At 37.7% G+C, this 281,703-nt stretch overlaps 3 protein-coding genes, 1 long non-coding RNA gene, 1 other non-coding gene and 2 pseudogenes across 22 annotated transcripts; 3 read left to right on the top strand and 4 right to left on the bottom strand.

Moving 5' to 3' along the window:
- Positions 1–5,537: 5,537 nt before the first annotated feature.
- LOC101038818 (large ribosomal subunit protein P1 pseudogene) lies at positions 5,538–6,739 on the bottom strand (annotated as a pseudogene).
- A 914-nt stretch (positions 6,740–7,653) lies between these two features.
- Positions 7,654–57,295, top strand: NBN (nibrin). Of its 8 annotated transcripts, none has more exons than XM_074386897.1 (16): positions 7,654–7,816; positions 9,449–9,582; positions 10,818–10,966; positions 11,419–11,578; positions 14,553–14,656; positions 20,954–21,071; positions 21,801–21,994; positions 24,829–24,876; positions 27,956–28,053; positions 33,952–34,081; positions 37,222–37,497; positions 39,095–39,539; positions 46,470–46,625; positions 49,362–49,475; positions 55,573–55,622; positions 57,113–57,295. In XM_074386897.1, the coding sequence occupies exons 1-16, from the start codon at positions 7,780–7,782 to the stop codon at positions 57,141–57,143; spliced, it is 2,244 nt and encodes a 747-aa protein (XP_074242998.1). In that variant the 5' UTR covers positions 7,654–7,779; the 3' UTR covers positions 57,144–57,295. The 8 variants fall into 8 exon arrangements, with proteins under 8 accessions (XP_074242998.1, XP_074243002.1, XP_003940559.1 ...); XM_074386895.1 differs by lacking the exon at positions 7,654–7,816 and adding an exon at positions 8,141–8,336; XM_074386898.1 differs by lacking the exon at positions 7,654–7,816 and adding an exon at positions 8,243–8,862.
- A 10,624-nt stretch (positions 57,296–67,919) lies between these two features.
- On the bottom strand, positions 67,920–90,406 carry OSGIN2 (oxidative stress induced growth inhibitor family member 2). Of its 5 annotated transcripts, XM_074386902.1 has the most exons (7): positions 89,647–89,986; positions 87,631–87,799; positions 85,728–85,882; positions 79,951–80,087; positions 79,417–79,608; positions 73,458–73,549; positions 67,920–69,218 (listed from the first exon to the last, which is right to left on the bottom strand). In XM_074386902.1, exons 2-7 carry the CDS (start codon positions 87,783–87,785, stop codon positions 68,186–68,188), a joined length of 1,764 nt encoding a protein of 587 aa, XP_074243003.1. In that variant the 5' UTR covers positions 87,786–87,799; positions 89,647–89,986; the 3' UTR covers positions 67,920–68,185. The 5 variants fall into 5 exon arrangements, with proteins under 5 accessions (XP_074243003.1, XP_074243006.1, XP_003940576.2 ...); XM_074386905.1 differs by lacking the exons at positions 87,631–87,799; positions 89,647–89,986 and adding an exon at positions 90,341–90,406; XM_003940527.4 differs by lacking the exon at positions 87,631–87,799 and having other exon boundaries at positions 89,647–89,755.
- Positions 90,407–90,468: 62 nt separating this feature from the next.
- On the top strand, positions 90,469–198,596 carry LOC120362170 (uncharacterized). Of its 5 annotated transcripts, XR_012514088.1 has the most exons (10): positions 96,102–105,914; positions 108,376–108,494; positions 109,813–117,926; positions 121,726–121,911; positions 124,976–136,689; positions 140,860–140,937; positions 142,620–142,743; positions 146,878–146,948; positions 147,381–147,501; positions 198,043–198,596. It is a non-coding gene; the product is annotated as an uncharacterized LOC120362170 (long non-coding RNA). The 5 variants fall into 5 exon arrangements; XR_012514087.1 differs by lacking the exons at positions 96,102–105,914; positions 109,813–117,926 and adding an exon at positions 90,469–90,668; XR_012514086.1 differs by lacking the exons at positions 96,102–105,914; positions 109,813–117,926 and adding an exon at positions 90,469–90,668 and having other exon boundaries at positions 108,397–108,494.
- Positions 91,150–91,252, top strand: LOC120362398 (U6 spliceosomal RNA). The gene has a single exon (XR_005578312.1). It is a non-coding gene; the product is annotated as a U6 spliceosomal RNA (small nuclear RNA).
- RIPK2 (receptor interacting serine/threonine kinase 2) lies at positions 184,721–221,164 on the bottom strand. Of its 2 annotated transcripts, XM_074386906.1 has the most exons (12): positions 220,752–220,806; positions 219,524–219,645; positions 215,501–215,654; positions 213,001–213,156; positions 205,805–205,962; positions 203,943–203,992; positions 202,917–203,078; positions 195,208–195,293; positions 191,136–191,225; positions 188,352–188,445; positions 186,168–186,329; positions 184,721–185,617 (listed from the first exon to the last, which is right to left on the bottom strand). In XM_074386906.1, the coding sequence occupies exons 2-12, from the start codon at positions 219,598–219,600 to the stop codon at positions 185,280–185,282; spliced, it is 1,527 nt and encodes a 508-aa protein (XP_074243007.1). In that variant the 5' UTR covers positions 219,601–219,645; positions 220,752–220,806; the 3' UTR covers positions 184,721–185,279. The 2 variants fall into 2 exon arrangements, with proteins under 2 accessions (XP_074243007.1, XP_003940557.2); XM_003940508.4 differs by lacking the exon at positions 219,524–219,645 and having other exon boundaries at positions 220,752–221,164.
- An 11,045-nt stretch (positions 221,165–232,209) lies between these two features.
- Positions 232,210–233,353, bottom strand: LOC101030269 (farnesyl pyrophosphate synthase pseudogene; annotated as a pseudogene). Its single transcript, XR_012514082.1, has one exon. The product of XR_012514082.1 is annotated as a farnesyl pyrophosphate synthase pseudogene (transcript).
- Between the last annotated feature and the right edge of the window lie 48,350 nt (positions 233,354–281,703).

Consider the following 281,703-nt stretch of genomic DNA (forward strand, 5'->3'; position numbering starts at 1 on the left):
GAATAGATTTTCTTAAAAGCAGGAAAAGATTCTGATCAATTGTATACTGTAACTCAACTGATATTAGAGTTTATGGATTGGCATTGGCTCCATATTTTTGAAGAGGGACAGATTTTACCCAGGTGTCTCAGTAGAGAAACTTGTTGTGGGATTGAGTCATAGTTCTGGGTTTGTTAGGGGTCCTAGACAAGTGAGCTATGGAGCTGAGAGATGTCAGAGTAAAGTACCTCTGAGAGCTACAGCTGAGTTCTAAGGCTGACCGACAGCAAAGTTATGGAGCTATCAACCCTGGTGTCCAGCCCAGATATGAAGGAGGATGGAAGGAGACAGATGCCTGGGTAAAGTGGAAGGATCACGTGGCTGGAGTCCTGGATGAGGCTGAAAAGTGGTGCAATGGAAGTGAACATATGAGGAAGTGGGAAGGCCAGGCAGCTCCAGTTACAAAGCAGGATAATAAGGGGAAGAAGGTTCTGACGATGTGAAGATCTAAAGTGTGCCCAACCAAGAGGGTGGTATGTGTGGAGTAGAGATGAAAGCCACAGAAGCTGGGACAGTCGGAGAATAGCAAGCCTAGCACATACAATGAGTTTTCAGTGAACCTTACGGTTACTTGAGCATCATGGCAAGAGTTGAGATGGAGCAAAATCTCTCACACAGGTGACAGTGTCCTTAATGAATATGGGCAAGTGTCACGGTCATACCTGCAGTAGGTAATAGGAAAAGAAGGTCCAGAAAACAGCTGGTCACATGAAATGATCCTGACCAAGGAGATATTTTGTAAAGTAGGGAAGAGTAATACATTAAAATTAAAAGTAAAGTTTAGGGGAAGGTAGTAACCCTAGTGACCCACAGCTGTGGTGGATATGAATGGGAATGGCATTGGAGCAAAGTATCCGAGAACCTGTCACAGGAAGCTGTGGTCTAGGGTAACAGCAAAGTTTCATTTAAGGCAAGATGTAAAGGGAAGACTCTGTCAAGACCCTAAAGATTTAGGAGAGTTTGTTTATACCATGATAGAAGTGAGAGGAGATGCCAGCAAGGTACAAGCAGCAGGGAGCAAGGAGCAATAAGCAGACCAATTTGCTACCAAAAGCAAACCCTATTTGCATCATGCTCCTCTTTTCAATTTTTTTCTGGGCTCTGATTATTAGACCTGTGTTGTTACCAAGCAACAGATAGAAATCGTAGGGTCTCAGTTTTCTTTCATCACTCTGCCACTACCATCTTTCGTCCTGGCAATCAGACAATAAGTTGAGCTAAGTTATAGTATATCCCAGCAGCAAAGACCTGGGCCTGATAAGGGAAGAAGGTGGCTTTACCCAGGAAGAGCTCCAGGACTCTGCCAACATGCAGCAGCTGGAACAAGTACAGTACTCCTGGGGCTGCCTTCTAAGGATGCTGAACAAGAAGAGAATGGAAAGTAAATTTGCATGAGAGATGGATTATTGATTTGAGAGCAGTCTCCAGGGATAGAGGATCAAACATCCTGGCATGACTCTGGGAAACATTGCTGTCATGCTTCTATGATGGCTTTTAGAAGTTTGTGGAAAAGTGGTGGCCCACACTAAGAGAAGTAGAAATGCGACAGCTGCCATGGCTGATGATGGAAGTAGGGATCAAAATGCTCAGAGAAATGCGTATGCTAGAGTGGCCGTGCCGTGTAAGGCTGGAAACCTCCCAGATGTCAAAACTTCAGTTCAGATGTGCCATTTGTTAAACAGACATGCAATTCTTTGGTGACAAGGGCACCAGCATCACTGAAGAGCTCAGTGGTAGGTCTCCTCTGTAGGTCTTGTTTGACGATAAAAGATGCTGTTAAGGAATTGAGTTCACAGATAGCAATGGAGATAACAGAATCCTGAAATAATAGAGGCCCACTGGTGATGCTTAACCACCAGAATGGTACAATTATCCTAATGAGAGGCAAGATTGAAGTGGCAGCAGAACTCTTGACCCAGAGCAAGTTTAAAAGATGCTTAATAGAATAAGGCACCCCTATGGGAAAAGACAGCTAACCAAGAGTATACTCAATCTATTCAGTGAACATATATCAAGAATGGAAGACAACAGACTCAGAGAAGCAGCCTCAATAAAAAGTCACAGTCTCTTTCCGAATTTCCTGACTTGAGCCACTTTCCCAATCCAGAACCCACTGACTGGCGAAGAGGCAGGATGCCAGGAAGAAGGACCTTGCAATCCCATAGCAGGAATAGATGGTAATGACTTCCCCACACCACACCCTACTCTCAGTCTTTCCCTTAAGGGCCTACGGCCATTCACTCGGAAAATCATACACTGAGGAAAAGAGAATGCTCAGATATTTGGAGGGTTGTTGGACATGATCATTAATGATACCCATGAACCCAAAATATTATTATGGCTCCTGGTTAGAGCAGAGGTATTCAGAAGCTAGAGAGTTAATGGAGTCCTTGTCCAGGTCTGGCATACAGTGGGTCTACTGAAACACGAACATATGTGGTGGTCATTTCCCTAGATCCCAAATATATAATTGAAATGAACATCCTTGGTAGTTCTTACAATACCCACATCAGCTCCCTGACCTATAGAGTAAGAGCCAGCAACACGGGGAAGGTCAAGAGAGAGTCGCCTCTGAAATTGTACAGCCATGACAGTGAAAAATAAAATGATATAGGGGAATGATAGATAATTAGTCCTTTTTTCGGTTCCCTTTATATCGCCATTTAATTCATCATACTTGACCTACAAAAGCCTGACAGTTCCTGGAGAATAAACAGCTGACTGCTGCAATCAACAAAGTAATAACTCCAATTAGAGCTGCTGTACCAGATGTGAAATCCTTACAAGAGCAGAGCAACATGACCTCAGACAACAAGTTTGGGGTGATTTATATGGTGACATGTGCTTCCCCAACCTTATCAGAAAATAGAATCCGAAAGTGCTCATATTTAATTAGAACCAATAATAGAAAATATTTACAATATTGACCCAGAGCTAAGTCGTGTCTCCTTAACCTCTCTCGTAACGTAGTCCCAAGAGACCTGAACTGTCAGGACATGCTGCAGGACATCCCACTGTTCTACAGCGGAAGAGGAAAAATTAATAAAATAAAATTAATGCAGGAAAGGGAACCAGAAATTAACTTTTTTATAAGCAAACTTCCCTGAGTCCTTCCCCCTCCTGTGGGATTGTGTCCTGCTTTGCAAGTTTTATAAGTTTATAAATTCTTGTGTTCTTGTTCTCTGTGGCTGATAACTGTAAGTTTCTGTAACACAGCGAAGGTCATAAAAACTGCCCAAGCAGGCAGGACTCCGGCCTTCTGGGCACTGTAGTAGAAGGTAGAGGGTAAGACCCATGCTAGAATCCTTGAGCTCTACAGATAGCGAACATCAGGGTGGCATAGCAACAGTCATATGTAGGCCTAAGTTAGGTGCCTATCATTGCTTAATGAATTACCTTTGTTCTATACCTGCAAACTTGTTTTAGCGCCACTATACACTTCATGTATAAAGTCAAGCCCTGCCTTTGTTAGGGGCTCAGCCATTTTCTTCCCAGTCAGGGAACCAGCTGGACCAGTGTGCACCTAAAATAAACTCCTTCTGTAACCTCAGCAGTCTCTCCAGTCTCTGAAATCCTGCAACACTACAGGGATGGTGCTATGCTTAAAAGATTGGATGAGCAAGGATTTGGAAAACAGGTTGGAGGCCTTGGTGAGATACGTATACTTCCAAGTGTGGAAGAAAATTCCTGCAAAATGTTGATGCTTCACTAAATCAGTGAAATTTAGGGATTCTATAATGCAGGGCATACTTTTGTGTGTCCCACTTAAGAAAGATCTGCCTATTTTGAAATCATGTTTTCTTCCATTAATATTTATTATTTTACTTTCATATTTAAATTATGATTCATCTGGAATTTTTTTTGTATCTGTGTGAGGCGGGGCATCCATCTTCATTTTTTGCATCATGTTAGCACATGTTTTGTGTCATGTGAATAAACGGGATCATTTATTTGTGGGGCAGGATGGGGGCACCTGAGACTTTCCTTTGTTGCCCTGTAATCACCTTCGAAAAATCAAATTACCTTATGTGTCCACCTTTTGTAGATCCCTCTATTCTGACTCATTTGCCTGTTTTCTATCCTTATACCAATCAAACACTGACTTAATAACTGTAACTTTATAATAGATCTTGGTATTTCATAGTTTAAATACTCCAGCTTCTTTCTTCAAAATTGCCTTGGCTATTGTAGGCATTTGCATTTCTGTATAGATTTTAGAATCTGCTTATCTATTTCTACTCAAAAAAAAGCATCTGAGACATTACTGAAGTTACATTGAATCCATAGATCAATTTTTGGGGAAATTACATCTTAACAATCTGTGAACATAATGCATTATCTTTGCATTTATTTAGGACTTTTAAAATTTTCTGTCAATACTGTTATGTAGTCAATAATGTTTTGTATCACGTATTTTGATCGATTTAAAAAGTACTTGATTATTTTGGTGCCATTGTAATTATCTTATAAAAATGTGATTTTTTATTTTCTGGAATAAAGGGAAACAATTAAATTTTGTATCTAGATATTATATCCAGAACCTTATTACATTCGCTTATTAATTAAAATAGTTTGCCAACAGTCTTTTAGATTTTCAATATAGGCAATCAAGTAATTTGTGAATAGTGACTGTTATTTCTTCTTTTCCAATGTGACTGTCTTTTGTTACTTTTTCTCCTTTATTGCATTGGCTAGAGCATCTAAAGATCTAAAGCCATGTTGAAAATATATGGTAAGATCATGTACATCCTTGTTTCATTACTGATGTCATGGAGAAATCTTCAGTAACTTACCTTAAGTATAATGTAAGCTGTAGTTTTTTTGTAAATGTCCTTTATCAGATCACGGATGTTCTTTCTTTTTTGAACACACAATACTCATGGCTTATTATATAAATCCAAACCTGAAAAGTCGAAATTTCCATTCAGGCTACTATCAAATAAAAAAAGCTTAGTTTTTGGAACACGGGTTTGAATCTTGTTTTGTCCACTTTGTGTAACTGGGACCTTAATGGTTTATTTTCTGCACTCCTTCAGTGTTACTGTAAAACTCCCAAGCATTTGATGAGACATTACACAGCTAGATCTTGTTGCCTGACAACCTTGGGATGTAGCAGTCAACATTCTGCATAGGTCCAAGTTCTTAGGCAGGATTGTACAGGGTAATTACCCAGGAGGCTTTCTAAAGCTGAGGTCTGTATTACCCTCCAACTCCAGCGTAGGGGACACACCTTACAATCATCAAGTTTATACAGGTAACCTGGACAAAGCATCTGCTCTGATCCTTCCTCCTGCCACCCCAGAGCAGTTTTCAGCACTGTACCAGGAGGTGCCGTCTTGTTAGGTGACAGGGAAAAATCCAGCCTGTGTCACGTCAGAATAGGTTGAAAGCCAACATCACAAAACCGAAACCATTTTTGCAGAGCACGTTCCCAAGCTATGGGCAAGACCAACAGCAGTTAAAGTTCAGCTTTTTATTGAACACATTATAAAAGAGGTTTAGTCGAAAAGACGAAAGCCCGTATCATCATCAGACTCCTCGGAGTCTTCTTTCTTTGCTTCCGCTTTCTTCTCCTCGGCTGGAGCAGCAGCGGTGCAGCGGGCAGGACCTCCTGCTGGAGCAGGCCCCCGGCCCCGACACTGCAGGTGAGGCTCCCAGTGTTGGCGTTGCCCAGGGCCTTTGCAAACAAGTCAGGCCGAAGAGGTTCAGCATCTACGCCGGCTGCTTTCATGAGGGCATTGATCTTATCCTCCGTGTGGTGCAGAATGAGGGCCGAGGAGATGCAGGCGAGCTCGGAGACCGAGGCCGTGCTGCGGGTGAGCGTGGGGCGAGTCTCCGGATGGAGTGAGGGTCTCACCCCAACGCGGCCTGAGCGTCCTCGGAAGGACCGAGCACCTTGGCGGCAGCTGAGGAAAAAGCCATGGATGTTCTTCCTATTCCTGCTTTGCAGAGAGTTTTTATCATGAGCTGGTGTTGAATTTTATCCGTTTTTTGCAACTCTGAAGATAATCATACGATTTTTTTTTTAAATTATTCGGTGAATTACATATATTCCCCCCCCATGTTAATCTATCCTTTTGTTTCCGGATAAATCCCATTTAGACATAATTATTCTTTTTAAAAATACCACTTGATTCCATTTGCTAATATTACGTTTAGGATTTTGCATCTATAACGACAACAGAGATTGGTAAACCAGCATTTTTTTTTTTTTTTTTTTTTTTTTTTTTTTTTTTTTGAGACAGGGTTTTGTTCTATTGCCCAGGCTGAAGTGCAGTGGCACAATCATGGCTCACTGCAGCATGGAACTCCTGGGTTCAAAGGATCCTTCTGCCTCAGCCTCCTGAGTATCTGGGACTACAGGAGCATGCCACCATGCCCTGCTAATTTTACTTTTTTTTTATAGAGATAGGGTGCCCAGGCTGGTCTTGAACTCCTGGCCTCAAGCAATCCTCCCACCTTGGCCTCCCAGAGTTCTGGGATTAAAGGCATGAACTACAGTGCTGGGCCTAAACAAGCCTTTTTCTCCCCTAGTACAGATCGCTTTTGAAAGCCAGAATTCATGTGATCAGAAGTGTGCTCTCTGATGTGTGTTTGGTAGTGCACAGTGTCAGGTCTCCATATACAAGCCTGGAGCCTGAAAGTCTGAAGTCCTGCCTGCCCCGGCTGAGGTCTCCCACCTCCTGCCTGCGTTGGCCATCGCCCCTTATTGCGTCCCCGGACAAGCCCCTCACCCAACCCCGCCATCTGAACCGTTCTTATGATAACGTAAATACCCAACCCTGCCACTGTAACCGAACATGTTGTCATGTACACTCCCCTGCCCCTACCCCCCACCACCGTAACTGACCTTACTATGCAACACTCCCGCCCCCCAAGAAACTACCCAAACCTGTAAAACCAACTCCTATCCCACTGCCCTTTGCTAACGCCCTTTTCGGCCTTAGCCCACCTGCACCCAGGTGAATCAACAGCCATGTTGCTCACACAAAGCCTGTTTGGAAGGTCTCTTCATTCAAAGCGCGCGTCTTTCAACCCATAGGATGTAGAATAGATTATGTGGGAGGTGGGTGGTGATGGGTCAGGAAGCTGCGGGAAGGAGGAGGAGAGCTTGGGCCAGCCTGAGACCGGCGGAAACGGAAAGGAGGGGTATTAAACGCGGGAGACTCCCGCGTATTCAGCATGTGATTAGATGAAAGTGTGGCGTTATGAAGTAAAGACGTTGGGACAAGTCGACTTGGACTTGGAAAAGGGTTTGAATAATGCGTCTACGTTGCGGTGAAATCCTTACCTTCATCTTTATCATCACCATCGCTAGAATCCAAAGGAACGCCCGCAATTTAAGAAATTGCAAATGCACGAAAATACATAACTGGTCAGTATTTCAATGTGTTTAATTAGAAACTTTCCTTACGTTGCTTTGGAGTTAGTTTTTAAAATTCTGTTCATGCATCATCAGAAAACGTAGTGAACCTTACATCCAGTGACACCTTGAAAGGAACCCTTCTAACAGCAGCACGTTTCAATACAGATTGTGCGGTTCCCCTTCCAACCACCAGGTGGCGGCCAAGCGCCCAAGTCCAACTCCCGCCTCTTCCCTTGGAGTCTGAGGCAGCCTGCGTGGCTCCCGGGAGCGCGCACGTCCCGGAGCCGTGCCGACTGCAGGCGTCGTCTCCGCGCTAGTCTGCCAGCGCCAGTTACACTGTCGCGCGTCGGCCTCAGCCCTGAGGAGCCGGACCCATGTGGAAACTGCAGCCCGCCGCGGGCCCCGCAGGAGGTAAGTGTGGAAGGGAAGCCTCGGGGTCCATTTTCCCGGTAGCAGCTGCTTCCGGAAGGGCCTATGGGCGATGCTTTCCGCTTAGCCGCCGTTCCCGCCCAAGGACGCTGCGGAAGCGGTTGCAGAAGAGGCGAGTTCGCTGTGTGGGAAGCGCGCGGTCTTCCCGCGCGGCGCGGCGGCCCGGAATTCGGCTCAAGCAGTAGGGTGATTGCACTGCCCCCTGGCGGCCGCCCTCCGCATCCCTCCCCCGACTCCTCCTGCCCCCGGCCCCGCCGCGGTGGCCCCGCTCCGCTGGGTGGCCTGCGGGTGAGTGGCAGCCGGCGCCCGGTGGGTACCCCTGGCTGGAAGTTCGCACGGGCGGACCACGCGGCGGCCACACGTGTCTTGTGAAGAACTACCGGACAGTTTGAGGAAATGGCTACCGCGAGAAAGCTTACTTTCAGTTTTGTTTCAGACTCCGTTTCCATGATGTCATCAGAACAACGGGAAAAGTCGATTTTTTTCCCCTTCATTTCCAGCGGTGGGAAATGTGATCACATGTTAATTGGTTGCCCGTGGTGGGTATGAAGGGGCATGTCAGGAAGTTTACATGATTATTGTCAGTGGTCTGTGTAGAGACTAAATGGACAGGCAAGATAAGAGTATGGAGAGGATCAAACTAAATAAATAGACTGTGAAGACTCACAGGTAAAGGCATCCCTGGAGACCCGGCTCTCCTGGACTCCCTACTTTTATCTGCCCCAGTCTCCCTGCCACTCAGGTAACGAAATCCTGCTCCCAGACTAAACTCCGCATGTCTGCAATACAGAAGCTGTCACTCCAACAACTTACGCTTTACACCAACTTTAAAAGAAACTGATAACCCTTTCCCACTGATGGGTGATGCTAGCTTTAAGATTAAAACAAAATTTCAAAAAATGCACACGTGCATCTGGTCTGGACTTTGTTGCGTTGGTCTATGTTGTTTACTCTTTATTTTATTTTTTTTTAAAGATGGGGTTTCACCATGATGGCCAGGCTGATCTTGAACTCCTGACCGACCGCAGGTGATCCACCCACCTCAGCCTCCCGAAGTGCTAGGATTACAGGCGTGGTCCACCGCGGCCAGCCTCTATGCTGTTTACTCTTGGTCCAATGCCATACTTTTAGTTTTGTGGCATATTTTGCCATCTGGAAGGGCAAGCTCCTATATTATTCACATTTCTCTTGACTGCCTTTTTTATAATTTCCTGATGAATTTTTGCATTCATTTATCAAGTTCTAAACATAATATTGTGATTAGTAGCTAATACATTAAGTTTTTAAGTTAATTTGAGGGAGCATTGACTCCTTTCAGCATTGCTTTTCCTTTAGAAAAAATGATATAGTCTTCTAGCTATTTAGATAACTTTTTAAAATCTTTTTTATTATATTTTAAATTTTTTTGTTTTTACTCCTGAAACATATTTAGGTAACCTTTGCAGTGAGGCTTTACTGAAAACACAGTTTGTCATATATAAAGTTGATTAACATTTGCATAAGAAAGCTGTTTTATATTTTTCATACCTGTATCATATACACTTACATGTATGTGTGTGTGTTCATGTGCATGTGTCTATGAACTTATCTTTTTTTAAAAAAAAAAAAAATTAGGAGAGCCATACAGACTTTTAACTGGCATTGAGTACGTCGTTGGAAGGAAGAACTGTGCCATTCTAATTGAAAAAGATCAGTCAATCAGCCGAAATCATGCTGTGTTAACTGCTAACTTTTCTGTAACCAACCTGGTATGTTGCTAATTTTATTTCACTAGCCTCCATTAAGAGGGTTGAAATCACAAAATATTATCTTGGTGTGTATGTGAGAGAGAGTTTATAGGATGTCATTTTATAGAGCTCTGTACACTTTTTTAATGTTTGCAAAATTAAATACTTATATTTTGGCAGTGGTTACCCAGTGATGATGTTTATTTTGAGATTTGAAGTTTCTATTTCAGTGATTTATTCTGTGTTTTAGTGAGTAAAAAAGTCAGAGGAAGTAGGACATAGTTAATTTTTATTTGCTTACTAAACATTGATTGTTTACTATTAGGTTGGTACAAAAGGATTTGCTGTTTTTGCCATTAACAAGAATGGCAAAGTTAACCGTAACGGCAAAAAACAGCAATTACTTTTATAGGTGTCAGTAACTGTGCCAGGCCTAGAAACAGAACAATGAACAAACCTTCATGACTCCAGCTCTTAAAGAGGTTATGTAGCTATGTGGATATGGGCATTTCTCATAACACAAGTTTTTGCAGTGAGAATTGATTTGTTTTGTTAGGGAAATGCTTACTTACGCCCCACAGCTCCTTTAATGGCTTTAAGTTTGTTTTGATCACAACCGTGAGTGATAAAAGTGCTAAAAAAATATATAAATATCTGTACTCATGATAATGCTGGTGGTAATAAAGAAAAACCATTATTTTAAGCAAAGATTGCATATGTGCGATCTGGATTTGTTCAGTGTTGTTTAGGTTTTGTTTCTATTCTTTTAGGTATAGAAAGGCATTGTGGAAATTTCTGCAGAAAAAATAAAATTGTTACTAAGAAACACTAGCCTATGCCCTCATATTCTCATTTGACTTATTTTTGCAGTGTGGTTTTGATAGTGTAAAAGAAAAAGAAAATCTAGGAATGAAATTGTCATGTTCTAAATAGAACAGACTGCTCCAAAGCAAAAAATTCTCACGTCTGTGAGGGGTCAGGAAAGTCCTCATTGACTTACCCAAATAAAGAAAATGTGTGTTCTTGGAGGGCTAATCCTGGGTTAAGAAATTTCCCTAAGGGGAAATATGAATTGTTAGTTAAGTGATCTTCCTCTGAAGGCAACCAAAGCAGTAACTATTGTCTGCTGTGTTGGGAGGTTAGCCACCTGTCTATTGTTTATTCAAAAAGATCAGCATTTTCTTTTGAAACCTTTTTCTCTGAGAAGTGAATGTACTGAGTGGTAAAAGACTTTAAACTATTTGCTAACTTTGCAGAGTCAAACAGATGAAATCCCTATATTGACATTAAAAGATAATTCTAAGTATGGTACCTTTGTTAACGAGGAAAAAATGCAGAATGGCTTTTCCAGAACTTTGAAGTCGGGGGATAGTATTACGTTTGGAGTGTTTGCAAGTAAATTCAGGTAAGAAATTTTTGAATTGATATTAAAATGGGCAGCTTTATTTCAACCAAATTCTAAAGGAAAATGATATTTATGGTTAATGAATTTAAAACAGTATGATTTAGTTCCTACTTAGCACAGTATTGGACTCTGTGCCACAGGTGGTTAGAGCGTTTGATACATCAAGGTGATGGGAGTTTGAGTGGGCCCTCAGGGACTTCATGTGAACTATATTTCTTTCATTCCTCATTGGTGAAGGTATAATGTTCACTTTTGGTCATTGCTTTTTCTTCATTGGGACTCAAGACTTAGGAATCAATGAAGAATTGATAATTTCATAAGTTACAAAGGATAACAATAAATAAAAATTATGATAGCAGTTTATGATGTGAGCCTAAAGGTTTAAAGTACTGGAAGTTACCATCTCTGCAACTATGATACTATAACTTTATTTAACTTATTCTCATTTACAGAATAGAGTATGAGCCTTTGGTCGCATGCTCTTCTTGTTTAGATGTCTCTGGGAAAACTGCTTTAAATCAAGCTATATTGCAACTTGGAGGACTTACTGTAAACAATTGGACAGAGGAATGCACTCACCTTGTCATGGTATCAGTTAAAGTTACCATTAAAGTAGGTCGAATGTCTTGTTCTTATGTTAAAATAAGTTCTTCGAATTTAAGCTTACCTACTATACACAGATTTTCTTTTAATTGCCTTAAAACTATCAGAACTGTTAGTTGTGGATTTGTATATGCCCACTCCGTGCCTTTATATACCATTTAGGCTTGAGTGGCTTTTCAGATAATTTGTTTATTACCTGAGACAAGGCAAAAGCACCTAAAATTGTATTGCAGATTTTGTTTAGCATTTTTAAAAAGCGATTCTGTTGTCCTTCCACCAAGAAGGTTGTTATAGTGCATAGTTTGTGTTTTCAGTCTAAAAACAACGCAATTAGAGGTTAACTGCCAGTCGTCAAAGCTGGCATCTCATGTCTCTTCTATCAAGTTGTCTTCCTCTAGTCTCTGATACTCTCTAATGCTCTCTTGCTATTTATTTGATTTAAGGCCCTGATCACAAAGACTTAAGTTCTTGTAGGTCAATGCTGCCTTAATGTATCTTCACAACCTAGAGATATGTAGATATGTGCCTTTAGAAGATGCTGACTGTTCATTAAAACAGTAACATATTGCCGGGCGCGGTGGCTCAAGCCTGTAATCCCAGCACTTTGGGAGGCTGAGGCGGGTGGATCACGAGGTCAAGAGATCGAGACCATCCTGGTCAACATGGTGAAACCCCGTCTCTACTAAAAATAGAAAAATTAGCTGGGCATGGTGGTGCACGCCTGTAGTCCCAGCTACTCGGGAGGCTTGAGGCAGGAGAATTGCTTGAACCCAGGAGGCGGAGGTTGCGGTGAGCCGAGATGGCGCCATTGCACTCCAGCCTGGGTAACAAGAGTGAAACTCCGTATCAAAAAAAAAAAACAAAAAAAAAACAAACCAGTAACATATTTTGATATGTTTTCAAATTTTACATCTTCATCAGATTTGGTTATATCCGAAGCTAAGTGAAGAATGGCATGGGGAGGTGATTCATCTCCTTTTAAACAGGTTGACTACAGATTTGTGTGATTCTTTTAGGTTAACATCTATAGTAAAAACCCACAAATACCTTTTTAAAATTTCTTTATTTAAAATCCTTTAGTATTTAATATAATTAAACTAGAATTATATTTTATAGCTAAAGAGTTACCATGGAGAAAGGCTTGCTGTTCAGATGGAACTCAACTTGTACTTTGGTGGGATTGTCTGTGATCAAGGGCTTTTATTTTTGTGAGTTTATGAAATTGATTTTATAAATCAGCAGTGTGATTAGCCTCTAGAGTACTAATATATGCATACAAACTCACAGTAGGTTTATAAATCAAAGTGCCCATTTATGATTTTCAGTAGGGATGCACCTTTATCACAATATTTAAGTGTGGGCCCTAGCACAGTCCTCTTTAAGATATTAAAGTAATTAAGAAATAGAGTAGGTAATCATCCACTTGCTTGGCTGGCGTGAAATAAGATCAAAGGTAGTTAGACTGTTTTACTTTACTACATCTGTGACAAACCTGGACACTTGAGCGACTGGGATGCTGATGACCACCTTGTGAATCACTCCATTACAGGCACTAACATGGTTTACAGATTAATTTGTTAAAAAAAATTCCTGATCATTCATATGCCAAAATAGAAAACCTTGTTTTATTTTTTTTTTTGGTAAATTTTCTGAAAATACGGTTAGGTTATATTTTTTAAATCATTGAATGTTAGAGCCAAAAAGAAACTTAAAGATCATTTATTCTTACTATTAGCTATTTAAAAAAAAAAAACAAGAACGAAAAAAGGCTTCAGTTCAACTTTTATTTTCTGAAGTGTAAACTAAGGCATGGACCAATTTTTATCCCAAGTCTCATGTATTAGAGTTTATTCAATACAGTGTTGATTTGTACCTTACTGCTTCATGCTGTTTTATTTCTTTCACTGTGGAAGTTGGTGTCTTTCAGGTTTCATTCTTGAAAGACACTCTAAATCTGCTTGCCCCTTTTTAGACAATGAAATTCCCTGTGTTATTAAAAGCATATTTATGACTGGTTACAGTGGCTCACGTCTGTAATCACAGCACTTTGGGAGGCCGAGGCGAGGGGATTGCTCGAGCTCAGGAATTTGAGACCAGCCTGGGCAACATAGTGAGACTCCATCTCTACAAAAAAATTTTAAAATTAGCTGAGTATGCTGGCATGTTCCTGTAGTCCCAACAACTCAGGAGGCTGAGGCAGGAGGCTGAGGCAGGAGGCTGAGGCAGGCCTCGCCTGAGCCCAGGAGGTTGAGGCTATAGTGAGCTGAGCCAAAATTGCACCACTGCACTCCAGCCTGGGCAGCAGAGCGAGACGCTGTCTCGAAAAAAAAAGGCGTATTTATGTTATTCTGAATCTTATTTTCATTGCCAATTGTAGCATTTTCTAATGTTTATCATAGTTTTTGGATGCACCCTATTTGAGGCTTATAGCTTTATTCACATGAGTTTAAGTTTTTTTCCCCTTATCTGTTTGTACTTATTTTGATCTTTTACCAAAAATTATTTATTTACTTTCTCAAAGAGGCTTTATTGCACAGTTATAATCTTTCTGAAAGACAGTCTAAAAATATCTCATGTTAATCTCTTAATATTGTCTTCCCTGTAGCAGATAATGTTACATTTCCTCAATCCTAAAATACGTTTTAAACATTTTAATGTCTTTCAAAGTGGAATGGATTTTAAAATTCACTTTTATTTTATGTTGTTCCACCTCTCCCAAAAGAGCAGGTTTAAAAAGCAGTATTATAATTGGTGACTTCTTATAATGGAGTGATTGTATTGTGATTTATGTTCTAAAATGATGCAGTGACCAAATGCCGACTTCTATTTTATGGATTGTGGCTTCTTCATCAATTTTGAAAGATAAAGGAAAAACATTTTTTTGTGAATATAAACAGCCTCTTCGTAGTTTATAACTTAAAACTTTTCTTTAAAAAAATGCTAGGATATGAATATATATATTCACATGTTTTCTTCATTTTAGACAATATGTGCACTCATTTGTGGACGTCCAATTGTAAAGCCAGAATATTTTACTGAATTCCTGAAAGCAGTTCAGTCCAAGAAACAACCTCCACAAGTTGAAAGGTATATTATATATTTTAAATATAACAAGACGTTACTTATAATATATTTAGCATTGATTTTTATTTAGTTTAATTCCCTCTTTAATGATTGTTTCAGGATGTAATAGTTGCTGTGTATAGTTCAGTATTGTTAATGGAAGATTTTTTGTTAGTATGTAAAGAAAGCATTCCCCAAATTTCTTTGTTGGTCATCCTGTATCTCTGTGAAACAAATATTAAATAGATGCTAATATTTAAAGAAAAAAATGGAAAGGTCGTAAATGGCACTGAGGTGTGTTCAGAAGAGCACATATGTCAGTTCCGGGCATCATGCCACAGTTAGCTCTGGAATTGTGTGGTGCAACAACCCTCTTTGGGAGCCACATGGTCCAGAATATTAACAACACCGTAGCCTTGGGAATGGACCTCAGTTCTTATGAGCTCCAGTTACCTCATTTCACATTTAAGACTAATACTTACTTAGCTGAGTTATTTTAAGTATCAGGGATTCAGTCATGCGTTGCTTAACAACAGGAATACATTCTGACTGATGTGTTCTTAGGCGATTTCATTATTGTATTAACATGATAGGGTATACTTACATAAACCTGGATGGTAGAGCCTACTACATACCCAGGTTATATGGAATAAGCCTATTGCTCCTAGGCTACAAACCTGTACAGCATGTTACTGCCCTGAATACTATAGGCAGTTGCAACACAGTGGTAAGTATTTATGTATCTAAGCGTATATGAACATAGAAAAGGTACAGTAAAAATGTAGTATCGTAATCTTATGGGGCCATTGTTGTATATATGATCCATTTTCGACTGAAATGTCATTATGTGGTACATGACTATATATAGTCTGCCTGGTATCATAATAAGTGCTTGTTAAAATAAATGTTTGTTGTTGCTAATTGCAACAACACCTGGGAAGCTTCATAATAGCTTTATTATTTTGTTTTACTTTTTGAGGCCTTGCCAAATCTGTGAACCACCAGGCTAGATCTATCTACTGTATGCATTGTGTTAGTGATGCTTTGAAGTAATACAAATTAGGGTTGAGGAGGGAGATACTTGGAAGTTTTTTTTCAGATTGCATGGTTAAAATGATTGGGACTGTAAAATGGTAGATGGTTTTAGTCAGTGTAGTAGCACAAGAACTTCTTTACCTAAAGTACCTATTATATGACATACTAGATGGACTGTGTATTTCCAGTCAATCTTGTTTCACATATAATTCAGACATCTTGTCTCTATAGGAAAACTTGAATATTTCAGGAAATTTTAAAAATTAAAATATTAAATTCAACTCATACCATCTCATGCCACTTAGAATGACGATCATTAAAGAGTCAAGAAACAACAGATGCTGGCAAGACTGTGGAGAAATAAGAACACTCTTACACTGTTGGTGAGAGCGTAAATTAGTTCAGCCATTGTGGAAGACAGAGTGGTGATTCCTCAAGGATCTAGAACCAGAAACATCAATTGACCCAGCAATCCTATTACTAGGTCTATACCCAAAGGATTATAAATCATTCTATAAAGACACATGCGCACGTATGTTTATTGCAGCACTGTTCACAATAACAAAGTCTTGGAACCAACCCAGATAGATGCCCATTCAATGATAGACTGGAGAAAGAAAATGTGGTACATATACACCATGGAATATTATGCAGCCATGAAAAAGAATGAGTTTCATGCCCTTTGCAGGGACATGGATGAAGTTGAAAGCCATCATTCTCAGCAAACTAACACAGGAACAGGAAATCAAACACTGCATATTCTCTCACTCATAAGTGGGAGTTGAACAGTGAGAACACGTGGACACAGAGAGGGAAACATCACACACTGGGGTCTCGGGGTGGAAGACAAGGGGAGGGAGAGCATTAGGACAAATACCTCATGTATGTGGGGCTTAAAACCTGGATGATGGGTTGATAGGACAGGTTGATAGGTACAGCATACAAATTTGCTGAATAGGCCAAGAATGTAAGGCCTTTCCTGCCTTTACAAAGACCATTTCTCAGGGGTATGCTTGCAGTGAGAAACCTTGTAGGATAAAGTAATATTTCCTTCCTGTGACAAAATGTAGGCTTACTTATAGCTTACAATAAAACCTGTGCTTTCCAACATTCATTGTTCCTCTCTCCTGTAACACACACCACTGCATGTACCTTCCACTTTATGTACCCTCTACATCTTCCTATAGAACCTAGTCAGAGAAGAGATCTGTAGCCAGCATGCTGGGGCTCATGTTGCCGGCTTTGCTGTGACTCAGGAGTGTTTGTCTTCTGCCAGCATCCATGAAACAGGAGCAGGTTTACTTATCAGCTGGTAATTAAATCTCAGACTCAAAAGACACATTGGCCTGAAATATCTCAGTAAATGAAAGTTTGACAGTTCAGGAAGCTTATAGAGGCCATATTATAAACATAATTCAAATCAAAGACAAATTTAACTAGTATTAGTAATTATTTTCTGAAGGTAGAATCCCACATTTGCAAGTTGTAGATGTCACTGTAGTCTAGTCTTTTAGAGATTAAAAAAAAAGCCAAAAAAAAAAAATGCAATGTAGTAAGTGGTTCTAGAAATTATAAACATATGCTTGCAAGACTAATGAAGTAAACAGCTGTCCAAATATTGGATAGATAAATATGTATGTCTTGGGATACAGTTTCTAGGACCAGAATTATACATAGATTCAGAAAAATTCTGTAACTGGCAAAATCTTGGTACAGAAGTAAAGATGATGTACTATAGTTTAGATGAAATTTATTGAAGATCATGTAAAGAATTTAAATAGAAAATGTGAATGGGGAAAAGCAAAATTTCTGGATATCATTTTATAGAATATGTGATTAATAATGTGTACTAGGTACTTTAATAAAACATAATTAAATGTAGCTCTTGAAGTTTCTATATAAACGAGCCCAAAACATTTTAATTTCTTAATGATAGAAATTGGAAATGACTTTATATTTGTAGTATCGTTATATTCAGTCAATATGCCTCTAGCCTAGGTCTCTGACAGGTTACCTTCTTCCTATTTTCTAGTTTTTATGCTAGCTTATTAAATTACTAGAATGTCAGAAATGCTTTAAAACTTCTAGAATGCAATGCTTCAGAAATAATAATAATTCTTATTGTTATTATTATTGTTATTTATTAAGATGGGGTTTCACCATGATGACCAGGCTGGTCTTGAACTCTTGACCTCAGGTGATCCACCCACCTCGGCCTCCCGAAGTGCTAGGATTACAGGCGTGAGCCACCATGCCCAGCCATAAATAATTATTTTTAATGATCTCTTCACATTCATCACTAGTTTCTTCTTTCCTGTTTTCATCATTACACTGGTAAAGAGAAAAAGGCTATGTAGGTATTTGAAGTTCCAGAACATAATGTTTTTATCACTGTATTTTCACTTATCTGTGTATGAATGTGTATATCATTTATCAAATATACAAGTGAATGTATCTATCATATATCAATCTAAGAAGAACCAGTGTCAGAGTTATAGCATTTGGTTAGATTCTAGATAATACAGTGATGTGTTTTTTTGTTCAAGATTGCTCTTATCAAGTATTGGGGCTCAAAATATCAGTGTTCTCAAAAGAAAACCAAGATACTTCATTCCAGTTCTAGAATTTTAATACTCAAGTCTATACTGAGGGAATTGAAGGATGTTTATACTTTTTATTCACTTTTAAATTGTTAAATGTGGAATTTTTATTTGTATTTTGTAATATCAATTTATTTCTAAATATCTATTGAACACCTACTGTGAAGCAGGCAAGGTAGACTTGAAGATGTAGTGATAAGCCAAAACAAGTTACAGTTTCTTCCCTTATGGCACTTAGTGGAGGAGCCAGCCATTAAGGAATCACACTAATAAAGTTAGGACTTTGGTAGAACCATTAGAGAGGCCTAATAGCTACCATATGCATATGTTTAGGAACATGGCTCAAACTTCATTGAACTAAGCTACAGTTAGCTGCTCCCTGGCTACTGTAAACTGTTATCTGTGGCATAATTAAGAATGACAGTGTGAATAATATAAAGCTGTAGGTCATTTAAAAATCATTCAACTTTAGTGTTTTGGGAAAGCAGGAAGAATCTCACATCTACTCAGTCATAGGTATGTGTTAAACATTTACTTTCTGTTTTTGTCTGTGACTGGCTCTGTAATCTCTCCTAGTGTTGTTATATTATTGTATGGACTGATAGATAAACTAGTTATTTGTATAAATAAAGTGTTAGTTGAGTTTTACAGTACAAAACAAGTGTAAGATGTGGGAGAATATTTGTTAAGAGATAAAGGACAGCTGGGCGTGGTGGCTTACGCCTGTAATCCTAGAACTTTGGGAGGCCAAGGTAGGTGGATCACCTGAGGTCAGGAGTTCAAAACCAGCCTGGTCATCATGGTGAAACCCCATCTTTAAAAAAAAAAAAAAAAAAAGAGATAAAGGATAAAAGGGATTCAAAGAGATATTAAAAATTGATCCCCCCCCCCCCTTTTTTTGAGACAGAGTCTCGCTCTGTCACCCACGCTGTGTCTCTCTGTTGCCCAGCACAGTGATGTGATCTTGGCTCACTGCACCCTCCACCTACTGGGTTCAAGTGATTCTCCTGCTGCAACCTCCTGATTAGATGGGAATACAGGCACGTGCCACCATGCCCAGCTAATTTTTGGTAAAAATTGATCCTTTTTATGTGTCCAAATGTCTACTAACTTTCCAGTGCTCTTATTGTAGATTTAGTTTTCATTAACAGTTAAAATAGTTTCTACTGTTCTCTGTATATTTTAAAAGATTTTTAAAGTAAATAGAATTTTAGAGTCGGGTATGTAGAAAAACTGGAATTACCATAGTGACCTGCATTCTGTCCTGTCACGTGAGTCTGCTCTTGCCTGCAGATAACTCATTTGAAATTGCAGCTTCCAGAAATCATTACTTTAATACAGATTTACAATATCCATTGTGGTGAATTAAAATACGTGCATCAGTTATCAAAAAAAAAAATTTAAGTAATATAACTGTTCAATCGTAATCCAGCTTTACTTTCCAAGGAGAAGTCCAGGGGAAAGATGTAAGGAAATTGGTTCTAAAGTGCTGGATGGTTAATGACTGAAGTGTTTTTAGTACACTAGATGTTGATCTCTGCAATTAGTTAACTCTTGATTTGTGACTGATTGTCCAGGTTCTGAATTTCTCCCTCCCTGCATTGTCCCCTTACCATCATTGTCATAGTTTAGTGATTTTTACTGAAAGGAAGAGACACAAGCTGAAATGCATGCTGGTCAGTTATGAACAGCTGGAGCAAAAGATCTGATTATACAGGAAGTTGCAATACTGGACTGAAAAGAGGCTTAAGAATTATCTGTTGTAATTCTGTTTTCTTATTTTTCCTTTATTTTGATGTATGATTAACGTGTTCTTACAGCATTATATTAAAGAGCTAAAACATTGTATTCTTTAATCTTGTTTTGAAAATTTTATTTAAACTGAGTAAATAATATAAGTTTAAAGATTTCCAACTGCCAGGTGCAGTGGCGCAAGCCTGTAATCCCAGCACTTTGGGAGGCCGAGGTGGGTGGATCATGAGGTCAAGAGATCAAGACCATCCTGGTCAACATGGTGAAACTCAGTCTCTACTAAAAATACAAAACATTAGCTGGGCATGGTGGTGCATGCCTGTAATCCCAGCTACTCAGGAGGCTGAGGCAGGAGAATTGCCTGAACCCAGGAGGCGGAGGTTGCGGTGAGCCGAGATCACGCCATTGCACTCCAGCCTGGGTAACGAGTAAAACGCCGTCTCAAAAAAAAAAAAAAAAAAAAAAATTCTGAACTTCTTCAAAGAGATCTATAATAAAACACTCATAATATGATTGTGTTAGTAAAATTGAATCATGAGCATTTTAAAAGATACTGGCTTCTAAGCAAACATAAGATACTAATAGAATTTGATCTTTATGGATGATGTTTCTGTCCGCCTTTTGTAATCCAGATACCTTGTTTGACTCATGTATGTTTAATGTTCATCTTGTTATGATTGTCTACCTTGGATTATTTATTTAAAGATATTAATGATCAATTCTAGCTTTTCTTTGTGTCACCTGCCACCATATTTCTCGAAAAGGTGTTTAGATGCTTCCTGTCATTTTGTCCCTGATAAAACTTCTACTTAAAAAAAAAATACTGTAATGATATTATGGAAATTATGCCTTTTGAGTGTAAGATAGTCACTCCATTTCCAAATTTAATAGCAAACATAGTAGTATATAATTAGAATATACTTTATTTTTACAGTTTTCACCCACCTCTTGATGAACCATCTATTGGGAGTAAAAATATTGATCTGTCAGGACGACAGGAAAGAAAACAAATCTTCAAAGGGAAAACATTTATATTTTTGAATGCCAAACAGGTAATTATGTTATAAGCTAAATTTTCCTAAAGAATACACTGCAAACTGGGATACATTATTAACTCTTATTAATAGTTGTTAATGTATTTCATTTTGGGATTTTGTATAGAAGTGTGAGGTAGAACAAAAAACTGCCCAGGTGCCAGACCTGCCTAGTGATCATGGCTGCAATTACAGTGTTTCTTAAAGTGTTCTGTGGTAACTGGTCTATTCATAAATACACGAATGAGGAGGACAGGAAACTTAGTTTTAACTTAGTAAGCTGTTGTTTAACTTCTTTAGTTTAATTCCTTATTTAGTAATCTGTTGAATTGAGATCTGTTCAAAGAAGTAATCTGTTGAAAGAGGTAAGTTTAACTTCTTTAATTAGTAATCTGTCGAATATGTTCTGTGTGCCAAAATGGGGTTTCCGAGAGTTTATGTTGTAGCAGAAAAGTGCAGATAAGCCCACAGTTAGAGTTCTGTTAGGAAGTGTGATGAGGAACCACAGAGAGTGTAACAGAGTCAGGGCTGCAGAGACTTTTTGAACTAGGGACTTTCTCAAAGTCGAAGCTGAAATTACCCACTCAAGAAGTAGAACCAAGTCTTCTTGAATTGTACTTCTATGTTTCCCAAATCAAATTCTTATAAGAATGTTCAAGAAATTAATTATTACATTTACTTTTAAAAATGTTTCTTTCCTGCTTCCCTAAAGAGGCCATAAGAAAAAGTGTTTCTTTCTGTTTTTAGCATAAGAAATTGAGTTCCGCAGTTGTCCTTGGAGGTGGGAAAGCTAGGTTGATAACAGAAGAAAATGAAGAAGAACATGATGTCTTTTTGGCTCCAGGAACTTGTGTTGTTGATATAGGAATAACAAACTCACAGATCTTAATTCCTGATTCTCAGAAGAAATGGATTCAGTCAATATTGGATATGCTCCAAAGGTATAGAATTATTCTTTATTAATAAAATAAATCCAAGTAGGAGATTTTATGTTTAACTTTATTATTGTTCTTCACCTAACAACGTAAAAGTAGATACAAGAATTGTTTTTATTTTCTTATTTTTATTTTTATTTTTTTTGAGACAGGGTCTTGCTCTGTTGCCCACGCTGGAGTGCAGTGGCACAGTCTTGGCTCACTGCAGCCTCTCTCTTCACAGAATGGTGGTGCATACCTGCAGTCCCAGCTACTAGGGAGGCTGAGGCAGAGGATTGCTTGTGATCCAGAGGATAGCTGGGACTACAGGTGTGCATCACCACACCCAGCTAATTTTTGTATTTTTAGTAGAGATGGTGTTTCACCATGTTGGCCAGGCGGGTCTCAAACTCCTGGCCTCAGGTGATCCACCTGCCTCGGCCTCCTAAAGTGCTGAGATTACAGGCATGAGCCACTGTGCCTGCCTGATACAAGAATTAATAAAAGGTTTTATGGTATAGTGTATTTGAAAATTAATTGTGACTTGGTATTTCAGATGTAGAATATCTTTATTCATGACAATTTTACTCAAAATATTTTATGCTTTTTTATTACTTTAATAGGATTTGTAGTTTATCTCTGTAAATTAACAAAGTAGTGTTTTTTTACAGAATATGTTGCAGTTGAGAAAGTTAAAACTCGAAGAAATGGTTTTCTGCAGTTGCCTAGAGTTGAAATATATTTGCCCTTTGATGATTATTATCCATTAAAAGGACATATAAAAATGTCTATCCTTATTTAGGCTATTACGGGAAACCAGAAAAAAAGTCAGATAGGTTGAAATGATATTTGTAGTGTGGAGGGAGACTGTGAAAGAGCTGATTGAAGGTTTTGTTTTTTTAGACCTTAATTGGCATTAATAATTTTAGCATTACTGAAGCCAGGAAGTACTCTGGAAATATCAGGTTTGGCAGTCTTTTGACTAAATTGCTCTTCAAGTAGCAAAAAGTAGGTGAGGCCTAAAGTATTTGTATGCCTGAAAAGTCCATAGCCAGCTCCTACAAAAGATTCAGTTTTCCTGTCCCAGGAGTTCCTTCTCACCGTGGGGATTTTCTTGTTTTTGTTTTTGTTTTTTTCTTATGGGCTTGCTGAAATAAAAAGTAAAATTTTAGTCATTTATCCTTTAAATATTTTCCTTAATTGAGATATGTTAACTACCGTAAAAGAGAAAATACACTGTATAACAAAAATACTGTCTTGCTACTACAGCACAAATTTACTGTAGTTCCATTGTGTTTTAGGCACTGGAAATATAGTGGAAAGCAAGATAGTCATGGTCCTTGCCATCACTGGAGATTACTGTCTAGAGGGAGAGACAGAGAAAGACCCAAGTAAAAATATCATTACAATAGTATATAAAGGAAGCAGTAACCTGGCAGTGGAGAATAAGCTTACTCTAAATAGAGAAGGCCTCTTTCAGGCAATGTCTTACCTATGACCAGTCTTCAAAGAGCCAGACAAAGAATGTGCCAGGTAGAGCAATAGCGGTAATACATATTTTAAAAAATAAACAAAAAAACCAAACGCTATCCTACATAGCAGGCCCTGGCCTAAGAATTTATGTATGTAAAAACATTTAATCCTCATCCTCATATGTTAATTACTGTTGTGGTCCTCTCTGTGCAGATGAGGGAACTGAGGCAGAAGGGGGATTACATAGAACAGAGGGAGAGAGCAAGGTGGCCAGAATGTGAGCCTAGGCAATCTGATTCTGGAGGCCAAGCTTGTCACTTTCAGCATATATAGACATTCTGAGGTAAAAGACAAACAAACAAACAAATAAACAAGCTGGAATACAAGGTAGTTCAGATGCTGGTGCCTTGATCATGAGGTGACCCTTGGCCCCTGTTACAATATGGGTTTTTGGGGGGGTTCTTTTGAGACATGGTTTTACTCCCTTGCCCATGCTGGAGTGCAGTGGTGTGATCTCGGTTCGCTGCAGTCTCCACCTCCCAGGCTCAAGCAGTTCTCCTTCCTCAGCCTCCCAAGTACCTGGGACTGTAGGCACATGCCACCACACTGCTGCTAATTTCTTTATTTCTTGTAGAGATGGGGTTTTGCCGTGTTGCCCAGGCTGATCTTGAACTCCTGAGCTCAAGTGATCCTCCTGCCTCAGCCTCCCAAAGTGCCGGCATTACAGGTGTGAACCATCGTACCTAGCCACGATATGTTTTTTGCAGGGAATACAGTATTATATTTTGAGAAAGACTGTCACTTAAAATAATACCTGTTAACTTAGTTCAAGCCAATGAAAGAGCAATTATAAGAAGGAGAGTGACCAGTAAAGCCAGCTCTTGACTGAACTTCAGCAGGGCAACATTATGATTGGTGACTGTCATGCTGTATTGATTGGATGTCAGAAGTGAATGTAAGAAATCAGTGGTAAAGATTTAAGTCTCATCCAGAGAAGATTAGAAGTCCAAGGAAATAATACAACCCTGATTTTTGTTCTTACTGAGACATTTTTTCAGTATCTCAGCTCAAATTTTGGTAACTCTTCCTTTTATTAATTTAGTTATTTCATCTTTATTATCTCCTCTTGCTTTTTCTTCTCTCCTGACCTGTTTCGTAGCTTTGCACAGAATTGGATGAATGATAATCCTCGGTTGGTGACATGCTCATCATTGATCCATACATAATACATGTTGATTTTGTTCACCAATTATTTAAGTAGTTATTTTTCAGAGAGTAAGCATCTGAAAAATCTATCATCTAAAATACCAGCCAGATGTTTGAAAATAAGTTACATGGTTACCCCTAGCCCAGTCTTCTGTGTGAAATAACTATCATCTCGAATCCAGTTTACAGTTGTGGGTAGCCAGACCCTATTCAGCAGCTCAAGGTACAAGGTGGGTACCAGCTTTGTATAGGACACTGTTTCATTGCAGGGCACACTCACACCCACCGACACTCACTCAGACTGGGGCAGTTTGGACACACCAGTTCACTGAATGCACACCTGTTTGGAATGTGGTAGTAAAGCAAAGTACACACAGAAAACCCACAGAGACACTGGAGGAGAGTGCAAACTCCACACAGACAGTGGCCCTGGCTAGGAATCAGTTTTTTCTTGCCAACATTATAATGAAATGACATTGAATGAAATGACATTATTCAAGGACTTGCTGTATAGTAAAAGTTAATCTTTTATGTTTTAGTCAGTGCTTTAAAGATACTCACCCATATTTTTTTTTTTTTTTAACCAGTCGTTTGATACCATCTTTTGTTCTTGACATTTGTTTTAAACTTATCTGGAATTTTTTTTTTTTTTTTTTTTTGAGGCGGAGTTTCACTCTTGTTGCCCAGGCTAGAGTGCAGTGGCATGATCTTGGCTCACTGCAACCTCCGCCTCTCTGGTTCAAGAGAGTCTCCTGCCTCAGCCTCCCAAGTAGCTGGAATTACAAGCACCCGCCACCACGCCTCGCTAATTTTTGTATTTTTAGTAGAGACGGGATTTCATCACGTTGGCCCAGCTTATCTTGAACTCCTGACTTCAGGTGATCCACCTGCCTTGGCCTCCCAAAGGTCTGGGATTACAGCCATGAGCCAAGAGTTCTGTTTTATAGCAAGGTTACATATATGCACTGCTGTGTTTTTTACTTTATCTTTTTTATTCATCAGTCTGCCTTTCTTTGTACCAGTACCACATTGTCTTAATTGGTATAACTTCCATGAAGTCCTCCTAGCTGGTAGAACAAGTCTCTTGCTCTAATTTGGAAGCTCCTGGCTATTCTTGGCCCTTTATTTTTTCATATATGTTTAGAATCATCTTTTGTAAAAGTTTGTTTGGATTTTGATTAGGAAATGTGTTGAATCTACAAGTCAACTTGAAAATTAACAATTTATGTAAATTTTAATAGTTATTATCCTTGAATGTGGTATCTCCATTTATTTAGGTTTTCTTGAAATCTCTTAATAGAATTTTATACTTCGTGTATAGAGATCTTGAATATCTTATTAGATTTATTCCTAGCTAGTATATGTTTTCTGATGTTATTATAAGTGAATGATATTGTCACTTTACATTTTCTAGATCACTACTGATGTGAAGAAATTCAGCTGACATTTAGCTATTCACCTTATATCTAGCCATCTTGCCAGACTCCTCTTTTTTCCTAATAATTTATCTAGTCTTTTCTATAAATCATATCATCTATAAGGAATATTTCTATACTCCTTTCTAATCTTTATTTCTCTGATACCTCTTTTTTTGTCTCTTTGTTTTATCCCAACTGGGACCTCCAGAGCAATGTTGAATAGAAGTGATGATAGTGGCCACATTTATCTCACTGTTGACTTTAAAATAAATGTTCCCAGTGTTTCTCCATTAAGGATATTGTAATTTCTGCATTATTAAATATATATTAAAACATTTCTATTTTATGTAGCCATTCTTTATAACTAATTCACATAGTATAATCTGTAGTTGTAAAAGTTAGTAGAATAATAAATTACCAGTTTTGAATTGCCTGAATTATAGGTAGGTATATGTGATCAATTGATTATAATGCTTTTAAAAATTTTATTTTTTTAGTCTGATACTTTAATTGTATAGTAACTGAATCCTATTTAAACACAAAACACACAAAAAGACACATTAAGCATTTGAAAAAGACCTTACAAACTAACCATTTAAAGTATCTTAGCTGAACAAAGTGGTTCACACCTATAACCTCAACACTTTGAGAGGCCGAGGAAGGCAATCACTTGAGCCCAGGAGTTCAAGACCAGCTTGACCAACATAGAGAAACCTTGTCTGTACTAAAAATACAAAAATCAGCTGGGTGTGGTGGTGCATGCCTGTGGTGCCAACTACTTGGGAAACTGAGGGCACAGTAATTACTTGAACCTGGGAGGCAGAGGTTGCAGTGAGCCATGATTGTGCCACTGCACTCCAGCCTGGGTGAAAGAGCGAGACTCTGTCTTAAAAAAAAAAAACTGTATTAAAACTGTATCATTTTGTAGCTCTTTGTTAAACTTTGAGGTGTAATTTTTATATGATATTCAATTGTATATTTTTGTTGTTATAAAACCAGTCATTGACATTACAGAACAACAAAAAATAGGTTCACCAGAAGATCCCTGTAATATAAAAATACCTTAATACATGTAAATTTGTCAAAATGGTTTGATTTACTGAAAGGTGTAACTTATATACATATACCTTAGGTGTGGTTCTGTCTACTCTCTGTCCTTCCTCTTTCTTTTTTCCTCTCTTTGAAGTTTCATCTTAGGATCATAGTATTCATAGATTTGTTTATAAAAGCCTGTTGTGGGTTTTTTTTTTTTTTTTTTTTTTTTTTTTTTTTTTTTTTTTTTTTTTCAGATATAGTCTTGCTCTTTCATCCAGGCTGGAGTACAGTGACATGATCTCAGCTCACTGCAACCTCCTCGCAAATTCAAGCGATTCTCCTGCCTTAGCCTTTCAAGTAGCTGGGATTACAAGCATGTACCACCACACCCAGCTAATTTTTGTATTTTTAGTAGAGATGAGGTTTTACCACCTTGGCCAGGCTGGTCTCAAACTCCTGACCTCAAGTGATCCACCCGCCTTGGCCCCACAAAGTGTTGGGATTACAGGTGTGAACCACCGTGTCCGGCCATAAAAGCCTGTTTTATTTTTTAACTTGGGTAGTATTGTTTTCTTTTTATTCCCAAAATTACAGAATTTTAGAACGCGGAAGCTCTATATCCTTTACTCTAGCCGCTTATTTTACAGATGAAGTTAATGGGGTTTCTAAAAGATGGTGGACTTGTTAACATAACAGTGTCCTAGCGAGTAAGCTATTATAGTACTCTGCATTTGAAATTCTGTCCATACCATAAAACTATTTGGGAAAGAAAAAAGGTTGCTTTATCTCGACATCAGCTTAGTAAATGTTGCCAGTTTTAATATATTATCATGCTTAAACTATTTTATTCTACTAGGCAAGGCCTTAGACCTATTCCTGAAGCAGAAATTGGATTGGCGGTTATTTTCATGACTACAAAGAATTACTGTGATCCTCGGGGCCATCCCAGTACAGGTAATTAAAGCATTATTTTGTTGATTCATTAGCAACTTTATTATGTAAATTGATAAGCTAAATATATATTACTCATGCTTGCTAGAGGTGACCATATTTGCCATCGTTTAAAATTCATCCGTTTATACTTTCACTCATTTATTCATTCCGTAAGTATTTGTGGCTGCCATGTAGCGGACACCATCATGAAGTGGTAAATACAATAAGATCCTTATTATTGTGAACTTCATGTTCTGAAGATCAGGATTTGGTAAACAAGCAAACAAACAAACATACATGATAAGTTCAGACCGAGCCAAGTATAAAGACAGGTAAAACAAGGTGATGTAATAGTGATGATAGTAGGCTGTTTTAGATAGGTATTCAAGGAAGGTCTCAGGAGGTGACATTTGAGCCATGTGTCCTGAATGATGAGAAAAGGCAGCTGTGTGAGGATCTGGGTGGTGGATAATTTCAGGTAGGAGAAACAGATCACTTTGTGTGAAGAATTCTAAGGGTTGACGATGGAAGAGGAGATATGAATAGAATGCTATCGTGGAAGTCTAGATGCAAAAGAACCTGTGCCTTGGACCAGCATGATAGTAGTAGGGATGCAGAAAAATGAACAGATTCAGAACATATATTAGAACTAGACCCGGTGGGACTTTCCTGTGGAGGAGTTAGAAATGACTCCTAATTTTCTGGCAACTTATGCCAGGGTGGATAGTAATGCCATTTACTGAGATGAAGAATGTGCATTATAATCATCTCAGTGTTAATCACTTTCACTCAGTGAAAGCCAATGTATTTGGAGACAGTCACTATTTCCCTTTTATTATTTAAAACACATTTCCATAGTTTTTCAATATTTTTTTAAATAAGCCATTATAAAAATAGGTTCTTTATTTTCTTCTTGCTTTTTGACTTTGGAGATTTTTACATTCTCTCTGCTAACTTTTCTCTAATTTGCCTAGCTCTCAGAACATCCATTCTGTATTCCTATATATATATTTATTTGCTTCCTAGATTTGTTCTGTAGTTATTTCATTGGGAGCTATTGAACTTTGGCGAAAAGTGGCAAGTTAGAGAACAGCACCACCTCTTTGCACACTCCCGGGAGCGTCATTCACACTGTAGTCCATTGAACAACAACTATGGAGTCAGTCAGTGTATCTCCTGAGTGCTCTGCAACCTTGGTTTAAACAAGTAAGGAGTGTACCAAGCTAAATTTTGGAAGGAGTTAACCATTAGAGCCTAATGACCAGGAAGCTATTAGATACGTAGATCATTAGTAACCATGAGTTGTAGTAATAACTGCGGTCTCTGGAGTGTGCAGAGACTAGAGTAAGCACTTATGTACATCATCGAACTAATCTGCAGAACAATCCTTTTAAGATAGAGGGAAGGGCATCATCTACTTTTCATAAATGGAGGAGCTCACAGAAAGGTTAGGAAATTAGCTGGAGGTCACATAGCAAGTAATTGGTTCAAACTGAGTCTTAAAGCTGTTATAACATTATTACATTGCAGTACAAATGGCTTATATTTTAATGTGTGACATTTTGAGAAATGATGATGTAGGAATGACTGGGAGCTGATACAAAAGGATAAACATCTGATAAAATTTGACAGGCTAGTATTTTATTATTTGGATAAGAATGTTTATTCAACTGACATCTCTACCCTCTCCCGTTGAGTATACTAGATATGTTTTTGTCTGTACATAGGTAACCTTCAAAAACACATAGTTCTAAAGTCCTAGTAAAGTTTTAAATATATCCAAATAACTTATTTTGGTAGAATTGTGATATGAATATTTTCACCAAATTCCCAGAATTCACCCATGAAGTGAAAAGCTAAAGGCCAGTTCTTCAGCCTCTTGGCAAGAGAAGTTTTTTTAATGTGGACACCAAAGAGAGCCATATTTTTAGAGAAGCTACTCCTTCCTTGTCTACTAGAAATATGCACAACTTTTAGAACTAACAAGTGCTATAGATATTATTTTGTTGATAGATTCCTGTTCTGTTACAGAAAAAAGACCAGTATCAATAATTTTAGACTATAACAATAAATATATAAAAACAGTGATTAGATCTAAGTCAGTAGCACCCCTTGACTCAGCACCCATTTGGGGTAACTGTCCTGTGTTTCTCTGCTTAGAAAATGAATTTTCAACTAGATACATGCTTCAGAATCCATTTTTAATACAAACTTACACTCTCCATGACTTAGAACATTCTGAGATGCATCCTAGGCATCTGAGGTTTTTGGTTTGTATTGTTTGATTTTTAAGCTCCTGTTTCCTAAACAAACTCCAGAAACCACTAAATTAGAATATCTTGGGAAGAACTGAACTAGAGAGGAGTCTTCTTTTGTATAAAAGGAAGGAGCACTCAGACTATAAACTTTGGTCATTTTTCATCCTTCCTTTTCCATTTTATCACCAAGACCTGAAATTCTCACTGTACAGCTTCTGCTTAAGAGGTCTGTGACTGTCCCCTTCTCACAGCCAGTGCCCTGTTTGAACCCTCTGTATCCTTTTCTCTGGAGAGTTGGTTTATTAATAATTGCCCTGGTAATAGTCCTTACTCCAAGTTATCTCTACAGTTAATATTTCACTATGCAACTATTAACTTACCTTTTCTTTTCTCAAAAAGTTTTACTGGTTCTTATTAACTACAGAATTAACCTCCAAGCCCTTTGTCTACACTTCTGAGTCCTCAGTAGCCTTCCTCCCATCCTCACCTTTTTTACATAAGCCTCTCTACAGAATACGTGTGCTGTTTTTTTTTTTTTTTTTTTTGAGACAGAGTTTTGCTCTTGTTACCCAGGCTGGAGTGCAATGGTGCGATCTCGGCTCACCGCAACCTCTGCCTCCTGGGTTCAAACAAGTCTCCTGCCTCAGCCTCCCAAGTAGCTGGGACTACAGGCACGCACCACCATGCCCAGCTAATTTTTGTATTTTTAGTAGAGACGGGGTTTCACCATGTTGACCAGGATGGTCTCGCTCTCTTGTCCTCGTGATCCACCCACCTCGGCCTCCCAAAGTGCTGGGATTACAGGCTTGAGCCACCGCGCCTAGCCTGTGTACTGTATTTTTAATAGTTCCCACACTTCCTCACTTTGATCATGTTCTGTTCCTAGAATGCTCAGTACTGCTTGTCAAAATCTGACTCATTCTACAAATGATTACCTTCTTTGTGAAGCTTTTCTAAATTGTATTCTCTCCCAGCCCCTCCAAGGCAGATTTAATTACTCAGTTTTCTATGCTCCAGTAAATTTTTTGCATTCTGACTGGAGTTTCTTCCTACTTTGAGTATAACCAGTTGTTTCCATGCCTCTTTCAGCCACTAGATGGATTGTAGGCTCTTAATAATTTGGGATCCCCTAACAGCAGCAAGCATGGTACTTGTTTGTAGTAGGTATAAATATTTGGAGTAATTGAACTAAGCTATTGGTAGACAAGATTATTTTTTCCAGTGTGGAGCAACAAAATTCTGTCACCCACTGTTGAAACTGTGTTTATAGTTGAAAGGGACTTAGAAATCATCTAATCATTCTATTAAAAGATAAGGTATATGAAGACTGGGCAAAGTTAAGGTCCATAACTACTTCATAGCTAAGCCAATTCTAAAGTTTGATTTTCTGACTACCAGGCTGATTTTCTAATGTATTAATTCATATAGAAACAAAGTCATGAGAGTGAATTAAAAAGTATACTGTAATGGGTAGCATTAGCTCTTGTACATTTTCACAGGTAGGTTTATGTGGGTTCCAAGTCATAGTCCTCTGATATTTAAAATAATTTTATAGCACACTCAACTTTGGGGAAACAGAAGGAATGTCTCCCTTCTCTCTCTTCCTTCCTATATTTTTACATTCACTTTTTTGTTCAACAAATATTTATTGAACATTTGTTATATACCTGTATTATGGCAGACAGTTGAAATAAAGAGGTGAATAGATGAAACCAAGTTCCTGCCTTTGTGGTATTTTTAACAAGGAGAAAATTTTAAGTAATCTGTTAACAAACACCAGTTATTTGGGGTCATTAGCTTATTATAATAATTATTGTTATTATTTCATAAAGTCTTGCTCTGTCACCCAGGCTGGAGTACAGTGGCATGATCATAACTCACTGCAGCCTTGAACTCCTGGGCTCAAGCAGTCCTCCTGCCTCAGCCTCCTGAGTAGCGGGGAGTGCAGGTGTGCACCACCATGCCCAGCTAATTCTTAAATTTTTTGTTGAGATGAAGTCTCACCGTGTTGACCAGGCTGGTCTTTTAACTCCTGGCCTCAAGCAGTCCTCCCACCTCATCCTCCAAAAGTGCTGAGATTACAGCAATGAGCCACCTTACCGAGCCTATACTAAATTATTCAGTGATTATATAAACATTAGAATTTATACTCTTTCTAAACTTATGTACAAGTGAAAATGAATTCTAGAGATATGTGTCTTAAAGGAAATGCCAATGAGCTTCTAGAGGTCACATAGGGAAAGTGGCAGAAGTCATTTAAGTATCTGAATTTAGAATTAGTAATAAATATTTATTAAGCACATCTTATGTCATTAGGACCTAACAGAATGATAATTTAACTTAGGTATTTAGTAAATATCAACTTAAAAATGTTTTCAGTTAACAGTTTAATCTGTAAACTTTTTATATGTCTACTCTATACCAAAAATTGCTCTAAGTACTGGTGATATAGACATAAGCGAGGCTTAATCCCTGTTCTCAAGGAGACACCAGTCTAACGAGGGAAAGTAGCAAGTAAACAAGTAAAGTGATGATAATGATAACAGCTAATGCTGGCAGAGTGCTTACTGTGTTCCAAGCATTTTTCTAGAGGCTATTTTACCTTCCAAACAACTGTGTGAGGAGGATGTTGTAATTATTCCCTTTTTATTGATGAGGAAATGGAAGCATAGAAAAGTCAGATAACTTGACACAGGTCTCCCAGCTAGTCATAAGTGAATTTTGTTTATTGCTTTTTTGTTGTTGTTTTTTGAAATAGGGTCTTAGGCTGAAGTGCCATGGCATGATAGCTGCTCACTCCAGCCTTGACATCCTGGGCTCAAGTGATCCTCCCACTTTAGCCTCCCAAGTAGCTTGGACCACAAGTGTGTGTGCCACCATGCCTGGCAAGTTTTTGCTGTTGTTGTTGTTTTGTTTGTTTGTTTGTAGAGACAGAGTTTCCCAGTGTTGCCCAGGCTAGTCTCAAACTCCAGGGTTCAAGTGATCCTCCTGCCTCAGTCTCCCAAAGTACTGCAGTTACAGGCATGAATCACTGCACCTGGCTTGAATTGTTAATAGAGTGATATGCATGGTGGTATAGAAGCAGAATTGGGGAGCACTTAATTCATTGTGGGAGGCCCAAAAGTATTCCAGAAGAGTGGCACTTGAACTAAGTTGCTCTTCTGGTAAGTAAAAAGATGAGGTATTCATGATAGTTTTCTGGAGTAGCCTAAAAGTTTATGTCTAACATGGTTTTACATGATTTGTTCCAAATAATGTATTCCTCATGAAAATAAAACTCATACTGATTCTGATTTTTGTAGATGGTAGTGTGTGTATACTTTCCATGGAGGAATAAATATAATTTTTTTGGCTCACTAACTTAACACATAATTTGAATTAGAATTTGCTTATTTTATTTTTCTTTAAGTTGATAATACTTTAGCACAAAGGATTAGAAGTAACTTTAAAATGATTGGGTTTAGATAAGGCTGTCATAGATGCCAACAGGCTGCTTATAGACTGTTCTGTGTTTGTTGGTGGCACTCGTTGGAGACAACCATGTGCAATATTCGATAGCTAATCCCATCCGCATGGCATAGACTAACAATTTGAAGTGACCAAATGTCCATCTCATATCTAGCAGTTGTGATTTTTTTCTTTCTACTTGTGTGATTTACAGGACTAAAGACAACTACTCCAGGACCAAGCCTTTCACAAGGCTTGTCATTTGATGAAAAACTAATGCCAAGCGCCCCAGTGAACACTACAACATATGTGGCTGATACAGAATCAGAGCAAGCAGATACCTGGTAAAGCTTCTTTGTTATAAATTAATAGTATATTCGGGAAGTAAATATCTTGATCAGGTTGTCTCTTGAGGGATACAGCATGGGAGAGTGGGATGCCAGGGAAAATGATATCTTAGGACAGGGATCAACAGGTTTTCTGTGAAGGAGTAGAGAGTAGTTATTTTCGTCTTAGAGGACTGTTGATCTCTGTCCTAGCTCCTCAACTCTACCATTGTAGCATGAAAGCAGCCATAGACAATATGTAGTCATTGTCAAGAGACAATACGTAATAGCTTAAAGACAAGGATACTTTGAAAGAAATGCCTCCTTACACAATTTTGGCATTGAGTGAACATCAAACAGTGTGTTGACACAAACCTACGTGGTATAGTGTACTATATGCCTAGGCTATATAGTATAGCCCAGGAGTCCCTAACCCCCTAGCCACAGTATCGTGGCCTGTTAGGAACCAGGTGACACAGCAGGTAATCAGCGGGCAAGCTAGCAGAACTTCATCTGTATTTACAGCTGTTCTCCATCACTCGCATTACCACCTGAGCTCCACCTCCTGTAGGATCAGCAGCAGCATTGGATTCTCATAGAAGCGCAAACCCTATTGTGAACTCTGCATGTGAGGGATCTAGGCTGTGTGCTTCTTAGGAAAATCTAATGCCTGATGATTTGTCACTGTCTCCCAACACCCCCAGATAGGAGTGTCTAAGTTGCAGGAAAACAAGCTTAAGGCTCTCACTGTTTCTACATTATGGTGAATTGTATAATTATTTCATTATATATTATACTGTAATAATAATAGAAATAAAGTACACAATAAATAATGCTTTAATTATCCTGAAACCATTGCCACTCCCTGCATCCTCACCACGAAACTGGTCCTGGATGCCAAAAAGGTTTGGGACCACTGGTATAGCCTATTTCTCCTAGGCTACACACTTATATAGCATGTTACTGTACTTATACTATACATAATGATACCACAATGGGAAGTATTTGGGTATCTAAACATAGAAAAGGTACAGAAAAGTACTGTATAAAAGATAAAAAGTGGTCCACCTGTATAAGACGCTTAACCATGAATAGAGCTTGTAGGACGGGAAGTTCTAGGTTAGTCAGTGAGTGAGTGGTAAGTGCATGTGAAGGCCTAGGACATTACTGTACATGATTGTTGCATTATTAGCACTACATTTAGATTGCACTAAATTTATATACAGAAAATGTTCTTGCTTCAATAATAAATCAACCTTAGCTTACTATAACTTTTTTACTCTATAAACTTTAATAACACTTAGCTTAAAATACTTGTAACATTGTATAGCTGTGCAAAAATATTTTCTTCGTATTCTTATAAGCTTTTTTCTGTTTTTAAATTTTAAATTTTTGTTTTACTTTTTAAACTTTTTTGTTAAAAACAAAGACATAAACATACATATTAGCATAGGCCTGCACAGGGTTAAGATCATCACAATCACTGTCTTCAACCGACACATCCTGTCCCACTGGAAGGCCTTTGGGGCACTAACACACATGGAGCTGTCGTCTCCTGTGATAACAATGCCTTCTTCTGGAATCCCTCCTGAAGGGACTGCCTGAGACTGTTTTAAAGTTAATTTATTTTTTTGTAAGAAGGAGTACATTCTAATGATAAAAAGTATAATATAGTAAATTTATTAACTGGTAACATAGTCATTTGTTATTATCAAGTATTGTATACTGTACCAAATTGTATGTGCTATTGAGCTATACTTTTATATGATTGGCAGCACAGATTTGTTTACACCAGCATCACCATAGACAGTTAATGGGTTGCACTGTGCTGTCAATAGGTGGTGAGCAATTTTTCAGCTCCTTTATAATCTTATGGAACAAGTATCATATATTACAGTCCATTGTTGACAGAAATATCATTATGTGGTGTCTGACTGTAATTGAATATGTTGTGTTCTAATAACTGTGTTTATAAAAATAAATGGCAGACCAGATTTGGTCTACAGGCTGTGGTTTGGCAATTCCTGTCTTAGGATGGTTTTTTTTTTTACTCCTTGCAAATGTGCATGGATGATTGGAAAGAATTGTTCAACTTATTTGTAACTGGTGAGATAAGTTTGAAATACATGTGTTTGTATTGTATGATGTTGCCTGTATTTGAATGTTACTTATAATTTTGAAGATACTTTATATGGGTCTACTTAACTGTCTGAATAGTTAATATTTGTCCATAAAGATCATTTTTCTGTGGTTCTTTATCTGAAGAGGGGTTTCATTTGTTTTTGTGACTGGAGGGGGTTAGCTCTTTTGTATTTTTTGGTATTTTTCTACTTACAACTGTGTTTTTATTTTAAATGTTACATAATAAAGTGGTCATATTAAGATACTTACGATATCACTATGATAAACCATATTTTTTTCCCCTTTTTGCTACACTCATATTGAGGCCAGATTTAACTTTTTCAAGAGAAATTGTTAAGGTTTTGGAAGTTGCTTCAATGACAGCATGACCTCTTGTTCTTTTGTTGTTGTTGTTGGTTTTTGTTTTGTTTTTGTTTTTGTAAAATAAGAATAGCAAAGGCAACATACTTAACCATACTTTGTAAAACTCCTTGCATGTATGTTTAAAATATTTTTCTGGTAATCTAGAGTTCTATTCTAGAGACTGCCATCTGGCTGAAGTATAATAATATCAGTTCACAGTGACCTGAAATCTTATATGTGATTTTTTTCTGATTTTCCATTTTTAATTTTAAAAAGTACTATAAGTAATGATAAAAGTACCATAGTAATAGTACTTTACGTGGGAATAATTTAAACTTTTTAAATAAAACTCAAATTGCCTAGGATTATCACCTTGTTTAACTTACAATAGGCTATCCTAAGTTGGTATTCTGTGTGTGTTTGGCAGTTGTTTATAGTAGTGCAACAATATGTACTGAAGGAGGTGAAGAAGAGTAAGGTGTCGTCTTTTCACAGGATGCTTAGGCACAAAGGAGTTGCTTTCTTGGGATGGTAAAATATATTCAGTGGATTATTGTCTAAAAATTACCTTAAAGTTATTTTACATTAGAACTATTTAACCATCTTTGTTTCTATATTAAAGCTGCTATAAACTTGATTGTTTACCTTGCATTCTTTTTTTTTTTTTCCTACAGTATGGATTTGAGTGAAAGGCCAAAAGAAATCAAAGTCTCCAACATGGAACAAAATTTCAAAATGCTTTCACAAGACACATCCACTATAAAGGAGTCCTGCAAAACAAGCTGTAATAATAATAGTATGGTATCAAATCCTTTGGTTAAGATGACAATTCCAAACTATCAGCTTTCACCAACTAATTTCCCAAGTGTAAATACAAGTAAAGATAGGGCTTCTCAGCAACAGCAGACCAACTCCATCAAAAACTACTTTAAGCTGTCTACCAAAAAAAGGTCTGTTTTTGATAACTTCTCTCATGTCTCTGAAAAAAATATGAAAATATTTTATACTGTTGTAGCATGGTATTGTTTAGTGTGTTCTGATTAAGTATGCTTTTCCTGCTGAGGCTTTTTGGCCCCTTTCCCTCTCAGAAATGTCCCTGATCTCCTTTACTAGAGCCAGTAGACAGATTCTCCTTCATCTCCTTTTATGCAGGTACTTACGTGTTGTTTTACTTGCTGCACTTCTCTTGAATGAGAACTAACCCCCATCTCAGTTCTAAAATCGCATTTCTACTGTTTTCCTTGATAACCTCTCTCACTCCCTCTAGGACCTTATTCCATCAATTATTTTCTTAATCTCCATATTTTGAATATATTGATCATCCTAGATTTTTTTCTTCTGTTTTCAAAAGCTCAATCTCACCTTTATTTTTGAAAACGTTCTCTTGACCTGGTTTCTTCCTCTAGCTACTACTGCCTTTTGTCCTGTACTGTCACTGTTAAGCTTCTCAAAAAAGATGATGTTATTTCTTCCATTTCTATATGAACTTTGGAGGACTTTTCTTCCCCCTATTGCTCTTTATACTCTGTATGCTCTACCTTCAGGTTTTGAGACTTTATTACAGACGATCAACACATCTGGCCCTAATTTTTCCTTTAAGCTTCACTTCTCCTTTTCCACAGGGGTTTCATGCTGTTTCCCAAGTAACAGACCTCATTGAATGTGTGTGGCTTTTTTTTTTTTTTTGTAGTATAATAGCTTACATTGTTACAATTTTTGACTCTTTGTCCTCTGGCTCCCAAAATCAGCATTATTGTTTGTCATTTTCAGTGTCATCATTCCCTCCATTTCCATCTATTGCCAGGTTCAAACTCTGACCATCTAAATTATTACAAAAATCTTTTAATTGGTTGATTTTTCCAGTACCTTGGCATTAAATTAGTTTTAATAGAATATTGGGTTGCCTGTTCTAGTTCAACATGAATCCAATAAACTGGAGAACAGAGTCCCAGGTCTTTGTGTCCTCTATGGGCTTAGTGTAGTTTGCATAAAGTGTTCAGTATTTATTGAATGAATGATACAGTATTGTATAGAAACCTTTTAGTGATATATTCACACAGCATTTGCAGTATACAGTCAGTACCATATTCTAGATTTAGTCACTCTGACTTAATATCTTGAATCCCTCTCTCATTACCCCATCAGATTATATTCCCAGGATAATTTTCCTTGCCCACAACCTTACTATAAAGTAAGCTGCTGTCTCCTGGCAACAGGTTCTTTGTATTTTTATATTTTTCTGCCTTTTCCTATGATTTATCAACTAATGCAACTTAAGCAGAGAAGATAGAGATCTCCATATTGCTTTAGTCACAGAGTCCATCAGTTCTATGAAACCAGCAGAATGTGCATGAGTTCTGCACTGTTGTCAAATGTCTATTTGTTGATTTCCAGTAATATTGTTAAATAAAATCAATAATATTATTAAATAAAATCAAGAGTACATTGTGAACTAAGTGGATGGAGTGATAAATATTGCCAAACTAAAAGATTACTTCACTGTGTTCATTTTCTTGTTTTGTTCTCTTCTTTTTTTAAAAATCTAAGGGAAAGGGATGAAGAAAATCAAGAAATGTCTTCATGCAAATCAGCAAGAATAGAAATGTCTTGTTCTCTTTTAGAACAAACACAACCTGCTACACCCTCACTATGGAAAAATAAGGAGCAGCATCTATCTCGGAATGAGCCTGTGGACAAAAAGTCAGATAACTTATTTACAGATACAGATTTAGAATCCAGTGTGAAAAATTCTGCCAGTAAATCTCATTCTGCAGAAGAGCTAAGATCAAATAAAAAAAGAGAAATGGATGATGTGGCCATAGAAGATGAAGTATTGGAACAGTTATTCAAGGACACAAAACCAGAGTTAGAAATTGATGTGAAAGTTCAAAAACAAGAGGAAGATGTCAGTATTAGGAAAAGGCCAAGGATGGATATAGAAACAAATGACACTTTCAGTGATGAAGCAGTACCAGAAAGTAGCAAAATATCTGTAAGTAACATTTTAAATGAACCGTATAGCACATAGAAGCTTAGAATGTTAATACATAGTTTAGATTTTGTACTGACAACATGAGCATCCATTGTCTTTAACACTCAGTACTGTTAAAGTATAGGAATTTGTAGGATAATAAGGTAAATGGTAAATGTTAAAAATACAGTGATTCTTTAACAGTATAAAATAAATGACCACAAATTAAACTTTCATATGAGATTGTTTTAATAGATTTCCAAATTAGGCCGTACTATTATAAAAGACATTTGGCTATGATAAGCATAGGAGATACTTCAGTATAAGAAACAGGACACAGAAGGATGAAGTTGATAAAGTATCTACTCATTAAATTTTTAGGATATAACATCACTAAGAATTTTCATTTTCATTTAGGTTTTTAATGTCCTTGTCTATTTTCCTGAATGTTGTTAATTTGTCTTACCCACTTTGATCTATGAAAACACTTGCGATTATTTTCTTTTTCATATACATCAGTAGGTTGACCCATATAGATTTGTTAGCTCTTTTAGATGAGAGCACAGACCTGATGAAGTAAAACTTCAATATTCTGATCTTCCACATGGGTTCATTAGCTCCATTCATTCATGGCTGTAGTCATCCCCTCCTATATAACATCTGCAGAATAAGGACAGCAATAGGTGTAAAAATAGGAATAAGTGAATGGAAGTTACAGTTCATTAGTTAAGCAGTTGAGAACCTAGTGTGTATCAAGGACCTTATAAATCTATAACTGCTATTCAAAAAACAAAATGTCCTATTTGGCCCGTATATTGTTATCTTCATATAGGGAAGGGGATCCCTATTCTTTGTTACTTCTTTAGTGTGAATCTTAAATGCCCTTCTGTGGACCAGCTGCACTGAGGTCAGATGGTAAGCTTTTTAAAAATATAAATTCCCAGGCCAGAGCTCCAGAGATTTTCATTCAGTACATCTGGTTTTCCTTCCCGGGATAAGTTCCCTCAGTGTGTTAGCTAAGAATTCCTTTGATATTTTAAAAAATTAACTCAGTGGCTTAAATAAGATAGGATCTTTCTTCCTCTATAAAAGTAGCCTGGAATTAGATAACGAGAGCTGCTTCCCGTGGTATTAATTTACTGGGTGCCTGTCTTTCTGCTCTTTGAGAGGATGCCTCCAGCCATCATGTCTGCTTTCCAGGGAGGAAAAATGCGATGATGAGGGGACAGGGGAAAGGCCTTTCCAGCTGAATTCCTCCCTGTTTTCTAAGGAGCTTTCTTAGAAACCCAACTTAGTAACTTTTGTTATTGACTAGAATTGAATATAATTTAGCCCCTTCCTATCCTCAATCTAGAAGTGTCTGGGAATGTTTTAAGCTTGGCACATTGCTATCCTTGATAAAGAGTTGTATTTTAGGAAGAGAGAATTGATGTTACCAGATTGCATTTTGCATCCAGAGTGGGAACTTCAGAGGCAAAGTTTTCATTGTGAAGGATTTAAGACTGACTCTCATTTCACAGAAGCATTAAGTGAAACAAGAGGTTTATATATTTGGTAAGTCACTTCTGTAGTAATTTCTACTATAGTGGAGAGCTAGGTAAGTTAGTTTAATGTGACATTTTTTGAAATCCAAGACATGATTTGCCAAGCTGAATACATTTACATCTGTTTATAAAGCTGTGTTTATTCTGTTGCATTATGAATTTACATTGTCACTATAGCTCCAGACTGTTTCAGAATCTGTATTCAGGTTACTTAATATTACATTTAAGTGTTAAGAAAATTAGGCACTTTTTACATTACTTTGGCCACACCTTTGGAAATGCATTTCCCTTCCTTTTCTTCTGTATTTATTTCTGACTTTGTCTGATATGTTCTTATTTTCTTTAGTCTTCTTGTCCTAGTACGTACTTTAATATTCTTTGAAGTAGCCACCCAGTCCCCCTATTTTCTCTTAAATTCCATCCCAGATTAGTCTACTGCTCACGGTGGCCACAAATCTGTCTGGAAATGGTTGTGGCTTTAGTTTGTAACAGCACTCTTTGGCTCATCCTGGATGACTGCTAATTGATCTTCCTGAAGACCTGTTTTCACTGCACTTTCTCCCAGGGCTCATGTCAGGGCAATGGGCATTAGAACACAGACAGGGAAAGTCAAGAATTGAGCACTGTACACTCTTGACATGGGAGCCATGAGTCTTTCATAGACCAGAAACACTTTTCATTTAATATGTAAGATTTATATGAAGTATAATGGTATCAGGAAATAAATTATTTTATTTTGCCCTGTGATTCTATAGCATAATTCCATTTTTCCTTTATTTTACTGCTTCAGAATTCATGACATTTGAAATGAAAATTTCAATATAAAATGTGTTGTCATAGGCTTTTGGAGAGAGAATAGCAATTTGATTGTGACACACTCAATTGCGATATCTCTAATTGCGACACAGTAGGCCCTCTGTATCCATGGGTCCCACATCCTTGGATTTTACACCTCTGATTGAAAGTATTTGGGGAAAAAAAGCATCTGTACACATGCAGACTTTTAAAAAATTATTATTTCCTAAACAGTACAACTATTTGCATAGCACTTACATTGTATTAGGTATTATAAGTACTCTAGAGATGATTTAAAGAATATGAGACGATGTGCCTGGATTATATGCAAAAATTTGTGCTGTTTTTTTTTGTCTTTTCTTTTTCTTTTTATTTTTTTGAGATGGAGTCTTGCTCTGTCACCAGGCTGGAGTGCAGGTGCAGATCTTGGCTCACTGCAACCTCCACCACCCGGGTTCAAGCGATTTCCCTTCCTCAGCCTCCTGAGTAGCTGGGACTACAGGTGTGCACCACCACAGCACACAGGTAATTTTCGTATTTTTAGTAGAGACAGGGTTTCATCATGTTGGCCAGGATGGTCTCAATCTCCTGACCTCATGATCCACCCTCCTTGGCCTCTGAAGTGCTTGGATTATAGGCATGAACCACCATGCCTGGCCAAATCTATGCTATTTTTTATTAAGGACTTGAGCATCCATAGATTTTGATGTCCATGCGAAGTCATGGAACCAATTCCCCAGGAATACCACGGGGATGACTACTACAAGTTAAATCACAGTATTCCAGCACTATAATTTTTTTTAGTAAGAATCTGTAATAGGTACAAAAGTATTTCTGTTTTCAATGTAATGTTATTTTTAAAAACTATTTTATTTTTATCATTTTAAGAACTTGTCTGAAAGTCCTTGTGAATCTCATGGATTAACGGAATTGTGCTTAATTTTTTTAGGTACAGAAGTGACTATTGGAGAAAAATACTTCTTAACCTTTTATTGAAGTCTCCCCCCCCCCTTTTTTTTTGCAATTTTATGAAAGCAAAAAATGTGATACTTCTCTTTGGTGTTGGAATCCTTAGTTACATTTCCGAAAGGCAGTTTCCAAAAGATGTTGATGGTAGAACTGTCATTTTTTTCTGTTTTTGGAACTAAAGAGTCATTTTTTTTTTTTTTTTGGAACTAAAGATAGATTATAGCATGTCTGTAAGATTTCCTAGCAGCTGAAATGGAAAACTATTAGCTTAATATTCCTGCTAGTACTTTATCCTTATATAAATGATAGCTGTGCCTGAGTCTTGGCCTTACTTTCAATTTCCCAGTCTCCATAAAATGCAAAACTGACTGAAGATCCTTATTAACATTCTTCAGCTTAACAGCACCCACCATGTCTGCAGTATATTTCCCGTTCATTCCACTCTCCTATCTCAAGTTAAGCATTTTTATTTAGTGTTTTTCAATACCCAGTAGTAAATTCTTAAAACGATAGCATTTTCCAGTACTCTGTAGTAGTAGCAGCCACTTATTGGATACCATTATTATATTTACAGCAACCCTACAATGAAGTAGTTAATATATACTTATTGAACACATGTAGAAACTGACAGTGGGAGTTGTTAAGTAACTTGCCGAGGTCACATAGGTAGCTTTTGACAACTGGGACTAAAACACAGGTCTACCTTGCTCTTTTGACTATTCCTTATGTCAGCTTTCACTGTGTAATTCACTCAGTTATTCAGTTACTCTAGGAATTGTGCCTGCTAATATAAAAGGCAGTTTGATAGGCATTGAGGTTGAATCCCCAAGACTTGGCGATTTACTTGTATAGGAAGTAAATAGATAGGAAAGAATAAAAGATAATTCCCAGGCTTATAGTCTGAGGGTATGATTCTCTGAGTTGGAAAATCAAAACTTGCTAAGGAGGATGAACAACTTTGAGAGAGTAGAGTAAGATAGGGAGAAGGTATATAAAGGGAGTTTGTATTCTGAATGTATAAAGGGAGTAAAATGTACTGCCTTTGATAACAACTTTCTGTAAATTGTATGTCAAAGTGCTCAACCTAAGTAAGATGGCACTTGATAGGCTTGAAACATACATTTAATCCTAACTATTGATTGAAATACTCTCTTTACTCTGTAGGCAAGCACAAAGTACATTTGTTTTTCAGTCCTTTCCAACCTCCTTTTAAAAATTTTTATCATTTATTGCTGTATTAGTGAAATTGCGATATAAAATGTTACGCCCACTGCTTTGCATCTAAGAGAATTATAGTTTTTACTGAAAGCATTAGCCATTTATGTAGTATTGTTTAGTCTAGGACATGATCCAGACATGTTAATGTGAAAGATATGCCGGGCGCGGTGGCTCAAGCCTGTAATCCCAGCACTTTGGGAGGCTGAGGCGGGTGGATCACGAGGTCAAGAGATCGAGACCATCCTGGTCAACATGGTGAAACCCTGTCTCTACTAAAAATACAAAAAATTAGCTGGGCGTGGTGTTGCATGCCTGTAATCACAGCTACTCAGGAGGCTGAGGCAGGAGAATTGCCTGAACCCAGGAGGCGGAGGTTGCGGTGAGCCGAGATCACGCCATTGCACTCCAGCCTGGGTAACTCAGTCTCAAAAAAAAGAAAGATACTATAACTATATACAAGGCAGTCTTCACTTTTATTACAGATAAATATCTTGAACAGTTAAAGTAACTGTTTCTTCTTTAAAAGTATGATTTAAGATTACATTGTAATCCTAAATGAATTCTTTAAAATGTTTCTTTTTCTATTACAAAAGTAATACACGATCATACAGACATGTGGAAAATAAAATGAACTCACAGTTTGTTGATAATCCTACCATCTACAGACAACCATGGTTAATATTTTGGTATTTTCTCTTTGCATTTTATTTTGCAGGCTGTTAATGTAATTCTGTAGTCATTTTAAATTTACTCATAATAATAATTTTCTCATATTGTCAAATATTCCCTAAGCATGTTATTTATATGGATTTAGATTGCTTCCAATTCTTTGCTTTTTTTGTTTGTTTTTGTTTTGCAGAAGAGCAATTTATGAGAGAGAGAGAGAGAGAGAGAGAGAGAGAGAGACAGAGAGGGAAGACAATTCCCACACTGCTGTGGGAGGGGAACCCAGAGCGGGAAATTCCCAATTATTTGCTCTTATACTGCAGTATCTCTTTCAAAATATATATTTTCATCTCATAATTTCTTTAGGGAAGACAGTTGAAAGCCAAACATCTGGGCATACATAACATGAATGAATATCTCTTTTAAGTTTTTAGAAAGGTAGCATTTTACACTTGATCTTATTCAAAAGGCCAGGAAGTGATAGAATTTTATAACTCCTATGAATGGTATTTTTTGTTTTATTTCTTAAGCCAGAAAATGAGATTGGGATGAAACGTGAGCTTAAGAAAGAATCACAATGGTCAACTAAAGAAATATCTGTGAGAAAAGTTTTAGTAATTTTTATACAGATTTGGCTTACAGAGACTGTCATCTTATCAATTTTTGTCATTTTACATTCTTAGGATTGTTTCTCTTTCAATAATTTTGGCTTGCTTCATGACTGTGCCTCCTCTGGAAATGGATTGATTATATTACAACTATGATGCGGTGAAAAGAGAATAGAGAGAAGCTGGGGTATAATTCCCTGCCTTCTCACCTTAGATATGTGGCTGTGAACAAGTAATTTTCACATTTATGAACCTCAAATACTCTATAAAATGAGGTTGACACTTTTCTAGCAGGGTTTATATCAAATAATGTATGTAAAATATTTGTAAACTCTAAAAGTTTAGACTGTTCTTAATAGTGTCCTGATTACATTCTGTCACTATCAGATGAACCTTTTCTTCTGACTGCTTTTATCTTAGACCTATTAGCAATTTGCGTATTAATTACATAGTTCAGCAGTTAAAAGAACTAAGATAACTAAGAACTTACCTTAAGCAGCTATAACAATGTTGATATGTAACTAGTTAATAGTAAATGACATGAAGCCAAGAATCTCATCCAGCAGTTGAAAGATAACAGGAAGAACTCTTCAGGCATTTAAATTCTTCAGAATTTAACAGCTATTAATCTTGTGTCAATTAGTAAGGTAGTATGTCCAGAATTGATGATTGGTTTTTTGAGATGTAAAGAATAATAAAAAATACAAACTATTGAGAATCCTGAAAGTTTAGGAAAAGTAGATGAGCACCTGGAGAACAGAATATATAATAATCTCAGTGTACATTTAATGAAAAGCAGACAATGCTGAGATGGTGTGTCAATAAAACATGTATCTGGAGGCAAATTGTTTATTGAGATGATATTTCTTAGAATAACCTACTAAGTTAAAAATCCTTCAGTTTTTAGCCTTCTGTCACAGATTATGTTATAAATGTTTCCAAAGTTATAGAACGTTTGAGTAAGTAGTTTCCTTATTTTGAATCAGATACGATTTGATTCCAAATATAAAATTCAGGTACCAGAAATAAAACATTTTTACTATTTTTTCAGGCATTTGAACTTTTTTCTATAGATTCCCAAATGACAAGTAACTTTCCTTCTCCTTGTTATTTCTTCTCTTTCTTACCTATCCATCTTAACCCTGTTTAAGAACAATGACAGACTTCAGGATGAAAGTGAGATGCTTCCAAGAAAACTGTTATTGACTGAATTTAAATCACTGGTGATTAAAAACTCTACTTCCAGAAATCTTTCTGGCATAAGTGATGATTATGGTCAAGTAAAAAATTTCAAGAAATTCAAAAAGGTAGGTATTTCAACTGTATCACAAGAGGACAGTGTTTGAAATGTTTTTAGAAATACTAATGTTGCTAAACAAAAAAGCAGTTTATATTGAAAACCGATGTTATTTATTCTGCTTAAAATGGTTTAAAAATTCCTCTAGGAAGGACATGAACTTACAGTTAATGAGTATATTGAACACCTAGAATGAAATAGGTTTCATCAAAATTGAATTCTTTACAGGTTGCTGTTTATCTGGTTTTCTTTACCTTAGGAAGTTTTTCGATAATCACAGGATCTTCTCTGTTAGTCTAATACTGGTCTACAACTGCCTGAAGAGGCTCTTTAGCTCAGGACTTTATGAAGATTAAAATGTATTTAAAATAACTGAGCATATTCAATAATTAAAACAGTAGTCTTTTTTTATGTTTACATATAACACACAATATAAATATATATGCTGAGTATGACCATAAGGCCTGAGTTTCTGCTTATTAAGACACTGATATTTATTTTACCGGTAATGGTTAAAAAATGACTTCTATCCAATAGTTATTCTTTTGTTGTCTTATATTTGCTTTTTGCTCCAGACCTACTTCTGACTGCTAGGTTTTAGTGATGCATTTGATCAGAGTACAATGATTATCCAAAAGTAATTTTTGTGAAAAACTGCCTTTCTCTATAACATGATCTTGTCATGACTGTGAGGTAGTATAGGTTTTTCTCCCTACTGTAAGCACTTACTATTAATATTTCACAGTTAAATTTGTTTTCTACCTACTATGATAGTATCTAAAGGGTTCTGAACTCCATTTGATGGGAAGAATCTCTTCTACTTTGAGCAGAAGATGGAAATATCTTCCACTTAAATGGCACCACGATCCCTTTTTGTTTAACACCACTTTTTCTCACCCTGTATCTTTGGCTCACAAGTAGCACAAAAGTATTCTTACTGCATGGTTACTTCATGTTTAATACTGTGTTACAAGATCTTGTTGTTAAATCAGAATTCAAAAGACATTTCTTATAGTTTAACCAAAGAAAAAGCAATAATGTTTGCTATTGGCACAGAGTGGTGTATTAATAACTGAAGAAGTATGACTAATATAAACTTCTGGAAAGTGGTTTGGAAATACTTAGAATGCTTAAAAATACTGCTGTCCTTAACCAAGTAATCTGTTCTGAAACTGCAGAAGAAATCCAATCCAAAATTTGTATAGAAATATGTTTAATGGGATTGATACTAGTGCAGGAATTTGTCGGAATTCTTTACATCCCCAAATCATGCTGAATCTGGTGGCTCACACCTGTAATACCAGCACTGTGGGAGGCCAAGGCACGTGGATGGCTTGAGCCCAGGAGTTTGCGACCAGTCTGGGCAATATGGTGAAACCCTGTCTCTACAAAAAAAGATAAAATTAGCTAGGCATGGTGATGTCTACCTGCAGTCCCAGGTACCTCAGAAGTCAGAGAATCATTTGAGCCTGGGAGGTGGAAGTTGCGGTGAGCCAAGATTACACGACTGTGCCAGGCCAGGTATCAGTGCCCCAGTACCAGGAAGTGGTCAGCGCCTGGGTTGGTAAAAAGAATTTACCAGCAACAGTATATATTTGGAAAATGAGAGTTTATTAGAAAGAACACTGCAGAATAGTGCTCTTGCCTCAGCGAGAGGACTCAGTGCACCATGGCAGATTCTCAAGAGAATATTTGGACCTTAAGATGGGAGCTTTCGATTGTAAAATGTGTTTCAGCATGGGATTCCAGAGATGTATAAGAATTTCAATTACCTATATGTGTTGAAAGAAGCCTGGAATCAGATGCCAACTTTAGATACTAGGGAAGTTTGATTACTTCTAAATTCCCCAGGTACAGAGTTTTACCTCCAGTTGGCCTGTTTGATGGTCACCAGTTGGTCTTTGCTCCCTTCCAAATTGCTCAGATAAGAAGTTTTTGTCTCTGGGGCCTGTTCAGTGGTCACCAGGTGATTTTCTGTCTCCTCACACAGCACTCTCCAGCCTAGGTGACAGAGAGAGACCGTGTCTCAAAAACAAAACAAAAAAACAACAGCAACACAAAAGACACCTCCAAATCAATGCCATGGCTCTTTTTAAACTTTTAAAATATTGCTTAGTGGTGAAAATTAATTTAAAATTCTCTTTCTACTTCATATATTAGAATTTAAAAGCAAATATTAGGGATCTGTTACTTCCTAAATACAGTATTAACAATTATCTTGATATGCATTTTTACATGGAATTTGCTTTTCTTAAAGCACATCTTTAAACAAAATATCAATTAAAAGTATAAATTATTGGCATCTCCAACATCTGCTAGGACTCTTGTGAACTGGAAGCTTTTGAAAAGTTTTAAATTTTCATCAGTATTAGAGCTTAAGCTTTGAAGTCATTAGAACAAAATATAATGCTTTATTTTGTAGTGTCTGTGTTCATCTTGACTTGTTTTAATTGTTAAATAAGGTAAGGCCATTTTAAAATAAAAATTCCAAATTAAAAATGTTAAATTATTTTTAATATATAACTCCTATGACATGTCCAGATCTGTATATAGTAATAGCTATAAAAGATAAGGGGAAAAACAGATGGATTTAGAACAGAGTTACTGCTCTCTTACTTTTATTTATAGAAGATAAACATCTTTGGCACTTATACGTGATTTACAATCTTTGCTTTTTAATCTTTTAAAAAAATGGTCATCTTTGTTTGTTAATATGTTTAACTGTACTGCTTTTATTATTCAATAGGTCACATATCCTGGAGCAGGAAAACTTCCGCACATCATTGGAGGATCAGCTCTAATAGCTCATCATGCTCGAAAGAATGCAGAGCTAGAAGACTGGCTAAGGCGGGAAATGGAGGTCAGGAGGGAGTGAGGCCTAGGAACTTGTTTCCATTGCACGTTGGTCCCTTATGGTCGCCTTCAAGCAAATTCTTCTCAAAATCAAACTTAAAATAAGTGACATAAATACATTTGTTCAGAAAAATTCCTGAGTTACAGAGTACTAATCTATACCTTTCTGTAAAACTTCTTTAAAGGAATACAAAATTTATTTTTGTTAAAAAAAGAAAAACAGTAAGACCTAAGAAATTCAGTTTATGTCCTAATGAAAAGAGGGGGATAAAAGCCACAAAAATTTAAAGGAAACTAAAAGAATGTGGAGGATATTACAAATACATCTTAAATAGTATGTCAAAGGGACTGACCTTTTTAAATCTGGGAATTGTGTTTTAACAATTCGGAAAATTTCTCATTCATTTTCTTAAATATTAATGACCTTTTTGCTGTTTTCCCTGTTACCTTTTTCTGGAATTCCAATTTGACACAAGTTAAATTTTCTTTTCCGTTTGCTTTAACGTCTTTCCTGTATATTTCATCTCTTTGTTTCTCTGGGTTATATTTTTGGTAATTGTTGCAGATGGTCTTCCAATTTACTATTTCTCCCATTCTAGTTGGCATTGCATCCATTCATTTATTTTTTCATTACTGGAAGTCTGTTTTATTCCTTTCTAAATCTTCTTCCTTGCTGTTTTTTTAAGCTTCCCCTTTTATATTCTTTGAGTAATGATACCATTACCTAAAATGTTTGTTGATCTGTTTTCTGCTCTTGTGATAACTTGTTTTCAAGTTTATGCTTTGTGATTTTTTGAATGTGAACTGGTTGTTTTCTTTAGAACTTGATCTGTTGGGTTTTCTTGAGTCTTAAATTCAGATTTATGTCCTCTAGAAAAGATATGTTTTTTATTATCTTCCAGTCGTTTACCAATATTAGACCACTTTATATTAAAATTTCTTCTTATGATTCTTCGAATCACCCAGGCAGTTGATATGTATTAATATTTGGACCAGAAGCCTGGGTGAATGAAGGACGGCTTATCATTAGAAACCTCAAATGAGATTTTTATTTCTTTCCTTCACTAAGTGCCAGGATGAAGATGGGCAGTTTCTTTGCTAGCTTCTTCTGTGTTGTAAGGTTTATTTCTCTTTCTTCCTTTAGTGCTAGGTCTTTTATTAAAGTCACCATCTTGGATTTTCTTTCATATCACTCATATATAGACATTAAAGCAGAGTTCAGGTTTTTCATGACTTGCAGATACTCATAGGGCAAGGCAAAAGCTGACTGTCGTCCTTGTTCACCTCTCAGGGTTTCTTATTTTGCTTTATAGTGGGTATAGTGTAATTCACATTTTAAAATGCTTTTTTAATCAGTTATTTAAAAATAAGGGTTATTTAGGAAAGTCACTTATAAAAATAGAGTTGTTAAGGTCACTCAGGATACTTATTTTCAAAAAATGAAAGAATGGAAACACATCCTTTCTTTTTTGAAAGAATAATTGGCTTTATTATTTTATAAAATGTACATTCCACAGAATTATGGCAGTACACAAAGAGTGAAGATGTGAAAACCTAATTTACCTGTTTAAACAGTTAAGTGAAAAATATTCCAGACATCTTTTCATTGAGGAGTAGTAAGAGGCAGGGACACACTGGGAAGGAAGGGAGAGGCATTGATAGGAAGTTAAACTGAAGCCACTGCTGAATTTCTATAGGTGTTTCTTCCCTCCAAGATATTTTATTTTGTGAGATCTGTCTAATATTAAGGGAGAAAACTATAAAAATCACTGTAAGTTGGAATTGGTAGTTGTTTTAAACTTCATATTTCACTTCAGATACAACTATTTGTTGGCTTCCTACAGTGAAAATTGAGGACATTATTAGTACTTCCTTCCACCTAGCCTCCCTCACCTTATGCCAGTCCTATTTTTCCCCTTTTTAGGTAATTTGCATGCATGTTTATAGTTGTCTTTCTTACGCTTGAAAGCCAGTAATACTCAAGAGTACATCTCAGTATTGATCATTCTCCCTTACTTTTTCCTGACATAGAGTATGCTGTTTGGATTTGCAGGTATCATTCTCTTTTCCAAGGAACTTTTTTCTATTATATATTTTAAAATATTTTATATTTGCTGGGCTGTCTACATTTAAGACATGACTATCCTTTTATTGGATTACCTTTGTCCTCCGCATCTATTTTTTCTGCATTCACTGTGGTTTTCTTAGGCTCTTTCACTGTATCAGAAATTTATATTTCAGGTGTGACTGTAATGTTTCTCGCCAGGTTTGTGACCTTAGGCAAATTACTTAATTCCTCTTTCCTTCTGTGCCGAATGAGAATAATAATAGTACCTTTATTTCACAGACAGATGAGGATTAAATCAGATACTACGTATAGATCATTTATAACAGTGGAAAGTGTTAGCTATTTCTAATTAATTTAGTTCTGAAAGGCTGTTATGGTTCTCAGTTTGTTTACTTAGCATTTGTTCTTTCATTTTTGTATTATCATCTAATTTTTTGTCATTTCATTGCTTTCATGTTTCTATTTTACTTTTTATTCATGGATTATTTCCTGCAGATTAGGTTGTTTATCTGTTTTTTTGCATGTTCTGTTCCAATATCTCTCTTTTTTTTTTTCTTCTAGTAGATGGAGTAGCTTCCCTGTTTTTTGTCTTCGCTTGGGTAAAGGGAAATATCCTATCCAGATACCCTGTTTGCTACATAAAGGATCATATGCCATCTTAGGTAGGGATTACACTCAGAAGCCAGTTCGTGAGACAGAAATTGAGTATAATCAAAATTATTTCTAACGTTCTTAGCTGGTCCATGTGATCAGAATTCAGCCAGGCACAGTGGTGTGGCTCATGACTGAAACCCCAGCACTTTGGGAGGCCAAGGTGGTAGGATCACTTGAACCCAGGACTAGCCTGTGCAACATCTTGAGACTCTGCCTCTACAAAAAGGAAAAAAAAAAAAAAAAAAAACAGCACGACAAATTAGCTGGGCATGGTGTAGTGCATGTGTCCATAGTCCCAGCGACTCAGGAGGCAGACGTGGGAAGATTGCTTGACCCTGGGAGTTTAAGGTCGCAGTGAACCATGATTGATCGTAGGTGACAGAACAAGACCCCATCTCAAAATAATAATAATAATAATAAATAAATAAAATAAAAAATAACAGAATTCCCTTGTGCCTCACTGCCAGTATGGCATCATGGTGAAACAGACAAAGGCACATGGCATGTCCCGTCTAGTTTCTCTTGTCGGAAGACATTGAATCTGGGAGAGGATTCTCTCAGCTGGAGCTGTGTGCAGCTTGGGCTAGCTGTCCCCTGGGATTTTAATTAAATGTCCTGTATCAGGAGTGTGCCTTGTCTCAAAAGATAATAACCTAGCCTTATTAAGTTATTTACCTAATTTCTTAAGGATCCCTGGAGCCTCTGCGTTTGGTCAGTGTCAATCCCAGCTCTTCACCTTCCATACCGTTACTCCCTTCCCGGCAGCCCACTAGCAACTGTTTTCCCTGTTCAGGCACCTTTTCCCCAATTAGTAAGAATCCTCAGGCTTGGCCAGTTCTGTGGCACTTTAATGGATTGGGACAGTATTAGGAATCAGTTGTGTCACAATCATTTGGTTCTTTACACAGCTGTACTTTTTAAGTATGTGGCGTGACTTAAACTCTTCTTGTTATGACGATCAAGTTTTGTTAGATTAATTTTCGATGGGAGAGAAGTTGAGAGAATGATGTATATCATACAGCTGCGACTTTTTTGCATTTTTTTGCTTATTTCATTGAAATTAGAGGGGCTGTGTTCTAGATTTATTTCACCAAATTGCTTCTTTTTGCTAGAATCATTTTAGGTGCTATTGTTAGGACTTACTCTGTAACAGACTTGACTTTCTTTTGCTGCGTGGATACTGCTTGTTAATGTAAGTGTTCTGTGCTGCCATCTCATTTCTCCGTCTGCCCCAGCTATTCTTTTTTTATATTCCCTTCCTATTTTTCTTTTTCATCCCTTCTTTCTCTACCTCTGCTGCAGACCCAGGCTTAGTTTTAAGAATCACTTGGTCAGTTCCTGAAGTTCCCTTGAATTTAGGATATTTTCATTGTGTACATCAAACATAAAATTTATTTGAACTATATACAACCTGATTTGAATTTGAAAGACTGTGAAAAGTAGTTCTCTCAGACCTCTGAAAAATGCCAGTAATATGAGGCATTTCTGTTTCTTCATACTATTATATATAATGTTTTTACTAAAATATATGAAATAAAACTCTTTCTCCTCACTGGTTTTTCTTTACTATGCAACAACTTTAAAATTATTCCCCAGGATACCACTAAGAATATTTGGAAAAATATTCTTAGATATTAATACTAGCAGTTATTTTGACACTGTTTTAACAAAATCATGTCTTTCCATTTATGTTCTGCTATCCCTGTTAGAAAATATAAAAAGATAAGATGTAATTTTATTTCACTATATGAATGGAAAAATCAGTTTGTAAGAACAAATCCCTGCAAGTCACTCTTTAGGCTTGCTCCAGAGATTCAGAAGCCTTGAGGCAGCTTGGTTAAGAGCTGGTTCTCTTATTAAGGTAGACCTGGTCAAATCCCAGCTATTCCATCGGAGTTCTCTTATCTTCTGCAAATACCTAACCTAAATCTCTGTTACTTCATTGGTTAAAATTGAGATGATAGTATAATAGTAATAATGAAGTTACATGAAGATTGAGATTTTTAATATATATAAAGAGTTTAAGATAGTATCTGGAAGTATGCAAATATAAATTAATAACAGTAAAAATAAACACAGTAAGTTCTTAACATTGTCAGTAGGTTCTTGGAAACTGCAACTTTAGGCAAACCTACATAACCCATATTTGTTCTCATTATTACAACAAAACAATATGATTCAAGGACTTGCTATATGTCATCTCACTTTCAGTTGCAGTTTCCAAGAAACTATCAAAAACATTAAGTCAGCACTTACTATCTGTGTTTAAGGAACTTCTGGTCTTTTAAAGAGGATAGAGTACAAATATAAATAATTATAACAGAAGGTAGAAATTGATAAACATCCTGGGAATTCTGTAGCTGAAGTTTTGGGGGAGTTCTTTATAGTAGACATTATTTTTAAAAGAAGGAGTTCAGGAACGCTTTGCTAAAGAGGGGAAGAACATGTTCCTTGAAACAGAGTAAGCACTAAGTGTTGAATGAATGTACCTTTAAAGATAGTTACATGTTGGAAGAGGGAAAAGGGGAATTAACTTTCTTGGTAGAGGGAGAAACATGAACAAAAGCAGAGGGTCACGAGTGCTTAGATGATTCTGGGGTTTGGTTTTTCTGTTTTTTTATTTTTATTTTTTGTGATTCAGTTTTAACTGGCATACAGAGTCCACAAAGAGGAAGTTAAGAAGGGATTAGGAAAGTAAAATGGAACCAGGTTATGAAGAGCCTTGTACATTTCAAGGGGGGTCATGTCCAAGGGTTTGTGTGTTCCTTGGTAGGTGGGAGAAGTCACTGAAGGGTTTCAAATGGCAAATGATAGGGTCATAGCTGGACTTCAGGAAGATGTACTCAGCACAGGGGTTTTTTGATCCTGACTCTGTAGGGTGCTTTAGGAGTTTAGCGAGTTTGTATTTAAAAGGACTTCAGATTTGAAGTAATTTAGCAGTAGCTTCTAAGTCCTTTTGGGACCAAGAGGGCAGGAGCCCCCTTAGTTGTCAGACTGCTCTAGTTGAAGGTGGGGTAAATGCTGCCCTCTCAGTCTCATCCATGGTTTGACCCCCAAGCACTGAAATCTCATTTAGTAAAAGGGTTTTGCTGGAAAGAGTGTTTAAAAACACAACAAGCTAGCAATATACATTGTTGTTTTTGAGTGGAGATTGGCAAGAGAAAGTTGGTTAGTTAGAGCTCTTTTGCAATAATCTTGGCATGGAGTGAAAATAAAGAGGCTCAGTTGAATGAATGATCAGCAGAGGCAAGAACTCATAGACTTGGTGATCTCCAGGGTATGGAAATCTCAAAGATGATAGTGATCTATCGGCACAGCAGTTCATTAACTCTACATTCACTCACCACTGACCAAATGTTTGAAATTATGTTAATTTTGACAGGTACAAAATCAACATGCAAAAGAAGAGTCTCTTGCTGATGATCTTTTTAGGTAAAGTTTGATTCAGCTTTCTCATGTACCTTTGAAAGATGTATATAAAATTTAGTTCTGTTCATAGAAATTAATAATTTGTTTCTTCTATCCTCATAGACACCTAGTCCCTTAACCTAAAGGATGTTCTATTTTTAACTTAAGTGTTTATTACTTAAGCACCTCTTAATTGAGGTTATTAGATATAGCGTGGAGGTTTGGGTTTAAGTATAAGATACTTAAAATTTGTGTGGGGCATTCAGGTAAAAATATGCTTCCTGAATTGTGTGAAATTGGTGTATAGATTTGTGAAGTTTTTTAGCTCTGAGTAGAATTATGATTAAAATGAGTTTTGAATTAAGACAAGTAAAATACCAGACTGTTTGTTTAGTCTTAATTGGCACATGCATAAAAACAAAAAGCTGGATTAGAGTTTCAAAGCAGGTTTTGTGGAAGGTTTTAGAGTTGTACTATGTGGTTATAATTTAATTCTGATTTAATACATTTTCAGCATTCCTGCAGGCCTAACAAACCTATTATAATAATTGCCTCTGAAGTACTAACAAAATACTTTATTAGAGGTAGATACCAGCTAGGGGAGAGTAATATTTTCCCAACTTAAAGACAGAACAGAGAAATACTTTGAGTCTGTTTTGCAGCCAATTAGATTGATTCTCTAATTTCATAATTGACAGTATAAATTGCTGATAAAAATGTTAACAAACAGGCTGGGTAATCCCAGCACTTTGGGAGGCTGAGGTGGGTGGATCACGAGGTCAAGAGTTCGAGACCAGCCTGGTCAAGAGTTCGAGACCAGCCTGGCCAACATGGTAAAACCCTATCTCTATTAAAAATACAAAAATTAGCTTGGTGTGGTGGTGCCTGCCTGCAATCCCAACTACTCAGGAGGCTGAGGCAGGAGAATCACTTGAACCCAGGACGCGGAGGTTGCAGTGAGCCCAGATCATGCCAGTGCACTCCAGCTGGCGACAGAGTGAGACCCTGTCTCAGAAAAAAAAAAAAAAAAAGTTGACAAACAATGCTGATTTTTCATAAGTAGTCAAATGAGATGGGTTGTTCAGCCATATTTGTTTAACTGCCAAGGGAGAAAATACTGTAACATGCTAATTACATTTTAGGTAGATAATGTATGTTCTTTTTTGCAAATGATATGCTTTATTTGGGTGGTGGGGGGGAGTGGGGATCTTTGAAGCCATACAGAAAGACGTGTAAACATACCTTAATTTGTAAACTGTTTTCATTAATTATTTTAAAGCTTTACAGGGTTTTTGTTATTTATGCTTTTTTGATGTTTGCCATATTTTCATCAAAGAAACATCAAAGGAATGAATGAAAATTAAAATGTCAGTGTTTGATATCTGATCCTAAGGACAAAACTGTCATTCCCATCCTATTTACCAAAGTGTGACTACAGTTTGAAAGTCCTTTACCTTTAAAAGAAATACCATCCCTTATCTAAATATCGTTTAACCCCATTTCTTTCTTCGCAGATACAATCCTAATGTAAAAAGGAGAAGATAACTAAGGATTTTGAAAAGGAGCCATGGAAAAACTTACTAGCAAGCATCTACTTCAGGCTAACAAGGTTATATGAATATACAGTGTATAGAGGAGATTTAAGTTACAAATATATTATGGCCTAACTTTATTAAATAAAATGCAGAAAACATTGATTCTTGTGTAACAATTATTGTTTGTTTTAAGGCTTTGTCATTGCATCTCTTTTTTCATTTTTAAAAGTGTTTTATTAAATAGTTAATACAGTCACAGTTAAAAATTCTAAAAGTACGTAAGGTAAAGACTACCCTTCCACCACTATCCTAGCTACTTGGTTCCTCTCAGAGAAAAATTCATGATACTCATTTCTTATGAATCTTGGGATTTTTAATTCCTATTCAAGTTCCTATTTTTAAATAATTTCCTACACAAATGATAATATAACATACACAGTGTTCTACACCTTGCTTTTTTACTTAGAGGATTAAAAATCATAGGAATATCAATATAATTTTTTTCTTTTAATATTTTTCTTTTACATTATGCTGTAGTCTTACCTAAACTCTAGTGAGCCAAACAAACAAAATGGCTTCAGTGGTGCAGATGTCACCTACACATTATTCTAGTACTAGAAACTGAATATCATGTGGAGACTTCATCAAACGTGGGTTTAGTTTTCACCAGAGTGGAAAGACCCATGCCCCTTTTTGGTAGTCTTACTGAGCTGGGTATGGGTCTGTTTTGAGCTTGTTTAGAGGCCTAGTTTTCCTACTTGTAAAGTAGAAATTGTGAGGTGGTTTTCTTTTTCTACCTTAAAGGGAGATGGTAAGAAACAGTGTCTTTCTTCAAACTTTATTGACAAGTGATTTCATTTCTGTGTTCAATAATATATTCATATACCTGTGATCCAGTAAGAAGAAAGCTCTAATCAAGAGTCACTGCAACTGCTTAGTTGTCTGGAGAATGAGAAATGGAACATTGAGGAATGGAAGCCATATTTTCATGACTTCCTTGTAAACAGAAGCAATAGAAGGGACAAGAGGCTGGCCACGCTGGACTCTACATCACTTTCACCTTCCAAATCTTGAGGAAGTGCATCTACTTGCCAGAACCAAATTAACTTGCAAGTGGAACTCTAGCTGCAAGGGAGTTAGGGAAATGAAGGTGTTTTTTTTTTTTTTTTTTAAGCTTCTTGGCCTTCCTAGGGAGCAGAAATTGGGTGAGCCAGTCTGCAATTTCTACTATAGGCATTGAGATCAGTTAGATTATTGAAATATTATAGAGGATTATGAACACTTAAATTGTGATAGTGGTGTGACATCAGACAGAACATGGGACACCTTAGAAGTAGAATTGACAGGGCATATTAATGAAATGGAGTGATTTGGGTCTCATAATGGCCTTGTATCATAATTACCCAGTGAAGCTGGTGGAACATACGGTCTCTATTTTACAGTTTATGAATATAATGGACAGATTAATATTGGTCTCTGTCATGCCCACAGTCCCTCTCTAAGGAAGACTGCCATACCTATAGCATTCTTATATGTATCAATTTATGAATATAATGAATGTATGAGAGTTCTGATACCTCCTATCTTTACAAATAAATTGGTGGTGTCACTATTTTTCCTTTTGAAACTTTCCAATGGGTGTGTAGTGATGTTTCATTTTAGTTTTAATTTGTATATCTCTGATAACTGTAGTTGGGTCATAGAAATTCTTTTTTTTTTTTTTTTTTTTTTTTTTTGAGACGGAGTTTCGCTCTTGTTACCCAGGCTGGAGTGCAATGGCGCGATCTCGGCTCACCGCAACCTCTGCCTCCTGGGTTCAGGCAATTCTCCTGCCTCAGCCTCCTGAGTAGCTGGGATTACAGGCACGCGCCACCATGCCCAGCTAGTTTTTTGTATCTTTAGTGGAGACGGGGTTTCACCATGTTGACCAGGATGGTCTAGATCTCTCGACCTCGTGATCCACCCGCCTCGGCCTCCCAAAGTGCTGGGATTACAGGCTTGAGCCACCGTGCCCGGCTGAAATGTTTTGAAATACAAAACATTAGCTGGGCATGGTGGCGCGTGCCTGTAATCCCAGCTACTCAGGAGGCTGAGGCAGGAGAATTGCCTGAACCCAGGAGGCGGAGGTTGCGGTGAGCCGAGATCGCGCCATTGCACTCCAGCCTGGGTAACAAGAGCGAAACTCCGTCTCAAAAAAAAAAAAAAAGAAATTCTTTATGTGTTCTAGATGCAAGTCTCTTGTCAGATGCATGTATTGAGAATATAATATCTAGTCTGTGGCTTGACTATTTCCTTTATGTCTTTTGATGAATAGAAGTTTTAAATTTCAATAAGGTCAAATTAAATTTTCTCTTTTATGTTTGGATGTTTGGTATTTTGTCTCTTCTATTTGATTTAACCCCAAGATTTCAGATATTCTACTTTATTACATAAACTTTATGTTTTCATATTTGTGATCCATTGTGAATTGATATGTATGTTGTGAATTACAAATCAAGTTTCTTTTTTACCCCCGTACAGCTATCCAGTCATTGTAACACTGTTTATTGAAAGAATTATCCTTTCCTCATTAAATTACCTTGGCAGTTTTTAAAAAATCAGTTAACCATAATGGTAGATCTGTTTCTGGACTTTCTGTCCTGTTACATTGAAATGTTTTCCCTTCCTTACACTCATACCACACTGCCTTGAATTACCATAGCTGCATAGATGACTCGTAACTTTGGATTACATCATAATAAACACAATAAGTTGAAAATACTGTATTTAAGTCAAAAATGCATTTAATATACCTTGACCTACATCATAGCTTAGCCTAGCCTACCTTAAATGTACTCATGACACATTAGCCTACAGTTAAGTAAAATTATCTAATACAAAGACTATTTTCTTTGAAAGTATTGAATATGTCATCTAATTTATTGAATACTGAACTGAAAGCAAAAAATGATTGCATAGTTACTATTAACGTACGCAGCTGAAAGCACACTGGGCCACAATGATTGAAGCATTGAACTAAAATTGCTGCATGATGGGGAATGCTATAGCAACAGGATTATCAGTCTCCCTTCTGATTAGGCTTGAGTAGAAGCACTTGTTAAAGGCACTAATGGATAGACACTTGGTGGTTTTGCAGGAATAGTGTTCTTCACAAAGACCAAGAATCAGTTTTTACCCTCCCGATGCTGTGGCTGAGAGTAGCGCCTTGCTGCTGCTGCCCAGCATTGCAAGAAAGTATTGTATGGGCACATTACTAGCCAGAGAAAATAAAAAAATTCAAAGTAGGGTTTCTACTGAATGTGTATCACTCTTATACTATCATCTAGTCGAAAAATGGTAAGTCAGTACTATGTAGAAAGTCTAGAAGTCAGATGCATCAGTCCTCCCAGCATGTCAAGTTCTGTCCCCCCAAAATTGGCGAGAATTATGGAAGGCTAGAATTATTGTGCTGAATTTAAGTATCAATTTGTGAAGAACTGACATCTTAAAAATACTCAGTCTTCCAATCCATGAGTGTAATATGTCTATTCATTTACTTAGATCTACTTTCTATAGTTTTGTAGTTTCACTGTAGAGGCTTGCAGGTCTGTTTTAAATCTGTCCCTAAGTATTTTTTTGGTACTATAAATGATACCTTCAAAAAGTTCATCTTGCAATGATTTATTTCATGTTATGAAAATACAGTTACTTTTGGTATATTGAATCCTGTGAACTTGCTAAACTCACCAATTCTGGCTTTTTTTTTTGGGGGGGGGGCAGATTCGTTAGGATTTTAAGTACACAATCATGTTATCGGTGAATACAGGCACTTTTACTTCCTCCAATGGTTTGTCTTTTTCTTATCTATTGCAGTGGCTAAGACCAGCAATACAATGTTAAATGCCTTATTTTTTATCTCAAGGAACTATTTAGATTTTCTACCTCTGGTAGTTTCAGTAGTTTGTCTCTTTTAAGGACTTCACATGTTCCAGTAAATTGTGAAATGTATTGATATGAAAGTTGGTAGTATTTATGTTAAAATGTCTGTAATATGTCGTGGTGTCTCCCTTTCCTTTCTTGTTATCCGAACCTTGTGTTCTTTCTTATCTAGCTAGAGGTTTATAGATTCTATTAAAATTTTTTGAAGAACATTTAATTTCATTGATTTTTCTCTAATATATGCCCTTTTTCTTTTTTCTTTTTTTCTTTTTTTTGTTGTTTTTTTTTGAGATGGTTAGAGTACGGTGGCACAGTCTTGGCTCACTGCAACCTCTGCCTCCCGGGTTCAAGTGATTCTCCTGCCTCAGCCTCCTGAGTAGCTGGGATTACAGGTGCCTGCCACCACACCTGGCTAATTTTTATATTTTTAGTAGAGACAGGGTTTCACTATGTTGGCCAGGCTGGTCTTGAACTCCTGACCTCAGGTGATCCACCTACCTTGGCCTTCCAAAGTGCTGGGATTACATGCATAAGCCACCGCTGCTGGCCTCTCCTTTTTCTATTTCATTGATTTTCACTTCCCTTCCTTCTGCTTGCTTAGGATTCAATTTGCTCTTTTTCCCTAGCCCTTTGTAGATCATTGATTTTAAACCTGTCTTCAAAACTTAGTATTTAAAATTTCACTCAGCACACCTCTTTAGCTGCATGTGACAAATTTGGTTATCTGTGTGATCCTTTGGCTCAAAATATGTCCTGATTTCTCTGTGATTTGTTCACTGATATATGGACTAATTTCCAAATGAATTTTTCCATCTACCAGAAGATAACATGCCAATTATTTCCATATGTTACTATTTCTAAAATTCCATGGTTGGCCCTTTTTGGTGAATATCCTGGTGGCATATAAAAATGAGTATTCTGCAGTTTAGGGGTGTAGTTGGTCTATAAATGTCAGGTCAGCGGTTGGTAATGTCATTGAATATCTCCTATCCTTTCTGACTTTGTCTACTAAATCTCCAACTATGATTGTGAGTTTGTCTCACCTTAGTGCTCCATTGCCTTCTGTTTTATATATCTTAAAACTCAATAATAAGGTGCATATATATTTACAATTGATATGTTCTCCATTTACTAAACATTTTGTTATAAAATACCTGTATCTAATACTTGTCTTGAAGTCTTTTATTAGTGTTTTTATGGTTTGTCTTTTTCCATTTTTACTTATAACTTATTGGTATCTTTATATTTGCATAAAGCTCTTGTAAACCGTGTTGAAGCTTTTTATTCATCCGATAATCTTTGCTTTTAAATTGGTGGTGCTTAATCCACTTGTATGTAAATATAATTATTGCTATGGTTGGGTTGCAGTATTTGATCATGCTTGTTTTCTCACTGTCCCATCTGTTTCTCGTTTTCTGCCTTCTTTGAATTATTTTTTAGTATTTCATCTCTTCTGTTGGCTTTTCAGCTTTACCTTTTGTTTTTAGTAGTTGCAATAAGGATATGCATTCTTGTCATCTAAAATAAATCACACACCACTAATTGTATAATGTATACACCTGATAAAAATATACTTCTGCTGTGCAGAGTGGCCCTTATCTGTAATCCCAGCACTTTGGGAGTCTGAGGCAGGCAGATCTTTTGAGCTCAGTTTAAGATCACCCTGGGCAACATGGCAAAACCCCGTCTCTATAAAAAACTAGCTGTGTGTGGTGGCACTCGCCTGTGGTCCTAGCTACTTGGGAGGCTGAGACAGGAGGATCGCTTGAGCCTGGGATGTTAAGGCTGCAGTGAGCGAAGATTACACCACTGTAATCCAGCCTGAGAGACAGAGTGAGACCCTGTCTGGGGGGAAAAAGAAATATACTTCTACTTGTCTTTCTGTACAGTGCTATAGTTATCATATATTTTACTCTACATGTCCTAAATCATACAATTTTTTATTCTTGTTTTAAATTATTTTTGGTCAGATTCTCAACAGTCAATTAGATTTTGAATAAGAAATGAGAAAAATACATTATTTTTATTTACCATTTCTGGCATTCTTTTCCTCATGTAGACAGATGCTTCATTAGGTATCATGCACCTCCAATGTGAAGAACTGCCACTGTTTGCAGGGCAAGTCTTCTGACAGCATATTTTCTCAATGTTCACTTTTCCAAAAATGACTATTTCACTTCCATTTTGAAAAATATTTTCACTGGATATACAATTTTAGTTTGGCAGTGTTTTTACTTCAGCACTTAAAAGATACTTAAAGACTCTTCTTGGTTAGGTTTTTTTCTAGTCACATATTCCTTCTCATCATTGTTCCCTGGTCTTTTTTCCTCTGACAGCTTTTAAACTTTCCTGTTTTTCAGCAATTTGACTATTAGGTGCATAGGTATGATTTCCTTTATATTTATCCTGTTTGCAGTTTGGGTTTCTTGGGTCTATGGGTTGTATTTTTGTTTTGTTTTGTTTGTTTTTGAAATGGAGTTTCACTCTTATTGCCTAGGCTGGAGTGCAATGGTGCAGTCTTGACTCACTGCAACCTCCGCTTCCCAGCTTCAAGTGACTCTCCTGCCTCAGCCTTCTGAGTCTGCAACTACAGGTGTCCGCCAGCATGCCCGGCTTTTTTGTATCTTTAGTAGAGATAGGGTTTCATCACGTTGGTCAGGCTGGTCTCGAACTCCTGACCTAGGTGATCCACCTGCCTTGGCCTCCCAGAGTTCTGGGATTACAGGTGTGAGCCACCACACCCACCTAAATGAAATTTGTAAATTTTTCAGCTTTTAATTCTCAAAATATGTATTTTTCTGGCTCAATCTCACTTCCTCTCCTTTTGAATTCCAACTATACATGTTAGATACTTGATAGTATCCTATTAAGTCTGGCAATTTTTGTCTGTGCTTTGTTTGGATAGTTTCTATTAACCTGTCCTCAAGTTCATTGATCTTTTCTTCTCCAGTGTTCTGTATGTTAAGCTCATCCAGTGAATCTTTCATTTCAGAATGTATTTTTCAGCTATAGGACATTCACTTTTTTATTTTTCTGAGATTCCTTACTTGTTTAGTGTCCTTTTGATGTCTTGAACATATTAACTGTTTTAAAGTACTTGTCTGCGATTTCCAACATTTGTATAAATTCTTAGGTCTGTTTTGATTGCTTTTTTTCAGTTTGTGTCACATTGTCTTTTCTGGACACCCAGTAATCTTTTATCATATGCTGGACATTGTTGATGCTGTTGTGACAGTCTGGATTTTGTCTTCCTTGAGGAGTGTCAAGTCTTGTACTAGCATACAGTTAATTTACTCATAGATCTGCTTGATCCTATTGAGCCTCAGTTTGGGGCAAATTAAGATACCCCTATTCTCAAGGCATGGCCTTTTTGGGGTTTCTGCTGAATGCTTGAGGTGTTCAGCAAGGTCTGAGTCTACTATCTGGCCAGAACTCCAATGTCTTCCAGAACTGAATACCTTCAAAGTCTCCACTCAGCACCTTGCTTATAGTTGCTGATCCCTATCAAGCCCCATGTTTCTCCCTGTACTCTTTAGTATTGTGCCAGATATTAAGAAAATTATGCAAATTTCTGCAGCTGCTTCTCTGCAACTTCCTCCTCCCCAGTACTCTGCTCAGCAAGTTCTAGCAGGAACCCTAAGTTGTTATTTTCTCCCAAGCAGACATACTCAACTTTGTGTTAGTCTGCAAAGTAGCTTCAAGCAGAAAGTCAGGGTGATTATGGGGCTTGCTGCTTTTCTTAAAAATCAGACCTGAACTGCTGTCCACAGCTGTATGAAAACACTGGTTAAGAGTTTTATAGTTGATTATTACAGTAAAGGGTAAGCCCGATTCTCATTACTCCATTATGATTAAAAACACAGTGCCACCCTTTTAATTTTTAATTGAAAGTGCCATAATCGTTCCCTTTTTTACCCGGTTTCTTCCCCAAAGACACCATTTTTCTTGAATAATCTGCATAAGGGAGGGGGGGGTAGTTTAAAACCATACAGGTATCTCTTTGAATCCTTATTTCACATATTCTTCAGACCAGCCTAAGGGGGCTCAGGCCCTTTATCCTCCCCTGGAACGGATAAAACAAGAGTTTTTAAAGAACTGTATGATCTTATCAGATCAAAATGGCTCTATGCAACAAGCAGCTTTTGTAACCAGTTAGATTTTTATTTTTTTCCAGACAGTCTCACTCTGAGACCCAGGCTGGAGTGCAGTGGTGCGATCTTAGCTCACTGCAACCTCTGCTTCCCAGGTTCAAGCGATTTTTGTGCCTTAGCCTCCCAAGTAACTGGGATTACAGGCATGCAGCGCCATGCCCATCTAACTTTTGTTATTTTTAGTAGTGAAGGGGTTTCACCATGTTGGCTGGGCTGGTCTTGAACTCATGATCTCACGTGATCCACCTGCCTCGGCCTCCCAAAGTTCTGGGATTACAGGTGTGAGCCACTGTGCCCAGCCTCCAATTTTTAAATGACACTTACATTGTCTCATTTTGTTTCATTCTGCATTCCTCAGTGTTCCAAAAGCTGAGATTTAGTGAAACTTGCTTTAATAGTGGATTCATTTAGAATTTTTCCAACACTTCCTATTGACTAATATAATCAACTAAAATTTGATGCCACGCATGGCGAAACCCCATCTCTACTAAAAATACAAAAATTAGCCAGGCATGGTAGTGTGCACCTGTAATCTCAGCTACTTGGGAGGCTGAGGCAGGAGAATCACTGAGAACCCAGGAGGCAGAGGTTGCAGTGAGCTGAGATTGCACCATTGCACTCCAACCTGGGCAAAAGAACGAGACTCCATCTCAAAAAAAAAAAAAAAAAAAAAAAAAAAAAATATATATATATATATATATATATATATATATATATATGCCATGGAAATATATTACATGATAAAACTTTAAATTTTCAAAAAAGTAGCTGGATGTGTTTCATATATACTCAAAACACTGGAAGCTGTAACTAAATCTTTTTATTGTATCATTGCACTTTAAATCCCCAAATAAATTCTGCTTTGTAAACAGTCTTGCAACATCTGCTAATTATGGACTGTTTGCCAGACACCAAGCCAAGAATCGAGGGATAAGAAGATGCCCACATCATGCTGTAACTAGACAAGTACTTAGTGATTTTTCCCTTTATGAATAGCTAGCTCACTGAAACTAAAGAAAAATGTTAAGTGTTAGAATTATGGGACAGAAATTTATAGAGTATGAGAATATAGTATTTCAGAGAAAATGCTTGAATGTTATATATACCACACAGGACAGCTTGGATTGAGGGGGAACTCAGGAAATGGGAGATTACCAAAGATGAAATTATTCACCAGGTTTATTTGCAGCTCCACTGAACCTTTATTTTTCTTAAGTCTTTTTTTTTTAAATGAATATTCTCATCACAAAAAAAAAAAAACCTATATTTGAGTAAGTGTGGACTTTTGAGACACAAGGGTATGGCAAAGGTTTTATCCTTCTCTAGAAACCATTTTTTAAAACACTGTCATTTTCTATTTAGAAGTGACAGTAAGAAAAACATCTAATCCATTCATGCAGAGTCAAAAACAGGCAAGAGACTACTGAATCAAGTGCAGTCAAAGAATGTTACATTATTTCATTAAGATGTGAAACTGGTTTGAAAAAAGTATCACAATAGGAAACTAAAACTGGATTGTACAGCTTGTAAAATCAAGTTAAATTAGGTGTGATGTTATCAAGAGTCTAAGAGTTCATAGGAAGCAATTAGTAGATAGAAGCAAATACAGTCTATACAATTATATTTAAGGTGACTTACGTTCCTAATAAGCTAAGCATATAATACTGCAATAAAATGAACAGAAAAATACATATTAGTCCACTTTTAATTCTATGAAAAACAGAATAAGAGGTTAAATGAAGACATCGGATGAAATAACTGTACAAAAAAAAAAAGAAAATGACCAAAAATTTCAATTTGCCATGGAGAACTTCAGAGGTTTTGGCTAACATAAAAAATTCCAGCAGTTTGTGTGAAAACACAGTAAACACACTTACATTAGAACAGATTAAAGCCAATAAACATCCATGATATGAGCTGCTATATCATCTCCAATGAACACTATTAGAGATCTCTAAGTACACCTTTGGGATGGAAAAGAAAAATTTTGACCTTATTTTCTAACTTTTAATAATTTGGACAATGCTCAAATAGTACTACAATTTTAGAAGTACTTACCATGCCCAAATATCTTAGTTTCAGTGATAGAAAGTAATTATTCACACAGGGATAAGTAGTTTGACCTGTGGGTCGTCTCTTCGAGTTTATTGAACTACAAATCAGATTAGTTAAATGCTATGGTAGTTAAATCAAGAATAAATCTCTGAAAAATATCTTGGAGAGTTCTTGGATGTCAAACTGCATGCCATATTATTGGGCTGTTATAAATTATTAGAATATGAAGTACCTGTCAAGGTTTCATCAATAAAAATATTTTTTTAAAAGACCCTATTTGGTAATAAATTAGATTTACACAACTGGTAATTTCAAAATAAATAAAACCTGAGTTGTAAATGCCTCCTACCCTCATCCCATCCCCAGTATACATACCTTATAGTCCATTTTCATTTAAACCAGTGTGTCTCAAGTTTTTGAGCATACATATCCCTTGGGGATCTTGTTAAAATGCAGGAAGTATGTTGTGGGCCTGAGAGTTTACATTTCTAACAAGGAACAGATGAAGACCCTGCTGGTCCTTGCACCACCCTTTGAACAGCAAGGTGACCCATTATATAGTTAAGATAATTTCTGGTGTAATGACTGCACAGTTTTATAGATTCAAGGCTGTGATATTTTGGAATTAAGTATAATAACCAAAAATGATCACAAAAAATAAGTTTTAGAAGAAAAGAATGTTTTAGTTAAGTCAAAGCCTAAGGTACACCAAGTTGGCAGTTTCTGTTTGTCTGACAGTGACACCTTTGAAACATTACAATATAAATCAGGATACCAAATTCTAGTAACTTTAAAAAATGAAGTTACTGTAGTTTGAGGCTCTCCTCCAGTTAATTCAAGTCCAGAAAATTCAAGCCAGTACACTGCAAAAGCACTATTAAAAATCTTTAATGGCAAACTGTCCATTTTAATTACCTGTAAACTTGCTTTAAGCTATTCCATCTCCTCCTCCTCTTTCAACAAACAAATGCTGCTTTTTCTTCTGTCTTGTAGCTAAACAGCGTGTAACACCCAGTGCCCCTCCCTTTAAAAATCGAACAAAATTGTCTCCAACCAAAGGACCCAATGCAAAAAGGTTGGCTTCTTTAATACACTCATAAGTATACGTATCTATTTCCACAGGATTACCCTTACATGTGATTGGCTGGCTTGATTTATGACCGAGGTAACACCCTTGATCCTTCAGAAAAGATAGATTAGGATGAGAACCTATCAATACCACTGCTGCAGAGAGCTTAAATATTTTCTTCAATCCAGAGACGCTTTGGAGAACACATTTCATGTCCGACTTAAAGGAAAGCACATGGTGCTCAGGAAAGCTGGTGTAATCAGATAAAAGATTTGAGTCAATAGAATATGACTGAGTACACATCATATGATAGACTTTATGATATTCAGGATACAGCTTTTTGGGAAGCTGTTTGAAAATTAAGCTTGGATCAGTTACTCGTCTGCGAAACACATGAATCACAGGGATATTACTGTTGTAAGCACATAGTACTGCATCAGCTGCAGTAAGCCCAGAACCTACAATTAACACTGGATCCACTTTGCCACGCAACTTTCCTTTGTTTATAGCAGCTCCAAATTCAGACATTGAATGAAACACAAAAGGAAAATCTTCCCCTTCAATTTCCAGATGGGCAGGAGAATCCAACGTTCCAGTTGCTAGAGCTACATTCTCAGCAAAGAGGCAGAAGGGAGCATGAGAACCATCAGCTATTCGCTGATAACCCCTAATTTCCCAGTTTCTCTTGATAAAGTTTGACTTCTCTATCTGTAAATGCTTTGTTGAAATATCTCTGTCTTGACTATTATCATCATCTTGATCTCTGTAGAGTCTTGATATGGAAGTTATGTAAGTATTCTCTCTGAAATTCTTCTGAAGACCCATGACTTTCACATAATGTTTATAGTAGCGAGCTATTTCCTCTGGCATGACTCGATCCCCTTTTAGGTTCCTACAAAAGGAAAGGAAAAAATATCCTATAAGAATACTATTTTCAGTTTCCATGATTATAGTTACCTATCTAGTAAGCTTTTATAGCTTTTTAATTCTACTGGATTGTCTTAGCTATACGTTATCCTAACACTTAAAAAAAAACCAAACTTCTATTTTTAGTTAAAAATCTTCATGAATTACTTTTAGCAAAAGAAGTCCCATGACAGCAGAGACTATATTTAATGCATTTCTGTTTCCTCAGTGCCATGCATATAGTGTCTGCGCAAATACGCTGCTTTATAAACTTTCATTAAATAAGGTATTAAAATGTGGATATTTGAAAACTGTACTACTTTATCTCACAATTATAATCTGTTTACTGTCAACTGAATTATTTTCATCACAATCACCGAGATATTACAGGTTTAACTGTAGTATCTATGCTTCTTAAAATTATACCATCTTGGCATGTAGTACATTGGTATTTTCCTAATAACTGAAAATAATTCAGATCTGTCTTCTGCTAAACAAAGCCATCTTACATCTAGGTAAGTAACAGATGACATTTCACTCTGTGTTTTCCTACTCATAAGGAAAGCTAAAACATAATTGTTCTTTATGAAAAACTTGAATTAGTCTGTCATTTTCCAAAGTTCAAAGCAACAAGCAAAATCCCCTGCCCCAATCAAAGATAAGAAGCAAATTATTTGACATAATTGATGATGTGGATGCTCCTCAAATTACAATGGGGTTTGTCTTAATAGACCAATCATAAGTTGAAAATATTTTAAGTCGAAAATGCATTTAATAACATGTAGCTTACCAAACATCAAAGCTTAGCCTAGCTTGCCTTAAATGTGCTCAGAACATTTACATTAGCCTACAGTTGGGCCAAATGATCTCACAAAAAGCCTATTTTATAATGAAGTGTTCAATATTTCCTATGACTTATTGAATACTATACAAAAGTGAAAAACAGAATAGTTGTGTTGGTACCCAAAGTATACTTTGTATAAAATGCACATCACTTTCATACCAACTTAAAACCTAAGTCTTTTTAAAAAAATTATTTATTTATTTATTTTTTTAGAGACAGGGTCTCGCTATGTTGCCCAGGCTGGAGTGCAGTGGCTATTCACAGGCGTGATCCCACTACTGATCAGCATGGGAGTTTTGACGTGCTCTGTTTCCGACCTGGGCCGGTTCACCCCTCCTTAGGCAACCTGGTGGTCCCCCGCTCCCGGGAGGTCACCATATTGATGCCGAACTTAGTGCGGACACCTGATTGGCATAGCGCACTGCAGCCCAGAACTCCTGGGCTCAAGCGATCCTCCCACCTCAGCCTCCCAAGTAGCTGGGACTACAGGCACGTGCCACCGCGCCCGGCAAAACCTAAAAGTCTTAAGTCAAACCATGATTAATTAATCAAGGATTGTCTGTAGCTTATAATAGGACGTTCACAAAAATTTTTCTTTTAAAGTTGAATGATGATAATTATGATTTAGAATTAACTTTCAATTTTTACTACTTCAGTCAGGTGTCACATAATGACATTCAACAAAGGACATCATATACAACAATGGTCCCATAAAGGATATAAAGGAGCTGAAAAATTCCTACAGCGTAGTGACATCATAGTCATCTGCAAGTTGTGGTGCTTCAATTACTTTTTAAAAAATGAATTTAGTGTAGCATAAGTGTACAGTGTTATAAAGTGTACCTTAGTATGCAGTAATGTCCTAGGCCTTCACATTCACTCACCACTCACTGACTCACCCAAAGCAACTTCCGGCCGTCCAAGCTCCATTCATGGTGTACCCTATAACAGGTATACCATTTTTAATCCTTTTTTTTTTTTTTGAGACGGAGTTTCGCTCTTGTTACCCAGGCTGGAGTGCAATGGCGCGATCTCGGCTCACCGCAACCTCCGCCTCCTGGGTTCAGGCAATTCTCCTGCCTCAGCCTCCTGAGTAGCTGGGATTACAGGCACACGCCACCATGCCCAGCTAATTTTTTGTATTTTTAGTAGAGACGGGGTTTCACCATGTTGACCAGGATGGCCTCGATCTCTTGACCTCGTGATCCACCCGCCTTGGCCTCCCAAAGTGCTGGGATTACAGGCTTGAGCCACCGTGTCCGGCCACCATTTTTAATCTTTTATATCATATTTTAATGTACTTTTTCTATATTTAAATAAAAAATACTTACTGTTGTGTTACAATTGCTATAGTATTCAGCACAGCAACATACTGTACTGGGTTGTAGCCTAGAAGCAACAGGCTATACAATATAGCCTAGGTGTGTGGCAGGCTATACCATGGAGGTTTGTGTATGTACACTTTATGATGTTTGCCCAACAAAATCATCTAATGGCACAATTCTCAGAACATATCCCTAAACAATACATAGCGGTATTATCATATCCATCTTACAGAATGCGAAATTGACAACTATTTTATTTGTTTAGGATCATAACACTAGAAGTCAGAGTCGGGACTCAAACTCTGCCAATCTCTATAGAGACCTAAGAGTCTGCTCTTAACACTATGCAAAGGCAGCAACTAAACCTAAATTTATCACAAAATTCATTTGCACATATTACTTCAAAACAGTATGTGTAAGTAAATGCTTCTCGTACATAAATCATAAAGCTTTCTCTTACCTATTTTAAAAACGTGGTAAGCAATTTCACCTGCCTACTTATGAAGATCAAGAACTGTATAACTGTATAAAATTATAACTGTATTAATTTTACTTCAAGTTTCAAACCCATATATAATTCTTTTTAAAATCCTAAAATGAATTTTTTGGAAGGTTTAATCTCAATTACCCATGATGATCTAAAGTTGCTCTCTCTGAATTTCTTCAAATTAAGGAAAATTTATATGAATTAACATGGTTGTTATCTAGCAGGAAGTGAAGTACTCAAATGTTACATCACTGTTCTCACAAAGGTTATGTAACGTCTTGCTTAACTCATTGTTTTTGTGAGTAGTCAAATTAGAATAGATTCTCTGTATTAGTAATTCTTATCTAATATTTCCTATCCTTGAAAATGATTGATACGATTTTCATATTTGTCTTTTTAAATTTTGAGATCTTCTCCCAAAATAAATGTATAGTTTTCCAAGATGAGATTTCTTCTCAGTTCTACTTTTTATTTTTTTGAGATGGAGTCTCACTCTGTCACCTAGGCTGGAGTGCAGTGGCGTGATCTCGGCTCACTGCAACCTCCACCTCCTGGGTTCAAGCAATTCTCCTGCCTCAGCCTCCCGAGTAGCTGGGATTTTTTGTATTTTTGGTAGAGACAGGGTTTCACCACGCAGGTCAGGCCAGTCTTGGAACTCCTGACCTCAGGTGATCCGTCCACCACGGCCTCCCAAAGTGCCGGGATGACAGGCTTGAGCCACTGTGCCCAGGCCTCAGTTCTATTCTATTTTTTTTTTAATTAAATATGTCCCTTCATACCCAGTTACCTAACCATCAGCCAGATTCTAGTTTAACTGTCACTTTAAATTATCAATCATAAAGTATACAATCTTTACCCTGAAAGTCAAACACTTTAGTCCATAGTTTAGGTATTCATATATGAGATATGCATAAAGTTATCTATCAACTCATATAAATAAATAGATAAAAGTATGAAAAGTAAGCCAGGAGCAGTGGTTCACACCTGTAATCCAGGCACTTTGGGAGGCTGAGGAGGGTAGATCACGAGGTCAAGAGATCGAGACCATCCTTGCTACACGGTGAAACCCTGTCTCTACTAAAAATACAGAAATTAGCCGGGTTTGGTGGCACACGCCTGTAGTTCCAGCTACTCAGGAGGCTGAGGCAGGAGAATAGTGTGAACCCAGGAGGCGAAGGTTGTAGTGAGCCAAGATCGCACCACTGCACTCCAGTCTGGGTGACAGAGTGAGACTCCGTCTCAAAAAAGAAACAAAACAAAAGGATGAAAAATGATATATAGAGGGATGAGAAAGTAAACAGAGTGATTTTAAAAGACAGCAGATAAATCTATGATTTTTAAAAAGTCACAAGAAACCAATCTGCCATAATCCCTTATCTCTCTGCTTAGTTTTGTATCTCTAAATGAAAACTAGCATATTGTAATCACAGCTTCAAGGACACATTTTTTTTTGAAAGACATATACATTTATATTCTTCATCCATGACAAAATGACAAATATATTCAAATTTTTCCACATTCTCTTTTTTCATGTATACAAAATAATTTTGATACAGTTTTAATCTTTACCTTCGTTTACTTGATACCCAGTCCTTAAATTTAAGTCCAGGTAGTTCCATCCAACTTCCAAAGCTGATTGTCAACATGGAGCCTTCCATATTCTATTAGAGTTTAAAAAAAAAAAAAAAAAAGGTATAGTCAAAAAACAAGAAGTAACTTTTTTTTTTTTTTAATTAAATCCATCTCATTTATAATAATGATGACTCTGCGTAAGGTGTGCTCCAGTGGTCCTAAATGGTTGGATAATTTACCTTAAAAGCATTATTCCAATAAACTTTCATATACCTTCACCATTTGATATTATCCCATCAACCTTCTTTCATATAGTTATACATTTGTAAAACAATTTACAATATTACCCAATGCCTACACAATGTTGATATCTTTGGTCTATCATCAATATGATAATTTAGATGTAAGATATTATGTCAGGGAAACAAAAATTCAGTATATTCACTTTTTGAATAAAAGGAAAAATGTTCATTAAGTTCTAAAATGTTAGATGGCTTTCCGTTTTAACATTATTAACTTTTTTTTTAAAATTAGCAACGAAGATTTTCCCCCTCCATCAATTATAATTCTAAATTCTAGGCTGATGTGGATACAGCAGCATCTCTTCTTAACAATACAGAAATAGGCAGTGGCTGCCTGAGAAAAAGAACCACTGCTAAGGCTACTGCTTGCCATCAAGCACCCCTACTTACTTCTGCTTTGCTTAATACAAAGCAAGAAAAGCCCAAAGGCCAAGAATCTATTAACCTATGACCTCCATGATCTCTTTCAATCAACTTTTAGGCAGTGGCTTCTTTTCTCATAACTTCTTGCTCTGCTTCTACAATATTAACCCAGTTTGAAAATGGGGCATATTATTATTATAACTGGCTAACATTCAGAGTACTATGTGCTAGGCCCTGTGAAGCATCATTTGTGACTATATATAAATCACCCAGGAAAGAGAAATGTAGCAAGCTGCCACCCTGCTTTGAGGGAGGCTAGCCCTGATACCAGATTCAGAACGAAGAAGGTGGAAAACTGGAATCATCTTTATTATCTATCAGAAATTATTTGGAACCTGAGTTTCACCTGTAACTCCAAAACCTTAAAACACCACTATTTGACTTCCTGACAACAATCTCTTAACATTATTCCTTCTGCACCAGTTCTTCCAGTTGGTTGAGAGCCCTAGTGCCTTGATCTCTTCATTTTTCTCCATGTAACTTATATGCCATGAATGCATGCTGCCATGGAGACTAGTATTAAAGGATGCAAACTGAACAGAAGTACTGTAGGAGCATATAGAAAGGATCTGGTTCTTCAAGGACACAAATAGACTGGAGTGTACCATTAGAAAGGGAAAACATTCCAGGCCACATAAAAATTCATGTGACAGCTTAATAAAGGGAGCAAATATGAGTATCCTTCAAGGAGTTAAAAGAAATTCAGCCTTGTGACTGAAAGTATTACTCAGCAGGCCTGGGTTGCTCCAACCTTTCACATGACCAAAACAGGCCTGTCTTCAGGACCTGGCTTGGCTGCCACCTTCTCAGAAATAACTTCTGAACCCTTCCAATACTCTATCTGATGAGCATGGTTTTTGCATGCCTAAAGCCTCGGCAGTGCTGTGCCAGTGTGACCATGGGAGTTTATCCCAACAATGTGATTTATGTGAAAACCAGTTTTTGCTCTGGGAGGCAAAGGTGAGTCACAGGGGCGCTGCTGGCCTATTATGACTGACCCCACAGAAAACATCCCTAGACACCACCACCATGACTTTACTAGGTTCTCCTGGACTTTGCCCCATGAGCGTTTTCCCATTGCTGAATTTAATCTGTATCCTTTCACTGTAATAAAATTTAACCACAAGTATGCCATCTTTCTGAGTCCTATGAATCCTACTGAATCTTAAAGTCTGAGAATAAACTTGGACTCCCCAACAAAAGCACGCTACAACACAGAATGTCAGAGATAAAAAGAGGAATATGACAAGAAATCTAAGTAAGGGCTAGATCAGAGTATGAAATACATTAGAAACTCTACATACTACATGTTAGATAAACGGAGACCAACTGAAGGGTTTTATGCATTGGTGTAACATCTCAGACATGTAATTTAGAAAGATGACTCTGGCTTTGGTATGGATAATGGATTGAAGACAGTGAGTAAGAAAACCATTTAGAAAGGGTTTGCAGTAATTCAGGTGAAAGATAATGGTGACCAATATTAGCAACAAAATAGAGTAGATGGACCCAAAATATCAGACATGAAAAGATTTGGTGATTAATTTGAAATGGGAGTTGAAGAAAGAGAAATCAAGGAAGACTCTCAGGTTCCTGCCTTGAGTAACTACATGAAAGTGTCATTTAATGACAAGGAAATTGAAGGAACTTGATGATAATTCGTTTCAGGCATGCTGAGTCTGAGGACACCTGCAGAAAAATCAGGGAATGTATTTAATTGGATATATGAGAAACAGCAATGTAGGCTGGTTCTGATTTTGGGAGTTTTGATTTGGGAATCAATCAACATCAATATGCAAGCCACTGAAGTAGGTAAGACAACCCAGGGAGAATGAAGAGTATGCTCAGGGGTTCGAGGCTGCAGTGAGCTATGACTGTACCACTGCAATCCATCCTGGGTGACAGAGCACCCTGTCTCAAAAACAACCACAAAAAAGACAAGAATCCACAAACTGTCAGAAAAGGAGTGACCAAACAGGGGAAAAAAAACCAGGGAGGCTAAAGATTCAGAGAACCTAAGAAAGATATTAACACTATCAAAAGGTACAGAGGTCAGAAAAGATAAATTTTGAGATTTGTCATCAAATTAAGCAAAAAAGAAAGTTACTGACTTTCAGAAAAAAACAGTTCCAATGGAAAACCAGTGACAGAAGGTAAAGTGAGTGAGCTAAGGAGCAGAAGGCAAAAGCAGGGAGAAGTATGTACAGGTAACTCTTTCAGGAAGTTAGCTATAAAGCAAAAGATAAAGATCAGCTGGCACCTAAAATTGTTTTAAAGATGGAAATAATTTTAGCATGTTTATGTACTGACCAACAGAAGCTGGTAGAGAAACTGCATATATAAAATAAATGGGGAAAATCAAATAAATAATGTTCTTGAGAAGACAGAGATCCAGAACGTAGCTGTAAGGTGAGCCTTAGATAGGAGGAGTAATATCTCTTTCATTATAACAGGAGATAAGAAAAAAAGAATTAGCATCAATGTGGTAAGTTTTAGGTTTCAGTGTGAAATTGTGGAAGTTCAATCCTGGTGGATTATATTTTCTCTGTAAAATAAGAATCAAGAGTACTTCTAAGCATAAAAGAAAAAAAAAAGGTAACAGTTTGAAAAGAAGTTAATAAGGAAATATCAAAGGTTGTAGTAGTGTTTTGGCCCCAACTAAGAGTGGAGAATATTTTCATAGTTGCATAATTTATTTTTCTGGGGGTTTGACAGCTCAAGAAAAGATAAAGTGGACAGTTACATCAATTGCCTATTTGCCAAACCCATGTGATCGAAGGACAATGGGTTAAGGAAATTAAAGAGAATAGTTAACTCAATGAACCCAGCATATGAAGATCACAGCCTGGAGCACACTCTGTGTTTAAAGATTAAAGTGTGCATTACTGGGTGACACAGCTTGAAGAATAGTAAACTGTGATCAGAAAGGAAGACATTTGAGAATTTAGGTTTTCACAAGTTCAGCAGTTTTAAGAGACAAGATCTCCAGTGGAGCCACTGGAGTTAGTAGCTAATGAAGAATACGACATCATCGAGAATGTGGAGATCAAGGAACTAAAAAGATCTTGGTTCTGTGTCATGTTTGCAGAGGTAAAATTATTCAAGGTTATAATAAAACTTGGCATATAATGGAAGACCATGAGTTAGGTGCCACAGATCCAGTAACTGGAGACAGTCTGGAATGGTAGAAAAGCTAGAAAATTGCATGACTTGTTCAAAGGAATAGGGCTTTTTACAGAAGTACATAGAGGTGTAAAGAGAAGACCAACCTTACTAGCCAACCTGATAGGTCATGGGGTTATGGGAGAATGAATAGGCTCCACTTTAGAGGGCTGCAGTAGGAATGGTATCTTTAGGAGATAGCAAGCTTTCAAGAAAAAGAGCAGAAGCAGCATCTGACTGAATGGTTAAGGATGTGGGAAAGCAAAAATGTTGTTTATCACTAAATTGGTTCAAGGGGCCACAGAAAGTTTAGATGAAAGGAGAGTGATGAGAAACTAGATCACAAGAGAAACAGAGAACTATATGAAGATAAGTAGGAGAGTGAAAGATGACTCAAAGACTTTACATCTTGAGTCATGACTCAGGTTAATTAGGATGTATATAAAGCAGGGGAAATGGTTGCATAAACAGATAAACTGTACTACAGGCAAGCACAGTAAGATTAAGATATGGAATGCAGGTGGGATCAAGTAATTATGTCTAGGAACATCAGGAACCTTCATAGAGGTGATGACTGACAACTGGTACACAGCTCAAATATTATTTACTCATTGCCCTATTCTAGTGAATACATGCCTGAAAAATATCAGAAATTTTTAGGTATATTTTAAGCTTTACCACTAGCTCAAAATGTGTTTTTGGTAATCAGGGCTTATCCATACTTTAACTTTTTCAGACCTAAGTTAAAGAAATGAAATAAACAGAGATCAATTATTGCCTGCACATTATTCAAAGCAGAAAAATGTAAGTAAGCTAAAACCTCAAGAATTCTGAGAAGGCAGTCTAAATGTCCTCCCCACTTCCAAATATATTATGGCTTTTTTTTTTTTCTAATTAAAAATGCTACTCATTAACAGAGCAAACAGAAACACTTAAGTTTTGGGGCATGACAGAATTCTTTCTTTTCTTGTATTGGTGGTTTCACAGTTATAGGCATTTGTTACAACTCATCAAATTATATACTCTAAATGGATGTGACTTATTGTAGATAAATTAAGCTTGAATAAAGCTGATATTAAAAGTAAAAATCATAAAACAAGCTAAAAGCAACAAATAATTTGGTAGTTGCTACTCATTATTATAAAGAAAATAAAGATTTTTAAAGGAATCCATAATATTTTAAATCTAGGAATGTTCCCTGATACCCTGAAACAGTCATTTTATAAATGTAAACAACTTTTCAGATGTACAGAAATGCATTAATATACGAACAGCCAAGTGAAGTTCACACTAAAAATCTGGTATGTAACATTAAAGTTCCTATGAAGTCTATAATTCATAACATAGCAAACTACATTACCTAACATCAATTTTTATAACAAATGAACACTCACTACACACTAGACACCAGGTTAACTACTAGGCAAGGTCATGAGGGTAGGTCGCTCAGAATGGGATTACTGGCTTCATAAGAAGAGAAAATTGCTCCCTCTCTGCTATGTGAGGGCACACTGAGAAGGCAGCTATCTGAAAGCAAGGAAGAAGACCTTTACCAGGTACCAGGCTGGCACCTTCATCTTGGGATTTCCAGCCTCCATAACTGTGAGAAATAAATACGTTACTTAAGCCACTAATTCTATGGCATTTTGTTACCACAGACAAGACTAATACACCCTCTTTTATAATACATTTTTCATTTAATCCTGAAAATGTGAGAAAATGGATACTGCTTTGAAATACATGAGATTCCATAAAGTCTAAAATGAATAAGTGAATTTTACATTTTTTTATTATACAAAACATTCTTGAAATATTTTTTACATAATTCTTATACTATAGAGAAATGCTTATTGTAAGACTGTACCAGTAATCAAATTTGGCTTGATATACAGCAACTCATAATAAACCCATATTTAACTATCTGAACGGCATTAAAATTCCTCTCAAATAAAAATGTGATAAACATCATATATAACAGTATTATCATAAGGCTTAAGAATCAAGTTGGTCTTATCAAGACAAAATATAGTAATTCACATACACTAAAATGCTAAGAAAAATATACTCACATGCCAAGCCCCACCAGGTGGACCTTTACCAAGAACTAAGTGAGGGATATAATGATGTTGCTCTAATTTCCAATGCAAAACGGATGGATAATCATACCCAAAGTCAGCATCCGGATGAAGAAGTGTGTCAAAAAGTACTGCAACTGGATTGGACGATCGGCCCTCAAGGCCCTCAGACAAGTATTCTAAGTCCTAAATGAACAAAACGGAGACAGAGTTTGAAAAACGCCAGCATTTCCCAGATAGTGTATTCTAATGTCTACCATGATGCTCAAATGATAAAAGGCAGTACTCCCAAACTTGAGCATACAACACCTACTAAAACTCCATTAGGAAGTAATTCAGAAAACTCTGCTCTAATAAATTCAAGAAAATAAACAGCAGTAACTCGGAATATATTTATGAATCTAAAATAATGATATAAGGAGTTATTTAGAATAAAGGTTTTCAACTAAGAAACAAAGTTTATATAAATAAAAACTAACCATGTTTTAGCATAAAATTTTTTTTTAATTGACATGTAAGAAATAATACCTGATCAACAATGGAAAGATGTCTTGCTTCTTCTAATTTACTATGTAAGATTGTATTTGGATGTATTGCTTCTGATGATAAATATGGTCTGTAGCCTGATAACATATAAGAAAGGCATATTCCTGAGGGTCCATTACCTATTAAAAATAAAAGATGGAAAGGGGCAGGTCATGCATCTTAATACTCTTATTCTTGGCTTTTCTCCTACTCTGAAGACGGCTCTTCTTCCTCACCAATTCTTCCTTTTCTGATCTCTTAAAACCAAATGTTGCATGAGATGCTGACCTTTGGCTTCTCTCCTATTTTCTTTTGGAAATCTCATCTAGTCAAGGCTTCCACTCTCTATGCTACTGACACCTAAAATTAGTTCTCTAAATTGACCTATTTCCCAAGGATATATCCCACATTTCCATTCTACTTTTTGATTCTACCTGATAGAATGACCCACTAATAACTTAAAACACAATGTGCTGAAAAGCAAGCTCATGAGTACCTTCATTTAGATGCCCTCTCCTTCAAACCCCATCCTATCTCAAAATATGATACTAGCAAACTTCTCTAAGTTAATCAGTTTCTGGTTTTAACCTAGTGTGCCCACTATGTCCAGTCAATTGTCTTTGCTATTCTCATTCTTGTACTATCACCTTAAAGACAAGTTTTCTACTGTTTCACCCATTCCCAGTCATTTCACATACTACAATCAGATACGTTTTGGTAACATACAATCTTTATCAGGTTATCCTTCCATTTCAAAGTTCTTAATTGTTTGTTTCTGACTATCCAGTGTTCTCCATCTAAAACTACCTTTGCAAAGAGTACGACAGTAAGAGAAATCTAACATTGCTGACCCCATCTTGCTTCTAGCTTCGAAGGCCGGCTGTCTTCACTCATTCCTGGTTACAGGCAAAGTTAACCATGGAAAGGATTTATAGTTTAACCTTAAAGCAAGGATGGTAACAGCCCTTCCCAAAATTAAACTGCCTTTCTTAAACTAACGAAAGCCCATGAGGTTAGGATTGTGAGAGGTGCCCGAAGTTGAAATCTTTCTCTGTTTCTTTCTTTTTTTTTTTTCCTGCTAAGATGTGGGCAGAGTTTCTATAATCCTTTACTGCTGAAGAGTCATGTGGCCAGAAGTCACAAAATGTGTGACTTCCCTAATTGCTATATAATAGGTAACATCACCACTGAGGAACCTGAGGTTGGCCTTTTGAAATATCTTTTCAGAATTTTGCATTTCTGATGACTGTCTGACTCTGCTGGTCCCAAGACTCAAGACTCAGACCCAAATCTCAACTCAACCACTCCTGTGGCCCTCCCACCCAAAGTTGGACTCAGCTGCTGGAGAACCAGTTGACACCCCCAGCATGGCACCCCCGCAACCAATCAGCAGCACCCATTCCCTAGTGCCCTGTTCACCCAACTATCCTTGAAAAACCCTAACCTCCAAGCCATCAGGTGGGATCAAGAGTTTTATCAGGAAACTGATTTGAATAATAACCGCTGTTCTCTCACATCAGCTGGCCTTGTGTCAAACTCTTTACCGCCAATGCCATGGTCTCAGTGAATTGGATTTGTCCGTGCAGCAGGCAAGAACCCACCAGGTGATTACATATGCTCTAGTCTCGACCATCTCTCCAGTCCTAACTCCTAATATTGCCTTCCTACGTTTACATGCGTTAACTAAAATCAAACTGAATTTCTTGAACTACTTCTATTTATGAATTAACAATGCCTGTATTCTGGATTGCCACTTCTTTATCTCTGCCTTTCAAAAATTTAATCTGAGAGAACTGCTAGCCACAAAGAAAAAAATCTGTTTCTTGCCTAATATGTCACCCCAAATAAAGTATATTCAAAGATGTAAGTAAGAAAAGTAAAACCTTAAGAATACTAGAAACAGAGAAAGTAGACCAGGCATGGTATCTCACACTTGTAATCCTAGCACTTTGGGAGGCTGAGGCAGGTGAATCACTTGAGGTCAGGAGTTCAAGACCAGCCTGGCCAACATGGTGAAAACCCCATCTCTACTAAAAGCACAAAAATTAGCCAGACGTTGTGGCACACACCTGTAATCCTAGCTACTGGGGAGGCTGAGGCACAAGAATCACTTGAACCTGGAAGGTGAAGGTTGCCGAGATTGTACCACTACACTCCAGACTGGGTGACAGTGTGAGACTCTGTCTCAAAAAAAAAAAAAAAAAAGAAAAAAGAAACAGAGAAAGATTTCAACTTTTATTACTATAAAAGGAAGTCTTTAAGACTCTAAGAAAAAGAAAAAATATAGATTTAGAACTAATCTTACATCTTTCACAAAAAAAAAATCCCAAAAGGGATCATAGACCTAAATGTAACATGAGAAACATGAAAACTTCTAGAAGACAACTCAGGAGAAGATCTACATGACTTTGGTTTGGTAATGAGTGTTTAGATACAATACCAAAAACAGGATACATGAGAGAAAAAACTGATCAGTAGGACATCATTAAAATGTAAAACTTCTGCTCTACGAAAACACACTACTAAGAGAATAAAAAAACAAATCCCAGACTGGAAGGAAACACATATCTGCGTAAAGGACCTGTATCCAAAATATACGAAGAACTGTTAAAGCAATAAGAAAACAAACAACCTAATTAAAAAGTAAGCAAAAGATCTAGCAAACACCTCACCAAAGACAATGCGCAGATGGCCAAGTAAGCATTCGAAATATCATTACGGAATTGCAAATTTAAACAGTAAGATAAAGGGCATTATCTATTAGAATGGCTGAAGTCCAAAACATAAACCACACCAAATTCTGACAAGGATGTGGAACAACAGGAACTGATTCACTGCTACTGGGAATTCAAAATTATTACACATTGGAGGATGGTCTGGCAGTTTCTCATAGGGCAAACAAAGTCTTATCATACGAACCAGCAATCACACTCTGAGGAATGTGCTCCAAGGATTTAAAAACTTATGTTCATACAAAAACCCACACATGAATGTCTATAACAACTTTATAATTGTCAAAAATTGGAACCACTAAGATGTCCTCTAAAAGGTGAATGAATAAACAAACTGTAGTACATATATACAATGGACTACTGCTCACTAATAAAACGAAACGAGTTACTAAGCCAAACAAAAAGACACAGAGGAACCATAAATTGATTACTAAGTGAGAGAAGTAAGTCTGAAAAGGCTACATACTATGTGACTTTAATTACAGACATTCTGGAAAAGGGAAAACTATAAAGACAACAAAAAGTGGCTGCCAGGGGTTGGAGGCTGAGGGGAGACATGAACAGGTGAAACACAGACTTTTAGATATTTCAACTATTTTCTATGATACTGTAATATGAGAGCATACATTCAGCAAAACCTACAGGAGTGAAGTCTCATGTAAACTACAGCTTTTAGTTAACAATAATATATCAATATTCATCAACTTTAACAAACATATCACATCAATTCAAGAGTTAACTTTAATAATAGGGGAAACTAAAGAAAGGAGAGGAGGAGCAGAAGTGAGCTGTGTATATGCTGCTCAATTTTTCTGTAAACCTAAACTGCTGTGAAAAATAAAGTCTATTAATAAAAATAAATACAAAAAAAAGAGAGAAAAAACAATAAAAATAAATACATAAATCACCAATGGAGGAGTTCATATCTGAGGCAAAGAGCTAATCTCCTGGGAACTAAAAGATATAATACTCAAAACTCAATAGACAAAACACAAACAAAAAACCATGTATACAATATGGAAAGAATATAATACATAAATAGGGCAGCTCAGAGAAATATACAGTGGTAGGGAAAATACACTCTCATCCCCAAAGATGTCCCAGTCTTTTTTTTTTTTTTTTTTTTTTTGAGAAGGAGTTTCACTCTTGTCGCCCAGGCTGAAGTGCAATGGCACAATCTCAGCCCACTGCAACCTCTGGCTCTCTGGTTCAAGCAATTCTCTTGCCTCAGTCTCCCAAGTAATGGAGATTACAGGCGCCTGCCACCATGCCCTGCTAATTTCTGTATTTTAGTAGAGATGGGGTTTTACCATGCTGGCCAGGCTGGTCTCAAACTCATGTCTTCAGGTAATCCAGCCCACCTCGGCGTCCCAAAGTGCTGGGATAACAGGAGTGAGCCACTGTGCCCAGCGATGCCCCAGTCCTATGCGCTAGAAGCTGCAAATGTTATTACAAAGCAAAAGGACTTCGTATTTCTGATTAAGGACACTGAGGTGGAGAGTGGCCTGGATTACCCAGGTAGACCCACTCTAATCACAAGAGCCCTTAAAAGCAGAGAACTATTCCTAGTTGTGGTAAAAAAGGGACATGACAATGAAAGAAGGTTAAGAAACAACATTGTTGATTTTGAAGCTGCAGAAGGGAGCCGGGAAAAGGAAACACTCTTCCCTAGAGCCTCCAGAAAGTAAGACAGCCCTGCCAACACCTTGATTTTGACCCAGGAGACCAATGTTGAATCTCTGACCCACAGAACAGTGGGATAATACATTCACATTGTTTAAACCCACTAGGTTTTTAGTGGTAATTTGTTACAGCAGCAACAGAAAACATATTAATTAGCTCTTTATGCTCAGGCTGGTGGTGCCATCGTCAACAGTAATGACACTACATAAATATACACAAGGCTAAGCTATTCGCAGCTAGCTGAGGCAAAACAGAGATAGGCTGTTTTGTGGGGAGTGGGGTGGGCAGGTGCAGATAAATGTTAAGTTTTTCTTTTCTGACCTTCCCATAGCCTAGCCACACAAGACAGGGATCCTCCATTCATTCAGGATAGAAAACCAAGGTTAGACATAAGGAGGGAAATGAAACATGACGTATGGTCCACGATATCTCTTGCATGAGAACTACTATAAAAACTGTCATTCCTACCATATCCTGTAGAGGAGAATCTAGTATAGAATCTAGGATAGAACAATCTTGCTCTCCTCTTTTCCTTCCTTTACAGTATCTCCCACAAGCCAGTCAGAGGACACGAATTTCCCCCCCTTCCTACTAACTTTGAAAGAAGCAATCAAAGAAACACAGGAAGTCATATGCCACCAAGGCACCTATATTCCATAACTCTCCTTTGGCTTAGTTAGCTTCACACTATAGTCCTTGTCTGAATTCCTTCAGTTTGTATATTAGACGAAACATACACAAACAGGTAATTAAATGCATGCAATAAAACTAAATTATAAAAGCTTATACATCTGAATTAGGTTTTATTAATAGTTTAATTTTTAATATCTTATATTCCTATCTGTTGAGGTGATACAAAGGATATAAAATAGTAATGCTGTGGTTAAGATAATTATAAACATTATCTTAGAATACTAGTGTCATTGCTAATTGAGCACTGATTGCTAACTTGCACAAATTCTCAACTTCTGAGTCAGTTTCTCTGTCTGTATTTGCCATACCAACATCAGAGGTCTACAGAATTGTAAGGTATTACTCAATATACACAGAACGCCTTTCAGAGCTCTAATAATATTGGTTACCACATTACCATAACACTGTCATATAATTAACACAAATGTAGGAGGTACTTTAAAATAATATAGCAATATCAGTTCTTCAGTAAAAAGACTATATTTTAACATAGATGCTAAAATCAGATAAACCAGTTACTCTCCAAAGATTTGGTTATTAGTTTTCTCTAGCATTATCAAACCACCTAAGAATACTTTTCAATAAAATCTTAAGAACTTGTACTAACTGTAGATTTATAAAAGTATTAAGGATCATAACTCTAACTTTAAAAGATAAAATACAATCACTTACCTATTATTACCATAGGAAAAGTCACTGATGAATCTTCCAGTAAAGAAGTTTCTTCAACTAATGGCATTGCTTTAACTTTTCGCCCCAAATTATCACCAAAGTATTGCGCTAAGGAATTAAAAATCTCTCCTTCAGTTTCAGTATCACTATAGTTTCTTAAAAAAAAGGGGGGGGGGAATAAAAAAAGAGAGTCAATATAGCCTTTTTAAAAATCAATCTCTACTGAGTTTATTTAGACATAAAGTATTTTAATCGTTCCACAAAAGAAGAAAAGAAAATCCTTCTGATTAATGCTTTCAAATTATAGCTCAGCTACAAGTCAACCTATACCAACTTGAAGGCCCAAAATCCCAAATATTAATAGCTGCTTTTCTCAAGTATCTTCTACTTTTCACAAGTATCTTCTAGGCGAGCCTCTATGAAATAAGCGACTCTCTCATGATCAAAGACAGCATTGTGCTGGGGATTTTACAATTCTCTGAAACTAGCCTAGAAATGACTAGTTTCTCCTCTATATTTTTCTTATTAAAAGGTGAGTGCATTGAAGACAATATATAGTCACATACATTTTAAGAAAAAGTTACTGTATTTATATATTATTAAGTGTGCATTTTGGTACAAGAAATTACGTTTATACATTTTTATTCAAAAAATATATTACATATATATTTATTTTTTGAGACAAGGTATTGCTCTGTCACTCAGGCTGGAATGCAGTGGTGCAATCATGTCTCACTGCAGCCTCCACCTCCCGGGCTCATGCAATCTTCTCTCTTCAGCCTCCAGAGCAGCTGGGGCTACAGGTGTGCCACCACACTTGGCTAATCTAAAAACCTTTTTTGGGTAGCCATAGGGTCTCTCTCTGTTATCCAGACTTCAAAAATATATTAAAATAAGATCTTAAGGTTATTTTCCAATTTTTGTCAATTGGTTCCCTAGAAACTAGTTTTAGCATTTTCCCATTTTCATGCACTACATGGGAGCATCTCCTGAACATGGTTGATGTTCTGCATTATACTACAGCCTACTTGAGAATACCTTAATTAATTTTATCTATATACAGTCAGCAACGACCACAATGTCTGGAAGTGTTAAATACCTACCGGGGGTGGGAATGTTATTTCTACTCTCAAGTAAGAATGGGATGGATCAATTATTTAACAGGACTCACCTCACTGATCCCAGAGGTTGATAAACAGAATCAGGCAGAGACAGGAATTTCTATTTCCCTATAACCTTCAGTGTTCCCAATCTAGCCTAGGATAGGGAGACTTCCTCAAGATATACTGAGGGCTTTCTTGAAACAAAGAAAGTAACCTGTACCCCAAATATTTGGACTCCTCTTACATAGCCTCTTTTGACCAAAACAGATACCAATCAGACATGGCTACTAAGGGAAACCCCTCCTCACAGTGCAAGCCTACTCTTGGGAGGAAGTTTTATATGCTCAATCCATCCATTCCTGACTCATTCCAACTACTGCCTCTGATCAGATCCAGATGCATCTGCTGTCTTGCCTGTACCTGCTTCTGCCTCTTGGCAACTGCATTTAACATTTTTTATACTCTGCTCTGTCCCTGATATTTCTCCAAAGTATGTGCAAAGCTAGGTTCTCCTGTGCCTCTGGAGGCTTCTGATCAGTCATTTTGATAAGAAACCTCCAAACCACTGCTCAAAGAAATCAGAGATGACACAAACCACTGCTCAATGAAATCAGAGATAACATAAATGGGAAAATGTTCCATACTCATGGATAGGAAGAATCAGTATCATTAAAATGGCCATACAAATTCATACAAACTGCCCAAAGCAATTTACAGCTAGTGCTTGACTTAGGACCATCGTCGGGACCGCGGAACAGTCGTAACACGATTTGGTCGTAAGTTGAGTAGGCTATATGTACAGCTGAAATGGTGCACGCGGAGATGGTAGTCCTGCCGGAAGCTGGTCCGCACTGTCATACGCCCAGCTGGGCAACGTTTTCGCTGCCAGACACGGAGCAGTCGTGGCTAGCGATTGTGGTTGTAAAGTCAAACGGTCGTAAGCTGCATGGGTCATAAGTCGATCAATACCTGTATAGATACAACGCTATCTCCATTAAACTGTCAATGACATTCTTCAAATTAACTAGAAAAAGCTATTTTAAAATTCAGAACTAGAAAACTATTTTAAAATTCATATAGAACCAAAAAAGAGCTTGAATAGCCAAGGCTACAACTTTAGACAAAACAGAACTGTTTTTGCAAAAAGAAGTGTGGTTTATTAATCATAATGTTTATCTTTTGGCAGCTAGCTTGTTTTCCTTTCTGTCTCTCAAGACCAAAACACAGCAAATACTTTGTTTTCACTCCCTACGCCAAATTTCTGTGCACAGCAGGAAGCATACTGTATTCACCACCTAGGGTTAGTCAAAAGACTATGAATCCCACATTGTACATCAAAAGGTGTCAAATAGCTTTTACACAATATTTTCTGAAAGGCATGTTAATTTCTCATGGGCTTTATTTAGTTTAACAAGTTTCACTAGGGGAACCTATTTCCTAAAACTTTCCACAGTGAAACTGATACTCTCAAACCACTCTCTTAGTAGTCAACAAATCTGCCTAAAAGTTAAAATCAAGCAGTTTATTATATAAAACCATTTTTCCTTAATATCCACAACTGAGAGACTCTTTCTAAACTCACTGAGAAGTTAGACAAATTTGGATTATTGCTATTACAAAAGAAGTTCTGAACTTTCTCTGTGCCTTACATCTCTTTTACTATTTGATGATGCTTCTTGAACTCTTCTCTGAATATTGTTCTTAAATACACACAGGATTTACAAGAAAACCAATTAAGACAGTCATAAAAAGTAAACGTGATATATATGTATATGTGCTTCTCTACTGCATTAAATTCAGTGATGTGTAACTCACTGTAATTTTGAAGAAATAAGTATAAACGGTATTTCCATATTTGCAAATGCAATGTGATATAAACATATTTATGATCTTTACTGATGATAGTTGTAACTACTACCGTGATGTGTTGCTTATATTTGTAACTTAAGTAATATTAGTTTTTAAAGTTTAGTGAAATGATACATCTTTCTTTCCATCCATGTTCATGGGTTATCTAAATTCTATCTATGAAACCTATAATTTAGGGACGCTTGATCAGAATTTCATATCTTACCAGAGAAGCAGTCTTATACAGAATTATTCTGGAACATCAGTACATGTAAAGCAAGGTACTAATGTATTCCCTAAGCTTAACAATTCTTCACCCCTGGGTTAAAAATCAGTTTCTAGTGTCTGGTCTTTCCACCAATGACAGGTGTTGGCCAAATGCTAGCTCTGGAAAACACGCTCACTTTTATTTTAGAAACGTAGTATCTTTTATCCTCCGTAAAAACTTGCCCCGTAAGGTAAGTCTAAAATCGCCACATTCTTCAAATTTCTACAACACACAGGGCTTACCACGGCTAACATCTTAACAAGGCAGAATCTATTTGTAACTAGGCGACACTGAAATGTAGTTCCCTACCTTCCTTCCCCTCATTATTTAGAAGACTTTTTAAGAAATAAATTTTTTTTAGGGAGGCAGGCACTTCGTAGAGCCCTTCGCTAAAACTTTACTTGGAAGTCTCAGTTAGCCGTAACCGACTCAGCCCGGGCCTAGCCGGTCCCGCAGTCCCGTGACCCGCGCGGTCCAGCAAGAGAAAAGGGAACAACAGCGCCGGGCTCGCTGGAGCAAGGACCCCGCCGCACCTCAGCGCACCCCACCCCCACGCCGCGCAGGGCGGCCACGGCGGTGGGACGCTGCGGTCCAGGCGCTCGCCCTCCACCCCGGCCCGGTCCCGGCCCCAGATGGGCCGCAGACCTCCAGAGCGCCGCATCCCCGCCTGCTCCCCTCCCATCCCCGGTGGGGAAGTCACCTGAAATGACCGGCCAGGGAGCAGCGGCAGCACCACACCGGCATGGAGCGCTGCGCGAGGGGCGCCCCAGCACGGCCGCCGTGGCCGCCTCCGCCTCCCCCAGCGAGGCTGCCAGCTCCAGGCGCCGCCCGCTAGGGGTAGCGGGGTCTGCCCGGCGCTCCCTCCCAGGACCTCGCCGCTGCCGCAGCTGCCCCGGCTCTGCGACGCCGGAGTCCGCTTCCAGATAGCGGCTTCCGTTCCTCGCCTGCGGGGAGCCAGGCGCCGGCGGCGGATGATTTCCGAGCGACGGGATAGGGGCGGAGCGGGGCGGGGACGGTGCACGGCGGCGGCGGCGGCGGCGGCGGCGCGCGGGCCCCTCCTCGCAGGTGCGGCGGCGGGGGAGGCCTGCGATTGGTGGAGCCGCGATCCGGGCGCGGGGCCGGGCCTGTCGGAGCCGAGGCTGCGCGGGCGGGCGGCAACCGGGACTTGAACCTCGGTCTGCGCCCGGCCGCCCCGCCGCTCCGCCGCCCCTCGGTGTGGGACTTGGCGAGGCCTGTGGGTGCGCACCGAGAGGGCCGAGGGACGAGCGGAAGAGAAGCCGCTGCGAACTCGGGCCACCCAGATGGCCGGCCGGAGGTTCCTGCGTACGGCGCGGCCTCGGCCACCTCGCCAAGGACCCCGGGAAGGGTCGAGCTTCCCGCGCACGAGAAACCACCTTTACACGTGTTCTCGCGCCGCCCGGTGCCTCCCGCCGTGGCCTCCGCATCACAGTCACCTGGGGGGGCCTCACCAAACCACAGGTGCCCGGGACCCGCCCCTCACGGTTCTTTTATGGAAGTCTCGCTTCCGGGAAGAGGTCATCCTCCCTTCTTTAAGTCTGTGGCTCTCAACACCCACGAGTGTGGGAATTACCAGCAGGCTGTGCAGAAGTCCAGGTGCTCAGGCCAGCCCCAGACCTACTGGGTCAGTGTGGGGAAGGGCAGGAACGCCTGCTGCTTTTTAAGCCACTGCAGGCGCTTGTGATGCAGTAGGCAGTTAGAAAAGTAAGTAATGACTGTCCTTATTCGGTTTGTCTGAAATTAAAGGTGGGGAGGACAAAACCCGGGAGGGATTGATTGCATCTACTGTTCTGCAAAAATGTCTAGCTCTGCTTCCCAAAAAAAGCCCTAATTATTTTTGTGCTTGAAATATAAAATACATAGGTTTATATATTTCAATATAATTTTTTAAAACAAATGTTAAGTTTTACTGAATGTTGTCACTGAACAAACTTGTGATGAGGAGGTATTTTAGAATGTGTGTCGCTTAAAAGAAAATCATAGGGCTCAAACTGCCACCAGGGTTATGCAATCTAAGAGTATATTAACCACTTTTAAGAATTGTGTGTTTTTCTCTTTTTTGAGCTTTTGACGGTTTGACAGGTTCATTTCATTTGAATGTTGGTTCTGAAAGTGAAGCATGCAGTTACTTTTCCATTAACATACATACCATTACCATTTTAAAGTACCTAAATTCCTGAAATCAGTGCTTAATTTTGCAACACATATACTAAACTAGAACCATACAGAGATTAGCATGGCCCCTGCCCAAGGATGTCACACAAATTTGTGAAGGGTTCCATATTTTTAAATATATGCACCTACTATGTAACCACAAAAATTTAAATAAACACATAAATTCCTAAAAGCTATGCCAATCCAATTCAGATAATTCTTTTCAATTTTTCAATTTTTTGGTGGGTATATAATATATATATTTATGGGGTACATAAGATTTTGATACAGGCATACAATAAGTAATAATCACATCAGGATAAATGGAGTATCTGTTACCTCAAACATTTGTCCTTTCTTCATGCTACAAACAATCCAATTATGCTCTTTTAGCTATTTTTAAATGTGCAATGAATTATCATTGACTATAGTCACTCTCTTGTGCTGTCAAATACTAGATCTAATTCTATCTAACTATATTTTTGTACCCATTAACCATCCCCACTTCGCTTGCTCATTCCCCACTACCCTGCTTAGCCTTGTAACCATCATTCTACTGTCTCCATTAGTTCAATTGTTTTGATTTTTATCTCGCACGAATAAGTGAGAACATGCAAAGTTTGTCATTCTGTGCCTGGCCTATTTCACTTAACATGATGACATCAGTTGTATCCATTTTGTTGCGGTTAACAGCATCTCATTTTTTTTTAATGGCTAACTGCTACTCTGTTGTGTACATAAACCACATTTTCTTTATTTGTCTGCTGATGGACGCTTAGGTTGCTTCCAAATCTTGGCTGTTGTGAACAGTGCTGCATTAAACATGGGAGTGCAGATATCTCTTAGATACACTGATTTCCTTTCTTTGGGGTATATACCTGGCAGTGGCATTGCTGGATCATGTCATAGCTCTATTTTTAGATTTTTGAGGAATCTCCAAACTGTTCTCCATAGTAGCTATACTAATTTACATTCCCCAGCAGTACACAATGGGTCTCTTTTCTCCACATCCTCCCAGCATTTGTTATTGCCTGTCTTTTGGATACAGGCCTTTTTAACTGCAATGAGGTGATATCTCATTGTAGTTTTGATTTGCATTTCTCTGATGATGAGTCATGTTGAGCACCTTTTGATATGCTTACTTGCCATTTCTATGTCTTTTTTGGATAAATGTCTATTAACATCTTTTGCCCATTAAAAAAAAAAAATTTTTTTAAGAGGTAGGATCTTGCTTTGTCACCCAGGCTGGAATGCAGTGGTTTGATCATAGCTCATGGTAGCCTCGAACTCCTGGGCTCAAGTAATCCCCCTGCTTCAGCCTCCTAAGTAGCTGGGACTAGAGGTGTGCACCACCACACCTGGCTAAATTTTCTTAAAATTTTCTTTTTTTGTAGAGGTGAGGTTTCTACAAAAACAAAAAACAACACACACACACACACACACACACACACACACACACACACTCAAACACACGGCCTGGCCATGCTGCCCAGGCTGGTCTTGAACTTCTGGTCTCAAGCAATCCTCTGGCCTTGGCCTCTCAAAGTGCTAGGATTACAGGTGTGAACCATTGTGCCTGGCCCTTTTGTCCTTTTTAAACACAGATTATTGTAATTTTTCCTGTTGAGATGTTCGAGCTCCTTATATAATCCGGTTATTTATCCCTTGTCAGATGAATAGTTTGCAAGTATTTTTTTCCCTTGTTCATTGTTTCCTTTGCTGTGCAGAAGCTTTTTAACTTGATGTGATCCCATTTGTCCATTTTTGCTTTGGATGCCTGTGCTCTTAGGGTATTACTCAACAATGCTTTGCCCAGCCCAGTGTTCTGAAGAGCTTCCTCAGTGTTTTCTTTTAGTAGTTTCATGGTTTCAGATCTTAGATTTAAGTCTTTAATCCATTTTGATTTGATTTTTGTGTATGATGAGTGGTGGGTCAAGATGGCCAGGGGGAGACCTATGTTAATTCTAGCTAAATAATTATAAGCTTGCTTGGCTCAGAGTACACTGAAGTTTATACGCCAAACTAAACTATATTATTAGTATCATCAAGTGTCAACAGGAGGCCTAAGGTAAAGATCAATAAAGTGCAATAACACTGTGGAACACCTCGGGGCAGTTGCAGAGCAGGCAATTTTGCTCTGGTCCCACAAATGCCTTCTCAACATGGAGACTGCATGAGGGTCTCGTAAAGAGGGCTTGTGCAAAGATCTCTGAGAAGGGAGGTGACCTCTGTTCATAAGGTCAGAGAGGGTCTTTGCAGATGGGAGCTGGCAAGGAGGAGAAAAGCCTTGCAGAGCAGAGATCATGGAATACCTCAGGCTCTGCCTAGGTTCTTGGAATATGGAGTGATTTTAATTGCTCATTGTCGTCAATGCTTGGAAGATAAAACCCCTTGATATATTGGGTGTGGTCAGATCTGGTGGCTCCTCATTCAGTATACTTATGATGCAGCTGCACCCCAATAACAATCAGTGATAAACTCAGAGTACTAGTTTAGCATGTCTTAGAACGATCTCAAGTGCTTCTCCCCCCAACCCCCCAACCCCGCCATTTACCTACCCCTTCACCCTTCCCTTCCATGCCCATAAGATCAATGAGATTATGCACATAATAAAAGTGTTTAGAGCCCAGAGCTTGGGGCCTGTGCCGTTCCCACGCTTGCTGGTCTCCTGTACCCATGCTGTAAATTTTACTCTTCTGTCTCTGTCTTTATTTCCTTTTCTCAATCCATCATCACTGCCGGGACTAAGGGCACCCACATACAATACCCAACAATGAGAGATAGAGGTATAGGTTCATTCTTCTGTATATGGCTATCCAGTTTTCCCAGCACCGTTTATTGAAGAGACTGTCCTTTCTCCAATGTATGTACTTGGCACCTTTGTCAAAAATGACTGTAGATGTATAGAGCTGTTTTTGGGTTCTCTATTCTGTTCCATTGTTGTTTTGTTTTGTTTTGTTTTTGAGACAGAGTCTGACTGTCACCCAGGCTGGAGTGCAGTGGTGGGATCTGGGCTCACGGTAACCTCTGACTCCTAAGTTAAAGTGATTCTTCTTTCTCAGCCTCCCGAGTAGGTGGGATTACAGGTGCATGCCACCATGCCCAGCTAATTTTTGTCTTTTTAGTAAAGACAAGGTTTCATCATGTTGGCTAGGCTGGTCTCGAACTTCTGGCCTCAAGTGATCTGCCCACTTTGGCCTCCTGAAATTCTCAAAGTACTAGCCTTCTGAAATTCTCAATACAGTTGTGAGCCACCAGGACCAGCTAATTTTTGTACTTTTAGTAGAGACACGGTTTCACCATGTTGGCCAGGCTGGTGTTGAACTCCTAACATGAAGATCCACCTGCCTCGGCATCCCAAAGTACTTGGATTACAGGCATGAGCCACTGTGCCTGGCCCTGTTCCAAAGCTCTTTGTGTCTCTTTTTATGCCAATATCATGTCATTCTGGTCACTATAGCTCTGTAGTATAATTTGAAGTCTGGTAATGTGATTGGTGATAGATATGGCTATTCTGAGTCTTTTGTGATTCTATATAAATTTTAGGATTGGTTTTTCTACTTATGTGAAGAATGTCAGGTATTTTGAAAGGATCACATTTAATCTGTAGATTATTTTGGGTAATATGGACATTGTAACAATATGGATACTTCCAATCTGTGAACATGTGATGTCTTTCCATTTTTTTGTATCCTTATCGATTTCTTACAGTTTTCACTGTAGAAATCTTTCACTTCTTTGATTAATTTCTAAGTAATTTATTTTATTTCTAGGTATTGTAAATGGAATTACTTTCTTGATTTCTTTTTCAGATTGTTCACTATTGGCAGTAGAAATAATACTGATTTTTATGTTTTCATTTTGTATCTTTCATCTTTACTGAATTTGTTCATCAGTTCTAATAGTTTTTTGGTGGAGTCTAGGTTTTTCCAAATGTAAAATCACGTCATCTGAAAAGGATAATTTGACTTCTTCCTTTCCAATATGGATACTCTTTATTTCTTTCTCTTGTCTGATTGCTATAGCTAGAACTTCTGGTACTATGGTGAACAGCAGTGGTGCAAGTGGGCATCTTTGTCATGTTCTAGGTATGACAGGAAAAGCTTTAAATTTTTCCTCATTCAGTATGAAACTAGCTGTGGATCTGTTGTATAGAGCTTTTATTACGTTGAGTTTTATACCCAGTTTGAGGGTTTGTATCATGAATGGATGTTGAATTTTGTCAAGTGCTTTTTCAGCATCAATTTAAATGATCATATGGTGTTTGTCCTTCATTCCATTGCTATGATGAATCACATTGTTGTGCATATCATGAACCATTCTTGCTTCTGGGGTAAATCCCACTTTGTCATGATGAATGATCTTTTTAATGCGTTGTTGACTGTACTTTGCTAATATTTTTGAGGCGTTTTACATCCGTATTTATCAGTGATATTGGCCTGCAGTTTATTTTTATTTCGTTTATTTATTTTGATGTGTCTGCCTGATTTGGCAACAGGATAATACTGGCCTCATAGAGTGAGTTTGAAAATAGTCCCTCCTTTTCTATTTTTTGGAATAGTTTGAGTAGGATTGGTATTAGTTGTTTAAATGTTTGGCAGAATTCAGCAGTGAAGCCAATGGGTCCCAGGCTTTTCTTTGCTGGGAGATTTTTTTTATTATTATTATGGCTTTGATTTCATTACTTGTTATTGGTCTGCTCAGGTTTTGGATTTCCTCATGTTTAAATTCTGGTAGGTTGTATGTGTCTAGGAATTTATTCATTTCTTCTAGGTTTTTATTTATTGGCATATAATTGCTCATAGTAGCCACTAATGATGCTTTAAATTTTTGCAGTATTAATTATAATAATGTCTCCTTTTTTGTCTTTGATTTTATTTATGTGGTTCTTCTCTCTTTTTTTCTCAGTCTGGCTAAAGGTTTGTCAATTTTGTTTGTTTTTTTAAAAACTGATGTTTTGTTTCATTGATCTTGTTTATTGTTTTCTTTGTTTCAATTCCATTTATCTCTGCTCCGATCTTTATTATTTATTTTCTTCTATTAATTTGCAGTTGGTTTGCTTTTGCTTTTCTGCTTCTTTAAAATGAATCACTAGATAGTTTATTTGAAGTGTTTCTATTTTTTTGATAATAGCATATAGCTGTAAACTTTCCTCTTAGTACTGCTTTTGCTGTCTTCCATGTTTTGATATATTGTGCTTCCATTATGGTGTGTTTCAAAAGAAGTTGCAGTTTTAATCTTAATTTCTTCATTGACTCAGTGGTCATTCAAGAGCATATTATTAATTTCCATGTGTTTGTATAGTTTCCAAAATTCTTCCTGTTATTAATTTCTAGTTGTATTCCACTGTGGTGTGAGAAGGTACTTTATATTATTACACTTCAAATTTTTGGATGTTTTAAGAAAATGTTATATAAATATCTATTAGGTCCGTTTGTTACATCATGCAGATTAAGTCCAACGTTTCTTTGTGTAATTTCTGTTGGAATGATTCATTCAGTGCTGAAAGTGAAGTGTTGATATCCCCAGCTATTATTCAATTGGAGTCCATCTCTCTTTAGCACTAATAATATTTGTTTTAGATACTTGGTTGCTCCAGTGTTGGGTGCATATATATTTAAAATTGTTATATCCTCTTGCTGAATTGACCTCTTTATTATTATATAGTGAGCTTCTTTGTCTCTTTATAGTTTTTGTCTTGAAATCTATTTTGGCTGCTGTAAGTATATCTATTTCCACTCTTTTCTGGTTTCTATTTGCATGGAATATGTTTTTGAATCCTTTTTATTTTCAGTCTATATATTTCTTTATAGGTGAAGTATGTTTCTAGTAACCAACAGATTGTTGGATCTTCTTTTTATCCATTTAGCCACTCTGTGTCTTTTGATTAGTCCTTTTACATTCAATGTTATTATTCTCAAGTAAGGTCTTACTGCTGCCATTTTGTTGTTTTTTGGTTGCTTTGTGGTCTTCTCTTCCTTCTTTTTTTTTTTTTTTTTTTTGAGACGGAGTTTCGCTCTCGTTACCCAGGCTGGAGTGCAATGGCGCGATCTCGGCTCACTGCAACCTCCGCCTCCTGGGTTGAGGCAATTCTCCTGCCTCAGCCTCCTGAGTAGCTGGGATTACAGGCACGTGCCACCATGCCCAGCTAACTTTTTGTATTTTTAGTAGAGACGGGGTTTCACTTTGTTGACCAGGATGGTCTTGATCTCTTGACCTCGTGATCCACCCGCCTCGACCTCCCAAAGTGCTGGGATTACAGGCTTGAGCCACCGCGCCCGGCTTTGGTCTTCTCTTCCTTCTTTCCTTCCTTCCTGTCTTCCTTTTAGTGAAGGTGACTTTCTCTAGTGGTATGTTTTAATTTCTTGCTTTTTGTTTTTTTGTGATTACATTGTGTGTTTTTTGATTTCAGATTACCATGAGGCTTGCAAATAACATCATATTTCTTTATCCTTGAGCTTCAGGAGTTTGATTATTATTTTGAACTTGTGATAACACTGATTGCATAAACAAACAAGCAAGCCAAAAGAAAACTAATAAAAACTCTACCCTTTAACTCAGTTTCCCTGCTTTTTAACTTTTTCATTTCTATTTATATCTTACTATATTATCTATGTCTTGAGAAGTTATTGTAATCTTATCTCTTTTTTTAACTGGATCGTCTTTTATTCTTTCTGCATAAGATATTAGTAGTTTACCGCCCACAGTTGCAGTGCTATGATATTCTGTGTTTTCTGTGTACTTACTATTACCAGGTAGTTTGTTTGTTTGTTTTGTTTGTTTGTTTGTTTTGAGATGGAGTCTCCCTCTGTTACCCAGACAATAGCACTATCTTGGCCTACTGCAACCTCTGGCTCCTGGGTTCAAGCGATTCTTCCACCTCAGCCTCCCAAGTAGCTGGGATTACAGGTGCACACCACCACACCTGGCTAATTTTTGTAGAAACGGGGTTTCATTATGTTGGCCAGGCTGGTCTTGAATTCCTGACCTCAAGTGATCTGCCTGCCTCGGCCTCTCAAAATGCTGGGATTATAGGTGTGAGCCACTGTACCCAGCGTACCAGTATTATACCTTCAAGTGATTTCTTATTGCTCATTAACATCCTTTTGTTTCAGATTGAAGAACTCCCTTTAACATTTCCTATAAGATAGGTCTGGTGTTGATGAAATCTCTCAGCTTACGGGGCGTGGTGGCTTATGCCTGTAGTTCTAGCACTTTGGGAGGCTGAGGTGGGTGGATCACCTGGGGCAGGAGTTCGAGACCAGCCTGGCTGACATGGCGAAACCCCATCTCTACTAAAAATTATAAAAATTATCCATGTATAGCCAGGCACAGTGGCTCATGCCTGTAATCCTAGCACTTTTGGGGGGCTGAGATAGGTGGATCAGAGGTCAGGGGTTCGAGACCAGCCCGACCAACATGGTAAAATCCGGTCTCTACTTAAAAATGCAAAAATTAGCCGGGCATGGTCGTGCACATCTGTAATATTAGCTACTTATATCTCCTGAGGTAGAAGAATTGCTTAAACCTGGGAGGCAGAGGTTGCGGTGAGCCAAGAAGGTGCCATTGTACTCCAGCCTGGGTGACAGAGCAAGACTCCACCTCAAAAAAAAAAAAACAATTACCTGAGTGTGGTGGCAGACACCTGTAATCTCAGCTACTGGGGAGGCTGAGGCAAGAGAATCGCTTGAACGCAGGAGGTGGAGGTTGCAGTAAGCCAAGATCGTGCCACTGTACTCCAGCCTGGGCAACAAGAATGTAACTGTCTCAAAAGAAGAAGAAGAAGAAAAAATAAATCCCTCAGCTTTTGTTTGCCTGTGGATGTTTTTATTTCTCATTCATGTTTGAAGGATATTTTTGCTAGATAGACTATTCTAGGGTAGAAATCTTTTACCTTCAGAACTTTAAATGTGTCATGCCACTCTCTCCCGCCTGGAAGGTTTCCACTGAAAAGTCTGTGGCCACACATGGAAGCTCCATTGTATGTTACTTGCTTTTCTTCTCTTCTACTTTTAGGATCCTCTTTGTCCTTGACATTTGGGAGTTTGATTATTGAATGCGTTGGGTAGTCTTCTTTGGGTTAATTCTGCTGGGTGTTCTGTAGCCTTCTTGTACTTGGTATTGACATCTTCCTCTTAAGTTTGGGTTTTGGAAGTTCTATGTTATTATCTTTTTGAATACACTTTTTTATTCTTTTGCATAAAATCCAGATCCTGCACAACCTTTGGATATACTTTCTACGCCTATTTCTCTCTAGACATACGCCCAAGGCTAATAATTCTTAGATTTGCCCTTTTGAGGCTGTTTTTTAGATCTTGTAGGTGTGCTTCATTGTTTTTTATTCTTTTTAGTCTCCTCTGACTGTGTATTTTCAAATAGCCTGTCTTCAGGCTCTCTCATTCTGCTTGATCTGTTCTGATGTTAAGTGGCTGTGCTGTCTTCAGCATGTCAGTTACATTTTTCACCCCCAGAATTTCTGCTTGATTTTTTTTTTTGCTCATTTTAATCTCTTTGTTATATTTATCTGATAGGATTTTGAATTCCTTCCTGTGTCTTCTCTGTGTTATCTTGAATTTCTTTGAGATTTCTCAAAACACATATTTTGAATTCTTTTTGAAAGATCACATAACTCTGTCTTTGTGGAACAGGAATTTTTCACTGGGGCCTCATTTAGTTCATTTGACGATACTCTGTTTCCCTGGATGGTCTTGATGCTTGGGGATGTTCATTAGTGTCTGGGCATTGAAGAGTTAAGTGTTTATTGTTGTCTTTGCAGTGTGGGCTTGTTTGTACTCACCCTTCTTGGGAAGACTTTTCAGTTATTCAAAAGGACTTGGGTATTGTGATCCAAGTTTTTGCAGCTGTATCGGGATTAGAGGACATTCCAAGTCCAGTAACACAATGACTCTTGCAGACTGAAAGAGCTACTGCCTTGGTGGACTTGAATAAGATCCTGTAGAGGCTGGGTGCGGTGGCTCATGCCTGTAATACCAGCACTTTGGGAGGCTAAGGCAGGCGGATCACCTGAGGTCGAAGGTTTGAGATCAACCTGACCAACATGGAGAAACCCTGTCTCTACTAAAAATACAAAAATTGGCCGGGCATGGTGGTGCATGCCTGTAATCCCAGCTACTCGGGAGGCTGAGACAGGAGAATCACTTGAACCCGGGAGGCGGAAGTTTCAGTAAGCCGAGATCGCGCCATTGTACTCCAGCCTGGGCAACAAAAACAAGACTCCATCTCAAAAAATAAAATAAAATAAAATAAAAGATCTGGTAGAATTCTCTGGATTGCCAGGCAGAGCCTCTTGTTCTCTTCCCTTACTTTCTCCAAAACAAATGGAGTCTTTTTCTCTGCTGAGCTGTCTGGAGCTGCAGGAAGTGTTGCACAAGCACCCCCATGGCTACCACCACTGTTACTGCACTGGGAAAGACCTAAAGCCAGCACAGCAGAGTCTCATCCAAGACCCATGGTGACCACTTCCTGCCTACCACTTGGGTTCAGTCAGGGTTCTAGGCCTCTACAGTCAGCAGGTGGCAAAGCCAGCTAGGCTGTATCCTTTCCTTCAGGGTAGTAAGGGCCCTCTGGTCCTAGGTGGGTTCAGAGCATGTAGGAGCTGGAGCATGGAGTTGGAAACCTTAGGAATCTACTGTGGCTGAGCTGTACCCAAGCCACAAGACGAAGTCTTCCCATTCTCCCCTTCCCTTTCCACAAGCATAGGAATCTCTCCTCATGACCACTGCTACCCCAGGCATGCATGCAGCAGGTACTACCTGGCTACCCGCTTTATTCATTCAAGGCCCAAGGGCTCTTCAGTCAATTTTGTAAGTGCAGCCAGGCCTGAGACTCATCAGGGCACTGGACTCTTCTCTGGCACAAGGCAAGTCCAGAAATGCCATCTAAGAGACAAAGCCTGGAATCTGGGAACCCCAAGAGCCCACATGATGCTCTACCCCACTGTGGCTGAGCTGGTACCTAAGCTGCAAAACAGAGTCCCCTTTATTCTTCCTTCTGCTTTTCTCAAGTAAGAATCTCTCCTTGTAGCCACCACACCTGGGAATATGCTTGGTCACACTTGAAGCTAGTATAGCACTGGGTCTCACCCAAGGCCTGCAGCAAGTACTATCTGGTTACCACTGCTGATTTTTCAGCGCCCAAGGGTTCTTTAGTCAACAAGTGATGAATCCTGCCAGGACTGGGTCATTCCCTTCAAGGCAGCAGGTTCCCTTCTGGCCCATGGTAGGTCTAGAAATGTCATCCTGGAGCTAGACCTTGCCATGGGGGCCTCAGGACTCTGCCTGATGCCCTGTCCTATTGTGGCTGAGCTTGTATCCAAGATGCAAGACCATATCCTCTTTACTCTTCCCTCTCCTTTCCTCAAGCAGAAGGAAGGTGTCTCTTTGGAGCTCTGCTCCCTGGGGTTAGGGGAAGGTTGGCGTAAGCATTCTGTTGGTCACCCTGGCTGGTGCCTCACTAGGTCATGCGCCTCCCATGTCCATTGACCCTGAGCCCAGCACAGCACGAGGACTTGCCTAGAAATCACAGTGCTTATGGCCTAGAGCACCGTTCAACTTTATTTAGGACCCCAGAGCACTTTAGCCTGTGGTATGAGGTCTGCTGGAATGTATTCTGAGCACTGGGATGGGCGAGTCCCCTCTGGTTAGGGCAGGTCTGGATGATCCCTTTATTGCTGCTGCCTGAGTTCTGCCTGGTGGTGTTTTCTGCTAGTTCCCATGCCAGTTTCCTCAATCATTGCACTCTTCCTCCTCCAAGTGCACGGGTTCTCTCTCGGCACCACAGGGCCACTGCCAGGAAATGGGGAAGGGTTTGTGTCAGCAGTGCAAGACTGTTTTTCTACTCTCTTCAGGGCCTCTTTCAGTGATATGAAGTTCAGAACATATACTGTGATCACTCCTGTGATTTTTGTTTCTCATGAAAGTAATTTTTTCTATGGCTGGTTGTTTAATCTGATGTTCCTGCAGGCAGGGTGATTGGTCGAGGCTTCTATTTGGCCATCTTGCTCTGCCTCCTCCCCAATCCAGATAATTTAAATAATATCTGACACTTTCAGAATGTTTATAAGAACTTTGTATAAATTGTTCCTTTCTGTCTTTGTTTTTAAGTGTTCTTACAGTATTTTCAGGTTAAATAATAAACCAGGCATATCAAATTTTAGCCTTAATCTTAGCTTTGGATTTAACCACGTGAACTTGTCATGGTTTGCACTTGATAATGACTTGTGATTAAAGCAGGCCACATGATTACATAGAGGATTATTCTTATAGCAAATGGGTTATATCAGTATTTTCGTATTTTTATTTTGAAGTTGTAGGGGAGGTCTTATTTAAATATAAAACCCAGAGTTGGTGAAATTGTAGGGAAACAACTCACATCTTGTTTGCTGAGAGTGCAAATTGGTATATAAGCTAAAACTCCCAATACTTACATGATAGGAACTCAGTCCTCCTTTCAGTGCCCTCAATAGTAAATTTACAGTAGGGATTATCTCACACACCTAACCATGCCAGCTCATAGTACCTTCTCAGTCTCCAGCGTCACCTGTTGTAAAAGCCTTACTGAACAACTCTTCTTACTGATATATAATGGGCCAGCATTTTATATGTTAAATTGTAACATAGTGGCTAGGAGGATTGTCTGTGTTGGAATCCTTACTCTACTAGCTGTGTGATCTTGGTTAACTTACTTAGCACCTCTGAGCATCAATTCCTCATCTATAAAAAGAGGATAATAGAATTTACCTTATTGGTTGTAAGGATTAAATAAGGAAACTTTTATAAAACATCATAGTGTTGGCTCATGTTGATCACTAAATAAAGGTTAGTTTTTTTTTTTTTTTTTTTTTTTTTTTTTTTGAGACGGAGTTTCACTCTTGTTACCCAGGCTGGAGTGCAATGGCGCGATCTCGGTTCACCACAACCTCCGCCTCCTGGGTTCAGGCAATTCTCCTGCCTCAGCCTCCTGAGTAGCTGGGATCACAGGCACGCGCCACCATGCCCAGCTAATTTTTTGTATTTTTAGTAGAGGCGGGGTTTCACCATGTTGACCAGGATGGTCTCGATCTCTCGACCTCGTGATCCACCCGCCTCGGCCTCCCAAAGTGCTGGGATTACAGGCTTGAGCCACTGCGCCCGGCCAAATAAAGGTTAGTTTTTACAATTATCAATATTGTAAAATAGCTTTATGTTTTCTAATAGCAAAATTCTGGAAAGTATGTGCTGGGCACTAAACTGTGTCTACCTCAAAATTCTTATGTTGACGCCCTAGCGCCCAGTGGTTACTGTATTGGAGATGGGGCCTCAAAGGCCTGTAAGGAGATAATTAAGGTTAAATGAGGCTGTAAGGGTGGGGTCCTAATCTGATAGGGTTGGTGCCATATAGGAAGATGAAGAAGCACCAGAGATCACTTATTCTCTCTCTTCAAGAAAGTGACAAACTGGGAACAGAGCAATCACCAGGAACCAAATTGACTGGCAATCAGCCAATCGTTGATCTTGGATTTCCAGGCTCCAGAACTGTGAGAAAATAAATTCCTGTTGTTTAAGCCACTCTAGGGTATTTTGTTATGGCAGCCTGAGATGACTAAGATAGTATGTTTATGCATTTTCCAAAAGCAAATAAATAATTCTAATGTAAACTATTCAGGGTAAACTGTTGTATTTCATAAATTCTGGGCAAATATGTCAATGGACCATGTCATAAAAGGCCGTAATTTGGCAGCATAAGACTCACGGGGTTCTAGTAAACGTAATATCTGACACTTTCAGAATGTTTATAACTAGTGTCAGCATATATAAATTTTTGCTTCATGTCTTCATTTTCATTTTGAGTTTTCTTGCAGTATATTCAGATCAAATAGTAAAGTGGGTATATCAAATTTTAGGCTCAACCTGGTTTACATTCAGATGTTTCTCCTTTATTAACTTGAAGCTCTGGGAAGCTCATATGCCTTTCAGATTTATAATCCTCAAGCCCATTGATACTTTTTGGTACACTGAATACCTCTGTTTAGCTGTCAGCTTGGAATTCTCATCAGTTAAATTATCTGTCTAGATGGCAAATAGTAGGAATGCTTCCCTGAGTACATACAAAATTGAGGTCAGGGGCTGTGCTGGGAACTTAAATGAGCTTTGGCCCTGCAGTTTGGCCTCAGAGGACAAAAAGAAAAATACCAAGGAGGCATCTTGCTGAAAAGTACAGTTCATTTTTGTGACTATTGTAGCAGACAGGCTCAGTTACAGAGAACAGAATTCATGGAATTCACTGTAGTTAATTTAAGGATAAAAATAATTTCTCAACAGGTATTATATATTCTGCTGAATCATAGGAGGACTGAAGAAATGTATAACTCACAGAAAAATGCCTATCACACTGTAAGAGCAAGCCACCAAAGGAGCTGCTGTCTGTCTTTGAACAAAAAGCTGCCTGTAAAACCAGAAAGCTGCAGCTGCAGCTGCTGACTCCAAAATTATACTGGACATGTAACATTTTCATTTTTTTATCATCTGTCTCCCTCTACTACAAAGTCAGTTCGAGAAGTCAGGAACTTTCTTCCTTGTTCACGGTTGCATACACAGCACTGAGAATGAATCTTGACTTGTAGTTGGAGTGAATGCTCGCAATCATAGGTAGCACTCACCCAGTAAACCCAGCAGGGCTGATGTTGGATAAACCCTTTAGCTAAATGGAAGGCATAAACATGAGTCATGAAAGATTTATTTCTCTGTCTCATAGCCTGTAAGGTCAGTTGGTAGGCTCTGTTTGCGTTACTACAAGATTAAAGAAAAGAGGAGAAGTAGAGAACAGCAGAGAAAGAAAAGATAAATCCTAAGAGTTAATCTACATTTTCAACATCAGAATAGTAGAAGTTCCAGAAAGTGAGAAAAGAGAAAGTGGTTGGATGAAACTTGCTTACTAAGAAAAAAGTTTCAGAACTAAAGGGAGACATGATTCTGCAAATGTAGAAGACCTACTAAGTACTGAACAGAAAAACGAATAAAATGTATATAGACAGATGTATCATGAAATTTAAGGATAGCAAGAATGAAGAGAGGATTCTAAAAGCTTCCAGGGAGAAAGTTCAAGTCCTCCATAAAGGAATGAGAATCAGGCTGGCAACAAACTTTTTTGGGTGAGTATTAAGATACAAGGAATCCTGAAAGTTCCTAGGAGAAATGATTTTGAACTTTGAATTCCTTTTTTTTTTGTCCACACAGGATCTCACTCTGTTGCCCAGGCTGGTATTTAGTGGCCCAGCCATGGCTTACTAAAGCCTTGACCTCCTGGGGCTAAGTGATCCTCCCATGTCTGCCTTCTGAGTGGCTGGGACTACAGACATGAGCCACCATGCCAGCTAATTTTTTTACTTTTTATAGAGACAGGGTCTCACTGAGTTGCACAGCCTGGTCTTCACCTCCTGGGTTCAAGCTATCATCCCTCCTTGGCTTCCCAAAATATTGAGATTACAGGTGTGAGCCACCACCCCTCCTGAACTTGGAATTCTATACCATGCGGGCAGAATTCTGATAAACTACTGATAAAATATGCGGGCATACTGAAAAAGAAAATGAAACTTTTGAGAAAGCTTTGCCTCACTATTCTTTTTTAGGATGTTTCTTGAGAACATAGGCCAGCAAAACAAGAGATTTGTTGAAGGAAATGGAGTGGATTGGGTCTGTGAAACAGTGGAACAAATTCATAAATGCAATGAACACAAGTTCCAGGATGATGTTTGTGCAAGAGGAAGCCTGCCTATCCAGATTGAAAGACTTCAGAACTGTAAGAAAGAACTGCCTGTAGGAAAAAAAGGAAAAAAAAAATTCTGGATGCTAGTGTTCTGGAAATGTTAGAAAAACCTAGTGTAATGATGCCATAAAGGTAGACAATCCAAGACAAAGTAAAAAGGCAATTTATAATTTAGTTGAGTGGGGTATATGATAAAAAGTTGTACAAGTAGAGACATAGAAGGTAACTTTGCTGGACAGTGAATACTGTTTACACAGATGTAACATAAACATCATTTATTGATTTTCAGAAATACAGTCCACCTGTAGGCAGAGCAAGCAAGTATTGCTTAACTATAGTTACAGAACAGGTTGTAAGTGTGAAACATGATGGTGTAATAAAGGAACCAGAGATGAAGACAAGGGGAAGGGATACAAAATTCTTACCTGGCAAAGTGAAGAGATATAGTTTATATTGAAGCAAGAACTGTGAGTTTAATTATATGATTTAAACTTGGAAATGTATTAAGTGAAATTCTGACTAGTGATATAATTTATTAGTTGTTATGAGTAGGGAAAATTTGGGGTGGTTTAATGTAGTTCAATCTTTATCTATCTTGGCAGGACGTGAGTATGCAACAACTAAGATTGAGGCATCAAAACTTTGCAGCATGAGCAGATTATTTACAGATAGGGTAACTAAAAGCAATGATATAAATGTGGTTGTCTCTGGGAAACAACATTGGAGGGGTTGGGAAGGGAAAGGTTGGGGGCCTGTTGCTTTTTGCATTCAGCTCCCTTGAATTCATTTGTTCTTTCATTTAACAGACACTTCCTGTGGGCCAAAAATGTGCCAAACACACGTAAATCAAATAGACTTTGCTGAAGATTTGTGGAGACAGGATATTTTCTGTCACAACAGTGCCAGAATTTAAAATTGAATATTAGAGAGGCTTGTTCTTAAAACTTTTTGCTAGGCACTTTATGCCAACCATGTTGCTATCCTCTTCTCTCTGTTCATCTTACATTCTTACTCTCTAACACCGTTTTCAGTAATCTCAAATCCATATACAGTCTTGTTTGTTGGTGTTACGGGGAACTCACAAATGGAGCCATAAAGGAGAAATACGACCTCTCCTATGTTTCACTTCCAGTGGGGTTCGCGGAAGGTCCCAGATTTCTGTGAAGGGGATTTGTGGTTTTGGAGTTTCAGATAGTGATGACTCGAGCAGCAAGCCTGATGAGTATATTGAGCAGACTACTAAGAATAGGAATGAAAACACAAAAAACAACACCCTTCTCTTTCTCACCTATACCAGAATAGTGGTTCTCAGCCCTGGCTGCATATTAGAATCACCCAAGGAGCTTTTAAAAACATCAGTGCCCAGGCACCACCTCTTTCTCTTTTGACTTTCTTCTCCCCAACTCCCACCAGTACCTAATAAATTGAAAATCTAAAGGGACCTCAGTCTCATGATTCAAATCATTAATATAAAATTCACATGCAATTTCTGCACAATTGATTGAATTGGGCAAAACAAATTAGAGCATCAGACCACTTTGTCGACAATTTTCATTCTAATATTCTAAGGAAGAGAACTTGCTCCTTAGAATTTTGCATTGGCTCTTCCCTCTGCCTGGGACACTTTCCCTTCCTGCATGCATAGCTAACTTCCTCACCTACTCAATGAGACTGACCTGCCCTCATTGCAAAGTGGCACTCCCAAGCTCACTCTGCTCTACTTTCTTTTTATCATAGCACTTATCAGTGTCTAACATAGAATTTGCCCACTTCCTGTACCTATTGCATAATGTTTGTTTCTACCCACTAGAATGTAAACAAATAAGATCAGATATTTTTCATTTTGTTCACTGATGAAACTTAAGTATCTGGAACAATACCGAATATGATTGAGCACTCAATAAATACTTGTTGAATTTCAGTGGTCTCTCAAATAACATTTAGCTCATTATTTCTGTAAAAGATAAGCATTTAGCCATGTTATGTAATATGTGTTTGGAATGTGCTAGCATTACACTATTGCATAAAGTTTATGAAGAATTATATATTTCCTCAGGCAAATGTTCTGTATCCCTGTGAAACCTGCTGGATATCTGGCCTGTCAGTCAGAAGATCTAGGCTTTAATCTCATGTTGTCTGTTAACTAGATATATAATATTGGTCAAAGTACTTCATTCCTCTCATTGTCACTTATGTAATTTATAAAATAATAAGATTGATATAAATGAATTCCAATTTATCTTCCTCTTCTATTATATATTAATTTGTGACCATGCATGAGCTTGAAATATAACAAATTATTAATTTTGTGTTTTTTATTTTCTTCTGAAAGCAATTAAAACATGTAGTCATCTCAGTAATTTGAAGTCCAATTTACTATAGTAGTGTTAAGAACTATCCTTTTGGGAATTAGAATGTCTTGATTTTAACACTTGATTTACCACTTATAACCTCAGTGGTTTTTTTGGTTTTGTTTGTTTGTTTGTTGAGACAGATTTTTGCTCTTGTTGCCCAGGCTGGAGTGCAATGACATGATCTCAGCTCACCACAACCTCCGCCTCCCAGGTTCAAGCAATTCTGCTGCCTCAACCTCTGGAGTAGCTGGAATTATAGGTATGTGCCACCACACCCGGCTGATTTTGTATTTTTAGGAGAGACTAGGTTTCTCCATGTTGGTCAGGCTGGTCTCAAACTCCAGATCTCAGGTGGTCTGCTCGCCTTGGTCTTCCAAAGTGCTGGGATTACAGATACGAGCCACCATGCCAGGCCAGTATTTTTAAAATAATTTTATTTATTTATGTAATTTATTTTTCTGTAGAGACAGGGTCTTGCTGTGTTGCCGAGACTGGTCTCAAATTCCTGGGCTCAAGCAGTCCTCCTACTTTGGCCTCCCAGAGGCCTGGAATTACAAAAGATATGAGTCATTGCACTGGCCTTTATCTCAGTATTAAACAAGTTACTCAATATTTCTCAGCCTCGGTATCCTCATCTGTAAAATGAATATAGTAATAATACCAATTTCAGTAAGAATGTTTATTATAAAATTAGATAACTCATACAAAAACATTTAATACAGTGTGTGATTCATGATAAGGGCTAAATGATTGTTAGCTTTTTGTGAAATACTAACTTCAGTAATACCTTCTATTTATATGCATTTGTGGAAATAAATGATGACCAATAAAATAAGAAAAGTAAAGGCTATTTATTCTGTGCTTGCTATAGCAAGGGAGTCAGCCATTTTCCCTGTACTTTGGCAGACACTCAAAGGCAGGCAAAAGAGTGGAAAAGCTTCTGGGATTCCCTGCTCTGAGGCTGTTGGCATGGGGATGTTGGATGCAGGTGAACCAGAAGCAGAGCATCCTATGTGATTTGTTAGGGTACATATTTGGCTTTCTCTAGTTGGTTCTAAATTGAAAGTGGGGACAACAATTAGGGAACCTGTCAGTTATTAATCAAGTCCTAATGGTTTGGGACTGATGGTTATTATTTAGCTTCCTGGATTGTCACTAGAGATAGTAACCTGCCTTCCTACAATTCTGACTTAGACTGGTGTTCTGGGCTGTTTATTGTAGATAAGGGGGTTGCTTCCCTGGACAGGTTGCTAAAGGTTGTTGGTCAAGGTTTGATTTTTATATATGTTCTGGCCATAGTCCATTTACATATTCAGTCTCTCAGGTTCATAAGAATACAGCAAAATTTTAATATCTTTCATAGAATTAGGCTTTATAACATCTCAATATTAAATATGAAGATAACTAATTTATTAATTTGCATTGATAAGTTAGTTTTCAAGTTTATTCTAATTAACTGGTAATTTAGTGCCACAGTTGTATTTGCATGATAATGATACCTCAGCCTTTATTAGCAAAGTTATTAAGACTGTTCACCATTGGAAAATTGATGATTTTAGTGTTTTTTTTTTTTAAAGACGGAGGTTTCACCAAGTTGGTCAGGCTGGTCTTGAACTCACGACCTTAGGTGATCTGCCCACCTTGGCCTCCAAACTGTTTGGATTACAGGCATGAACCACCAGGCCCGGCCAGGTTTGTTTTTTTAAATCAGAGTTTGATTTAAATATTGCTATGTAATTGGTGCCATATAAAGCTATCCAGTCAGCATTTTGCAAAGTACATTACCTTCCCTTAATCCATTTTATCTTTGAAAAGAAAAAAAAAAAAGCCTTAGAATAAATACAACTTGGCCAGGCACAGTGGCTCATGCCTGCAATCCCAGCATTTGGAGCACTTTGGGAGGCCAAGGTGGGTGGATCACTTGAGGCCAGGAGTTCAAGACCAGCCTGGCCAACATGGTGAAACTCCATCTCTACTAAAAATATAAAAATTAGCTGGGCATGGTGGCACATGCCTGTAATCTCAGCTACTCGGAAGGCTGAGGCAGGAGAATCACTTGAATCCAGGAGGCGGAGGTTGCAGTGAGCTGAGATTGTGCCATTGCATTCCAGCCTGGGTGACAGAATGAAACTCCGTCTCAGAAAAAAAAAAAAAAAAAAAGGGAATAAATACAACTGTTCTTTGTATTTATTGATGTTCTTTTTACCTAATCATCTTCTTCAGTGCCAATTTGTTTTTTAAATTAGAGAAAATTTTAAGGTACATTGCCAAATTATATTTGGAAATGAACCCATCTCCCACATTTCCCCCCAGAGCCTTCAAAACGTAAATTTATGCCACTGAATAGGTTGCTTTTTATAAAGACACTGATATTATTTTTTCCATTTAACATATTTTTGTTATTTTGCCCTTTATTCTCTTTTAAAAGATTAGTCTCCCCAGTTAATAAAAGTTTGTATGACCTAGCAGTTCTTGCATATGTATAGTATGTATATTCATTGTTAAATGGCTTCTTGATTTGGATATTAATCACAAGAGGTACTTAAGAAGTAACAGTGACTTATTGGAAGACTCATTCCTGTGGAACATTTACTACTATTTTGCATTTATTCTCTATAGAATTTAAGGAAAGAACTATAATGTCAAATATACCAAATACAAGTTTATTTGGAAAGAAAACATGAATTTCCACCATTATATAATTTATTCTTTGTATGTTTCCATGGTAGGAGAAGAATTATTAACTTGGCATTTTAAGGTATTTAAATTGTGAAACTATTTTAAAAATAAGATAATTTTCATTTGTGTAACAGTGATATTATCAGTTACATTAGCATTACTAGAATATCCATATTTTATAAGTACCAGAAATAATAGCTTTAATTATAAATGTAAATTGCTATCTTTACAATTTTGTTTTAGAATATGTGTCAGTCACTACATAGTTAAAATAATGATTTGGTTAACTAATTACCTGTTACTTTATTATAACTAGAATGTTTGAAAAAGAGCGTCCTTTTGGGAGATTTCCAAGAAATGTTCTTGTGTGTATTTTTATGTTAATTTATTAGAAATCAATGAAAACTCATGCTAAGTATGCTAGAAATTTAGTGTGGCATTCGGAGCTCAAAACTAGAGTTTGCAATCGATTTCCAGAAATAAGTTGTAAAGCATATCCAGTCTTCTATGTGCAATTCCAGGGTGGCAGGGGAAATTAATCTTTCATGTTTAAAAAACCATGTATGTTAAGAGTTAATCTCCAGATTTAAGCAGCAAAAGACCATCAGAGCTTTAGATAAACTGATGAAAGAAAAGAGATTTGAACTCTATCCATTTAAGTACTATTTTTTTCTCACGAGTATATGTTTTATTTGCAGGAGGATTCTGTTTGGCTCCTTTACAAATCTGCCTTCTCTTATTTAAAATATGGTCTTTTTCTTTCATTGTCATGGTATTCCTTCCTTCCTTACGAATATTTATTTCAAAGTATCTTCACAACTAGATTATATCCTTTTTTCTCTTCCCTGGTTTACAAATTCTTCTATTTGTTGTGTCTGGCTAATACTTTCTTACAGTGATTCATTCATTTCCTGAAACAGATTATAATCTCCAGCTGTAAATTCTTCTCCAGCAGGGACTTGATTTGGGTGTTCTTACTACATACTCAGGATGTGGAATCTGAACCACAAGGTAGTTCCACATTTGCCTCTGCTTACACTGATGGATTTCGCCATACCTGGACCAGTTACAATGCAAACATCTCTGTTTAGGATCATTCTAGCCAAGTAGACAAAATGAACATGGGCTCCACAGGTAGAGGTGCTGGCTTCCTGTGGGTGACTTCTTTTCTGCCCAAGAGTTTAGATAGGGCAAACTCCTTTGCATTTTGCTAGGCAGGGTCGGTGGCTGAGCCTCTTCTGTTTCAAGGGATGGTCAGCCCCTACAACTCCTGGTTGTATGCAGGGAATTTAGTTTGGAGATTTTCCTGTCAATTTCAAGCTTGACATTACATCCAAATCTTCCATTATTATATTTGATCTATGTGTTTGTATTGGGAGGAAGGGGTCCTTCTAATATCAGCTTGTGTTGGTATGTTATCCTGCAATTCATTGATTTTCTTTCTTTCTTTTCTTTTGAGATGGAGTCTCACTCTGTAGCCCAGGCTGGAGTACAGTGGCATGATCTCAGCTCACCGCAACCTCCGCCTCCCAGGTCCCAGTTCAAGCAATTCTCCTACCCCAGCCTCCCAAGTAGCTGGGATTACAGGCACCAGCTAATTTTTGTATTTTTTAGTAGAGATGGGGTTTCACTATCTTGGCCAGTCTGGTCTTGAACTCCTGACCTCATGATCCTCCCACCTCGGGCTCCCAAAGTGCTGGGATTACAGGCATGAGCCACCACACCCGGCCTATTGATTTCTTTAATATTTGCAAATCTTTCTAATCTTTCATTTTATTGTTGTTTTTTAGGAGTTCTGATTGAATTTGTTAATCATTTCCTTATCATTATAATAACATTTACTTGTATCCTGGATACAATGGTGATAAGTAAAGAATTTTTCTTTTTTCCCTCCTTGAAATAAGTTGGCGTAGTTTAGTCGAATATTATTTGGTTTCTAAGTGATCATCATTCCTAGAGCGCAGTAAAATTATTTTTTTTCCCGAAAGGATCAAGCCATTACTTTGAACTTGAATTCACTACTGGTATGCATGATACTTAATACTTTATTATTATTTGGCATCTAGCCAGTGAAACTACTTTAGCAGAAGCATTTACATTTAATTATTCATTACTCAGAGTCAGAATTCCATTCCATGAGAGCAAAAGCCAAGAAAGTTCTAAATAGACTGAGTTACCATGAAAACCAATGTGTTTGATACTGACAAATGGAACAATGCAGACCTATTTTTAAATCTGAATTAAGTAAAAGTGGACACTAGAGTTTTGGCTTGCAATAGAAGCCTGGTTACCAGAATTGGGACACAAGGTGGACAAAGCCATGCTTTGAGCTAAGTTTAGACATAAATGTCACAGCCACAAATTACATGAGTCCAATTAGTTAAATATTCTTAGAGAAGAGCCATAACCCATTGGAGCTGATTCATTGTCTTATACTCACTTTTCAGTCCCCTACTTATTCATTCCTTTAGACATGCATCCTTTCCTTCCAGCATGGCCCTCTGGTTACCCCGTTCACATGCTAGGAAGAGCACTCGGGACTGCCAAGGAAACTTGGTGTAGAGGCAGCACTCAGCAATATGTCTCCATTATTGTAACTTGTCTTTCTGGGAACAATTCTGATGACTGCTTCCCCTAGCTCCTCTGCTTCTTTGGTTCCAACTTTTCCCTGGTGACCATGATTCAGCTTCTTCCTATTTTAGATTTCCATCTGGGACACTCCTATAGCTATAGCCAACCCATCCTAATGGGCTTTATTTGTTCAACAATTTTCTTGAAGGGTGCCCTATAAATTCTGTGTACTTCATTAAATAGAAATATGTTATGTTTCTTAGCTTCATCTTATGAAGATACATTTTTGTGCCAAAACCTGGAGTAAAATAGCATTAAAACTTTATTAACTCTATTTTTTATTTTTATTTTGTGACAGAGTCTTGCTCTGTCACCCAGCCTGGAGTGCTATGGCATGATCTTGGCTCACTTCAACCTCCACCTCTTGGGGTCAAGCAATTCTCCTGCCTCAGCCTCACAAGTAGCTGGGATTACAGGCGCATGCCACTATACCCAGCTAATTTTTATATTTTTAATAGAGATGGGTTTTCACCATGTTGGCCAGGCTAGTCTTCAACCCCTGACTTCAAGTGATCCGCCCACCTCAGCCTCCCAAAGTGTTAGGATTACAGGTGTGAGCTATTGTACCTGGTCTATTAACTTTATTAACAGAAGAAATTATTATGTTCTTTTTTCCTCAATAGTCTTTTCATTACTTGAAAAGTATCAAATTTCTTTCTTTTTTTTTTTTTTTTTTTTTGAGACAGAGTTTCGCTCTTGTTACCCAGTCTGGAGTGCAATGGCGCAATCTCGGCTCACCGCAACCTCCACCTCCTGGGTTCAGGCAATTCTCCTGCCTCAGCCTCCTGAGTAGCTGGGATTACAGGCACGTGCCACCATGTCCAGCTAATTTTTTGTATTTTTAATAGAGATGGGGTTTCACCATATTGACCAGGATGGTCTCGATCTCTTGACCTCATGATGCACCCGCCACGACCTCCCAAAGTGCTGGGATTACAGGCTTGAGCCACTGTGCCCGGCCCCAAATTTCTAACAGTGTCAATATAGTCACTACTCTGACTTGAATAACGTATTAACCTGAACATTGAAAGAGAAACTGTAAATCTAATGCAAACATGCAGAAATTACATAGAAACACATGTAGATCTTAGCTGTCCTGTAAATGTAAATCACACTCTGTGGAAAATTCAAAAGGAAGCCACTGTTCCTTTTCCTGTCTTTGACTTCGTAGTGTACCTGTACAGGTTAGGATTCCTTGACAGTATGCCACCTCATGCTCGTTGAACAAATATTTTCTATTTATCTCAGTGTCTGCCTGTTTATCTTATTCTGCCCAAATCCAACTGTAGAAGTTATACCCTTCACCAAGAATATAAGCCCTATGTCTTAACATAGTCTACAAGGTATGTAGTCTGTTTTAACTATGGCTTACCCGTTACACAACCTTCTGGCAACCCTGAAATCCTACTAGTTACATGAATATACCAAGCTGTTTCTTGTCTTGAGCCATTGTGCCAGGCATCCTCTTTCCCACGAATGCCCTCCTGTTTGTTATAAGGTAGAATTCCATTATGTGAACTGCCACAACCCATTTACCAGTTAAAGGACATTGGAGTTGTTTCCGGGTTGGGACTGCCATAAATACAAATTTTAAAAATTAAATGTTTGTATACAGGTCTTTGGGTAAAGATATATGTTGTTTTATTTGAGGGAATGCTGAGTTATCAGCCAAAAGTATGTTTACCATTGTAAGAAACTTCTAAACTCTTTTCCAAAGTGGTGGTATCATTTTCCATCCTCACCAGCAATACCTGAGAGTTTCAGTCACTCCCTCACCAACACTTAAAGCTGTCAGTCTTTTAATTTTAAACACTCCAGTGATACATAGTGACATCTCATTGTGGTTTTAATTTGCTTTTCATGAATTATTAATACCTTTGAGCATTTTTATATGCTTATTTGGAATTCATATATCTTTTTTAGTGAAGTAGCTATTCAAATCTTTTGCCCATTATTGGGTTGTTTTTATTGTCTTTTTTTTTTTTTTTGTATGTTTTTTTGAGACAGGGTCTTACTCTGTTGTCCGGGCTACACAGTAGCCTCAAACTCCTAGGCTCAAGTGATTCTCCTGCCTTAGCCTCTTAAGTAGCTAGGACTACAGGCATATACCAACATGCTTGGCTAATTTGAAAAAAAAAAAAAAAAAAAAAAAGTTTGTAGAGATGGAGTCTCACTGCATTACTGCATTATCCAGGCTGGTGTAGAACTCTTAGCCTCATATGATCCTCCTGCCTTGGCCTCCTAAAACATTGGGATTACAGGTGTGAACCACTGACTTAGTAATTTTTGAAAAATGAATTTTATTAGGAGTAAACATTGTGGGTTTATCAAATATCTGGAATGTTTTTAAAACATTCTCAATAATTTTTAAACATATTTAAACTAATAACCCTCTACCATTAAAAATATATTTACATTTCTACTTTAGAAGTAATATGTGATCATTGCAGAAAATTAAGAGAAAGTGTACATATTTCTGTAAAAAAAAAAAAAAAAGAAAGAAAGTGAGTCCAGGTCTGGTGGTTCATACCTGTAATTCTAGCACTTTGGGAGGTCAGGATGGGTGAATCACTGGAGGTCAGGAGTTTGAGACCAGCCTGGCCAACGTGGTGAAATCCCGTCTCCACAAAAAATACAAAATTAGCTGTGCCTGGTGGTGCACGCCTGTAGTCCCAGCTACTTGGGAGGCTGAGACACAAGAATCACTTGAACCCAGGAGGCAAAGGTTGCAGTGAGCCGAGGTGACGCCACACACTCCAGCCTGGGTGACAGAATAAGATTAAAAAAAAAATCAGAGATATAAGAATCATACTACTAAATGTAACAACTTATTTTTGTATATTTCTTTCTATAATATACATATATGTACCCATATAAACATATACTAGATATATACATACATATTTTAAAGTTCTGCTTTTATTATTCTTTTAAAATCTTATTTTAATAATTTCCTAATAGTATACACTATTGTTTTCTATCATGACATATTTAATTACATTCCTTCCTGTTGAGCATTTAGGCATGAAACATGGCATTTACTAAGTTAAACATCTAAACCAGGTAAGTGGCATTCTGAACTCTTGTGTTTTTATCCCCCAGTGTACTATAGGTTTAGGTTGGCCCAGAGTTGAAGTCTTTTTGTATCAAATCCAGTTGTCCATTGAGAAGGCTAGTGACCATATCTCTATCATGGGTCTCTTCCTCCTCTCCAAATATATGGCCAAGTTCTAACATAAAACTCTTTAAATGAAAGAGTGGAAAGCAAACCTCATTGTGTTGTAATGGATGATGCATTTTCACATATTATATTAGAGATCAGGCTTCTCACTGCTTTAAGAGCATTAAGGAATTTATTTAAGGTAACTTAGGTCTTACCAGAAAAACAAGTTGTTTATCTGGAATCAAACAATCTTGAAATGAATTAAAGAATTTGAATATGCAGTGTTGTCTTTCTGCAGAAATATGAATGGGAATTCCCGTGGATAATTTTATCTTCTATAATCTGAGTACTTGTCTAGACTCAAAGAGATCTCACAGATCCTTCCTTCCTTCCTTCCTTATTTATTTATTTATTATTATTTTTTGAGACGGAGTTTCGCTCGTTACCCAGGCTGTAGTGCAATGGCGCAGTCTCGGCTCACCGCAACCTCCGCCTCCTGGGTTCAGGCAATTCTCCTGCCTCAGCCTCCTGAGTAGCTGGGATTACAGGCACGCACCACCATGCCCAGCTAATTTTTTGTATTTTTAGTAGAGATGGGGTTTCACCATGTTGACCAGGATGGTCTCGATCTCTTGACCTTGTGATCCGCCCTCCTCGGCCTCCCAAAGTGCTGGGATTACAGGCGTGAGCCACCGCGCCCGGCCCCTTCCTTATTTATTTATATGAGATGGAGTTTTGCTCTTGTTGCCCAGTCTGGAGTGCAGTGGTGCAATCTCGGCTCACCGAAACCTCCGCCTCCCGGATTCAAGCAATTCTCCTGCCTCCGCCTCCTGAGTAGCTGGGATTACAGGCATGTGCCACCATGCCTGGCTAATTTTGTATTTTTTAGTAGAGACAGTGTCTCCATGTTGGTCAGGCTGGTCTCAACTCCCGACCTCAGGTGATCCGCCCCACTCAGCCTCTCAAAGTGCTGAGATTACAGGTATGAGCCACTCTGCCTGGCCAGATACTTATTTGTATCTTGCTTTCATGAGTGACCTGGGCTACGGCACACAGATAGTTTGTCCTGACATAACGTGCTTTGGTATAAGAATTCTAACAAGAGTTTTTTCCCCTTGCTTTAAAGGACGTGAACAGAATTCTGTTAAAGTGTAAATGTGCCTGAAATAATGAGTTATCAGAACCTTAGCAAGAGTGACACAGAAGCCTTAAGACTAAGTGTGTATTTGTGTTTCTATCATTTGTAAAAACTTATTGTGTACTTAAAACTGATTGAAATTTATTATATAAGGCCGGGTATGGTGGCTCACGCCTGTAATCCCAGCACTTTGAGAGGCCGAAGTGGGTGGATCACTTGAGATCAGGAGTCAAGACCAGCCAGACCAACATGGTGAAACCCCATCTATAAATAAATAAATAAATAAATAAATATTTTAAAAAAAGAAATTTATTATATATAAATTACACTTTAATAATTTTAATGAGAAAATCAGATTAAACAGAAGATAGCCTCTTCAGATTGGGAGAAACAATTGGACTAAATGGTTTGCAACAATGTCTCCTTAACTTGATGTCATTGAGTTTTTTTTTTTTTTTTTTTTTTTTGAGACGTTGTCTCACTCTGTCACCCAGGCTGGAGTACAGTAGCTCAACCTGGGCTCACTGCAATCTCTGCTGCCCAGGTTCAAGCAATTCTCCTGCCTCAGCCTCCTGAGTAGCTGGGATTACAGGCGCCTGCTACCTTGCCCGGCTAATTCCTTAAGTTTTTTCTCAAATCAGTTTCTATCCATGCAACACGTTTAGGAATGTTCTTCTCTCACTTTTAAAAAATGTTATCTCAGTCCAGGCATGGTGGGTCATGCCTGTAATCCCAGCACTTTGGGAGGGGGAGGTAGTCTGATCGCTGGAGCCCAGGATATCAAGACCAGCCTGAGCAACATGGAAAAACACAGTCTCACAAAAAAGAAAAAAAAAAAAAAAAAAGAAGGAAAAATTATCGAGTCATGGTGGCACCTGCCTGTAGTCCTAGATACTCAGGAAGCTGATGTGGGAGGATCGCTTGAACCTGGGTGGTCAAGGCTGCAGTGAGCTGAGATCGTGCCACCATACTCCAACCTCGGTGACAGAGCAAGATCCTCTCTCAAAAAATATAAAAAATAAAAATAAAATAATAAAAGTATCTTTTTTACTTAAAAAAAAAATATATATATATATATTTTTTGAGACGGAGTTTCGCTCGTTACCCAAGCTGGAGTGCAATGGCGCGATCTCGGCTCACCGCAACCTCTACCTCCTGGGTTCAGGCAATTCTCCTGCCTCAGCCTCCTGAGTAGCTGGGATTACAGGCACGCACCACCATGCCCAGGTAGTTTTTTGTATTTTTAGTAGAGACAGGGTTTCACCTTGTTGACCAGGATGGTCTCGATCTCTTGACCTATTGATCCACCAGCCTCGGCCTCCCAGTGCTGGGATTACAGGCTTGAGCCACCGCTCCCAGCCTTAAAAATATTTTTATTTAAAAAGATGACAGTAGTTGAAAATTACTAAATTTTACCGAAATTACGATGTTTATTTACTTTTCTCTGCACCTTTCCGTCCTTAAAATTACCAATTTATTTTAATTTTTAATTTTTTAATTTTTGTTTTAAAAATAGAGACAAGGTCTCACTATGTTACCTAGGCTGAACTCCAGAGCTCAAGTAATTATCCCATCTCAGTCTCACAAAGTGCTAGGATTACAAGGGTGAGCCACCACACCCAGCCAGATGTGACCATTTTTAACACTTCAATTTCTATCCTGCTATACCTTTCATTATAAAATACAGACATACATTATTTTTGTTAACCAAATTGTATCATAACTAACACATTATTCTGCAATTTGCTTTTTTATTCAGTAACGTATCACAGATATCCTTCCACTACTTGTACATCTACTGTATTATTGTAGAAGTGTGAATTATATTCTAATGAATGTGCCACAGTTTATTTAATCAGTCCCCAAGTGATTTACTTTAAATTTGTTCTAATTCTTTATAATTTCAACACTGCTGTTTTAAATATTCTCAAACATATGGCTGGGTACAGTGGCTCATGCCTGTAATCCCAGCATTTTGGGAGGCTGATGAAGGTGGATCACCTGAGGCCCAGAGTTTGAAACCAGCCTGGCTAACATGGCAAAACCCCGACTATACTGAAAATAGAAAAATTAGCCAGGTGTTGTGATGTATGCCTGTAATCCCAGCTACTCGGGAGGCTGAGGGGTGAGAATCGAATGAACCCAGGAGGTGGAGGTTGCAGTGAGCCAAGATGGTGCCACTGCACTCCAGCCTGGGCAACAGAACAAGATTCTGTCTCAAAAAAAAGAGATAAATAGATAGGCACACATATATTCTCAAACATACACCCTGGTTCATGTGGGTGCTTATTTCTATAGGAGACATACTTAGAAATACACCCAATAGGCCAAAAGGTATGTGTATTTTGACTTTTTAAAAATAGGTACTATTTTATAGTCCCCAAAATAGTAATACATATTTTTATAGGTACTAATTCATAGATCCTGTCCTCCATTGTGATGTTTTGAATTTTTGTCTATCTCATAAATAAAAGTGGTATCTTCAATTTGCAGTTCCCCATTCATTGGTAAGATGAAATGTTTTAAAATATTTACTTAAATATTAATTAGCAATTTGTATTTATGTTCCCACACCTGCCTGGTCATATCTATGACTATCATTAGCTTTGTCTGTGGGAGTGATTTGTTTATGAGATGTAAATCATTTGTCTTACATGTTGGACGTATTTTCTTTAGGTCTTGTGCCTGTAATTTCGAGATCAGAATTTTGCTTGGGTGCAGAGGAGATTTAGTATTTAATTACAAATTGTGACTGTAACGATTAAAATAAACTTTAAAATGCTTCAAGTCAGAGAGACCAAAGTTTGAATCCTCTCTGCCATTGACTGACTGCCACTGTGATTTCACACTAAGTACCTGGCCTGAGATTCAGTTTCATCTTCTGTTAACTAGGGGCAATAATACCTACTGCATGAAATTTTATTTGATATGATGTGTGTACTTGGCCTGTTTCTATAGATACTAAATAAATGAAAGCTCAAATTATTGTCTTCTGTATTTTTATAATTATATTCTCTAGAATCTTCAGATCTGGCTTCATCTTAATTCAAATCCAACTGCTGTTGTTCTGACAATTAAAGAAGCACAGCTTTATAAAAACTGTGATATATTAGTTATGCAGGGATGAGGGTGAACCTTTTATAAGTTTTCCTTTACTATAAATACCTTTTAAAAGGCAGACTTTTTTTTTTTTTTTGGAAATGGAGTCTCGCTCTGTCACCAGGCTGGAGTGCAGTGACATGATCCTGGCCCACTGCAACCTGGCCTCCTGAGTTCAGGCAATTCTTCTGCCTCAGCCTCCCTAGTAGCTGGGACTACAGGCACACACCACCATACCCAGCTACCTTTATTGTATTTTTAGTAGAGATGGGGTTTTATTTTGTTGGTCAGGCTGATCTCAAACACCTGGTCTCAAATGATCCGCCCAGCTTGGCCCCGCAAAGTACTGGGATTACAGGCATGAGCCACTGCACCTGGCCAAAAGGCAGACTATTTCAATGTCAAAATATGTAATGCTTATTACCTCAATAATACTACATTTTAATATTGCTGCTGCAGCATTAAGAAGCACATTATCATCAACAAATATTTATTATGCACCTAATTTGTACAAGGTGAAAGATGTGTGGAAATTAAATTTAAGTAGTCTTTCATAAATATTAATGCTTTAATAAGTTTTTGTATTCTGTATTACTCTATTTTTATCTCCTAATGTATTCTATATGTAATATAGAATTTTAAAATACTTTAATATAATTTTAAAATGTTTAACTTGTCACCGTCACACTTTGCTGGTGTGTAAATTTGTATAACACCTTTGAAGGGTAATTTGGCAATACAATGTGCTTTGTTGGATCTAAAATGTCTTTGATCTTGTAGGGGCAGCAAAATTCCACCTTCATCTTCTTACGGTTCCTGCTGAGTCCAAGAATTAAACTGACATAAGACAGATCAACAGGAGAAAAGCATACAAAACTATTACCCCAAGTTTTAGGTAGCATTGGAGGCATCATAAAGAAACAGAGACCTGAAGAAACATAGTCACTTACATATGGATAAAGAGCAGTAAGTTACGAAGAAGCTATAAATTATTTGGGGGAGATATAAGAGTTAGTTTATCAAGTTATGTATAAACTTCTCTTGGTCTTGACTTCTTGTTATTGAGGTTAAAGATGTTGGCTTCTTTCACATGGGAATCTCATCTTCTGCCTTTAAGAAACAGCAGAAAGGTCAGAATACACCTACTGTTTTTCTACTTCCTTTAATTAAATAGTCAATATTTTAACTCCATTTCCTCCATCAGGAACTTCCCTAGAAGTTTCACATATTAAAAACTGAGTCGCTAGCTGAGAAGAATCAGGTTAGTAGCTGAGTAGAAAATATCTGCAGAGGAAGAGAAGAACATTAATTGGAACAAGCAGAAGATAACAAATCTAAATATATTGTCCCAAATCTTAATGGATCAGTCTCTTAGTTATGAGAATAGTTCAGTCCAATTAAACAGTTGTGTCTCATTTTAGGAGGCAGTGTTGTAGGTGGGCTCCCAACTAAGTTAGGCCTCTAGATGATGTGAGCAAACAAGTGTTAAATAAGAGGTTTTTCTTTGGAAAAGAAAACAGAAGAAGCCTAATATACAATACAATAATCTAAACACAATAGTTGGAGCAATTTGTTTTTTTTGAGTCGAGAGGGCAGTCAGTTGAGAAGATGTTTAGATGTTGGGCTCTAAGCCTCTTTAGATAGAGGAGTGAGGTCAAGTAGTGGCAATTGTGATGACTTTCCTGGTTTGTTGTTTGAATATCTCTGGTAATGCCATTGGGCATTCTGGTGAACTTTCTAAGTGATCTATATTGCAGCAGCCATGAAAGTTGTCCACATATGACCTTTTAGAATGATTTCTCTGAAGTTTATATCAGGTTGTCCAGTTTCACTTTTCGGGCAATTTTAATTGCAAGTCAGAAGGATGGGAAAAATTTAGAAATACTAATTTAGAGAGTTGTCAAAAATTAGAGGAAACTAGAATAATTCATAATCCAGTAATACGAGTATTTGGGAAATATTCATATTAATAACATATAGTAAATATAGCTCAAAGAATGTTAAACATAATTTCTTATTTGACAGTATGTCCCATGTACATTTAGCATACCAAATAAGCCTATTTAGTTTAAGATCTATCTTTTTATAAGGAGAGAGGATAAATGCTTTTGAGACATTTCAGGATCCCGTTTTGAACATTTCTGATGAGGTACGGTGGCTCACGCCTGTAATCCCAGCACTTTGGGAGGCCAAGGTAGGTGGATCACTTGAGGCCAGGAGTTTGAGACCAGCCTGGCTAACATGGTAAAATTCTGTCTCTACTAAAATACAAAAATTAGCTGGGCGTTGTGGCAGGCACCTGTAATCCCAGCTGCTCTGGAGGCTGAGGCAAGAGAATCGCTTAAACCCAGAGACAGAGGTTGAGATTGCACCACTGCACTCCAGCCTGGGTGACACAGCGAGATGCCCTCTCAAAAAAAAAAAAAAAAAAGAAAAAGAAAAGTTTAATTTTGGAAAGTTGTCAAAAATGTCAAAAGGTTTAAACGATTAAAGAGGATTACGATTAACTGTGAAACCATACCAGAGTAGCAAAAGATTTTAAAGGCAAATATGGAAACTTAAAAATAGTTGTAGGGAAAAGCTTAGATTCTTTAATAGAGAGGGCTCAGTTTTTTAAAGCAATAGAGACCTGATAAAAGATAACATGAAGCATAAGAAATTATTTTTATTTATTTTTTTGAGACGGAGTATCACTCATTACCCAAGCTGGAGTGCAATGGCACGGTCTCGGCTCACCGCAACCTCTGCCTCTTGGGTTCAGGCAATTCTCCTGCCTCAGCCTCCTGAGTAGCTGGGATTACAGGTGTCCACCACCACACCCGGCTAATTTTTGTATCTTTAGTAGAGATGGGGTTTCATTATGTTGGCCTGTCTGGTCTAGAAATCCTGACCTCGTGGTCTGCTCACCTCAGCCTCCCAAAGTGCTGAGATTACAGATATGAGCCACTGTGCCCAGCCTAATTAGATTCTTAACTCCCAGTGACTTCAGTTTCTGGTGAAAACCTGGAAGTAAGCATTGTCTTTCATAAATTTGTGAATACATTATTTCATAATTTCTAGAAATATATGCTATCTTATAGCACAGTTTGTCAGTATGGCACAGGACATGTTTATTAATAGACCCAAATATTTTTTGTTCCTCTGTAACAGTAAGTCAGGCTTAAACTTATTTTCATCAATTAATGTTTCAGTATTATATTTTATTTGGAAATGATCTTGATATTCCATGAATATCTGTCATTTAAGTTAACATAACTTAAGGTTTTAAGTCACCAAAAAGATTCTGGAAACTATGTTTATGTAGACATATCTTATAAAACATATCAGTGTTGAAAACTTATTTATAAACTTTTTTACATTTATTAATTTACTTGATTTTAACAATTATATTTGAATTGCTCATGAAAACTTCATGAGACGTTACATCTTGTCATTAACTTATTTTGTTGACCATTTTTATTCTTATCTGTATCTGTTAGGCAAGTTTTAAATACTATTGAAGTAAAGCACCTACTAAGTTAAACATTTAGCCTTTTTTTCTGTTTTACTTTCATACTTGACATATATCAGGTAATTTCCTTTTATTGTAAATTTTATTCTTAGATTGAATTTATAATTTTACAATCTTAAACATAAGTAAGATTTTTGATTAGTAAATCCAGGTAGAAGAAGTTATATGCATTATATTTAATGTTGACAATTCTGAAGGCATGCCTGCTTTAAACCATTAGACTTAAACTAGCTTTTTTTAAACCAAGGATTATCTCAGATCACATGACCTTGAAGAACATTTAATTTAGTTTTTATTTGTCCTGAGATAATATTTTATGTAAGCACTTATTTTCTTGCTTTAAACCATCTCCTCCCATGGGTACCAGTAGGAGAGTTTTGATGGTTTTTTGTTTGTTTTAGAATGAGAGCTATCCAAAAAAATACTTATAGTAAAAAAAAATGCAAATCTACTAATCTAATTATACCTACTTTAATTTTGACTAAAAACCAATAAGCTTTTTTTATGTTTTCATCGTAGATGCAAGAATGTGTTCCTAAAAGGGTGCAAAAGAAGTAATCCACCTCAAGATCCAAAGTTATTCCCAAAAATTGCCTAAGAAAGCCAAGACCTTCATTTTTAACAAGGTATGGAAGGTTGAGATAGTTCCCTGAGAGATGACATGGTCAGTCACACTAAGAGACATTTTGTGGTTTCGACACCTAGCCAGCAGGCTAGCTGAGCTGCCTGACGCAAGCCTAAAAACTTGCACCCCGAATGGCTGGCAGAGACCAGAGTAAATATTTTTACTGGTCATAAAGCTGAGCTCTCAAGACATAAAAGAAGATGAAAGGAGAATCTTACTGTGGTTTTGCTCCTTATAACAAATAATACAAAAGAGAGGCAAGGAAAACAAGGATCATTCCTGAGAATGTGGATCAGTTACCAAAATTTGGCCAGAACCAAATTCAAAAGGGTCACAATTTAAAGAACCAATTGTTACAAACATTTTTATTCTGCCAATCTGAATTTGGAAAGGAAGGAATAAGGAAAATATTTTTGTCTTCCTCTCTCAGCCAAGCACTGTAGACAGAGACCCAGGCAAACTCACTTTGGTAGGAATTCCTGCCTTCTGCCAGCTTTTGTTAGTTCTCCCAGGATTACCTCCTCAGGCTCCAGATCAAGTGGAGCAACCCAGTCTTTGTTTGAGATAGGGGTTTTGCTGAGTTGCCCAGACTGGTCTTGATCTCCCAGGCTTAAGTAATCCTCCCACCTCAGCCTCCTAAGTAGGCATCCTGTCTTTTAGATTTCCATCTTTAATCCAAGAAACTGTAGAGACAGAAAAACTCCACCTCCATCCTCTTAAGATCCTGGCTGAGTCTGAAAATTAAATTGACATAAAATATATCAATAGAAGAAAAGCTCACAAATCTATTTAATGCAAGTTTTATATTGCATGGTCACCTTCATAAAGAAGTGAAGATCTGAAGAAGCAGTTAAGTGTCAGTTACTTAACATACTGAATTGGACAAAGAATAGTAAATTGTGAAGACACAGCTAAATTATTTGGGGGAGGGACTTAAAAGATAAGAATTATTTTAACAGATCTGTATAGAATTCTCTTGGTCTTGACTTCTTGTCCTTGAGGATAAGGATGTTGCGTCCTTCACATGGGAATTTCGTCATCTGCTTTTAAGAAACAACACAGAGGTCAGAGTGATCTTATTGTAACTACTGTTTTTCAAATGCCTTTCACCTAAATAGTCAATAGTCAGAATGTCATACTTTTTAACTCCTTCAGTCGTAAGATGCAACGTTATCACTAAGGAAGAAATGAAGCTGCCTATACATTAACACAATGATTTCTTATCATTTATAGTATTTGTTTTATACTTACTGAGTTATTTTAGAATTCTTTAGCTGTTTTAGAATTATTTTTTAGTTATTTTAGAATTCTTTAGAATTGTTATTATTTAGACTTCTAATGAATGCATGTATAAAAAGAAAAATACAAGCAAACCACTTTATATTCAGAATCCAACTCTTGGTGTTACTCTTTTACTTGGAGTTGTTTATGTCCACATTTCTCTACATAATTTTGTCTCCTGTGCTATCAAGAATAAAATGTTATGTCCTTCTTTCAGTGGGAGTGGCTGAATCCCAGTATGCAAATTTTGAAACGTATATTCTTCATCTTGCCAGAAGGGGTCAATAGATATTTTTTAGGGAATAGCCAAGACTTGTTATTTCTTCTTCAGATGATCTCTAATAGAGCTTGTGAACCAAAATGTGGAGGGGTACAGTGATCCAGTTGTTGCTACCAGGTATACCCGCTGAGTTCACACACACAAAGGCAGTGAAAACTACTGCTTGGCCAAAAGTGAAGTTTGACGTCATAGGTTGTATGTTGCATCCCAGATTCAGAGATCTTATAATTTTTTAAATGTGTATCATAGAACTAATGAAATATAGTTTGTAATGTTGAGTAAAATTTTAAATGATTTATATATTTCGATCCTCTGGCTAGCAATAATCTTTTGCTAGCAACAAAGAATTGTTAGAACCAATCTTTTTTTCAATATAATTGTAGTAACAATGTTACTTATATTTGAAAAAAAAAAAATTCTCAATGCCTGACTATAGGAGAATGATTAAATAAGATGGGATAAATTCACACAGAATGCAAAACAAGTATATAGATTTGTATGGTTTCAGTTATTTGTATTAAAAATGCCCAAGCCTTACATATTAAAAAAAGGAAGAAAACACATCAAAATGTTATCTTTATTTTTGTTTGGCATGGTTTGGATTTGTTTTTGCTCTTCACCTTTCAATATATTGAATTTTTAAATTTTCTTTTTAATTTTTTTGATTTCTAAAAGTATATACTGCTTTTATTGTTGATTTAATATTTTTGATATTATTATTAAATGAAAACCACAACCCCATGTTGTATAGTACAGTTTTAGTTATCTAGATTTTCCATTGTTGTCATATGCTGTAGGAATTTTAAAACCTTGTAGATAGGAAAATATTTGTCAGGATACTTAATATGTGTATTCCTTTCCAAGACCTTTACTGGCTACAAAGTATAATTCTTTCAGAAACTTAGAATATAACATTTCAGTCTGAAAGCATCATTGCAAATTCATTAGTTCAACTGCCTTTTTAGTTCCAAGCATTCTTCTGTCTCTCCATGATTTAGAAATAGCAAGGCATGTTGCTAAAGTATCACCTGCGAATGTGTAAACAATACAGACTTATCTAAAATAAATTTTTGTCTTTAACTTTCCCATGACGTTTTCATTAGCTCAGTTCTAGTAACTTCTCTGTTAACATTATCACCTTTCTTTTTTTTTTGAGACAGAGTCTCGCTCTATTGCCAGACTCCAGGCTGGAGTGCAGTGGTGTGATCTCGGCTCACTGCAACCTCCACCTCCCAGTTTCAAGCAATTCTCCTGCCTCAGCCTCCTGAGTAGCTGGGACCATAGGTGTGCGCCACCACGCCCAGCTAATTTTTGTGTTTTAGTGGAGACAGGGTTTTACTATGTTTACCAAGATGGTCTCGATCTCCTGACCTTGTGATCCGCCTGCCTCAGCCTCCCAAAGTGCTGGGATTACAGGTGTGAGCCACCACACCTGGCAACATTATCACCTTTCTTGTGTATAACCCTAAATTATATTTTGCAAAACAGTAACCATGTGTTTCAGACAATTCTGATTGCAAATCAGTTATTTTATCCCCAGAAGTACATTAATCTCATTTTGTGCCTTGGAAGTTCCAAGTCCAAAAGTCATTGAAAGGGAACGAAATACGAGATTTACTTTGAAATTAAGATAGCTAAATTTCTATACTGGCTTTGGGGAATGGTGCAGTTTTACGAAGTTTTAGGGTTTTAGCAACATCCATATTCAAACAAACACAGATAGGGAAACACATATCAACATTTAAGAAAGTGTTTTATTAATTATACCCTATTTATTATTAACACTAATGTTGCCCCTTATAGTATCTGAAATAGCTATAGTATTTTTCACATATACTCAGTTAAGGAAAGGATATTAAAATCCATATAGTATTAGAATATGGGATCATTTGACTTTGTCATATTATCTAGCAGTGCTGTTGGGAAAATTACTTAAATTCACCCAAACTTGGCTTCCTCAGTTGTAAAATGGTAAAATATTATTTACCACAGCAAATAACAGGCCCTTGGGTGGATCGCTACAATTTTCCTCAACAACAGCTTGATAAAACATTTTATCTTTATAGTCTTATCAGTTCATATTCATTTGTTATTTCACCTCTGATCTAGAAATGCCAGACAGGGTGCAGTCCTTCCAGGCCTTGTCATTCTTCACAGGGTGCTGTATTACCTAACAGAAACATGCCTCATGAGTAAGACAAAGGTTTCCAAACTGGTTTTTCCAAGAAAGTGTTTGGGGACACTTTGTGTGTGCCATCTGTAGTTGCAGATACTGCAGAGTCGAAAACACCTTTAATGGTGGTCAGGTCACTGTCTTGACTCTGAGAACACCTGTAGGGAGACTCTTCATAGCCCTAACTCAGCATGTATTGCTGCCTTTCAATGTGTAAGAAGTTATTACAACCCCTAGATAACTAACATTTTATACATTGAGCTAAGGAGTGAAATTTGTAATAGCTTGTCAAGCTCGGTTAGTGGAAATAAAATTGTACTGTCAAGTTTTCTTTTAACCTGTGTTTTTCTTTGATGGGAATACAAACTTTCCCCAGATGTGCCAATACCAACAATAGAATGAAAAAATAGCCAGGACAAGCTGCTGTTGAATAATGCTTTGGGTCATAGGGAGTGTCAGAAATCACTCTGCTGTCTCTCCATCTATTAGATAAGCCACTGAAAGCTATACTTTACCCAACTCTAATCAGTTCCTGTAGAATATATTTTAGAAGTGGAAGAAGAAAATGCTTGGTTTTGCAAAATAGTTTATTTTCAAGTCTTATTTTAGGTGTCATTGAAATTGGCTTCGGGGTTCACTTGAATCCTCTTTTATTTCAAAGAGTTTCATGCATCTCCTCTAGCGCCCTCCAACCCCTAAAAAAGGTTAAGAAACATTAGTCCCATCTGAATAGGGGCCCTGTCTGACCGGGAGTTGATTTTCCGAGTCAGCAGAACTAAAGGCAATTATCTGGAAGCGATGCTGCCTGCGTTGGCAGCCTGTACTGAGAGGGCTGGACCCACTTCAGAGTCTTATTATACCAAAGACAAAGAATTGTTGGCATCATCAGTTCCCTGAACAAGCAACAAGTGGGCATTCCATTCTAGGGTGGACCGAGTGACCTCATGATCCTTCCCCAACTGTGAGAAAGTTACTTGTAACTCGGCTATTAGGAAACAAAGAATGGTTTATATTTTGTGAAAACTGTAGCTTGACAGAATTTTTTTATTTGGTCAAGACTTTTATTGATTGAGAAAAACTAAAAATGTTTTAAAGTACACTTTGTTTGAAATGTTACATATATCTATATACTCAAAAAATTTTTAAATTTATTAAACACTTACTGAGCATTTGTTACATGCCAGGCACTTTGTTACATATTTGAAATCCAAAATGAATAGGACATGCTGTCCTCAAGGAATATGCAGTTTAGTGGACATTTATGTATTGGGTATCTTATATATAAGACAGGTTCAGTCTCTGAGCAGTAGAATAATGTCTACTAACACAAGTAGACAGAGTGATACAAAGGAAATATCCAGAATTTAGAATCCCAGAGACCCGGTTTTAAGTGATGATTGTGCTAGTGAGCCATGTAAATTTAAGTTATTTGGTCTCTCTGAGTCTCAGTTCCTCATCTTTAAAATGAAACTATGACATTTTTCTAACTGTACTGATGTCAGGATTAGACATATTATTTGTAAAGGGTTTAGCATACTACCTGGCTCAGAGTGAAAGATAAGTAAAGTGGGTCCATTGTTAACCCTATGACTTAATAGTAGTAATAACAATAATATTGATTAGTGACCTCTCCTAGGGTAGGCAAAGTAAACGTCTAGGAAAAAAAGTTCCTGAAGCCTTGATTAAATTACCTTACTTTTAAAGAATACATTACTTTTCTGTATTGACTGAGGGCAGAATGTCAACTAAAAAGATAGTATAAATTCAGACAGATACTATATTTCCAAAAACAAACATAGTGTCACTGTGAGGCAGTAATGGTTAGAGAAATAGACTAGGAGTTCTGGCTCTGGTTTGAACTCTGCCTCACAGTTGACTGAGAGACGTTGGGCAGGCCTCTTAATGGAATAGGGCCAAGGACCAAGGTGTGGGGCCTTGGGAGAGGCCATCAGCAGCCTCAAGCTTCATCAAATCTCTTGAAATCAGCATACCTGCTATACCATGGTGTCTACAAAACCAGTTCTCCAACCTTCTGGCTAGGTTGCCATGCCAGCACCCTACCTGCACAGAAAATCTGTGGCTGCCACTGTCATCCTACTTTTACAGTCTCACTTTTCAAAGTGTTTCTACTTCTCCGCATCCTCTCCAGCATCTGTGGTCTCCTGAGGTCTGAAGTTTGAGACTAGCTGGCAACACAGTGAAACCCGTCTCTACTAAAAATACAAAAATTAGCCGGGAATAGGGCCACATACCTGTAATCCCAGCTACCTCACAGTCTGAGGCACAACAATGGCTTGAATCTAGGAGGTGAAGGTTGCAGTGAGCCAAGATAGCAACACTCCACTCCAGCCTGGATGACAGAGTGAGATTCTGTCTCAAAAAAAAAAAAAAAAAAAAAAAAGAGAGAGAGAGAAAGAAATACCTAATAGTTAGGCTTATTAGGTAGTTAGGGCCAATTTAATTTGACACTTACGTCTTATTAATGTAATGGCCAGGTAGGTGTATTTGAAATATCAAGAAGAAGAGCTTACATAATGTCTCAAGCTTGAAGAAAGACAACTTTGTCTCTACCTTCTCCTAAAATAAACTGTTTTGGCCACCTGTTGCTTGGTTTCCTGCTGCATCAGGAATGGCTTGGGAGATGGGACGTCCTGTGGACTTGACCTTGCACTGTGGAAGAGTTGGCCAAAAGCCTCCCTTCCCACATGTAGTTCTCTTTCATCCTCACCCCATAGTGTAAGTTATGGAGAAGTAATTTGCTTTCTATCTCTACTCTCTGTTACAAATACTCTATACACACTTTCTCCATAACATTTCTGGGGTATTTTATTCTGTATCTTGGCTCATACTCAAAATTTATCTTTTCCCTTCTCTCTCTTTATCTAAAAGTTATGAATTCTTTTAATGATGCTTTTTTATTATCCGTCCATCTTAATGGATTCTTCCTAATCTGAAATGTCTTCCCACTTATAGTCATTTAGCCCATCTAATATCATATAGTGCAGTGTCTTTCCCATTTTTTTTTCTGTTTATAGTTCATCTCCAGAGTCACATTCTCACCTGCAGTTCTGGTTGTGTGAAGCTTTGCAAGTAGGTCTCCTTGAGACTCACTTATCTCAGCTATTAAAATCCAGGATAACCTGAAGTCTCTGCCTTTTGTATCCCTGTTGCACAGAGCCTTGATGTAGTAAATTCTCAACAAATACTTCAGATTGATTACAAGGGCTCGCTGTGTATGCTCTATACTTAAAAATGCACAGATGGAAGATACTACATAAAATGTTAGCTATTATTCTAAATTAATTCTATTTGCCTGTTGGTTGTGTTATTTCCCTCAAAACTGATTTTGTTGCACTGTATTTTGCTAAACTTAGGTAAAAGCCTCTTTTCTATATTCTCAGCATATTTTAAATCTAAAGGAAGAAATAAGAGATTATTAATTCTTTTGTTGAAAGGCTCTAATATGCTATCACCTAGAGGATCAGCAGAACAATAATTATGATTACAGATATATCCAGTGCTTACAATGTGTCAGACAGTGTTCCATGCTCTTTAAATATATTAACTTACGTAGTCTGCAAAATAACCTTACAAGATAGGTAGCATTCTTAACTTTGTTTAATAGATGGAGAAACTGAGACAGCATTTATGAGGCTTCCCTAAACTTAGGTCTAATGTATTGGTAGGCTGAATAATGGCCTCTCAAACATGTTCATATCCTAATCCTCAGAACCTGTGACTGTTGCCTTACATCTTAAAAGGGACTTTGCAGATGTGATTAAATTAAGGATCTTAATATGGGAAGATTATCCTGTATGTACTATCCACATAGGCTCAATATAATCACAAGGGTTCTTAAGACAGGGAGGCAGGAAGATCAAAGATGATCAAAGAAGGAGATGGGCCAATGGAAGTCAGAGTGATAATGCTTTGCAAGTGGAGGAACGGGGCCATGAACTAAGGAATGCATGCCACTTCTAGAAGCTGGGAAAAACAAGGAAATAGATTCTTTCCTGGAGCCTCCAGAAGGAATGGAGCTCTAGCAATGCTGTGATTTTATCGTAGGAAGACTCATTTTGGACTTAAGGGCTCCAGAACTGTAAAACAATTGAGTTGTTTCAAGCGACTAGGTTTGTGGTCATTTGTGAGAGCAGCCATGGGAAACTAATACAACACACATAGACTTAGTTCTAAGGGACTTAGTCTGGAAGTAGAACAGGCTGAAAAACGTTCTTCCTGGAAATGCTAAAAGAGAGGACTTACTTAAAAAACACTTAAGGAGTTCTAGCCAAGCAAAAGCGCTCCACTTCCAGAACTTGCTCTGTTACTGTCTACTCTGTGTTGCTGCACAAATCACCTCAGCTCTCAGAGCTTGGCTTTCTCATCTTTTTAAAATGAGGATAGTGGCTGGGTGCGGTGGCTCATGCCTGTAATTCCAGCACTTTGGGAGGCCGAGGCAGGCAGATCACCTGATATCAGGAGTTTGAAACCAGCCTGGCCAACATGATTAAACCCCATCTCTACTAAAAATACAGAAATATTTGGGCATGGTGGCAGATGCCTGTAAACCCAGCTACTTGGGAGACTGAGGCAGGAGAGTCTCTTGAACCTGGGAGGCAGAGGTTGCATTGAGATGAGATAGAAGTCACTGCACTCCAGCCTGAGTGACAGAGCAAGACTCTGTCTCAAACAACAAAAAAAGGATAGTGTACTGGTATAATTGGGTCATTTATGAGAAATTTATTTGAATAGGTAATATATACATGCTCAGGGTACAGAATTGAAAAAGTTTGCATGAAAAGTTGTTCTCTCACTCCTTGTCCTTCAAATGTCCAAGTTCTCTTTCTAGAGACAATTGTTGCCCATTTTCTTATGTATTCTAGAGATTTTCCATGCATTTACAAAGGTATACATATGTACATTATTTTTATTGTGCAAATGATTGCACCTTAAGCATACTGTCCTGCACTTTGCTATGAAATTGACAAACAACTTGGGGGTTATTCCATATGATTTCATATTAGTATATACTGTGACTCATCATTCTTTCAAATAGTATATTCCATTGTTTATGTTTACCAGATCTTATTTAACTTGTCCTCCACGAAGACATATAGATTGTTTCTAGTCTTAGGCTAATGTAAACAGAGTTGCAATGTGTATCTTGTTACATGTTACTTTATATGTATTTCAGTATATCTGTAGAATAAATATATGAAATTTCTGAATCAAAGTATGTATTAATTTAAAATGCTAATAAATATTGTCAAATTATATTACCAGGTGATGCATTCTAGTTGTCTCTTGCTGTATATCAAACTACTGCATACTTAGTGACTTATTATTATCTTTCACTTTTCGGGGGGTTGAGGAGCTCAGCTGGGTGGTTTCTGCTTAACGGTTCCTATATACTGGCATTTGGATCGCTCCTGAGGGAAGAGTCATCTGAAGATGTCTCACTCACATGTTAAGCACCTGGGCTAGAACAGCTAGGAAGTAGGAGTAAAGAATTGCCAGCCAGCTTTTATCGGCCTTAAAGTAAGATCTCTCTACATCCCACCAGCATTTTATTCTCTTGCATCTGATCTCCACAGTTTGGTAAGTGAAAGATATCTCATTGTCATTTGTATTTGCATTGATCTTATTGTGATTAAGATTTGACATTCTTTTGCAAGTTTAAAAACCATTTATATTTCCTTTATGTGTATATACAAACTGTTCTTAGAACTTTTGCCTATTTTTCTGTTGAGTTTTTAGTTAGTCAAGAAACAGATTTCCATAGGCTGGTGGAGGAAGAAAGAGAAAGATGACTGTGGGTCAGCTTAGCAGAGGGAATCTACTGTTCCCTGCACCTTTCAGGGTGGTGGCAGGGCCTAAAGAGAAATGGCTGAGTTTTGTGTTTTATGGAGGCAGTCTTATAAGAAGGTTTGCATGAGGCTGGGCACGGTGGCTCACGCCTGTAATCCCAGCACTTTGGGAGGCTGAGGCAGGTAGATCACGAGGTCAAGAGATCGAGACCATCCTGGTCAACATGATGAAACCCCGTCTCTACTAAAAATACAAAACATTAGCTGGGCATGGCGGCACGTGCCTGTAACCCCAGCTACTCAGGAGGTTGAGGCAGGAGAATTGCCTGAACCCAGGAGGCAGAGGTTGCGGTGAGCCGAGATCATGCCATTGCACTCCAGCCTGGGTAACAAGAGTGAAACTCCGTCTCAAAAAAAAACAAACAAAAAAAAACAAACAAACAAACAAAAAAAAGAGGTTTGCATGTCCCAGACATATCACAGAAGCTCTGAAAAGCTACAGACCTAGAGAGGCCATGCAGAGAGGAGTAGTGGCCAGGTAATGTCTGTGGACAGATGATCAATGACCAGAAGGACTTCTTCAGTGCCTTAGGCCTGTGTAGAAAATCTCTATACTATGGCTTATCAGGAAAAGGTGACAAGATGTAGAAACCTTTTATATAACTTTGTGCCAGCCCTGTAGAATAAGGACTGAGAATATAGAACATTAAGTCATATGTCTTATTCACCAGAGATGGTAGACTTTATTGGTCTGCATGCATTCTGCTTTAAAATCTAGAAATATTTCCATTTATTTCTGAGGAGAAATTCAGAAAGAAAAAAAAAGAAAGAAAAAATATTTCCATTTATTCAATAAGTGAATAATTGAATAATTCCATTCAATTTAGTACATGTTTTTTGCTGGTCACTGAAATAGCAGACATAGTTTCTACTCTTGTGACTCTTAACAGGCCAGGAATTAAAGAAATCATCATACTGTCACTTACTTAGTTACAATAATGAAAAATGCTGCTTCCAAGTAAAAGGTGTGATGAGGCGTTATAACAGAGACCTAGTCTAGACCAGGAGCTCAGGTTACCTCTTTGACAAAATGGTATTGAGGGAGAGAGGCAGCTTTTCAGAACAAGTGTCCAAAGAGAGATATGCTTTTTACGATTTTGAAGTCGATGAGGACAGTTGGATTATGGGGTTGGACTATGTTTTATAAGAAGTTGTTGTGGAAATAAAGAATGTGTTTTTACTTTTTAATTAAAAGTTTAACCTCTAAAAACTGGAAATTTTAGTTTAGCAAATGAATATAGAAGAAAATAATACAAGTGTCTTGCAGAAAATGCATCTACAAGAATGTTTTAGTGATTGTTCTAATAGCCCAAATTCAAAACTACCTAAATATCCCACAGTAGTGAATTATTTAAATAAATATGGTACGAACACCTAGTAGAGTACTATTCAGCTTTAAAAATGTTGTTGTAGGCAATTAATTAATTATATGAAAAAGAGCTGAAAACAATAAGTAATTACTATTTTATGAAAAAAATTTAATAAAGATATATACATTGACATAGAAAATCAGATAACTAAGATTATTTATGAGCAGTTAGTTCATTTTCTTCATTTGGCATGTCTGAATTTTCTAATTTTTCTCCAAAGTTTTGAACCAAAGGAAAAATGATAAAAGTACATTTTAATTTTAAAAAGTCATTAAAGAAACCTGTGATATTTTTGGCTGGATATAAAAAGTCTTTGTGGGATGTGGCATGGGACTGGAGAAAAGAAGGAAGTAGCTAGGGAGGACTTTTGTCCATATTTATATTCAACACCTTTCCTGAGAACAAGAAAAGAGACTTTTTAACCTTCTGTCCCAAGGCAGAATCAGAATAAAAGTATGATGTTATACAGCAGGAAATTCAATTTCTGAAGGCAGAAGAATTTCTCTGGCAGAAGTAGAGACATCCAATGAGAAGAAGCTGCCTGAACACAGGGTGAAATCCCCTTCCTGCTGTGTGAACACCACAACGGCCCAAGAAGGCACTGGGATCAGAGGTGGCACAAGGGACTTCTGTGTAGGTGAGCGGTAGACAGCTGCTCCAGGGTTCCTTCCAGATTTTATGCCTGTGATTTCATGAATTTCAACACCTGCCCTCAGGCCTTGCACATAGCCATGTTTAGAGTGTCTTAAGGCTCATATTTAGGGCTCTTGGCTGGAAAAGTAGAAAGGAATGCCTGGATTTCTTACTTTTACTATGTTTTAACTTCACTAGAAATCAGGCTTGTGAATCACAAAAATATGTGATGTTACTATTTTAATTTTATTTACAGGCTCATTTGATTCAATTATTCTTGTGAAAACTAGTTCCGTCTTTTATTTTTGTTCAGAATCTCTCAGCTTCAGGACATGGCAAAGGTTACTGTCTTTTAAACATTTCGTCTAATTTTTTTTTTTAATGGGTGAGAGATTTATACGTTTCCCAGGCTGGCCTCAAACGCCTGACCTTCCCTCCTCATGTTCCAGGACAACTGGCCTGAGCCACCACAGCTCCCTCATCTAATCTTTTTAAAGAACAGTTTGAGTCCAAAGTTCATGCCTTTTGGCCATAAAGGTCTCTCTTGTTCATAAAAAAGGCATCTATTGTAAGAGGTACACTTACAAGCAGTTCACATGTAATAATGATACAGATTTAAAGGTGGAGAATCTCCTGAGGTTCAGACCTTGTTCCTGTGGTTAGTCTGCTGTCTGACCTGTGTAGACTCTCCCACTGAGACTTCTGTGCTGAAGCACATTTCATGCATTGTGTTTTAATCTTTATTCCTCTGTTCATTTTGGACCATTGCAAAGAGCATGAGCCATTCTGGAGCTACATTCGAAGAAGTGTATGTGTTATTTTCACAGTGGCGCCACAGAGACGAAGGCATTTATACTTGCTCCAAATACCATGAAAAGCATGAGAGCTAATGTATTCAGTCGCTTTCATTTTCTAGGAAAATAATGCTGTTAGTTTATTTTGAAGCCCCTCACACAGCACAATGGGATACAAACTGCTGTTTTGATTGCCAGCAGGATGGACTCTTTTAGAATACAAATTAAGTGTTGAGCTCCCCCTAGTGACAATAATACAGGTACATTTAAGTACTTTGATACCTTTGCATATTTTGCAATTCAATTCAGTTATGTTTAATTCTGTTAAATTCAGTTACTTTCATTTCCCCTTCATTTTAAACAACAGGTATTTATCAAGTCAGAAATTTTGCTAAGGGAACATTTAGTAAAACTATAATTCTAAAGGATCACTAATAATATAAATTACAATAACTGAAAATATTTCGTGTGAGTACAGCAGAGTGTGAAAAAGACAATATTCAAGTTTTAGTTTGCGTCCTTGACTGCCTTCTCCTCAATCTTCCCACCCCACCCCAGCCTCTGGTAATCTTCATTTTACTCTCTGTTTCTGTGTGTTTGTCAGTTTTATATTCCTCATATAAATGAGATCATAAGTGAGGTATTTGTCTCCCTTTGTCTGGCTTATTTCACTAAACATAATGTCTTCCAAGTTCATCCTTGATGTTTTCACAAATGACGGGATGATAGGATTTCCATTGTGTAAAGATTTTCTTTATAATTCACAAAAGAGACTGGCTGGAAAAAGCTTCATGTAAGTATTGATAACTGACTTGAACTCTGGTTAAGTGTGTAGGGATCAGCCAAACAAAATGCGGAGGAAAGTGCTTTCCAGGCAAAAGCTGGATGTGTGAAGGACTGGAGGGTCTTGGAGAGCATAATTTGCTGAGATAATGAAAGTCTCTGATAATGATATCAGGGACCAGGGCAGGGAATGGGATAAGAGAGGGAAACTCAAAGCTGAACAGGCCAACACTGGATATCAAAGAGTTTCTTTATTTAATATTTTTAATGTTTTCTTGTTTCTTTAAAAAATGAAATGTGTTCATTTTTTGAAAAGGGTTTTGATATTGTATGCATTAAAAGAATCCATACAAATACAAAGAAAAAAATAATTCTCTGAAATCTTTCACTCTGAGATTATACCTGTTGACATCCAGTAACTTCATATATATATATATATATATATATATATATATATAACATACATATACCCGTATATGTGTGAGTATGTTTATATATATTTAGGAAGTGGGATCATACTCTGCATGCCGTTCCATAACTTCCTTCCATTTATATGTCAGTGACAAGAATCTTGGACTTTATTCTGAAGAAGGATAAGTGAAAAATTTTAAGCACAATAATAATTATATTTGTATAGTATGAAAAAATAATATAACAGCATTGTATAGTAGGAATTTGAGGTTGCTGGTGGAGGAAAGACTAATTAGGAGACTGTTTTGAGGACCCAAGAAAGAAATGATAACATAAATCCAGGCAGTGGCAGTGGGATGGAAAAGAGGGATGGGTTCAGATAATGTGGATGAAAGCTCGGTGGCCTCTGTGGCTGTAGAGGCAAGGTTGTCAATTGGTAGGAGATGAGGGGAGAGAAAGAAATCTTCAGTAGTTCCCAGGTTGCTGGTTCAGGACTATGTGTAGGTGTCAGTGCCACTGACTAAAATTTAGGGTGCCTGCGGGATAGTCAACTTGTGGCAGCACATAAGCATTTAATATGCAGGTGTAAAGCTCAAGATAGAATTCTGAACATCATCAGTGGTTAAAACCATAAAAACTGAGGACTTAACAATGGGAGACATCAAAATGTACAGGCCAGGGAGAGAACTTTGAGTAGGGACTTTGCCTGGGTCAGTGTTGTATCCTCAGACATCCCATTGCACATAGTAGGCTCAAAAATGTTTCATTAATGAGTAAATGAATAAGAATAAACATTCTATTTCAATGTGAACTCTTCTAATTGTGGCAGCATCATATTCCATTAAGTAAATAATGATAATTTGCATATCTATTTCCTTATCGATGGCTGCCATAACAAATTGCCCCAAATTTTTAGTGGCTTGAAACAATAATTATTTTGTTCTGAAAATACATCCTGTGGATCAGGAATTTGAAAGGACCACAGAAGAATGGCTTGCCTATTCTGTCTGGGACCTCTTGACTTAATGGCAAATCTGAAATCATCTGAAAGCTTGTTTGCCTGCGTGTCTGGTTCATGCTGGCTGTCAGCTGAGACCTCAGTTGGAGCTGTTGATGTAACATCATGAGTTTGAAGAGTGAGTATCCCAAGAGAACTGGGAAGAAGCTATATGACCTTTTATAATCTGGCCTGGCAAGTCAAACGGCCATACTTCTACCATAGTTACAAACCTATACATATTCAAGGGGTAGAAACATAGACTACCACCAGTCAGTGGGAGGAGTGTCAGAAGTCAAAGTCATATTGTAAGAAAGCATGTGGGATGAGAGAGATTGTTTGGAAAAACACACTCTTGTCATAGCTCTTCTGTGTTCTGCACTGTTTGTCAATGGCCATAGCCTTTTATCTATATCTCTCTTAACCGCCATGTCACAATAGTGACAACATTAAGTAGACAATCAGCTAAAACCCCTGCATTATTCCCAAATGAACTGAGAAGCCAGCTACTTCCCTTTCATCTCATACATGCTTTTAAACACAGACTTTGCATTAATTACAATGAAATTTAATTATCATTCAATAAATTTCTAATGAGGCTCTCATTTGCTGAGTATTGTTCTAGGCAATGGGGCTAGGCTGAATATGATACAGAAAATTTTTTGTTCTTTCAAGAAGTTTACAATCTATAAGGACAATTAAATTAGAAATTTCTATACGAGGTGATAGAAATTTCTATTGGCTTACTTTTCTAACTATCAATCACTGGTAGGCTATAATTAGTTTTTAGAGTACAGTATCGTGAAACAGTAATTTAATGGCTTGCTAGACACAAGACACATCATGCCACTGGCATTCCCCGATCTACTAGTCTGATGACCTCTAAAAACAGGAAATGAAATGGTTGAGGCATGACTTGTGCTTCATCAGTTCATGCTGACTTGGAATGATCATTGTTTCCCTTTTTTCCAACTCTTTTTCTTACTGTAAATATTTAAATAATCTTAAACATCTTTATTATTGCTTTGTGGCCATTTGTATTTTATTTTTATAGGTTCAGAACTCCCTAGAATCTGTCTGAAGACATCAAACATACTTATTTCTGCACCTTGTTTTGTGGCCTGTTGTGCATTTTCTCAGGTTTTAGTTTCCGATTATTGAATTTCTTGCCTCTCTGTACATCTTCCAGGTTGTCTGACGATTCTCAGTTGTTTCATCATTTTTATAGACAAGATACGAATTCGAAGATTATTCATTTCTGGAGAGTGTAAGTATTTTTGTTTGCCAGACCTACCACTCAACCCAGAATCCCATTACTGGTTATATAACCAAAAGAATATAAATCATTCTACCATAAAGACACATGCATGCAAATGTTCATTGAAGCACTGTTGACAGTAACAAAGACATGGAATCAACCTAAATGCCCACGAGTGGTAGACTGGATAAAGACAGTGTGTTTATATACACTATGGAATACCATGCAGCTATATAAAAGAATGAGACTGTGTCTTTTGTGGGAACCTGGATGGAGCTGGAGGTCATTATCCTTAGCAGACTAACACAGGAGCAGAAAACCAAATACCCACTTACATGTTCTCACTTATAAGTGGGAGGTAGATGATGAGAACACATGGACACAAAGAAGTGAATAATGGACATGAGGGTCTACTGGGGTGAGGTTGGAGGGTGGGAGGAGGGAGAAGATCAGAAAAAGTAACTATTGGTTACGAGGCTAAGTACCTGGTGATGAAATAATCTGTACAACAAACCCCCATGACCTGAGTTTACCTATGTAACAATCCTGCACATGTACCACTGAACCGAAAATAAAAGTTAAAAATAAATAAGTAAGTAAATAAAAGAATTTTTGTTTACATGGCTAGAAGCTTAAGGTTGGATTAAATCAGCTCCAACTCAAGCAGCTGTGTGTGGCAGAGACAAGGTGGGCTTTTCTTTAAGATGTGAATATGGTTTGTTTACAGAATATGCAGCTATCATTACCTGAGGATGAGGCCCTCATTCCCTGGACTGAATGTCCATCTTGAAAATCTCTTACACAGAAACTCTCACTGTGTACAGCCTGGGGCACACATCAGCATCAGATCTTAGGTAGCACAAGGACCAGCTCTGCCTTTACTTGTTGCCTGCCCAGGGCTTACGTTTTTCCAGCCAGCCCGTTTATTTCGATTGTGAGACTTTTGCAGAATTCTGCCGGGCAATCTTTTATTTTTAAAGTTCTTGTTCATGGGTCTGGATTAATGGGTTGCTTAGCTCTGTTATGTTTCAGCATCAATGTATTCCAGAAATTCCTCAATATATTTCAATAACCCCGTCTGAATTTTCTAAAGTTTATTGAGACTTATTTTTACTTAATTTTACTCTCCTGACATTTCTATGGAATTTGGGAAGAAACGTGAATTCATGCATCCAGTCAACCAGCTGTTTCAGAGAAGGCACTTACTCCTTTCCATGACAACCAATTACTAGAAAGCTCCACTGGGAATTATAGCAACCTTGTCCAGTATATGGTTTTTAGAAGACAGAATTTTTTTTTCTGCTCTCACATTAAAGCATGCTTGTATCCATTCTCTGAAATTTTTAAGATTACTGACCTGTGCTGACATGGACAACTCTTCTAGTGTTCAGAAAGGTATTTCTCTTTAACAGTGAAAATAACTAAATGGACTCATCATTCCTCACCTATCAAATGAACTTTGAGGCTTTCTTAAATGTACTTGTTTTATCTTTTCCAAGTGCTGAAAGTTTACACTGAAGATATTTTTCTTGATAGAAAAGAAGAGAATCAGACAGAAGTTGTATGGTTGTGTTTATTTTCACCTGTTAAACATTGCACCACCATCACTAATGATAAGGAATCCCTTTTGTCTTTGTTATTTCTCAACTTTAATTGCTTCCTCAAGTCTAAACTCATTTATTTATTTTTAGGGATGGGGTCTTGGTCTGTCCCTCAGGCTGAAGTGCAGTGATGTAATCATGGCTCACTGCAGTCTCAAACTCCTGGACTCAAGGAATGCTTTTGCCTCAGCCTCCTGAGTAGCTGAGACCACAGGTGCGCGGAACCATAACTGGTGTAATTTTTTTATTTTTGATTTTTTTGTAGAAGTGGGGTCTCATTATATTGCTCAGGCTTATCTTGAACTCCTGGCTTCATGAACTCATTTAAAGATTTGGCATCCTAGCATTATTCATAGAAGTCCAGCCACAATTCTCAACTTGTTTTTTATTTTATATCTCTGCTACAAATTTTTGGACCTGTTCATTTAAAATTTGAGCTTTTAAAAGAATTCTGCACAGTGTTCACAGCACAAGGGTATTAAGGCAGAGGAGGAAACTAAAGGTCAGAGAATAAGGAGTGACACATTGGTGATGAAATACAGGCAGCAAATGATGAATAGCAAATTCTGAAGGATTTGCTGGCAATTAATTTCATACATAATAGTTCCTCCTGCTGAAATGGTGGATTCACTGTCACGTCTGACCCTTGTTATAACTCTTTTCCACTGAAAGACATATCTGAATCATCTAGACCAGCCGATATTTCCCCTGACTTCCATCATGTACAGTGTCTTACAGATTCCAAAGCTCTTTCAGATATGGTATCACACTTATATTTCCTTTCCATTTTCTTTTTCGTTTTTTCCCCTCAGTAGGAATGGTATCCTTAGCCTCCTGTGTTCATAACAATTTTTCAACAAAGGAGGGTACCGCTAGCCAGGGAGAACTGACTATGCTTTCAGTCGTAGAGGAAGGATTCAGGAGAGGAGGGGAAGTGAGGTAATCACGTGGGAATGTGTAGCAAAGCACTTCTCTTCCTGGTTCTTCTTCTTATTCTTATTCTTTTGAGACAAAGTCTCACTCTGTCGCCCAGGCTGGAGTGCAGTGGCATGATCTTGGCTCACTGTAACCTCCGCCTCCCAGGTTCAGTCAGTTCTCCTGCCTCAAACTCCTGAGTAGCTGGGATTACAAGTGTGTGCCACCATGCCCGGCTGATTTTTGTATTTTTAGTAGAAACAAGGTTTCACCATGTTGGTCAGGCTGGTCTCAAACTCCTGACCTCATGATCCACCCGCTTCGGCCTCCCGAAGTGCTGGGATTACAGGCGTGAGCCACCGCACCCAGCCTGGTTCTATAACCACTCTTTCTCTTTGAATTCCTTCTTGGCTTCATCAATTCCCATTTAGATTTCTGGCTCTTTTCCATCTCCTTTTCTGGTTCCTATTCAATCATTGAAATTTCTAGTTTTTTAAAAAAGGCGAAAGCTTTCAGCATAGTGATACCCTCTATGAAGCTTAACATGGTATGTTATTTTTGCCAGGTGAGAAGCACCTTGCTTTTAGGTTATTAAAAATGAAAGCTGAAATTGGGAAGAAATGTAACCAAATGCTTATGTAATAAAAGTGTGTTGATGGTTGGGTGTGGGTGGCTCACACCTGGAATCCCAGAACTTTGGGAGACCAAGGAGGGAGGATCACTCAAAGCCAGGAGTTTGAGAACAGTCTGGACAACATAGCAAGATTCTGTCTCTACAAAAACTAAACTTAAAATTAGCCAGGCATGGTGGCAGATGCCTGTATTCCCAGCTACTTGAGTGGCTGAGGCAGAAGAATCCCTATGCCCAGGAATTTGTGGTTACAGCAAGCTATGATCATGCTGCTGCACTCCAGCTTGGGTGACAGAGCATGACCCTGTCTCTATTCAAAGAGGAAATGAGTTGAGATAGTCTTTCACTATTCCAAAATGAACACAGTTTCCTTAAAGAAAATGGCAGAAATTCTCTGGTTCTTTCACTAACCCATTTAAAATCAGCTTAAACTTATTTATCATTGTATTTTAAAACATTTTTGTTATATTGCATTAGTGAACACAATTCAAAATAATACCAACCATTTAAAATAAATTTAGGAAGCCTAATTGGAAATACTAAGCATCATCTCGATATGTGCAAATACAGATGCTCCTGACTACCAATGGGGTCGCATCCTGATAAACCCATCATAAGTTGAAAATACCATAGCAAGCCCATTTTAAGTTGAGGAGTGTACAAAAAGTGAACCACTTTTGAACCATTGCGAAGTGAAAAATGCAAGTTGAACCATCTTATGTGGGGGACTGTATGTAACAAACAATTATATCCTCACCGTCTTGTATGTGCATCTTTCTATTGACATAAAGCCCTTGGATCTAGCAAGCCTATTAGCTGTGTATATTTTAAACATTTGAAAATTTTACTTAAATGAATTTCTTTACCTTCCACGGGCCGCTTAGCTGGTCTTGTTAAGGGAGACTGTCTCCCAGGCTCAAGTGCAGTGGTATAATCTCAGCTTACTGAGATTATACTGCAAACTCAGCCTCCCAGGTTCAGGTGATTCTCCTGCCTCAGCCTTCCCAGTAGCTGGAACTACAGGTACCTGCCACCATGCCTGGCAAATTTTTGTATTTTTGGTAGAGACTGGGTTTCACCATGTTGGCTAGGCTGATTTTGAACCCCTGACCTCAGGTGATCTGCCAGCCTTGGCCTCCCAAAGTGCTGGGATTATGGGTGTGAGCCAACGCGCCTGGCCATGGTTAACTTTTTAGAGTGAGTGTTGGGGCAGTAGATAGGAGCAGAGAGGTGGGTGAAGGTGGGGGTAGGGGGAGGTTGGACAGTTTGTGGTTGTAGCTACAGCCTGTTTCCCAACTTTTGGAAAACATGTTTTTGTTTTTTTATTAGGAAGAGGAGAAATCATCTAAATAACTAGGGGATCCTACACGAATACTTGAATAAGAATTAGAACAAATTCCTCTAATTGAAATTTAGTATTTTTTTAATAATTAAAATTACCAAGAAGTGACAAGTACTCAGACAAATTCAAGTACATGCACATTCATAACAGCACTTTTTTATAATAGCCAAAAGGTGCCGATGGCCCCAAATGTCCATCAAGAGATGAGTGGATAGGGCCGGACACAGTGGCTCATGCCTGTAATCCCAGCACTTTGGGAGGCCGAGGTGGGTGGATCATGAGGTCAAGAGACTGAGACCATCCTGGTCAACATGGTGAAACCCCGTCTCTACTAAAAATACAAAAAAAAAAAAAAAAAAAAAAAAATAGCTGGGCATGGCGGCGCGTGCCTGTAATCCCAGCTACTCAAGAGGCTGAGGCAGGAGAATTGCCTGAACCCAGGAGACGGAGGTTGCGGTGAGCCGAGATCACTCCATTGCACTCCAGCCTGGGTAACGAGAGTGAAACTCCGTCTCAAAAAAAAAGAAAAGAGTGGATAAACACACACACACACACACACACACACACACACACACACACACACACATTGGAATATTATTCAACCATAATAATTATTAAAACTTTTTACAAAATTATTGATAGTACAGCCTGTATGATTCTCAGAAACATGTTAAGTGAAAGGAGCTAGACACAAAAGGTCAGACACTGTTTGATTCTATTTATATGAAATATCCAGAGTAAGTAAATCCTTAATGAGTTGGAACGTAGAATAATGGTTGCCAGACACTAGGGTGAGGGAGGAATGGAGAGCAGCTGTTTAATGGGTGCCAGGTTTCCATCTGGGGTGATGAAACACTTCCAAAACTAGATGGATGTGGCAGTTGCACAACATTGTGAATATGCTGATAGCCACTGAATTGTTCACTTCAAAATGGTTAATTTTATGTTATGTGAGTTCCACCTCAATTAAAAAACAGTATATAGAACATAAACCTATTTGTTGGAAAATACTTAGACCCACTTTTATTAGATTAGTTTTACAAGTAGCTTGAGAGTTCTTAGTAATAAAACACTGATTTTAAAACACATGACTGTAGGGTATCTGTATATAAATCCCGAACTTCTCTGTCTGCTATAGATAAAGGCCTGTGTTTTATAGCTGGTTAATGTGATGAATAAAACAGCATTGTGAAGCTTTATCTCTAACCAGAACTAACTACATATAGGCTACAAATAGTTTTCAATTTTGTTTTAAATTCAGTTCTGCTTAGTAACAAGTTAACTGTCCTCCTACATGAAATGAATAGATTTTTAATCAAGAGAAACAGCTATCTTGATTCCTTGGTCCTTTTACAATAAGCTATAATAAATTATATAACGTTTATTTTAAAAATACAATTTAAGACGCCTAGCAAGCACAACCCACAGATATTTGAATCTGATACTTTTTACACCTGCAGGTTTATCCATGAAAAACCTGCAATGATATGCAGCAAAATGTTAACAGTGTTTATTTCTGCAGTTATTTGTGGTGAGTTTATTTTGTGATTATCTGTACCTTTTAACTGTTCAACAATGAGTATGTGTTACTTGAATAAAGATATGCTTGTTGACACAAGAACAGAAAATCAAATACCGCATGTTCTCACTCATAGGTGGGTGTTGAACAATGAGAACACATGGACACAGGGAGGGGAGCATCACACACTGGGGTCTGTTGGGGGGAAATAGGGGAGGGATGGCAGTGGGTGGGGAGTTGGGGAGAGATGGCATGGGGAGAAATGCCAGATATAGGTGAAGGGGAGGAAGGCAGCAAATAACGCTGCCATGTGTGTACCTATGCAACATCTTGCATGTTCTTCACATGTACCCCAAAACCTAAAATGCAATTAAAAAAAAAAACTAAAATGATAATACTAAAAAAAAAAAAGGATATACTTGTTTTTGTTTTTGTTTTTTTGAGACAGGGAATTTCATTGTCACCCAGGCTGGAGTGCAATTAGCGCAATCTGCTCACTGCAACTGCTGCCTCCCAGGTTCAAGCAATTTTCCTGCCTCAGCCTCCCGAGTAGCTGGCATTACAGGTATGTGCCACCACACCCAGCTAATTTTGTATTTTTTTAAAAAAATAGAGATGGGGTTTCTCCATGTTGATCAGGCTGGTCTTGAACTCCTGACCTCAGGTGATCTGCCCACCTCAGCCTCCCAAAGTGCTAGGATTACAGGTGTGAGCCACTGTGCCTGGGAAAGATATAATTTTTACAGTGTTGTCCATGCCTCCATATTTAACATGCTATTCTTTCTTTGCAATCTCAGATATAATCTTTACTCTTTAACTTCATTGCCAAGTACCAGGACAATGGCTTTCTCCTTGCTTTCTGGTGACACTTTTAGGCAAATCCCCTCTTTTCATCCTTCAAAAACCTGTTCTTAAGGCATGTCACTCCCAGGCATCTCACCCAACCATAAGTGGCCTTGGGGAAAAGAAGGGCAGTATAAGGATGCCATAATAACCCACCACATTTCTCCTTTCACTGACATACTCAACCTCAGTCCTCAGTCAACTGTATATCCTCTTTATTCCCAATACCTCATGGTGGAGCTTTCTGCATCTTCCTGATCCAATAGGACAATCAATCAGATGCCTTCATAAGAGGGAATTCTGGTTTATGGGTTTATGAATTCTTGTCAAATTTAATATCCCTTAATCTCTAAAAGGAGAAATTTTAGATAACTCTAGAGAATAAGTAAGGCCTTGTGAATTAAGGAAAATTCCCCAAGGTCACATCACTGGACAGTCATGTCTAGCTAGAATCCAGACTCCAATTCTAGGGAGTCTGGTTTATTTCTCTAAACCATAATGCCATGGATGTGAAGCCTAATTCAACAACATCTCCATGGCAAACTTTTGGTTTAGTTAGAGAAATAAGAAAACATGACAGTATGTGTCATCGACTTCTATTCAAATGTTCAAGTTCCTCATCTTCAAGGATTTGCTGAATGACAGCTAAGTCGGATTGGATGATTCACAAAGACTGTCTCCAGTGTTTTAAAAAATATGCTGGGGACTTTCTTAGAAATTTCTACTTTTCTGAAAGCATTTTATTTCGTCATCTTTCTCCTGCTCATATGCACATTGTTCTTTTCTTCCTGCTGACTGCACATAAACAGGATGGGTGGAAAGCAAGTCTAAAGAGGTGTCTAAGTGAAAGGTTCACCGTTGATGTAAATCAAGAGTAGATCAGTGAAGTGGAAACCAGGGGAACTGCTTATTGTTAGTATTCAGAGGACACTGGCAAAAGAAACTGATGTTGGTTCATTGTGAGCTAATAAAAGCAATAACTACCGGAAGGTAGAGCTTTAATTTACTTACTTTACTTTTACTATGGTAATACTACTTAATAACTCTCCTTTAGTGAACTCATTACCATCATAAGTGAGTGCTCTTAATATTAAGTGTGTACTCCCCCTCCCAAATTATAGATATTGATTGAATTTTCATGTTAAAATTAAGCAAAAATAAATATTGATATAAAATACTTAATCAAATATTTTAAAAATTATACTAATAAAGCAAACCAGCTCCAGCAGAGAAAGGGTTATCACACACTCACACACACACGCACAGTCTCACACACACACACACACACACACACACACACACACCCCGTATCTGATAAGTTCTGTTTGCCAATACAAAAAACCAACAAGCAAACCTGATCGAGAAACAAGGCTATAGCAGGGCACGGTGGCTCATGCTTGTAATCCCAGTTCTTCGGGAGGCCAAGGTGAGCAGATCACCTGAACTTGAACCCAGGAGGCTGAGGTTGTTGTGAGCTGAGATTGCGCCACTGCATCCCAGCCTGGGCAACAGAGCGAGACTCTGTCTAAAAATAAAGCGAAGCAAAACAAAAGAAACGGCTATAGACAAGCGTGAGCTATTTTAGAAAATGGCACATGGTTGTTAATAGCCAATGAGTTCTGCTTAGATTCTTCTGTTTTCTTTCTTTCTCATCATCCAAATCTGTTAGTCAAGAGTAGCACAACCACTAAGTGTATTTAGTCGTTGGAGCTACAACGTACAAGGAAAAAGAAAACATGGGAATTAGCATTACTGAAACACAATTTTGGGAAATATTAATTCTAAGTATTGTGAACTAACTCCAAGAGGCATTCCAATGGACATTCCCTCCATCGTACTTTAGGATGTGGAGGACCTTTAATTAAAACCCTAAGGAAAAAATTTAATTATTTCCTTTTTGGAAAAAAGCCGTAATTCTATAAGCCTTGGTGTTCAAAAATTCTTTCATCTCCTCCCTTTCATGGTGAAATTCCCTCCTTTGTCTTTGGAAGTAAAATTGTGTTATTACCTTTTGTAAATACTTTAGATTATCTATAGAAAAAGGGCGAACCATGAATAGAATCACATTCTTGAGCTATGATTCGAGACACTTATTTGCTCTTAAGAAGCATTAAAATTGCTTCCTTGTTTTAAATAAGAATGCTCTGATTTATTTCCTTTAATGCTGAGAGACTATGCTATCACATTTTCACTTTGAAGATAGAAATTATCCCACACTTTCCCATACTGACATATTGACATTCATTAACAAGACTAACAACAAGTGTCAAAATAATAAATGATTAGAGCCCCATGAGCAGGAAGGTGGAAATTATTATTATTATTATTATTATTATTATTTGAGACGGAGTTTCGCTCTTGTTACCCAGGCTGGAGTGCAATGGCGCGATCTCCGCTCACCGCAACCTCCGCCTCCTGGGTTCAGGCAATTCTCCTGCCTCAGCCTCCTGAGTAGCTGGGATTACAGGCACGCGCCACCACGCCCAGCTAATGTTTTGTATTTTTAGTAGAGACGGGGCTTCACCAAGTTGACCAGGATGGTCTCTATCTCTCGACCTCGTGATCCACCCGCCTCGGCCTCCCAAAGTGCTGGGATTACAGGCTTGAGCCACCGCTCCAGGCCGGAAATTATTTATTATATTTCCTTGGAGTAGTAATAGCTACAGTTTGCCTGTCTATAAAATCACAAGTAAAATGTGGATTGTGTTTCATGAGATAAAACAAACATTTCAAACATAACATCTTGAGTTAGTTCCCACAACATCTCTGTTAGAAAGTATGATCATCACGTTTTTACTGATAAAGTCATCCCCAGAGAGGGTAAGCAAGTAGGAAAGGATTCAAACTCATTGTCTTGACTCCAAACTATAAGCTTTCTCTACAGTGCTTTCTTCTTTCCCTCCCTTTCAAAGTTTGGTTTCCTTCCTTTTAACTCATCTTATTTCCAATTCTAAGGCAGAAAGCATTTGTATAAATACATTCACAGACATTTCTTATCTATAATGGGTGATTTCTAGTCCCCTCTTTTGAGTATACCCAAAGCTGAGAGAGAAAGGCTGCTTCAGATTAGCTTTTTCTATCAGTTATACAGATTTTTCTCTCCTTGCTAACCAGAAGGAATCCCATAAACATAATGCAAGAACTGTGAAAACAGTTTTTTACTTTATTTTCATCTCCCTTTCTCCTCCCCATTCTCTGTTCTGGCATTGGAGAAGAGCTAGAGAGAACATCTTTACAGATGCACTTTTTTTTTTTTAGTTTGCCCTATTTATTTGGTAAAATTGTGGTGAAAAACACATAATATGAATTACACTCAAGCATTTTTAAGTGCACTATTACAGTAGTGTTAACTGTAACCACATTATTGTGTAACAAATCTCTAGAACTTTTTCATCTTGCAAAACCGAAATTCTTTGCCCATCAAATAACTTTTATTTCACCCTCCCCTTAGCTCCTGGAAACCACCATTCTACTTTCTGTTTCCATGATTTCTCCTACTCTAGATAGCTCATGTAAGTGGAATTATACACTATTTGTTCCTTTGTGACTGGCTTATTTTACTAAGCATAATGTATTCAAGTTTCAAAAGGCTAAATATGCCGTGTTTCCTTTATCCACTCATTGATAAACAGACATTCAGGCTGCTTTGACTTCTTGGCTCTTGTGAATAATGATGCAGTGAACATAGGTGTACAAATACCTCTTTGAGCTCTTACTTTATATTTCTTTGTGTTTATACACAGAAGTGGGATGCTATATCACATGGTAATTCTATCTTTAATTTTTTGAGTAATCTTCATGCTTTCAATAGCAGCTGCACCATTTTACATTTCTACCAGCAATACACAAAAAAACAAATTTCTCCACATCCTCACCAATACTTGTTATTTTCTGGTTTGTTGATAGCGACCATCCTAATCAGTATGAGGTGATAGCTCACTGTGGTTTTGATTTGTGTTTTATTCTAATGATTGGTGGGTATGTCTTTTTAAAAAGAAATTAATTTTTTCATAATTGAGTACATATTATGTTCTAGCCACTGCTATATGAGTTGCATGCATGCAATAGCTTGTTACTTTTAACAAACATCCTACGGCCTAAGTAGTGTTATCCACACTTTGTACTGGAGGAAACTGAGAATCAGAGTTGAAGTGATTTTTCTAAGGACAGAGGGCTGCTAAATGGTGAGGCCAGACTTCAAAATCAGGTCTGACATCAAAGCTCATGTTTCTAACTACTGAGCTATTCTCTCTTGGCCTTTTGTTTTGCCCATTAATTTGTTAACATTATGTGTAGGTGACTAACAGACTGTTCTAAAAAAGGAAACAGGAAGTAACATTCATTAAATGTCTGTTTTGTGCTAGACATATCTGAAAGCATTTAGCATTTAGAATTAGCTAAATGCTGGGATTACAAAGCATTAGCTAAATGCTAAATGCTTTCAGATGTGTATGTGTACATGCGCTTCACACATTGAAGCATAAATCCATTTGCATGGGTATCATTGTAAGTCAAATAGTGCAATGAAAGGAAAATTAATCTTTTTTTTTTTTTTTTTTTTTTTTTTGAGACGGAGTGTTGCTCTGTAGCTCAGGCTGGAGTGCAGTGGTGCGATCTTGGCTCACTGTAACCTCTGCCTCCCGGGTCCCAGTTCAAGCAATTCTCCTACCTCAGCCTCCAAAGTAGCTGAGATTACAGGCATGAGCGACCATGATCAGCTAATTTTTGTATTTTTTAGTAGAGACAGGGTTTTACCATGTTGGCCAGTCTGATCTTGAACTCCTGACTTTGTGATCTGCCCGCCTCGGCCTCTCAAAGTGCTGGGATTACAGGTATGAGCCACCTTGCCCAGCCAGAAAATTAATCTTAGATTTCTTATCATATAGTCTTTGTAAACTTGAAGGTCTTTATTTTTAAAATTTTTATTTATTTATTTATTGTGAGGCAGAATCTTGCTCTGTTGCCCAGGCTGGAGTGCAGTGGCGTGATCTCGGCTCACTTCAGCCTCTGCTTCCTGGGTCCTCGTTCAAGCAATTCTCCTGCCTTAGCCTCCCAAGCAGCTGGGACTACAGGCATCTGCCACCATGCCCAGCTAATTTTTGAATTTTTAGTAGAGACGGGGTTTCACCATATTGGCCAGGCTGGTCTTGAACTTCTGACCTTGTGGTCCAACCACCCCACCCTCCCCACCTCAGCCTTCCAAAGTGTGGGCAATACAGTCATGAGCCACCGCACCCGGCCTTGAAGGCATTTTTTTTTTACTGGTAAATATAATCCCAAGATATATGTAGAAATTCCAGACAGATAAATTCTAATTCCAATTAAGGAGTTGATTGTATCAGTGTAGAGAGGGAGTCTCATCGGAAGTGGATACAGAAGCAAATACACACACACACACACACACACACACACACACACACACACAAGAATAGGCTTAGCTAGGGATACAAAGAAGCAAAATAAATGATTATATAAATGTCAGAGCTACCAGGTGGCCTATTTTCTCTGACACTGCTCTATTTTCCACTATTTTCCCACTGTAAGATGTTGACAACTTCTTCCATTATAGTTACCTTGTTCTACTCCAGTGCATGGCCCCATCTTGTTATATAAGTGATATATAGCAATGGGTGCAGATTTATAAGTTTAGTTTTGCTCATGTGGTGACAAATTCAGAGCTGATGGTGACTTTTAAGATGTCCCTAAGTCCCAGGAAAATTGGATCTCGTGAACATACAACTCTCAGCTGTCTTTGGGAGCCTCCTAATATTGGAATCTTCAGCCCAATCTTCTCTTGGTCATGAAAAGCATCAAGCGAATGGGAAACTAAAATTATTATTTATTTATTATTATTTTTTGAGATGGGGCCTTAACTGTGTTTGTTACCCAGACTGGGCTCAAACTCTTGGGCTCAGCTCAAGCAATCCTCCCACCTCAGCCTGCCGAGTGACTGAGACTATAGGTGGATGCACTGTGCCCACTAAAATTACTTTAACTGCACCTTCCAACTAAGAAACACATCTACTCCCACTACCAATTATCAGGATAGGAGTATCTTGGGATCTACTACTGCAGTTGTCCCAATTTGTAGCACTGATGATAAACAAAAACATCTCTAGGTAAAACAGTATAAATATTGGGCCGGGTGCGGTGGCTCGCTCCTGTAATCTCAGCACTTTGGGAGGCTGAGGCGGGTGGATCACCAGGTCGGGAGTTCAAGACCTGCCTGACCAACGTGGTAAAACCCCATCTCTACTAAAGATACAAAAATTACCTGGGTGTGGTGGCACGCACCTGTAATCCCAGCTCGGGAGGCTTAGGCAGGAGAATCGCTTGAACCCGGGAGGCAGAAGTTGCAGTGAGCCAAAATTGCACCACTGCACTCCAGCCTGGGCGACAGAGTGAGACTCCATCTCAAAAAAAGAAGTATAAATATCTCAATAAACTTATTATACAAGAGGCAATAGATATGCCTGTTGGTGTTTATGATATTTATCAAGTGCTGCCAATGATGCGAGAGCAAATGAGCTAGTTAGCATTTGTAGGCAAATGTGGTATCATTCACAGCCTTCTGCCACTAAATGAAGGAGGCAGCCTGGTAAGCTTGATAATCCATTTTGTGTTACAGTCTTGAGTGAGAAATCCATGAGCCAGAAACAGCAAGTCATATTATCTCAGCATTTCTGAATTGTATAGATTTAGAATTGCTGAGTTAAAATGAAACTATTAAGTATACTAAATGCTGCATGTAGATATCATTTCTAGAATCATAACCATCTGTGAAAGTTATACACAGATTTATTATTCCATTTCATTAACCCATGTAATCTGTTCTCTTTACAAGTATTTTTCCACTCATTTTGCTTCGTTTTCTTCTTTTATGTGATTTATCATTATTTTCTTCTTTCGTACTGTTAATAGTTCAACCTCTTAATTAAATTTTCGAATTAAACTTTATTACAGTCCTTTCATAAGAAAAATGGCTTTGATGTTGAACCATGAATGCAATGGAAGAAAAACACAGTGAGAGCCATAACTTCTCTAAATAATTAGCACTCTATTTTCAATTGCTTTGTTTTAGCTTTTAAGGATTATTCACCAGGAAGATTGTAGAGTTATCAAGTTCTGCAAAACACTTGACAACACAGCAGTAGATTTTGTAAGTTATTTCATGATAAGACATCAAATTTAAACCTAAAAGATAAAGTATGTTGCAAAGAAGGTGAAATTTTTTAGTGTAAGTCACTTTCAAATTAATTTTTTTAATGGAGGCATTCCAATAAAATTTTAGAAAGTGAATTCCAGTTAACAAAAGAATTGTTCCTATGTGATAGAATTAGTGCTATTGGTATTCTTACTTTACAAATGAGAAAACAGAGTCTTAGTAAGGATAAGAAACATGCCCAAAGTCATACAGTTCCTAAGTAACTAAATGTGATTGGGATCAGGATTGTCACAGTCCAAAAATCTGTTTTTGACATGCTCTACTACTACTAGTGTTATTTTCTGTTTCTATTCTCTTATTTTCTGTTTCTTCTTTTTAAGAGATGAGGTCTTGCTCTGTCACTTGGGCTGGAGTGCAGTTGAGTAATCGTGGCTCTCGCTGCAGACTCAAACTCCTGGGCTCAATTGATTTTTTTTTTTTTTTTTTTTTTGAGATGGAGTTTTGCTCTGTGCCCAGGCTGGAGTCCAATGGCCCAGTCTTGTCCAACTGCAACTTCCGCCTCCGGATTCAAGTGATTCTCCTGCCTCAGTCTCCTAAGAGTAGCTGGGATTACAGGTGGCGGCTCCATACCTAGATAATTTTTGTAGTTTTTTAGTAGAGACGGTATTTCACCATATTGGCCAGGCTGGTCTCAAACTTCTGACCTCAGATGATCTGCCCACCTCAGCCTCCCAGAGTGCGGGGATTACAGGCATGAGTCACCATGCCCAGCCTCTTTCTCATAGGTATTTCTTTTATTTAAAAAATGTTTAATAAGATATGCAGGACTAAGTGTGAACAAAGAAAAAAAGGAACATTTTCAAATTAAAAAAACATACAAATAATGCATAAATAAACGCTAGTTGAGAAATTCTCAAGCAATATGGTGAGGCAATTTCAGACAGTGTATAATTGACTTACTTTAATTGGACTTGGTCTTTCAGGCTATGCTTTTCTTAAGGCCATGAATCCTATAATTTTTTCTTTAACTACATGAATCCTATAATTGGGAGCCCAGCATAGAATCAGTAGCTAAAAGAGTAATAGTTAATGAGTTTAAAGATGTCCTCCAACAGAAGAGATAGCATAGCTACCATGCCCTGCCAAAAAAATTAATTGATTTATGGTGTTATAGAGATGCAATTTTAAATTCATTGGTATAAATTTTCAGGTTTGCATACTCACAATGTATACAGTCATGCTACTATGTTAAGAATCTTTTTAAAGAAACTTTTATAATGCAGTTCCTCATGGATTATTTTTTATATCTTTGTCAATCAGCCTTTCAGTTTCCTACTCTGAGCTTACTCTTACCCAGGAAAACTCTTTAAGTAATCCCACTTCTCATGATCATGAATATTCTTCAGCTTACTCACTTTCATGGTCATTATTTATTCATTTATCCAACAGATAATTGCCAAGTCTTCTAGATGCTGACGCTAGAGCAGTGTCTAAGAGATAAATAAGATCTCTGTTTCTGTGGAGTATTGGCAGAAAACACAAAGCAAAGAAATAGACATTTTAAGATTGTAGTATATACTATGAGATAGTAAAACAGGGAGATGGGATAGAGCCAGTCTACGGCAGTGGGTTGGGAGAAGAGGGTTACTCTCATATGGTGATAATGAAAAGCATCTGAAAGCTTTTGAGCTAAGACCTAAATGATGAGGAATGAGCACTCCAGGTGGAGCGAGAAAACTCCCTGGGAAAGCCGAAGGTTTGTCCTACAAAACAGGAAGAAAAAAAGCCAGAGGGAGTAAGCGCATGTGGCAGGAAGTGAGCTTGTTGAAATTTTTGGGAATTGATCATATTGGACATTGTGGATCATGCTAAGTACCCACAATAGTTATTGTGTTTGCAAGGGGAACACACTTCGGAGGCTGTTAAATAGGAGAGTAAAATTATGCGATTTACTTTTTAAAAAGATGCTCTGGCTGCTGTTTTATCTTGTCCAAGATCAATCTCCACTACGTCTTGTGATTGCATCCAGTGTCTAGCAAATAGTAAGTACCGAATGACTAGGTACAAATTGCCCATTCCATTTCCAATATCTTCTGTACAATCTGTCCTAACTGTCCTTTCTTCTCCACTTCCCTGACCACAGGGAAAATCCTTATTAAGATTCAGCTGAAGCATTACTGTTCTGGGAAGCCTTTCTGATCTGCAGAGCTGAGTGAAGTGCCTTCCTTTACGTGGTTTTTGAACATTGTGCTCACTTCTGTTCTAATACTGATCATAATTATTGGTTAGGTTATCTTCCTTCCCTATAGTGCAAGGCCTATTTCTTATTCTTTCTTAATCTTCAGTGACTATGTTAGATGATCTGCACATAGTCTGTTCCTCCTAAACTGCTCTTAACTATTGTTGTATTTATTAATCACTTGGTATTACCCAAGTTTGAAGCTGACTCTAGAGAGGCTGCCCTCTCTAGAAAACCTTTATAATCTCAAGCCAGCTCTGTACTCCCTTCACAATATTATTGCTTCATCCTAGAAAATTCTTATTTTGCATAAAATCTTGGCTTCCAGCTGGGCACAGTGGCTCACACTTGTAATTCCAGCACTTTGGGAGGCTGTGGTGAGTGGATCACTTAAGTCTGGGAGTTTGAGCTCAGCCTGGCCAACATGGCAAGACCCTGTCTCTGCTAAAAATACAAAAATTAGCGGGCATGGTCTATACATCTGTAATACCAACTACTTAGGAAGCTGAGGCCCAAGAATCACTTGAACCTGGCACAAAGAGGTTACATTGAGACAAGATTATGCCACTGCACTCTAGCCTCTGTATCAAAGATAAATGAATAAATAAATTCTTGGCTTCCAAGTACTTCCAAAATGGGCATAAGCCTGTTTTTATTATTAGGCATAAATTATTTGGGGGCAGAATTACATCTAACTTATTTCTGAAATCCTGATCTCTACCACCGTGTCTGGCACGTTGCAAACACCAAACAGGTGGTAATTATTATGAGTCTGAGATTTACAAAGCCATGACCCACTGATGTTTTCCGTTAAGACAAGTTACATCAGTAGAAACAATATTAAAATCCTCCCTTTATAGTATTTCCAATGAATAAATATTTTTAATCAGAAAATTTATTTTTATCTTTGCAATGATTTATAGAAATAAATCTTTCTATGTAAAAAAAAAAACTAGACAGGACAGAAACTTTAGTCATATATATTAGGAACAAACAATCATCTTTTTGCATAGTTAAGAATAATCTATCTTGTATTTAGTTTGGTCAAAATGTTCAAATAGAAATGCATAGAGATAAATGTTCCTAGCTGTGGTAGATAACTCATCCCTCAGACTTGGAAGTGCAAGAAATGCCAAGTAGACTGAAATGAAGATTAAGGTAAGTCTTTGTTTTTTATCCTTGTTTTCACACATGCAGACAGCTGTAATGGAAAATTAGGAATTCAGCCACATAAATGTGTGCTCTGCCTCCTTTTGCTGGTAGAGAGGCAGCCAAATGGCCCTCTGGGCATGAAGGAGAGATCAGGTTCCCCGTGCTCTGTTTTCTTTTTCTCACTCTGAGATCCATAAAGCATCAGCAGCAAGGACAACAGCAAAACACAAGTATAACCTGAAAGGATAGTGTACAGTCGGGGGAAGAAACAGCTTTCAATCACAGTTATTTCATGAAGAAAAACCAATGTTTATATGGCTATACTGTAATTAAGATTACAAACTCAAAACCTAATGGGGCTGGGCAGAGTGGCTCACACTTGTAATCCCACTTGGGGAGGTCTAGGCAGGTGGATTACTTGAGGTCAGGAGTTCAAGACCAGCCTCATCAACATGATAAACACTGTTTCTACTAAAAATACAAAAATTAGCCAGGTATGGTGGCACCTGTAGTCCCAGCTACTCAAGAGGCTGAGGCAGGAGGATAGCTTGAGCTCAGGAGTTCAAGACCAGACTTGTCAACATGGTAAAACTCTCTCTCTACCAAAAATACAAAAATTAGCTGGTCTCATAATCTGGTCTCAAAATAAATAATAAAAAGATTAAAAAAAAAAAAAAAGGCTGGGCGCGGTGGCTCAAGCCTGTAATCCCAGCACTTTGGGAGGCCGAGGCGGGTGGATCACGAGGTCAAGAGATTGAGACCATCCTGGTCAACATGGTGAAACCCCGTCTCTACTAAAAATATAAAAAAATTAGCTGGGCATGGTGGTGCGTGCCTATAATCCCAGCTACTCAGGAGGCTGAGACAGGAGAATTGCCTGAACTCAGGAGGCGGAGGTTGCGGTGAGCCGAGATCGAGCCATTGCACTCCAGCCTGGGTAACAAGAGCGAAACTCCGTCTCAAACAAAACAAAACAAAACAAAACAAAACAAAGAGCCAGCAAGAACTCAAGAAGGATAGAGGTGATGTTGCCTCCTGATTGTCCCATCACAGGGGACAGAAGGCATGCGAGGACCTGAGGGAGTAGTGCTGCTTCAGACCCCATTTCCTGCTTGTCTCTGGTCAGTCACTGGCCCAGGATCTTAGGTCCCTAATAGATTTAAGAAGCTCTCGCCGGGCGCGGTGGCCCGTGTCTGTAGTTCCAGCTATTCGGGAGGCTGAGGCTGGAGGATCTCTTGAGTCCAGGAGATCTAGGCTGTAGTGCGCTATGCCGATCGGGTGTCCGCACTAAGTTCATCATCAATATGGTGACCTCCTGGGAGCGGGGGACCACCAGGTTGCCTAAGGAGGGGTGAACAGGCCCAGGTCGGAAACGGAGCAGGTCAAAACTCCCGTGCTGATGAGTAGTGGGATCGCGCCTGTGAATAGCCACTGCACTCCAGCCTGAGCAACATAGTGAGTCCCTGTCTCTTAAAAAATAAAAAAATAAAAATAAAAAAGAAGCTTTAAGATGCACTTCCCTTAATTTAAATCTGGGTAGAGATCTGTGAATATTCACAGAAAAATGAATATAGAACATGAGTGGGACAGGGGAGGAATTCTTGCCAATAACAGTTTCTGTAAGATACACATCAGATTTACTTACATTGAAAAGAAGAGCAGGGCCTGGTGTGAATCATTCCACTTGGATCATGCTTAAACGGCAGGGGAGGTGCCCTTCTCTTGAGCTCACATTAAAGAGCCTGGGAAATGGGTGTGAAGAATGAGAGGCTTTTGCTGTTATCAGCTGGGTGCTGTGCAAACACAGTAACTGGTATTTCTATGTAAGTATAAATGGTAAGAAAGTGAGAGAAATTCAGATGGCGTATCTAAGAAGTACTTTTTTTGGGCTTATTTCTCTTGAAAAATCAAAGACCACAGAGAAACAGGCTAGTAGGACTGGAAATCCCCTTGTACTTGCCATTTTGTTTGGTCACTTATCAGGAGTCAGGGGAACAGCAGGCTGGGGGCAGACAGGACCAAGTACTGTGAGATTTAATGCAACCACTAGACAATATAATCAAGAGGAAATGAAAAACTGGAGCCATTTCATTTACTGGACAGCAGCCAACCTCACTCACCACTGGCAAGAAAAGGCATAGTTTCGCAGAAATGCCATTAAGTAGCTGGAGTCAGAAGACGTGAGATTGGCTGGACATGATAGCTCACACCTGCAGTCACAGCACTGCGTGAGGTTGAGGCCAGGAGATCTAGGCTGTAGTCATCTATGACCCCTGCACTAAAAAAAAAAAAAAAAAAAAAAAAAAAAAAAGTCTGAGATTGAGCCTTAAGCTCTCCCACTCACTGGCATGTAGTCTTGAATGAATAAATCCACTATGAATGATCTGGTTTACCAGTCTCAAAGATAAGGGCAATGATATAATCAGCAGCAAAATTTAATAGGATTTGTTATAGTAAATGAAATGAGATTAGCACAGGTAATTTATTATCATTTCAGTAAAAAATAGAGTAGACTCAAATGATTGTTGGAACTGCTCCGTCTTTAATATTCACCATTTCAAACTAAAAACGTTTCCCCCAAATCTTCCAAACACGTGCATACCCTAATCTCCTTATTTCTCTTTGTAATTGGTTTGCTGAGCAGCTTTCTAATTGCCCACCATTTTTCTAGCCAGCATTAGGGCAGCTGAGATGGCCAAACGGAACTGCAGTGTGTGATAGAAGGTGATTTTAAGAACATTAGAGCAGAGGGTGTGTATGAGTATTTCTTTTTCACAGCTTGTTTTGCTGTGCTCATCAGGTGGCTCCTTTTTATTCATCTACTCAGCATTTTTCTATGTAATTATCCTGACCAACAACTACGTACAGAATGTGATGTTGTTCAGCTGCTGCAGTGGCACAATCTTGGCTTACTGCAACCTCCGCCTCCCAGGTTCAAGTGAGTCTCCTACCTCAGCCTCCTGAGTAGCTGAGACTATAGGCGCCCCCACCACCACGCCCAGCTAATTTTTGTATTTTTCGTAGAGACAGGGTTCACCATGTTAGCCAGGCTGATCTCAAAAACTCCTGACCTCATGATGCGCCCACCTTGCCCTCCCAAATTGCTAGGATTACAGGTGTGAGCCACTACACCTGGCCAAGGCTGACTTTTTTTTTAAACTTCATTATGTGTATTTAAGATATGGACCATGATGTTATAAGATGCACAGCTACAGTAAAAAGGTCACTATAGTGGAACAAAGGAGCATATCCATCATCTCACACAGTTACTCCTTTATCCTCTAATGACAAGAGCAGCTATAAGCTACTCATTTAGAAAAAAATCCTGAATATAGTACACTATTATTGACTGTAGTTCTCGTGCTGTATATTAGATCTTTCAATTTGTTCATCCTATATATTTGCTCATTTGTATCCTTTGGCCTAATGTCTTCCCAATTCCTACCCAACACCCCAACCCTGGTCATCATTGTTTTATTCTCTCTATATCTGACTGCTTTAAACAAATTCACAAAAAGCATTTGTGGAGGCTGAGCAAGATGGCTGAAAATAAGCCTCCACCAATAGTCCTCCCTGCAGGAATACCAAATGTAACAACTATCTACACAAAAAAGCACCTTCATGACAAACAAAAAGCAGGTGTGTGATCACAGTACCTGTTTTTAACTTCACATTACTGAAAGAGGCACTGAATAGGATAAGAAAGAGTCTTAAATGGCTTAAAAATCCAGCATTCCTCAGCAGCGGCCACATGGTACAAAGACAGTCTGTGCTTGGGGGTGGGAGAGTGCAGCACCCATGGAGGGAACATTTAGAGCAGCCCTAGCCAGAGCAGGTAGCCCATCCCAGTAGTCAGAACCTGTGTTCTGGCAAGCCTCACCACTGTGGACTAAAGTGGTCTGGGGTCCTAAATAAAGTTGAAAGGAGTCTGGGCCGCACGGACTAGGATTCCTGGGCAAGTCGTGGTGTTATACCGGGCTCAGAGTCAGTAGACTTGGTAGGCATATGACCTAGTGAGACACCAACCAGGGTGGCCAAGGGAGTGTTTGTGCCACCCCTCCCTGCAACCGAAGGTAGCATAGCTCACAGCTCCAGAAGAGAATTCTTTCTTCTGCTTGAGGAGAGGAGACAGAAGAATAAAGAGGAGTTTGTCTTACAACTTGGATACTGTAGGGGTGGTTTGTAAATATTTTATCCCATTCTATGGGTTATCTTTTTACTTTGTTGATGGTATCCTTTGCTGTGCAGAAGCTTTTTAACTTGATATGAGGTTAATTTTCTAACTCTGCCTTTCAAAAATTTCCTCAGGTATTTTTAGTGAGCTTTTTCAAACATCAGCATTCTAAAACATGTTTCATAGGATCCACAGTTTGAAGAAAAATTTTTCAAGACATATAGGGCCATCTTTTCAATTTTAATCTTTTCCTGGATATTCATGTACACTACTCATATTCCCTGACCTTTTGCAAATGTTACTTGTATGAACAGTACCGGGACAAAAACGGTATTTCTTTCAAGAGTTTGATGGTAAGATTTCTCTCTGCCCAATAAATTAAAAAATTATGGTAGTCTTTGCTGAGGGTCACACTTAGCTGAGAGGTGCATCAGGGGCATCTTTAGGAGTTAGCACCATAGCAGAAGACATCAAGTCCAATGTCAAGCACTACAGAACTGCCTCCTTTGACAGCTGCTTCCCCAAGCAGAATCAGATCAGAAACACCTGGCAGAACTGCCCAGACCTCTACCACTGTGAAAAGGTAATGATGGCTAAACAGCGTGATGTCTCTGTATGCAAATGGTAGTGGGAATGTGTACAAGTCCCCCAGCTTCACATCCTGGGTCTCAACCTGGCAAGACCACAGGGCAGAAGCCACAATTCCTGGAAAGATAAGAATGGGCTCCATCCGACCTTTCCTCTGTCCTAAGTCCTTCTCCCAAGATAATAAAGGGGAGCCTGGGTACATGGAGAGCTCATCCTGGGATCCTGAATCGTGACTTAACTAATAATAAAAACTTACTGGAAATGTGGGAAAAAAAAGTCATGACATGAAGGATTAGAGGAGAGATTTGCAGCTATCTTAAAGAAATAGTCTACTCCCCTCCTGACATGGAATTAAACTTCTTCCACTTTTCTGCTGTGTGCACTATGCCAAATGCAGTGAGAAATACAGACATGGATGTGCCTCAACACATCCAGTAAGTTGAGAGAAAACCTCAAGCTGCAAATGGTTATGAGTAGTGTAGTACCATTTATGAAATGACATCATTATTTATAGATATATCCATATGTAGTCATACTTGTAAAAAAATTCCTGGAAATGATTCATATTTACCTCAGGATAGTTGTTTAATTTGAGGAGAAAAAAAGGTGGTGATAATGAGGGAAAGATAAAGAGATGAAGCTTTACTTCTATTTATACGGTATTATTTCTTAAAATCTGAAACAGGCTGGCATAGTAGTACACATCTGTAATCCCAGCACTTAGGGAAGCTGAGGCAGGGGATTGCTTGAGGCCAAAAGTTCAAGGCTGCAGTGTGCTATGGTCATACCACAGCACTCCAGCCTTGGTGGCAAACTGAGACCCTGTCTCAAAAAAAAAAAAAAAAAAATCTGGAAACAAATATGGTAATATATTAACACCTTATGTATGTGGTACATGAAATCCTTGTTATATTCTGTACATCTGAAGTAGTTTATAAACAGCTAGTTTTCCAGGAAGTATTAACATACCTAAAGAATGAGCTAATTCGAATTGGTGGCAGAAGGTCAGAGAAGTTACCCATGTAGTAGCCGCTCATGTATTTCTTTGGCAGATACTCAAGTCTAAAGCCTCATTAACAGTATCTCTGGTGGGAAGATGACCAGACACCCTCTATCTATGTTCCTTTATTTACAATTTAGACAGGGGTTTCACAATGTTGGTCAGGCTGATCTCGAACCCCTGACCTCAGGTAATTCACCCACCTCGGTCTCCCAAAGTGCTAAGTGAAATTATGGAGGGCCAGCAACAGTTCTATTACTTGCCCTTAAAAATGGCATTGCAGGCGGGGCGTGGTGGCTCATGCTTCTAATCCAAGCCCTTTAGAGGCCAAGGTGGGTGGATCACCTGAGGTTGGAAGTTCAAGATCAGCCTGACCAACATGGTGAAACCCTGTTTTTAAATAAATAAATAAATAAAATTTAAGAAAAAAAAATGGCATTGCATTCTGATTTTGATAACAAAAAAGTATATTCTCAGCCTAATGCCAAAATCTGTGTTTGAGTTTGTGAAACTGAGGGTCAGACTGCCACCTTCTTTCTAATTTCCATATTGAATTTGGTGAAGATTTTCCAGGTCCTAAGGCCTGATTGTTGCTAGTAGACAGGTGCATTATATTTGGTGGTTTATGTTTTGGTTTTCTTTTTTTTAATCCCTATTCTGATCTTCTTGCTGGCAAGAATGCTTCTTTTCTATCTTTTTCTCCTCTAAGAGTTCAATACATGTTTGGTGAAAAAATAGTGTCTCAAAACTTGTATTTAATTTGAGTTATCTGAGTTTGGATGGTACTAATTTGCACGACCTAAACCATTTAGTAACAAATAAAACAACTGCTATTATCAGAATGGTTTTTAAAAAGTGTGTACCTTACCAAAGTAGCAAGCTAATAAGAAATGGGATATTCATCACATAATGACATCAATTATTTATTAATTTAAATTTTTAGAGACAGGGATTCACTCTGCTGCCTGGGCTGGAGTGCAGTGATACAGTTATAACTCCCTGAAACTTCCAACTCCTAAGGTCAAGTGATCCTCCCACTTTGGCCTCCCTAAGCACTGGGATTATAGGCTTGAGCCACCACATCTGGCCACAATCATATAAATTTGACTTTGGACCTCCAAATCTCAAGTTTTTGTTTGTTTGTTTTTGAGATGGCATCTTGCTCTATCACCCTAGCTGGAGTATAATGGCGCGATCTTGGCTCACTGCAACCTCTCTCTCCTAGGTTCAAGTGATTCTCCTGCCTCAGCCTCCAGAGTAGCTGGGATTACTGGTGCCCATTACCACACCCAGCTAATTTGTTTGTTTGTTTGTTTTTGAGACAGAGTCTTGCTCTGTCACTCAGGCTGGAGTGCAGTGGCACAATCTCAGCTCACTGCAACCTCCACCTCCAGGGTTCAAGTGATTCTCCTGCCTCAGCCTCCCTAGTAGCTGGGATTACAGGCACACACCACTACACCTGGCTAATTTTTTTTTTTTTTTCGAGACGGAGTTTCGCTCTTGTTACCCAGGCTGGAGTGCAATGGCGCGATCTTGGCTCACCACAACCTCCGCCTCCTGGGTTCAGGCAATTCTCCTGCCTCAGCCTCCTGAGTAGCTGGGATTACAGGCATGTGCCACCATGCCCAGCTAATTTTTTGTATTCTTAGTAGAGACGGGGTTTCACCATGTTGACCAGGATGGTCTCGATCTCTCGACCTCGTGATCCACCTGCCTCAGCCTCCCAAAGTGCTGGGATTACAGGCTTGAGCCACCGCGCCCGGCCGTAATTTTTGTATTTTTAATAGAGACAGGGTTTCACTATGTTGGTCAGGCTGGTCTCGAACTCCTGACCTCAGGTGATCCACCCACCTCAGTCTCCCAAAGTGCTAGGATTACAGGCTCATGTGAGCCACCGTGCCCGGCCCCAAGTATCGATTCTTAATGTTCTACAGTTAAATTTTTGACACTGGAAGGTCCTAAGAAAACAAAGTTGGCATGGTTTCAGTAATTTTTTCAAATGGATCTAAAGCACTAGAGTTGGATTATAATCTGTTTCCTGACTTATTGTTATAGTGCTTTTCTGGAGTCTGTTACTATGACCGTTTGTTTTATACGTATGCAAGATTTTGAAGACATGTACAAGATGGTGATGTGGTTCCTGAAGGACAGGGGTATGTTTTGTTTGTCATTCTATAGCCAGTACTAAACATTGTGTCAGGCCCAGAGCTAGCATTTTTCGAGTGAAAGGTGTAGTGAGTGGCTTTTCTGGGTAACTTTGGGGAAAACTTCATCTTAATTCTCACTTTCCTGATCTGTAAAGTGGGTATAATACTTGCTTTGCTTATTCTACAGATTGGTTTTGATGATTGAATGAGATAATTGTGCCAAAAAGCCACTAAAAACTGAAAAGCTACATACATGTACCTTTTCCATAGTTAGAACATTTAATGCTGGCTACATCTGAGATATAACATTTTTTTTCTTTTTTTAAGGTAAGCTCTGATACTTTAAAAAAAATTTTTTTTTAAAATAGAGTTGAGCAACAAATAGAGCAACATGGGGAGACCTGTGTTGCTCAGGCTGGTCTGAAATGCCAGGGTTCACGTCATCCTCCCACCTTGGTTGGACTCCCAAAGTGCTGGGATTTACAGGCCTAAGGCACCTCACCCAGCCTTTTAAAAAACTTTTATTTTGGGCTAAAAGGTACATGTACAGGTTTGTTAGGTAAATTGCATGTCACAGGGGTTTGGTGTACAGATTATTTCATCACCAAGGTAATAAGCATAGTACTTGATAGGTAGTTTTTTGATCCTCAAAACTATGAAATGCTTCATAAATTTGTGTTTACATTTTTTACATTTGTGTTTACATTTTTTTAACTGTAATATTAGCTAACTTAGAGTTTACTAATCAGTCTAGTTTAGTCTCTAAAAACTGTATCAGGTTAATATTCATTTAATAAGGTCATTAATTTTCACTGATATATAATTAATAATTATTTAGTCCATGGGTATTTTTTTGCTTATTTACTTACATATACTTAGCTTTTGGTCTTACCTTTAATATTAAAATAGCCACCCACAGATATAGTTAATATCAAGGTATACATGAAGATATACTGTACTTTGGTCCCCCACTTCAAACTTAGGCAGTTAATATATAGAGAAAATGAATATATGAAGTGAAATGCAACATTATACTAATTTCGTTACAGAAACACATTATTCCAAGAATCAGTGTTCATGAAAAATTTTCAATAGGACAAAAGTCTATTGTTTAAAAAATAAAACTCTTAAATCTACATTTAAGAAAATAAAACTACATTCTATATGCTAAAGAAATAGATTTTACACGGTAGTTCTTAAACTTGCCTACTTACTTTATTTTTCCTACCCTTTCCTACCCTGTGATTAGAGTGGTTCCATGAGCTCTGGACATTTTCATAGAGGAGATCTCAGAGTTGGGTCTAAAGGCCTGAGCTGAACCCCAGCAGGCTTCTCTTCTACTTATGTGGAGAAAACTAAGGCTGCCTTATTGTATTTAATACAACTCTGGGTGCTCCATTCACATAGAAGACAGCTCTTATTTCCCTGTTGGCATGCCTTCGCTCCTGACCACTTCCCACAATTAAATTGCTCATTCTGCTCATAAAGTGCTCTCTTGTATATGTCCTAATATATCTTGTTTGTCTAAGAAAGTGTTTCTTAAACCCAATTCATATATTCTCTCTCTTACCTTTGAAATATTAAGTACTTGTTTATACATTTCTGATGGAATATTATTTTTGATTAAGCTATGTATGTGTGTCCTAGCTTATTGAGCAAGACTTTATTTTTATGTTCCCACAGTTTTTAACATATAGATGATTCATAATGAAATGCAATGGAACAGAAATAAACTATCAAGATTTAGATTCTCATTCTAGGTTCATCACCCACTAACTATCACTATAGTGATGAATGAATCTGAAGTGACCAATTATTTTTTATAAAATTTAATTAAAAATAAAATTACAAATAAAATTTTAATTAAGATAATCTGAAATAAATGAATACAACTGTCAGGGTGATAAAAGGCTCTAAGTTTAAAAACTGAATGTTACTAGAAGTAGAAACAGCTACTTCCCACAAAAATATTAGGTTGATAGGGCTTTAAAAATAGCCTACGGGATGGGTGCAGTGGCTCATGCCTGTAGTTCTAGCGTTTTCGGAGGCCAAGATGGGTATGTTGCTTGAGGTCAGGAATTCAAAACCAGGCTGACCAACATGGCAAAACCCTGTCTCTGCTAAAATAAATAAATAAATAAATAAATAAATAAATAAAAATTAGCCTGGTGTGGTGATGCATGCCTCTAGTCCCAGCTACTTGGGTACTTGGGAGACAGGGGCATGAGAATTGCTTAAAACCAGGAGGCAAAGATTGTAGAAGCTGAAATTGTGCTGCTGCACTCCAGCCTGGGTGCCAGAGTGAGACTCTGTAAAAAAAATAAATAAATAAAAAAGCCTATGGAATCTCCTTGATTAGAGTCTGAAGGAAAAAGTACTACATTCACATAGGCAGGTGGCCAAGATCCAATTTACTGCCTCATATGGAGACTCACAGTTTGGTCAAAGTAGTATGATGACATATTTTATAAATTTGATTGATTGCCTCTATGTCATGTCCTGTTGGCTGAATGAGGAATAAAGATGACCAAGGTTAGATGAAGACAGTTAATTCGCTGAAAGCTCCTGACTTTGGACTGAGGTTCCTGGCTCTGCATAACATAAAGCCCCAAACAATGTAAAAAAATCCAATGGCTCAAATAATCAGGGAAAGCCCATAACAGAGTCTATACATCAGAACTCCCTTGGGAGACACAAATACACGTGAGCCAACTGTATGTCCCACCTTGAGATAGATACCATTCAGTAAAGCAGTGTTCTCCTTCACTTGGACCTTTTCTTCTTGGTTTTCATCTTGCTTGTCTTCTGCTGTTCTCCATCACGTTAATGTGTGGCACATTCACCACAGCATTAGAGAGTTGAAATCACACCTGTGGATTGGGAGAAGAAAGAAAATGCTATTTATAAACCTGCACAAGAAGTGGCTAAAACATTTCTTGGCAACTCTCAAACCAGTTGTCAATGTGAAGAGTGGTGAAATAATTTTCTAGAAGGTTCTAATATGTTGTCACCAAATGAATACAATGACTAACATTATTTTTAGCATGATTTACTCATTCATTTATCCATTTCAACAAGCGGTTAAGGAATCAAGGGACATAGGTTCTAGGAATGCAAATAAAACAAAATCCTTGCCCCAGGGATCTTAACCTACTGAGAAAAATTAGAATGCAATATAAAAGATCAGTTGAGTTGCAGTGAGCTCCTGGAGGAAGCAGCAGGTAACTTGTCTCTGGGATTATGGGAGTGTCTTTTGGGTTTGGAATGATGACTCAGAGTTCCTCAGGTGCATGAAAGAGGAGGAAAACGTGGTATTGCAGTAAAGTTTACAGCGTGTGTAAGACAATGACGTAAGAAAGACCTAGTAATCTGGTGCAGCTGAAGTTTGGGACACAGAGAGAGTGGTATTAGGAGTGGAACCTGAAAATGCACATATATATATTATATATTTATTAATTAATGTGTATATACTTATTAAAGTGTATATATTTATTAATGTGTCAATTATATATTAATATAATTTATGTTATTATTTTGAGATGGAGTCTTGCCCTGTTCCCCAGGCTGGAGTGCGGCAGTGCAGTCTCGTCTCACTGCTACCTTCACCTTCCAGGTTCAAGCAATTCTTGTGCCTCAGCCTTCTGCATAGCTGGTATTACAGGCGTGCACCACCGTGTCTGGCTGATTTTTGCGTTTTTAGTCAAGATGGGTTTTCATAATTTTGGCAAGATTGGTCTCGAACTCCTGACCTCAAGTGATCTGCTTGCCTCAGCCTCCCAAAGTGCTGTGATCACACATGTGAGTCACTGCATCTGGTCTTTATTATATATATTATTAATGTGTGTATATATTATATATTGGGTATTCGTGAATGCTCCTTGAGTTTATGGTCCTATTCAAATTTACTCCAACACCTAATCACCCTTTGAATCATATTTGTTTCAAGTGTTTGATAAGCTAGATTTAAAACAAACAATCAGCAGGGACGGTGAGTCATACCTGTAATCTCAGCAATTTGGGAGGCTGAGGCGGGTGGGTCACTTGAGGTCAACAGTTTGAGACCCGCCTGCCAACATTGTGAAACCCCATCTCTACTAAAAAAATACAAAAAATTAGCCTACAATTCCAGCTACTTGGGAGGCTGAGGCAGGAGAATCACTTGAACCCAGGAGGCAGAGGTTGCAGTGAGCTCAGATTGTGCCACTGCACTCCAGCATGGGCAGCAGAGCAAGACACTGCCTCAAAATCAATCAGTCATGCAAAAATACAAGGTCAACAGAATGGAATGTATTTCTGATTAGTAAAGTGCAGGAAAATGAATCTATGACACATCCAGCTATTTATATCCTTTCTGAACAATCAGAACCCCTGATCATTTAAGCCACATCCTTACTCTCTAACTACATCATAAAACATTAAGAACTATGCATTTAAAAGATAACTGAAAGCTTCACAGAGCAAATATATTACATATGCCAGTTGAGTTTTTAAGAACAGCTATTAGAAATTCCCCAAAGAAAAGTACCTTTTATACTTTTCTCTCCATTCAAACAAAGAGTTATGCTACTGTGATTGGTAACTGATAGATATAGTCAAATTTTTACTTTGAGATACGGTTAAAAAAAAAAAAAAGGAGTACCTTGGTGATGTTAGAGAATGACAGGGGACCTACTTTAGATTCGGTCCTCAGGTAAGGTCGTCTGAAAAAATTAAGTTTGAAGTGGGATTTGAAGCAGCTAGGAGAAGATCCCTGTCAAGAAATCCCATTTTTGAAAGGAAGAGCAGCAAGGATGCTAGTGAGCCCCAGAGAAGCCAGCGAGGAGGATGGAGTGACATGAGATTAGAGAGATTAGTAGATTCCTGCAGGTTTTTCATCTAAGCATAATGAGAAGTCACTCAAGTATAGTAAGCCGGGTGGGGGTGATTGGGTGGATTTGCGTTTTTTTTTTTTTTTTTTTTTTTTTTTTTTAAGAGACAGGGTTTCAACATGTTGGCCAGGATGGCCTCAGTCTCCTGACCTTGTGATCCACGCGCCTCGTCCTCCCAAAGTGCTGGGATTACAGGGATTTGCTTTTAATACTAGATGAATGTTTAAGTGGATGCAGTTATCTGGTAAAGATGCTGTTCATCGGAAGTATGGTAGTACAGAGGGGATGGAAAAAGTTGTTACAGGAAAGTTGTCCGGATCCAGACTCCAAGAGAGGGTTCTTTTATCTTATGCAAAAAGAATTCAAAAAGGCTTCACAGAGTAAAGTAAAAGCAAGTTTATTAAGAAAGTAAAGGAATAAGAGAATGGCTGCTCAATAGACAGTGCCACCCTGAAGGCTGCTGTTTGCCCATTTTTATGGTTGTTTGTTTATTATATGCTAAACAAGGGGTGGATTATTCATGACTCCCCCTTTTAGACAATATAGGGTAACTTCCTGTTGTTGCCATGGCATCTGTAAACTGTCATGGTGCTGGCTGGGATGTGGCTATGAGGGCAACCCGAGGTCACTCTCATTGCCATCTTGTTTTGTGGGGTTTAGCTGGCTTCTTTACCGCAAACTGTTTTATCAGCAAGGTCTTTATGACCTGTGTTTTGTGCCAACCTCCTATCTCATCCTGTGACTTAGAATACCTTAACTGTCTGGGAATGCAGCCCAGTAGGTCACAGCTGCATTTTACCCAGCTCCTATCCAAGATACAGTTGCTTTGGTTCCCATGACTCTGACATTGCTATACTGCAAACAAAAACGTTTTGGAGGTAGAATCAATAGTACTTGTGATTAACTAAATATGGATGGTAGGGGGTTTGAGCATAGAGAGAATGAAGATCTCTGGAAGTTCACTCCTGTAATCCCAGCACTTTGGAAGGCCAAGGCAGGCAGATCACCTGAGGTCAGGAGTTTGAGATTAGCCTGACCAACATGGTGAAACTCCGTCTCTACTAAAAATACAAATAATTAGCAGGGCGTGGTTGCCTGTGCCTGTAATCCCAGCTACTAAGGAGGCTGAGACAGGAGAATCACTTGAACCCGGGAGGTGGAGGTTGCAGTGAGCTGGGATCATACCACTGCACTTCAGCCTGGGCAACAAAAGTGAAATTTTGTCTCAAAAAAAAAAAAGATTGCACATATATAAAATTTATACCTATGTCCTGAATGGTTATTGCCTAGGCTTTCTTCTAGGGTTTTTATAGGTTGGATTTTACATTTAAGTCTTTAATCCATCTTGAGTTAATTTTTGTATAAGGTGTAAGGAAGAGGTCCAGTTTCCGTTTTCTGCATATGACTAGCCAGTTTTCCCAACACCATTTATTAAATGGGGAATCCTTTCCCCATTGCTAGTTTTTGTCAGGTTTGTGAAAGATCAGATGCTTGTAGATGTGTGGTGTTATTTCTGAGATATTTCTGAGGTGTTATGTCAAATATCAGATGGTTGTAGATGTGTGGTGTTATCTCTGTTCTGTTCCATTGGTCTATATATCTGTTTTGGTACCAGTACCAGGATTACTGTAGCCTTGTGGTAATAGTTTGAAGTCAGACACAAGTAGGGGAACATCACACACCAGGGTCTGTCAGACAAATACCTAATGCATGTGGGGCTTAAAATCTAGATGATGGGTTGATAGGTGCAGCTAAGCACCGTGACACATGTATAGCTATGTAACAAACCTGCACATTCTACACATGTATCCGAGAACTTAAAGTAAAATTTAAAAAAGTATATAAATTAATTTAAAATTATATTTTACATAAATTAATTTACATATAAATGAATAATATAATCATATATACACCATACCTATTCATATTGTTTCTAATAGAAAATTAGGAAAATTAAAATGTTCATCAAGAGGAAATAGTTTAAATATTGGTACGTCTATATAATGAAGCACCATATAATAGTTTAAAAAATATATATAATTTACATGTAATGACATATAAATATTTAAGAAGCAAATTCCAGAACAGAATGTGTAATTAGTTTACAGAAAAACAAAATCTGAAAACCTAATCACTGTACTGTGAATACAGAAAACAGGGAGGTAAAAGGAGAAAAAAATCTCTCTGTTAAAGAAAGAGGAAAGAGAAAGAGAGAAGTACACAGAAAGGGCTGATTTTGTTTTTCAGAAGGAAACTATCTAAGGAAATGGTTGGCGTGGAGTGAGTGGGAAAATCATCTAACAAGCTGGAGGAGAAATGCAGAAACAAAGGATTATTCTTAGCAGAAGGGGCAATTCTGCCAGCATAAGAGGATAAAAAGACAAAAATATGAATATGATTTAGTTAATAAGAATTATGTTTATTCTCATTTAATGGTATTGAGGGTCATTTAATAATATCTTCAATTATTTGAAATGTTTACGTTGTTTCAAACTTTTTGTTGTATAAAACCAGCATTTCTCAAAGAATCACTCAGACTCTGTGATCTTTCAGAAGGTCTGCTAGGTCAAACCTATTTCCATAATAATTCTGAGATGTTATTGCATTTATTACTCTCATGCTCTCACAGGTGAACAGTGGAATTTTCCAGAGGCTGCATGACATGTGATTTTGCAACAGATTGAATGCAGATATGACAGCCCAGTTCTCTTCTATTAACTTACTTTTTTACACATTCAAAGAGATATGCAAAAATGTAAAATAACTTGGCTCTTCTCAACTTTTTTTCATTTTGGATGAAAAATGAAAAATACATCTTTATGAAGTTTCATAAAACTTTCATCTTTATGAAACTTTATAAAGATGTATTAACATGTAATTGGGTATATTATTGCTTTTAAATGAATTAATATATTATTGACTTCTCAGTTTTAATTTCTAGTGGCAAATAAGGATTAATATAACCCACAAAAGCAAAAACTCTTCTGGCTTCTCAGTAGTTTTTAAGCAATGCATCAGTGAACATCATCATGGCTTAATCTTTACACATACCTATGATTATTTCCTTAGAGTAAATTCTTGGATATTAAATTCGTGTAATCACCTGTTTGGTTCTTCCTGCCTGTTGCACAGACAAAACCAGTTCACTGTGACTGCAGTATTGCAGTAGAGAAAGAGTTTTAATTAACTTGGAGCTAGCCAAATGAAAGGGCTGGAGATATTACTCAAATCAATCTCACCAAGAACTCAGAAGCTAGGGTTTTTATGGATAATTTGGTGGGCAGGGGGTTAGGGAATGGATGCTGCTGATTGGGTGGGAATGAAATCGTAGGGGTGTGGAAAACCGTCCTTTTGTGCTGTCTGAGTGAGGGCCGCAGGACTGGTTGAGTCATGAGTCATGGGTCTGGGTGGGATCAGTGAGTTGCCAGAATGCAAAAATCTGAAAAACATCTCAAAAAACCAATCTCACATTCTACAACAGTGATGCTATCTACAATAGCAAGTGGGGAAGTCACAAATCTTGTAACCTCTGGCCACGTGACTCCTGAGCAGTAAGGGAATGTAGAAACTATGCCTATGTTTTTAGTAGAATTCAGATCCCTCCCACAATCCTAATGTCATAAACTTTTATCAGTTTTACAAAGGCAGCTTTGGTCTCTGAGCATGGCAGAAATCAGTTTTAAGGAAGGACTATTATGATCCTTGTTTCAAAATTAAACTACAAACTAAAATTTTCCCATGGATAGCTTGGTCTATGCCCAGGAATGAATAAGGACAGCCAGCCTGTGAGACTAGAAGCAAGATGGAGTGAGTCATGCTAGACTTCTCTCACTGTCATAATATTTGCAAAGATGTTTTCATTGATGGGTCAAAAAGTATGCAAAGGTTGAAGGAGATAGGGCAACCAAATGTAATGTGGTATCATAGAGGCCAGGAGAAAACTTTGCCCTTTGCCCTTTGCCCTCTAAAGGTTTGCTGAAAATCAATTGATGAAAGGCAGATTAGTAGGAGAAAAGACATAAAAATCTGTTAATGCGGTGGAATCACAAAGTGGTTACCCCAATCTTCCAATGGGGTACAGTTTATATACCCCTTTTCATAGAGGAGGGAGGCGGTGGGGAATGTAGACAGTTCTTTTAGGAACAGTACATGACTATTAGGGAGAATGAATGGGCCAGGGAGACAGAAATTGACTTGTAAAGGATTTTCTTTGGAATTTTCTCTGAGCTCCAGAGGCAGATATTACCTTGTTAAAAAAAAAAAAGTCTTTCTAGGTGTGGTTTCATTCTTGTCTTTTTTCCTGCAATAGATAGTGAGATTTTAGGAAGCAGGTAGAAAGCAATTGTGATTTTTTTTGTTTGTTTTTCGTAAGATGCTTTTTTGATCAGATGAGCAGACTCCAGAGAGAGTCCCTTCCTGTCCTGGGAGGGGAAGTGGGTTGGGGAAACAAAACAAGGTTAATTGTTGCTGAGGCCTTTCAATTTTCAAAAGCACTCAGCATGCTCAAGCCTCATAGGCTGGGAAATCCTTTTCCACACCTCATTAGCAACCGGAATGGGATCTTGGAGCAGAAAAAAAGACATTAGGTGAGTTTTGCTCTGTTGCCCAGGCTGGAGTGTCCATGGTGTAATCTGGGCTCACTACAACCTCTGCCTCTCGAGTTCAAGCAGTTCTGCTGCCTCAGCCACCCAAGTAGCTGGGATTGCCTAATTAATATTTTTTCTTTTTCTTTTTTTATATTTTCAGTAGAGACAGGATTTACCTTGTTGGTCAGGTTGGTCTCAAACTCCTGACCTCAAGTGATCCTTTCGCCTTAGCCTTCCAAAGTGTCGAGACTATAGGCATGAGCCACCATGCCTGACTTAGAATCTGGTTTAAACAGAGTTGATTCAAGTGCAAAGTTTGAAGCCAGGCTTCTTGGGAAGCACAAATTCCAAAGAATGGAGTCAGTGTTTCAAAGTGTAGAAGTTATTACTTATATTCACAAAGTTTAGAGAAGTTTAGCAGAATTTCAGCATCTTTCTATTTTAGGCTTAATGTAGAGTCACAATGATCTGATTAGTTGAGGTGATCTTTTTCTTTCAGGAAAGGCATGTCAAGTTGAAACAATGGAAAGGATCAGAATCCAGTTTTAAAGAGTTTATTAAAGTGAAAAGCTGGGAATGGCTATTTAAAAGAGACAGACTCCAGAGAAATGGGGTTAGTGCTCTGAAGTTTTAAGTTCTTGCTTATATAGGCAGAAAATAGAGTAGGAGTATATATAACATTTTCTAAATAGGCTGGTTTATGAGTTATAAACATCTAATTAGTTCATTTTCTTTTCCATATGGCTTGTTTCATTTCCTTTCCAATTTAAAAGAGTATATTAAATATTCCATCTGAAGACAATGTGATAGCCATAAAGCCTTTTTGTGAGAAAGATAAAAGAAAGTTAATCTATAATAAAGATCAACAGTAAAGAGGGGAGGGGTCTTCCCTGGTGCCCTTTGGTTATGTAACGTTTTAGAAAACAATGTAGGCGAGGAAGGCTAATCTATAAACAGAGCAAGAAAGGTTACAGCTGCCCGTCAGGTGACTCAGGCCCTATAACCTTGCATTTCTTTAAGGTTCAAAGTAATTTAGAGTTACAACAGCTTAGATTTCCAATTGCCTATTTTCAGAAGTGTATTTAACATTTCACAGTGAGAATCTAATAGTTACGGGATCTTTTGCACCATCTGGTCTGAGTTAGGTATTGAACAATAAAGGAGGCTGTTAATCTATAACAAAGATCAGTAAGTGTAAGTGGAGAAAGGTGTGATAGCTGGTCTCTTCTAGTCATTTAGAGAACAAGAACAATGAGGAAGAGAGTTAATCTATAATCTAAGAGGCAGAATTGCAAAGATGCTTCATGACTCCATCTCCAGAGATTAATTAACTTTCACAGTGGGTACAGTCTCAAGCAAACTTTTCAGACTTCTGTCAGGTAAGCCACTTCACAATCAGAGCAGCATTAGGACATTCATGGGCCCTAGCTGTTACCAGAAAGATGGCCTTATCCAGACCCCAAGAGAGGTTTTTGGACTTTGTGCAAGGAAAAATTCAGGATGAGTCTATAAAGTAAAAGCAATTTTATTAAAAAGGTGAAGGAATACAAAATGGCTACTGCATAGACAGAGCAGTGGCATGGGCTGCTCAACTGAGTACACTTATAGTTATTTCTTGATTATATGCTAAATAAGAGGGGGATTATTCATGAGTCTTCTGGGAAAGGGGTGGGCAATTCCAAGAACTGAAGATTCCTCTCCCTTTTAGACCATATAAGTTAACTTCTCTAGGTTCCCATAGCATTTGTAAACTGTCAGGGCACTGGTGGGAGTATCTCTTAGGATGCTAATACATTATAATTATATTATATTATAATTATATTAGCATATAATGAGCATCGAAGATGACTAGAGATCACTTTTGTAGCCATCTTGGTTTTGCCTGGCTTCTTTACCACATCCTGTTTTATCAACTGAGTGTTTATGACCCATATCTTATGCCAACCTCCTCTCTCACTCTCAGAATGCCTAACCTCCTGGGATGTAGCCCAGTAGGTTTCAGCCTTATTTTACTTAGCCCCTATTCGAAATGGAGTTGCTCTGGTTCAAACACCTCTGACATAGGCACTTATGCTTTTGTGGGCTCTTTTCTCTATAAAAAAATATTAAAATTTTATTTTACAATTGCATTATTATGAAGATATATGTAATCTAAATTGCATTTATTATTATATATTCATTTGTTTCTTCTAATTTTAAAATAATTAAAACATTTTCTTGGGCCCAGGCTGCCAGTACTAGCTTCCATATTCCTACCTTAGAATGAATTCAGCCAGATTGTCCAAAATGAACTTAAAATTCTAAAACCATTAACTCTCTCCTGGGGTTGAAATTAACTCAGAATTCTGAGTCCTTTAATTTTGTTGGGAGGCCTACGTGAATTATATCTCATGTGTTTGCGGTCAGGCTATGCCCAAAACACTAAAGAGTTAATTTTTCAAGAAATTTTTGTTTTGCCCCTTTGGTTTGGTGCACTAAGGGGCACCAGTGGAAACAAAGGTGATGGTCACCCTGCCAGCCATGGAGTGTCTCTTAGTATGATGAGGAGTGCATCAGTCCCAGTGGGGAGGAAGAAGTTAGAAGGCAAAAGCTCAGCAACATGTGCTTAGTGATGGGAAGAGACTTCAAACTAGCAATGAAAAGTACTTGCAGCTATTTTGTTGGTAGCTTCTCTGTTTGCCCAGGGTTGCTAAATATATCCAAAAAGGAATCAACCAAAGATAGGGAAGCTAGAGCCTTGGACTGGTTATCTAACTTAACAAACTCTAAGGTTTGGAGTCCTGGTGAGAAAAAGGACAGTTTTCAAGAATGGACAGGTTCTGGGTTATTACTACGAGAATTACAGATTAAATGTTTCTGGATCATTAGTCGTTTCTGTTTTTTAACAATTTCTTCTGGTTTTGAAGATAACCTTCTCAAGTCTCTCTAAGGGTATTATTTATAAGTACTTTAAAATTATCTTCTGTTTAGTCTTTAATTTTCTTAGTTTTATTTTTTTAGATGTTGAATTTGGAGGTTCTTTATGTGGTTGGCATCCTTAAATAATGGGATTTTGGTGGGCAGAATGTCTTGCACCAGATTTTATAAGCAGAGCCTGAGCAATGTCCATTTAATATTTTAAGAGAAGAGGCATGCCCCATTTAAATTGAATGTACTTGTGGCAAAAAAGGAGATTTATATTGAAACATACATTTTTAATGAAAACACAAGCCAATGCTTAAAAAAACTGCCCAGAAATAAAAACCATATAGGCTAAATTTGTAGATTCCATATTTTTTATGTTAAAAAAGGAAACACTTTAAAATATTTTAATTATATTCATTAGTAATTAGATAAATGATTGTACCTAAATAGTGATGGGCTTTGTCAAGTTAAAGGGAAGAAGGCTTGTGGCATTTTGCAGACTTCATGCTTGAATGGCTCAGCACAATCAACATTTTAGTTAGTAACTTGGATGAAACTATTAAAGGCAAGTGTGTCAGATTTGTGGATGAGAAACTGGAGAGATTCCAGATTTAGGAATAAAAAATGTATTAAATACCTGGACCTAGGGATGAATTTTTTAAAAAATAGAGATGAAGGCAAATTTTTATATATAGGCCTAACAATCCAATTTACTTCTTTGAAAAGTGGAGAAATAAGGCAAAACAATACAGATGTACAGATGAAGGATTTGTTAGCTGGGAGTTAAATATCAATTCGACAATGACATGTGACTGCTATAAAATGGTCATTTAGTATTTTATTTAAGTATAAGGGAGCACATATCTCAACTGTGCTTCGAAAACCTGAGTAGGAGCGTAGTGTTTAGTTGTGGCTATCATACTTTGAGAGGAATATAGACCATGCCTTTTAAATAACCACTGAAGAAAGTTGGAATTATTCTGAAGCTAAATAAATAAATAAATAAATAAATAAATAAAGATCACCAGAAATAAAAGAGCTCCTTGGAAATATATAAGATATTGTCATAGAATAGGGATTAAATTTACCCTATAAAGTATTCCAAGGTTTGGAATCAGAACAAGCAGATATATACTAAGGGGAAATCTATTTTTAAATCAGTGTACGAAAGTATACAGATAATACTGTTGGGAGATGTAATAAATTGCCTCACAAGGTAATAAGCTGCCCCTTAATCAATGAGAGTATTTGCTTGTGAGATAATGTCTGTTAACATCTTTCTGGTAGAGGATTTTGAAGCATCAGATGCGCATTTGTTCCTTCCAACCCATTCATTAATTATATGACATTAAATTTTAAACAAGAAACAAAGAGGTAACAAAATAGAGGTCGTGTAGAATAAATTCCTTGAGAAGGATGAAAAGGGATAGATAAGTTAAATAAAGAAATTTTGTTTTTAGGCTGGGCGCAGTGGCTTACGCCTGTAATCCCAGCACTTTGGGAGGCCTACGTGGGTGGATGACGAGGTAAGGAGTTTAAGACCAGCCTGGCAAATATGGTGAAACCCTGTCTCTAATAAAAAAATATAAAAATTAGCTGGGCATGGTGGTGCGTGCCTGTAGTCCCAGCTATTTGGGAGGCTGAGGCAGGAGAATTGCTGGAACCCAGGAGGCAGAGGTTGCAGTGAGCTGAGATCATACCACTGCACTCTAGCCCGAATGACAGAGCGAGACTCTGTCTCAAAAAAGAAATTTTGTCTTTAAAGGAAATCTGGGTGCTTGAAAAGAAATGATCCAGTAGAGAGAGAGAAAAAGCAAGAGACAGTCTAGGAACTAGGCTGTGTGGGAGATGAGAGGTACAGTTTTGAAGAAACACATTAATGAAACTGATGTTTGTGAGAATGGCTAATCATGAAAGTGTACCCATTTTCTTTCTCTCCCATTTGGCCATATTTTTTTCTTCATAAACTATTTGAAGGGGCTGAGGGTAGGCAGATTAATGGTAGAGAGAAATAAACAGCCCTCACTGCTTGACACAACCATGTTGACATCCCAATCTTTCATAGTTATGCAAATTTCTTTAGTATAACTTTCAGCACAATTTAGTCTTGCTTCTTGTATTGATCCTCTTATATCAATCGGCTCAGCTCTACTGCTGACATAATTCAAGCTTTGTTTCCTTCTGAAGTTCTTCCCTAAAGAACTGAGTTGTAGATTCTAATCTAATCATCTGATTTTCATGTTTAAGTGAAGGCATCTTTCCAAAATTCAAAGCATGATTACAATTGTTTTGAGAATTCAAATTGGATACAAAACAAAAGTAAAATTTTGTAATCAAATATCAGCTCAGAAACTGTACATTCTGAAGGTGTGTGGCAATCAGACTTCAGGAAAACACATCTGTGAACCTAGAGAGAAATTATTTTATGCACAAATCTATAGTGTTTCTTAAAGGTTCTTGAACTTTAACATGAATAAAAATCACTTGGAGAATTTATTAAAACAGATTCCTAGACCTCATCCTGCAAGATTGATTCAGTGGGTCTGCATGGGAGCCATGGATTTCAAACATACTACAGGTGATGCTAAATGTAGCTTGTCTGTGGACTATACTTCTGGGTAGCACGGCCTTGAAATGAACTGCAAGAAATGACATCTTTAGCATTATCTAATACTAGCTAGTTAAAAAATGAATTACTAGGCCCCTTCCTGGAGTGACTGCCTTTTAATCTGTCATTTTCTCACTACTTCCATGATTGCTGGCACATTCATGTCCTACCTATATTATAATTTACTTAGTAGTACTTAAATTGTCTTTTTATTTAAATATTATGAAATAAAACTTTAGTATAAACAGAAAACTAGTACTTGTCCTATGTAGAAGTATAATTTTCAAATAAAGTGTACTTTAAAAAAACAAAATTCTTGCTAAATATTGTTTCTGCAGTTCTGAGTCTAAAGTCTGTTCTCATTTTGTTAACAAGAGGGATAAGAAGATGTTAGCACACAAATTGAGATATTCTCCTTTAATTATAAAACTCAAAAAAGAACTGAGAAGAATGTCCTTTAATATGTGACGCAAATGCCATTTAGTGCTGAGCCTACATATGACCTAAAATAATCCCTCTTACTACAGTACTAGCTGTGCTTGCACTACATTTTGAGAAATGTGATTTAAAGGAAACATCTCCCCTTCTCTATTTTTCATTCCAGTCCACTATTCATTCAAGAGTTATTCAGAAAGTGCCTACTCTATGCCAGACCCTACTGCATACTAACTAGTCATATTCAGCATACTCTGTCTCATCTTCCCCTAAATAGCAGTTACTAAATATGGGTTATAATGAAAACCAACTGCTAAGATTTTAACAATCACATGAAGAGATGATGAGGGCTTATTGCAGATTCATCTTGATCCCTGACAACATCTTCTTATCAATGTCATTATTTATGCAGAAAAAGTTTACAGAGCTGTGGTGATGGATGACTATATGTGTGTCTTCTATACAGTAAATTTTGGGAGAAAGTGGCAGTAAGCACATAGCTGTAAAGCACATAGACTGTGAGTTTTTTTTTTTTTTTTTAAATTATAGTTTAAGTTCCGGGGTACATGTACAGATCTTGCAGAATGTTACATAGGTATACACATGCCATGGTGGTTTGCTGCCTCCATCCCCCTTTCACCTACATTAGGTATTCCTCCTGGTTACCCCTCCCCAACCTCCCCATCCCCCACTATTGCTCCCCTAGCCCCCCACCAACAGACCCCAGTGTGTGATGTTCCCCTCCCTCTGTCCATGTATTGTCATTGTTCAACACCCACTTATGAGTGAGAACATGCAGTGTCTGGTTTTCTGTTCTTGTGTCAGTTTGCTGAGAATGATGGTTTCCAGATTCATCCATGTCCCTACAAAGGACATAAACTCATCCTTTTTTATGGCTGCATAGTATTCCATGGTGTATACTTTATCCAGTCTATCCTTGATGGACATTTGGGTTGGTTCCAAGTCTTTGCTATTATAAACAGTGCTGCAATTAACATACGTGTGCATGTGTCTTGTGTCTTTATGATAGAATGATTTATGATCTTTTGGGTATATACCCAGTAATGGGATTGCTGGGTCAAATGGTATTTCTATTTCTAGATCCTTGAGGAATCACCACACTGTCTTCCACAATGGTTGAACTAATTTACACTCCCATCAACAGTGTAAATAGCATTCCTATTTCTCCACATCCTCTCCAGCATCTGTTGTCTCCAGATTTTTTAATGATCACCATTCTAACTAGTGTGAGGTGGTATCTCAATGTGGTTTGGATTTGCATTTCTCTAATAATCAGTGATGATGAGTATTTTTTCATGTTTCTTGGCCACATAAATGTCTTCTTTTGAAAAGTGCCTGTTCATATCCTTTGCCCACTTCTTGATGGGGTTGTTTATTTCTTGTAAATTTGTTTTACTTCCTTGTAGATTCTGGATATTAGCCCTTTGTCAGATGGGTAGATTGAAAAAATTTTTTCCCATTCTGTTGGTTGCCAGTTCATTCTAATGATAGTTTCTTTTACTGTGCTGTAGCTCTTAAGTTTAATTAGATTCCATTTGTCTATTTTGGCTTTTGTTGGCATTGCTTTTGGTGTTTTAGTCATAAAGTCCTTGCCTATGCCTATGTCCTGAATGGTATTGCCTAGGTTTTCTTCTAGAGTATTTATGGTGTTAGGTTTTATGTTTAAATCTTTAATCTGGAGTTCATTTTTGTGTAAAGTACAAGGAAGGGGTCCAGTTTCAGCTTTCTGCACATGGTTAACCAGTTTTCCCAACATCATGTATTAAACAGGAAATTCTTTCCCCATTGCTTTTGTCAGGTTTGTCAAAGATCAGATGGTTGCAGGTGTAGGGTTACTAGCGAGGCCTCTGTTCTGTTCCATTGGTCTATATCTCTGTTGTGGTACCAGTACCATGCTGTTTTGATTACTGTAGCCTCATAGTATAGTTTGAAGTCAGGTAGCATGATGCTTCCAGCTTTGTTCTTGTTGCTTAGTATTGTCTTGGCTATGTGGGCTCTTTTGTGGTTCCATATGAAGTTTAAGGTGGTTTTTTTTCCTGTTCTGTGATGACAGTCAATGGTAGCTTGATGGAGATAGCATTGAATCTATAAATTACCTTGGACAGTATGGCCATTTTCATGATATTGAGTCTACCTAACCTTGAGCATGGAATGTTTTTCCATCTGTTTTTGTCCTATCATATTTCTTTGAGCAGAGGTTTGTAGGACTGTGAGTTTTTAGTTCTTTCCAGTGAATAAAAAAGTAACAGGGCAAAGTTCATTTTATCAATCCAGATATACCTCATCACATCAATATAAAAGTCAACTTGGGCCATTGATACTCAAAAGAACTTCTTTGTAGACTATGTAGAGAGAAAAGGGAAAGCTTCCAAAAGAATTTTTTTCTATATTTATTATCTCACAAATAAAATTTATCTTAATGTTTTTTAAAATTTAACAGGTAATTCGTGTTGGTTTTCATTTTTCCCTATTAATTTCTGTATTTCTGAAAGGCACAGTAAGAGGTACTGCAGGTTAATGCCAAGCTCTAAAATGGAGATTAAAACACTTATATATTCTATTAAATATTTAACTGCCTCAATGCCACCTAATTTCTTTCATTCAAATTTTTTACAGGTTGTGGGTCTGGTGCTTCCTATTTTCAATGTATCTCACTTTTTGCTGACTTTGCTATGCAATTCCAGAAAAGGGCTATTATTCCTTGTAAGTTCCCATACAGTAGTATAACCTATTAACCAAGGAAGTGTTTACACTGTACTTTTATTGTTTGGGCTAAATTTAATGTGCACAAGTTAAGAAAGAAAAGTGCGGGCATTAGGCAGCAAGTAAAAAGAGTAGGTTAGAGCCGTATCTGATCTGGAAGGCTGTACTATTAAATGCAAAAAGCAGGTTGCAATATGATGCGTTATTCTGATAATATACAGAAAAGACCCTTTCATACTCTAAATATATGCAGGAAGAAAGGAGCAGAATACACATTAGGCTGTTAACTTTAGTTAGCTTGGTTGTTGGTGACAGTAGGAAATGCTGAGGTTAAAAATGGGGACAGACAGCCACTATTAAAATATTTATTTATTTTTATATTGTATTACCTTTGAAATATCTTTATAAAGGGAATTCATAAATAAAACTTTAAAATGTAATCTGAATAATGGAGTTTTAAATTAATAACCCTTTGTAGAGCAATTAAGCCTGGGATTTTAGGGCAGGGATTTTGTACTGTCTCTGGTGGGTAAAGGCTATATACTTCATAAAATCAAATTGCATCTTAGACAAGTAACAAATAATCCACAAAGAACCTGAATGTGAAAATGGCATCCATCAGCAGTACATCATACCTTAAGGCACTGTTATGGACAAGAAGAATTATTACCCTTTAAAAGTAGTTTCTATTAACAAAAGAGACATAAAAATTGAACTATGTAACAAAATTCAAGCTTATTACTTGTATTAATTAAAAAAATACTGCATTGTCATGGAGGGAGACTAATATTTACCTAAAGAAGAATCTTTAATAAAGCTTTAATATTCATGGATTTTACATAAAAAAATTCAAAGCAAGAGATATAAATACCCTTTTATAAAACGACTTTTTTTCTTGAAAAACACTCATTTATATGCTTTTATTTTGAAGTAAATTTAAAGATGGTGGCCTAGAAACCACTAGTATTTCCGGGTAAGGCTGAAGACCCATCTGTTTGTTATCTTTCAACTTTTGTACTATAACTTTGGCAAATTCTTCTCCTTGGATGTCAGTAGTGTCTAGTAATTGTCTGACTTTTGAGGTCCTTGTAGGCTTGGTACTAACAAGTTCATAGTCTTCTTTCATGATCAAGTCCCTGGAAAGAAGGGCATCTAGTGACTGGTTAAGACAGGCTTCTGTCATTTGGTTCACAATGTCTTCCCTTTTGCTCTGGATCCACTGCTGGGCTATACCAGGCTGTAGACGTTCTGAAAAAGAATAAGGAATGAATAATTAAAAAGGTGAGGACTGATGCATAGCAATGAGTAAAATTCCATGAAAAATAAAAGGCATAAAACCTAATTTTCCAATATGGAACACCAGAATTTAGGGGAATGCTGTTATTTTTCAGGAAACTTTAAAAGATTTGGGTTATCTCTCCCTCACTCCCCAGAAAAGGCATTGCCTTTTTATATGGTACAAATCATGGGGCAAAAGCCACTTTATTTTTCAGTTTTTGTTTAAAGTCCATTTTGTTTCAAATATAAAATACCTGAAAATTTGTTAAACAAAAATAACTTTACTGTTAGTAATATGTGAATACCTCCTCTTAGCACTTCCTCCCTATTTAGATGTTCACAGAATACCATTTGGGCTATGTCATCATTCCATCTTCTGTGATTTGTTTTCCTACTTAAGAAGGTATGTATTTATCATATTGAAGAAATAAAGGCAAACCATACTGTATGTAAATAAACTGTACATAGATACGTGAGGTAAATGGCATCACTTACAAGTTGTTTCACAGTAAATATTTACCTGAGTTTCCTCTAGTTGACAGTGGATTTACTATTGCTGAAGAGCATGGAATGGTCTTGTGATCACAGAATGTGGCCCTTTGAGATGCAGAAATGGTACTATCCCAACTGTGATTTACTGAACAGTCATGCAGCCTCATAAAAGAAGAGTCTTCAGTTTTTCCTACAAAACACAACATCTTCAACAGAGGTAGAATACTCTTAGATATTCCTATTGGCTAAAATGTCAACATCTGAGCAGACAGAAGGTAGGCTACCACGACCAGCTAATTTTTGCATTTTTAGTAGAGACGAGATTTCACCATGCTGGCCAGTCTGGTCTCGAATGCCTGATCTGATGTGATCTGCCTGTCTCAGCCTCCCAAAGTTCTGGAATTACAGGCCACCATGCCCAGCCATGAACCTTAGTCTTATATTTTCAAAAGCCCTCTGGACATCACCCCTTTGTGTGCTGCTAGTACCTCAAATTAAAAAAAAAATTAGAAGTGTAATTATTCATCTTAACTCTAAAACTTGTTTTAACCTATTTTAAATTGAGACAGACTGTTGCTCTGTTGCCCAGGCTGGAGTGAAGTAGTGCTATCTCAGCTCACTGCAACCCCTGCCTCCCGGGTTCAAGTGATTCTTGTGTTTCAGCCTCCTGAGGAGATGGAATTACAGGTGCGTGCCATCATGCCTGGCTAATTTTTTTTTGCATTTTTAGTAGAGATGGAGTTTTGCCATGTCAGCCAGGCTGGACTTGAATTCCTGACCTCAAGTGATTTACCCACCTGGGCTTCCCAAAGTGCTGAGATTATGTTAGCCACTGAGTGTAGCCTGTCTTAACTTTTATTTCTTTCAATGGCACCAATGTTCTCCCAGTGCCCTGGCTTAACAATTTATTTGGCTTTACCTCTTTTTTCTCTCTTTGCTCCTCCAAGTGAAAAGTTACAAAGTCATATCATCTAGTTGTCTGTAGCATCTCACATACCACCTCTCCTTTCTTTCACTCTGGATCAGTTCTTATAATCTCTCTCTGGTACTGTAGTAATAGGCTCCTAACTAATCTTCCCATCACAAGTTTCCTTTTCCTTTCAAAATACCCTACATTTTCCAGGCAGAATGAATTTTCCTAAAGTAAAAAGTTTTATGACCCCCTTGCTGAAAAAACTGCAATAGCTGCTTCCTATTCAAATAGAAAAGTCCAAATAGTTTAGCTGAATGTTAGAATTCCTGATGATATGACTCCAACCCACTTAGCTCTTACCTTCTTTCATTCATCCTCTTTACTAGCTAAACCAAATTACTCACTGTTCTCTGTATTTTCTTGCTTTTGTGCCTGTATGCGGTTCTATTTGCCTGGAATGCCTACTCTTTGTAACTACAGATCCAGCCTTCAGCCAGAAATTGTTTCATGATGACAATATGGTATAGTAGAGTGACATAATATTTATCAAAAGTCTTAGATGTGCTAGCTATGAGCTATGTGATCCAGTGTCCTTAATCTGTAAAATGAGGACATTTCTAGGTTGTTGTGAAAGTACTTTGTACAGTGTTCCTCTTCCACTGTACTACCATAGCGCTAGATCCACATCTCTCTTATATCACTTTCTATCTCATATAAGAGTTATTTAGAAACATTTCTCCTCTTTCTTGTAAGAGATTTTTTTTTTTTGCGGGCATTTTCTGGGAGTGTCTAACATAATGCCTTTTAAAATTTATTTTTTGACACGTAGTCTCACTCTGTTGCCCAGGCTGGAGTGCAGTGGTGCGATGTCAACTCACTGCAACCTCCCTCCTGTGTTTCAGCCATCTTCCCACCTCAGCCTCTAAAGTAGTTGGGACTACAGGCACCCACCACCACGCCTGGCTAATTGTCGTATTTTTAGTAGAGATAGGATTTCACCATGTTGGCCAGTCTGGTCTTGAACTCCTGACCTCAGGTGATCCACCCAACCTTGGCCACCCAACATGTTGGGATTATAGGTGTGAGCCACCACACCTGGCCAAATATAATGCCTTAAAACTTAAATGTATTTATTGACTATCGCTCTACTGCTTTCATATCTTTAGACTCTGTCACTTTGAAAAATGAGTTATAAGTGCAAATTAAAGTTCCATAGAAATCATGACTGCTTGCCAAAAATATGATCTTGAAAGAAAATGGAAAATTTGCAAGTTAATAATGATTGGAAAATTTACATACTAGATAAAAAATCATTGTCTTGAGGAGCTGACAGGGACCTTGAAGTTCCAGGGGAACCACTATTTTTATGGGGATGAGAGGATCCACATGATTCCTAAAGGAAATAGAAAATAAAGGGTTTAGGTTAATACAAATTATAGAGCTTTAATTTATAAATAGTTCTTGGTTGTGGCTTATCACAAATGAAGATCAAAACTAATTTTTTTTTTTGAGATAGGGTCTCACTTTGTTGCCCAGTCTGGAGTGCTCACTGCAGCCCTGTCCTCCTGAACTCAGGTGATCCTCCCACCTCAGCCTCCTGAATAGCTGAGATTATAGTTGCATACCACCACACCATGCTATATTTTGTATTTTTTGTAGAAATAGGGTGTTGCTGGTCTTGAACTCCTGTGTTCAAGTGATCCATGTGCCTTGGCCACACAAAGTGCTGGGATTATAGATGTGAGCCACTGTGCCCAGCTTACAAAACTACTAAAAATTAAACTTTACAAAATTCAAGAAATACATACATCTATAAAATAAGCAACAAAGATGAACTTCTTTTCTTCTTTTTTTTTTTTTTTTTGAGACGGAGTTTCGCTCTTGTTACCCAGGCTGGAGTGCAATGGCGCGATCTCGGCTCACTGCAACCTCCGCCTCCTGGGTTCAGGCAATTCTCCTGCCTCAGCCTCCTGAGTAGCTGGGATTACAGGCACATGCCACCATGCCCAGCTAAATTTTGTATTTTTATTAGAGACGGGGCTTCACCATGTTGACCAGGATGGTCTTGATCTCTTGACCTCGTGATCCACCCGCCTCGACCTCCCAAAGTGCTGGGATTACAGGCGTGAGCCACTGCGCCCAGCCCGAACTTATTTTCTTAATTAACACAAATGGGGGAAACAGGGCAATAATGAAATATATATTTTTTTTTTTTAGTATTTTCTACATGATCTCGAAGGCTCCAGCCAGTAGCTAGAATAGTGAATGAGAAATTTGATATCTGCAAGTCTGGTCTCCTACAGATTTAGAAATGCTTGTTTCTCAGCCCCTCTATATGGAAGCATGGGAGACCATGGAAAAAGTAATGGAGAACTTTACTCCTAACTCTGTCATGGAATTACCAGCTAACTTTCAATAAAACTCTCTGGCTCTCAGGTTTTTGGCTGTATTATCTGCAGTATCTATCAAAAAATATGCACAAATGGGCTCAAGAATCAAACAAAATACCGTATGTCAAGTGATTAAAAAAGCGATATACTAAGGTTCGTTTTAAAGGTATTACAGGTTGAGTATCCCTCATCTGAAATGCTTGGAACCGGATGTGTTTTGAAGTTTGGATTCTTTTCAGATTTGGAATATTTGCATATATATAATGAAGTATCTTGGGGATGGGACCCAAGTCAAAACATAAAATTCATTTATGTTTCATATACACCTTATACACACAGCCTGAAAGTAACTTAATTCAATATTTTAAAATAATTTTGGGCCTGAAACAAAGTTTTTTTTTTTTTTTTGAGATGGAGTCTTACTCTGTCACCAAGGGTGGACTGCAGTGGCGTGATCTTGGCTTGTTCAAGCAATTCTCCTGCCAGCCTCCCAAGGAGCTGGGATCACAGGCATGTGCCACATGCCCAGCTAATTTTTGTATGTTTAGTAGAGATGGGGTTTTGTCATGTTGGCCAGGCTGGTGTTAAACTCCTAACCTCAAGTGATCCACCCACCTTGGCCTCCCAAAGTTTTGGGACTACAGACTTGTGCCACTGCACCCAGCCCTAAAACAGTGTTTTGACTGTGACTCATCATATGAAGTCAGATGTTGCTATGATTTAATATGGTTTGTTTGTCCCTACTAAATCTCATGTTGAAATTTTATTCCCAGTGTGGTGTTGTTGGGAAGTGGGGCTGGGAGGTGTTTGGGTCACGGGGGAAGATCCCTCATGAATGGCTTGGTGCCATTTTAGAAGTGGTGAATGGATTCCTGAGAGAGCAGGCTGTTAAAAACCGACCCTCGTTTTCACTCTTCTGCATCCTGTCTCACCATGTGATTTCTCTGCATAGCTTGCTCCCTTTCTACTTTCCACAATGAGTGCAAGCAGCCTAAGGCCCTCATCAGATGCAGATGCCCAATCCTGGACTCTCTGGCTACCAGAATTATGAGCCAAATAATCCTCTTTTCTTTATAAATTACCTAGTCTCAGATATTCTGTTATAGCAACATTAAACAGACTAACACCAGGGTGGAAATATTCCACTTGTGGCATCACGTTGGTGCTCAGAGTTTTGGATTTTGGATTAGGGATGCTCAATCTATGTTACTTTTCTTATTCTGTAAAATGAAGATACAAATACATTCTTAAAAGAAATTACTAATATGAAATAAGTCTGAATGAATGCTACCTAAGAAATCTTTCTTCTTGGGGAGCAATGTTTTCCGCTCAATAATTATTATAAGAGGTAAGAACAAAGTAGTATAAATACAGTGTTAAAACTGTAATCATGATTTGCCTATATACTGCCCTGGGACATCATTTATTGTACAAAACAATGACAGGGACAGAACTCAGTGCCAAACAAAAAAGCAGTAATTGTGATTAGATGTGATGAATAATGAACTGAGAATCAGCAGAACTGGGTTTCAAGTTGGAGACTGCCATGAGCTACCAAACAAATAAAAGCTTCCTGGGCTTTAGTTTTCCTTCTATAAAAGAGGGCTGAGACCAAATGGTTTTTCATTAGACCAAATGGTTTTTCAAATTCTTCTCACATTTTGAGTTTAATATAAGATTTTTTTTTCTTTACCTCCTGTGGACCATGATTTACAGGTATGTTCAGAGATAATTCCATTTTCTTCTTGTCACACAGGTGAATGGCACTTGAAACACTCTGTAACTGGAATGAATACATAAATATACATATACTTTAATTGGAGATAATTAGGAAATTATAGAAGTAAAATACAATCTATTTAATACATTTTATATGTTTGTGCAAAATACATAGAAAATATAAAGATATGAGAATATAACATGTAGCTGAAAGCAGAGAGTATAACAAGGGAAATAACTTCAGAAACACAGACTTTGAATCCTGCCTCATACTAATTGGTTACGTTTAGCAAATTATTGGTCTCTCAATGTCTTGGGGCTTCATCTTTAAAATCTAATAATACCTACATGCCAGATAGTTCTAGAGACTGAGCTAATAAATATGAAATATCTGGTACAAATTAGGTACTTAATAAATTTTGGGGAGTGTGATTATATGTCTATCTAAAATTATTAAATATTTGCCATATTTTAGGCGCTGGTCTGTAAGTACTATTATTATTTTCATTTTATAGTTAAGAAATTGAGGCTTGGTCTAAGTAAAGGAATGGTGGGGCCATGGAGCCAACAGATTTAGATTCCCACATCTGTTTCATGTGGGACATTAGATTTAATCTCAGTTTACTTATCTGTATACTGGAGATAAAAATGTCTATTTTGAAGGATTACTGTAAGGAAAATGAAAAGTAATGTATGCAAAAATGCCCTAACATTACTTGTAAGCATTCAATAAATGGTAGCTGCTGAGTAGATGATTTCCTTAAATACTATTCTTTTGTACTAAAATTGTTAAGTGATTTATTCCTGTCTAAATAAGCCAGGTTTGGATTAGTTTCCATCACCACTCAGGGATTTAAAAACAAACCTATCAATCATTTTCTTCCCCAGACCATCATAATGCCAACTACTCTTCAGAATTTGGAAACTGGTGAATTCTCATCGAGCCATCCATTATTCACACTTACTACTGCCTGCTCCATTTACATGTCTAAGGAACTTCAGGAGGAAATTACTCCTATTCATCTGTGTATATGATGTTCCTAGCACAGGGCTTTATATACAGCAGTTCAATAAACATATACAAATATATAGTATATGACCCTTTAAAATGAAATTTTAGTTTTTTATGTTATGTAAGGTTTTTCTGTGCTTATAAAATTTTCCAAAGCATTTCTGATAATGCAATATCCATGAATTAGTAACACTGTTTTTCATAACTTATCAGTTATGATAATTCAAATTACTTGTTCTAGTGAATCTGTCCCTAAGAAGAAATGAAAATTTAAAGAAAAACTAATTTTGTTCAGTGTTTATTATTCAAGATATAGAAAATAATTACCTAGGAAAACAAATTATGGGAGCTGATTCCAAGAGTTGGAAAAAATGTAGGAAACACAAAACAAATTTTCCTAGTAATCTTTATTTTCAGATTTTTTTTTTCTTAAGAGACACAGTCTTGCTATGCTGCCCAGGCTGGACTGGAACTCCTGGGTTCAAGCAATCCTCCTGCTTCAGCATTCAGAGTAACTGGGACTATCAGCATACACTATAACACCTAGCTCAGACATTTCTTTATGAAAACTCTTCATTTGTATTCTACTGTTGTCCCTGACATTAGCTTACTGTGTGAGGTGTACATAGTGACTAACTTCCTTATACAGCAGTCCCGCTCTCATCCTGGTTTCACTTTCCACAGTTTCCGTTACCCTTGGTCAACTGTGGTTTGAAAATATTACATGTAAAATTCTAGAAATAAATAATTTCTCAGTTTTAAATCAGATGCAATTCTAAGTGGTGTGATGAAATCTTGCACCCTACACATGTAAAATTCTAGAAATAAACAATTTCTAAGTTTTAAATCAGATGCAATTCTAAGTGGTATGATGAAATCTTGCACCCTACACATGTAAAATTCTAGAAATAAACAATTTCTAAGTTTTAAATCAGATGCAATTCTAAGTGGTATGATGAAATCTTGCACCCTACAGCTCTGTTCCACCCAGGATGTGAATCATCCCTTTGACCAGCATATCCATGCTGTATAAGCTACCACCCTGTTAGTATCAGATCGACTGTCAGGATCACAGTGCTTGTACTCAAGTAACTCTTTTTTTCTGAGACAGGGTCTCACTCTGTCACCCTGGCTAGAGTGCCAGCTCACTGTAGCCGCTACCTCCTGGGCTCAAGTGATCCCCCTATCTTAGTCCTGAGTAACTAGGACTACAGGGACATGCCATCATACCCAGCTACTTTTTTTTTTTTGTATTTTTTATAGAGAAGGGGTTTTGCCACATTGCCTAGGCTGGTCAAGTAACTCTTATTACTATTTAAGTCAACTCTTATTACTAATGGCCCAAAGTGCAAGAATAGTGATGCTAGAACATTGTTAGAACTGTTTTATTATTGCTTATTGTTAATGTATTACTCTATCTTATAAATTAAACCTTATCATAGGTATATGTGTAACAGTGTATATATACATATATGGTTCTGTACTATCTATGGTTTCAGACATTTACTGGCGTCTTGGAATGTGTCTCCCACAGATAAGGAAAGACTATTGTACCTTAGTTATCTCATCTATAAAAATCAGATGGTATTCCTGCCCTATAAGTATCACAGAATTAATACAATTTTTTTTTTTTTTAAAAGAACAACCCTAAGTGGAAAGAATATGGCAACTTAAAAAAAGTAGCTGAGTGTGTTAGTGCATGCCTGTGGTCTCAAGCTATTGGAGACACTGAGGTGGAAAGGACTGCTTGAGCCCAGCACTTCAAGGTTGCAATGAGCTATGATCCTGTCACACTCCAGCCTGGGCAACAGAAGGAGACTCCATCTTTAAAAATAAAAAAAAAAAAGTTTGATTCTATTAAGGAGTAGAGAAATTGGTATACTCTGGAAAATACTACCTACTCAGAAGTGGGGGAGCCAGTGAAAAGTTATTAAAAGAACAAAAACACAGTTCCTCTTTAGTTCCTTCCTTTATGCATTTCCCTTTGAAACCAAGGGTGATGCCACTAGATCCAGCAAGTCACAAGGGGCAAGCAATGTCATTTAGTGATAAAAATGGTAGATTTTGCTTGTTCACACCCCAAGAGTTTGGCTGACTGCTGGTTTTTATATTGTATATTAAGTACAATTTAATGAAACGCACATCCCCTAACAAACCATAGTTTGTTAGGGCAAAGTAAGCATAGTTTAGGACTTGCGCTAATAAACTGTGTGGTTGCTTTTTAAACAATTTTGGATAGTATTAAAACAACAACAACCCCAGAGTAATACGTCCTTCAATTGTTCTGACCCCTAAGAGTCAGACTGAGTAAATAACAACTCTCCTAGGTAATTCATATCAACTGTTACTGCTCCTTGGTCTAAAAAACATGAAGTGTTTGAGAGGAAAAATAAAACAAACAAACAACAAACACACTTTGGTCTCAATTATAATAAAAATCCTACAGCTAAACTTGGCAAGGAATCTCAGAAAAAAAGTACATTACATAAAAAGAGAAGTACGAGAACCCAGACATCTATTATTCTGTAGGCATCACAACTTTTGGAAAATGAACGTACATTAAAAAATAAACAAATGCCTCTAATGACTCAGTGCATTCAATGTACACAACTGGCTTGGATTACACATTTTTAAATTTACATCTGATATATACAGGTTCTGGAAATGTCTTTTAAAAAATATTTTAAATAAAGGTAGGGTCCTGCAATATGGCCCAACTGGTCTCAAACTCCTGTGCTCAAGTGATTTGCCTGCCGTGGCCTTCCAAACTGCGGGGATTTACAGGTGTGAGTCACCACACCTGGTCCTGGAAATGTCTTTAAAATCTGAAGGTGGCCATTTGAATGAAATGGAAAAGCTTTTGGTGACAAAGGAAAAGTAGCATTCACAGTCTCTGGTAAATTTTCTCACTCCAAAACTGTAGCTTACGTCTGTGAAAAGTTTATAATTAAAAACTTCGCTTAACTAAAAATCTCCATGAGTAATATATAGTTGTTTAAATTTCTAATTTCCAGTATTTCATTTGGTAATTTACCTTTGTTTTCTTTAGCTGAATAACAGCTTCAAGAAAAGTTATCTCTTCAAATGTTCTCAAAACTGGTTCAAGTTCTATTAAACATTCTACATAAGAGAAAAAAAATAGTTTGAGTTCAGATTGCTTCTAATTATTAAAGTGAAATCTAAAAAATAATCCCTTATAATTACAGTCACCTGTTTTTCAACAAACGTGCTAAGCCAATTCAATGGGGGAAAGAATACCATAGCCTTTTCAATAAATGATCCTAAAACAGTTGGATATCCACTTGGAAACAGATAAATTTAGATCCATACCTCACACTACACATAACAACTAATTTGAAATAGACCATACACCTAAATATAAACATAGGGAAAAATCTTCATGACCTGGGGTTAGGCAGAGTTCTTAGATATGACATCAAAATGAAACCCATTAAAAAAACTAAAAATTGGACTTAAATTTGAACACTTTTGAGCTTCAAGACAGTATTAAGAAAAAATAAAAAGATAAGCTTTAGACCTGCACAATATATTCCATATCATGTATCTGCTAAAGGGTTTGTATCTACAATATATATAGACTCATGACACTCACTAATAGGAAAATTAGCAAAATTAAAAAATAAGTGAAAGATTTGAATTTCACTAAAGGGGAGACACAAATGGCTTCAAGAATCATGTGAAAAGATGCTTAACAACATAAGAAAATGCACTTTAGGCTGGGCACGGTGGCTCAAGCCTGTAATCCCAGTACTTTGGGAGGCCGAGGCGGGTGGATCACGAGGTCGAGAGATCGAGATCATCCTGGTCAACATGGTGAAACCCTGTCTCTACTAAAAATACAAAAAATTAGCTGGGCATGGTGGCACGTGCCTGTAGTCCCAGCTACTCAGGAGGCTGAGGCAGGAGAACTGCTTGAACCCAGGAGGCGAAGGTTGCGGTGAGCCGAGATCGCGCCATTGCACTCCAGCCTGGGTAACAAGAGCGAAACTCTGTCTCAAAAAAAAAAAAAAAAAAAAAAAGAAAATGCACTTTAAAACTGAATGAGTTTAAAACGCCATACTCACTAAAATATAATTAAAAAGACAAAGTAAGAAGTGTTGGCAGTGATGTGGAGAAAATGAAACCCTCATACATTGCTGGTGGGAATAAAATAATGCAGCTACTTTGGAAAACAGTTTGGCAGTTTCTTAAAAATGAAAGACAAATTTATCATATAACCCAGCAATTCTACTCACAGATAATTAACCAAGATAAATGAAAACATATGTTCACAGACTTGTATGAGAACTGTCATAGCAGCATTATTCATATAGGCAACAAGTAGAAATAATCAAAATTTCATCAACTGGCCAGTGGATCAACAAAATGTGATCCATATGATGAAATATTATTCAACAATAAATTACTGGACTAGGATTCATGCTGAAACCTGGATGAACCAGAAAAACATTTTGCTAAGTGAAAAAAAACCAGATGCAAAAGGACCACACATTATTACCATTCCATTTATCTGAAATATCCAGAAAAGGCAAATCTAGAAAGACAGAGAGTAGATTACTGGTTACCTAGGGTTAGTGGTGAGAACAGGCAGTTACTAAATAGATTTGAGGGATTTTTTTTGTGTGTGTGTGTGTCGGGGGGGGGGGGGGGGCGGTGAGATGGAAATATTTATGGTAATGGTTGCAAACTATAAAATTATTAATACTAAAAAAGTCAATGAATGTATACTTGGATGAATTTTATGGTAAGTAAATTATACTTTAAGCTTTTGCAAAAAAGAATCTTTATTACATGATTCCTCTCTATTACTGTGTTACTTTGCCACTTAATATGTACATTAGTTGAACAGTTGAAATCCATTTTCAGAATGTATATTCTCTAGTCATTTTTTCAACAAAAGTTTACTGATCTTCCTTTTTTCCTTAATTCAGTTAACCTATATATTTTTTAAAAAACAGGAAAAATATTGCTTGCTTTTAGTTTTTCAAGCTTCTTTTTTTATTACAATTTCTTTTGTTGTGAACTTTTCCTTTTAGTAGATTTATCTAAAAATAGGCATCTTGTGCTTACTCTGATAGCTCGAGTTCCTTTTGTAATTTCATGTTCTTCCATTTGGTCATATTGACAGAATTTATCTCTTGAATACACTTAAGCTTTCTCTATTACTGGTTTTTTTGTTCTTCTTTTCTCTTTCAGGTTTGCAGAACCTGCTTTTCACCATTTCAATACACACTAGAGCCTTAAAATAAAACTGACAGACTGTATAGGCAGTAATGTGTTTATAAATCAATGATGGTACCTTCCCACTGAAACTAGGAAGCAGTCATCCTAGGAAAAAAAAAAGTTATACTTCCATTTAAATACAGAGTCCAAAACGTAACAATAACAACAAAAGAAGTAGTGTCCCAAAGGCTATAAATGAAGAATGTCTAAGGTAGACAACAGTACTTTGTAAGAAATGTGATAAATACACATACACACACACACACACAACTATTAGATACAAAGCTGAATATGTTTATAGGCAATTTCAGTTAAAGAGACAGTTTAAAAATAAATTCTGAGTTCTTATTACTAAAAACGCAATGCAATATATTTTTCATTCAATACTTATATCCATTGTTCATCAGCATTATATTTACAAATCAAAACTTGCTAAGGTAATGGGTTCACATTTTATTTCTTTTTTTCGAGTCACGAGGAAGGGTACGTGTCTCTTTTGTCCTCTTTGCCATTTCCAAATAGTAATTTGTTCTTTCTGTGAAAATTCTAGCTTCTCTAAAGTTCATGCCATTAGGCAATACTTACTTCTCCACAAACTTTTGCTTTTCTCCTATGTTCATTGAAGATTCTGGCTTCTGGCTTACTGATTTCTCCACCCTGCACTGATCAGTACTCCACTGAATACCTGAGAGGAACCATCTGCACATCTCTGGGGTTCCACCTCTGTGTACCTCTTTCTGGTGCAATGTCTGTGAAGTCTATCTGCCTTGGTCTACCCACGCTGTCATCCCTGTCTCCTTAACCGTGAGTGTCCACTGAGCTACATCTCATTTTCTTCTCCCTGTGCTGCATCTAGAAACTGTCAAGGCAGGAAGTTGGGCAATCGGAAGGCTCACTCCATTTGTTTCCCATCCATCAGAGACTGCTGTTGTTTCCGGATATTTAGTGTCTTAAAAACCACTGTTTCACGTATTTTATCTAGGTTTTCCAGTTGTTTCAGGCAGGAGGGTAACTTGGCCCGTTACTCCATCTTGACCAGAAGTGGAGTCACTGGTTTCTCTAAATTAACGGCCCAAACTGGACACTAAATACCACTTTTCAGCAATTCTATTTTGTTTCCCAAATATATCTACCATTCTGTTCTCATAGATAAGTGGTTCTTTTTTTTTTTTTTTTTTTTTTTTAGACGGAGTTTCGCTCTTGTTACCCAGGCTGGAGTGCAATGGCGCGATCTCGGCTCACCGCAACCTCCGCCTCCTGGGTTCAAGCAATTCTCCTGCCTCAGCCTCCTGAGTAGCTGGGATTAAAGGCACGCGCCACCATGCCCAGCTAATTTTTTTGTATTTTTAGTAGAGACGGGGTTTCACCATGTTGACCAGGGTGGTCTCGATCTCTCGACCTCGTGATCCACCCGCCTCGGCCTCCCAAAGTGCTGGGATTACAGGCTCGAGCCACCGCGCCCGGCGATAAGTGGTTCTTAAAGTGTGGTCCAGGGACCCTGGCGGGGGGTGGTTCCTGAGGGTTCACGAAGTCAAAACTATATTCAAAATAACAAATACTAAGACATTATTTTCCCTGTTTACTGTCATCTCCACACAAATATATAGTGGATTTATCTAGAGGCTAAATAAGGTGTGAAAAGATCACTGCTTCAACAGGTAATGGAATGTGTTCTTATATATTCCTACATTTTAAAATCCCTTGGTTTTAATTTCTTGAGATCTAAAAGTTTGAGAACTGCTGTCTTACGTGATCATCTTGTACTGTTAGAGAAGACACTTAAGTCCTTTTCTTCATGTTTCCAAAGGGAAGATGACATTTCCCATTCTGTCCTCAAGAAGTATAGAAAGAATTCTTCCAGCTTTTTTCTGCCCCTCAGCCATTCCTCCTAACACTTACCTCATTAGTTAATCCTGGAGAAAAACTGAGCATGCTTAACTGGTCCCCTTGCAATTCTCTCCTTCTTTTAGAAGTCAGCTTGCCTAAAAAATGCATACATTTTCTGCTCCCCTATGAAGAAGCAGGGTGGGGGGCCTGTGGTGGGCTGGTAAAGCTATCAACTGTAGGAGTAAAATGCTTATACTAATCCCATTTGGCTGCAGATCTAAAGGTACATTCTCCAATTATCTTTATGAGTAATGAAACTGGTATTCTGACCACCATCTATCTTTCTTCCCTGGCTTTTAAAAAATATATTATGAACTTAGGGAAGGCAGGGTTAAGAGGCATTGTACCTTATCTTCCCCTTTTCAACCTCTTACATCCCATCCTCCATCTTTCCTTTGAGCTGATCACCTGCTCTCACACTACACTAAGAAAACACTTATATCCATCTCTCCAACCTCATTTCTCTTACAGTAGAAAAAAGTGTCCATATACTCATCCCTTGCACTCTGAATATCATTTCCTCCACCTCTCCAGCATTCTGCTTTTGATACTCGCTCTCAGCTCTTGCATAATCTGTGACTCTCTACTGGATCATTGACCATCATGCACATAAATTCTAATATTATCTCTTACCTCTAGGAATTTTTTTTTTTTTTTTTAAGAAACAGCATCTTGCTTTGTCACTCAGGCTGGAGTGCAAGTGCAGTGGCACAAGCGTAGCTCACTGCAGCCTCAACCTTTTGGGCTAAAGCAATCCTTCTCCCTCAGCCTCCCAAACAGTTGGGATTATAGGCATTGCACTATGTATGGCTAATATTTTATTTTATTTTTATTTTTTTTTGGTTGAGACAATGTCTTGCTGTGTTGCCTAGGCTGGTCTCAAACACCAGAACTCAAGTAATCCCTCTGCCTTGCTCTCTCAAATTGCTGGGATTATAGGCATGGGCCACTGTGCCTGGCCATAGGAATAAATTTTGACCCCATATTATACTTTAACTATCACCTTATTTTTTTCTGCTTCTATTCAGAGCCAAGCATCTTGCTGAAATTGTCCATACTTGCCTTCACTTCTATCTATTGTTTTAAATGTACATCAGTCTTTTGTTTTCATATCTTTACTAAAACTCCATTTATTTGGGTTACCAGTGATGACAATGTTGGATAATCCTGCTTAACTTATTTGGCCTCCTGGCAGATTAAACATGTCTGACTATTCCTGTCTTGACTTCCAAGATACAAAGACTATACTCTCTACTATCCTTTCTTCCTCAATCTTTTTTTCCTCTTCCTTCTTCTCAATTTCTAAGTGCTAGAATGCCTCCGAGCTCTACTGTGGGTCCTCTCTTTGCTATCTACATTTCCTTCTTAGGTGAGCCAGTCCAGACTATCAATATGTTAGTGATGTTTAATTTTATATTAGGATCCTGGCCTCTTCCTGGAACAACAGATTCATGTATTGTAGTAGCAGCAGCATTTATTCTGACTCTTTCCACTTGCTGGCTATTATAAACAATGCTGCTATCACTAATCACATACAAATGAAAACGTATGTTTTCATTTCTCTTGGGTTACCTGTTAATAGGATTGCTTGGTTGTATGGTAAATTTATCTTTCATTTTTAAGAAACTGCCAAACTGTCTTCCAAAGCGGCAGCATAATTTTATATACCCACCAACAATGTATAAGCATTTTGGTTTTTCTACATCACTGTCAACACTTGTTATTTTCTGTCTATTTATAGCTATTTTTGTGGGTATGAAGTAGTAACTCATTGCAGTTTTAATTTGCATTTCCAAATGACTAATACTATTAAGCATCATTTTATGCACTTTTTAGCTATTCGTATATGTCCCTTGGTGAAATTCAAATCTTTTACTCATTTTAAATTGTGCTTCATGTTCTATTATTGAGTTGTCAGGGTTTTTCATATATTCCAGAATCAAGTCCTTTAGCAGATACATGTTATACAAATATGTTCTCCCAGTCTGTGCTCTGCTTTTCTTATCTTTTTGGAAATAAGGTCTTGCAATGTTGCCCAGGTTGGAGTGCACTAGCTTTTCAAAGGCATGATCACAGCGCACTATTATATATCTTCAAACTTCTGGGCTCAAGTGATCCTCCTGCCTCAGCCTCCTAAGTAACTGGGACTAAAGTTGTGGACACTAAATGCCTCGCTTTCTCTTCTTAATAGTACCTTTTGAAGTGCAAAAGTTTCCAATGTTTTCAAAGTCTAATCATAAATGTTTTAATGAATCCTGTTTGTTGTTGACATCATATTTAAGAATTCTGCCTGATCCTAGGTCATGAAGATTCTATTCTACATTTACATTTGGATGTCTGAACCATTCTACCTCTGAAATATTGTCTTAATTCCGTAACTCTTCTATCCCCAGAATTTCCACCTTAATTAGGAAATTCCTGCTGGGTGCGGTAGCTCACGCCTATAGTCCTAGCACTTTGGGAGGCTGAGGTGGGTGGATCACAAGGTCAGCAGCTTAAGATCAGCCTGACCAAGATGGTCAGGAGTTCAAGACCAAGCCTGATCAAAATGGTGAAAATCTCTACTAAAAATACAAAAATTAGCTGGGGGCGGTGGCAGGCACCTGTAATCCGAGCTACTCGGGAGGCTGAGGCAGGAGAATTGCTTGAACCCAGGAGGCAGAGGTTGCAGTGAGCAAAGATTGTGCCACTGCACTCCAATGTGGTGACAGAGTGAAACTCTGTCTCAAAAAAAAAAAAAAAAAAAAAAAAAAAAAAAAAAAAAAATTCCTGAAATTTTCTTTCCTAGCCTTTTTGCTTCCACTTTGGCTTCCCCCAATCAACTTTCCACACAGCAGTAAACATTTCACCTAAACTTTTATCAGATCATGTCACTTCCCTGCAAAACATATGGCTTTCCATTGCACTTGGAATAAAAATCTAACCTTTTTATGATGGCCAACAGCCTCTCTCTTACCTCTCCAATATAATCTAATTCCTTTCCTTGCTCACTATATTCCAGCCACACAGGCCTTCTCACTGTTCCTTGAAAATATAAAACTTTTCCTCTTCTAGGCTCAGAGCCCTCATGCTTGCTCTTTTGTTTTACTGAATACTTTTTCTTCAGCATTTGAATGACTGGCTCTTTTTCAGGCTTCAAATCTCAACATAAATGTTGGCTCCAAAAAAAGGCCTTTCCTTGCCTCCCTAAATTAAGTCTATTACCTAGCTTATTTCCTTTTAAGACTGTCACAATCTGCATCTTGCTTATTTATATGTTTTCACTCTGCCTTCTCTACTAGAATGTGAGCTAGTCGCAGGAAGTTTGTGTTGTTTACCACTCTGTTCCCAGGGCTCACTCCAGTATGTATACAGCATACAGTAGGAGTTCAAGACATATTTGTTAAATATATGAAGTGTTACTCCTATCACATGAGTTCTTTTTGTTAGAAATTCTCAATTCTGCTCTAGAAGGAGTGACTCCAATATAAATACTATGATATAAGAGGGAAAAGAATTTAAACAACTTCTAGCTAGTCATCTAATTTGCACAATTTTTTAAGGAATATTTTATTCACAGTATATTAACTACTTCTGTAATTCAAAGAGTCCAGATTAAAACTATATACTCACTTAAGAAAGATGGTCTTTCATCTGGATTTTGTGCCCATCCACTTTCTATTAAAGAGATCATATGTGCCCGGTGAGGTATATCATATGGGAAACTTTCTTCATTAATAACAGGTCTATGTCCTTGTGACACACTATACATTATCTGCAAAGGATTGGTGACGTCTGTCAAAATAAATGGACTGCATCCGTTAGAAATATATTATGATTCAGCATATTATTTACATTCTGAAACTAACTAAAAGAAAATAAGTGAATATTAAAATTTTAGGAATAATTCATTACCCTCTTTTCTGTAAAAGAAATATATATATCCCAAACCATTGCCAGACTTGTCTGATTCCTATGGGAGGAGTTTATATCCTCACCTCATTAATTCTGGGCTTGGCCATGTGACTGGATTTGCTCAACAGAATATTTGTAAAGCAGAGCTGAGCAAAACCTAGCAGAACTAAGAAGGGCTACAGCAACTAATATTTAATGTGAATGAGAAATAAATGCTTTTTTTCTAAGCTATGGAGATTCTGAGGTTGTTTTTTGTTACACAACAAGCCGACCTATGCAAACCTCAAAATAAAGAAATAAACAATATTTTCAAGGAATAAAAGGACAGATTAGTCTTCAGTGTTTGCTGGTCTTTATAGACAGAGTAGTAATTAAATTATCATATAATTTTGCAGCTAGAATGGAACTTGGAAATAGTAATTTAAAATTCTTATGATGCGGGTGACAAAAATGAGGACTCAAGAGATTGTGTGACTTGATCACAGAGATAATTACTATCAGAATGGGAATTCAAGTCTGGGTTTTTCTATCTTTAATCCATTTTCTAATACAGTAGACTCACAACTGGATTTTTAACCCAGTATGCTTTGTAGTATGTGATGCATTCACAATTGATAAATTATTGTTTTAGTGTGTTTTCCACGAAATGAATAAGCAGATTTAAAAAACATGATTTTTAGATAGTTCTAAGAGTGACCTACTAACATGATGTTATTGAGCATAAAAAAGTCAAAACATACTTACCTTCAAAAGGTTGTTTTCTGGATAACACTTCCCATGTTATAACTGCATAGCTGTTTAACATAAGAACACACATGTTATGCATTTTCAATGACCTCTGCATAATAAACTAAAATAGCACTATTTTTAAAAGCTGACTGTGAAGATACAATTTTTGCAAGTGATAAGGCAGCAAAGAATTAATGTATACAATGAAGATGATGAATGCTCATCTAGTTTTGTTTGGAAAGAAAATCAATTTTAAGTTAAAAAATTAGGAAATTACTGTAGTAAAGCTTAATGTTACATGCAAGATTAACTTTTTGTGGATGATTTAATACTGGGATTAATTTATGAACACCCACAGAAGCTATGCCCTTTAATTAAATGATAGTATTTTTCATACAGAACAAAGAGCAAGAAAAAAATTCTAATGTAGTTTTATTCTACTGACTTTTTTTTGCTCTCAGCACTCTTCTTTGGTAGTGGAAATAATCTACCTACAATTTAACTTCAGTTGTCAACTACAGGGTTAAGCTGCATAGGGTTTATAATTAGAGTAAATGGTTAAATGGGATATAGGAATTTTGTCACACTCCAACATTAACCATGCATTCAAAATGGGCACATGGAATTTATTACTACCAAAACCTTGTGTTACAGGAAGAGTGAGGAGTACAGAGGGAATTCCTACCCAAATAAAAAAATAGTATTTCCGCATTTTTCCCTGAGAGAGTACTGAAATTGTATATAAAGGCAAAATTCACAAAATGAATGACTAACAGATTTAAATTGGCCTATTTTTATAGAATCAAACCAGCTTTCAAGAATTGTTGGGCAGAACATGACTTTTGCCTTAGGAAGATATTAATACATTTTCCCTTCCCTCAGTACATCATTCAAAATGAATTTAAAAAATCAGAAAACAAAATATAAAAGGACAGTTTTTTACATTCATACAATGTGAATGTAAAAGACACTGTATGAATTGTTTTACTGCAGCCACTAAAATGGATTGGCTCATTTTGGATTTAATGAGAAATAACAAAAATTAAAATGCTTTTGAAGGAATATACAATTTAATTAAATTTACAGTTTTCTGGTAGAGATAGAACATTTGTTCCTAAAATGATTCATTTTTAACAGGTTATTTACTAAAGATGTCAAAAAGTCATTTAAAGAACTATAAAATGTGTTAATAGAAAATTTAGAGTCTACTTTGGCATTCATTAGTATATTAAAAGAGATAAGCATAACTTTTAAGTGAGGTGAATGTCCCTATCTCCTAAAACTACGTAAATAATCATCTTCCTTTTTTTCTGGTAAAATAACCAGTGTCAAAAACAATGTGTTATGCTTATTACTGCATTATAAGATTATAAGTAATATGCATCTGAAATATGAAAATATGATCTTCTCAAACCCACCAATTTGTTGAATAAAAAATTCACAAACATACAAATATTAGGGGTTCTTTAAACAGAAACATCCCCAGTATGATTAAGAGTTTGTCTGTTTATCTAAAAAGATGTATAGATATGAAAGGCTAAAAGGCTGAACAGGTTGAGAAACTTAATTCTAAAATGTCAGAAACCACTATTTCCCTCTGCCTTTCCAAGTCATATATGACAAAAATCCTTAACTATATTATAAAGTGATAGGAAGAAGAAGAAATGCTTTAAAATTTCTTAAAGGATGTAAAAATTTCTTAAATCAAGTCATTAAATTTCTTTAATTTGAAAATCATTAATCGCTGTGGCCTCAAGTTTATTTTCACCACAATTATGAGAGAAGAATAAAAATCACAGTTTTAAAATGTAGCTTCAAAATTCTGGTGGACTAATTTTGTGTCTGAGACAAGGTTAACTGAGCAAAAGCAACTTTACCTATATATATCATGCTTGATACTGGCCCTTGATTTTTGCCCAGGTTCATAGTTTTCAGGTGGCATATAGATAATTGTCCCTCCTTCTGGTGCAGATTTGCTACTTCGTGATTGTGAGAGGGACATCATGCGCCATTTTGATAAACCAAAATCTGCAATCTGTAAGGGAAAAGAACAAATAATTGAATTAAAAATGTTTCTCTTTAAAAAGTCCAAAAGTCAACTGTCTTTGTGTATATTCACTGCATTTAGTTATCAATCGAGAGAATGTTATATATTTTAATATTTTATTTCTATGTATTCCACCAGCTTCTTACAAAATTAAATTCCATAGTGCTGAGCCAAATAACTCTAGAAGCAATACATACTGACTTCAAGTTTAATATAACATTACAAATTTCAAAAGAGACTAATTTTTGAAAATTAAAGCGAAGCACTTTTTCTTTTTGGCTGAGCACAGGGGACTTTATTGATGGTACACGACAAGGTGGGGCTCCCTAGGCCCCTCCAAGAGAAGTATTTTTTATGATATTCTCAATGAATGAGTACTTTGCACACCTTACTTTTCATGACATATATGCTTGATACCATGTGCTTTCTACATCTCAAAGAGCTGCTAAGTCTACTCACACCTCATACAATTGTCACTGATCATTTTTTACGATTCTGGTTTATACAGTTGTATTCATAATGCCCTAAAGGTAGCACCCCTCAATTATGAAATAAGCAAAATCTCAATAATATTAAAGATAATTATTATGCAATCTTATGCTAATCACTAAAAGAAGTATTTCGTGGAAACAGTATAATTGCACATAAAGCATATTTATGTCCAATACAATCGTTGTGTAAAGAATTATCAGTGACAATATTCTGTGCCTTTGAAATGTCCTTTATGGTTATATTTCAATTGTAAATCTTGTGCAGATATTATACAGTATCTTATAACTCTAAATATTTAAAAGCTTCCTTATTATTATTTTTTTAAATGTAAGACAAAATATTAAGAACCGAAATAATATTTAATACACAAGGGAGTATGGGAAATCCTTGAAGACATTTAAATTACTTAGAACATTTTACTGTATACTTTCGAATTCAGCAGAGTGAAATGCACTCCATGCAGCACATCGTTTGTTTCCATTGTTTACCACCTACATTTTTTACTGGTTTTAACAATTATAAAATTATGTATAAATACATAATTTTTATTAGCATTTAGATGAATTTGAGATTTAAAAAAATGTGACCTCCACCCCCAAAAAGGAGGGGTAGAATAAATGAATCTTTCATTCATTTGCTATAATAAAAGAGTAAATTTAAGGAAAAAAATAAAAATAAAAAATTTAAAACTGAATTCACAGCAAAGGACCAAGTATATGCTATTGATGCATGAAAAAGAAACTAGAAGTTATTAACTATTACTCTGCTTTTGTTTTCTCTATCAAGAATAGTTTCTGGTCTGAGACAAAGAAAATAAAGTCTAAGGAAGTTGGAAAGTTATGCAAGTATCATATATTTCAAGTTATTGAGATAATTTGCAAATATCTCCTTTGCAAATCAACATTTGCAATCTATAGAAATACATGTAGTATTCTAAAGTACACAACCTAGGAACCTAGCTCTGACATAGTTGAAGGAGCCACCCTTAAACTCTGGTGTTTTAGTCCTCCCACACTGCATGAAGTCTCTCTTTTTAAAGGGCCTTAATTTCATTTATAAAGGAGAAGCCCTCATGGCTTAATCACCTCTTAAAGGTCCCATCTCTCTTAATGGTATAACATTGGCAACACCTGAAGTTTACAGGGGACACATTCAAATCATAGCATTCTGCCTGTGGCTCCCCTAAAATTCACATCCTTCTTATATACAAAATATATTAATTCCTGCCCAATAGCCCCGCAAAGTCTCAACTTGTTCTAGTGTCAACTTTAAAGCCCAAGTCCAAAGTCTCATCTAAACATCATATGGGTGAGACTCAAGGTACAATAATCCTGAGGCAAATTCCTTTCTAGTTGTGAGCCTGTGCAATCAAGTAAGTGCTTACAAAATAACATGGCAAGACAAGCATAGGGTAGGTGTTCCCATTCCAAAAGGAAGAAACAGGAAAGAAAAAAGGAGTAACAGGTCCTAAGTCAGTCTAAAACCGAATAGAGTAAACAACATTAAGTCTTAAGGCTTGAGGATAATCTTTGACTCCAGGTACTACCGTATGGACACACTGGGGTGGGGTTGAACGCCAAGGTCTTGGGCAGCCCTGCCCCTATGGCTTTGCTGGATGTAGCCCACACTTCATTTCTTATGGATTGAAGTTACATGCTTTGGTTTTCCCAGGCTGGTGCTGCATGCTGGTGGCTCTACAGGTCTGAGGTTCTAGGGACAGCCCTGTGCCCACAGCTTCACTAACCATTGCCTTAGTGGGGTCTCCGTAAAGGATCTACCCTGAAGCAGATCTCTGCCTGGGCCCTGAGTTTTTCCAAGGCACTTTTTAAAATCTAGGTGGAAAAAACCATGCCTCCACATCTTTTGCTCTTTGCATGCCTGCATAATTAGCACCACATGGTTGCCATCCAAAGCTTACTGCTCTCTGGAGCAGTGGCATAAGCCACATCTGGGCCCATTTGAATCATAATTGGAATTGCCAAGCCACACACACTCTGGGCTTGTGATAATAAGCATGGCAGCCTTGAATATTTTTGAAATGCCTTTGGGGGTCATTCTCCCACTGTCTTGATGAGTAGCACCTATCTTCCTTCTATCCATGCTAATTTCTTCATCAAACAGTTCTTTGCCGTGTTCTTGTTTTCTCTCCTAAAAATGATTTTTTATTCTTTACATGGTCAGACTGAGAAATTTCCAAATCTTTACATTCTAATTCCCATGTTCTTCCTTTCCATCTGACACTTTTCGTCAGAATAGTCTTTATCATCCATATGTCCAGGAAGATTCTCTTCATAACCACTCAAGTAATCTCTAAAAGAACAAAGGTTTCTCTACAGACCCTCTCTTCACTTCTGAGCCCTCACAGAATTGCCCTTAATGCTCTCTTCATGGCAGTCTAGGCTCTCTGGCATTCACTTCAAAAACTATTTCAGCCTATATGTCATTATGCAGTTCTAAAGCTACTTCTACATTTTTAGATGGTTGTTATAGAAACTCCTTACTTTTCTGGTACCAATTTCTGTCTTAGTCCATTTGTGCTGCTGTAAAAGAATACTGCAGACTGCGTAATTTTCAAAGAAGAGAAATCTGTTTCTCACAGCTCTGGAGGCTGAGAGATTCAAGGTCAAGCCACTGACATTTGGTCTGGTAAGCGCCTGCTTGTGGCCTCCTCATGCAGTAGAAGGCAGAAGGGCAAGCTACCTGAAAACTGGATGAAACTTTTTTTTTAAGGGTCTTAATCTCATTCAGGAGGAAGGGAAAAGCCCTTGTGGCCTAATTACCCCTTAAAGGCCCCCCACCTCTTGCACTATCACATTGACAACACCTGAATTTTGGAGTGGGCATGTTCAAACCATAGCAGCTGGCTTAAAAAATTTAAAAACGTTTACTAAAAGGGGTATTTTATAAGTATGTAGAAAACGAAAAAGCTGGCAAAAATTCTTAAAAAAGAAATTATCAGAACAATGGTCAATTTCTGACCTTCTGTAATATATCCCAAGTGCCTGGCACAATGCCTAGCACACAGTAGTTGCTTCATAAACATTTATTAAGAAAAGGAATGACCAGTTTCATTTCCTTTTTTGACACTAGTAATACTGTCAAAGAGTAAATGTATAAATGGTTTGCAAATTATAAAATATTTTAATGTACTTTAATAAAAACATATTAGATTTCTGAGTTAGTAGGCCTATCTGGTGTATACAGAAGAGCAGGAATTCACACATTTGTTCATTCAGCAAATAATTACTGAATATTTCTATATGGCATGTGCTGGCTATGTGTCAGGTAATGAAGTAGACTAAATTTCTGTCTTCATGGAGCATACGTTCTAATTATGGAAGATAGTCAATAAATATATTAATAAAATATACTATGTCAGATGGTGAAAAATATGACAGGGAAAGCATAAATCAAGGTAAAAAGAATAGAGAGGAACTAGGTGGGTAGTAAGAGAAAGCCACTCTGAAAATGAGGATGAAGAAGATGACTGAGTAAGTCATAAGAATAGATAAGAGCAGCAAGGACTTTCATAAAATTTTTAAGAACAGAACAAAGAAATATGGGCTGTATAATAGCACTTTTAGGAGTATTCCAAACAAACTGAGTAAGTATTCTCCAAAAGCCTGGATTAACAAAAGAACTGATATTGACCCAGAGGAAGGTTCTTAGGGCCATGTGATACAACTCTGATTCGAGCTCTGTACTGGCTCATATTTAATCATCACTTAAAGATACAAAAAACTAGCTAATTAAATTTGAGGATCACACAAAACTTGAAGAGAAACTTAAAACCTCTGGATTACAGAAATAACATTCAAACGGTCTTAAGAGACTGAAGAAATTGCTCCAATCTAAGAAGGTAAAATTTGATCATATCTAGAAAATATTCTATAAAGTACATGATAAGGAGAGGTGGCTTAAGCAATAATAAGTGGAAAAAAGAACCTCTGAGGGTTTTTTGTTGACACTAAGCCCAATTTGAACCATGTGATATAACTACCCCTGGAAAGCAGATGAATTATTAAGGAACTATTAAGTATTTAGGGCCAAGGAAGTGACACTTTCACTAAATTCTGCATTCATCAGAACACACCAAAAATAGTACTGTGTTCCATTCTGAGGATCAAAATTTAAGAGAGATTTAAACAAATAGATCCATCTATATAGCACCAAGGATTACAATCCATGTAATAAGAAACGGCCTGAAGGAACTGAGGGTATTTATCAGAGAAATGGACAAAATGCACTTGTATGTGAGGGGTTGGGAGACAGCTCATTGCAATATTCAAGTATTGAAAGGGCTGTCCTGTGGAAGTAACTGAATTGAATTTATTCTATTTATCACAAAAAGTTGAAGTAGGATCAATGGATGGAAGCAACCAGGAAGAAGTTTTGGTTGATCATTTAAGAAAATGTCACAATTATTCAATTAAGGATGTTAAGACTCCCTGTTACAGGATAACTACTTTGGGAGACGGATTGTTGTAGTGAGGGCTCAGAGTACTAGGTGACCAAGAAGGTACTTCTACTTGATGCATTAGATTAGTTTATAATTGATGCATTAGATTATATTGATTGATTAGATTATATATTATTATACTGATCATATTGATTGATTAGATTAGTTTATAATTGATGCATTAGATTAGTTTCATTTTTTTCTTAGCAATACTGAGATAGCAGCTTGCTTCTCTCTCCCTTCCCCTACCATTTTATTGAAGAGAGAGGAGTGTCTTCAATAAAAATTTTTTTCCTACTTACTTTTTTCTCACATTTTTTGGTTTTAAATTTTCCTGTTGTTTCAACTTCTCTATTACTAATTTCTTGGAAAATTGTTTATATTTACCATAATTTTCTGATTATGTTATAAGAAGTTTACCAAAATGATATATAAAAATATGGTGTTACATTAAGTATTAATTACTCAAAAACTTTTAATTTACTTTCAGTTAGATGTAGAATAGCTGTGAAATCACAATAGCCAGTGTCTTCAACACTTAAGTCTTGCATCTTAAAACAAAAATGAATTGAAGATGGATCACAGATTACATGTATAACATAAAACTATAAAACTTTTAGAAGATAACAAAAAATATCTTCAGTAAGTAGAACTTGGTGAAAAGTTCTTAGAAATGACAGCAAAAGCATGATCCTTAAAATAAAAAAAATCGACTTCATTATAACTAAAATTTTTGCTCTTTGAAAGTCCTTGTTAAATGGATGAAAAGATAAACTGTAACGGGGAAGGAATATTTGCAAACTACATATCTAATGAAGAAGTACTATAACAAATACAGAACTCTCAAAACTCAACAGTGAGAAAACCAAAGAATCCCTTTAGAAAATGGGCTTAAGACAGGAAGAGACATTTCACTGAAAACCATATATGGGTGGCAAATTAGCATATAAAAACGTGTTCAATATCATCAGCAGTTAGGAAAATGCAAATTAATACCAAGATGAAATATCACTATGCATCTCTTAGAACAGCTAAACAGAAAACAGTGACAATACCAAATACTGGTGAGGATGTGGAATAGCTGGATCTCTCACAGATTGCTGGTGGAATGTAAAATGGTACAGCCACTCTGGAAAATAGTTGGATACTTTCTTTAAAAACTAAACACACTCTTACCATATGACCCAGCATTTGCATTCTTGGGCATTTATCAGAGTAATGAAGACTTATGTTCAGTCATAAACCTGTACATCTTTATTAAAAGCAGCTTTATAATAATTAGTCCAAACTGGAAAGAACCAAAATGTTCCTCAAATGGTTAACTGTGATACTTTTATATTGTGGAATACTATTTATCAATAAAAAACAACTATGATACAAGAACAACTTAGATGGATCTCAAGGGCATTATGTGAAGTGAACAAAGCTAATCTCAAAATATCACATACTATGATTCCACTTATATAGCATTTTCAAAATGACAAAATGAAAGAGATGGAAAGCACATTAGTGGCTGTTAGGGGTATAGATTGTGGTAGGGAGGAAGTGGGTGAGGTAGCATGAGTGGTATCTTCGTGGTGATGTTATGAGTAGTGCTGTACCTTGATTGTTGTGGTTACACAAATCTATACATGTGATAAAGTAATAGTACTATGTACACACATTGTACTAATGTCAAATTCCCGGTCTTGAAATTATACTATTATTATGTGTAACATAACAATGTGGGAAACTAGGTGAAGGAGACATAAAACCTCTTTATTACCTTTGCAACTTCCTATAAATATATAATAATTTTAAAATAAAAAGTAAAAAAAGGTAATCTTGACAATTCAGTTAAGAAACATAACAGCTTTGTAGTTCATATCATAATTCTATCTCTGTCTAGGAATAACTTCCGAATTGCAGTAGGAAGAAGAATAGAAGATAGAAATTAGGGGCTATGGAAATTATTATTCATCAGTCCCTATCCTTAAGGAGAGATATGAAATTGGCTAGGCCGAAGAAATAACTAAAAAGTATTTTTAAAACTACGAAGGACAAGGAAACAGATAAACTTTTAAAAAAGTAATTACCTTAACATGAAATTCACTGTCCAATAAGATATTCTGAGTTTTCAAGTCATGATGAAGTAAAGGAGGAGTCATATTGTGCAGGTAATTTACACCAAGTGCAATTTCATGCAGGATGCGAAATCTCAGTGGCCAAGCAACATCAGGATATTCAATTTTCTTCATATATATGTGAAAAGAAACAAAATGAAATTAGTCCAAATTTCACTAGGTTTCACACTTAGAAAGTTAAATATTCCATGAGGAAATACAGTATAAACTAAGGTAAAAACATACGCTTATTTTTATAAAAGAGCATCAATTTGATAGGGTTTAACATTTTCATGTCTTACTTTCCTAACTTTATAGAGAAAATCATGATACCTTTATAAGCACCAATACTTGCTTTTAGTTTATATTGGTCATGCAACTACATGGTTTTGGGTCTTCTTTCTTCAACTAACACAGATCTCAATTATTTTGTGTCTGTACACAGCCAGAGTCATATACATATACCCACATTCACCACCCCATTCTATGTCTTAATCAGGTAATTTGAGTGCACACAAATACATACAAAATTACACACAATTTGTTTTTAGGAAATACCAAGCCATTCATTAAAAATTTATATTTTAATTTTTCTATTAATATAAAACACATTATAATAATCACTGCATAAGTAAAAAATTATGACAATATTGACTAAGCATTAATTTATCATACATTTAATCATATAATTAATATATCTGCATTCCAGCTTATAAATAAGCCTTTGTTTTGTTTTTGTGGAAAGGACAGTCATTTTTGTTTCTAAACCTATACAGTACAGAAACACTTAAAATGTAATGTTTTGTTTTTCATGGTACTCAAATAATATCCATCTGAGCTTTCTTAAAATAAATGTTTTCTGAAGATAAAAGTTAATGTAGCTTCCCAGGAGAATGAACATACTCCAGAAGATCGGGCAATTTGGGAAGACTGACAGTGAATCACCAGGCACCGTGCCACATTTTTCTAAATGCTGTGAAAAAGACTGTTTCTACTGAAAGTACAAAACTATTCTTGACAAGCTTTTCTGCAAATGCATCAGCTTATAGTTCAGTGATCAATCTGGCAGGGTGGGGAGTAGCTCGAAATATTTTAGATAGTTTAAGATTCATTTTGAGTTTTTTCAATGAATTTTGTGACGTTGGGGAGGGTTCTTCAAGATAAATTCCACCCTAAATAATGCAATATAGAAAACCAAAGAAACACAAAAGACTAATGCAGAATATTACTTTCTCTGGTATACACAGAGACCGGTCCCTTGGAGAAACTGAATCTTTTAATCTGTAAAAAAGGTAACTTTTTCTGAAAATTATGTATTAAACATTAACCAGGCCTCTCTGCAGCACAGTGTAATATGGAGGCTTGTGATCATGGAGACAAGGGAGAAAAGTGCTCACCCTTTATAATTTTTTTCCAGGAGTTAACAATCCCCCTAGAGGAGGCTGTAGAATTTTCAATGAGCTGCAAATTTGGGAGCCAGAGTATCTACTGGAGTGTGGGAAGAAAATATTAGATTTCTACTTATACTCATTTCTCAACAAAAATAAAAGAGAAATTGTGATATATTAATATTTGTATATTGGTTGCTGTGGCAGTTACACAAATCTTATGGACTGACACCAGTTACTTATTCCATCCTTGTTTCAAATGGTCACAAGTCATGAGTAGAATGTGATGTATTCTGAAACAAAGGGAAGGTACCCTATGATTGACTGACAATGGCACCACTTTTCCTTGGTCACTTACAGCACACTGTGTTACACTATAATTTAGGAGTATCCACTGATTGAATTTTTTAGATTATTACAATTTTGATTAAGCCAACCCTCACAAAATGGACCAAGTGGTTTAAAAAGATTTATTGAAACTACAGACTCATAATATTAATAATGTAAGCTCAAGCAAACACCCTTAACTGAATACATGTATTTTGAGAATGATGATTCTTGGATCTGTTTACTCATGAAATTCACAGTCAAAGAAAGAGTGAATGGTACCTTGGGAAAAAAGGTAAATGGCTCATACCACTATCTATTATTAGAAAAGCTAATGTATCTGGCATTCAGAGATAATTTATTAATATTTGGCCCGCTAATTCAGAACTTTATGAGCTGGCATTAGTAACATTAAATCTGAATTTGAAATTGCTATTAACATAAAATAAAATATCACTTAACAGTGGATTTTACACTGTACAAAGTTTATCTTTTCCATTTCTATCCATGTAATGTGCATATAAATACTAGAATTTGTTATAAATGTCAGGATCTATAGTACAGGGCCTGAATCCACCAGTGTTTTAATCAACACAAAAATGTCACAAAAGGTAAACTTTTATCCCTGTAATAGTTTTTCATTTTTTTTGATCCATCTATATATTCCTAAATAATCTAATCAAATATAAAATCAAAGTAAAATATAGTTTGAATAATAGAAATGGCAATTATGGACACTGAAAATGTGTAATACTTACCCTATGTAGGAGTTCATTTAATGATCCATTTGGCATGTATTCAGTAACTATTCCCAAAAATTCAGGCTCATTGCAAATTCCCAAAATTGGAAGAATGTAACTAAATCTAGCTTTGTGTAAAATTTCGGCTTCTCTTAAGACATCCTTTCTTTCACTAAGAAAAGAAAATGCATAATTACTTCAAGTAATACAAAATATACAGTTATCATGCCTGTAAGATTAAGCCTGGATTTTTTCATTAATTAGCTATGTAACCTCATGTAAATTATGCAACTTCTCTGCACCTTAGTTTCATCATATTTAAAACAGCAATAATACCTACTCTATATATTCCACAGGTCTGTTTAGAGACCAAAATAACTTCTACAAGCCACTGATAGGTAAAGTGCTATACACAGGTTAGCACTTTTACCTAAGAAAGGCAAGGAACACAGTATTAACTTTATAAAGTCTATGTTAGAATAATTGGTGCTTGAACAAATTACAGGATTATGTTGTATTCGAATGAACATATTTTATTAGAATATTAAATTTTATGGTTGTATACCATGTAAACATCTTCCAAATATCCTGAATATTAAAATATTTAAATGTTATAGATTTAATAGCTGCATAAAAGTCAATAATATTTATAAATTATATGCCAGAACTCAGGAAGAGAACACTGAGAACAGGTAAATGCTTAATAATATTAATAAATTGCTGGGGTAACTCTGGTTCTCAGGTTCATTTGCTTATTCGTATGTAAAACAAATATATATTTAACTTTTTTTCCCCTATTTTTCTTTGCCACTTAGACTAGAGTCCAGTGGTGTGATCACTGCTTATTATAGCCTGGAACTCCTGGGTTCAATCCTCCCACCTCCCACCTTAGAGTTCCCAGTAGCTAGCCCTACAGGCATGCTACCGTGTCTAGTTTTTTTTTTTTTTTTTTTGTAGAGACAAGTTCTTAGTAGAGACAAGTTCTTAGTATGATGTTGCTCAGGCTGGTCTCAAACTCCTGGGCTCAAGTGATTCTCTAGTTTCAGCCTCCCCAAGTGCTGGGATTACAAGTGTGAGTCACCTTGCCTGGCCACATGTAACTTTTATTATGAATAAAGAACTATGGTCAGCATTATGGAGACTATATAGATTAAAAAGATATACTCTTTGCCTTCAAGTTGCTCAGAAATCTTTTCATTAAATAAAAATATAAGTCAGAATGTAAAATGTGCCACTAAAAGAGAAAAGGAAACTGAGGAGTTCAGAAAAAAGAGAGTACATTTGAGGTTAGGGGAGTCATTTACAGAAAAGTAGGATTTTGATGCCAGCTATACCTTAAGAATGCTGTACCTTAAGAATGGACAGAATTTAAACATTGGAGAGAAGGTATCTAAGACAAATAAGGCCTCCCTTGAGGAGGGGATGTGCCTTTCTTTTTAACCTATGTATGCCTACCACTTGGAGCAGTGTCCTGGACATAGTAATATAAGAGATGTCCAATAGGTAGGTATCAAATGAATTCAAGGATGTTAAAGGGAGGGCTATGTTTGGGAAATTCTGAATTGTTTAATGCAGATCAGGATAATGTAATATGAAAGGTGGGAAGGTGAATAAGACAGGTTAGGGCCATATCTTAGTCTTAAAGCCAGGTTATGGGGGTAAAACTTAATTTAGCAGTCATTAAATTGTGACTAATGGTGTTTTTTGTTTTTGTTTTTAACATACAAAACACACACTGGAAACTTATTTATTTTTGTGACACACCAGATTTTGCTATGTTGCCCAGACTGGCCCTCCCTACTTTGCCTCCTGAGTAGCTGGGACTACAGGGGTGTGCCAATGTGCCTGGTATGACTGAAAGCTTTTGAGTCGGGGAACAACAGTAGAATAAAATTTTAAGATGATTAACTTGGCAACAAGATGTAGGATCAGAAGAAAGTGGGAGAGTTTGAAATTCAGGTGTTAGGAGATTTTAATACCAGTTAAGATGTAAACCTAAAACCTAAACATAAAACTACAAAGGTAGCAGTGAAAATGGAAAGACAAACACTAGGTGAATAGAATGCCTGTGTTGTGGTGACTGACTATAGGGGATTAAAAAAAAAAATGAAAGGGAATTAGAGATGTCATTATTTTTTTACCCTGGATGACTGGGTGTGGGTTGCAGCAATGACAGAAATAGACATGCTTCCAGGAGACGCCTATTAGGTAAGTAATGATGATAAGTTAATTCTTACACCTCCCAAGCTCTGAACGAATGGTTGTTGAAATATGAACAGCAATAAACATTCAGGACTAGACTAAGAGGACTACTTTAAAAACAAAAAAAAAAAAGCAAAAAGAAATCGTAGTTGTTTATTTTTTGAATAGGTCATATATTTATATTTCTTAAAATTCAAGAGTTAACAAGAAGGCGTAAAGTGAAACCTTCTCTCATTCTCTCTGTCCTTCAATCACTTAATACTCCAACTGCAAGAAAACCAATTATATCAGTTTGTGAGGCCCATTTTAATTAAATGTCTATTCCCTAAACGGAAATAGGTCTCTATTTGCCCCAAGAGATTTGGGCCAACAAGACACAGAAGATGACCCTGAAGATTCCTGGATACTAAGAACAAGGGTGACTGGATACTGCAGAAGTCTCAGTGATACTTTACACACTCTTTCCTTCTCCCATTAAGAGTATGAGGCATTCTTTCCCCTGTGATCCTTTTACATGTCAGTCACTTTATATGCACTAGAATTCTACAATCAACCTCTAAACAGTTTCATTATCTCCACTTTATAAATGAGGGCACTGAGGTTCAGAAAAATTAATACTTTTCTGATGGTCACACTAATAAATGGCAGAGTTGGCATCAGATTTGAATTACAATCATGGGACCTTAAAGCCTGCATTATTTTAACCCTGTTGCTTGATCAAAGAACATCATAGTATGAAAGTTCTTGAAGACAGGTTTTTGGCAAGATTGAGTTAGTGGGAAATTTTTTTAAAAGCCAAAATATTTTAAAAATTGATTTTTACATTTTGAAAACAAAGGTGTAAAGTACAGCTTGTATAGTCACATCACCAAAATTAACTCAAAAATTCAATAAAAAAGTTATGTCATGTACAGGGTATTTGAACAACCAGTTGGACTCATTACTCATAAGGTATGGGAAGATTGTTAGGGAAGGTCAACTCTTCGGATAGAAGTCAGGTTATAGAGACTGATTCACCAAACATTAAAATAAGAACATGTAACACTGCATAAACTTATTTTTCTTTCAGGTCATCAAAAAAAACAATGCAAACATTGTTCTCCATAGCCTGAGAAACACATGCATTTATTATTCCTATTGTATAAGTGAGGAAAGAGACACCAGTGAGTCAACTGCATAGTATCATGTAACACTCATTCGACTACATAAATACTTCAATGATAAGATCTGAGGTAACAAATTGGAGAAAAGAATGTGATACAGTAATGCCAGAGTGTTTCACTGGTCTTACGGCTTCCTCGAAGACAGAATTAATTTCCTACCCAATTCAGTGAAGAATTTTAGACTATGAAAATTGTTCATGAGTATGGAAAGGAAACTCTCTCTTCACTTCTTGGTCCCCAAACCACACAAAGTTGAGATAAATTAAATCTTGAGAAGCAGCATCCAAATTGGGAGGATCAATTGGCTTTTCAATACCTAATGGGTTCATCAGTGCTACCTTTCCATATAGTATTTGCATAACTGGTTCTAACAATGTATATGTCCTCTCTAACCACCACCTTTAAAAGTTGACTACAGACACACGTACACACTTGCCCAGCACTTGCTCCACAGAACATAAAGCCCAGAGTAAACAGACACCACACCTTTTATATCACTTAATCTGGATTATGACAGACAAGAAGTGGAAACAAGCTCTAGAGGTGTCCCAAATCTGTGCCATTTAGGCCATCCAAGCCTGACAGTGAGAGATAATGAAGAAAAGCCACAGGTAGGTGAAAATCCAGTAACTGGCAAGGCAGAAGCTGAGGAATTTATCTGATATTGCATACTCACAGCTTCTGGCCCATCAGGCATCTGTGATGATGTATTTTCACATTAGATATAGGAGGAGAAGAGAATGTTGCAATCATGGATGTTAACTCCCTAAGAGCTGAATGCTGGGCCTAGTAAAATCCCTGTAGGAAGTAAAATACACAAGACTAGTGACCAGACCATTGATTAATACACAGTCACAGGTCTATGGCATGCGGTTGTAATGTTTCTCTGAAAACAGAAACTAATGTTAACTGTCCCTTAAAACCCGGACAAACTAATAAGTGAAAGCCATCTACAATTTTTGGCCACTTTACAGTATTTTGGTTCAATTTTTTGTGGCAAAAATAGCACGCATTTCCTCTATTACAATCTTCCCTGTTAGAGACACGGAGAGTAGGAGAAACTGAACTGCTAGTATTGAGTCTGACATAAAACGCTCCTGACTACACGTTCCTGAATACACGTAATACATCACAAACAAAACAAAAACAATAAAAAGCAAAACATCCCCGATTCTAAAGCAGCGCTGTTCAATAAACATATAATGTGAACACCACATACAATTTAAAATTTTCTCATGGCCACATAAAGTAAGAAGAAACACATGAAATAGATTTCAACATATTTAACCGAAGATACCAAAAATATTATTTCACCATATAATCAATAAACAACTATTAATGAAAATATTGTTTTTTTTTAATATAAATACTAAACATTCACACTCTGGTATGTATTTTATACTTAGGTCACATTTCAATTCGGACGGGCACATTTCAAGTGCTCAACAGCCACCTGTGGCTAAGAGCTACCTCTTGGACAGTGCAGCCCTACAGCCCGATTTCAAAAATAAGGAAAACACAAAGCAAACAAAACCCACACTCACTGTATATAAACACATCAATTTCAATAAACACGGCGTTTAGAGTTAGGCAGTGATTGCTGATTTTTGGAGTATGGCGAGAGGACGCCTAGGAGCAAGAGGGAAGGAGAGGAAGGGCAACGGAGAGATGCCTGGAGGAACGCAACTGCTGCATCTCCGGAGAAGCCGGTGCTCCCTACCGTGCCAGAGCTGGAAGGGTCGGTGCTCCCTACCTCCCAAGCTTGAAGGGCTGCCTAGAGGTGACGAGGTGGGGCCGGCCCCAAGCGGTCACTGCCACTTGGGCTCTAGAGCCCGTTTGTTTGGGCGCTTGAGGAGGTGCAGGAGAGTTGGGGGCTGTTCCCGGAAACCCCAGTAGCTGCCTACCTGTCGAGCAGCGGCGTGTGGATGTGCAGGTGCTTCACGGCCACCTGGACGCGCCAGTCTGCGTGACGGGCGGACGACACAGTGCCCGAGGCGCCGCGGCTCAGGTAGCGCAGGTCGGCCAGCTTGTGGTAAGGAATGGTGGGCAGGGCACTGCAGATGGCCTCCCCGTTCATGGTCGCGGGCGCTCAGCCGGTGCCGGTGGGGCCCCTGCTCCGGAGGCTTCCAGGGCTCTCCCGCCACGCTCGGGGGCCCAGATCCGTCCCTGCACAAGCGAAGCCGGCAAGATCCTTCCTGCCCCGCGACACTAAGTCACGAGGCCTCCCATTCCCCAGGCGGCCCACGTCAGCCGCCGTTTCTCCGAACCAGAGCGGACTTCTTTTCCGAAGACTGGGGACCACGCCGTGGCGCCGCGGAGGAGCTTCCTCTCTCGCAGCCCCGACCTTCCCAGGCGCGCGCCGCCGCTCGGTCCGGCGGTCCGAGCTCCTCCCTCCCCAAACTTCGCAGACGACGTCAGCGGCGGACAGCGAGGCGCGGAGAGGGGCCGGCCGCTCGCGGCCCTCCCTCCTGGCTCTCGCCTCGGCCTGCGGCGGGGATCCTCCGTCAGCTGGCGCGGCCGAGGGGCTGGGGCGGGCGGCAGGGATGTGGGAAAGAGAGCCGGAGGCGCTCCTTTTGTCTTCTCTTCCCATCCCCCAGGTTTGGGAAAGTTTTCTTTTTGGGAAAGCCCCTCTCTTCGGCCCGCTGGCGGTGTCGGATTGGTTGGCAGCTCCCACCCCCCATTCCCGAGAGGTCTCGCCTCGGTCCGCAGGTCTTCCGGAAGTTGCCCAACCCGGGTGGTAGTGGCGTCCGGGTGGGGGCTTTATTAGGGGGCGGGGGATTCTGCTGTCGGAGCGGCTCCCGACTCTGCGCCTGCGCAGGAAGCGATTTGGGGCGTGTGGTGAATTCCGAGGGCTCCACACTTAAGAGGTTCTGCACTCACCTGTCTACCTGGACTCCAATCTTCGCTTGTTTCCAGCCACTTCAGGACTAAGAGGTGGATGATAATCCCTGTCATAGTAGAGCAAGTTCAGGTATTTAACACCTGTGACATGGGATCTGCCTTTCTCCCTCTTTTTTCTTACTTCCATGAGTTTATATGTACAGAAATTGAAAAATAACCTTGAGAGAGTCCATCCCTCTAACTCCAGGTAAGACTGCAAATAATTCTTATAAACCTGGGAGGAATGCAGTGTTTCATGCCAACCAAAAAAGACTGCAAACATTTTCCCATCTTTCTGCCTTAAACAGCTTTCTACTTAGATGACTATTTTGTAAGGTATGAGTGCAAATGTTATATACGATACCAAGTCTATGCTAGGTGTTTAATGAATTCTAGAGCTTCAGGAATAAGGAATGACTCGATTAGATTTCTGCCTACAGAAAGTTAATGCTTTAGTAGTAGTTTTGCATTACCTGAAATGAGAGTATCAATGTTAGGTTTTACGATAGTGGGAGGTTGTAAACAATAGTGTCTTTCAACTTATCATTTATAATAAAATGTTCAGCAACTAAATATTGGTCTGATACTCTGTGCTTTACTGCTTAATAAGTTTTTTTTTGTTGTTGTTGTTTTTGTTTTCCCCTGAGATGGAGTCTTGCTCTGTCACCCAGTCTGGAGTGCGGTGACACTCTGCTCACTGCAACCTCCGCCTCCGAGGTTCAAGCAATTCTCCTACCTCAGCCTGCCTCCCTAGTAGCTGGGATTACAGGTGCCCACCACCATACCTGGCAAATTTTTGTATTTTTTAGTAGAGACCGGGTTTCACCATATTGGCCAAGTTTTTTTTTTTTTTTTTTTTTTTTTTTTTAAGACGGAGTTTAGCTCTTGTTACCCAGGCTGGAGTGCAATGGCGCGATCTCGGCTCACCGCAACCTCCGCCTCCTGGGTTCAGGCAATTCTCCTGCCTCAGCCTCCTGAGTAGCTGGGATTACAGGCACGCGCCACCATGCCCAGCTAATGTTTTGTATTTTTAGTAGAGACGGGGTTTCACCATGTTGACTAGGATGGTCTCGATCTCTTGACCTCGTGATCCACCCGCCTCAGCCTCCCAAAGTGCTGGGATTACAGGCTTGCGCCAAGTTGTTCTTGAACTCCTGACCTCGCAATCAGCCCACCTCGGCCCCCCAAAGTGTTGGGGTTGTGGGCGTGAGCCACCACGCCCAGCTTTTTTCTTAAAAACTACTCAGAAAACTTTTCCATTCATTCATCCAGTCAGTTAATTAAAAACCTTAGCCCTAAAAATAGAGAACAACAACAAAAAATAAACAGGAAAGAAATGATCCAAATAATAATTTTAAAAATTTTGTCAGGACCAAAGGGCAGGGGTCTTCATATTTAAAGGACCCACTGAGTAAAAAGACCTACATTAAAACACTTCATTAAAAAGGTGAGAACACTAAGACTAAAGGGAAGATTCTAAACGTTTTCGGAGGACAAAAATAAAAATTAAGAGTATGGGATTTAGAATGCCATTGGATTTCTTAACAATGTTATTAAGTCATTGTTATCCTAACATACAATGAAGTGACATTTTTTCAATATTCCAAAGGACAGTAACTTCCAACTTAGAATTCTATAGTCAAACTATCTGTCAAATATAAGGGCAGAATAAAAACATTTTCACATATACAAGGATGAAATACTTTACTTTTGTTTTTTAGAAAACAAACAAACAAACAAACAAAAACCTCCTAGAGAATGTGTTCCAACAAAACATGGGAGTAGGCCAAGAAAAAGAAAGGTGGGATCCAGAGAACAAGACCAGGAAATTAAGAAGGGAAACTCCGGGATGAGAGAAATGTGGGAGAATTGGAGAGCAATTCAGGCAGACTTCAAGAGAAAACAGGCAGGCAGACTTCAAGAGAAAACAGTAGTTAATAGTAATTGAAATGATAGATTATCTAATTTTGAGTATTTGAGAAATTATATTGATAGATGTTTGATAGATCTAATGAAATACAGGATGAAGTTGGAAAATGAACTGGAAAAAAAATCCAAGGAATAAAAGGAAGCAGTTGTTAATTCTATGGAAATTATTTTAGAAGGGAAACAACATTTCTCTAAACTGTTTTGTGGTGGTGAAAAATGTAGAACTTTTCAGAGCTTTTAAAAGGCTAATATACATCTCTAAGAAGGAGAGAGCATGACACATAGAACTTCATGGAATTTATTTGCATTGTTAATTACATTACTTTAAAATTTATTTTTAAAAACCGTATTCACATGGTTTAAAATTTAAAACAATAAGGACACATAATGCAATAGAAAAATTAAGTAAAGGATTTAGAATCCTTGAAAAAGAGGTGAAAAGGTGCTCAACATCATTAATTATCAGGGAACCATGATTTTTAGCTACAGTGCAACACTGCTATCCAAATAGTAGAATGAATAAAATTAAAAAGACAGAATATACCAAGTGTGAGTGAGGATTTGGAGCAACAGGAACTCTCACACACCGTTCATGGGAGTGTTGATTGGTACAATCAATTTTGTAAATTGTATGTCAGTATCTATTAAAATTGCAGATATGCAGACCCTGTGATGCAGTGATTCCTTGCTTAGGTATATGGACATGTGTATGCATCTACTAGAATGTTCATAGCAGTGTTATATATAATAGTCTCAAATTGGAAATTACCCAAACATTGATAAATAGTAGAATAGATAAATGAATTTTGGCACATTTATGCAATATAGTGCTAAATGGCAATGAAATTAAACTGTACAAATATAATGTTGGATGAAAAAAGCCAGATACAGAAGAGTACATATTGCATGGGCCCATTTGTATAAAGTACAAAAATGAAACTAACTTATGCTTATAGAAATCTTCTCTCTAGTAGGGGAGAGGCATTGATTAGAAGGGAATGATGAGGCATTTGAGATGATGGTAATGTTCTATTTTTTTATTCAGGACCTAGGATCTAGGTGCAAGTTGCATAAGTGTATTCAGTTTATGAAAATTCTTGAGAAAAACTCAAAAACATTTTTCTGAATATATATTATACTTCAATAAAAAGTTAACTGGCTTAAATATAAAAAACACACACATGTGTAAACATGCATATATTATATATGCATGTATAAATATAGATTTATATGTTACATATATTATATTTTCATATTTATATATTGTCATATTTCTATATATTTATATATAAATACATATATATTTATATAGTATATTATAAATGTATAAATATGTATTTATAAATACATAAATATATATATTTATATATACATAAATATATAAATATATAAATACATATTTATGAATTTATAAATTTATATTTGTATAAATACATATGTATAAATATATAAATACATTTATATATAAATATGTATTTATATATTACATATGCATGTTTATATTTAATTACATATAAAATATATATATCAAATATATATATATCAAATATATATACATATAATATATATGTATATATAAATACATAAATATATAAATATATAAATACATATGTGTATGTAAATATATAATATTATGTATATAAATATATGTATATAAATAATGTATATGTAAATATATGTATATAAATATATAGATATAAATTTAAATATATATAAAATTAGGTATATATACCTATTTATATATAGATATTAATATATCTATATAATATATATTAATGTTATATATTAATATATTACTATTTATATGTTACATATGCATGTTTATATTTAATTATATATAAAATATATGAAATATCTGTCAGTTTTATGTAATTATTGTAACACTGTATACCTGTTCACTTTGCTTGTTTTTTACTTAGAATATTTTGGATATGTTTCCATATAAATGCTTAAAAACCTCCCTCATCCTTTTTTATTTTCTAAAGGCTCATAGATATACCACAATTTATTCCCCATTGACGGGCATATACTTTGTTTTCACATATATGACATTACAGATAATGCTGCAATAGTTAATTTTTGCTTATGTTATTACATACATGTGTATCTACATATTTCAGAAGCCAAATTGCTGGATAAAAGAGTATGTTCATTTGTACCTTTGGTTGATGTCATTGAATTGTTCTTCATTGAAGTTATACTAGTTTTCTTTTCCTGTAGGTGATGAGAATAGCTATTTCTCCACACACTTACTTTCGTTCCTTTTTTTAAAAAAAAATTATATTGGCTTATATTTTTAGTTTGTATTTGGAGTTTAGCAATAATTCATTTAGAGGAGACACAAAATATTTTAGTAACAATTTATAATGACAATGTTGACATGTGTATTAATTGTTCTCCCCAGTAGTTCTTTTTAGAGCTCTAAAGAGAATTCTAAAAATAATTATTTTGCCTCTCCCAATCTTATGTTTTATTTATTTTTTTACAAAGGTTATTGACTTTACTGAGCACTGTTTTCTTCTTTTTTTAAAAAGAATTATTTATTATACTTTAAGTTCTGGGGTGCATGTGTAGATCATGCATGTTTGTTGCATAGGTATGCAGGTGCCATGGCGGTGGTTTGCTGCATCCATCACTCTGTCATCTACATTAGGTATTTCTTCTAATGTTATTCCTTCCCAATCCCCCCACCCTCTGCTATTCCTCCCATACCCCCCCACCCCCCAGGTCCCAATGTGTGATGTTCCCCTCCCTGTGTCCATGTGTTTTCATTGTTCAACACCCACTTATGAGTGAGAACATGCAGTGCTTCTTTTTCTATTCTTGTGTCAATTTGCTGAGAATGATGGTTTTGCAGCTTCATTCATGTCCCTGCAAAGGACATGAACTCATCCCTTTTCATGGCTGCATAGTATTCCATGGTGTATATGTGTCACATTTTCTTTATCCAGTCTGTCATTGATAGGTATTTGGGTTGGTTTCAAATCTTTGCTATTGTGAACAGTGCTGCAATAAACATACATGTGCATGTGTCTTTATAATAGAATGACTTATAATCCTTTGGGTATAGACCCAGTAATGGGATTGCTGGGTCAAATTTTTTTTTTTTTATTTTTTTTTATTTTTTTTATTTCTAGATCCTTGAGGAATTGCCACACTGTCTTCCACAATGGTTAAATTAATTTACACTCCCACCAACAGCGTCAAAGTGTTCCTACTTCTCCACATCCTCTTCAGCATCTATCCTCTCCTGATTTTTAAATGATCGCCATTCTAACTGGTGTGAGGTGATATTTCAGTGTGGTTTTGATGTGCATTTATCTAATGACCAGTCATGATGAGCTTTTTTTCATATATTTGTTGGCTGCATAAATGTCTTCTTTTGAAAAGTGTCTGTTTATATCCTATGCCCACTTTTTGATGGGGTTGTTTTTTTCCTTGTAAATTTTTCTCTGTAGATTCTCAGTATTAGCCCTTTGTCAGATGGGCAGGTTGCAAAAATTTTTTCCCATTCTGTTGGTTGCCAGTTGATTCTATTGATAGCTTCTTTTGCCTTACAGAAGCTCATAAGTTTAATTAGAAACTATTTGTCCAATTTAGCTTTTGTTGCCATTGCTTTTGGTGTTTTAGTCATGAAGTTGTTGCCCATGCCTATGTCCTGAATGATATTGCCTAGGTTTTATTCTAGAGTTTTTTAGTGTTAGGCCTCATGTTTAAATCTTTAATCCATCTATAGTTAATTTTTGTATAAGATATAAGGAAGGGTTCCAGTTTCAGCTTTCTACATATGGCTAGCCAGTTTTCCCAACATCATTTATTAAATAGGGAATCCTTTCCCCATTGCTTGTTTCTTCCAGGTTTGTCAAAGATCAGATGGTTGTAGTTGTGTGGCATTCTTTCGGAGGCCTCTGTTCTGCTCCATTGGTCTATATCTCTGTTTGGTATCAGTACCGTACTGTTTTGGTTACTGCAGCCTTGTAATATAGTTTGAAGTCAGGTAGTGTGATGCCTCTAGCTTTGTTTTTTTCTTGTTGTTTGTTTGTTTGTTTGTTTTTTTGCTTAGGATTGTCTTGGCTATGCGGGTTCTTTTTTGGTTCTATATGAAGTTTAAGGTGTTTTTTTTTTTTTTTTCAATTTTGTGAAGAAAGTCAATGGTAGCTTGATGGGGATAGCATTTAATCTATAAATTACTTCGGGCAGTATGGCCATTTTCATGATATTGATACTTCCTAACCATGAGCATGGAATGTTTTTCCATCTGTTTGTGTCCTCTCTTATTTCCTTGAGCAGTGGTTTGTAGTTCTCCTTGAAGAGGTCCTTCACATCCTTTGTTGGTTGTAGTCCTACGTATTTTATTCTCTTTGTAGCAATTGTTAATGGGAGTTCACTCATGATTTGGTTCTCTGTCTATTATTGGTATATAGGATTGCTTGTGATTTTTGCACGTTGATTTTGTATCCTGAGACTTTGCTGAAGTTGCTTATTAGCTTAAGGAGATTTTGGGCTGAGATGATGGGGCTTTCTAAATACACAGTCATGTCATCTGCAAACAGGGACAATTTGACGTCCTCTCTTCCTAGTCTAATACACTTTATTTCTTTATCTTGCCTGATGGTCCTAGCCAGAACTTCAATACTATGTTGAATAGGAGTGGTGACAGAGGGCATCCTTGTCTTGTGCCAGTTTTCAAAGGGAATGCTTCCAGGTTTTGGCTATTTAGTATAATATTGGCTGTGGGTTTGTCATAAATAGCTCTTGTTATTTTTAGGTACAATCCATTGATACCTAGTTTATTGAGAGTTTCTAGCATTAAAAAAAAAGAAAAATAAAAATAAAGTTTCTAGCATAAAGTGCTGTTGAATTTTTTTTGAAGGCCTTCTCTGCATCTATTGAGATAATCATGTGGTTTTTGTCTTTGATTCTGCTTATGTGATGGATTATGTTTATAGATTTGCAGATGTTGAACCAGCCTTGCATACCTGGGATGAAGCTGACTTGATTGTGATGGATAAGCTTTTTGATGTGCTGTTGGATTTGGTTTGCCAATATTTTATTGAAGATTTTTGCATCAATGTTGATCATGGATATTGGTCTGAATTTTTTTTTTTTTTAGTGGCATCTCTGCTAGGTTTAGGTATCAGGAAGATGTTGGTCTCATGAAATGAGTTAGGGAGGTTTTCCTCTTTCTGTATTGTTTGAAACAGTTTCAGAAGGTGTGGTAGCAGCTCCTGTTTGTCCCTCTGGTAGAATTTGGCAGTGAACCCATCTGGTCCTGGACTTTTTTGGTTGGCAGGCTATTAATTGCTGCCTCAAATTCAGACCTCGTTATTGGTCTATTCAGGAATTCAATTTCTTCCTGGTTTAGTCTCGGGAGGGTTTAAGTGTCCAGGAATTTATCCATTTCTTCTAGATTTACTGGTTTATTTGTACTGAGGTGTTTGTAGTAATCTCTGATGGAAGTTTGTATTTCTGTGGGATTGGTGGGGATATCTCCTTTATCATTTTTCGTTTCATCTATTTGAATCTTCTCTCTTTTCTTTTTTGTTTGACTGGCTAGCGGTCTATCTATTTTGTTCATCTTTTCAAAAAACCAGCTCCTGGATTTATTGATTTTTTGAAGGATTTTTTGTGTCTCTATCTCCTTCAGTTCTGCTTTGATCTTAGTTATTTCTTGCCTTCTGCTAGCTTTTGAATTCGTTTGATGTTGCTTCTCCAGTTCTTCTAATCTTAACATTAGGGTGTCGATTTTATATCTTTTCTCACTTCTCTGGTGGGCATTTAGTGCTATAAATTTTTCTCTAGATACTGCTTTAAATGTGTCCCAAAGATTCTGGTACATTGTGTCTTCATTTTCATTGGTTTTGAAGAACATCTTTATTTCTGCTTTCATCATTTATCCAGTAGTCATTCAGGAGCAGGTTGTTTAGTTTCCATGTAGTTGTGTGGTTTTAAGTGACAGCAGTGCAGTAATAGTGGGATATTTTAACAACCCACTCACAGCATTAGACAAATCATCTGGACAGAAAACCAACGAAGAAACATTAGACTTAAACTATACTCTAGAACAAACGAACCCACCAAACATACAGAACATTCTACTCAACAACTGCAGTATATATATTCTTCTCATCAGCATGTCAAACATTGTCCAAGATAGACCGTATGTTAGGCCACAATACAAGTCTCAATAAATTTTAAAAAATTGGAATCATATCAAGGATCTTCTCAGATCACAGCAGAATAAAACTATAAATCAATACCAGGTGGAACTTTGTGACATATACATATATATTGAAATTAAACAACATGCTCCTGATCAATCTTTGGGTCAATGATGAAATGAAGATGGAAATTAATTTTTTTTGAAGTTAATGAAAATGGAGTAAAGTTTACAGTGTTAAATGCCTGTATAATTTAAAAAAGAGTAAGATCTCAAATTAACAGCCTACCATCACACCTCAAGGTGAGTATGTATATATCAACAAACCAAACCCATAAAGGATTTTTCTGTTTTGTTTTGTTTTTGAGGACCAGGTGTCATTCTATCACACAGGCTTGAGTGCAGTGGTGCAGTCATGGCTTACTATTGCCTTGAAATCCTAGGCTCAATGAATCTTCCCACCTCAGCCTTCTAAGTACCTGGGACTATAGGCACATTCCACCATGCTCAGCAGATTTGTAAAAAAACAAAAACAAACAAACAAACAAACCAAAAAACCTTTTTTTCAGAGATTGGACCTTACTATATTACCCAGAGTGGTCTTGAACTTCTCTGGTCTCAACCTCTCAACTCCTAAAGTGCCAGGATTACAGTTGTGCTTGACTTCACCCAGCCAAAATACTGCTTTTGAAAAGATAAACAAAATTGATAAACCACTACCTAGACTAACCATGGAAAAAAAGAGAGAGGAACCAAATAAACAAAAGGAAAAATGAAGAAAGAGACATTATAAATGATACCACAGGAATACAAAAGATCATCAGAGATGACTATGAACAACTATATGTTCACAAACTGGAAAACTTAGAGAAAATAGAAATATTCCTGGAAACATGTAAGCTTCCACATTTGAACCAGGAAGAAATACAAATACTGAACAGATGAATAATGTGTTGTAAGACTGGATAAGTAATACAAAATTTCCCAACCAAAAAGAGTATAGTACCAGATGAATTCACAGCCATATTCTACCAAATATACAAAGAGGAACTGGTACCAGTCTTCTGAAACTGTTTCAAAAAAATTGAGGAGGTGAGAATTCTTCCTAACTTATTCTATGAACACAGTATCATGCTGATATCAAAAACATAAAAGGACACAACAACAAAAAAGAAAACTACAGATAAATATCCCCGATTAACATAGATGCAAAAATCCTGACCAAAATACTACCAAGCCAAATCAAACAGCACATCAAAAAGATAGTACAGCATTATCAAGTGGGTTTTATACCAGGTATGCAAGGATGGTTTACCGTATGTGAACCAATTAATGTGCTTCACCGCAAAAACATAATTAAGGGAAAAAAAAAGTGATGACCTCAACAGATGCAGAAGGCATTTGATAAAATTTATCCACCCTTCATGATAAAAAACCTCAACCAATTAGGCACAGAAGGAACACACCTTAATATAATAAAAACCATGTATGCCAAACCAATAGCCAATATCATAGTGAATGAGGAAAATGAAAGCATTCCCTTTAAGAACTAGAAATAAGACAAGGATTCCCACTTTCTCCACTCCTATTCAGCATAATGTAAGTTTTAGCTGGTGCAATTAAGCCAGGTAAAGAAATAAAAGCATCCAAATTGGAAAAGAGGAATTCAGTATATCTCTGTTGATGATACGACTTCATATCTAGAAAACCCTCAAGATTCTATTAAAAAAAAAAAAACCTTAGATTTGATAAATGGATTCAGTAAAATTTCAGGATACAAAAGAAATGTACAAAAGTCAGTATCATTTCCATATCCTTATAATGATCAAGGTAATAACCAAATAAAAAAGGCAATTCCATTTACAGTAACTAAGAAAAATACAAAATACCTAGGAATATATTTAACCAAAGAAGTGAAAGGTCTCTGCAAGGAAAACTACAATATGCTGCTGAAAAAAAATTTTTGATGACACAGACAAATGAAAAAACATCTCACGCTTATAGATCAGATAATTACTATAATGAAAATGAACTTATTGCCTGATACGATTCGGCTGTGTCCCCACCCAAATCTCATCCTGAATTATAGTTTCCATAATTCCCACCAGTCATGGGAGGGACCCAGTGGGAGTTAATTCCATCATGGGGCATTTGTCCTCATTCCATTCTCCTGATACTGAGTGAGTTCTCACAAGATCTGATGATTTTATAAGGGGCTTTCCCCTCTTTGCTCTGTACTTCTTGCTGCTGTTGTGAAGAAGGATGTGTTTGCTTCCCCTTTTGCCATGATTTTAAGTTTCCTGAGGCCTCCCCAGTCCTGTGGAACTGTGATTCAATTAAACCTCTTTCCTTTATAAATTAACCAGTCTCAGATATGTCTTTTTATATATATATATACGATTTATTTATTGATAGCCTCCTCTCCGCCCTTGCAGTCTCTAGGTCACTTTTTCCGCTTGTAGATTTTGCACGCAAGCCCCAGAAAGATAGCTGGGGGAAGGGGCGCTGCATACTGTTCAATGAGACCCATAATGTGGTTGTAACTGTCGTCCTCATACTGCGAGAACACAGCCGGCAGATTCAGCTCCTCATATAGTGCCTTCACTCGGGCCACCTTCTCAGCCTCCTTCTGCCCGTAATTTTCCTTCAGGATCTGGCGCTGTTCCGGAGTGGACCGTTGCCGACACTGGACCACCAGCCAGCTGCATTTGTTGTCCTGGATGTCAGTGCCAACTTTGCCAGTCACACTGGGGTCCCCAAAGAGGTCAAGGTAATCATCCTGAATCTGAAAGAACTCTCCCATCTCCAACAGGATCTTCTTGGCATTGGCATGCTCCTTCTTGCCATCAATTCCTGCCATGTACATGGCTGCAGCTACTGGAAGGTAGAAGGAGTAGAAAGCTGTCTTGTACTTGACAATAGATTTGTACCTCTTTTCAGTAAATCTGCCGAGATCCACATTGCCCTGAGGGGCTGTGATGAGGTCCAGGGTCTGCCCAATCTCAGTCTGATAGGAACTCTGCAGGAAGAGCTCGATCAGGTTCAGGTAATAGGGCTGCTCCCGGCAGTAGAGCTTCAGCAGGCGGTAGATATATGCTTCCAGAAGGATAGTATCATTGATGGCATCCAAACCCATGCCTGGCTTCTGATACCAGCAGAGCTGTCCCTGGCGGGTGAGGGATGAATCCATGATGTCATCTGTCACCAGGAAGAAAGCTTGCAGCAGTTCCACACACCAGCCCACAGTCAGGGCCCACTGGAGACTATCAGCATCCTGTTTCCTTGGCTCCACCAGCTCCCGGAATGCCACTAGCACCGTCACACCCCGGTGATACTTGCCTCCAATGGCGTTGTACTCCGGGACCTCCTTGAGCCGGGCAATAGCATCTCCTGTCTCTGGGTGCCCCATCTCATCCTCAGTCAACACCCTAACGATCTGGGAGAAGTGCTGAACAAAATCCTGCTTTTCTTGGGCATAAACATCTGATATCTGGTCTCCATTCATTCTGAGGGAGGAGCAAAGGGCTCTGTTCCTGGATGTGGATTCCTGCTCCTCAGATATGTCTTTATAGCAGCATGAGAATTGGTACTGGCAGAGTGAAGTGTTGCTGTAAAAATGTGGATGTGACTTTGGATCTGGGTAACAGGCAGAGTTTGGAAGTTTGAAGGGCTCAGAATATGGGAAAATTTGATACTTCCTAGAGACCTGTTGAATGACTTTGACCAAAATGCTGATAGTGATACGAATAATAAAGTCCAGGCTGAGGTGGTCTCAGATGGAGCTGAGGAACTTGTTGGGAACTGCAATAAAGGTCACCTTTGCTATGCAAAGAGACTGTCATTTTGCCCCTGCCCTAGAGATCTGTGGAACTTTGAACTTAAGAGAGATGATTTAGGATATCTGATGGAAGAAATTTCTAAGCAGCAAAGTTTTCAAGAGGAAGCAGAGCATAAAATTTTGAAATATTTGCAGCCTGATGATGTCTTAGAAAAGAATAAAACGTTTTTCTGTGGAGAAATTCAAACCAGCAGCAGAAATTGGCATAAGTAGCTAGGAGCCACATGCTAATCACCAAGAAATGGGGAAAATCTCTCTACGGCATGTCTGAGACCTTCACGGGAGCCACTCTCATCACAGGCCCAGAAGCCTAGGAAGGAAAATGGTTTCCTGGGCTGGGTCTAGCACCTCCCTTCTGTGTGCAGTCTCAGGACTTGATGCCCTGTATTCCAGCTGCTCCAGCCATGGCTAAAAGGGGCCATGGTACAGCTCGGGCCATAGCTTCAGAGTGGGGTATCTCCAACCCTTGTCAGCTTCCACATGGTATTGAGCTTGTGGGTACACAGGAGTCAAGACATGAGATTTGGGAACCTCACCTAGATTTCAGAAGATGTATAGAAGTGCCTAAATGTCCAGGCAGAAGTTTGAGATTATTTGTTTTCTTGTTATTGAGTAGTCAAGTTCCCTGTATGTTTTGGATATTGGTCCCTTATCTAACCTATGATTTGCAAATATTATTGGCAAATCTGTGGGTTGTCTTTTCACTCTGTTAGTTGTTTCCTCTGCTGGGCATAAGCTTTTTAATTTGATGTAATCTCATTTGTCTATTTTTGCCTTCATTGCCTGTGCTTTTGGGGTCATATGTAAGAAATATCTGTCCATTCCAATGTCACGGAGCCTTTCCCATATGTTTTTTACAGTAGTTTTACAGTTTCAAGTCTTAAATTTAAAAATTTAATTAATTTTGAATTGATTTTTCTATAAGTGGTGGAAAAGAGTCCATTTTTATTTTTATGTATATTGATATTCAGTTCTCCTAATACCACTTAAAGAAGACTGTCTTTTCTCCATTGTGCATTTTTAGCATCTTTTTTGGAACTTAATTGATCATAGATATGTGGGTTTACTTTTGGGCTTTCTGTCTTATTCCATTGCTTGATGTGTTTGTTTTAATTTGAATATCATGCTGTTTTAATTATTATAGTTTGTAATATATTTTAAAATTCAGTAATGTAATGCCTCCAGCTTTGTTTCTTTTCCTCAAGATTACTTTGGCTATTCTGGGTCTTTTGTGGTTCCACATGAATTTTGTGGTTGTTTTTTCTATCTCTGTGAAAAATAGTATTGGAATTTTGATAGGGGTTGCATTGAATCTGTAAATTGCTTTGTATAGTATGGATATTTTGACAATATTAATTCTTCCAATCTATGAACACAGGATATTGTTACATTTATTTGTGTCATCTTCAGTTTCTTTTCTTGATGTTTTATAGTTCTCAGTGTACAGATTTTTTTTTTAACTTTTTTCCCCATAAGTCATTGGGATACAGGTGGTATTTGGTTCCATGAGTATGTTCTTTAGTGGTTATTTGTGGGATTTTGGTGTACCTATCACCAGAACAGTATACATTGCACCACATTTGCAGTCTTTCATCCCTTGCCCTCCTCTTTCTATTCCCCCCAAGTCCCCAAAGTACATTGTATCATACTTATGCCTTTGCATCCTCATAGCTTAGTTCCCACATATCAGTAAGAATATATGATGTTTGATTTTTCGTTTCTGAGTTGCTTCACTTAGAATAATAGTTTCCACTCTGATTCAGGTCACTGCAAATGCTTTTAACTCATTCCTTTTTATGGCTGAGTAGTATACCATTTTATGTGTGTGTATGTGTGTGTGTGTATCACATTTTCTTTATCTCCTCGTTGATTGATGGACATTTGGGTTGGTTCCACAATTTTACAATTGTAAATTGTACTGCTATAAACATGTGTGTGCAAATAGCTTTTTTGAATAATTACTTCTTCCCTCTGGGTAGCTACCTTGTAGTGGGATTGCTGGCTGAAATGCTAGTTCTACTTTTAGTTCTTTAAGGAGTCTCCAGACTCTTTTCCATAGTGGCTGTATTAGTTTAGATTCCTGCCAGCAGTATAGAGTGTTCCTGGATCACTGCATCCATGCCAACATCTACTGTCTTTTGATGTTTTTGATAATGGCCATTCTTGCAGAAGTAAGGTGGTATTGCATCGTGGTTTCGATTTGCATTTCCCTGATCATTTAGTGATGTTGAGCATTGTTTCATATGTTTGTTAGCTATTTGTATATCTTCTTTTGGGAATTGTCTATTTATGTCCTTAGCCCACTTTTTGATGGGATTTTTTTTTCCTTACTGTTTTGTTTGAGTTCTTTGTCGATTCTGGATATAGTCCTTTGTCAGATGTATAGATTGTGAGGATTTTCTCCCACTCTGTGGGTTGTCTGTTTACTCTGCTGACTGTTCGTTTTGCCATGCAAAAGCTCTTTGGTTTAATTAGGTCTCAGCTCTTTATCTTTGTTTTTATTGAATTTTTGGGTGGTTCTTGGTCATGAAAACCTTACCTAAACCAGTGTCTAGAAGAGTTTTTCCAATGTTATCTTCTTGAATTTTTATAATTTCTAGTTTTAGGAAATTATAAGTACTTATTCCATCTTGAGTTGACTTTTGTATAAGGTGAGAGATGAGGATCCAGTTTCATTTTCCTACATGTGATTAGCCAATTATCCCAACAGTTGAGAAGGGTATCCTTTCCCCCACCTCCTTTTTTTTTTTTTTTTTTGAGACAAAGTCTTGCTGTTGTCTCCTGGGCTGTAGTACAATGGTGCAATCTCAGGTCACTGCAACCTCCATCTCCCAGGTTCCAGTAGTTCTCCTGCCTCAGCCTCACAAATAGCTGAGATTATAGGCACCCACCACTGTGCTGGCTAATTTTTGTATTTTTAGTAGAGTCGGAGTTTCCTCATGTTGGCCAGGCTGGTCTCAAACTCCTGACCTCTGGTGATCCACCTGCCTCAGCCTCCCAAAGTGCTGGGATTACAGGTATGAACCACCATTCCTGTTTTTGTTTCCCCAATTTATGTTTTTGTTGCTTTGTTGAAGATCAGTTGGCTGTAAGTATTTAAGTTCATTTCTGTGTTCTATATTCTGTTCCATTGGTCTGTGCCTATTTCCAAACCAGTACTGTGCTGTTTTGATGACTGTGGCCTTATAGTATAGTTTGAAATTAGGTAGTGTGATGCCTCCAGATTTGTTCTTTTTGCTTAGCCTCACTTTGGTGATGTGGGCTCTTTTTTGGTTTTATATGAATGTTAGCTTTTTTTTTTTTTTTTTTTTTTTGGTTCCATATGGAATTTAGAATTGTTTTTTCTTATTCTGTGAAGGATTATACTGATATTATGATGGAGTTTGTATTGAATTTGTAGATTGCTTTTGACAGTACGGTCATTTTCCATTTTCACAATATTGATTCTACCCATCCACGAGCATAGGATGTGTTTCCATTTGTTTGTGTATTGTCTGTGCTTTCTTTCAGCAGTGTTTTGTAATCTTCCTTGTAGAGGTCTTTAGACTTATTTGTTAGGTGTCGGGGATGGTCGGGACGGCACGTCTGCCAGGGATCTCTCGACCTGCAAGAGGGTCCCAATACTTGAAAGAGAGAGTGCCCTTATAGAAATAAAGGGCGACAGGAAGCGGGGTCTGGAGGGCTGAGAAGGCAGTGCCAAAACAGCGAGTTTATTCTTGTCCAGGATCTCATAATATATTTTAAGATCAAAGTAAATGACATCATCCTCACAGTATGCAAAGAGCAATAAAAGGGAACAGAAAGTTACAAAATCAAAAAGTCACAAGTACATTTTGTTGTCCAGGGGGTTTATGATCTCAGCTCATAAAAGTGACCAGGTGGTGTACTTTATTTATTTATTTTTCCAGAAGGGGTCTCTGTTCAAATAACAATATCAGAAAGTCACAAGCTAAGTCATTAAACCATTATCTAGGGTACAAGGCAGTCATGCAAGTAAAGAAAAGGTTAAAGCTATTCTTAAAGAAAGAGTCATAAAAGTTAAAAGCAGAAACTGGTTGCTGGTATGGAGTCACTCAGTCTAACAACACTGCATAGTTTAGACCCAAATGATATTGTGTTAATGTTAGAAACTGATCAGTCATCTTGCAGTTCCTTCTATCCCATAGCTCGACTGCCTCCAGCAGGAAACTGTGTTTGGGATCAAGCTCACCGTATAGTGAGACCCACGCCTTTTCAGGGTCTCACATGGGAATGTTCCCCACAGTTAGGTATATTCCTAAGTATTTTATTTTATTTTTTTGCAACTATTGTAAAAGTCGTTAAGTTCTTGATTTGGTTTTCTACTTGGTCACTGTTGGTATATTATAGAAGAGCTACTGGTTTATGTATGTTAATCTTGTATCTAGAAACTTTGTGGAATTATTTTATCAGTTGTAGGAGCTTTCTGGAGGAGTTCTTATGGTTTTCATGGTAAATGATCATATCGTTAGCAAGCAATGACAGTTTGACTTTGTTTTTGCCAATTTGGATGCCCTTCATTTCTTTCTCTTGCCTGATTGTTCTGGCTAGGACTTCCAGTACTCTGTTGAAGAGGAGTGGTAACCATGAGCATCCTTGCCTTTTTCCAGTTCTCAGAGGGAATACTTTCAATTTTTTCCCCATTCAATATTATGTTGCCTGTCAGTTTGTCATAGATGGCTTTTATTACATTAAGGTATGTCACTTGTATGCCTATTTTGCCAAGAGTTTTAATCATGAAGGGATACTGGATTTTGTTGAATGTCTTTTCTGCATCTACTGGGATAATCATTTGCTTTTTCTTTTTAATTCTGTTTATGTGGTGTATCACATTTATTGACTTGCATACGTTAAACCATCCCTGCTTCCCTGGTATGAAACCCACTTGATCATGGTGGATTATCTTTTTGATATGCTGTTGGATTCAGTTAGTGGATATTTTGTTAAGGATTTTAGCATCTATGTTCATCAAGGTTATTGGTCTATTTTCTTTTTTGAATTTCTGCTTTCCTGGTTTTGGTATTAGAGTGATGCTGGCTTCATAGAATGAATCAGGGAGGGTTCCTTCTTTCTCTATCTTGTGGAATAGTATCAAAAGGATTGGTACCAGTTCTTTGAATGTCTGGTAATATTCTGCTATGAATCTGTCTGGTCCTGGACTTTTTTTTTGTTGGTAAGTTTTTCATTACCATTTCAGTCTCACTGCTTGTTATTGGTCTGTTCAGGGGATCTAAGTCTTCCTGATTTAAGCTAGGAAGGTTGTATTTTTCCAGGAATTTATCCATCTCTTCTAGGTTTTCTAGTTTATGTGTGTAAAAATGTTTATGGTAGCCTTGAATGATATTTTGTATTTCAGTGATGTCAGTTGCAATATTTCCTGTTTCATTTCATAATGAAGTTACTTGGATTTTCTCTCTTCTTTTCTTGGTTAATCTTGCTAATGGTCTATCAATTTTATTTACCTTTTCAAAGAACCAGCTTTTTGTTTCATTTATCTTTTGTATTTTTGGTTTGTTTCTTTGCTTCAATTTCCTTTAGTTCTGCTCTGATCTTGGTTATTTCCTTTCTTCTGCTGGATTCAGGTTTGGTTTGTTCTTGTTTCTGTAGTTCCTTGTGGTGTGACCTTAGAATGTCAGTTTATGTTCTTTCTGTCTTTTTAATGTCAGTGTTTATGGGTTTTGAAATTTTCTCCTAGAACTGTCTTTGCTGTATCCCAGAGGTTTTGGTACGTTGTGTCATTATTGTCATTAAGTTTGAAGAATTTTTTAACTTCCATCTTGATTTCATTTGTAACCCAGTGCTCATTCAGGAGCAAGTTATTTAACTTCCATGTATTTGCATGTATTTTAAATGTTCCTTTCAGAGTTGATTTCCAGTTTTATTCCACTGTGGTTTTAGAAAGTGCTTGATATAATTTCAATTTTCATAAATTTATTGAGGCTTGTTTTATGGTCCAATACATGGTCTCTCTTGGAGAAAGTTCCATGTGTTGTTGAATAAAATGTATATTCTGTGGCTGTTGGATGAAATTTTATGTGTATATCTGTTATGTTCATTTGTTCCAAGGCATAATTTAAATCCTTTGTTGCTTTGTTGACCTTCTGTCTTGATGACCTGTCTAGTGCTGTCAGTGGAATATTAAAGTTCCCCCCTATTATTGTGTTGCTGTCTATCTCATTTCTTAGGTCTATTAGTAATTGTTTTACAAATTTGGGAGCTCCAGTGTTAAGTGCGTATATGTTTAGGATTGTGGCATTTTCCTATTGGACAAAGCCTTTTACCATTATATAATATCCCTTTTTGTCTCTTTTAACTACTGTTGTTTTAAAGTTTTTTTTTTTTTTTTTTTTTTTTTTTTTTTGGTCTGATGTAACAGTAGCTACCCATGTTCATTTTGATGTCCATGCACGAAATACCTTTTTCCACCCCTTTACTTTAATGTGAGTCCTTATGTGTTAGGTGAGTCTTCTGAAAGCAGCAGTTTGTGAGTTCTTATCCATTCTGTGGTCTGTATCTTTTAAGTGGAGCATTTAGGCTATTTACATTCAATGTTGGTTTTGAATTGTGAGGTAGCCTTGCATTCATTGTGCTCTTTGTTGCCTGTGTACTATTTTTTTTAATTGTTTCTACTTTTTAACTTGTATTTTTGTTTTATTGGTCCTGTGTGATTTATGCTTCAAAGAGGTTCTTTTTAGATGTGTTTCCAGGGTTTGTTTCAAGATTTACAACTCCTTTTAGTAGTTCTTGTTGTGGTGTGTTGTTAATGGCAAATTCTCTCAGCATTTGTTTATCTGAAAATGACTATATCTTTTGTTCATATATATGCTTAATTTCGCTGGATAAAAACTTCTTGGCTGATAATTGTTTTGTTTGAAGTGGCTGAAGATAGGGTCCCAATCCCTTCTAGCTTACAGGGTTTCTGCTGACAAATATGATGTTAATCTGACAGGTTTTCCTTTACTGGTGCTTCTGTCTCATGGCTCTTAAGATTTTTTCCTTTGTCTTAACTTTGGATACCCTGATGACAATGTGTTTAAGCAATGATCTTTTTGCAATGAATTTTCCAAGTGTTCTTTGTGCTTCTTGTATTTGGATGTCTAGGACTCTAGCAAGGCTTGGGAAAGTTATCCTCGATTAGTCCCTCAAATATATTTTCCAAGCTTTTAGAAATTATCCTCTTCCTCAGGAGCACAAATCATTCTTAGGCTTGATTGTTTAACATAATCCCAGACTCCTCGGATGCTTTGCTCATATTTTCTTTTTTTTTTTCTTTGTCTTTGTTTGATTGGGTTAATTTGAAGACCTTGTCTTTGAGCTCTGAATTTCTTTATTCTTTTTGTTCAATTCTGTTGCTGAGACTTTCCAGCCCATTTTGCATTTCTAAAAGTGTTTCCAAAGTTTCCTGAATTTTTGATTTTTTTTTCTTTAAGCTGTCTTTTTTGTTGAATATTTCTCCCTTTACCTTTTGTATCATTTTTTATATTTCCCTGCATTGGGTTTCACCTTTCTCTGGTGCCTCCCTGATTAGCTTAATAATTAACCTCCTGAATTCTTTTTCAGGTAATCAGGGATTTCTTCGTGGTTTGAATCCATTGTTGGTGAGGTAGTGTGATTTTTTGGGGGGTGATAAAGAGCCTTGCTTTCTCATATTACCAGGGTTGGTTTTCTGGTTTCTTCTCATTTAGGTAGGCTCTGTCAGAGGGAAGTTCTAGGACTGAAGGCTGTTGTTCAGATTCTTTTGTTCCACAGTGTGTTCCTTTGATATAGTACTCTCCTTTCTTTTTCCTATGAATGTGGCTTCCTCTGAGCCAAACTGCTGTGATTGTTGTCTCTTTTCTGGGTCTGGCCACTCAGTAAGTTTACTCAGCTCTGGGCTGGTCCTGGGAGTTGTCTGCACAGAGTCCTGTGGTGTGAATCGACTATGGTTCTCTCAGCTGTGGATACCAGCTCCTGTTCTGGCGGAGATAGTGTTTTGTGGGGTGCAATGGACTACATGAGTATTCTCAGCTTTGGTGGTTTAATGCTTTATTTTTATGCTGGTTGGCCTCCTGCTGGGAGGTGGCACTTTCCAGAGAGCATCAGCTGTGGTAGTATGGAGAGGAGCTGGTAGTGGGCAGGGCCCTAGAACTCCCAAGATCATATCCCTTTGTCTTTAGCTACCATGGTGGGTAGGGAAGGACCATCAGGTGGCGGCAGAGCTAGGTGTGTCTGAGTTCAGACTCTTCTTGGGCTGGTCTTGCTGTGGCTGCTGTGGGGGATGGGGGTGGGATTCCCAGGTCACTGGAATTTTGTACCCAGGAAGATTATGGTTGCCTCTGCTGAGTCATACATGTTGTCAGAGAAGTGGGGGCAAGGTGGCAGTCACAGGTCTCAGCCAGCTGCCATGAAAACTGAAGGGCTGGTCTCACTCCTACTATGCCCCTTCACTACAGCCCTGAGTCTGTTTCCAAGCTGTGAGCAAGATGGCCTTGAAAACTTGCCGCAGGCTACCTTCCTCTGAGCTGCAAAAGGAAATAGCTTAGTTCTTATCCTGCCTGTGGAATCTGCACACTTTTGTTACGAAGTTCAGCTACAGATTTCCTTCTCCCTGTGTAGTTTTCTTATCCCCTGCTCCTCTGGCTGCTCTCCTGATGGATCCCTGTGGTGCCAGGCAGGAGTGGGCTGCTTAGGGACCCAGTGAGCTCCCAGAGCCTTTCTGCTGCTTCCTCTACCCCTATGTTTTGCTTGGCCCTTTAAATTGACTCAGCTCCAGGTAAGGTTGGAAACTTCTCCTGCAAATACATCTGCAGTTTCTCCAGTGGGGGTGTGTGTTTGGGAGAGGAGGGTCTCCCTTTCCCGCTTCTGCATTTGGGGCACTCAGTATTTGTTGTGTCTACTGGGTTCTACAGAAGCAGTCTGCTTCCTTTAGAGGGTCTGTGGGTCCTCTTGGGATTGGTGGTTTGTTCTTGCAGTTGATCTGGAGCTTAAATTCACAGTGTGAGCCTTCGCATGCTGTTCTGTCCAGAGCTACAATCTAGTCCTGCTTCCTGTCTACCATGATGATCCTTCAGTTTACAGATTTTTGATCCCACCTGATTAAATTTACTCCTCTGTACTTTTTGAATATGGTTGTAAGTGGGATTGCTATGCTAATTTCTTTTTCAAATAGTACATTGTTAGTGTACAGACATACTACTGATTTATGTAAGTTGGGTTTGTATCCTACAATTTTACTGAATTTATTCACTTCTAACAGTTCTTTGGTGGAGTCTACATTTCCTTTTATATATAAGATCATGTTGTCAGCAAGCAGAGACAATTTCACTTTTCCTTTCCTAATTGAATGCCTTTTATTTATTTTTCTTGCCTAATTGCTCTGGCTGGGACTTCTAATATTATGTTGCACAGAGATGGTGAGAGTGTGCATTCTTGTATTGTTCTTTATCCTAGAAGAAAATTCATCATGTTTTTACCATTGCATATGTTGTTAGGTGTGGGCTTATCATATATGGACTTTTTTGTGTTGAGGGACATTCCTTCTATACATAATTTGTTGAGAGTTTTTATTGTGAAAGGAGGTTGAATTTTGTCAAATGCTTTTCGTGCACCTATTGAGATGATCATATGTTTTTGGTCCTTTATTCTGTTAATATAGTGAACCAAATGTATTGATTTGGGAATGTTGAATCATCTTCACATCCCAGAGAGAAGTCCCACTTGATCGTAGTGAATGATCCTTTAACATACAGTTAAATATAGTTTGATAGTATTTTGTTGATAATTTTTGCATCTGTGTTCATCAGTGATACTGGCCTGTACTTTTCTGATAGTGACTTTGTCTGGCTTTGATATCAGGGTAATTCTGGTCTTGTAAAATTAGTTTGGAAGTATTCTCTTTTCTTTCAATTTTTTGTTAGAGTTTGAGAAGGATTGATATTAGTTCTTTAAATGTTTGGTAGCATTCAGCCATGAAGCCATTTGGGTCTGAGCTTTTCCTTGATGGGAGATATTTACTAATTCAATCTCTTTGCTCATTATTGGTCTGTTCAGATTTCTGATTCTGTCTTGGTAGATGATATGGTTTGTTTGCGTCCCCACCCAAATCCTATCTTGAATTGTAACTCCCACAATTCTTATATGTTGTGGGAGGAACCTGGTGGGAGGAGATTGAATTATGGGGGCGAGTCTTTCCTATACTGTTCTTATGATAGTGAATAAGTCTCATGAGATCTGATGGCTTTAAAAAGAGGAGTTCTCCTGAGCATATTCTCTCTCTTTGCCTGCTGACATCCATGTAAGACATGACTTGCTCCTCCTTGCCTTGTGTCATGATTGTGAGGCCTCCTCAGCCATGTGGAACTGTAAGTCCATTAAACTTCTCTTCTTTTCGTAAATTGCCTAGTCTCAGGTATGTCTTTATCAGCAGCATGAAAATGCATTAATACAATAGGCTATTTGTTTGAAGGAATTTCTTAACTTTTGTATGTTGTCCAGTTTGTTTGTATATGATTGTTTATAGTAGTCACTTATGATGCTTTGTATTTTTGTGTAATAAGTTGTAATGTTTGCTCTTTCATTTTTTAAGTAAGTTTTGGTTGAGTCTTCTCCCTTTTTTTCTTAGTCTAGCTAGTGGGTTGTCAATTTTGTTTATTTTATAGATCTTTTGTATAACATTTCTAGCCTTTATTTACTTTTGCTCTGATCTTTCCTTTTTTTTCCTCCTAAGTTTGGACTTAGTTTGTTATTCTGTTACACATTTCTTGAAGTATAATGTGAGTATGTTTTTTTGCAATTTTCCTTTTTTTTTTTTTTGAGGTAGGTATTTACTGCTATGAAATTCTCTCTTAAACTGCTTTTGCTGCCCGCATAAATTTTGGCATGTTGTGTTTCCATTTGTGACTTAGTATTCCCATTTTAAAATTTCCCTTTTAACTTCTTTGACCAAATAGTTGTTGAGAATCATATTGTTTACTTTCCATATGGCTGGCAGTTTTCCTGACTTCTGTTATTTACTTCTAGTTTTATACCATTTTGGTTGGAAAACACACTTGATATGATTTTCATACTTTAAAATTTGTTAAGTTGTTTTTGTGGCTTACTAAATGATATATCTGGGTTCTCCCAGATATATCATGCATCTGCCTCGGAAGAATGTGCATTCCATTGTTGTTGGGTAGCATGTCATGTACGTGTCTATTATGTCCATTTGATCTAAAGTGTAGTTCGAATTTGGTGTTTTCTTATTGATTTTATTTCTGGGTTATCTGTCTCTTGTTGTAAGTAGGGTACTGAAATATCCTGCTATTATTTTGTTGCAGTCTGTGTCCTTTCAGATCTCTTAATGTTTGCTTTATTTCCTCTCCTTATTTTTTTGGGTGGGGGCGGGATTTTGCTCTGTTTCCCAGGCTAGAGAGCAGTGGCACAATCACAGATCACTGCAGCCTTGACTTCCCAGGCTCAAGCAAGCAGCTGGGCCATGTGTGTGCACCACTATACCTGGTTAATTAAAAAAACTTTTTTTTTGTAGAGATGGTCTCTCCCTATGTTGTTCATGCTGGTCTTGAACTCCTCCTGCCTTGGTCTTCCAAAGTGCTGGGATTATAGTCATGAGCCACCATACCCACCCTGCCTTACATATTTAGATGCTTTGCGTGCACGTGTGCGCGCACACACACACACACACAGACAGAAATTGTTTGACCCTTAATGAGTTGAACCCTTTATCACAATATAATGACCTTCTTTGTCTCTTTTTACAGTTTTGACTTAAAGTCTATATTTTCTGAAATAAGTATAGCTCCCCCTGCTGTCTTTTGGCTTCTATTTGCATGAAATATATTTTTTCTGCTCTTCATTTTCATCTATGAGTATTCTTTAAGATGATGTGAACTGTAGATAGCATACAGTTGGGTCTTTTTTTTAAGTACATACATTTGCTCTGTGCATTTTGACTGAAAAATTTAGTCCATTTACGTTCAAAGTAATTATTGGTAGGTGAAGACTTACTAGTGCCATTTTGTTGTTTTCTGGTTGCTTTGTAAATCTTTTGTTTCTTCCTTTGTTTCTGTTGTTTTCTTCCTTGTGGTGTGATGGCTTTCTGCTGTAGTATGCTTTGGATCTTTTCTTTGTATCTTTCGTATATTGAATATAGGTTTTTGCTTTGTGATTACCCTGAAGCTTACATAAATTATCTCATAATATGGTATTTTAACTTAAAATCAGCTAAATTTTGATTACATACAGAATTTTAAACTTTTACTCCCCCTCCTCTCACATTTTTTGTTTTTGATATCTCACTTTTATCTTTTTGTAATTTGTATCTCTCAACAAATCATTGTAGCTTTAGTTGTTTTAAATAGCTTTGTGTTTTAACCTTTATACTAGAGATATGATGCATTTATCCACTGCCATAACAGTAGCATTGTTTTGGATTTGACAATGCATTTGCTTTTATCACTGGCTAAATGATGGAAATACAAGAGTAACAAAATACATGTGGATTCCTGCCCTGAAATGCTTTTAGTGTTCTAAGGAAGATAGACACCAGAATACGCAGTTACAGAGAGGTTACTTTTAGAACAGGGAAGTCCAAATTCTGATAGGGAATTCCATGGTACTCTCCCAATAATAGACCAGAGAAGGGTGCATGGTAATTTAATGAAAGTGAGGTTCATAGAGGCTAGGTAAATTGCCAGAAGTCATAGTTTGTAAATTATAGAGATAGAATTTCTGAATACAGAATTAAAGTTCATATTATTTGAACCAAAAGTTCACATTATTGTATTATATCAAAGTTTATATTATTTCTGGGAAGTGCTTAATTTATCAGTAGGGTGCTTCAATTTCAGTTTCACTTTCTGTAATGTCTGAGGAGAGAAACTTAAGTGACAAGAGGGAATTTCCCAGCTACAAAAATACAGTATTGGAAAAATATTTATTATTAATAGACATTACATAGGAAATTCCATTTTCCTTTTATATTTTACTTGGCAGGTTTCCAAGAATGTGGAAGGACATTTAACTAGTAGCTTTGTTTGCATTTAAAAATTTCAGCCTTTGAATTTAGTGGGATATTTTGCTTTTTTCTTTTTCAGATTCCAAAATGATATTTTTCAACTGTCACTCCTGGGTCATAAACAAAATATACTATAGTATATTAACTTTCTAGACAACACACACACACATTTACACACTCACACTTTTTTTTCTTAAGAAATGACTGTGAAAGAGGTTATAAGTTCATTACCCTTTTTAGTATCCTGTTTTGGGCAGATATAGTTGTGGAAGGAGAAGGTTTTCTTAATGTAGTAGCCTGTGTAATCTAGGTCATCACAGGGCAGGCTGGTGCAACTGTCTGGAAGGGGAAACTATGACTGCATCAGGGATCCAACGTCAGCAGTTGAACTTGACAGAAATCTGGGGTTCACTGAGAAATAAAGAACACTCAGAAATCTTCTTTGTCTCCATTTTAATCGTTGTCAAACAAAATAGAGATGTCTGCCCAGCCTTTTTTGCACAACTCCAGTGGGGATGTTATTCACAGTGAGGAGGTGTCATTCAAATGGAATACATGATCAGTGGAGCCCCTGGAGTTGTGTAATGTGGAGGTACTATGGTCTACTCCAAGATTGTTCTGAGAGGCTCAAGTTACACAATGAATATATAAGGACTTTATAAACTATAAGCTTGTTAATATATGTAAATAATGACAATAATAGTTGTTTTCTGACCAGTTCTGCCCTTTGAGCAAAGCTTTCTCATCTAGTTTGCACTACTGTCCAAGACTTGGCTTAGTACTTACAATGAAGCTGTGGAGTTCTCTTGTTGAATGTAAAACACTTTGACAGAACACAGACCTCACACACATCTCTTTGTGACTGTAATAGAGCAAGATAAAAATTAGACTACTTTATGATTATTTTAGAACAGAGAAAAATAAGAACACCACTCAATCCATGAAAATGAGCTAATATTCCCCTTTCCTGGCTAATAATGAATAACTGCTGATTATTTTCAATTACAGCATTAACCTACTTCATTCCTTTCATTGTTTACATAAGAATAATTAAGATACCTAATGAGAATTCCCCATTTCTGTACAACAATCCAGTCCAGGGAAGATCTCCATTTTCTTGAAAGCGCTCCGAAATCACCTACCACAAGCTCAAATCCTGTAAATTTTTTCCAACACCTTCTTACTGAGATGCTTCATGATCCCCCATGCTATTTGTTTCTCCTCCTTGCAATGAATTAATAAACCCAGATGTGTTGCTGGTGGTCTTTGGCTAGAGGACATTGACAGATTCATACAGTAGTTTTTACTCAGCTAGGAGCCTTCTCTGTTATCTCAGTCAGAGAGCTGGCTCCTCTGACTTCTCTAAGGATTTTGTCTGTGGAATTCGTGCTATTTCAGAGCCCAAAGCTAGACGTGTAAACATCAGAACTAAATAACATAAATTTGTAGTTTTCTTTATTTTAATATGTTTCAGAGATGGTGTCTCACTCTGTTACTTAGGTTGGAGTGCAGTGGTGGGGACACAGATCACTGAAGCCTTGATCACCCAAGGCTCAGGTTATCCTCCCACCTCAGAGCCCCAAGTAGCTAGTACTACAGGCATGTGCCACTATACCTGGCTAATTTTTCTATTTTTTGCAGAGACAAGTTTTCACCATATCACCCAGGGTGGTCTCAAACTCCTGAGCTCAGGGAGTCCACCCACCTCAGCCTCCCAAATCGCTGGGTTTTATAGATGTGAGCCACCTTGCCAGGCTTGCAGTTTCCTTTATATTTGCTTTGTAATAAGGTGGTAAACATGTTAGAATAAAGGCATTATGTAAATTTCTATTTAGTGAGTACTCAGGTGGTACACACATCTGAATTAAATGTCTGAGATAGCTCAGTTATTAAGCAGCTTACATAGAAAATGGCAGAGTATACATATGTATATCCACACAAATATTTTACAGAAACACTGTAAAGAGATTCAGTAATATTCATGCTAAAATGAGAAGAATACTAGGGAGGTAGTGAATGGGGAATCAAATCAGTAATATTTTGTGGGGTATAAATCACTGAGGAAAATTTATGGAAAGGGAAGATCTGAAGGTGCAATTTAATGAGAGGACTGTTTTTGGTATCACAGACAGGAAGAAAGTTTTTCCACAGTCTGGGTGGTACATTTTTAATGTATGGTCATGGTCAATCATGTCCATATCCTATTATACTCTGGGGCAATAAAATGTTTTAAGAAGTGAGTACTATAATATCAATTTGTAATTTTATATTCATAATTTGTGGGTAGACGTGCAAAGGCTCTAAAAATCTGCATAATGTGTGCTTGACCTAAATCTCATATATAAAAACATGTTAAAGGATTGTGCTTGGTTTTATGTCTGCAAGGTTCTTTGAACTGACTGCACCATGGACTACACCATAGTCAAGCCATAGTGACCCCTGTGACCTACACATCCACCTCCAGATGGCCTCCTGGAGTCAGAAAGTCTAAGGTAACAGAAAAACCACAAAAGGAGAATAGCTAGCTCCTGCAGTGCCTGATTAACTGACCTTGTGACATTCCACCATTGTTCCTGCCTCACCTGATAAGTCAACCTTGTGACATTGGATCCTGTGGCCTGATGAACCCACTTTGCAACATTCTACCACTGTTCCTACCTCAACTGATAGGTCAACCTTGTGACACTGGACCCAGTCAACCTTGTGACACTGGACCCTGTGACACATCCCCCAACCCCGGCTTGCAAAAACCACACTAAACTGTAACTTTCCATTACTTACCCACAACCTATAAAACCAGCTCCAATCCTGCTACCCTCTGCTGACTCTTTTTTTGGACTTAGTCCACTCACACCCAAGTGAATAATCAGCCTTGTTGCTCACACAGAGCCTGTTTAGGTGGTCTCCTTATTCAGAGTGCACTTAACAAAGTCCAGTTTTTTTATTAGTACTCACATTGCCCACCCTTGCTGAAACTCACTTTTCTCATTTATAAGAGTTACAAAATGAATGAATATGATAATGCATGTGGAAGTGCTTCATGAACTGTGGTACATTAATTAATTTTGGTTTTGGATCCTGGCTCTGCTCTAAGGTTTTCTGTATTGTAGCTTAGTGTTGTTTTGAGGGTGAGCACTGTTCTAGTTACATACAGGAAAAGAAGCAATTATTCTACCCTTAGATGTTTCCCTATTAAAATAGTTTCTAAAGTTTCTCATCTGTGGGGTGCTCAATAAATATTTCTCTGCTGACATATGACAGGCAGGTCAGTTAATTGAATGTAATACTTTCATTCATACAGTGTAGCATGTGATCTTATATATGGAAATTGGCAAAATGTGCCAAACAGTTACCTAACTGGCTCTCAGGAACTAGCTGTGCCAGTCAGTTTTGGTTTATTATCTCTCCTATATCTGCTGTGACTTGTACCTGTTTGTATAATCTCATGTATAACATTGAATCTCTTAGCAGTAAGTTAACACTCTGACTCTGAATGCAATTAAATCTCAACCTGATTAAGGATTGTTTTCTAATACAACTCTTTCCCTGAACATCAAAACATTTAGAGAATTCTAAGGCTCTTCATTGTCTCAGTTACCACTCATAGCATTAATGCAGCAGGTTGGCTGCTACCACGTTATAGAATGCTTGTTTTGACTGTTGAGGTTTTAAATGTTATACATACGGTGAAATAATAGCGAAACAGAGATTGCTCAGAAAGTGCAAAGGTTCAGCGTCTTCCCACAAAAACAATGATTGACTCTTTTTGTTAGTTAGCTCGTAAAAAAGAATAGCATAAAATTAGGTGATAAACTAGTCTTTTCATTAGTTAGCTTGTAAAAAAGCAACAGCATAAAACTAGGTAATAGTCGCCTATTGCTCCAACCACAGCAAATATCCTAGCACCTCTGCTATAGGATAGGATACCTGTTGATCTGTGAGATAAAGACATTCTTTTGAATTGCATGCTAATTTGAAAAGATAAATACTGATGCCAATGCACTGGTATTGAAGTGAGAGCCGGGTGTGGGGAGAGACCAGGTAGCAGGCATTGTCTAAGCCAGGACCCTGGGCTGAGTTGGATTGTGTAGGACTTGTGTCTTTATTATTGAACATAGATGCTGAGGGTAAATGACAGCATTTGTGAGATTTATGAGTCAGTTCTGATGTAGGTTCTCATCCAAGTTAGGCAGACATATAAAAGTAATATAAAATGCCTAGGCACCAGCCCCACCTGGAGTTGATGCTTAGGATGAGGTAGATAGTAGCAGAGGAGCAGTTTCTTAAGCCAGTGAGAAAAAAGCCAAAGAAGACTTTACGGTAGGGGAAGGGACAGAATGGGGAAGCCGTTTATCCTGAGCTCTTAAGCATGCCAGGAGCAGAGATGCCTGATTTTACTGTATGACACTTTGTGGCCCAGAAACTTAACAGATCCTGTATTTTCCTGTCTGGTTAGATTTAACTGTATTTAACTGTGTTGCAAAGCCTGAATGCTTTATTTATTTTCTCTTTTCTATTCCAGTTCTTCCTAACAAGCTTCCCTGGATTTACTTGTTCTCACTTCTTAGACACTATTTGTGTTCTTCCTTCTTCACTAGTTCATCTGAAATTTCTGCTTCTTTGAGACTGATGTTAGATTCCACTTCCGAATACACCACTATCATCAATCTCCTTCTCTGAACTCCTATATCATTACTTCAATCTGGAACAATTCATCAGATATCTGTAAATGTGGTTATTTGAGTTCCCGTTTTTAGGATTCCAAAATGATGCCAAATATGTAAAATAAAATATTAATTGCATTGGTTTCTCATCTAGAGAGTGAGTCTAAGCAAATAAAGTGCTCAGCACAATGCCTGCCATATAGTAAATGCTTAGTAAATATTATGTGTTATCATTGTTGTTGTTGCATCTAATTTGCTCTTTTTTGTGGTTTATGTCCTGTGTTAGGCAGGATAGTTGCCTATTGCTCCAACCGCATCAAATATTCCAGCACCTCTGGTATTACCTCACATGGCAAGAGGGGCTTTGAAGATATGATTAAGTCGAGGATCTTAAAGTGGGGAGATTATTCTGAATTATTCAGGTGGAGCCAGTGTAATCACAAAGGTTTTTAAAAGATCAAAGAGAAGTAGAAAAGCTAGAAAAGGATATGTGATAATGGAGTCAGTGTCAGTTAGTGACATGATGTGAGAAAGATTCCACCCACTGTTTCTGGCTTTGAAGATGAAGGAAGGGGCCATGAGCCAAGGAATACAGGTGGCTTCTTTCAGGAAGTTGGAAAAGGTGAGGGAGTAGGTTCTCCCCTAGAACTGCTAGAAAGCAACCCAGCCCTTCTGACATCTTGGTTTTAGCCCAGTGAGACTCAGTCAGATTTCTGACCTCTAGAACTAACTATAAGATAATAAATTTGCATTGTTTTAAGCCACAAAGTTTGTGGTAATTTGATAAAGCATCAGTGAAAAATGAATACTTCACCCCAGTAGGACTCCTTTTCAAGACCAATTCTGTATACATCATTGTATCCAGTGCAAATATTAGATGTAAATATGGATTAATAACTTGGAATTCACTGAGGTTTCCAGTGGAGAGGCACAATAACTTGTAGTTTGCTATTTTTCTTAGTGGAGAAGAGATAACCATGAGTCAGCTCTCCTTCTGCATACACATTTCCATTGCAACACAAGTGAAAGATACTGGGGAAATTCCCCATCTCACTACCAAGAACAGACCTAATGGGCAATAAATTCATCTATAGTCCAGTCAGGGTTTTCCCCTCATTGTTTCTGTCTTCCACAATTGTAGCTAGTTTTCAAAAAGATACATAATAATAGCTGCCATGAATTTAGCACATGGTATGTGCCAGGAGTTGTGCTAAATGCTCCGGGTATGTTATTTTATTTAATCCTCCAAAATTTTCCATGGTGGTAAAAAGAAATGTTTCTTGTTTTTCAAATTTCAGGTCATGACTGTCAGTGGATTTTGAAATCAGTTTTGTAGGGAGTGATCAGTAGTTGTTAAACAATAAAATAGAATATAAAATATCATTGCATTTCAGGAAGAGTAGGAGTAGGCATAATTTCATCAAGTTTTGATTTCAATTATATATATCATTTAATATCTATAAAATAAGCACATACATATGTGTGTGCACTGGGTTGTGTTACAGAACATATTCCATACAATGAATCCTAGGAAAATTACTTCTTCTTCTTCTTGTTCTTTTTTTTTTTTTTTGAGACAAAGTTTCACTCTTGTTGCCCAGGCTGGAGTGCAATGGTGCAATCTCGGTTCACTGCAACCTCCACCACCCGGGTTCAAGTGATTCTCCTGCCCCAGCCTCCTGAGTAGCTGGGATTACAGGCATGCACCACCACGCTTGGCTAATTTTATCTTTTTAGTAGAAATGGGGTTTCTCCATGTTGGTCAGGCTGGTATTGAACTCCCTATCTTGGATGATCTGCCTGCCTCAGCCTCCCAAAGTGCTGGAATTACAGGCATGAGCCACCATGCCCAGCCCTTAAAAATTATTTCTTAGAGTGGTTGTATTTAAAAATTTTAAAAACCACCCATGAAATGGTTTAGAATATAGACTCTACTAACAAGGCTACCTGAGTTTAATCTCAATTCTTTATTTTACCAGCTCTGTGACCTTCAGCATATTACTTACTGTTTTTGCCTCAGTTACCTCATTTATAGGATCCTACCTCATAGGGGCTTTTTGGGGCATATATAAGTTCATCCAAGTTAAGCACTTGGATCAGTGCCATAGTAATTAATGTTCAGCTAAAGTTATTTTCCCAAGGTTATGTGGGTTAGTAAGTGGTAAAACCTACCAGATTCCTGTTCTGTCTGACAAAGTCTAGTCTCTTAGCTACTATACTCACTGCCTGAGTTTGAAATCTAAAGCAGTTTTACAGTAAATTATGTGTTCCCTCAAAACAAACAAAATTAAAAAGTATATCTGTACAATAAATGTTACCAGTACATGAAAATACTGGGAATACTCTTCTTCTCAGGGAGTTGGCTTATGTTGGCATAACCTTATCTCTGAGAGAAAACAGTTTTTGTGACTTATTCCACTCTGAATTTCAAGAGAGTACTATGTGAAAGGTACTGAGTGGTTTGACATATAGAGAACAAAGCGATGACTCACTTAAACCCTGACAGTAGGGGCACCATATAAATTATTATATCTAAAGGGAATCAAGTCAAAGAAGAAATCTTTCAAGAATCTGAAGGGAGATCTGTTCTCTAAAAACGTATTTGTCTAAAAGTTTAAGACTTTAGGAAGCTAATGATTGTCTTAAATTACAGTTAAATCTAATTGATGAAATTATCCAGGGACATTGAACGATTGATTTTAGTATTCAGCTAATAACCCATTTAAAATGAATTACATACTTCTTTCAACTTGCTTGACTGTAATTTTGTTGCTTGTTATTATATTACTGGAAGATGTATTTCTAGGCTTTAAGATTTTGGAAGGGTGTGAGTCTAACTTCTCAAGCAGAATGTGACAAGGAGATAGCAGTGTTTTAAAAAGTCAGGGAAAGGAAGGAGGTGTGTACAGCATTCCTGCCCCATCTCAACCCATTCATTTTCCATCTTAACAGTGGTAATATTTTATGTTGTTTTGGTTTGATTTTTGTTTGTGGCATATGGCTCTGCTGTCCTACAACTCTAAGTAGAAGAGAAAATAGTACCAATGAAATCTTCATGGAGATACACCTCTCCCTCTTAAGTCATGTACAATGTTTGAGGTCAGTGGTGGCCTAAATGAATGAGCATGTTGTGTAGGGTTACTTAGTGGGTGTAGTTTTGCAAGGTGCACCAAGGAACTTGTTATTAATTGCCAGGCGTGCGATTCTAGGAGGTTACCCAAGATTCTGCAGACCCATCTAAGCAGCATTATATTTGTGAAAAGACTAGAGGAGCTGAACTGTGTATCTTTGTGGTCTTCAGTGGGCAGATACATGGGGATTGCAGCAAAGATTGGGGAAGTGGCCTCCAAGGATGCATGTGTATGTCTCTGTTCCTCTGAGACATGTTGGATGGACATTGTCTTTGTTAAAACAAAGAAAAAGCAAAAGTGCATTTGCTTTTTAGAGAGAGCTCAGTGTTCCTTTTTGCCTAACACAGTACCCTCTCACATCTGCCTTATGGGGCAGGGAAATTTTATTGGACCACAGATATCCTGAAGGGAAAGGAGTTAAAATTAGAGCTTGTGTTCTTATTGTTCAACACCCGCCTATGAGTGAGAATTAAAAAAAAAAAAAAAAAAAAAAAGTCGGAGCTTGTCAAATGCTGGCTCCGGTGCTAATCTGTATTTATCAAATGCTCTGATTTTAGGCTTTGAAAAGTCTTGAGTTATTAATTGAGTACCCACTATTCATTATACACTGTGTAAAGTCCCCAAAATGGAAAGAATAATACTTGCTAGTGTCTTTTTAAAGTTCATGTTTATATTGTTTGTTTCCAGGAAAAATGCTTTCAGCTGGGCTGATGAGAACACCCTGGCACTCTTTTCTGCAATGGGTACTGATTGAGGATCTTCCTGATGTGGCCTCATCAAATCCCTGTTGTTCAAACCCACTAATTAGCTGGTTCTTGTCTTCAAGTAGCTTAAAGCTCTCTGAGAAGATCTTACACTGTGTCTTCTATATTTCATCTTCTGTTATCTCTTCTCTTAGAGACAGAAAGATGGTGAAAGACACCACTTCATTTCTTTCTCTGGATTTGCACTGTTTAAATTAGATGAAAGCTTATTTTGTACAGAACAAATAAAAATTACTCTTTAACTAGCTTTCAGAATATCCCAACTTTTGACATAAGCTGTTTTGTAAAGGCTACTTGTAGTGACTTGCTTCATAATAGATGGTTAAAATAAGATGCATTCAAACCTTGTTCTTTTCTTTACAGTATCATGCATCAGCTTTATTTTGAGAGGCAAACTCAGTTTTCCCCTCAAATTAGGAAATTACTGTAAGGAACTGGAATGACATACCAGAAAGGGTTACATCATAGCGGGAAGGACTAGCCAGTAGAATGGGGGTTTCTTTACAAACACTAGACTGGAGTATGGATCATAATTTAATAGTTAATCGTTGCAGTCATACATCAAGGACAAAATAGTTGCTCTTTAGTTTTCTGTCACCGAGCAGAGGTAGAAACAGGGAAACAATAAAGACCAAATAATTCCCAGCATTGTTGGTTTGTTTGCATGGAGCCCTTTGAAATGTGAACTAAGAATATTTCTCAGAAGATTTTTTTAGGTGATTCATATACACAGTAAAGTTTGAGAAGTGCTATATTCGAAGGAATATGGAAACCCATGGCTTTTCTGCTAGAGGATTGTCAAAAGTCCAGAATTTCGTGACTAAGTACCACAAATTTTGTATAGCAGAGCACAGAACTAAAGGCTGTCTTGTGGCTGCAAAGAGTGGACTTCACATAGCATAAGTTATAATCTAAGACAGTGACTTAGACATAAGAGAGAATAGAACTTGCTAAGTGTTTGTGACTGTTTTAGAGGGAGACCATGAATATTTCTATATTCTCAAAAAATATTTGTTATATTTATATAATAGTTGTTACAACCCTGTACAAGCGTGCATAAATAAGTAATGTATTTCTGCAGTCTTTATTTGAATGTCAGGCCAGTTAGAGAAGCTAGACGTGTATAACCAGTTTAGTCTTAACAATCAAGTTCAGAAAATAATATGTAGACTTCTACCTAGTTTCTTTTCTGAATAATATTACATATTTAAGAAAGCTAATAAGAGTCCAAAATTCTGAGTGCTTTTGTGAACTACTTCATCTGATTCGTGTATGTACCTTCATATAATAGTTTATAATATTGAGGAATATTTGGAGATTAAAAGAGTAGAGTAATTGTGAGCTCATTAAATTGTAAGTTGTCATCTTTTATGAGGATTTACTTTCCTGGTACAACATGGTTTCATTACTAGTTTTAATTTGTTTTTTTACTTTTGGCTTAGATTTTGAGCCTCTGTTGATGAAAGAGCAAATGTAGTTTGTTAGATATGCTGCTTTCTAATTAGAAAGCAGAATTTGAATGCCTACTATTCTCTAGCCACATACCTACTAGAGAATAAAGAATGGAATTCAGGTCATGGTTCATGAAATTTGGCTTTTTTTTTAGTACTTCCAAGTGTTTTTCAACTAACTTGGTTATGGTTTTGACTGACTAGGAAAATGCTTTGCCTTTTTTTTGTTTGTTTGTTTTTGAGACGGAGTGTTGCTCTGTTGCCAGGCTGGAGTGCAGTGGTGCAATCTCCGCTCACTGCAACCTCCATCCTGTCTTCAAGCGATTCTTCTGCCTCAGCCTCCCAAGTAGCTGGGACTACAGGCACATGCCACCATGCCCAGCTAATTTTTGTATTTTTAGTAGAGATGGTGTTTCACTATGTTGTGCTTTTTTTTTTTTTTGAAAGAGAAATTGTTCAAAAATGCGATTCCATGAAAAACACAGAGGGTGCTAAAAATGCAGAGACATCGGATATATAAATCTATGAGAAATCTTGCATAGAATCAGAACTTTGATGCTCCTTTAGAGGAAACTGATGAGCTTCCTTATTCATGAGTAATTTTAAAGTTGGCAGTGGAGTAAGGATCTCTTCAGGAAGGGACAGTTGGATCTTACACTCAGGACTTCTGTCCTTTGCTCTTCAAGGAACTCAGTAGTTCACTGTTTCCACTCCCACCCTGGCACCTGGGAAAATGTTGATGTTTCCACCTTTCCCATCCAGGCCTGTTTAGGGCTTACATCCCTTCCTGAATTTCCTGCAGTATAGCTGAGATCACACTACAGCCTCTAACAAATATTTACCAGAGATTCAGGGATGACAACAGAGACCTACAATAAAATGAATAACAGATAACCACTCCATAGATGTGGCTTGCACTTCAGAGTGTATGCAGCCTATTCCCACCTCACAGGAGAACCAGGAAAAAAGAACGATTTGGGAAGGTGTCTTTATTTCATTTTTTCCCACACTGCTGCCTCTTCTGTCTGTCTTTGGCTTGTTTCTTCTTCTCACTTAGGAGGAAGTGGTTCTGAGATAACTGACAAATCACTTTGTCATGGTCTTGAACTCAGAGACTTATCCGATACGAAGGGAGAAGCATAATAAAGATTACATCATGTGAACTCTTGAAATAAAATGCGAGAGGCCCTTACCACTGTCATTCTCAAAAGGAAAGCTTAGTAGGCTACAGAGTTTTAAAAAGCAAGCAAACAAGCAACCAAGTAAACCACAAGGACCAGAAGAAAATTATCCTCAACCTGTACTTTCACTTGGTAAAATTTCATAATGAAAAGGATTTCTTAAACTATGTATTTTATGGTTTCAGTGGTCAGTGTGGTAATAGTAGTTGTGGTTCGGGCTTTTTTTTTTCTTTTTTTTTTTTTGTAAATTTTATTTTGGAAAATTTATGTTGTTTCCATTGTGAACTAAAGTTACATATACTGGATGATGTAACTTTAACTCCTATGAGTGTGTTTGGTGATGTTTTTGGAGCTGGATATTATGCATGCCACCTTGTGGCCATTATTAAGAAAACACCTAGCCCAAAACTGGGAAACAGGACCATCAGTGAGAGCAGTTTGAGCTTGGAGCAGTACTTTTCCAAGCCTGATTCTACAACGGCACCCTGAGAACCTGGGGATCACATTTTAGTGGGAAGAGATAGATAATAAATAAAGTATAATAAGTGCTCTGGAGAAAAGTAATGCAAAGAAGAGGGCTAGAAAGTATCAAAGGGTTTGAAACTACAAATAAGTTGCTCTTGGAAGACCTCAGTAAGGTCACATTTGAGGAGAGATCTGATATTATTCTGTGGGAGGCAGAATAATATTTCAGATATGAACATTGTAACTACAAAGATCTGAAAGGAATTTTCCTGGCCTGTTCTAGCTTAGCAAAGAAAGAGGCCTGTGATGCTGGGACTCAGAGAGTAAGGAGGGAATAGTAGAAAATGAAGCCAGGTGCAGTAGAAAAGTGACCAGGTGCAGGAGTGACTAAGGCTTTGTGGCCTGCTGTATGGACTCTGAATGAAATGAGCGGTCATTGATGGGTTTTTAGCACAGAAGGATCCTGGTGTGTTTTAAAAGGAACGTTTTGGATTCTATGTTGAAAACAGATTGAAAAGTACAAGGGAAAGAACAGGAAGAGCAATTAGAAGGCTGTGGTAGATTATTATTCAGCATATATTCACCCTACTATCCTCCCCATAAAATTTCCCCAGGCCACCATCACTGGATTTGTCCATTTGCCTGGCTTCAGTCAATGGAATGTGAGTGAAAAATGACTATGTGCCCTTGGGAAGTCAAAGCCTTAAAAGGCACAGCAATTTTCTTCCAGCTCTCCTTTGCTTCTGCCAAAAGAATGCTGTGAGCAGTCAGTGCTCCTTAAGCCCGGGCCTCAGAATGAGAGATACGGAGCAAACCCGAACCCGACCAGCAGTCTAGAGCCAAACTAGGATGATCCTGCAAAGCCCAGCCAAGCATAACAAATCCTCAGCAGACTTATAAACCAATGAGCATGAAATGAATTGCACTGAAAGCCACTGAGATTAGAGGAATAATTTTTATGCAGGATTAATGCAGTGAACCTGACTAATATAGGAGCTACTGAAATAATCCAGGGAAGAGTGGATGATGAGCTGGAGTCAACTAGGATGGTTGTGATTGGATTACATTCTGTATATATTTGTGAAGACCAAATTCGAAAGAATTTGCCGATGGTTTAGTTATTGAGTGTGAAAGAGAAGTTTTGAAATTTTGGTCCAAACAATGGGAAGGATTGAGTTGCCATTTACTGATGCAGGAAATATGAAAGAGGAGGCAGGTTTACTTGATTCAGGGCATGGAGAGGAGATCAGAGTTAAACTTTGTATATGTTAAGTTTCACAAGGCTCTTACATTTGCAAGTAGAAATATCTTCTTATATTTGCAAGAAAGGGTGTCCAAAAAGTAGTTTGATATTTAAAAAAGATTTCTGAAGATCACTTCTGCTCTGGCCATAATGGGATGACAAAACTACATTTACTGTATACCTCAAAAAAATAGACAATTGAAGAAAACAATGTTTTTAGGCATAAACAAATTGAACCTTATTATTGTCCTAGCTTGGCTTGCCACCTAGGGGCAGTTTTCAAGCTTTAATAGATGGAGGGTATATTAGTCTGTTTTCACACTGCCATAAAGAATGACCTGAAACTGGGTGCATGTGTGTCTTAATGTATCCCAATGTTTAGAAAACAGGGAAATGAGAAGGAAGTAGCAAATGTGAGTCAGAAAGAGTAGACAGTGAAGAAAACCGATGATGTATGGTGTCCTGGAGGCCAACTGATAAAAGTATTTCAAGGAGTGAATGTGTCAAATGCTGCTTATGCATTAAATATGAGGGTTTTTTCCCCCAAGATGTCAGATTGGAGACAGTGTTTGGATGCCTTTCCCACTTGGAGACAAAATAGTATGTACATATTTCACACTGTGAGCCTTTTTCCCAAGAAGCAATGCAGGAATTTAACAGGAAAACTGAATCTACAGATTATTTGAAAGAAGTGGCAGTGTGCAGCCTACACCCTGTTAGACAAGAAAATGTTAAGTCCCTAGGGTGTGTGAGGAAGAGAGACTGCCTCTAAATAAAACACACTAAGGAAAAGAACCTGGAAATCCAGGCCACAGGAAAGGCCTTAACCCTACCCAGTACTAGAACTGATTTAGGAGGGTGAGGAATATAAAAGGAGTGGCAGCAGGAAGAGCCTTGTGTGCATTCATCATCTCCAGTATGGACCAAGGGAAGCCATTACCTATTCTGACTTACATGGGACCTTGCAGAAGTCTGCCAACTAACTCTGCCAGTGATCTCAGGTTGAAAAAAGCTCCCACTTGAGCTTTGTGATATAACTTTGAGTGGGGAAGAACTCCTTTTGTCAGAACTGGTGCCTAAGTGGGAAGTGTGCTGTAATCATGAGCATAGGAGCTGGGCACCCCAGCTGTGCAAGTGTATTTTTCATGCATTGAAAGTCATGGTTGTTATCTCTGCAGAGAAGATATATGGCCTGGGGCAGTTTTGAGTTCTGTGCTCAGATGGCCTGGAATTTAGGGTCAGTGCTGCTAGTGGAAAGCTGTGGGTGTGAGATCTGCCTCGCCAAGTGTGTGGGAGCTGGGTAGGACTTACCACTGCCTGCTACTCCCCATTTTCTGCAGCATTCTTCTGTTCAACAGAGGCAGCTATGCTCCTGTTTGGAACATTATCCCAGTGGCCAGAGAACTGTCCCCTGACTCCGCAGGGGCTGCTGCTTGCTCTGCACATGGAGAGTTAGAGCACTGACCTGCCTGACTCAGCCCCTTCCTGGCTTTGCCCCTCCACCTGCCTGGTAGCTTAACACAGGTGGAGGGGCAAAGACAGAAACTTTTGAGAGCTTTATACCTATCACCTGAGAAACCAGAGTACCTCTCCTGGGTAACATAAAGCAAGCACAAATCCCACTGCTACTACCATAGGTGGTGCTCTTTCACAAGTGCCACATTTTGGCTGGAGGCCCACTGACACAGTCCATTTTAGCATTTCCAAGTTGAATAACACCGCACCCAGGAAGGAGAAAATTTGTGTGTGACCTCATCTATCACCATTACTTGCACAACCCTGGCTAACCAGGAGGTCCTAAGTCTGTACATGTAACCAGTTCATTGCTACTATAACCAGCATTTGAGAAAGCCAACATACTAGGGCTACCTATAACCAAGGAATTTCACAGAATCTACATCACTCCCTTGCCACCCCCATCAGAGTTGGTGCTAGTACCCACTGCTGGGAAACTTAAGGACAGGTCACATCTCTGGATCCCTTGAAGACATTCCCCAGAACCAGCCTGGAGTGTAGCAGCCCCACTGGACAACTTGACTCGGAGGAGCAACAGCATTCATAATAGTCTGCCTCGGAGACTTCTACTCCTAGTGGAAGGGAGAGTGAAGCACATCAAGGAAATGCCCTGTCAGACAAAGGAACCTGGATGGCAGGCCTTGAGTCCTAGATCTTTCTGCTTGTGGGAAGTTTCTTTCAGCAGATGCACAGTTGCAGTGCTGGGTTCAATAGGGAAAGTCTGCAGGTTCGTTCCAGCAATCAGGTGGCCCTGGTGCCCATGAAGGATCTTGGAGAAGGGGACTTCTTTTCTTCCTTGCCCACCACTGCAGACACAGCTGGTGTTTTCGCCACAGGAACTTAGCATGAGTGCACCTAGACATACCCTTTGTGTAGCACTTCAGGGTGACTGCATCCCCACAGGAGGCACACCTTCCAGGTGCAGGCTTGCATGAGTGGGGCACATTTCCTCTCTACTTGGAACATTATGGCATTTCTGCAGATGAAAAGAGGTACCTGTCTGATCTGAACAGCTGGAACACTGGGCCAGGAGTGTGTTCGGGAAATGGATAGCTTTCCTGCTGGCCTAGCAGGGGAGCTGAGATGGCTACAGCCCTTCCTTCTGATAAGACCTCAGTGTGTTTCACTGAGGGTGCCCCCAGCCAATTCTGTCAAGGCTGGGACCTCTGCCCACCATTGAGTGTTGCATTTACCCACCCGCTTTAGCTACAGCTGGTTTTAATATGTGGACACCTCTCCTATTGGCCTCAGTCCTGAACTATTCAATCCAGTAAATAAAATACTGGGGAATAAATAAATAAATACACACCAATGAAATATAATTCAAGAGACCTCTGTCATTCCAACCCTATAGGAGACAGTGAACTTGCTCACTCACTGAGCACATTGCTACTGTAACCAGCATCTGAAAAAGACTCTCTACATACAAGACTCTGCATACAAGTCATACAAAGACCCTCTATAACCAAGGAACTCGTACACAGTGTTCATCCCTGAAAGCACCAAGAGCCAAATTAGGCTATAAGCTACAAACATTAAAAGTCACATCCTTAAAAGGGAAAAATAAATTTAACAAAATAGAAATAAAAAATAAGTTCGAGAATAATGAGAAGAAACTATCTACACAAACTAAACTCAAAGCTAGCAGAAGAAATGAAATAACAAAGATCAGAGCAGAACTTAATAAAATTGAAACAAAAGACTATACAAAAGATTAATTAAACAAAATCAGTTCTTTGAAAATATAAACAAAATTAATAGACCATTGGCTAGATTAACCTACAAAAGAGAGAAGATTCAAATAAGCTCAGTTAGAAATAAAATTGGAGAAATTACAACCGACATCACTGAAATACAAAAGATACAAAAGATCATTTGAGACTTATCAACACCTGTATGCACACAAACTAAAAAACCTAGAGAAAATGGATAAGTTCCTAGAAACATAGAACTCTCCTAGATTAAATCAGGAAGAAATAGAAACCCTCACTAGATGAATAATAAGCAGCAATATTGAATCAGTAATATGAAAAATTGCCAACAAAAACAGCCCAGGGCCGGAAGTATTCACAGCCAAATTCTACCAGACATTCAAAGAGGAATTTGTACCCATCCTACTGAAATTATTCCAGATGACTGAGAAAGAAAGAGAGAATCCTCCCTAATTATTCTATGAAGCTGGTATCAACCCTGATACAAAAACCAGGAAAGGACATAACAACAAAAAATAGAAAGCTACAGACCAGTATCCCTCATGAACATAGATGAAAAGTCCTCAACAAAATATGGCCTAACCAAATCCAATAGCACAACAAAAACATAATACACCATAATCATGTGGGCTTCATCCCAAGGATGTAGGGATGGTTTAAAATACACATGTAAATAAATGATATATCTTATAAACAGAATTAAAAAAAAACCATATGCTCAACTCAATAGATGCCAAAAACCATTTGATAAAATCCAGCATCACTTTATGATGAAAATGCCCAACAAACAAGGCAAGAAGGGACTCACCTCAAGCTAATACAAGCCGTAATATGAGAAACCGATAGCCAACATCATATTGGATGGGGAAAAGTTGAAAGCATTCCTCTTCCTGAGAACTGGAACAAGACAAAGATGCCCACTTTCACCACTTCTATTCAACCTAGTACTGGAAGTCCTAATCAGAGCAGCCAGGCAAGAGAAAGAAATAAAGAGCATCCATATTAGAAGAGAGGTAGTCAAACTGTCGTTGTTCACCTATGATATGATTGCATACCTGGAAAACCCAAAAGACTTTTACCAAAGACTCCTAGAATTGATAAACAAATTCGGTAAAGCCCTTGGTTATAAAATCAATGTACACAAATCAGTAGCATTGCTAAACATGAACAACAACCAAGCTGAGAATGAAATCAAGAACTCAATCCCTTTTACAATAGGTACCAAAAAAAACCAAACCAAAACAAAACAAAACAAAACCAAACCAATCCAAAGAATATACTTAACCAAAAAGATGAAAGATCTTTACAAGGAGAAGTACAAAACACCACCGAAAGAAATAATAGATGACACAAAGAAATTTAAATACATCCCATGCTTATGAATTGGCAGACTCAATATCGTGAAAATGACGATACTGCTCTTAGCAATCTGCAGATTCAATACAATTCCCATCAAAATACCAACAATATTTTTCACAGAGTCAGCAAAAAAAATCCAAAAATTCATATGGAATCAAAAAAGAGCCTGAATAGTACTTGTATAAAAGTAGATGCATAGACCAATGGATGAGAATAGAGAACCCAGAAATAAAGGCAAAACTTACAGCCAACTGATCTTCAACAAAGCATACAAAAGCATAAACTGGGAAAGGACATGCTATTTAATAAATGGTGCTGGGAAAACTGGATAGCCACATGGAGAAGAATAAAATTCGATCCTTATCTCTCACTTTATACAGAAACCAATTAAAGATGGATAAAAGACTTAAATTTAATACCTGAGAACATAAAAATTCTAGAAGATAACATCAGAAAAACTCTTCTGGACATTGGTTTAGGCAAATAATTTATGACTAATGCTCCAAAGTGAATGCAGCAAAAACAGAAATAAATAAATGAAACTTGATTAAATTAAAAAGCTTCTGCACAGCAAAAGCAATAATCATTGGAGTAAACAGAAAACTCACAGAAGGGGAGAAAATATTTGCAAACTGTCCATCTGACAAAGAACTAGTATCCAGAATCTACAAGGAACTCAAACTAATCAGCAAGAAAAAAACCAAGTAATTCAACCAAAAAGTGATCAAAAGACATGAGTAGGGATTTCTCAAAAGATGTGCAAATGGCCAGAAAATATATGAAAAAATGCTCAACTTCACTTATCATCAGGGAAATGAAAATTAAAACCACAATGAGATACCACATTGCTCCTACAAAAATGGCCATTATTAAAAAGTCAAAAAATAATAGATCTTGGCATGGATGTGGTGAAAAGTGAATGCTTATATACTGCTGGTGGGAATGTAATTAGTACACTTCTATGGAAAACAATATGGAGATTCCATAAAGAACTAAAAGTAGATCAGACTCATTCAATGTCGCAATCCCACTACTGGGTATCTACCCAGTGAAAAATAAGTCATGTGAAAAAGACACATGCACCTGTATGTTTATCACAGCCCAGTTCACAATTGTAAAGATATGGAACAAACCTAAGTGCCCACTGACCAAAGAGTGGATAAAGTACACACACACACACACACACACACACACACACACACACAGACACACATACACCATAGAATGCTCCTCAGCCATGAAAAGAAATGAAGTAATGTCTTTGCAGTAATTTGCATGAAATTGAAGGCCATTTTTCTAAATGAAGTAAAGTAACTGAGGAATGGAAAACCAAATATTATGTGTTCTCACTTAACAACTAAGAGGTAAGGTATGAGTATGCAAGGCATACAGAGTGAAATGATTGACTTTGGAGACTCATAATGGGGAGGTTGGAAGGGATATTTGTAATAGTAAACTACATATTGGGTACAATGTACACTGTTTATGTGACGGGTACAATAGAATCTCAGAATTCACCACTATATATTTTATCATGTAACAGAAAACCACTTGTATCCGAAAGGTATTGAAATAAAAATATGTTAAAATTGGGCCGGGCGCGGTGGCTCAAGCCTGTAATCCCAGCACTTTGGGAGGCCGAGGCGGGTGGATCACGAGGTCGAGAGATCGAGACCATCCTGGTCAACATGGTGAAACCCCGTCTCTACTAAAAATACAAAAATTAGCTGGGCATGGTGGCGCGTGCCTGTAATCCCAGCTACTCAGGAGGCTGAGGCAGGAGAATTGCCTGAACCCAGGAGGCGGAGGTTGCGGTGAGCCGAGATTGCGCCATTGCACTCCAGCCTGGGTAACAAGAGCGGAACTCCGTCTCAAAAAAAAAAAAAAAAAAAAATATGTTAAAAATAAGAGGACTTTCTTGTAGAATTTAACAATCAAATATGAAAGGGATTAGTATTTGCTCTTGATGAGAGCAGTTTGGCTGGGGCTTCCTGGAGTTGATTCAAAAGAGAATGAGTGTAAGTAAATATAGACAACTCTGAATTAGGAGTTTTGTTTAAAGGAAAGTGGTGTAATGGAGTATAAGCTGGAGGGGTAGTAAGACAATGAGAAAGTTTAATATTATTATTTAAGATGGTAGCAATGTTAGCATGCTTTCATGCATATGGGAAAGATTTCAGAAGGGGGAGAAACAATTATGATATAGGGAAAAAAAGACAATTGGGAATATTTGCAGGTGTGATGTCCTTGAGCAGGAGTAGACAAGATGAAGCATTAAGCTTGCATAGAAGTGTGGACAACTAATCTATATTAACAGTAAAAAATAATGTAAGGAGGTACATATACAATGAGGTGGGTAGATGTGATGGGAGCTTATGGGGATTCTCTTCTACTTTTATTTTCTCAGAGATATAGGAAGCATGATTGTCAACTGAAAATTAGGATGAACAAGAGTTGACAGAGGTTTGAGGTGAGACTAGAAGATATAAACAATTATACAGGGTAGGAGTGTGAATGACTAGAGAAATATGGCTTGATTGTTGGGCAGTATTAAGAGCCCACTTGTGCAGATTGGCCAGGCTTAAAAGTGAGATCAGTCAGCATGGTAGTATTTTTCTCCAGATTCATTCAACTGCAAGGATACAGGCACAGAATAGATGGAGTGATGCCTTTCTCAGTATTAGGATTTTGCCGGGAAAGAGAAACTGAGAGAGAGGCAAGGGAGTTGAGAATATATGCAAGAAAATAGTTATGCAGTTGAACTGTAGATTTAAGCTGTGAAAGGAAGTGAGTATGTAAAGAAAATTATGGGCAGTGGAAAGGTGGTAGGATAAATGAATGGTAGGATCCAATAAAGGTTAAGAATGATTGAAATAAAAGCTAAGATGGCTGACTAGACACAGCCAGGAAGAGCATCTCCCGTTGAGAGACCAGACCATCAAGAAGACTGGCACATTCTGACCAGATATTTGGAAGGAAGGAATTGAGAGTGGATGGAGGGAGTAGGTAAACCTTGGGCTGAAGGAAGAGGAAGCTGGGATTTTTGCATAAGGCTGAAAAGAACCAGGACTTGTTTCTACCCCCCACCCCTGCCAGTGGCTACTGGGGAGGAAGTGAATTACGTAGGAAAGGAGTGGCTCACTCTCACCATGGACCTCTGGAATCCTAGCTGCAGGAGACCCCATGACTCACATGGACATTTGAAAATGGCAGGGAGAGCTACTTGGAGAGGTGGAAGAGACAGGACTCCAGCCAGTGCAGAACTCAAAAGTGTTTAGCATGGGAATGGTGGCAGTGAAGCATGGCCAAGGAAGCCCATCTTCTGAAGTTCACCAGCTTCTCTAGGTGAGTTTGGCCTCTGTTGACTGCTGGACATGGACAGAAATGAAATGTCTTGCCCGTGGGACAGGGTCAGTCACATCAGAGCACCCCTGACTGCTGACTTACCTCTCAAGGTCCATTCCTGGCTATACCCACTTGCAGTGTAGCCTTGGATACCCAGCTGGCGCTCTTCCTCCTAGTGGCTGCCGTCATAGCTCCTTTCACCAAAATGCCATGCCTAAACATTGAAGAGCTTCAGCAGATGTGCCCCCATGGAAGTGCTTCTTCTGGTATCCCCATTTGAGTGTTGTTGCCAGTAGATTGGGAACCTCTCAGCTCTGCCAGTGCAGCAGGTATTTAACTTAAGGGGGTCACAGAACAAAGGTATGGGCCTAGTCCCAGCCTCCTGGGGATACAGCATACACCCCAAGTGTGCTGAGCCAAATCCAGGCACCCAAAAATTATCCAGAAAGGATGTCAGTTGTCTGAACTCAACTTACTCCACAGTCAAACCCTCAAGGGCAGCAAAGAATATAAAAGCAAAAAGCTGTGGAACATCAGCTCATACAGATGAAAACCAGCATGAGAACCAGCACAAGAACTCTGGCAACTCAAAAAGCCAGAGTGTCTTCTTACCTCTAAACGATTGCACTGGCTCCCTAGCAATGGTTCTTAACCAAGGCTGAAATGGCTTAAAGGACAGACTTAGGATTCAGAATCTTGAAGGCTACAAAGAACATCAAGATTCAGGAAAAAACTGAAACCCAATTCAAGGAATCTGAAGAATCCAGTAAAATGATAGAAGAGATGAAAGATGAAATTGTCATTACTTTAGCCACTCTGGAAAGCAGAGAACTTAAAATGGAACTACCGGTTGACACAGAATCCTGTTACTGGTCATATATCCAAAGGAATAAAAATTATCCTATCAGAAAGACTCATGCACTTGTATATTCTTTGCAGCACTATTCACAATAGCCAAGACATCGAAACAACCTAGATGCCCATCAATGATGGACTGGATAAAGAAAATGTGGCATATATACTCTATGAAATAATATGCAACCATAAAAAAATGAAATCATTAATGTTGCAGCAACATGGAAAAAGCTGGAGGCCATGTTCCTAAGTGGATTAGCACAGGAACAGAAAACCATATGCCACATATTCTAACTTATAAGTGGGAGCTAAATATTGAGCACACATGAACACAAAGTAGGAAACAGTAGCTGCTGTGGCCTGTTTGGAGATGGAGGTTAGGAGGAGCGTGAGGTTTTTAAAACCACCTATCACCTACTGGTGCTCATTACTTGCTGACAAAATAAATCTGTATGCCAGTCCCCCATGATACACAATTTACAGGAAACCTGCATATGTACCCCTGAGCCTAAAATAAAAATCAGAAAGAAATAAAGAAAAAAAGAACAATTAAAATGAGGTGTTATAGAGGGAATGTTTGAAAGATGGTAAGCAACAGTTGGAGAAGGGATTTTTCAAAATTGTGAGTTGGGAAGGGGTAACAACAGGGTTAGAATTTGAATATGAGAGTGAATATCTGGGATACGGAGAGAACAAAATCACTATAAGACAAGAAATTGCAGTTTTCATGCCCTGGGTTGCATCCCTAGACTCACCTCTGATATCAACAATAGCTACCAGGAACAGTTTCTGTGCTTGCTGATGCTATCCCACTTTCAGTACATGTTATCTCCCTGTTTTTCCACCTGAGATCTTTCTCTGAAGCCTTAAGGCCTCTCTCAGTCCAGGAAGGCAGTTTTGAAACGTTGGGGTTTATGTTTCTGGTGACAAATCCAGACCAGCTGAGAAAAGGATTTGGATAAATGCCCCAGTTGTCCTTCTTTGGAAGGGTAGTTCAGTTCAACATGATTCTCCAGAGGGTCCTCAGAAAGGCTGAGCTGCTACAGTGAATTCTGGTAACTAATGCAATAACATACACCTCAATCTCACTCTTCTTGCTCCCTCTCTGTTACTTCTGGGAATTGTCTCTCAAATAAACTGACTGCATTCAAGTACTTATCTTGGGATCCATTTTGTGAAATCAAATTAGAGTATTGAGAAGTCAGATTGTCCAAAGGATAATCCAAGTGATATTTAAAAGACAACAGTAATATTTGAGCAAATTAAGTAATCTAGGAATTACAATCTGCAAGTATTAGGGAGTGCATTACTTAGCGCATAGCTTAGTGCCTGACAGTAATGATTGGTAAATCTTTTTTGAATAAACAATGCATAGAGCACACTGATCTTTCACCATCCCATTCTTATGAATTTCCGTTTTCTACCATAGGAACTTCTTGAAGAACCATTCTAATGTCCATTGTGTGACATCTGCACCACACCGATCTGACAAATGAAAGTGGTGAGATGCAGCTACGGGCTGGCTGAGACCCAAAAATACCGGTAAGTAGGAAAATCAACCAAGCTGCTTTTAATTTTCTGTGGGAAGACAGGTCCAGATATTTACTGAAAACTGTCAAATTGGAATCATCTTATATAGCTTGGAGAACTGTAGCAATATACCCCAAGGCCACTCAAGTCTTCCCGTACTATCCTCTTTAAATTGTGCCAGGAAACCTCTTTCTGAGTGCAATTACTTTCACAGGATGAATAGAATGTAGGAGTTTTTCTATTGCTGCCCTTGTTTCATGTCAAAGGACTCTAAATTTAATGAAACATAACTGTAAATTCATAATACATTTACAGCTTTAATATTTGTGCTCCTTAATATGGTTCCTGAAAGCTAACCTAAATGGATCCTGAAAGCTAAACAATGATGTAGGTAGTTGATTAACTTAAAACATTATATCTAAAAGGAATGTAGTGGATTCATAGGGAAAGAGTTGATTAATGTTGAACATGAAAATGAGAGGAACTGATGGAAATATTCCCCAAGGAGTTACACCTGTTCTAAATGTAATGCCTTTTCTTATCTCTATAATGAAAATTGTCATTAGGAAGATGGCAGAAGTAGGTTGTTACTGCTGGTAATGAAATAAGACATGAAACACTTGAGAGTCTGTTCATAAAATTTTATTTATCAGTAGAAGGGAAAATCGCTTCATTTATGTTTTAGAGAAAGACACTAACATACATGTTAAAAACAACAGATTCTGTTATATTATTCTGATAATTTAAAGCACACATGAAGCATAGGCTGTTTGTTTTAAATGGATAAATACCATTAAAGGATACTTTAGAGTTCAAAATTAAATTTTATAGTTTGATAACTAACAAAATGATGTAGATCCATAAATACATAATTTGGTGTATGCAGCTATTTATCTGTCAATCGAGAGTGAGAGAGAGAATGGCTTTTGAAATATTCTCAGTATCTCTATTTGACTCATTGTAGAAAAATTGGAAACAATGATCAATAATGAAAAGGAAATTTAAGTAACCCATAATCCCACTTCAGAGTTCACTACTGTGACCACATTATTATATTTTGGGGGGACAATTTGACAGTTTGTATCAAAATATATACCTAGTTCTTGATTCAAAAAGTACTTACCTCAAAAAAATACTAACTGGATGGGTGTTGACCCAGCTGGTTTCACAAATACCATAAACTGGGTGGCTTATAAACAAAAGACCATAAACTGGGTGGCTATAAACACTAGAAATTTATTTCTCACAATTTTGGAGGTTTGGAAGTCCAAGGTCAATGTGCCAAATGACTCTGTATCTGGTGAGGGCCCGCTTTCTGGTTCATAACCATCCTCTTGCTGTGGCCTCACATGGTTGAACAGGCTAGTGATCTCTCTGGGGTCTCTTTTATAAGGGCCCTATCCTATTCTTGAGGTCTCTGTTCTTGTTATCCAATCACCTTCCCAAAGACCCCACCTCCTAATACCATTGCCTTGGGGTTAGGATTTCAACATGTGAATTTGGGAGGAACACAACATTCAGACCATAGAAGGTGCCTAGGGTACTTATTGCAGTGTTGTGACTAATAAATAGTTTTAAACCTGAAATATCACATATAAAGCTATTTATTAAATTCATTGTTCTCTAGCTATATAAGCAAACATTAAATAGCAAATAAGAATGATATTGTGGAAGAACATTTAATGACATTGAAAGACCTTCACTATATACGATTAAGTAAAAATAGTAGTGTCTATAATAAAACACATTATAACTACACCCACAGTGACACACACACTCACATACATATACACAAACAGGCATACCTTGTAGATATTGCGAGTTTGATTCCAGACCACTGCGATAAAGCCAATATTGCAATAAAGCAAGTTACACAGATATTTTAGTTTCCCAGTGCATATAAATATTATGCTTATCCCGTACTACAGTCTATTAAGCTGCAATAGCATTAGGTCTAAAAATAAAATGTACAAACTTGAATTAAAAATATTTAATTGCTAAAAGATGCTACTGATTATTGGAGCCTTGATTGAGTTACAATCTTTTTGCTGATGAAGAGTGTTGCCTCAGTGTTGATAGCTGCTGATTGATCAGGTTGGTGGCTGCTGAAAGGTGGGGTGGCTTTGACATTTCTTAAAATAAGATAACAGTAAAGTTTGCTGCACTTATTGACTCTTCACAAAAGATTTCTGTGTAGCACACAATGCTGTTTCATAGCATTTTACTCACGGTAGAACTTCTTTCAAAATTGAAGTCCTCTTAAACCCTGGTGCTGCTTTATCAATGAGTTTATATAATATTCTAAATCCATGGCATCTTCACCAGGAGTATATTCTATTCAAGAAATCATTTTCTTTGCTCATCCATAAAAAGCAACTCATTGATTCAAGTTTTATCATGAGATTGCAGTAATTCAGTCATATCTTCAGATTCTGCTTCTAATTCTAATTCTCTGGCCGTTTCTACCACTACCGCAGTTACTGTCTCCACTGAAGTTTTGAACCTCTCAAATTCATCCATAACGGTTGAAATCAACTCCATCCAAACTCCTGTTAATTTTAATATTAATATTTTGACCTCCTCCCATGAATCACAAATGTTCTTAATGGCCTCTAGAATGGTGAATCACTTCCAGAAGATTACTTTCAATTTACTATGTCCAGATCCATCAGAATGATCATTATTTATGACAGCTATAGCCTTACAGCATTTATTTCTTAAATAATAAGATTTGAAGGTCAAAATTACTTCTTGATTCATGGATTGCCGAATGAATAATGTGGTAGCAGGCATGAACACAGTCTTAATGTCTTGTACAGCTCCATTAGAGCTCTTGGGTGACTAGGTACATTGTCTGAGAGCAATAATATTTTGAAACAAATTTTTCACTTTTTTCTGAGCAGTAAGTCTCAACAGTGGGCTTAGAATATTCAGTAAACCATGCTCTCAACAGATGTGCTAGGCTTTGTTTTGACATTTCTAGCACACACATGGAGTAGATTTAGCATAATGCTTAAGGGCCCTTAGAATTTTTGGAATGGTCAATGAGTATTAATTCCAATTTAGTCACCAGATGCATTAGTTTCTATCAAGAGAGTCAGCCTATTCTTTGAAGGTTTGAAGTTGAACATTGACTTCTCTCCAGCTATGAAAGTCCTAGATGATATCTTCTTTGGAAATAAGGCTATTTCATGTGCATTGAAAAATGTGTTATTTAATGTAGCCACTTTCATCAATGATCACAGCTATATCTTCTAGATACTTTGCTGTAGCTTCTACATCAGCATTCACTGCTTCACCTTATACTTTTATGTTATGGAGATGGCTTCTTTTCTTAAACCTCATGAACCAGCCTCTGCTAACTTCCAACTTTTCTTCTGCAGCTTCCTCACCTCTCTTTGCCTTCATAGAGAAAGAGAGTGACGGTTGCTCTGGATCAGTCTTTGGCTTAAGGCAATGTGGCTGATTTGATCCTCTATCCAGACTTCTCAAACTTTCTCCATATTAGCAATGAGGTTGTTTTCTTATCATTCCTGTGTTCACTGGGAGTAATACAGCTTTCAGCTTGTCTTGGTTTTTGACATACCTTCTTCACAAAGCTTAGTCATTTCTAGCTTTTGATTTAAAATGAGAGAAATGCAATTCTTCCTTTCAGTTGAACATGTGTAGGCCATTGTAGGGTTATTAATTGGCCTAATTTCAATATTGTTATGTTTCAGGGAATAGGGAGGCCCAAGGACAAGAAGAGAGATGGGGAAACAACTGGTTGGTCCATGGAGCAATTAGAACACCCAACATTTATTGCGTTTGTTGTCTTATATGGGAATGGTTCATGGTGCCCCCAAAACAATGACAAAAGTAGTATCAAAGGTTACTGATGACAGATCACCATGACAGTTATGATAATAATGGAAATGTTTGAAATATTGAATGAATTACTAAAATGTGTCACAAAATGAGCATATGCTATTGGAAAATGGCGCCAAGAGACTTGCTCAATGCAGAGTTGCTACAAATCTTGAATTTTAGAAAAGCACAATATCTGCAAAATGCAGTAAAGCAAAGCACAATAAAACACATTATGCCTTTATATGTATATGCTCTATATAAAATTTTGTCATGTGTCTGTGTGCAGAAAATATTATAGATATACCCATATTTTCATGGTGATTATGTCTATGGGGGAGTTTAAATTTTCTTATCTGTATTTAAAATTTACAATAAACAAGGTTATTTTAAAAGTAATGTCATCAATTATGAATAAATAAAAGCATACACATAACTTAAATCTTTAAATGGCACTATTACATTATGGAACTTTGAGAGAAAAACACATTCATCAAAGATTTGTTAACTTCATTTTACAAAAAGCATTAAGTATAAAAAGCACAATATCTGAATATTCCTATATTATTTTTACCCAGAAATCACAGGTTTATTCAAACCTGGAGCTAGGCTAAGACCTCAGAAAAGGAGGAATGGAGATAAACAAGCAAAATTTAATTAATAGTGATTAAAGTCAAAACCCATCTCTTATCCTTTTCATAAAGAATTGATAGAAAGTGACTCATTTTCTAAATGGATCCCCAGAGTTGTCGATGCCTCTGGTTCTCTGTCCATTCCATTATTCTTCCCTAGAAAGTTTGTGATAGAAGCCAAGAAGACAGGAATATGGCTGGTGGAGCTGCAAACATATTAATGCTCTGCAGATGTTATTCTAGCAAGATTTTCTTTTCTTTAATAAGTTATAATCTCCTCTTTTAAAAGTAGGAGGATTCAATCTAATAGTCAAAACTTACCATAAAATAATTATATAATGCCATTTCTCGCCTTTTAGTTAAAATACATGTAAATGAATACTTTATGGGAGAAAAGGAGGTCAGGGAAGTAATGGAGGGAGTTATTACAGGTGGTGAAAACAGCAGGGGCTTTGACTCACCAGAAGGGCATCTTGATCCCTGAGGTCAGGATTAGGGTGCCAGAAAGTGAGAGTGAGTACAGAATGTGTTGGTGAGGGCGACAGTAGCAAGCCAGACAGTAACCATTTTGAGATTCGAGGACCATGCCGTCTCTGTCACAACTGCCTGACTCTGCTGTGGCACTTGAGCAGCCATCGACAATGCTTAAACAAGCAGTGTGGCTGTGTTCCACTAAAACTTACAAAAATATGTGGTGGGCTGGATTTCCCTGCTGGTGTCATTTGCTGAATCCTGGTCTATGCTTAAGAAAGTCATGGAGAAAATGTTAATAATGCAGAATAAACTGAAAAGTGCACTGTGTCTATAATCTTTGCAGTAAGAATGGCACACAACATTGAGAAAATATTCTCCTAGTGTTGGAAAATGTTCTCTTATTTACCAAAAGAGTTGCTCGTGTCATTGACAAATGAATTGCCACATTTTGTCTATACTGATGCCTTTTGTCTCTCACATGCTTTCTGCTTCGACAACATTGAGGTCTCTGATTACCAGGCAGATATCGGTGAGATGGGTTGTTTTCTAAAACTGAATTTTCAAGATCTGCTCCAGGGTAAATCTTTTTCTTACTGTACAGACCATGTTTCAGGTACTGTTGTTGAAGAGGTAAGATTTCATTTCTGGTGAGCTAGCTCACTACTTCTAGGTTCATTTTATGTTTTATTTGGCAAATAAAAATTACATATATTTATTGTATACAAAATGTTTTGAAATATACTCTAAGTGTTTCTCAAATATATTGTATCAGAAGTGGTGAGAGTATTATGGGGACAGAATTTCTCATAGGAAGAGTTATCTTTTATTTCAATAAATCAGTTTAAGAAGCTACCTGGGTGTGAAAAGATGGAGCTCACGACCTGGTCTGGAAGGGAGAATAGATAAAAGAATGACAGAATTGCTTTGGATGAGAAAATGAGAGGATGTGACTACTATATAGCAACTGCTGTTCTAGGCACTGAATGTAAAGTGGGGAGCTTAGAAGAGGCTCCTGCTTTTAACAGCTTCTTTTTAGTTTATCTGGAATGAGAGTGAAGAATAGCTGCCGGTACAGAGACCAAGAGAGAATTCAGCAGAGGCAGGATGTGATAGCAAGAGATGAATAAGATAAACTTAAATCCGACAAGGGTCATCTGGAGGTAGAAGTAGGGCAAAGAGGTGTGAAGGACAACACATTTCCTCATCTATGTGGCATAGGTGCTTGGGCCAATTTTTAAACAAAAAGGGTGATTTCAGAACGTTAGAGAACATAGAGACAGCTGGTCTTGGGATACATACATTCACCCCAGACAGCCTTTATTGCCTCTTCTCCCCCACCAAATGGCATAATATCAGATACTGTGTAAGATCTTGATTTAATTAACGGTGGTAAGATACCACTTAGTGATATTGCATCGCATGTGCATATGACTGAAATGAGACACTCCTGCCTGGCACCACACTTCTCTGATTTAGTGCTACTTTTACACTAATGCTTTAGAAATGGGATAGGACAGTGATTCAGCCTTCTTCAATATCACGCTCCTCCTCCCATTTTGCAGTTGGGCCAACATATAAACTTGCTTCCTGAAAGCTCAAGCTTTAGTTCTTCACATTGTAAGCAACATTGTGCAGTGAAATGTTTTCCTGAAATGAATGTTTACACCTGCCTACTTAAAATCTACACAGTGTATGAAACAATGGAGCAGTGTGTCAGCTGTGTTTTGGGATTACTATAGCTAACTCCCAGAAAACTGCATTAATTCTTTATTGCCTAAAGTGCCCCACTAAATAGTTTTGTTTCTTCATCTTAAAGAAAAATATAACGCTACTGTGTGGAATCTAAAGTTCAGAACCACATATACATATAGTAGAAACTGTAGGCTGAAAAAGAAAGCAAAAAAGAAATAATTGGTCAAAGTTTTTCCTTGGACTCAATGGATTAAACAATAGTATAAAAGTGAGTTATTAGGAAGTCTGATTTCAACTTAAACGGTGACTTTAGTCTAAACTGTCTACCAGATATGGCTTTGTTTTCAGGTTGAATTTATGTTTTGGATTTCTCTAGCTTCACATAAGTACTAATCATAAACAAAGGAGATAATGCAATCTGAATTATTTAAATAGCACAGATCTTTTTTTTTTTTTTAAACTCTTTTCATGTTGTTAGGAAGGTGCATACCAGAGGTGACTTCTGGAAATACTGGGGGCAGAAATACTCATTATTTTTCTGATGTAAATTTTTTTCTCCAAGAATGCACTTCAAAAAGATAGTCACTAGATGTCACCTTTGCAACACACAGATGGAAGCAAATACATTTGTGTCAGAGAGAGGTGCTGAGTGGATGTTGAGTATAACAGCTTCAGCAACACATCTGTTCAAAAAGTAAATTCAAATAAAAGTGACTTCTTAATGCAATCCAATTAAAGTTTTTCTTCTATAACTTAAAGAATTTAGAATCGGGCAGGTGTGTCCTGGGGGTTCTTATTTGGATAATTATTAGTATATTTTTACTCATCTATATTTCTTTTTTTTTTTTTGAGACGGAGTTTCGCTCTTGTTACCCAGGCTGGAGTGCAATGGCGCAATCTCGGCTCACCGCAACCTCTGCCTCCTGGGTTCAGGCAATTCTCCTGCCTCAGCCTCCTGAGTAGCTGGGATTACAGGCACATGCCACCATGCCCAGCTAATGTTTTGCATTTTTAGTAGAGACGGGGTTTCACCATGTTGACCAGGATGGTCTCGATCTCTTGACCTCGTGATCCACCCGCCTCGGCCTCCCAAAGTGCTGGGATTACAGGCTTGAGCCACAGCGCCCGGCCCTACTCATCTATATTCCTAAGAATTTAGATGACAAAACCCACATACTGCCTTTTTGGTTTCTATTATATCTATTGAAAAACTTTTTTTTACGTAGGGTCTCACTATGTTGCCCAGGCTGGACTTGTACTCCTGGACTCGAGCAATTCTCCTGCTTCAGCTTTCTGAGTAGCTGGACAATAGGCCCACACCACTGCACCGGGCTCATATCTATTTTTAAGGCTTAAGAAAAGGTATATTTTGTTATACTTTCCTATCTCTGTGCCTTTATGGCTTTGCTAAAACTGCTAAAGGTCACTCAGGCATTGCCCACCCTACCATTCCCCCATGTTTGTGTATTTTGTAAGTCTTGGATTTTTCAGAATTTACCCTCATAGTAAGTTGTTGTAGCCTAACGAGTGGTAGGGTCCCTTGGGAGCAAGAACTATCATTTATCTTTTTTCAGCCATCTGTAGGCTAGAGTCTGGGCAGCAATGAAACATTAACGGGAGATTTCTGTGGTCAAGGAAGAAATGTGGCACTTTTATGCTTATTCACAACCTCCCTGCACACTCTCAGTTGTTCTTTAAGCAGCATTGATTCCCTCACATGATGGGAATATCTTGCACTCTCCTGAGGGCATGATGTCGTCATTGACTCTTCGTTCTTCTAAACTGCATATGCAAAGCGATGTTTCAGGCTGAATTCTACAGTCTTTTGCACCTTGACACTGGAGTAGGACAGGCCTGGGCTCTATCCAGAATATGCCACTTGGTGTTAACTTAGTATCTCTGGCCATTGCTTTTCCCATTTATAAAATGTGTGTTATCTTTCCGATCTGGCAGGTTTCTTTTTAGGGGGTGAAGATTAAAAGAGGTAAGATATAACAAAGTGCTCAGTACAGTATCTTTTAACTTAAAAAGAATATAAAACGAATATTGTTAATATCATGTAAAACATGCAAAGACTGATATTCGTTTTTACAGCTTTGAGGCAGAATTTAAGAGTGATCATGAGACAGTTTCTTTCCCTCTCTGTGCTTAGAGAATATACATAGCAAGTGTATCTGGAGTAATTGTAAAGATCTTTTGTGGTAAATATTTAAAATAATCCCCTGCAATTATTAAGAAGCCTGTTTTCTAACAAATTTGCAAAATTCCACATTGGTGGTTCTCAAACTTAAGTGTGTATCAAAATCACCTGAGGTTGGGGTGCTTGTTAAAAATACAAATTATTGAGTGTTATCCCCAGAGTTTTTTATTCAGTCTGTGGAAAGACCTGAGAATATGTTTCTAATAAGTTCCTAGGTGATGCTGCTTTCTGGGGACCAACATTTAAAGAGCGCTGCTGCAACCAAAAAAGAGCTCGTATAGCCAAGATGATCCTAAGCAAAAAGAACAAAGCTGGAGGCGTCATGCCACCCAACTTCAAACTATACTACAAGGCTACAGTAACCAAAACACCATGGTACTGGTACAAAAATGGACACATAGACACATGGAACAGAATAGAGAACTCAGAAATAAAACTGCACAACTACAAATCTGACAAAAATAGACAATAGAAAAGGATTCCCTATTTAATAAAAGGTGCTGGGAGAACTGGCAACTGGCTAGCTATATGCAGAAAAATTAAAATGAACCCCTTCCTTACACCTTATACAAAAATTAACTCAAGTTGGATTAAATACTTAAATGTAAAACCCAAAACTTAAAAACCCTAGAAGAAAACCTAGGCAATATAATTCAGAATATAGGCACGAGCAAAGGTTTCATGATGAAATTACCAAAAGCAATTGCAACAAAAGTAAAAATTGACAAATGGGATCTAATTAAACTAAAGAGCTTCTTCATAGCAAAAGAAACTATTATTACAGTGAACAGGCAACCTACAGAATAGGAGAAAATTTTTGCCATCTATCCACCTGACAAGGGCCTGTTATCCAGACTCTACAAGGAAGTTAAAAAATTTACAAGAAAAAACAAACTACTGCATTAGAAAGTGGCCAAAGGACATGAACAGACACTTCTCAAAAGAATGCATGCATGCAGCCAACAAACATATGAAAAAAAGCTCAACATCACTGATCATTAGAGCATTGCAGATCAAAACCACAATCAGATACCATCTCACGTCAGTCAGAATGATGATTATCAAAAATTCAAGAAATGACAGATGCTGGTGAGGTTGCAGAGAAATAGGAATGCTTTTACTTTGTTGATGGGAATGTAAATTAGTTCAATCATTGTGGAAGATGGTGTGGCAATTCCTCAAAGATCTAGAACCAGGAATACCATTTGACCCAGCAATCCCACTACTGGGTATATAACCAAAGGAATATAAATCATTCTATTATAAAGATACATGCACATGTATGTTCATTGCAGCACTATTCACAATAGCAAAGACATAAGAATCTACCCAAATGCTCATCAATGATAGACTGGATAAAGAAAATGTGTACATATATATCATGGAATACTATGCAGCCATAAAAAGGAACAAGATAATGTCCTTTGCAGGAACATGGATGGAGCTGGAAGCCATTATGTTCAGCAAACTAATACAGGAAGAGAAAACCAAGTACTGCATGTTGTCACCTTTAAGTGGGAGCTGAACAATGAGAATACAGGGAGGGCAAGAACACACACTGGGGCCTTTTGGGGGTGTGGTGGGAGGACAGCATTAGGAATAATAGCTAATGCATGTTGAGCTTAATGTATAGGTGATGGGTTAATGTGCCAAACCACCTTGGCACACTTTTATAACCTGCACATTCTGCACATGTACCCTGGAACTTAAAATAAAAATTAAAATTAAAAAAAATCAAGCAACAAAAAAAGGAGCACTGCTGCATACATTCCATCCTGCCTTTTTTAGGCTCTAGTGCTCTAGCACTCAGTTGTGTTAGAGTGGAGAGGAAGGAGAGGGAAAGCGAAATGTCTCTACTTTGCTGGCTATTGCTATGGTCCTCTCTTGGTTGGTTGCTTTTCTCTGGCATAGTAACTACCAGCTGTTGATGTCTTCTGACCCTACAGTGTCCAAATGCTAACTCTCCTGGGAAGTCCCACATGTGTATTCTTTGAAGGGCTCTGAGGAGTGCGTGTCTCCCAGTACAGTATTCTCTCGTAGGTTAGATTCTGCTCTGGTTGGGTCCCTTCCATGTTTACCTTTGTTCCCACCATTGATGGTCCACCCCATTCTCTTGTTGGTGTGTGCTCCTCTAAGCTAGTCTCCACATGGCTGCTGCAGTGGTTTTTCAGACCTTAAATTGTATCATATTCTACTTAGCCTCTCTCACTTGTATTTTTCCTCATTAGTTTCTGCTTAAAACCTTTCAATAACTTCATAAAATCTTACCTCCTTAACATGGCCACGATGGCCCTGGATGATCTAACCTTTGTCATTATTAACATTTATTGTACTGCCTTCTGGACTTTTTCATATTATTCATTTATATTTGATATTAATATTATATTATTGTTACATGTATACATTTATTTACACAAAAATTTTGTGTATATTTTTATACACAAACATATAAATGATTATACACACATATACACACAAGCATACATACATTTACACAGTTTTGATTTATAAACATAGGCTTGCTCTATGCATATTTTTCTGAATCTTTCTTTTTCTTCTAACAATTTTATTTAGGAGAGCTTTCCCTGTTGTAGCACATAATAGTGATTTTCAAACTTTTATGGATAAGAATCAGCTGAGGCTCTAATGAAAAATGTATGTTCAATGAATTCAGTAGGTCTGGAATGAGGCTCAGGGTATCTGCTTGTTTAACAAAATGCCAGTCAGCCTTAAAAAAGGAGCATCTGCAATTTGCCACAACATGGATGGACCTGGGACATTATGCTGAGTGAAATAAGCCAGACACAAAAAGACAAATATTTCATGATCTCACATATATGTGGAATATAAAGATAAAAGATCAAATATATAGGGGAGAATAAAACAGTAGTTTACCAGGGTTAGGGTAGATTAGGGGGAGAAAATGGGGAAATGTTGGTCAAAGGATGTACAGTAGCAAATAGGCGGGATAAACAATG

This window comes from Saimiri boliviensis, chromosome 15 (genome assembly GCF_048565385.1).
Source record: "Saimiri boliviensis isolate mSaiBol1 chromosome 15, mSaiBol1.pri, whole genome shotgun sequence".
NCBI classification, from domain to species: Eukaryota; Metazoa; Chordata; class Mammalia; order Primates; family Cebidae; genus Saimiri; species Saimiri boliviensis.

Bases quoted from the DNA above. Each gene is read 5' to 3' on its own strand.
- NBN (XM_074386895.1), top strand. From the start codon at position 8,231: ATGGCTACCGCGAGAAAGCTTACTTTCAGTTTTGTTTCAGACTCCGTT. The intron at 11,579-14,552 runs GTAGGTCGAATG...TCTTCATTTTAG, and splicing joins CAGTTAAAGTTACCATTAAA to ACAATATGTGCACTCATTTG. The intron at 14,657-20,953 runs GTATATTATATA...TTATTTTTACAG, and splicing joins CAACCTCCACAAGTTGAAAG to TTTTCACCCACCTCTTGATG.
- OSGIN2 (XM_074386902.1), bottom strand. From the start codon at position 87,785: ATGACCCATGCAGCTTACGACCGTTTGACTTTACAACCACAATCGCTA. The intron at 85,883-87,630 runs GTACATATAGCC...CTTTTTTTTAAG, and splicing joins CCGCGTGCACCATTTCAGCT to AAACTATAGTGATACTGAAA. The intron at 79,609-79,950 runs GTATTATTTCTT...TTGTTCATTTAG, and splicing joins ATCTTTCCATTGTTGATCAG to GACTTAGAATACTTGTCTGA.
- RIPK2 (XM_003940508.4), bottom strand. From the start codon at position 220,924: ATGAACGGGGAGGCCATCTGCAGTGCCCTGCCCACCATTCCTTACCAC. The intron at 215,655-220,751 runs GTAGGCAGCTAC...TTCTTTTCTTAG, and splicing joins CACACGCCGCTGCTCGACAG to TGAAAGAAAGGATGTCTTAA. The intron at 213,157-215,500 runs GTAAGTATTACA...ATATATATGAAG, and splicing joins TAAATGAACTCCTACATAGG to AAAATTGAATATCCTGATGT.